The sequence below is a fragment of the Elgaria multicarinata genome, chromosome 9 (genome assembly GCF_023053635.1).
Source record: "Elgaria multicarinata webbii isolate HBS135686 ecotype San Diego chromosome 9, rElgMul1.1.pri, whole genome shotgun sequence".
Classification (NCBI taxonomy): domain Eukaryota; kingdom Metazoa; phylum Chordata; class Lepidosauria; order Squamata; family Anguidae; genus Elgaria; species Elgaria multicarinata.
In genome coordinates this window covers 50,115,672-50,373,513 of record NC_086179.1, presented here as the reverse complement: position 1 = coordinate 50,373,513, position 257,842 = coordinate 50,115,672, and the positions used below count along the sequence as shown (strand labels likewise).

Genomic DNA, 257,842 nt, shown 5'->3' with positions numbered 1-257,842 from the left:
TGCTTCCATGAATACAATCACCCTTCCTCCTTCAGGCAGAATATAATGATGAAACCTATTCATAGCATCCATCAGTTAATTTATCAGTCATGGCATTATGATTATAGAATACAAATGTTCTAACCATGAATATATAATTACAGAAATGGAACTGTGCAGTGGCCATTTAACATGTGTAATACATAATTTATTTAGCACACCATTTGGACTTCATTCTTGGAAATGAAATGAATTCTCTTTTTTTCATTTTAAACAATAACTACTATTAAAAAGTTTAGGGATACTCTACTAGCTATGCTCATTTTACTTCAAAGATCATTTGGTTTATTGTCTCTTCCAAATGAATTTCAACTACCACTAATTTTCGATGAATATAAATGGTAAGTCTTCTTGAAGTCAGGTACTTCAAAAGAGCAGACATCTGTACCCAGCTCTGCCACCCAGTGCAGATCATGTAACCATTGCTTCAATGCAAACACAGCCTTCTTTTTATATGAAGTCACTCCTCTGTATATCTTTATATCTTCAGATATGCCTTCATTGTTTGTTACTGTGAATTTATATTCTGCATTTCCACTATCAAATAAATAAATAAATAACAGGACAAAGATCTCCTTTGCAAATGTCTACATAATGAGAGCAAGTGAGCATATTAGAACTAATAGGCTAGTTGTTTAAACCTAGCAGGCACAACAATAAATCATGTGTTTAAAAAAGAAGACTGAGGTTGTTATTATTATTATTATTATTATTATTATTATTTATTTATTTATTTATTTATTTATTTATTTATTTATATAGCACCATCAATGTACATGGTGCTGTAGAGGTCTACCTGTTTATCTCCAGCAGCATGAGCAAAAATGTGATGGGCCTTTATTTTATCCTCATCATGCAAAATTCAGAAGCTTCTGTGATTTGGCTTTGACATTTCCTGAGACCAGAATCCTGATAGCTGTGGAGGAGGAGAAATTATTGCAATATGTCTTCTAGAAGAGTTTTCTGCTCATCATCCTCATACAGTTATATCTGCTATCAAATTTCATCCACCACATCAGTTATTTTGGGATATCATACCATTGACAGCTATGATGGTTCACAATGGCTGTCTAGTTACCAAAATTCCCTCCTTTATTCATAAATTATAAAAGATAAGTTCATGTAATTTAACCAATTCAGATCAACAATCAGTTCATGAGGATGCTGCTGTAACAATTGACTGCTACAATGAAATAAGTCTCCTCACAGCTGGTTGAAAATAATAGTAGGATGGGAAGTTTCACGGGATTAGTTCTGGAGTAATTGAATTCCTTTCTTTCTCTCTTTTCTTTACCTTGCAAATTCCTAGAATTACAGTAGGTTTATTCACTTTTTTCTTTGGAAAGCTATTGAACTATGAAGATATTCCTGTGATTATGTAGCAAGCTGAGATGGAAATGTTCTAATTAACATATTTTAGTCCATTTTTATTTTTATTTTTAATTCTAATTTCTGCTTTGGAAAAAGCAAAGTGATTTTGGAATGTTATGTTCTAGTAATATAGACAGACGACAGGAGCAAAGCAAGCCAGGTGGACAGAAGCTAAAACACCTCCAGGTCCTCCTTTTCTTTCCATTTTCGTACCTTTTTGTTGGTAGGACAGGCAATAGAGAGGCTTTAGCGTCCTGCGTATGGCTTCTCCTCCTCCCTCCCCACCATCTTTCCTGCTTTTCTCTCTCCCTGACGTCTCCCGAGGGTGATTTTGTGATGTTGGAAGAGCAGACACTGCAGTGCTTTCCACAGAGGCTGTGAAAAGGAGGGGAAACAGATTTCCCTCCTGAGGTTGTAGCAGTGTCTACAGTCTTGGAGAAGTGGAGGGTGGGTGGAATCTGCCATATCCTATGGTCCCTAGGTTACTTTCCCAGGGACCATTGGATTGTTCTGTTAATTGTTAAAGCCTAAAACCAGCAGTAATTCATTCCCTATCCTGCCAAGATCTAGGAAAGATTATCAACATTTACAATATGATATTATCTAAAATATTCATCCTAATATTTCATTGAGCTCTGCCCAAAATTTATTTCACATAAATTATCTAAAATTATGAATTTGCTCTAATGGATAGCACATATTTGTCACAAATTGAGTTATCTAGGAGGATACAGCCATTCCCTTTTGGGGGAAAGCGTTTCTATTTCAAAAGGAAGTTGGAAGTTTGCTTTAGGAGTCTCGATGAATGAGGCCAAGGTCATGGGGCTTATTATCAGTTGTAAAGAGATAGCCATAGGTAAACATAAGATGTCTATGTGTACTCCTAACCATTTAAATCATTACAACAATCAGAGGTTTTTGAACATAAGACAAGATAATTTTTAAGGCAAAATAGCCAGTTATATTGACAATCAAAATTCTATATCATGAAAGTTACAAGACTTAACAAGAATTACACTTTTATTATTGCACTTTACCAACTGGAGCCCTTGGTGCTGTAAAGAGATAGCCAACAGGAATGTTAACTTTGAACCTGGCCTTCCCAATAACGGCAAATAGGGCAGAATGAAATTTAACTGCAGGCTTCCCAGGTTATGTTCTTTGAGATTACCAGTTAACTTGGTATATCCTTCTCAAAGGAGGTCTATTGTGATAGTTCCTGAAGCTCTGGAATTTCCTGGAATAATATTCACCAGCCTGACTTCATGGAAATCGTGAGGCAAGTTTTTAATTTATCTAAATTTATTTATTTATTTATTTATTTATTTATTACATTTCTATACTGCCCAATAGCCAGAGCTCTCTGGGCGGTTCACAAAAATTAAAAACATTCAAAGTATAAAACAACAGTATAAAACCATAATATAAAATACAATATAACAGCTCAACCAGATAAAAACAGCAGCAATGCAAAATTACAAATTTAAAACACCAAGTTAAAATTTATTTATAGACAGTTAAAATACTGGGAGAATAAAAAGGTCTTCACCTGGCGTCTAAAAGCATATAATGTAGGTGCCAAGCGAACCTCCTTAGGGAGCTCATTCCACAGCCGGGGTGCCACAGCAGAGAAGGCCCTCCTCCTGGTAGCCACCTGCCTCACTTCCTTTGGCAGGGGCTCACGGAGAAGGGCCCCTGTAGATGATCTTAAGGTCCGGGCAGGTACATATGGGAGGAGGCGTTACTTCAAATAACCTGGCCCCAAGCCATTTAGGGCTTTAAATATTAATACCAGCACTTTGAATCGGGCCCAGACCTGGACTGGCAGCCAATGAAGCTGGAAAAGGACTGGCGTAATGTGGTTTCGTCGGCCAGTCCCTGTTAGTAACCGTGCTGCCCTGTTTTGTATCAGTTGAAGTTTCCAGACCGTTTTCAAAGGCAGCCCCGTGTATAACACATTGCAGTAATCCAAACGAGAGGTTATCAGAGCATGGATAACTGTAGCTAGGCTATCTCTGTCCAGATAAGGGCGCAGCTGTTATATCAGCCTAAACTGGTAAAAGGTGCTCTTTGCCACTGAGTTCACCTGTGCCTCAAGTGACAGTTCCAAGAGCACCCCCAAACTACGGACCCGATCCTTCAGGGGGAGTGCAACCCCATCCAGGACAGGGCAAACATCACCTCGCCAGACAGATGAACCACCCGCTAACAGTACCGCCGTCTTGTCTGGATTGAGTTTCAGTTTATTAGCCCTCTTTCAGTCCATTACCATGCCCAGGCACTGGTTCAGAACAGCCACTGCCTCACCTGGGTTTGATGAAAAGGAAAGGTAGAGCTGGGTATCATCCGCATATTGATGACACCTCAGTCCACATCTTCGGATAACCTCCCCCAGCAGCTTCATGTATATGTTAAACAGCATAGGGGATAGGATAGAGCCCTGTGGAACCCCATGGCTTAGGAGCCACGGCACAGAGCAATAATCCCCCAGCACCACCTTCTGGAGTCGGCCATCCAAGGAGCGGAACCACTGCAACGCAGTACCTCCAACTCCCAGCTCAGACAACCTATCCAGAAGGATACCATGGTCGATGGTATCGAAAGCCGCTGAGAGGTCCAGGAGAACCAACAGGGTCGCACTCCCCCTGTCTCTCTCCCGACAGAGGTCATCCCACAGGGTGACCAAGGCAGTTTCCGTTCCAAAACCAGGCCTGAAACCCGATTGAAATGGATCTAGATAATCCGTTTCATTCAAGAGTGCCTGGAGTTGTCCTGCAACCACCCGCTCAAGCACCTTGCCCAAGAAGGGGATATTAGCCACTGGCCTGTAGTTGTTAGCATCCTCCGGGTCCAGGTTAGGCTTCTTCAGGAGTGGTCTAATTACCGCTTCTTTTAAAGAGGCCGGCACCACTCCCTCTCTCAAGGAGGCATTTACAACCTCCTGGACCCAGCCAGTGATCCCCTCCTTATTTGATGTAATGAGCCATGAGGGGCAAGGGGCAAGCACACAGGTGGTCAACCGGACTTGGCCAAGCACCTTGTCCACATCCTCAGGCCTCAATAACTGAAATTCATCCAATAAAACTGAACCGGACGGCGCTCGGAACGCCTCTACTAGTGGAGCTGCATTAAGTCCAATTCATGATGAATCTGAGCGACTTTATCTTCAAAGTGCCGTGCAAACTTGTCACAGCATGCTACCGAGGGTTCAACTATCTCATGCCCTGGCCCATAGTGTAACAGGCTGCGAACCACCCAGAAAAGCTCCGCCGGACAGATGCAATGCTGGTGGAAAAGAACTGTCTCTTTGCCACCCTCACCGCCACAGAGTAGGCTCAATAGTGAGCTCTAACCCGTGTTCGATCAGACCCAGCACGAGTTTTCCTCCACCTGCGTTCTAGCCATCTCCCCTCTTGCTTCATTGCCCTCAGCTCAGGTTTATACCAAGGAGCTGACCGGGCTCTGCTCAGAGGGAGAGGACGCTTGGGCACGATCGTGTCAACCACCCGAGTCATCTCTGCATTCCACAGAGCGACCTGGGCTTCGACAGGAGCACCAGCCATACCAGCAGGAAAATCCCCCAGAGCCTTCTGGAATCCATCGGAGTCTGTTAGCCTCCGGGGCAGACCATTTTAATAGGCCCCCCCACCCTTGCAGAGGGGAAAGGCCGCCGAAAGTCTAAACCTCAATAGAAAGTGATCTGACCATGACAAGGGGGTAGATGTTAATTCCCCCACTTTCAGATCACCATCCTCCTGCCCAGTCGAGAAAATCAAGTCAAGTGTGTGTCCCTTTGCATGTGTTGGGCCAATGACATATTGAGACAGCCCCATGGTTGTCATGGCGGCCATGAAGTCCTGAGCCGCCCTGGATACAGGAGCCTCAGCATGGAAGTTGAGATCCCCCAGAACCATCATCCTGGGGGTCCTCAACACCAGATCCGAGACAACCTCCGTCAGCTCAGGCAGGGAGACTGTTGGGCAGCAGAGTGGACGGTACACCAACAGAATTCCTAATCTGTCTCGAGTACCCAACACAAAATACAACCATAAAGAAATTCCTCTATGACATTATTATTAGTATAGATACATACTGAAAGTTTTTCTAAGCCATGTTTGGTTACTGTACTTATGCACTGTACTTTCTCAGCTCTGGTTTTTCAATTTATTTATTTGATATTGCAGACACAGCAGCAGTACATTTTCAGATAGGAAATGTAAGACATAGATTTACATTCTGGAGTTCTTTGACATGTACTAGTTATTCAACCTAATTTTGCAAAATCGTTCTGTCTGCAGGCTTCCCTGGAGACTTTAGTTGCCATCTATCATTTTAGCACCTTGATTGATTACTCACTATTATTTAATTTATCTTCCGATTCTTCCTAGCTTTTTCCTTAGTTAACAAACAAATGCAACACATTGCCACTGTCCCAGGAGTTAGATAATCCTTTTCTGAATGGTTGGTAATATTTTGTCTTAAGTAATAATTTCATATTTGAAGGCTATGGCCCTGATCCAATAATGGATGGTCTGCATACAGAATAAGGTTTCTACACATGATTCACTCTCATCTATTCATGCAAAGGGCTATGGCAGCAGCACAGCACGGCTTGTATCTAACAGAAAGAGTGCTTCCCAATACCAGAAACTGCACACAAGTAACAAAATATAAGGATTTTCCACTTATGACAAATGCTCAAAAAAATTAGAATAAAATCGAAGTGGAAAGATGTTTATCCCTAAGAATATAAGAAGAGTTGTGGTGGATCATAACCAAGAAAGCCTCTTTATTCCAAATCTGATGACTTTTTAATGGGCCCAAGACCTTTCCATTTGTTTGGGCCTTTTAGGTTTTGGGGTGTTTTTTTTATCTGATGCAGTTGTTTGACAACATTTTATTAGTAATTTTACCTATTGCCTATTGTTTATTGATATTTTTATTGAGTTATATTCAGAATTCCATGGACAGAGTTCCACCATGGAATGGGGTTTTGTTGGGTCTTGGCAACCTCTAAAATTCTGCTGTAGAGGATTGGGGTAGCCTGCAGAACAGCCTGGGAAGTGCCCTAGGGATCTGCATTAGTAAGGAGGAATTAGCAAAAATTCTCTCTCCCCCCCATTCCCCACCCCGAGCTCCATTTCTGGAAGTTTTGGAGCCAACCTGTTGTGTTTTAAGCATGATTTTTTAATGTGCTTCTTGGGGAGAGAGGTGTGTGTGTGTGTGTGCGCGTGCATGCATGCATGCATAAGAGAAATAGAAACTTTGAAAATGTATTGAATTTTAAAACCACTCTCAAATATGTCCCTAAGCTCAGACTCTCTACCAGAGGACTGGGGGATGGCCAATAGATCCTTTAAAAAGGATCCAGGAAGTTACAGGCCAGTTAGCTTCACGTGTGTTCTGGGTAACTCAGTTGAAAGCATTATTAAAGACAAAATTAGTAATTCAGAAGGACAAGCCCTGCTGAAAAAGAATCAACACAGGTTCAGCAAAGGTAAGTTCTGTCTCACTAACCTTTTAGAGTTCTTTTAGAGTGTCAGTAAACATGTAGACAGGGGTGATCCTGTGAACATTGTCTACTTGACAATGTCCCTCACCAAAGAAACCTGAGCAAATTTAGCAGTCATGAGATAAGAGGAGAGGTTCTCCTATGAATCAGTAACTGGTTAAAGAATAGAAAGCAGAGAGTAGGAATAAATGGTAAATACTCCCAATGGAGGGAAGTAAATAGTGGGGTCCCATAGGTATGTGCATAGGGACCAATGCTTTTCAATTTGTTGATAAACGATCTGGAATTAAGAGTGAGCAGTGATGTGGCCATATTTGCTGAAGTCACCAAATAATTTAAGGTGGTTAAAACAAAAAAGGACTGTGAGGAGCTCCAAAAGGATCTCTCCAAGTTGGGAGAATAGGCATCCAAATGAGCTGGTGGTGATCGACCAAGAAGGAGATCTTGGGGTTCTGGTGGACAGCTCAGTGAAAATGTCAACCCATTGTGTGGCTGCTGTAAAGAAGGCAAACTCCATCTCAGGCATAATTAGGAAAGGAATTGCAAATAAAGTTTCCAGTATCATAATGCAAATTGTGCAACCACAATTAGATACTGTGTACAATTCTGGTCACTACACCTAAGGATATGTAGAGCTGGAAAAAGTGAAGAAAAGGGCAACTAAAATGATTAAGGGGCTGGAGCATCTCCCCTATATTGGAAGGTTAAAACAGCTTGGAAAAAAGAAGTGTAAGGGGAGACATGATAGAGGTATACAAAATTATGCATGATGTGGAGAATATAGATAGATGTTTTTCTCCTCTCTCATAATACTAGAATGTGGGATCATCCCATGAAGCTGATTCATAAGGAAGTCAGAACAGATAAAAGGATTTACTTCTTCATACAGCACATCATTAAACTATGGAATTTGCTGTCACAAGATGTAGTGATTACCACCGGTTTGGGTGGTTTTAAAAGGGGTGTGTGTTATTTTTGTTGTGTTTGTTGTGTTATTTTTATTTTATATTTTAAATGGCCTAATTAGAGACTGTAGACAAAAATGATAGGTGAATAGCTGTCTATTCCAAATATACTAAATCTCTGCACACAGGCTTACTGCCTCGAATACTGGAGATAGCACACAACCATCAGGGCTAGTAGCCATTGATAGCCTTCGCCACGAGGAATTTCTCCAACCCCCTTTTAAAGCCATCCAAATTGGTGGCCATCACTACAACTTGGGGTAGTGAGTTCCATAATTTAACTATGCGCTGTGTGAAGAAGTACTATCGCTTATTTGTCCTGGATCTCCCACCAATCAGCTTCATCCATTATAGTCACGGATAGTGCGGAAGCAGATATGCTGATGAGGCCGCAGTTTGGCTACTATTGCTAGTTAACCAAAGCTTAATGCTCAACTGAAAGAATAAATAATTTTACCATTTAAACAGGAACGTCTTAGACATATCTTATTATTTATTTATTTATTTATTTATTTATTTATTTATTTATTTATATAGCACCATCAATGTACATGGTGCTGTGCAGAGTAAAACAGTAAATAGCAAGACCCTGCCGCATAGGCTTACATTCTAATAAAATCGTAATAAAACAATAAGGAGGGGAAGAGAATGCACCAAACAGGCACAGGGTAGGGTAAAACTAGCAGTATAAAGTCAGAACAAAATCAAGTTTTAAAAGCTTTAGGAAAAAGAAAAGTTTTTAGCTGAGCTTTAAATGCTGCGATTGAACTTGTAGTTCTCAAATGTTCTGGAAGAGCATTCCAGGCGTAAGGGGCAGCAGAAGAAAATGGACGAAGCCGAGCAAGGGAAGTAGAGGCCCTTGGGCAGGTGAGAAACATGGCATCAGAGGAGTGAAGAGCACAAGCGGGGCAATAGTGTGAGATGAGAGAGGAAAGATAGGAAGGAGCTAGACTCCTCCCAACCCCCAAGAAACAATGGCACCTAGTGGTTCCCATCTGCTACTTGCCCCTTTGTTTGACACAGAAAGCAGCCCAATATTGTTCAACTGCAGTAACCGCACTTTGGGGTCTCTCCCTCCCCCCTTTAATGTTGGAAATCTAATTGCTAGTAGAGAGTTGAACTTTGTCTAAATTATCTGGCTATAGCACACATTACCACAGATCTGTTTGAAGAGTTTCTGTGTGCCGCTGATTAGGCACTCTAATGAGAGTGCCATAAAACCCTGTGTATTGTGTTTCTTTCTTTTCTTCTGGAACATTATGTCTTCAGTTGTCAAACAGCCATTACAAACTAAAGCTTAAATGCTCAGCTGAAAGAAGCAATAGCAAATGACTCATTTTTTTTTAGTATTTGGAAAAGCAAGGAGAGTGCATATCTGAAGACTAAAGCTCTGGCTCTAGAGACTCTCATAGGCAAGATGTCCACTGCTGCATACTGAACAGATGATATTGCTATCAGTTCAGATGATGCTTGGAGGTGGGAGGTAGGAAGGGAAATCTGCTCTGTCTCTTTTATAAGCACACACACACGTACGTACGTTAGACAGCAGTGATATCCTGTTTCACAGTGTCCACATGATTAGGACTACTACCTGATCAAAAAAAATGTTGATTCAATGTTAGTTCAATTGATAATAATTCCCTACTAGTGAATCCAACAAGATTGGAGCTGAAAAGGAGCCACTGGTCAGGTTCAGACATCACTTTAAGCCAGGATGGCTTAATGAACTATGCACAGAATCTTATTTTGAAAATAAGCTACTGTTATCCCCTCCGCACCCACCCCGGCACGATCGGACAAATAAGCTACTGTGCCTAATCTGAGTCATCCTTCTGTTCTGCTGCAGTGCTCCTGCCCAAGCAGTGGCTATGTTTCACCCATTGACAACAGCACAGCAGCTTGTTTTCACACAATATCCCAGTGAGAGAGTAGACGTATGGGGTAAAGTACAGAGGCTTAATTCCAGCATCAACCCGGGAAAGGGTGGTGGCTGTAAAGTGTTAATGGGTTGCAGGATTTGGGACAAAACTTCATATAGGAGGCACCCAATGTACCATCAGAACCCTGTGCAATTGCACACAAAGGAGCAAAAGAACCAGGTGCTCCAAAAAGGAGATGGTGCAAATAGGGACCACCCCCATCAAAAGCAACATAGCGTGAGGATGTCAATACACAGGGACAGAAGGGTGCTTTTATTTCACATGGAGAAAATAAATCACACTTTCCCCACTCTAGGAAAAGATGGGAAAGGATGGGGGAAGAGCCGAGATGATTGCAGGACAGAGACGACGACGTATGAGTGTCACGGGGCAAAATAATAAACATGGCTGGATGACAGTGCAATAAAATGCTGGTGTGATGGAGCTCTAATACTCACATACACACAAAATGCACACCCACACCCACTCCTTTTATATGTTCTATAAATGATATTTCCTCTTTCATTAGGTATTGAGCTCCTTTTGGGGGTTTTACTGTAAATGTTCCATAAGCAAATCGTATATAGACTAAGAATTATAATTTGTGAATTTCTTTGTTTCTTTAGGGCACAATCCTGTGGGTTGTGCCCTGGGTTCTTAAAAGCCCCAAACACAGGGACTTATGATTATCCAATGGAGGATGGCTGGAGCATGCAGGAGACTCTCTCCACTGTACTTCATCCTCCCTGCCTTTTCAACTAGACTGCCAATTTTGGCTGTCTAGCTGGGGGGCTTCAGAACAGGTGGGGGGAGGCCATGTAGCACTGAGCTGTCTAAACCAGCTTCCATGGTCTCCCCATCCCTAGGATTGCCCTCTTTTTTTGCCCTCTTCCTATGGAGAGGAAGCTGCCACGTTTCCCTCCACACTGGGTGTGAGGGGGAGGGAAAGGGGAGCACAGTTTCCTGGCTTCCAGCTTGGAGTGCTGTCTATGAGTTCAGAGGCAGAAGACCTCCAAATCCTTTGTTGTTCTTCCAACCCCCAGGTCTGCTTAGGGCACATAGGTTTGCTCCCTTCGTGATATTGATTTATTATGTGTGTTCTTTATTTTGTTTCTTTATTTAAAAATTAAATAAAAATTAATGGAAAAACACACAGAATAGTGGAGGTGGCTCCTTTAGACTTCTGATTGGTTCTGACTGAAACCTGGAGCAGATTCACTGCCTCACTGACATCTGACCCACCAGCCTCCATGGACACAGAGCCTTCCTGAGGAGATGAGAGTAGGGAGAACTGATGTATGCAGCTGTTGCCTTCCACTCTTCCTCAGCCGCTGCCCTATCTTAGGCTGGCCCATGCCTGCCCCTCCCTTCACCCCACCCCTCAGATGTGCTTTATGTATGTCCAGGTCTCCTATATCAACAAACAAATATCATAATGCAAAAGAAGCAACACTGTCCTGTGGGCAAGTGTGTTTGCTGAAGGCTGTTAAAAATGGTGGGGGACAGAGAATGGAAAGGCTGGAAATAGGAGGTGGGACTCAGGAGACCACTGATTAGTCAAACCTTCCCCGTCCCAATAACCTTGTCTCTTCAAGCCTATGCACACTTCCTATCCATACTTAAATCTTCTTGAAATCCATGGAATTTACTTTTCAGTAAGCATGAAAAGATCCAGTTGCAAATGAATGACAGTGGCTGGTGGGAACAGCGATTGGCTCTGATCTTCTATCCTATCAGCCATTATGGCTCTTCCCTTTAGTCTCGTGTGACAGTTTATGCCCATGTTTTTTTCAAAGCATACATGTATATCAGTTAGGCATGCAGTTGACTGTAAATCTCTTTCTCTCTCTCTACCACCCAATGTTGTGCACTTGTGTTTTGAAACAAAACAAGAGAAGAATAAAACTAAGGGGGATCAGCTGACAGTAGACACTGTGCAGTGCATTTTATACTCTACTAGATGGTTGTATTAATTATATCACCTTGAAAAGTTCAAATGCATTTTAACAGCCTCAGCAGGGTCAACTATTAGCATTTCACAACTACTCCTGTAGAATTAAATAATAATTTGTTTGCCTGAAAAAAATGCCTCTCTAATAGCTAGTTTGAACAAAGGGCTCCATTCTTTCTTCCCTGTCCAATGAGGTGGAGAAGCCCACAAGCAAGGACTATTTCTTTGGGTGTGCAAGCACCCCCCCTCCCCCAACCCCATGCTTTCTCCAGCCAAGCTCTTGATGTGACTCACCTTGTTTGACCATGGGGCCAGACCTGAAAATACTTGTAGGTACATTGATCACCATAACCTTTCAGTAAACCATAAATAACTCCACAGTAGTGCAAGGGTGGGCAGACGGTAGATTGGGGTCCATGGTAAATTTCTGCGTGATTTGCAGTTGATCAACAAGAGTTTCTCATTCCAATAGCAAGTAAAATACTACATTAAAAATCTCTCTGCTGTGACTGGTCTTGTGCTAATTGCTTATCTCTTAGCCTTCATGTTCGTCACCTGTAAAATATGAGTATTAATTGTTTGCTTTTACTACTTCTTTGTGTTGGTGTACTAGCCACTTAAGAGAGTTCTGTGCCAAAATCCCTGATCTATAATAAAGCAGATGTAGGTTTGTATTTGACTATAGAGTTTATGGTAGGTATTTCACTCTCTCCCCACCCACCCCAATTGTGCACTTAACAGACATTGGGGTTCTTTTAAAAAAGAAAAAGAAAAAGTATATTCTACAAACCTGAAGTCTGCCCATCACAGCAATCGCGTATAAATGAAAGATTCATAATCGTTCCCTGTCTAGCAAATCAGTGTGTTGAAATGCGATGACAGTCTTAGTTACAGATTTGCATTAGCTACTTGATGCATCATTCCTGAATATTTCAAATGAGCATGAATATATGGCATACTCGACTCAGTAAGTAGACATAATCAGGAAATGATTTGGCTAAAATGCCACTGCAAGATTCCTGCTGTCCCATCGCATTTCGCCCCTCGGTTTTTAATGTAAGAATAGACATTCGACTGGAAAAAAAGATCTCTGCATATCATTTTCAAGGATAATGAAACATTTGAGTATGTATTAATAATTTTCTTTGAATGCTTTTATGACACAAGCACATCTTGGATAACAGACAGTGCTGAAACAAACAGTACTTTAATTAATAAAATTCACCTAATAAAAAGAATAGTTTCATTCTAATATTTATCCTAAAACCTGTGTATTCAAAGTCTACTTTGCATATGTTTCACATTTGTAAACTAACAAATGGATGTGCTGGATGGATAACTTTGAAAGTGCAGAGCACCTCTAGCGCTTTATCAATAAAGAGTCTTTCTTGGGACTTCTCTTTCACAGACTATTTACTCCACAGCTATCTCACTTTTCCAAAAGAAATTACAGTACTTTGTCAAATGTCTTGAGTGTTCTGAAACAGAAATGCGCCCGAATTCATTTTTTCTTTCCCCCACTTTAGCATTAACATTTCAACATTACCCCTTCCCTGTCACATTGCATTTCACTTATTACTAATTAAACACATCCCATAACAGTTCCTATATTTTGCCTCCTCAGAGCCTTCCTGTAATAGAAAAAATAGTCACCACCTAAAGTGCTAAATGCTTTAATCACACTCCAAAATCTTTAGTCTGAGGTGGACAACCTCACTCTGCCTAATGGTAGGGCTGGCTCTGGTCTTGCAGTTTGCAGATAAAAAAAATGATGGTGTCATGTATGACTGTGTTCCATACCTCAGGCTTGTTATACCTCATGCTGTTGACCCAGGGTCATTAGCCTTTCTGAGGAATCCCTATATATGCAAGAAGGAATTTCAATTTATTTTCTCTGTTGGGTAATTTACAGAGACTTGGTTCTCTCTGGTATAGCTTCATATAGCACAGATGCTTACCAAGGGCCTGTGTGGGAAAAGTCACAAATATGAATAAGCACTTAGCAGGACCTAATTTGAATGTCTGCTACCTTCTCCCACAATCCATTTGAGACTATGTTTAAATGCAGACTCCATGGCTTCAGTTTCAGATAGCTTATTCCCTTTCCACCCCCTTTCCTTTGTTTACCTTTTAGCATGGCTAATGTTGCTTTTTACAGAGATAATCTTTGCATTTGTTGAAAGATTCCTTCCACTAGCTGTCACTGATGGCTTTAAGATGGCTACAGACATGACAGAATGAGCTCAAACATCCTTTCCTGTGCTCTATTGTATGCATTCTTTTATAAAATTGCCCTTACATTAGGTTATTAAAAACCCGCTGTAAGTGAGCTATTGATAATTAACCAACACAAGAGAGGATTTTTGAGATAATGCACTGCAAGGACTGCTAGCCCAGGAACAGACAGAAAGCATAGACAAAGCCTGGAGAAATAGAATTTCTCTTTTAATGCAGATGTCATTAGCAGCAAAAGGCCAAAGAAGTAGGATATGCAGGATACCACCTACCATCAAAAGGACTGTAAAACAGAACATGCTTTGAAGTTTTCCATTAGGCATCAACTGCTATGACTTGTTTTTTCTAGTATAATTGAATCTCTACTCTCCACCGAGGAAGGTGTATGGTGCGTATCTGTGCCATACATGTTAAGGACATGGTGAGCAGACAAAGCACAAGTCCAGAGCTCCATAATTGGAACTTGTTCATCTCTAGAAAGATGCACTGTATGAGTTCAGAGGTTCCCCTGTTGTGTGAATGGAAAGTTCTCCTGTTCGTAGGACAGCAAGAATAAACCCTTGCACATATCAAGTGATGTGTGTTCACCAGAGATGTACATTACAACTATTTTGTTTTTGTTTAAAACAACAACAACATAGTTTTGTACTATAAAGGATCACCCCACCACCACCATCAGTAATGTGCTTATTATAACAAGTCCTTATAATGCCGTTATGACTCTCTTTGTTCCCCCCGCCCCGATCCTCTTTTTATTTTTCTATGCAAGATACTATCTTATCCTCAGATTCTCTCTTCTTTAATAGTAACTATGTAATTTAAAGGCCAAATCAGCTGGGATATTGCATAGCTTTAATTAACTTGCTTTAATTAACAAGTACACTTGTGCTTATCCAAAGCAAAATGATCACTGTAGGGGAGTGGGATGAATGAACATGGATTTCTTTGTTTCCAATATCTTCATTAGCAATGCTGAGAAGAACTGGGGCCTGCTCCAGGTGAACATTTATTGGGGCTGATGCATGTTGGAGTCTACCAACACCTGGTGCACCTCAGGTTCCATGCCCTTGACTTCCGATATGGTGTTGAAGTTGCCTTTGGAAATATTCTTGTGCCCCATCCTCTTATGTCAACAGAAAATGTGCCCCAATGAAAAATGAATTACAAACTTCAGTCCTAAATGTAAGACTGCGCTGTCACAACACCAGTTTACTTGAGACTTGCAGAAAGAACTCTGCATTGTGTAGGCCTGTAGGAATAATGATTACTCTGTTGAAGAAAGAGGCATGTAGAAAGACAACTTTTTACAACTTTTGGGCTAAAGGCTGATTGATTATGATTTAGTAAAGGGATTTTAAAATATCATTATCTTCATCATCTTAGTATTAGAAATACTCAGTGGAAAAGAGGCTACTTGGTAAAATGTAGTCAAGCAAATAACAAATAAATTTGACAAGTATATGCGTATTAACCTGTGGATATAGTTTTATCCATCTTCCGAGAACCAAGAGTTCCCTGATTCTAGGCTTGCGCTTTGTCCCTTGGCAGTTCATGGCCTAGGTATCCTTACAAGGAAATGCATCCTGGCTTCACCACCTTGCACTTTGCTGTGGGACTTCATCAGAACTATAGCCAAGCCAGCAGCATAGAAAAGGAAATATAAGGTGTGGGTGGGTGGGGGGAGATGCAATGCTGGAAAGCAATGCTGTCCAGGATGTCACTGGTAGGGGCTGATAGGAGTTTCCTTCACAAGGAGAGAATGATCAGGTTCATAGTTTGAGGGTACTCTTAGATCCATCTCTGTCGCTGGACACTGAAGTGGCCACAGCGCCTTGGAGTGCCTTTTACCAGCTTCGGCTGGTTCGCCAGCTACGGCCTCTCCTGGGCAGGGATAGCTTGGCCAATGTGGTACAGGCATTGGTAACCTTAAGATTGGATTACTACAATGCGCTCTAAGTGGGGCTGCCCTTAAAGCTGCTCCAGAAGCTGGAGCTAGTGCAGAATGCTGCAGCTCGGCTGTTGTCTGGAGCTGCCCCTTTCAAGCATGTAACTCCTTTGCTGAGGGAACTGCACTGGCTGCCTATTCGCTACTGGGCCAGGTTTAAGGTTCTTGTACTTGTGTACAAAGCCCTAAACAACTTGGGACCAGGATACCTGAGAGAGCGCCTTCTCCCCTATCAATCTGCCTGGTCACTTAGGTCATCTGAGGGCATGCTCCTGGTGGTTCTACATAGACCTACCCTCCGATTGGAGTCCACCAGGAGAAGAGCCTTCAGCGTGGTAGCCCCCCTCCTATGGAATTCCCTGCCTCTGGAGCTCAGGCAGGCACCCACTTTGTATTCCTTTCGGCACCTCCTGAAAGTGTCATTGTTCCAGGAAGCCTTCCCTTGATGACCAGCCACGGCTCACTTTGCCTTATGCTTTAAAAAAAATCTATTTTAATGTGTTCTTATTCTGTTTTTATTTTATTTTATCTTGTACACCGCTTCAAAATTTTGAATGGGGAGCAGTATATACATATTGTAAATAAATAAATATGTAGAGCCTGTGTCAATTACTGTAGCTGCTTCAAGCAGACAGCCATCTTTGTACCCTGGGTCACCATATGGTGCAGCTCTCCCTGGGTGGCTGGGATCCAGTCAACTATGGGGATCAAGTAGTATGCAAAAGTAATTTCAAACAATCTCCACATTTTAATTTATTTTTTAATTATGGTTCCCCTGAATAATTTATCACCAAGGGTAAATTCTCCCAGCATTTACCATTACAAATGGGCTCCCTAGAAACTAGATCTGTCACATTTTCAATGACTTTGTAAAGTAAGCTTTATAATGTAAAATAGCACTTTTTATCCCATCTGAACCATGTCGAGGCAGCCACAGTTCTGCAGTTTGTGAATTAAACATAAAGACTGGATATATAGCAACCTCATAAACAAGATTTGCATAATGAACTTCTTCAGAAACAATGTGCTACTGTGTACATTTGGAAGGCAAATATTTGCATACAGTTTATAGTTCTCTCAGTAGGTGAGGGTTTTACACGTGTGGTAACACAGCTTGCTGGGGCGGGGGGGGGGGAGGGCGGAATATGGTTAAATTCCACATCTATTCTGTCTGAAATATGAAAATGAATGTCCTGGCCCCATAGTACACACTAAACAAAAAATGTGGAGTGAATTCAAATAAGCAGTAGAGTTCATATCAATTAATAGACTATATATCAGTCAGACAATAAGTTTATTGTTAACCAAAAGGTTTGTTACAATAGAAGAAAAATAAAACAGCATGGATAAACTATTAAAACAAAGAGAGAAGTCTAACCCAATTATATGTGTTTATGGTCTATTACATTTCAACAAAGTTTATTCTCAGTTTATGAGCAATTTTTCTATGACCCAAGGGACCAATTTTTCCTAGTTTAACAAACAAACAAAAAAGATACACAGTCTTATAAAAATAATCAGAGCTAGCTCAGTCCACAGTCCGTTGTTTTGCCCTTAGTTTGGTGTAGTTTGGTGTACAAAGAAAAACATAATAGCAAACTATCTTTCTTGGTTGCCACAAATATATAGCCATTGTTCAGCTTGGAATTTCCGGTAACAACACGCAAGATAATCAACAGAAGTTTAATGCAAAAACAAAACAAAGAGCATATTTCCTATCATGAAATTGGAAGGACATAAAAATAGTTTTCGAAAATGGGATTGGCTTTGATAAACTGCAAATAAGATGAGATTATTGAGACTGACTCCAGGGGCCAATCTACACTAGTCTTATAACGTTGCTAGTGTCCCTTTCTAACGTGGTTCTCTGTATCGGTTCTCTGAATCATGGGGCATACTAGCATGACTTTAGCTTAGCTGTAACGTTACTGCAGGGCACATGGTTAAATCCTTTCCGTTGTTCTGGGTTGCTCTGAGCTGCTGAGTTTGCTCCGCCCACTGCCTGCCTCATTCCTAGCCAGCAGTGCAGGGCAATAGTCATAAGCACACACACAAACCTCCTCCCAAAACATCTTAATGCAAGTCCCAGGGAATAGCCTGAATGCATAGGAGCCAGCCACTTTGCTGAAGCTAAGCAGGGTTGGGTCTGGTCAGGGTTGGGATGGGAAACCAAATTAAAAAGTTTTAGCAGCAGCCCTATTTAAGCCCCGCTGGACATGAGTTTTGGACTGGGAGCAAGAGACCCTTGTTAATTTTCCTGCACGGAGCTACAGCAATCCTTTGAGCACTCCCCAGTTTCTTTGCAAAGAGGGGGGAAATGTTAAAAAAAAATCATAAAAAATCAACCGATGACCCAATTTGATTCAAATTTTAAGGCAGGATGCATGGGAGTACTTCACAATAAAAGCAGATTCTAAGGTGGAAAACTTCTGAGTCCTTTGCATGCAATTGTCAGTGATTGCACAGTATAAGGCTGGTGTGATTTATCTGCTGTAGCAGATAAGATAGCAAATGGGGCGAAGGAAGGAGAACAGGAAGTGGGCGGAGCAAACCCAGCAGCTCTGAGAAAGGGAGAGGAGAATTACCGGTAGGATGAAGCACATGAATCTGTAGCCACGCTGGAACTAAGAAATAGAATCGGTAAGTAGAACTCATTTACAACGTTGGAGACCCAGGGTCACATGATGCTGTGCGTCACAGTAACCCATTCAAAACGTTAGAATAACACCAGTGTAGATTCCCACCAGATCTTCCATTATTCTGCAGCATCAGTAGGCTGTAAAAGCCTTCATCAGAAATCAGCAGAACATGGTCCATCATTGATTTCTTGTGCTCAAGACTGTTACTTGTTTCCCTTCAAGTAGCATCTGTTTTGTAGTTGGCAATACCAACGTTCTCAGGGACCTCCTCAAAGGGCAACACCGCATACATTTTTTTAAAATTTAAACACAGATTTTCTTGCACCACCTGTGTTCTTTGTGCTTGAGCTATCATTAGTTAGAAAATATTTCCGGGGGGGGGGGTTGTCATGGAAACTATTGTAGTGAAATACAGCCTTGACAACATACTATAGCATTAATTAGTCGTTAATTAGGAGGAGGAGATTGTTCCTGAGAGAAGTGTTCTTTTGCCAAGTATCAAATTAATTTACGCCTAAAATGACATGAGCAAATCCAAGCATGTGAGGGCTAAATACATCCAAGAAGTACTGGCTTGGATTCTGGCCTGTCAGGTTGGGTTTGAACTATTCCCACAGTACGATGTTGATCAAAGTTCCTCTGGTTTCAAATTATGTCTGTGTGTTCATAGATGCATACACTCCCTCTCCAAGTTGATAGAAGTTCTTCTGTGATCCCAATTTGCTCAGCATAAACAAGCCCATTACTTACCCTCCAACATTTCGCAGATGGGAAAAAAGGACATTTCTGTCATGAGCACGTTGTCTAGTAGCAAAGTGCAGCAACCCAGTGACATGGTCTAGCAGACCACAGTAGAGGCCCGTACAGTCCATATTCAAAAGTATGATAAACAGAAAGCAGGAAATAAAACAGCCTGCATGCAGGTGGCTCCAGAAGACAAATGCAGTGGAGGCTTTGTACCTTACCAAGGATTTGTACCTGGGTCTGCCCAGCAGCTTCTCCCCACCCCACCCCACCCAAGTAGAATTAAAAAGCAGGCGTTACAGAATAATGGCATATCTTTCACCCAGATTTAAATCCCAGAACCTTTCTCTTTAGAAACTACAAACTCAATCACAGCTTTTAAAACTCAGCTAAAAACTTTTCTTTTCCCTATAGCTTTTAAATATTGAGTTTGTTCTGACCCTATACTGTCAGCTTCACCCTACCCGGTGCCTGTTTACACTTCCCTGTGCCTGTTTGCATTCTCTTTCCCTCCTTATTGTTTACTACAACTTTATTAGATTGTAAGCCTATGCAGCAGGGTCTTGCTATTTACTGTGTAATCTGTACAGCACCATGTACATTGATGGTGCTATATAAATAAATAAATAAATAAATAAATAAATAAATAAATAAATTTAATCACTGGCTGTACTTTCTGCCAGTAACTCTTTTAAAAAAGCAAATATTCCCCCTTTCTTTTTATAGGCAAGCTCTCTCTTCCTTTCCCTAGACTGATCTTCTGCCATTACTTACTAGTGCTCAGCCAAATGACTGAGTCCTGGAATATTAGAAAAGGACTTCTGAGCTTTTAGAGCAGGAGTGACAGACCTTCTTGCCCCTAAGGATCACTTCGCAATGGAAGGTGGTGAGGGCTCCATGCAACCTTTATATTGGTTGTCCATGTATAGTATTTTGTATTTTCCTATGGCAGTTTGAAATATCAACCAATACAATTATTATAGATTTTGTGTGGGAGGACCAGGGGAGGGAAGGGGGCAAAGATACCATCACATGCCTGTTCCTGGAGTTGCCTCTTCTATTCTCCCCTCCTATGTGCATAAAAGAGTTGAACATTCCCCGGAGATGGGAAGTTTTTTTGTTTGTTTTTGTTTTTGAGTTCATTATTTTAAAATGCTGTTTTTCAATCTGTTCTGTTCCCTTCTCCCCTGATTCCATCTGTTTCACTTATTATTATTATTTTAAATGTAAGGTTTAATAAAACTGTTTTGCTTTATGAATACTGTGAGCTGCTTTGGGGACTCTGGTCCAAAAGTGGGAAACAAATCAAGTAAAATTAATCTGAACAGGTTATCCAGGTACACCAATAATAATCACATATAGACCATGTTTAGGAGAATATCCAAGGCTTCATCAACTATGATTCATGAAACCATGGATGACAACTATGGCCATGCACAACTCTATCTTCATAAGAACATAAAAGGAGTTCATGTTGGATCAGACCAAGGATCCATCTAGTCCAGCACTGTGTTCACACAGTGGCCAACCAGCTGTCGACAGGAACCTACAAGCAGGACACAAATGCAATAGCACCCTCCCACCCATGTAAGCAACTGGTGTATATAGGCGTGCTGTCTCTGGTACTGGAGGTAGTACGTAGCCATCAGGACTAGTAGCCACATAGCTTTCTCCTCCCGGGCAAGATCTACACTACTGCTTTAAAGCGCTTTATAAGAGTTTTGACAACTGTTGGGGCCCAGGACACATGCCATATATAGCTGTCAAAACTGTTTAAAGCACTTTAAAGCAGTAGTGTAGATCTGGCCCAGGAATTTATCCAACACCCTTTTGAAGCCATCCAAATTGGTGGCCATTACTATATTGCATGGTAAATAATTTAACCATAGTTTAACTATGTGAAGAAGTGCTTCCTTTTACTATTATTATTATTATTATTATTATTATTATTATTATTATTTATATAGCACCATCAATGTACATGGTGCTATACAGAGTAAAACAGTAAATAGCAAGACCCTTCCGCATAGGCTTACATTCTAATATCTGTGCTGAATCTCCCACCAAGCAGCTTCATGTGATAATCCTGGTTTCTAATATTATGAGAGAGGGAGAATAATGTCTCCCTATCCATCCATCCATCCTCATCTCTTGTCATGTGCCAGGTTGGGCATGAACCTCAGTGGTCCTTCTCTAGGAGCACTCACCAAAGGGAGTGAAAAGAGCCTTTTCTGTTGTAGCACCCCAGTTGTGGAATAAGCCTTCCAGAAAGTCTCATTTGGCTCCTACATGGTTCTCCCTTTAGCATAATAAAATAATAATAAAATTTTTATATACAGTGCTTTAAATAAATAAATAAATAAATAAATAAATAGGCATCAGGTGAGGACCTTATTTTCCCAGCATTTTAGTCTTTTAGTTTCTGCAGTTTCAAATCCTTTATTATATTTTAAATCTTTGCATTGTTGCTAGGTTATTTTGGTTTTTATTTAAGTTCTAAACTTTAAACTTTTATATTATATTTTATTATCTTGTATTTTATGGTTTTAATTGTTGTGAACTGCCTAGAGAGTTTGTTAGGTGATATAGAAATGTAATAAATAAATAAAATATAAATAAATAAATTGACATCCTGGCTTACATTATTGCCAGAGTTTCCTGTTACATGTGAACTGGGGAACTCTGGCTTTATGTTGATTAAAAAATGAGGAAAATAAGCCAGGATTAAATCTGCTGGCACTCGATGGGAGGAGAGGAAAAGGCAAGGTGATGGAGAGGTGTGCAGATGTGTCTCTCATCCATATTTTAGGAAGCCTTGGACATAATATAAAAGGAAAGTTAGGAGCCGCCCTATTGCTGCAATAAACCTCCCTATGATGAGTGGGATAAGTGAGAATCCATTGCCGTACCATTCCAGTGCTGTTGCCCTCTGTATTTTTGAAAGATTCTCAAAAGAGAGAATTCCAGTAGGCATAACCATTCTCAGCTAAATTGCACCAGTTGGTACTACTTCTTTTCCATTATTATCAAAGGTATAGGAGACTTATCTTGCTTTTCATCTGGGCACCCTATATTGTAAAGAATAGTGGGCTTTCACCAAGTGCCAGGAATACAGCCTCAAAAATGCAAGAGATACATTTCCAAACTGTCATTTTGTTTCTATGGTGTACTTAATGTTGAGATGAAGCCATCACTTCCCTGAAATGATGTGAGCATTTGACTGTTGCATTCCATTGATTTTGTAATAATCTTAAACATCTGATGCCATTTTGTTAATCAGCAAATAACAGTAATTAATATTAAATTGTCATGAGCAATTTGACAGGAAATAGCTCAGCAGCTTTAATGCAAATAGTTTTTAATTATCAGCTATTAGACCATAGAGGCTAAATACAGTACAGCACAACAGTAAATGCTAAAAAGTTAGCAAGGGTTTGGTGGTTTAGGTTTGAAATATATTCCTTCCCCTAACTCCCAGAAAGTCAAACAGTATGAGATACCAGATCAATAACAGAGTGTTTCAATGGAAGATTTTTCTACAGATGTGTTCCAAAGGTGTCTGCTTACCATTACAGAGGAACATGGTGTTAGGGAGTACTGTGTGGCAGCTTCCAGGTTCAATTAAGATTCTTTTGTTGCAGTTGGTGAGAGAATCAGGAGGAAGAAAACAGGGTGCACCTGGTAATCACATAATACACACATTAGCTAGTTCCCAGTTGATACCACTTGCAGGGCAACTACAGTTAAATCACTTGTTGAAACACAAATGTATTCCTTGTAGGAGCTGGCTGTTCTCAGACATGTTTAAGTGCTTCCTTCCTTCTTTTTCTGGACACAGGAAATGGGCCAGCACTTAAGTGAACTATTTGAGTTCAGTGGAACCCCCAGTGTGGGTGGACTGGGCTAAACTAAAACATTGACACAGAGCATTGGGAAAAAGAAACATTGTGAGGAGCTACTGGTCTGTGATGCATGTATGTGGAATCCATACAGCATGTAGACTGCTATTACACTTGCTTAACATCTATTTTGTGCTGAATGTTTGTCATTTAATGTCACAGCTAGGGCTTTCTCTGGACAGGATAATCATTCCTTCTATTTCCAATATTCATTGTCATTGTTTAGCTAGCTAAAATAGCACCATCCATGCACAGGATGGAAGTATCAGCTGTCTTATGGAAATCCAAAGGTTTGAATAAGAACATTTTAAAAAAAAAAAAGCTTTCTAAAATGGAGGAACTCCAACAACTGCCCAATGAGGACTGAGCATGGTCAGTGGGCATAGAATGTTGACTGACAGTTTGTGTGGGGAATGAGAAAGCCGTGAAGGGGAGGGAATGGAACAGAGCAGTCAGAAACCTGAATAGAAGCATTCAACACTGCAACATTTTGTTGCAGGTCTCACTTGTGGATTATATCCGTGTGCAGCCCAGGAGCGTGGGTTTCCATTTATATGTTCAGTCAAGTATTTTGAAATTTCTAAAGAGCAAGAAAATATCCTCTTTCTGACAAGTGCAATAGGAATCTTATGCACAGTAAATATTGGGACTTTAGTATATCAGTGGAGAACTGTATTCCCCACTGACTCATACTTCTGACAACTTACTTAGACCTGTGTTGTTGCCCCCCTTACTCCCCAGTGGAATTCTACAGATTGGGGTTATGTACAGAAAGGTCACAAAGGAGAGAACTTTCCATTTCTCTGTGTTGTTAAACTTAAAGTAGAAGATCTTGGGACAGGAGGGAAGATCATGTGGTGTGTGATGGCCCAAATAGTTTCACCAAGCAAGTGCTGCTGCTCCTAGCCTCAAGGCTGAAATATTCATAGAGAGCATCTTCTGCATATGAATCAGGTGCTTTACACGCTTTGCTGGAGGATACAGCTTTCAGCTTTAGCAAAGGCCATGTTTTTGACGTCCCATTAATTCTCCTAGAGAATTTCTTGTTTAAAATCTCCTTTCCCAGCCTTCCCCCCGCCCTTTTCTTCCTACCTGCCAGAAAAGGTCATCATCTCCACCACACACGCTCAAATCACAAGAAGAAATTAAACAGGAAGCCCTTTGCCCAACTGCCAAATCATTCAATATTTGCACTCGGTCTGCATTGGCAGTAGTGTGGGGATTGCCCGAATTGCTGATGGAGGAAGAACAGAAAGAACAGAGACAACATCATTGCTTTTGTTTTTGCATCGCAGTTGAATGTCAGGATTGCTGTAGACTTACTATTTGGACTTCAGACATTTTGAGTGCAGGACCTCTCTTGACTGGGTATTTCCCTATTTGGAGATTTGTTTCTTAGGAAGCCATCGCAGTTGAAGCTTTGGAGAGGAAGATGATGACAGTGTAGCTACTTATAAACTATTTGTGTGTTGCTTTGCCTGGAATTTAGACAAGCTGGTCAGTGAAGCAGAAAATGCACAGCCAATGTTGTCAAATATTATTGGTGCAATGTGCTGTTATACGTGGCTGGCTGAGCAGCATCAAATGGCATTTGACATGGTTCTTCTCCCCCAAGGCCATAGCTTGCTGTGTTCAGCAGCCTCTAATTTAAATCGGTCATATAGAGACATAGGAAGCAGCCCTGCTTATAAATCTTCCGTCTGCTTTGCATGAATTTGTAATATTGTCTATCCTCACCACTACTAGTCTCGTTTTCTCCATCATTTTTTTAATCAGGACGCCATCCCCCAAAATAGTATCATGATTCATGCCACGGATCAGGGATTAATACACACAACAGTCATAAAGAAGGTTTCAAAGAAAAGTAGTAAACAGGCAGCAGGGTTGATTTAACAGCTGTTAATGATGGCTAATGGCTTGTTGTTGCTTTCCCTTCTGGTTATTCTCTAGCTTGGTGCTCTTTGGAGTTGTAAATATTTTCTTTTTTATCAACTTCTAACTCTGTTTTTATTAGCAACGCTTAGAAGATAACATGACTAGTCTGTTCCTCTTTGTCTCTCCGGTGTCATTGTAAATAGAAATCAAGTGGATTATGTAATATGATGCAGCCAAATCAGAAGGACACTGAAATAGCACTGATTTTAAGTAAGGCTGTGGTTGGATGTCTTGATAGAAATCAAGTGGTTAGTTAGCATTTGTATACAAGGCCAGCCCATGTTAGGCAGAGCAGCAAACTGTACCTCTCCACCAATGTCAAAGTGCATATAACCCAAGGCAAGCCAAGTTATTTTGGTACCTGAAGCATAAAATCCCACAAGCACCTCTCCCCCACCTTAGCAGTAAAAATACAACAATAGTTACTAACAATTTGATGCCCTTTCATGACACCCAAAATCAGTTGCTTGAGGCAACTGCCTCACTTTGCCTAATAGTAGGGCCGGTCCTCCTTATGTAATGACATTTTATTTCTCAAAGTCTATGCTATATTATATTATATTATATTATATTATATTATATTATATTATATTATATTATATTATATTATATTATATTAAACAGTGCTTTCATTTTATGCTATATCCTTTAAAATCCCAGTGAATACTGCTGCCAGTTAGAAATACTAATGGTTGCTGGGTTTGGAAGTTCTATTCAGACCTTTCTATCACTGTTCGTTTGTGGTCATAGAAATAATAGTGGTGGACTTCCCCTTCCCTGTGATGCCTTATTTTTCTGCACCCTGATTCATTCAAGGCTGAGATTACAGACACTTGCCAATCTATACTCTGGCATTTGTGTTCCATTGATTCACACCTGCAGGAACTGTGCCAGTAATGACTGTGCAACAACTTTGGGGTGAAAATGATATCACTGTTTAGTCTCATGTGGGAAGACTTCCTATAGTGAAGGACAAATGGGAAAAACCTAGATGTTACTTTGCTTTAGGCTTCCCTTTTCAGTGAGTTTTATTCACTGTACTTCCTGCCTGCTGCTAGCTGCAGATATATTTTTAGGCACAGAACCATTTTCTTGTTTGAACAGAAATACAGTTTTCCTTATCATTTTCAGGTTATCCTATTAAAATCCTTAATGTTTAAGGCACAGTACTATTAAAGCTCATGCATTCTGCCTTATCTTGAGAGGGCAAATCAAAGCATTAATTTTGGAATCAGATAATCATAGGTTGTTGTTGTTGTTTTTAAAAATCCACCATCAGTTTGGAATTTTAAAAAATCTAACAGTGAATTATTGTATGGTATGTAGGTGGTAAGAAGAAAATGTTTGGAGAAAATAATTAAAAATATTGAAGAGTTTTCCAGGAACAAAATTAACTCAAGATGTTTTCTTTTTTAAAAAAATAGTCAGACAGCCAAAAATGTTGCTTAAAATCTAAGTTGTACAAAAATAAACTTGGTTTGATTGAAGTCTTTTTCTTTTCTTTTTTGCATCATATATACTAATAGGAAACTCAGTTTTTTCCAGTGTGGATTCTTATGTAGCCGAAACAGAACCATCCACACACAAGGGAGATATTATCAGTCTTGGAAGAAACCCAGTGTTTTCAGAAGTACAAAGAACCAAATGGGAGGTTGGTTTAAAAATAGCCCATTGAGAACTGAACATGCTCAGTGGCCACAGAACACTGGCTGAATGTTGGAGAGGTGCAGAATGGAAAACCAGTGTGTGTGTGGGGGGGGGGGGCATGGCTGGCTGACCAATTGGAATAATTGAACAGGAGCACTCAACACTGCAACATATTGTGACAGATCCCACTTATCTCTAAGAATCAGTTTCTTCCAAGGTCCTCTCTATAAGCATAGGGAAATTATTCTAGTTTTCAATTAAAAGTGTAGGGTAGGTGTGGAGACATGGTTCCACATCCTTCAAGATGATTTTTTCATGCTTCAGACTCACAATCAGTTTCAAAATCTATCTCCATCCCACAGCACATAAACAACATATATTAATGTTTCGCCACAGACTAACTCTTGGTTTGAAATGGCACATTAAAAAAAACTGTGACAAATTTAAAGTCCTAGTCTCTGAGTGTCTAGCAAGATGTAGATTTATGAGTGTCTACCAAGTGTCTACCAAGATTTAGATGTATGACTGCAGTGTTTTTAAAAACTAATAATAAATAACCCATTTTGTTCTGTGAATAATGCCTGGTGCCTTCCCTATAGTCTTTTTTGGCACTTTTTTGTTTTCCCAAGGGCCTTTTGTTTTGTTTTTAGATCTCTACACTTTTTACCCATTGAATTTTATATCTGCTATGCACACCTTATTATGCAATTTTATTTGCAGCTGCCGACATTTCATGTTCTTTTTACTGTTTTTTATTGATTGCTGATTAATTATTGGTGGTGTTTGTTCTTAACATTAAGCCATGCTTACGTTAATCATGATTTGTTGCTTTAGCCATGAGTTGTCTTGCACACAAGTAAAATAACTCATGGCTTGTTTTCCCTGTTTGTTTTTCTCCTGCCCATTTTGCTGGATTTCAGAGCAGTTTCATTTCCAGGCTGCTCTTACTGTGCTCCTCTTTTTCAGGATGGACAGTGACATAAATAAATCAAGAATGAGCCATAGTTCTGAGTTCAAACATCATGACAAACCTTGGTTTAACAAGCCAGATTTCGAAAGCCAACAGCTAACCATGAGTTCTATTTGTGGTTTGTTAACAAACTATGATTTCTTTGCAGGGATTTCAACAAACCACTCCATGGCTTAGTGTTACGTGCAAACTAGGCCATTGTATTTTAATGTTTTACTGTTTTAAATGCCCAGAGAACATTGTTATTGAGCAGCATAACAATAGTGTAAATATTGTGTAAACAGGCAAAACAATGACTAAACAGGCCAACAAAGCAAAATGTCAAACTAGCAAGCTATCCTCCCATGAACAGATGAAACAAAAGAGAATGAAATTTTAAAAAACCATTTCTAGTTTTTTCCCCTTTCCCTTTTATAAATATCAGTGCCCTTTATGACTGAATTTCCATAAACGTTCACCTTTAAAAGAAAAATTGCCTGGGTCCACACCCTAATGAAATGTGCTGCGCATGCCTATGTTCCCAAGAGACATTCCTAGGGCCCCATTTGCAGGAAACACTGAGATTTCATTTCGTGAAAACCACGTGATTGCAACCTACTTTCACCATTACCAGAAAACTAAAGCATGCAGTATCTCTGATCTCTTTGGAAGTTTTGCTCACTGCATCAGTGAAGTGGTCCTGAGCAAGACAGCTACTTGTCTGTGGTCACTGCATTTGTGATCTGTTGATTCACAGAGTTCCTTTTAGAATTAATAAGCATCTTCTGAGACAGATCCAATTTAAGAAGAGCATGACTTTCATGATCCTAAGATTGTTGCCTCACCGCATGTTCTTTCAGAACCTGTGAGTAGCACACTAAATTGGTTGTTTGGGAATTAGCCCACTATATGAGTATTGATTTTTGTCCTTCAAAGCTTTTCCGTAGTTAAGTTATAAATCAGGGAATAATGGCTGGAAGCACAGCCCAGTGCCAATATTCTACATTATGAGCCACAAGTAGATGAGAAGGAACTTTTTGTGCATTCTTGTTTCTTCTTTGAAAATTGACCTCTCAGCACTACTGCTAGGGAAAGGCACATAATAAGAATGGAAGGAAAGGAGTGAGATGAAAATTTGGTGTATTGTGACTTTGCAGAGTCAGAAATTATATATAAACTGACTTTGTTGCCACTGTATTTTGGCTTGCTAGGATCATGCATATAAGCGAATATTGTGGAATGATTGAAACATTCAGATCTTTTCTGGTTCTCTCTGAGGGGCTGTTTACACAAAATACTAACCCACACTCATGGATTGTTTGTGGAGCCATGGGTTAGCGTGTTGTCTGAAAGCAGAACATTTTCCACATGGCGGGTTATCGTGTTGTCTGAATGCAGCCAAGGTGGCTTGTTATACACCTTGAAAAACCCAACAACAAACCATGGGTTCTCAAAGTAGTATGATCAAGAAAAAAAGCCACCCTGCATGTTAACAAGCCATCCTGGCTGTGTTCAGACAACATAATAATCCAAAAAAACAACCCATGGTTCAACAAACAACCCATGGTTCAAAACAATTCACACAACCACTGAGTGTAAGTTAGTGTGTTGTGTGAAAAGCCCCTCTGGGCCAGGAAGTGGAAATAAATCAAGGGTGTAGAAGCTCAGGCCAGGGGCCAAAGCCCAATATGGCTCTCTGGTGTTTCCCAGAAGACCCCACGCATTCCTCTAGCCCTGCTCCTTTCACCCACCCACCAATCATTTGGTGGTCTCCAGGCTTTTGTGCAGTTTTCCACCTTTCTAAAATGTTGAAATACCTCTATTAAACACACACACACTACCAAACATCCCCCTGCCCACCAAAAAAATGATCAAAAGCAAAAAATGTTCCTTTTCTGGTGGTCATTACTTGTATACCTAAAGTATCATTTTTGAGCTTTTCTACATGAGGCTATTAATCTATGGGATCTACTTTCAGTTTTGTTATAGAATTGAGATCTGAACACTACACAAACAGCATTTCCTTACCTGCTTTCCCACTATATAACTTCGGGTAGCACTGTGGTATAGTGAAATAGTGCAAATGCACATGTGAAAAAGTAGTTTCTTTCACTTTCACAATTAAATGCTATAAATCCTGCTTTGAAAAACTCACTGAAAGTACTTGTTAGTCACAGAAGTGAAACCGGAGGTCATGACATCATCTAAAGAACCCGTAAACAACTATGAGTAAGAAATGATGAGCACACGATAAATGCCTCGTATAGAAAAGCCCATTAAAGCAAGATAATGTGCAGTAAACAGATGTATTAATTGGTATCCTTTGTATAGCAATAATTTTTTAAAAAAAATTAGGACTGCTAGGCATGTTTAGATTGGATTCTCTTTTTTAAAAATAATATAGAACCTGCATGTTGAGAATATGCATTAGATATTTAGTGTAGGCAATTCCTTGGTTGTGGTCTTAATGCTGCAATGCAATACACACTTCTCTTGGAATAAATCCAATTGAATTCAATGGGTCTTACTTCTGAGTAGACATGCATAGGATTGCATGTAAGTGGGTTATATTTTTTGCACCTCTGACACATAGCACTATTTTAGGGTCATCCAAATCTGTATTTCTTACTTAGATGTATAGCTGAATGAGTACCAGTTGTGAGTAAAGACACTTGACCTTTCTCTTACACTGTGAAAGATCAATAATATCAGCTGTGGGGACATGACAAGACTAGATTTAAAATTGTTGAGAAATTTAACATAGTTTTCTAGGGAAGCATCTTGCATAATTTTCCACATTAATGTGTTATAAAGCACATTTTATGCTTCTGTGTGCCAGCCAATCATAAATTATACACTTTGTCAGACAGTTATACATGATTATTCTCTTATCAGAAATGTATTTACATAGCCAATCAATCTTTGATGATGGGTTAAGTATGCATTTCACCTAACATGATGGCTGTCCTTAATCACAATAATTCAAAATAATTTGTAGGCCAACTTTATTGAAGCTACCTCAGACTCTCTGTTCTGTCATTCAGGGACACTCCGGCTAGTTTCAGAGAAGTACCAGACTGGCCCAAAGTCCTATGGAATATATTAAACTCATTCATTCTTCAGGCTGTGGATTAATAACATATGAGGAAAAGAAGTGAAAGGCTTTGAAAAAGATGACTAATTTGTTTTTCCACCAATTTTTACTAACATTGAAGGACCAAAGCAAACCCATGCCAACTGTAAATCATTTGAATAGAGACACCAATTCTGGGAAATCTAGAAGACAAGGGAGAAACTATTATTTTAAAACATTGTGTTGAACAGTATTTCAGTAATCCTTCCAAAAGATAAAATATTGTATAAAGTGTTCCACCATAAATCTACAATTTCCCTCCTGGAATTTCCCCCCAAAAAAAATTCCAGAAAAAATATATTATACACCCCCCATTTTTTCAAATGTCTATACATTTGAAGTAAACGCATAAATGTTTGCATCCATAGGCTTACAAAGTAATTTACTTTGTCTACTACAGGGGTGGGCAATTTATGTCCTTAAACATGTTTGGGCCTACAAATCCCATCAGTCCTAGCAAATATAGTCAATGATGAGAGATCAGAGGAGTTCTTGGCCAAAATATCTGGCGGCCGCAAGTTGTCCATCCCGGATCTACTATGTTCAGAATGTATTTGATGAACGAATGCACTTAATTGATTTATCAACACATTACAAAATGTATTCCATTGTGGTCTGTAATGTATTCCATCACATAATAAGAGTCATTGTTGCTAAGTACTATTTTTCTTCTTTTTTGACAGTAGAGCTGGGGATTGTGATGATATAAAACTGAAAGGAAAGGTAGTATCAATAGCTAGGCTCTGATGAAACTTTACTTGAGTAGCTGGGGAAATTTCTCTTCAGTAGAGTTCACACTGGGGATAAAGCAATGATGTGGGAGAATGGGCAGACAACGCAGCTGGGGAGAAGAACAGAACGGATTGTGCTCATTGCTGGTAGATGAAAGCGGTATGTCCCCTTGAGCTTTGGGCAGAGTCTTTGTAATGAGAAACTAGGCTGGATTAAGGAGACTTGAATGTATTCTGTCTGTATAGGAACTAAGGAACCAGTAATATATACACCGAAGATCTTTTTTTCCTACTTGTGTTTTGTGTAATCTGTTCTGTACTCTGCAGTGATCTAACTAAGGACTTCTGTGAACAAAGGCTGAAGAACAGTCACAAGTAATAGAGCCATATTTTGTGATAAATGAAATCTGATTTTGCTTCTTTTGAATATTTCTATTATTTTGTATACATTAATACATGGTACATTATAAGCAGGGAGGGAAGAGTTGAAATAATTAAAGCCTAACTATGTGATAGAATTATAACCTTAGCTACATAGGTCATTCTAGCGTTCTGGGACAGTTGTTGGTGTGCCAGCACCCTGCCAGGGCCTACAGCTGCTCTGGCTCCTGCACTGGCTCCTGTGTTAATTGGCTTGGAGCCACTATATTAACTTCCCACAATGCCCTGGACCAATGCTACATCAGGGGCACCGACTAAGAGTGTTGTTGCAGCCCACCAGTGATCCCTTGGGTCCACTCAAATCTGAAGCCAGTCTTGGCTTTTGGTTCCTGAATGAGGAAGCCTTGCAGAAGTTGACAGACTGTGAGGCAATGAGAGTTCAAGGTGATTTCTGAGAGGAAACAAATGAAACCTACAAATCAAGTGAGAGTTACTCATCCAAGAAGGAAGTTTGAGTAGGGACATGCATCAGCAGTCCAGCTCTGACTCAACTTCATCCATCCCACAACCTGCAGTAGAATCACTACAGCTAGGCAGCAGACTAGCAGTGGAGGCTCATGCAGTTGTTTGCTGGTTCATTACCAGCTTTTGCCACTGAGCACTGCTGCATAGGGGAGCAGGATCTAGCACCCATAATGGAAGGCATCCCAAGATGGCAACAAAAAACGGTGGGGCTCCTAACTCAGTACAATGACGATGTCTAGCTTTTGAATTTATCATGACTATCAGCCCATCTACTGTGCAACAGAGGATTCAGATGAGGATAATGCACAGGCTACTTCCTTGATGGTAGGACAGTCAGTGCCTTAGTCAAGGCCCAATTGGAAGATACATTGTCCTCTGTCTCAGAGGACGAGTCCCTATCAGAACATCCAACTCCACAACCTCACAGAAATGTCAGGCTACAAAATCAGGCAGGGGCTCTTTAACAGTTCAGTCAGCTCCTCCAAGAAGGGTGGAGCGGACCACAGAACAGGTCTTGTCAGCCTACATAAGGCTTCAGTTGGATTTAGCTTGCTGTTGAGATAACACCTTCTTAGTTTCAGCCAGCATGGCCCACTTGGAGCTGCCCAAGGTCCTGTTTTCTTCCTAAATTGATTTGACTACCATCAGATGCTACCGGCTTCCCTTGTAAGTCCCAAGGAATCTCAGACCTCAACCATGTATTTGCATGGTGCTGGACTAAAAGGTCCAATGTTTCTGCTATTGCTCTGTGACACCTCCAGTTAGGGCACTAGATCTTCACACATTCAGCACTAATGCTCAGTGATAGAAGCTTGGAGGCCACTCTCCCAACTGCCATACAAGTAGACTGGAGGCCTGCCCTGCAGCCAGTCAAGAACCCTACAGCAATCACAGTTTTGATAGACTGGGAGCTGCATTGCTTGTCTGCTGTAAATACAGAGAAAAACCTTGTCTGGCCACTATTTTAATGGTCCCTCTATCCTTCACTTTTTATTTTTATTAGTCTTCCTTCAGTGTGTGTGTGTGTGTGTTGGTTTTACTTTGATTTTATGTGCTGTGCTGTTTTACATTTTTTTTCTTTAAGATTGCAGTCCTATGGTCTGCAGAAGATTAAGCTGGGTACTATAGAGAAGAGTGGATCTCACTATCCACCAACTGAGAGGGATTTCCATGGGCAGGCCTACCATCACCAGACTCCTCTATGTTACAAGTGTAGAAACCTCTGCTGCCCTTCCTACTCCACCATCAGTGTTCTGATAATGGTAAAGGCAAATGTAGGTCATGCCAGGGTGGGACTAAGGCTATGGCTAGACCAGGCCTATATCCCGGGATTGTCCTGGGATCATCCCTGTGCATCCAAATGACACACAGGGGATCCCAGGAGCAGGCAGGGACGATCCCTTCATCTGCCTAGGATAATCCTTAGTTCTAGCTAAGGCCTGAGAAGGCTTTGGATCTTCTGGATTAAACATTCTTTGGTTCCCCCCGCATTCCCTTGGAACTGGGAGAAAAGTATGTCAGCTCTGGACCTGCATATTTATGTCTCTTCTCTTTGGAACAAATGGGAGGGAAACTCTGGGGGACAATAGTGGGGAGGGGGAGAAGAAAAAACCGAGTAAATGCATTATCATCTTTCACCTCCATCTCAAGACTGGTGGGATTTTGGATTTGGTGGTTTCCCCCACAATAGATTCTCCCTTTAACATCCCATACGATTGTACTCCCCACAGCAAATATGCATAGGCTTTGAGCCAAATGCTTTTCTTTGTGATGGTGACTGGAAAAGATATCATAAGAACATAAGAAGACATCAGCTGGATCAAACCAAAGGTCCACCTGATCCAGTATCCTGCTTTCCGCAGTGACCAACCAGATGCCTTCAGGAAGCCCACAAGCAGGCTTTGAAGGCAACAGTCCATTCCCATTGTTGCTCCCTAAAAACTGGTTTCCAATGGTAAATTTTGGAATTTGTATAATCTCCATTTGAAGTAGTAGTGGGCCACAAGTGGACACTGGCTTCTGGTGCCCCCCAATCCCCCTGCCCCACCTTGCACTGCTAAAATTTGATGCTAGAGCAAAACAAAAAAAACACCCTCCCTGCCAACTGGCAGCTTACCGCTGAAATTCATTGACAAACTACCTGTTTTTTTGTAATGCCTCTCCCCAACTGCCCAAAGTTGCCCACTCATGATTTAAAGCCATACAAGCAAGTGGCCATTATGACATCCTGGGCTGTGAGTTCTATAAATTCATGATGCACTGTGTGAAGAAGCATTTCATGTTTTAATGATCTAAATCTGATCCAGTGAATTTCATTGGATGATTCCAATATCTAGTATTATAAGAGAGGGAGGGGAAATCTTTCTACCTCATGGTGACTTTATTTTTTCCATCAGGAATGCTTCACAAATCATTCTTACGCTAATCTCTTCCACTCATTTCTATTATTAGGCATTATTTAAATTATTGTGTGGATGTAATGGTCTTCCGTCCCATGCAATAAAAATGTATAAATGTATAAATCTAGTTCAACCATTCCAGTCACTTATGCACTTCGAATAACTACTCTACCCTGTGAAATATTAATTTCTCCCTCTCCTTGTTATTTTTTACTGTTCCTACATAACTCCTGATATAATTTTTGCTAAGGTGCCTTATCTTTGCTCTGCTTTTTTTAAGAATAACAAAATGTACATTTAGACAATATAAGAGGTCTCCAGAGACTCATTTTATGGCATTATTGATTGTATTACAGAAAGGCTTTGTGTTGTCCTTAAGAAATAGATTCACTATGTTTTCTTCCTCCCTTAAAAGAGATGGACTAGACATAAGAGTCTTCTTGTTGATGAGTTTTCCCCAGCTGTTTGAAATGACTGTTAGCACCGGGGATTTTTTGACTTAGTAGGATTAAATTAGATTTGGTAGGACTCACCATTGAACTGCCCTTAGTAGTTGGAGTCAGCTTCTAAGGCAGATGGGAGGAATAGAATTTTCACCAGACTGCAATTTTTCATATTTATTACAGGTGACATATCTAAGCTGGCAGAATGCAGGCATAGGAAGGGTATATAAATTAGACAAATAAAAGGGTTTCTTTAGACTCATTCAAACACATCAGAAGAATCACAGATGGATAGAAAGGAACTAAATGAATAACTTTATCATGTCTTCCAAGATATATTTTAGTGGGGTAAAATATTTCAAGGAAAAGTCGTTTTGGCCTTTTTTAAGGCAATGAATCAAAATACAAGGGTGGCATTTTAAGAAGAGCTTGTAGTAATGTGACCTACTTCAGAATACTATGCACAGATTACCATGTCCTTTCATTTGGGGAAACATTTAAAATTCTGGGTCATTAATAATAATTTCAAGGACAAAGGGTTGTGTAAGAGAATGAATCTCACTGTTCCATGGACTTTATCAAAAGGCCACAGAGTGACTTGAAATATCTATCCTTCGATAAAGAGGTTCAAATATTAGGTCAGAATGAATAGCACTTTACTTGAAACCTGAGTCCCAGTGAACAGTTTCCTACATTTCAACACAGATACCAAAACTGGTGCTATTTTTGGACAGTGTTGATTATAAGAGGAACTCAATGAGAGGCAGATAGCCTATTCTTTGTGAAGGCCCTTGATCCCTCCCAAAATCTGCTCTGCAGACCCTCCATAACAGTGTTAGAAATGGTGTTGGTGTGTGTGTGAACTGGGATTTTGCAAAAGCCATCTTTCGTCCCTTCTGCCAATGGGAGGCTCCGTTAGCAAAAGAGCAACTTGGGATCTAAGCCATAGTCTCCATGTGAGAGTGTCAGCTCATTTATTTATTTATTTATTTATTTATTACATTTATATACCGCCCCACAGCCGAAGCTCTCTGGGCAGTTCACAACAGTTAAAAACAGTAAACATTTTAAAAGTATACAAAATTTAAAACATTTAAAAACAACAGTTCTGGGGTCCATTAAAAACAAACTCGTGTAGGCTCCATGTGATCCAGGTCACAGGAACACTAGCAGTCCCACATATCCCTTTGAGCAATAGGGTGGGGACCACTGAAGGTCTGAACTGTGCCTAAATTTTCTATGCTGAAGATTTATTAGGACAGTGGGGAAATCAGCCAAGCCACTGTTTAGTAATAATCTGGTATTTGTATTGGCTGTAGGTATTAGCCTCAGTTGTATTTATGTTATAAAGTTCCAGTATACTCTAATGCAGCCATCTCCAACCTGGCAGATGTGTTAGACTACAACTTTCATCATGCTTTGCCAGCATGGTCATTGCTGGAGGATTATAGCAGTTGTAGTCCAACACATCTGCAGGGTGCCAGGTTGGGAAAAGCTAGTTTAATGGAAAGCCTCATGTGCAGCTTCTAATGTGCAGGATTCATCATGAAAGGTTTAATTGGTGTGTAAACCTTTTCTTGGCCCAGTTTCTAAGGAGCAATTTCACTCCTTGATTTTCTTCATTTACAGTGGGAAATCTAAAATTCCCATATACAATTGGATGTTATTAAATTATGATAGAGTTATAAGGGTCTTATCTCCCCAAAGGCCTGAAACACAGAAAGGACACCGTATGCTTGTAGAGTGAAAATTCTGGAATAGAAGACAATGAAAAGTCTTACTTCAATGTGCTATATTAGGATTTATTCCTGTAGCATGTTTGCAAGCTAGCTTCCATATTCAAACTGTTCATTTTCAAACTGTTTCTACTTTAAGTCCAGAGCTGGCATACTATGATTTGAAGTTTCCTAGAAATTTGCAGAAAATGTATGTAGCATTCCAAATTTATGTAGATGAAGTATATATATGGAGAGAGTGGTGTTTTATGAAGATCTTATTATGCTGGGTGGAAGCAAATCAATGCAACAGATTTTGCCATTATTGAGTGATGTGTGGAATCAAGTTACATTCCGGTGTGTGAGATACTTCAGCTTTACAAATCTCTCTCAGTCCACATAGCTGTCAGGAAATATTGCTAGACCAGTATGAGCTGTGCAGTCCCCATAAGACAGGCTAGTCATGGAGGTTTCCAGGAGAAAAAAGGTGCTTGCTGTCTGAACATGCCAGAACTGGCCTCTTTCGTACTACAGATCATTCTGGCCATAGCTGATAATTGAAAAGGCTGAGTTATTTGATCTGCGGTAATGAATATCTTGCATTGCTACATGAAAGTAGAATCACTGGTAGTTTATTCTGCAATCCTATCCATACCGACTCAGAAGTAAGTCACACTGAGTTCAATGGGGCTTAGTCCCAGGTAAGTGTGCATAGGATTGCAGCCTTAAGGTCTTTGTGGTAAGATCTGTTCTATGACTACTGCAAAGCAGTGAATAGAGAGAGACCTGTGGATGTGCATAGGTTTCTGTATACTTCACATTGGTTAAAATTAACCTTCAAATGTGGGTTCGCAAATAAATTACCCCATTTGTTTTCTTTTTCTACCCGCAAGAGTTAATTAGTCTCCTTCTTTCTGGATTCTTTGCTTTGTACTCTCTTTCTCAACTTCATATCTCCTAGGTTATTAATTCAGTTTCAAGATTATTTAGAAGTGTACAGGAGTCCTGACACTGCTAGATATTCATCCAACCAACACTCTAATGTCATTCCTCCCCTTTTGGCCAATCCCAAACACGCCTCCGACCCACAAACATCACAAGCCAACAACAAATCCTGGCTTGTTTTCCTGGGTTGTTTAATAAAGTAGAGTTTATTTTAAATTCATTATATTTCACTCTCCCTTTGAAAATAGTCCAGAAACTTTGATTAGTCCAAAACAGGGTGGCTGGGAATGGCTGATGTGATCCTATTATGCCAGTAGCTCTGTATTTGCACTGGCTGCCAGTTTGTTTCCAGACCCAATTCAAAGTACTCATTTTAACTTTTAAAGCTCTAAACAGCTTGGTTGGGGCCAAGTTACCTGATGGAGCAGCTCCTCCCATGTTTACCTACTAAGTTGTTAAGATCATAATCTGAAGCCCTTCTTCTAGCTTCCCCCCACTTGGCCCCTTCAAATGAGGCAAAGGGGACTAGAAGGTAGAAAGCCTATTTATTTATTACATCTCTGGGCAGTTCACAAAAATTAAAACCATGAAAAGCATAAAACAACCAACAATTTAAAAACATGAATACAAAAGACAATATAAAAAGCACAACCAGGATTAAAACCACGCAGCTAAAATTGATATAGGTTAAAATATAGAATTAAAACAGCAAAGTTTAAATTTAAGTTAAATTAAGTGTTAAAATGCTGAGAAAATAAAAAGGTCTTCAGCTGGCGACAAAAGGAGTACACTGTAGGCGCCCAGTGAACCTCTCTGGGGAGCTGATTCCACAGCCGGGGTGCCACAGCAGAGAAAGCCCTCCTCCTAGTAGCCACCTGCCTCACTTCCTTTCCAGTGGTGTCAACCTGTTTGTGGAACACTCTCCGCAGAAAGGCTTGCATGGTGCTACTTTATGGTCTTTCCAACGCCAGGTGAAGGTCTTTTTACTCTCCCAGTCATTTAGTGCTTTCACGATTTTATTCTCCTGCTAGTTTTTGTTTTTATGTGCTGAGATGGTTTTATTCTTTGCTGCTGCTTTTATCGTGGTTTTATTTTGAGCTGGTTTTTTTTTTTATTAAAAAATGTATTTTATGTTTTTAATGTAGTGTACTGCACACTGCTCAGAGAACTTGGGCACGCAGCTGTCTTCCCATGCCTGGTTTCTTCTATCAAGTCCCTTTTGTGATAGTCAGCTTGCTGCAACTGGGCCAAGTATTTTTCCCTTCATAAACAGCTGTCCCCTTTTTTTTGTTCCAGCCTAATCAAGAGCTGGCAAGTGATGCCTTTCCTCTCCTCCTTTGGTTAGTCCTGATGAAAGGATATGGAATTCCTTCTCCTTTGATCCTGGGGGTGTCTGTTGGTAGCTGGATGTCTTATTGTTCCGAACCCTGGCTCCCTTCCCAACAAGGGAGCAGATGCATTTCCTGGTAACTGGTCTGGCATTTTATCCATTGGACACATTCCTTTAAAAAGAATATCAGCAAATGGATATTATTGTCCATGTTACCAACATTATTAGTCTTAGATATTTAGCCAGGGAGCTGTTTGCTATGGCTGATGCACCTGAGTAGTCATAGTGATACCAAGATGGTTTTAAAAATAGATCTAAACACAAAATAAGCATATCAAAGAATGAGCAGTACTTACTGCAGTGGAGCAGGACCCTGACCTGACAGTCTAGCGGCTGAGATGGAAAACTCAACAAGTTACATAATGCATACGACTGACTGCAAGTGTGAGCACCGGAATCTTGGCAAATTTTCTAGAAGTCTTTCATGAGTGACTAACCCGACGGTCAAATTAGATGCATAATTATTCAAAACAAAAGTGCTTGTTTTATATTCCATATCAACCACACAAAGTGAGTTATACTTCTTGTTGTTAGTAAATATGTTTATTTAGAAAAAAGGACTGAGCAAACTGCAGCTCTCGGCTGAACTTCATGCAGGTATGGGAAGCTGAGGGTGAGAGAAGGAGGGCAGGGAAGAGAAAAATGGGGAGTGGGAGCCAGAATGGATAGAGTGATGGGGAAAGCAGGAGAAGCCCTCAGACTTCCTGCATGTTGAGAACTCTAGCAAGGAGGACCAAAAAAGTGAGGACAAAAACTAGAAATGGTTAGTGGTGGAAGGAGATGGGGAAAGGCCTCTGGAAGTCTGATGAGATGTGTTGAACAGGGAGGACAACTGAGAGGGCAAGACAATGGGGTGGCAGACAGAGGGGGGGGTTGTAATTAGCAGAATGAGATTTAAAGAATGGCCCCTGCCACTTTGGGCTCTGACTCCACCCTCAGTCTCCAATGGATTGCCCTGAAGGAATGTGAACTTTGACACCCCCAAAAAGAGGGTTCCCTAATCATAGAAATGTAAAAAGCTGCCTTATACTGAGTCAGAGCGTTGGTTCATCCAGCCCTGTATTGTTGACACTGGCTGGCAGAGGCTCTTCAGGATTTCAAGCAGGTAGAGAGTAGCACTTACTGCTTGCCTTCTCATAACCACAATTTCCAGGGCCAGAGTAAGATGCAGGAGAACAAGAAGATTGCAATGGTGAAGGAGAGGAGCAAATCCAATGGGCCCCTGTTGGTGGTGGGTTCTCAGTAGGTGCCCAATCATGCTGACCCATGACACTAGCCCTGAGGATTGCAGACATAGAGCACAATCCTATGTATGTTTAGACCAAAAAAGTCCTACAACATCCAGCATTCCCCAACCAGCATGGCTGCTTTGGGAATGCCAGGAATTGCAGGACTTTTTTCTGTCTAAATATGCATAGGATTGCATAGGATTTAGCTTAAATAAATCATGTTACTGCTTCATTTCTCAGTTCCCATATAAGTGGGTGCATCCTCTATTGCTGCCAGTTTTTGTTTTTCCCAGAAGGGTTCTTGTGCCTACCCACTCACCTTTTTTTGATGGCTCCCTTAGATTTTTTTAGAAGACTATAGAAGGAGGAATGATTTGACTAAAATTAGAGTGAGTTTGGGAGTGAGTTATGTGGTTTTTATTAAGGGCCCGCCTTATCTTTTCTTCCATAATTTGAACACTGCTTTGAATAGCTGTGTGACAAGCAGAATTTTAAAAGCTGATGCCTTTTCCATCAATTTATTACCATTCTGGGAAAAACTTCACTTGCTGAAAGCCAGATAATTACACAGCTCTTATTAAAGAAATAGAATCCTTGCCAGAATAAAACTGGCAACCATACCTATGCGCCTGCTCATAAATGGAAAACGAATACCTGCAGAAGTCCCTGACTCTGGATATCAGGCAAGACACCAACATTTTTTTTCTTTTTGGTACCTGCTGAGGACATCTTTATTTCAACACACCTTCCCTGATTGACTGACCATAGTTTTACTGCTACTGTTTTATTGCTTTTTAAAATAAGTGTGAGTATTTTGTTTTCATCCTTTGATCTTTTGTTGTTCACTGCTCCAAAATCTGTTTAGATGTGGGTAAAAAGGAAAGGAAGCTCTCATGCAAGCACTTGAGTCATTGCTGACTCCTAGAGGGACGTCTGCTTTCGCTGACGTTTTCTTGGCAGACTTTGTAGTGGGGTGGTTTGCCATTGTCTTCCCCAGTCGCAGTTACCTTTCCCCCAGCTAGCTGAGTATTCATTTTACTGACCTTGGGAGGATGGAAGGCTGAGTCGACCTGAGCCGGCTGCCTGAGAACCAGCTTCCGCTGGGATCGAACTCAGGCCGTGGGGAGAGTTCCAGCTGCAGTAACTGCCGCTTACCACTCTGTGCCACATGAGGAGCGGTATATAAATGTTGTAAATAAATAAATGAAATATGTGTTTGTTGTTTAATTTCAGTACCTTTCAACTTGTGATATCTTTGGCTCTCCCTAGCATTCCTACTTAAGCATTTTGACCTCAAGCATCTCACAAACAAATGGCACAATGCTATAATTTTGAGTGAGCCTCCATTGTGTCCTCCTCCTTTTGCGCCACTTCTAAATTCACAATTGCACAATTCACAAGAATGGTTTCTTTTTCAGTAAACTACAGCAAAATAAAGTAGAACATAATTCTGCCTTTAAAGACATCTCTTTTATTCAAGCTCCTTTCAAGACGTTGTAGAGGACATCAATAACCTGTGCATCTTCTGGTTTTTTTAATGTATTGTATATAAAAAGAAAAAGTTTGATTGCATCTGTATAGCCATGATGATGCTCTACTGCTTTATTTTGGCTTTTAAAAGAAATTAGAAACGGCAAGCCATGATCTTTCTGAGTGTTTCTGTCTTACAGTGATATTTGTTTTTGTTTTTCACATAGTCCTCTGAGTAAAAAAAACAAAAGTGGCCCCAACTGTTTCCTTTATGATGTGTTCCTTTGAATGTGCTATCATTTTGGTAACAGTTTCCTGCCTCACATGTTTTGAGTGAATGGAATATCAGTGTTTACCAGCTCTGTGGAGATGCCATTGGAAACATTAGATGTTCAGAGACCATCTTTTGGCATTTAACTTTAAAGAGTTCACAATATGAGTCTTGAGCAGAGCCCATAAGCAGAGTAATGGGGGGACGGTTGCATATTTCTCACATTGTTATTTCAGTCTGTAAGGTTCGCAGTTTGGCATGTTGATAGAGTTTTGCAACGGTTATCTTTACAACCAGAAAAGCTAGAAATGCCATGGCTTTAGAGCTCACAACCCTTGTTTCAGAAGACAGAACATCAGGAAATGCTGGTATGGCGTAGTGGCTAAGAGACTGAGCTATGAATTAGTAAGTCCCTAGTTCAAATTTCACCTCTTCTGTGAACTCAGGCAAGCCTCAGTCTGCCCATCGGATACTTGCCTCAAGTATCCCATAATGAGGAAATATAGAGTTGTAAATCTAGGTAAGAACAAGAGGCAAAGCCTACAAGTAATCCTTGCTACTTTTGCTTCCTTCCACACTTACCCATCTCTCATGAAGGAAAGCTGTCTACTCGTTTTAGATTGCCTTTTCGTTGGTTTGGCCCATTTGTCAATTTTAGCTGACCAATGGCAGCACAATCCTTTGTATGTTTACATTCAGTGGGGTTTACTTCACAGTAAGTGTGGTTAGAACTGTAACCTAAATACATTTGGGAAATTTACCGCCTTTTCAAAACTTGAGGTCTGATTACAAACATTGCGGAGGCAGAAGGCAAGCTTACAAAGTGGATCTTTTACTTCTCTTCTTCCTCTCTACAGCCCCCTGAACACTCCCCACCTGCACATCTATCCAAAGGGTTTGGGGGAACCTACCAAATATTGTGAGCTGTATCTTACAGGGCTAAAATGAGAAGAAGGAGTTGCCAAAATTTGCAGCCTTGTGCAGGTGGTGCAAGATTCCTCTGCACGCTTTCACGTGTGCTTTTCAAAATTACAAACAATATTAACCAACAAAGCATTCAGTGCCAACAATAAAATAGCAGCAAGCATTAAAATACTTCCAACTACAGGCTGCCATCAATATAAGGTATCCATGTGTTTATAAATAAGCACAGTCTAGCTTTTGTAGCTTCAAAGCTAGGTGAGAACTTGTTTTTATTGCCAATAATGAACTTGAAAACATAGTGGAAAATAAACGTGCTAATGAGAAAATATTCAGGAGAGTCTCCAATAGATTCTTTTCACTCCCTGGATTGAGTAAGGAAGTGCTTCTTAATTACAGGTAATATCACATTAACGTGCCAAGGCAATTAGAAGGTTTGAGCCTATTTTGAACTGAAATGTAGGCCTTCTTATTAGAAACTGAGAGCTCCCACCTGGTGGGCAATCTTAATTATTAAAACTTTTTAAATTTTATATCTGTATTAAAAGGTAGGTGGTGGGGGAGGGATCACCAGAGTTCAGAAGTGAGCGATCTTTTCACCTGACCATAGTTCTGGGCTACACCACTCTATGCAGCACCATTGGCCAATATTCATAGTATGAGAGCATTTACGCCTAAGTGAGTCCTTTTGATGAGTTCTTGTGGTATGCCACTGCCAGATATATCACTTTCCCATCAAAATTAGCATCTGGGGCAATAAGCAAACCTCCCTGCCATGGTAGTTTGTATGTTATAAATATTTGGGGGAACACTCAAACATTTCATCCACACCCCACAGTCTGTAGTGGTTCAGCCCAACAGAGAGATATTCTGTGAATCTACTGAGCATGTGGCTCAGGTATGAGTAAATCTATTTAGAATAGCAATGTCAATCTCACAGGGCCAAACCAGCAGTGATGTTAAATGTATATTTTTTTAATGTGCAAGTTTTTTTTAAAAAAAAATCAAAATGCAAGCAAGGGATCCTGAAGAAAATTGTTTGGCACCAATGGGGGAATTTACTCCCAATGTAAATGCCAGCTTTGGAGGAAGGTTTTCTTCAGGATTGCCATGTGTGCGTGGGCGGGGCGGGGGTAGAGTTAAATTCTCTCTACGTGATCTGATCCTGCTCATGATAAACCACAACTGCCCCTCCCTCTGCCGCCAGTAGATGCTATGCACATTTTAAAAATAATAACCTGCATGTTGTTTTTATATTTTTGTTGGTTTTAAATTTTGTATACTTTTTAATGTTCACTGTTTTAAACTTTTGTAAACTGCCCAGAGAGCTTTGGCTATGGGGCGGTATATAAATTTAATAAATAAGTAAATGTTAAATACAACAATACATTTAAGGCACAATCCTATACATATTTAAACAGAAAAGAACCTACAACTGCCATCGCTGGCTGGGTAATGCTGGGAGATGTAGGACTCTTTTCTGTCTAAACCCATATAGAATTGCATCCTTAACATCATAATTAGTTTTACCCACAGACGTCTCTGATTTGCAAATGTTGAAATGAATGGGACTCCGTTAAATCTGGGCACTCCAGCTGTTTTTTTTATTAAGCACATGGTAAGTCATGCCTGATACTTGTTGCGTTTGCATGCATTCATACAGTTGCACTCAATTACCCATTACAAAAGCACATTATTATCAATCACCAACATTTACAGAAAACTGGATTACCCAGAAATGGCTACTTGCCCCATTAAGGTGATCATAGCTGTTCATGCCTCATTTTTTCATGAACAATTGTGACTGGTTTATTTGATTTTATTTCTTTCAGATTTATATCCTGTACAAGGCTTTAAAGCCTTGTAGTGGTAAAGTGGTTACAACTGATCTGTTTCTAGAAATAAAGCCAAGTATAGGAAATAAACAGAGCGGAAATAAAAATGACACCTAAATTGATGATTTTCTAAAGAGACAGTTGTTAAGAAATGATTATCCAAAACATTTTGGAACTTATTAAAAGTTTTATAGTATATTTATAGAAGATCTAGAGTGTACTGGGAATAACTATGTATTGTTATCTCTATGCTCTGGAATAATGACAGTCATCTATTACTGAATCATGCAAAAATGGAATAAACTATTCTAGAAGTTGTATGTGAACTCTAAAGTGGTTATTTTTAGAGCATCATAGGGGATATAAAGTTTATCAACGCATCAGTCAGGCAGCCAGTATAGTTTAGCAGATTACAGTTTACTGTGTCTTGCCATTAACTGTTTTATTAATGTTTATGGGAGGGGGGTTAATAAATCTTGGACCTATCTTTCCATCTCTGAAAATTGGAACAAGGGCGACATAGTCAGAAAGTTGTTGAGAGACTGAAAGGTAAGACCATTTGAACAAGATGGAAAAGGAAAGACTTGATGCTAGTAGGTATGTGACAAATAATTATGCCTTTGTTATCTGTTAAAAAGATTATTGTTATGTTAGACTGCATCCCCTTGGAGGCCCGATTGGCGCTAACATTGATTGCATTTCAATGCCTAGTAAAGACATGGCTTTTTAACAAAGCCTTTGATGGTTAAACTCACTGGCACATTATTTTAACTGTTTTAACTGCATCTATTGCTTTTAAATTATATATTGTTTTAACTTGGATTATGGTTTAATTTGTTTTTAACTGTGTATATTTATTGTTTTATACTGTATGTTTTTATCTGTACGCCGCCCTGAGATCTTAGTGATACAGGGCGGGATATAAATATTTTAAATAAATAAATAATAAATAAAATATCCACACAGCAGCTTTTCCAACTGACTAAATCCTTAAACATAAAGTGGGGAGAATGAATGTATGTGTTATATTAATTTAAATCCCACCATTCAGATAAACTTCAAAAGCAGCTTACAATACTACATTGGAGTTGCATATTCTAAATGGACAGGTACATAGTTTGCCTCTTCTCCTGGATCCATCTTTATCACTGAAGGCCCAGGCAATCTCAGTACCCATTGCCAACTTTAGTTGGTGCACCAACTACACATGATCCTGGATAGACATATTGTGATCCATGTGCTGGAAACCACATAATTAGTAACCATATAACTGCTCGTGACTGGTAAGCACACAACTAGACTACTGTAAAGTGCTCTGTGTGGAGCTGCCCTTGTGCCTCAATTTGTACAATATAGCAGATAGAATGCTTAATGTAGCACCTAGTTATGCATAAATTATACCTATGTTAAAAGACCTGCACTGGCTGCTTATTACCTGCCGAGCCATGTTCAAGGTTCTATTGTTGATATACCATGCCTTAAATAACTCAGGACTAGAATGCCTAGTTGACTACCTTCCCCTATATACACCTAGTGGAACACTGAGGTTTTCACAGGTCATTTTGCAACCAATAGAATATCACTAGAGCAGATCTACACTTTGTATCAAATCATAACTATCTCATCATGGTAATGCTATATTCCTCTTGCACATTTATACCTCATAGGACACACAATGACATTGTTGCAGTATTTTGGATAATGTGGAATAAAAAGCAAAAAATAATATTATGAAAGCAGGATATGGAATGCGTAGTCCCCCAACAGTTATCAGTCCACTTCAATAATGCTATAAAGTGCAGATCTAGTCATGGCTGTAGCTTTTGTTTTTGCTTACAAAACATATAAGCATGTCCCATTTGAAGCCCCAAACATAAGCATGAGCACACATCCACTGGAAATATTCAGAAATTGTCGAACATGTGGTCACATTTGGCTCATTTCCGATTCCCAGTTCAATTTGCACAAATTTCCTAATTTGTGCAAATTCCCTCAATAGACTGAATCAGCTTTGCTTTAAGTCTATGGAGGAAATTTGCACAAATGTGGGGAGATTTGTGCAAATCTCCTGTTCGATTGCGACTGGATTTGCACATGCTCCCCATTCACGCAGAGTGAGCAGTAGTTACAACGCAAACAGGAATCGGGCATGAGATGAGTTGCAAGACAATGTTCAGAGAATTCTGGCAATCTCAAACATTGCTCACTTGCCCATCCCTAGTTATAGCACATAAAGTGGGGACTTCTTAGTTATGGCACCCACCCTCTGGAACACACTCCCATCCATAGTTTGGCAGAAACTGTGCAAGCTTGCTTATTTATTTATTTATTTATTTATTTATTTATTGCATTTCTATGCCACCCAATACCCGAAGCTCTCTGGGCAGTTCACAAAAATTAAAACCACAAATACAGCATAAACTACAATATAAAATATAATGGCTTAAAACTGCAATAGAAAAGTGCAATCAATGCAAAACCTAGCAGCAGTGCAGAGATTTAAAATGCAATAGCAGATTTAAAACAGCAGAGCTGGAATGCTAAAATGTGCTTGGTGAAATAAAATATTCTTCACCAGGCACCGGAAACACTTCAAAGACCTCTTGAAAACATACTTGTTTATACCGGCTTTTCCATGTCCTGTAATGGACTATGACACTGCTCTGTTTTATTGTTGCCTTTGCTGTAATGCTTGTAATTTATTATTTTTACCATTTTTATATTGTATTATATATGCATTTTACAGATTTTATTATGTTAAGTGCTGCAGAAGTATTATAAATAAATATTAAAGATAGAATAAAAAACATTACAAACTAAAAGCAGCAGCATCCAAAATTAAAACATAGCCCAATAAGAACTTTGCAGTGTAAAACAATGTAAATTAAAAGGTTTAGGAATATACTGGTACTGAAAAGAAATCAACATAAGTGCCAGCAAGGTCCCTGGTGAGAGCTTTCCAGTACTGGAGTGGTTCAATTATTGATTCTGGCTATTTTATCCAAAATGATAGTGCAGTTATTTTTGGACTACAAGCAATCAAAACTGTCCTTCGGTGACTTGCACTACTCTTTATGTAAACACCTTCCGACCATTCAAATAAAAGATTGGACTGCAGGTATTTTGATATTGGAGATATATATATATATATATATATATATATATATATATATATATATAAAACAGTGCCCAGGATATCAAGCAAGGGAGGGAAGAATCATCCAGGCCAGCACACTAGGTGCGTTGGAATCATGTTTAGGCATGTAAAACTACTTTGACACCCCATCCCCTCCCCCCAAGGCACACACACACACACACACACACACACACACACTGTTATGCAGAGGGTTGGAAGACCCTGATGAATGAGGTGAGCTAAAATGGAGGGGGGGTGGAGGATCCCCCAAAATTATTGCTGCTGCTGCTGCTGCTGCTGTTGTTGTTGTTGTTGTTGTTGTTGTTATTATTATTATTATTATTATTATCCCACCTTTTTCCCAGTACTGGGACACAAGGTGGTTTACAGGATTAAAACATGTACAATTAAAACATATAAATATAAATTTACAAAAGTTAAAATAGAATTAAACCTGCAGTAAAATTAAAAACATGTTGTTATTTTTTTAAAAAAAGCAGTAACAGATTAAAAAGGGGGATCCAATACATAACACATGTCCAGAGTAGTTCCAAAAGCCTGCCGAAACAAAACAGTTTTTGCCTGCCTCCAAAAGTATAGCATGGAGGGAGCCAGCCTAGCCTCCCTGGGAAGGGGGTTCCAGAGTCTTGGAGTAGCCACTGAGAAGGCCCTAAATGTAATAATAAATCAGAATAAATAAGGATATCACTTCCATAATTGATTTTAATGGCAATGAAAAGAAACTATATAGACGGGGGAAACCAAATTATACCTACATTTTGATATAGAAATGTTGCAGATCCTTTAAATAATTGTAATACTGAAACATGCATAAAAGATTTGGGACCATCTACATCAGGGATAGGCAAGCTGATGCCCTACAGATATTTTGGACTCCAGTTCCCATAACCCCTAGCCAGTATGCCCAATGGTCAGGAATTATGGGAGTTGAAGTCCAAAACATCTGGATGGCACCAGGCTGCCTACCCATGATCTACATAATTGATACAGTTACAAAAAAGTTTATACCATTGCCACGTTTTTGTGGCAAATTCTGTGGGTGGTTTTTTGTTTTAATTTTTAGTATAATAATGGTGTTTTAATTTTCATATATTTTATACAAAGCACACATACACACATATATAGAACTGTGTAATGAAATAATAACACAAAATGATGGGATAAGCAGTCTCCCACTGACTCAGAATTTCCTCTTAAGGGTACTCGGAGGTGCTGCAGGACTTAGGCCGTTGCTAGACCAGGCATTAGCACGGTGTGAGGCCCGGTTTCCCTCCTGTGCATCCAGATGACACACAGGGGAATCCGGGGTCAGGCCACTCTAAAACCTGCCTTAACCTGGCATAAGCGGATTCGCTTATGGCCTGGTTTTTCCGCAGCCCCGGCCTGAGGCCGGGGCTGCGGAACGTCTAGCAGGGTCCATGGCTTTTTGCGGCTGCTCGCTTACTCGTGAGTAGCCGGGAGAAGCCACAGACTGGGCACAGCGCTCATAGGACGGGGACAGGCCTGGCGGATGGGGGGAGGACAAGCGAGCGGGCAGGGGGGGAATCAGGGGCAGGGGGAGCGAGGGGGGCCTTTTAAAACCTCCTCCATGTTGCTCCAGCGTATATGGCCCCTTTAAAACTCTAAACAAAATGGCCGACGCAACGGGGCTTCTCCTTGCCCCGTCGCGTGTTACGTCTAGAAGATGTCGACAGTGCGCGCTAGCTGTAGTGCACTGTCGCCCCTCCTCCCTGCCGGATTATCTGGCAGGACTAGCAAGGCCCTTAGTCTTGCTTGCAACACCTTGAGATCCAAACTCAGCACATTGCCTTCCATCACAAAGAAGAAACAGCCCTTTCCACTGGAAGAAAGGAACCATGGGAACCTGCCCATACTTGCATGATAAATTAACAGCCAGTGCTGGACTGTCTTCAGTGGAGGAAATCAGTGCAAGATCACTCATAGTGCCCTTCCAAAGAGTTCCAAAGAACCATGGTTGGTTATACTCTGTCAATACTGCTGGTAAAGTGCAAACACAGAGCTAAAAAATTCCATTACTACCACTTACAAAATATCCTCAACATAAACAAACAAGCAAACAAACAAAAAGAGTAAAGGTAATATATCCAATTTGCTCCTAAATATAGTCTTAACCGTGTTGACTAAGTAAGTCCCATTTATTTCAATGAGATTTATTTCCAAGTAAGAGTGCAGCCTAAACAGAAGCATGGTGTGTGTGTGTGTTTTAAATCTCACTCAATATTAAATTCCTCTGGGCAAGGTAGGGGGGGGCATAAAATCGACTTTGATGTAACCAGCCAACAGACACAGGCAATATGACTTTATATTAATGCCACATGCCAAGGAACAAAATGTTTTTTTCCCCATTTGGAATAAGGTGCAGAAATGGAGAAAACGCAATAAATCAAAAGCTCAGAGGCGTTAGTAAAATAGGGGGAAATACTGTGTAATCCTATGAGCATACTGCATAATTATACTGCTACTAATAAATCATTTAACGCATGACAGTGTAAGATTTTAGTCTTCTATCCCTACATTTTTAGACATAAGTTTCATATTAAATGTGTATAGATCTATCAGTTCAACTGTGTGTGGGGGGGGGTTGTACTTTCCTCTTCATCTGTTCATGCCTCTAAAATGTACAGTCTTTTAATGCCTCTCTCTGTGATGCTTATTATCAGCCACAGAACAGTGGAAGGCGTACACTTTGAATAAAGCAACTGAGAAAATAGCTATTTGACATATCAGCATATGCCAGCATTTCTAAGATGGATTCAAGTGACTAATTTGTCTACCAAACTGCGATTACTTCTTTAGCCAATCTGGGCTTCTTTGGTTTGGATTTTGCAGTCACATTGTGGGTGGAATCCAAATGGAACTGGAATTATGAAGTGCTATAGACCTGGAAGGACCATACTCCCAATCCTTAGTCAAGTTTGAGGAAGGAGTTGAAACAGCATTACATAGCTATTGTATTTTTTTTCCCCTAAAGCTTTTAAAACTTGATGTTGTGCAGACTTCTACTGTTACTTTCTACTGTTAGTTTTACCCTACCCTGTGCCTGCTTACCCTACCCTGTACCTGTTTGCATTCTCTTCCCCTCCTTATTGTTTTACTATGATTTTATTAGATTGTAAGCCTATGCGGCAGGGTCTTGCTATTTACTGTTTTACTCTGTACAGCACCATGTACACTGATGGTGCTATATAAATAAATTAATAATAATAATAATAATAATAATAATAATAATAATAATAATAATAATTGGGCACAATCCAGCCAAATTTGCAGTGCACTCATATACATCTCTATTCAGAAGTAAGTCCCAATGAGTTCAATGGGCTTTTCTCTCAGATAAGTGTATATAGGATTGCAATCTTTTCTTTGAAGACTTATAGATTTCAGTGAGATATATGTAAGCACTTGCTTCTTTCTCCCATCAAAATGAATAGGAATTCAAAATGGTCAGATTGTATGTGTTTGGCTTCAAGCCCCAGTCCAATCTAATTAAAGTTAGTTGTAACTATCAGTGCAGTCTTATTGACATCTACTCAGAAATAAATCTATTCTTTTCCAGGTAAGTGTTCATAGGCTTTACTTTTAACTGGACTGGGGATCTCAAATATTCAGAGACAAACTGGCACTGGAACAAATATGAAGCAAATTATAGTGACATAGGACTGTAATTATAGGTAGGGTGTGTCCTACTTTACAGAGGAAAGTCCTCTGTTTGAAGATGTTCTCAATTTGACGAGCTATCCAACTCAAGTGGATAGGAGGAAGTTGATCTGAAGACTGATGGAATGAGTAAGAAGTGTGACTTCAGGGTAAAGAACTATCAGAAGGTAGAGTGAGCCAGGGCCTTGAAGTTATCCATCTAGCAATTCTGACAGGGAGAGCAGGCTGAGCACGCACACAAGTTACTTGTCACAGTCTTTTCCATGATGGTGGGATGTATTGTATTTCTATTTAAATTATATTTCTTATTTCCAAATTCCCATCTATGCATATAAATCAACATGTACACATTTTATGCAAATCAGTGTTCTTTTGGGGTTGCGTGTTTCCTTCTCTTTTTTTACAATATGCAGGCGACACCCTAATTGTAGGCAGATAATCACTAAAAATATTAATGAGGAAAGAAATTAAAATTCAAGAATAAAAACCTTCAGTCTGCATGATCATCCTTACCTGATAGTGGTATGACCATGTCCATGGGTTACTAGGTAGGAAGCTGATTTCATATTGCTCTAGCAAGATGAAACATAAGCAATAAGAATTTCTCCCTGTTGTGACTGAGTTGGCAAAGTCAATCTAAATAAACTTCTCCTCAGATAGATGGCACAGAGGCAGGAACAAATCTTCCCCCGCCCCTCAATTAAAGTGGGAAAAGGGAAAGGAAAAGGAACATTCATGTTACAGGGTATTTATTTTGAGCTATATGTTCCAGTGCTATATCTGAAATACAGACTACTGTAAAGTGCTTGTAGATATAATTATTACAGGCAATTACAGCACAGCCTGAGTGGCAAAAATTAATGCCAACGATTGCCCAAGCAAATAAAACAGCAAGTATCAAGAAGACAAAAAAGTTTCACAATAAATTGTTCATTTAGGTCTACAGTACTGCGTGGGCAAAATTGGACTGCAATCATAGCAATTCTTTAAAAAACGAAAACATTGAGAAGAAAAAGAAAATTGTTGAAAAATGGGATGGAAATTACAGCCTTTGATGTGTTTTTGAAGAACCTTTTATGAGGCATCACCATGAGTGGGTAGCAAATACTTTTCACTTTCCTCTTGAAAGTACGTGTGAGAGTCTGGAAATCACAAGACAGAAATAAATCTTTTAGTGCAGACTTTAGGAGGCTATCTCTATACTGACCTTTACTAGCTTTTAGAAACAGTATATAATTGCCTGCAATGTAAAATGGTTTTGGTTCAGAGGGACATAATCTTTTTCATTGTATCACTGACCTACATGCTAACTGCATTCTATTTCCTTGCTCCAGTGTCGACACCAACTTCCTGTATAGCCTTCTGAATACAACACAACATATGAGTTTTGTCCTATAAGACCCAAAGCTGCTTTGGTCTTACATACCTTATGCTCCATTGAAATAATTGGGATCATTAGCAATATAATACACAGGCAATGGCAAACAAGGATTCAGAGCTTTGCAATTCCCCGTGGTTCATAGTGCCCAAACCAGAGCATTTTCCAGTTCTCTTTCTGTTGCAGGGGTGGGCAGCATGTGGCCCTCACTTGCCCTATAGTGCAGTTGCTGCCACAGTGCCAAAATTCACAGCGGCCAAAATACCACCAGCTGTTTGCCCCCAGATTTTAGCGGCAAACTCCTGTGGGGTGGTCAACAGGCCAAATTTAGCTTGAAATTTTAGATTTCGAGATCAACGCGTTCAGTGGCATGTTTGGTGGTGACACGAAAGTGGTCCTTCTCAGTGGCTGCTTTTGGGGCATGGAATTCCCTGCCAAGGGGAACTAGGTTTTCTCCCTCTCTGTTATCCTGTCATTGGCTAGCAATGACCACTATATTCAAGCAGGCCTTTGGTGTGTAAGTGGATCTGTTGGGATGGAGGCTTTTTTACTTCATTACTGCTGTGTTTTAATGGGGTTTATTGTGTTTAACGTATTTGTTTCATTGTTGTTTTTATCAAGTTTTATTCTTGATTACAAGCCAGCAGGTTTGCCACCAAAATTTAGTGGCAAACTGCCATTTTCTGTCACGAGTTCTGAATTCAGAGGTATAGTGGCAACAGTGGTGTGGCACTGAAAGTGGGGGAGTCAAAAGTGGGCCTTGGAGCCCCTGAAGTTGTCTACCCCTGTTCTATTGAGCAGAATTTGGAGTTAGGGCAATAAGCCTTTTAAAGTGCCTTTTTAAATGTCATTGGTTTGGATACAGACCTGCTGTTCCATGAATGTCATAGTGCTTCAGTTCAAAGATGTGAGTTGCATCTAGCAGAACCTCTCCGCTGGCACACGTGAGACTCCATGCGTGGTAGTGATTTTCATGGATTCCCCCTTCCAGGCCCAGCCTTCCTTCCCATGCTGTTTGGAAGGTCCCAATCAGATAAAATGTTCAAGGGCATAGAGGGCTGCAATGGGAGGGTGAATTCCTCCTTCCATCTCTTCTACCTGCAGGAGCATCCAGTCTGCTCCACACAACTCTGGAGCCAACCCAATGTCCTGAGTCCTGAAATTGGGTAAGCGACCTGTTCTGGATGAGGTGGTGCTCCCTCTGAAGGAGCAGGTGCGTAGCTTGGGAGTACTCCTAGATCCATCCTTGTCACTGGAGGCCCAGGTGGACTCCATGGCACGGAGTGCTTGGGGCCAGCTTCGGCTGATCCACCAGCTATGGCCTTTCCTGGACAGGGACAACCTAGCCACAGTGGTGCATGCACTGGTAACATCCCGTTTAGACTACTGCAATGCACTCTACGTGGGGCTGCCCTTGAAGACGACTCAGAAGTTGCAGCTAATCCAAAATGCAGCAGCTAGACTGCTGGCAGGCACATCCTTCAGAGACCACATAACACTGGTCTTAAAGGAATTGCACTGGCTGCCTATATGCTTCCGGTCAGATTTCAAGGTAATGACGTTTAAAGCCCTAAACAGCTTGGGATCTCGATACTTGAGGGAGCACCTCTCCTTATATATGCTCGCCCGAGACTTGAGATCTGTTGGAGGAGCCCTCCTCCACATCCCATCAACTCAACACATATGCTGTGGTGGAACATGGGAGAGGGCTTTCTATGTTGTGGCACCCTGACTGTGGAATGCCCTCCCCTTGGAGGCCCGACTGGCACCAATGCTGACTCTATTCCGGCACCAAGTAAAAACATGGCTTTTTAATAAAGCCTTTAATGGTTAAATTCACGTGGCTTGCACATTGTTTTAACCGTTTTAATTGTTTTTGCTGCTTTTAAATTATATATTGGTTTTAACTTGATCAATGGTTTAATTTGTTTTTAGCTGTGTATATTTATTGTTTTATATTGTATGATTTTATCTGTTCGCCACCCTGAGATCCTAGTGATATAATGCAGGATACAAATGTTTTAAATAAATAAATAAATAATAAATATCTTTTAAATCTGTTCCATGGCTTACTTCTTTGAGATAAGACCAGTAGAACATCTAAATGAATAACAGGGAGTTCAAGATTGCACAGACAGTCCACATAGGGATGCATTCATGCCATCATCAGCCTAACATACTTCTGGCAACAAATATCCCCCAACCAACCCTAAGTACGTAGCTTGATAATCACCTCTTTGACTGATGACTAGGACCAGATCTACACCAAGCAGGATATAGCACTATGAAAGCAGTATGAAAGCAGTATATAAGAAGTAGGAGCCACACTACTGCTTTATACTGCTTTCATACCACTTTCATAGTGCTATATCCTTCTGGGTGTAGATCTGACCTTGGTTTATTTTGATAAAGTGTACAAAGCAAAAATTATGTGTGGAAAGTCATTTTGTTTCCATAGTCTTTAAAAACAAGAACAGTTACAAACTTTGCTCATCCTCTCATCTCAAATGAAACAGTAATTGCATTAATCTGAACCAGGTAGGGAAAGAAAGAAAAAGTTACTCTGAGTTATATTCTGTAATTACTGTACTCTGTAAAAAAGAAAAACCATGCTCTGCTCTGTATTCACTAAAATTAGATTAAAGTCTGAGGCTATAAAACAATGATGATCATAGGCTTGCTTAATTGGTATTAAAAGTATGCGCAATTCTGTTGTAATAGATTAATGTATAGATGTATTATTCAGTGTTCTTTTATTAGTCTGTAATTAATGCATTCAAAAATGCACAGGGCTAGCTGGGCCATTTTGCAAAGTCTGAATAATTAGATTTCAGGTAATTGTTCAAACTAGTTACTGTACATGAAGAAGATTTGGGGATTGGAAAGAAAGATTCTACATCCTGTTTCCAAGGAGCACAATAGCAGTCAGAGGAGAAGAACAAGCACATTATTTTACATTTCAGTAAACAACAGCTGGAATCTTCTGAGAGTGTTCCTTAAATCAGATTTAGGCTGCCTGAAGCAAAATCTCTGTTTATTTTCTTATTTTATATGACTTGACGGGTTTCTGTTTTTATTAACATTTCCTGTTTGACCTTTTAAATTAGACAACCTTTCACACACAGAAAACGTGAAATGTTCCACAAAAAAGTTACTATATAAAAATTTCACAATCCAGTTATGTAGATCATTGCAACACTGTGCTAAGTAGGGAGGCACATGGAGCTTTTTGATGGGGGGGGGGAGGAAACCCTTTGAAATCTGCCCTACTCATCTCTGTTCACGTGTGGTGCACTGCTCCATCAGCAGCTGCGTTGGCACCATTAACACACACATACACACACACACGGCTTCTTCATGATACTTATATGATTTTAGCTTAATGGAAATCATGCCATTGGTATGATGACTTCAAGAGGCCATGTAGCCAGTGAGACTTTGCTAGTGATTGTGGCACGAAGTCAACTCCAAGTGAAGGCAGGAAGCATTGCTGTATAGATAAACATGGTCACTTTTGTTCACAACCCCTAAAAAGCCACTGAATGGGAACACTTTTCATAATTTGTTGAAACTTTTGCAAAATCCTTATTGCTTATGGAAATGTGGCTTAAACATTATCTCAGTGCTCTTCACTGCAAGGCCTGAGGGCCACAGGTGGGTCCCAGTCACCTCAAGTGCAGCTCCATGGCTCACTTTTATTTGGTGTCACTCTTTTTGCAGTAGCTGTTCACTCTCAACAGGGGTGCTCTCATTTTGCCTTGTTGTTTGCTTTAGCGGTGGACCAGCTGCTGTGGTCTGGACTTCCAGAGGAGGCATCAGGGTTGGGGAGTCAGGAGACCTGCTGCTTGTTAGATGTAAGGTGATGCAGGGGGAGGAAAAAGCAGGAACCAATTTGCTGTGGTTAAGGAGGAGCCAATGAAGCAAAGAATTAAGTGCTTGGCTAGCTGGAGGCGAAGGGGAAATTGAATGTGAAGGGAGTGGCCTCAGCAGTGGTGCCTGGAGCCAAAGAGGCACTTGCTTGAAAAATAGCAAAGATCACTGGTTCAAGTGTTGCTAAGGCTGGAGCCTGTAATTGCTTTTTTGCTTACAGTGTAGTTGGAAAGACATGTATCATTCCCTCTAATACAGTGTATATAATTTCCCCTAATAGGGAATATACGTGGTCGAGAGCCTATCAATTTAGAAGCAAAATGGGATCATTCTAAAATAAGGTAGTTGTTCCTACAAAGTAAGGAGCCTCATGTGGTGCAGAGTGGTAAGTGGCAGTTACTGCAGCCGAAACTCTCCCCATGGCCTGAGTTCGATCCCAGCGGAAGCTGGTTCTCAGGCAGCCGGTTCAGGTCGACTCAGCCTTCCATCCTTCCGAGGTCGGTAAAATGAGTACCCAGCTAACTGGGGGAAAGGTAACTGTGACTGGGGAAGGCAATGGCAAACCACCCCACTACAAAGTCTGCCAAGAAAACGTCAGCGAAAGCAGACGTCCCTCTAGGAGTCAGCAATGACTCAAGTGCTTGCACGAGAAGTTCTTTTCCTTTCCTTCCTACAAAGTAAGGGGACTCACAAGTACACAGAAGTACTGGGAGTTGTAGTCCAAAATATCTGGAGGAAAACAGGTTGGGGCAAAGCTAGCTAACACACTTACAAACATAGGAACGTAAGAAGCCACCTTATACTGAGTCAGACTATTGGTCCATCTACCCCAGTATTATTGACACTGATTGATAGCAGCTCTCCAGGGTTTCAGGCAGGAATTTTTCCAGCCCTGCCTGGAGATGCTGTGCATCTAACCTGGGACCTTCTGTATGCAACAGATATGCTCCGTCATACTGAGCTAGCAGAATGAGTGGATGTATCAAGCATCTGAGAATTGAATGTAAGGATATCCATTGAAAACTGTCTTTTTCTCCTTCCCATCTGCTCAACTTCTCCCCTCCTCCTCTTTCAGTCCCTAGAGTGAAGCCAACTGCTGGGTGTACTGTATTATGTATGTAGACTACATGAAGATGCAGCATATAGTCAACCTTCATGTAGTTTTCAGCCAATTTTTCTTGATCCCTACAATACTCACTACACATTGGGCATGGCTAGATCAGGGGGGTTGAGGGGGATGCTCTCGCAATTTTATGATTGTGAGATCGTCTCCCTCATCTACACGTGGTGTGCGACATCGCGGCTGCCGTTTTGGATTTTTTTAAAAAGGAAAAGGAGCGCACGAGCGCTCGAATGACAGGTAATTTTTTATTTTTTAAAAAAACTTGCCCTCCCCCCACCCTACCCCCAATGGGCATGGAGCTCCTGAGGAGCTCCGTGCCCCATGCCCGGTTCCTAGCGCCTCATGTTTACTCACGAGGAGCTGGGACAAACCAGCAACAGCGGGCCACGTGTTCTGTGGTCTCGAGATCATCCCAAGACTGAGGAAAAATTGGAATTAATCAGTAGGGTGATATCCTGGGCCAAGAGAAGGATCTTCCCTCCCTGCTCCTGGGATGCCCTGTGCATCATGTGGATGCACAGGGATGATCGTGGGGCGATCACTGGGATATCGCCGCATCTAGCCATGCCCATTGTCCAATGTTTGGAACTAGAAGCCGAGAAAACTGTTACTGGATTTGAGTTTGCTTTATGTATATCATATGCTTTAGAATTGCCTTCCCCGACCTGGTACCCTCCAGAAGTGTTAAACTTCAGCTCTGCAAATAGCGATGCTAGCTGGCAGTTATGCCATTCCTAGAGAGGTAATTTTGCCTTCTCTATGAAGGTCTGTTTTTTGCACATCACTTTCTTTTGGTAGCAGTGGAAGCAAAAATGTGATGAAATGTGGAGCAAAAGGAGCAAAGTGCCCAGTAGGATGTATTAGGTTGTGTAACAGATGATGCTTCGGTATAATGCTTTCTTACCTGGCTGGGAGTCGTATCACATACTTCAGTGTATATTTGAAACTCAGTGTAAAATTAGTAGTCAATGTCTGTTTCAGAGTAGAGATGACCACAGGTAAGAATAAATTCACAGTGGGAGTTTGCTTATTATTGTTGGGGTCAGGAATCCCTTTGTCTCTCACTGCTCTGTTGTTGGTAGACTTGAAGCTTAGGCCATGAGAACTAATGGCTTTACTTGAGGGAACCAATTTTGGTTTTTGAATGAAAAGTCTGCTTCAATTTGACATAAAATGAATTCTTGCTTGACCATTCGGAGGACTGCTTTGAAATACATACACTTCTCTTCAAATCACGATGCAGCAGTGCAAAATGAACTGTGGGCTAAAAGCATATTGTAAATTCCCAAGTCCTCACAGGAAAAGCTGAAAGCAAAGTTTTGAATTAAGATTTAAATTATATGGATTTTTTTTTAATATATCGAGCTACTGAACTGTAAAGAAATTTAAATGGTCTTTAACAGGATAGCACGAGGTTTGCCCTATTGCTGCCTTTGCTAGTTCTGTATGCAGAAAGTATTTTACAGCCATGAGGTTATAGTCTTAGAAAAGGCTCTGTCTCTTCTTCCTCCACTCTTCTTCATCTCTTTAAAAAGCAACACCTGCATTTTAAAAAAGAGAGAATTAAATCATTGTTTCAGCATAATCATGGTGCTCATTGGTCCACAAAGTCATACATTACTGCATCCAGCATAAAATGTTAAACCTAAGAGCTATTTTAGAACTATCTTTAAAGACTTTTCCAGTTTCCATTCTAGTTTCACAGGATGGCCATGTGTCCTAATTTACAGAGGACAGCCCTCTGTTTGAAGGGCTCTCAGAGAACAGTCCTTCCTTTGAAGGTATCCTCTCTTCGAATGGTTATTTAGTCCAAGTCCAGTTTAAAGAATTGTAAGGACATAGAACCAGGGCCCTGAAGTTGCCCACCAACTATTAGCACCTGGACAGCAGACTGAGCAGGCAGGGACATAGGCCACCTGGTCACAGTTTTCCCCACAATGGGGAGATGAATTATAGTTCTATTTAAATTACAGTAGTAGTTTCTCAACTTGTGGCTATTTATATAAATTAGCATATGCACATTTTATGTGTCCTTTGTCATCTCTTTTGCTGATGCATAATAGTCACCCTAATTGCTTTCCCTCTTGCAAAGTTTTTCAAAACATCTCTTGGCTGTACTTCTCGGTGCACAATCCTATGCATATTTACTCAGACTTAAGACCTGTTTTATTCAATGTATTTAAAATTGTGACCTCTAGAAAAACTTCCTTATTGTAAGAGCAGTACGACAATGGAACCAGTTACCTAGGGAGGTTGTGGGCTCTCCCACACTAGAGGCATTCAAGATGCAGCTGGACAACCATCTGTCAGGGATGCTTTAAGGTGGAATCCTGTATTGAGCAGGGGCTTGGACTCAATGGCCTTATAGGCTCCTTCCAACTCTACTATTCTATGATTCTATGATTAACACATTCGGTCACAATGTGATAATCAGAAGCCACACATTTGGTCACAATGTGTTAATCAGAGAGTGTTACAGTATAAGCCTGTGTCTAAAAGGAAAAAGGATGATTGAAATAACCGTTTTGCTTTCCTGTTGGAGGTGTATCTCTGCATTACTATTTTTTATCTGGATGTCAGAGGGAGCTGGTATCAGAATCGCTTCATGGATAGCTTTTCCCGTGTGGTGAAGCTATAGGTTGGATCATTTCCCTAAGCAGTAAAGCAAGAGTGCCACAACCCTTTAAGCCTGAGGGCTGGATTTAGTTTCCCAGAAACTCTCAAAAGACATATTCAAGTGGTGGGTGAATCCATAGGCAAAAGGGAACCTATTGGCCAAAATGTCAAAAATGCCAGCATATTTAACTTAAAGCTCTTACTGCCAGTCACTAAGCCTTAGGAGAGGCATTTCAACCTTTTAGAATGGGGGGAAACTCTGAAAGCTGGGAAACCACCCAACACCTGATGGTCAGGGGAAGGGAACGGGGCCAGTGGAATGGGACATGGCCATCTGCAGAATCATGAAGGACTAGGTTGGGACCCCAGAAGGGGCAGATTTTGGCCCACAGGCCTGTAGTTCAACAGCTCTGCAGTAAAGGGCTCCTGGGTATTGGGGAAGTATTTTCTAGAGCTGTGTAAAAGATTTCAATCATTCTATTTTTGGCAATTCATAGAGGGGGGAAACTTGGGTGAAAGAAGCTGGGAGAGGTGAGAATTTTAGGGAATTTTCTCCTTGGAGAGGGGGACCGGATTTTCACAAACCTTTTTAAATGTAGCCAGGTGTTGTGGGGGTGTCTTCTTTCTTTTTATTTATTTTTTAAAACACCCCCTGCATTTTCAGGAGCCCAGGGGTGCTTACCGGATGCTTATCGGAGAGGGAGAGGGGGAGGTCACATGGTCTCACTAAGAACTGCTGGGCTCATCCAAATACTGGAGGAAGGGGTGGAGGTGTGTGTTTGTTTGTTTGTTTTGAAAAACTAAAAAATAGAAAAAAGTACTTTCGGCAATCACTACACTTTAAAAAGGTATGCAGAAACCCTATTCCCCTCCAAGGAAAAATACATCTGAAATACCCCCATCCCTGTGAAAGAGGGAGAAAAAAACAATGCCTCTTTTGCAGAGACAGAGGAAGTCCCCAAATATAGGGGGCAGATTTTGGCTGAGCACTCATATTTTCCCTGTATTTGCAAAGGGGCAGTAAGTGCCCTCCCTGTTGCTGGCAATGTGAAGGAGAGGATCTTTGTGGTTTTAGCTTGGTCTAATGGCTGCCTTCATCCCTTCATCCTATCAATATGGTAGCAATGTAAATCAAAACTTCCTATTACAGTTTCTTTAGAGCAATAGCTTTTTATTCTAGCTATTCGGTAAAATGTGGAAGGGCTTTGAAAGATAGTTCATAAAGGGATATTTCTCACATTTTAACTTACTCTCAGTACTCCTTCAGGAAGTCATTTTCATATAAATGAAATTTGTAAATCGAGATGTCATGAAGCAAACCAGCAATTTCCACAGTGTGTTTCATTATAACAAATGCTCCCAAAGGCCACCAATATGCAGAAAAGCTGGCAGTGGCCCAATCCTCTGCCCCTCAAAATAACTAATAATGGAGCCTGCATTATTTTTAATAAACACTAGGTAGCATTACAGTAATAAGAATCATTATACCTTGCTTCTAATTTTATTTGTTTCCAGTTTTCTCCTTGCTCTTTAGAGTAAAACTCCTGAGCTTTTTCAATAGATTTGCAAATTGACTGGTTTGTCTGGAAGTTTAGAAATGTTTTCTCTAAAATTTCCTTATCCAGAGGAGAAAAGGTGGTGGGGAAGTATAAGGCTGTAATCCAATACTGGCGGGCTATCTATACATGTTAAAAGCCCCGTGGTAGTGCTGCGGTGGTTATATGATACAGCAGCCACTTCAAAGCTACGACGGGGCTTTCCTGCAAAGCTCTGCATTTAAAAAGTTGGCGACTTTCCACCGGAGTGAGGCAAGCATGGCCCTTCCACCATCTTCCTTGCTCTATCGACGAAGGGTTGGCATTCCCAGGTGGAAGGCAACTCCTGATTGGTTGCCAGAAGCCCAGGCAAAGGGTAGTGGGCAGGCCAACAAGCCAAATGGCCTCTGGAAAGCCCATACAGCCTTCTGCGTGGGGATTAGCCACTGCCACGCCACAGCAGCAAAAGGGCACATTTTTTGCAAAAGTGGCAGCAATCTGGTGCCATCAAGGCAGCCCCTGACATACCTAGGACTCAAGTGTTGTGATGAAGAGGGGATTTCACCAAGTGCTGCATGCATACAAATGACACCTGCCGAAATTCCCTTTTCAGTACAATTGCTAAAGATACAAAAGCCCTGTCTTCCTTTTCATATTGTCACCGTAGAAGTGTGCAGAACTGATCTAGCCAGTTAGTGCATTTGTGCAGTTGGACACTACTGTGGATATTCCAATATGTATTCAAGCAAAAAAATACTGTAACTGAAGTCCATCACCCTCATTTATATTTGAAGTGTAAACATGGTGCTTCACTGCAGCTTTGAGTATGAGAGTCTCCATCCCAATAAATTAGAAATCGTGTAATGGTCAACAAAGTACGATCCATAATGAGGACTTCTTTTGTATCTGGTCAAGAGGGCAGGCTGCTGCAGCTTTAACTATTGTGGGACTTTCTTCTACAATCGGAAAATCAATTTGTTGTTCAAAGGGTTGCAGCATTTGGAATTAAAGCCGCAAGGTGTAGGGAAAAGTTCTTCTATTCACTTGATTCTCTTTCTGCAAAGGACCATAGTAACTTGGAGATCTGAACGTTTTAAAATTGCACCTTGATAAGATTTTAACTCCTGTTTTAGCCTTTTACTTGCAATGTCTTATGGTTGTATAAACTACATTTTGTTTAATTGTATTCATATTTTTTAATGTTTTCTGTGCTGATTTTAAGTTGTGAACTTTGGCCAAAATATGTAAGCCTTTTACTGTTTAATGATTCTTGCAATGGTTCTCAGTCCTAAGCAATAAAGTCTAGTAGAGCAATAATAATAATAATAATAATAATAATAATAACAACAACAACAACAACAACAACAACAACAACAACAACAATTTGGATCGAGGCGGGGAAAAACATTAGTACAGGAATCAACACATTTTAAAAATTCTTGATTTTACATTAATCTGTGTAGCCCTGCCGGAAAAGGCTAGTCTTCAAAGCTGCCTTAAAATCACAGAGAGTTAATATTACGAATCTCCTTCGACAGGCTGTTCCATAATCCAGGGGCGACAGAAGAAAAGGTCCTCTGGGAAACTGATCACCCTAGTCTTGGCTGACTGAAGTAAATTCTCCCCAGAGGACCTGAGTGTGTGGGGCAGACTGTATGTTTAACTGTTGTGATGGAATTTCACCAGGTGCTGCATGTATACAAATGACATCTGCTGAAATTCCCTTTTCAACACAACTGTTAAAGATACAGGAGACCTGCCCTCCTTTTCATATGGTCACAGAATAAAAAGTATTTTAATACTCTTTTAAAAGAACCACGGGTGTGGATGGGTGGGTGGAAGGAAATTCCACAAACATGGACTACCAACTTGAAAACATGCATTAATCCTATGGGATGGCAATCTCACCTTCTTCAGAGTTAGAACCTATAGCTGTGCCTCTGAGGAGTTTGTATTAAAGAAAATGCCCCTGCAAATAAATATAAAGATGCATTATTCATAACAAATAAGCATGTTATATTATTTTTATATAGATTGTGATATTCAGGGGCAGGACTCATGGAGCCATGTATAGATTCTGCTAGGAAAAGTATTTTATTGGAAAAATTAGGGGCAAAAGTAAAGTGTGTGTGGTGGTGGCACTTATGCTGATGCTATTGATATAGGGCAAAACTTTCTTTTCTAACTTTCTCATTATTTTGTCACATTTCAATTGTTTTACTTGCTCACATCCAGAAAAAGGAACTGCATTTTCTCAGTTCTTTGTCATCCAAATTAGACCTGATTGAATAGACTGCTAGCATTTCATTGTGTATCTTATATTAATTCTGCAATTTGTCATCTCTTAATGCATGGGTAACAAAAGCTATTAAACTCTGCAACAATTTAACCCATCCATTATTACCTGAATTCTAAGTAGATCTCATTTATCTATTTTAAATAGGTATCCCTTTTTTAAATGGAGAAGCATTTTAGGCTTTATAACTTGCCCCCATCTCAAATGTGGAAAAAGGAATCACAACATACATACACACAAAATGCAAACAAGATTGCTATATTAAGTTGTATCACATTACTCTAAATTTGCCTCTGTCAAAACACAGTCAGCAAATTAGAATGGTAATGAAATCCCGAAGTTGTAAATTGTTTTGTCAAAGCACTGAAAAACTACTTTATTAGAAGACTGCAAATTCACAAGGTCAGGAAAGTTATGTTGTGATTTGGAAAGAGTTAATACATTCCAGCTCAGTTTCTTTTCTTCCTTAAGTGAGGTAATGCTTTTTATATATATAGTTCTTTTAAATAAGCAAGAAAAATATATGGTAGTGGAAGAATATTAACCAGAGATTGAGGTGTTTTTTCCAACAACATAAGCTATTGGAGGTCACATGCCCGTGGGGATTTGGCTGAAACCAGTAGTGGATGGCCCCAGAGCCAAAAGTGAGTGGCGACACCCCCTCGCTCCCTCTCCTTCTCTCTCTCTCTCTCTCTCTCTCTCTCTCTGAGTCCCATTCTCTTTCTTCTTCCCCACCCAATAGTCAGGGAAGGGACAGATTTCTCTTGCAAAGTGTCTGAAGGGATTGTTTACAGAGGGCTTTTAAAATTATGCTGAGGGCAACATGAAATTAGAACATGGACAGGTTGCCTATCCCAATGGAAACCTGTCATTTTATAAGTAGCTCTGCCCTATCCATACATATATTAATGATCCTTTATATGTATCTCAGTAAATAAAGCCAACAATTTTGTAAGGCTGCAGTCCTGTACATTTAGTGTGATTTACTTCTGAGTAGACAGGCACAGGATTGCACTGTACAAATCTTGTAGAAGTTCTTAAGCTCAGAATAATAGAACTTTAAGGGCTGGAAAGTAAAGTTCAAAAAACACAGTTATTGCATATAAAACAGCCGGAATTTATGTAAATTAAACAAATTATGGCTGACATTTATGCAAATAGTGCCTGCAATTTGACCAACTTTAAGCACAAAATACGCAAACTGGCCCATATCAAGTCAGGCCAGCTCACAGAGAATCAAGCTAAAGTCTGGGGAGCCAACCTTCTGAAAGCCTGACGAATTCCATTCCCCCCAGCCCGGATGGATTATTCCAAAATCCTTACTCTCAACCCAACTGCAATGCAGAACTGAAGCACCCCATGAAGCAACGTTTTCTTGCATGTCCCATTTTTAATCAAATCGTGTTCAGCCCTTAGGCCCCAATCCAGTCCTTACCCAGGACTAAGCCCCACTTAACTACTTGGGGCTTACATCGGAGTAGATATGCACTGGATTGTGCCAGTACAGCATTTCAATGTGTAAGAAATGTGTAAACTGTGTTCTAGATGCTGTCAATTAATTGAGGTTTTTAAAAAGTATCTATAGTGTATTATTCCACACAGATCCCAATTGGGAAAGAGCCCTATGGGAAACAGCATTTACCACAATGTCTTATTTCCATTCCATTTATTTATTATGCCCATCAGACCAAAAATAAACCTAACAAGACAGAATAATCTTAAATAAAATGCAAAGTATAATGACATATATATCATCAGCTTAGATATTAGATATATATGTATATAAAATAGCAAATGACCTAAGGTAGTCCCTCCAAAATAATTAATTGCCCCTTGTTTTCATTGCCACTGATTAGAATTTGGCCACAGCTAATGACACTCATGGAATTTTGTCTGTCAGCAAGTATTTCATTTAAATTGAACTGACCTTCATGATAGTGTGGCCAGTGTGGGGCAATCAGTTACTGGTGCACTCTAACATAACAATTACAGAACAAAAGAACATGTTCCATAGATTCCACCTCCTGGTTATCACAGGGACAAACTTACAAGAACAGAGGATCATCACCATATTTTAATGCTCTTACTGCCCATAACAGACTAACTAACCAAAGGTTTCTGGAAAGTGAAGGATTTATGTGTAGACCAAAAGATGGAAACCTGAAACACAGCCCCCAGGTATTGGAAACTTTTCACCTGTTTCTTAATTCAATCAACCAGAAGCCAGCTATGCTGAATAGATGGCTCTTGAATATTATTATTATTATTATTATTATTATTATTATTATTATTATTATTATCAACATCGTCATCATCATTATTATTTATATAGCACCAACAATGTACTTGGTGCTGTACAGTATGTATTAGGATCATTGATTCTCCATATTTGATCTTTAGACAATTATGTTTACAATAAGAAAAAAACTTGGTCAACAAATATCTAAGCCCTGGATAGCAGCAGAAAAAGAATGACTGTACAGTGTCCTGTTTAGATATTCTACACTGAACTCATTCTCTCTTGTATTATTTGCAGCTGAAGGTTATAAGAGCAAGAAACTGTTCCATATACACTGTGCTGAATGCTATTGAAATGTCGAATACAAGTCAATATTTGTTGTTCTAATCTGGACAACAGAAGCCAAAACTGTTGCCAACAGAGCAAAATGTTGCTTCAAGTTTTTTCAGTTTAACCAGGCACTGAAAGCCTAGGAAAGATCACCAGTCTATATTTGTTATTTTTGCTCAACATGAAAGATTGCATCATACCATGGGATGGAACACAGAGTCAGTATGGTGTAGTGTTGGATTATGATCAGGTTAAAATCTCCACTCAGCTGGGAAGTTCAAAGCCAAAACAGAATTACTTTAAATATGTGTCTAGGAGTTCTGTCTTTTTTTTAATTTTTACTCTATAGTAGGCCCAGGGTTCCCAGTCCAGATTTAAAACAAAACAAAAACCTATCACCCATGTTAGGGTAATGATCCAGGTTGGGGCTCTGTACCTATTCTAGAGTTAAAAAGAAGGAAAGATGTAGTTACTACACATATTTAACAAATGTCTGTTTTCACCCTCACTAGGCATGTCTTTGGGACAGTCAATATTGCTCAGCCTAAGTTACATCACAGGGTTGTTGTAAGTGTAAAACGTGAAAAGGGAGAATCATGTACAAGCCCTTAACTTTATGGAGTAAGCATTGGATTTGAAATGTAATAAAATATATAGGACAAATTACTGTAGAAAGTAAGTGAACCACTCACAGCATCTGGGTCTTACCCTAATGCCACATTGAGACCGTTTCTATGTCTAGATAACATTTATGCCATGGCTGAGTTTGGCCATCACTGTAAGATATAGCTTTTCATTGTGGGAATGACACTAGCATCTTTGCAGATTCATGTGCCCCCCTCCTCCACCTCCAATGCAGCTGTGAAGGAAGAGTTCAGAAGCATTCACTTCTGTTTTGATTAATTGCAGCTTATTATCTGAACCCAGCAAACTATAGTTGTGGTTTATTTGAAATATGCTGACTTCTAATGGTAATTTACAAAGCTGGCTTGTTTCCACTAATAGTTAATATTAACCACAGATTAGGGTTTGGACAACATGCTAAACTGCAGTGAATCCAAAACAGAAGCTGCCAGTCTCCTCCTTGTGGCCACTCCAGAGGAGGAGAGGAGAGGAGGGAGTGTGTGAGCTCAGGGTGGTGAAGCTAGTCTCATTTCCATCATGATAAGCCATGGTTTATCATGATGTTTGGATGCAGCCAAAATCTACAAATTTCAGCTGACCAGAAATGGATGGGTGTGTTTAATTGAGGGTTACTGTTTTTCTCCAAATGCATGAATGAACAGGCTTCCATTAATTAAGCCCCTTCAGCAAAATAATGCCACATAGAAGAACAAACAAAAACTGGGTAGCACTCTCTTCAAGCACTGGGGCCAAATACATGATGTTCCTTGCTGGATTGGCATCGTGTGCATGCATTTCCAAATAGTTGACGCTGTTGGTGCTGATCACATTGATCACCTGATTTTATGTGAGAGGACTGATCCCAGCATGCATTCAATGTTCAAGCCAACAGAACTGTCAAAACTGACAGTGCTAACAACCTGCTCAGCACGAGGATCCAGGCATGATGAAGGTATTTGGAGGGAGAAGTTGTGTCATTCATCGTGAGTGATGTCATGGATATGATTGAGTTTTACACACATATGCAGTCGCATTCCACATGGCCATTAGAAGAAAATGGATGTGCTACTCAAATGCTGAGAATGTGATATTCTTGGAAGAGATGCAGTATTTTCACAGCAGAGATCTGGATCTGACACAGGAAAGGAGTAAGAGTTGCATGTTTATTGTGCTCAACAAGGACGTAGAATGGCCGTGCAATTGAATGTTTCACAGCTATTGGTGAACATCTTGTATGAATGCCAGCCTACCACTGAGATACATGTCACAGTGTGTGTACACGTGTGTACCCTGATTCTGCTACATGCTTTTGAGCTCTGGAGAGGATTATCTATGGTGGCATCACAGTGGCAGAGATGAACAATCCATGCCTACTTTAGAAATATTCTTGTTGCCAAATAACGTAATCAGTAAAATGATGCAAAGTAAATATCTCAAAGCCTGCGTTTGAATATTCTAGAATTCTGGAAAGATTCACCCGCTCAGTGAATGGATTACTGTTCATTACATTTGTTTTCCTGTAAAGTCAGTATCAATAATGACATTGTGGCATATGATGCCACCTACTGACTAAAGTAACCAGAATGCCAAGCTGATAGACAGATGTAGGGAGGGGGCCTTTGGAGTAGTCCTGCCAAGAGCAGCTCATTAATTAACTCTTTGAGTTGTAAAGAAATATAAAATGAGTGTGACAAATTGAGCCAGGTGCAGGGGAAGTTATTATTTATTGCTTCTATTTTTAAATTAACAGCTGTGTTTAGTAGAGTGTTCAGCAGCTGAGTGCGTCAGGGACGATACCTTTTATAAAACTACTGTTAGAAGTGCCTTCATGTGACACCATTCCTAATTGCTCTTTTCCAAAGGTAACCAGCATTGTAAGCACTCCTTGACTTTAATAGGATTTATGGCTCTTTAGCATGTGGCACAGGATGACTGCTGGAGCCATCTGGTCAAGTGTCACTAAATATATTCTGTGCTCTTTGGCATGGTGTGTTTGCTTACTCCTGCTCTTTGCTTGTTGCACCCCATAAACTGGACTCTGTAGGACAATAATCTTTCTCAAGTCCCATGCTATGATTATATGGTGCTTCTCATTAAGTCTTTGCACTGTTGTATCTTCACTGCAATTCCAGGCTTCTCCCCGTTACTCCTAGCCATTGTCATATTTCAGCTCCTCCTGTTTTCCTTCTCACTTTTGTCCCCCTTCGTTGTTTCCCTCTCCTAGTCTTGCCTTTCACCATATGCTCCTCTTAAAGTCTGGAACAGGCCACTCATATAGTTACATATATCTGCTTCTCTCGATTCTTTCAACTCTCCTGGAAACACCATAGATTCACCTTTCCTGTGCTTTTTGCTATCTGATATCTCCCATTTAATCATGTACTGGTAAACATCCTTACCTCTCCTTTATCAAGTGCTTCCCTATCACTCTGCCTTTGTCCTGCCCATCTCTGTGTTGACCATCAAGACTAGGTAATTCTTGCATTTGATAAATATACTTGCTTGCTTTTATGAAATCCAGATGTGGTAAACTAGAAATATGACACTTGCTGTCTGACATGAAGATTGCTTTAAATGGAATATAGCCTTATGTATTTGTGACTATTTTAGTAGTTGTTTATGTTGTGATGTAGGTTGTATAGTTTGTATTGTTGTTTTACCTTTCCTTATGTGTTCTGTTTATGTGGAAAATTAATAAAAGTATTAATGTTCAAAAAAAAAAAAAAGAAGAAGACTAGGTAATTGGTTCAACCTCTTCAGACTCCAGATGGAGGTACATGTCCCCCATGCAAGATCTTCGGCCATTTCAAAATTTAAAAAAATCAATGCCAGCCATATGTGCCGGTCACTTCTCCATTCAGTTGACAGTACTCCCTGAGAGATCTAAAACTACCCTGAGGATATGTACTTAGAATTACAGTATCACTATGTTGTACTTACACTCAAGTTAAAAAGTGAAGAGAGAGTAGATGTTTCCATTTTTTCTAGACATGAATGTTAGTGAAGTGCATACTCTGATCTATATTACCATTCATGAGTATGGAACCAAGGGGAAGTAGTTATTCCAGATTTTGTAATAAGATCATGTGTTCATGGCATCAGAGGGTAAACATTTTAGTCAGGGACCTGGTCCCATCTTGATTCTGTAATCACGTATTAAACTGTTGATATTAAATAAGGTAGTTACTCTTACAGGAATGCAGTTGTAATGTGAGCTACTTAAATATGTTAAGGTTGTTTGGTTAAAAGAATCCATTCCCAGAGCAGCAGCTAGATTCATGACCCTCAGGTTTATTCATCTGTGTGACACTGCAGCCTTGCATGTGATCATTTATAAACAATAAGTATTATTGTTTTACTGCCCCCTTTATCTACTCCTACCTGTCCTTCTGATCAATAAACTCTCACCGTAGTTGATGAATGTTGTTTTCCAGAAATTACTGGGCATTGAAAGAATTGATGGCATATGTGGTTTATCTGCCCTGCGATTTTCAGACAAAGTATTCATATTGTGATAAATTCCATTAAGTCTTCAAAGCTCTTTTCGTGCAGTCTGAAACAGTTTATAATTAATATCGTAGAATCATAGAATAGTAGAGTTGGAAGGGGCCCAGAAGGCCATCGAGTCCAACCTCCTCAATGTGGACGGGGAGAAGGATAACGCCCATTGTCCACTTCCCTGCCCCAAACTCCATGTGTTTATAAGCTCTGGTTGTACACTGCCAACATCAGGGATGTTGAATCTCAGGCTTGGGGGCAAACCTGACCCACCTGGGCAACCAGTTCAGCTCTCTAGGGTTCCCCCATTGGCCATGATCCTTTTCTCTTGACTGCTGCTGACCACCTAGAGGTTTCCCAGTTTTTGTGCAGGTTTTCTGCCGTTCTAAAAGGTTGAAATGTCTTTTCTAAGGCTTAGCTACCAACAAGAAGTGCTTTTAAGCATGATTAGAAAAGGAATTGATAATAAAACTACCAATACCATACTGCCTTTATACAAATCTATGGCATAACCACATTTGGAATACAATGTACGGTTCTGGTCACCACACGTAAAGAAGAAGATATTGGCCTGGTTCAGACAACACGCTAAACCATGCTGCTTAACCATAAAATGGTTAAGGGGGTTAAGCAGCATGGTTTAGCATGTTGTCTGAACCAGGCCATTGTGGAGCTGAGAAAAAGTGCAGAAAAGGGCAACTAAAATGATCAAAGAGCTGGAGCAAAGAGCCTATGAGGGAAGATTACAACAGCTGGGATTGTTTAGCTTGGAAAAGAGGATGCTAAGGGGGTGTACAAAATTATAGATGGTATGGAAATGTGGATAGGGAGACATTTTTCTCCCTTTCCCATAATATTAGAGCCTAGGGTCATCCCCATGAAGCTGGCTGGTGGGAGATTCGGGAAAGATAAAAAGAAGTACTTCTTCACCCAGCATATTGTTAAACTATGGAATTTGCTACCACAAGACATAGCAATGGCCACCAATTTGGATGGCTTCAAAAGGTGGTTAGATAAATTCCTAGAGGAGAAAGCTATCAATGGCTACTGATCCCAATGGCTATGTGCCACCTCCGGGATCAGAAGCAATAAGCCTATGTAAACCAGTTGCTGGGGAATGTGGGCAGGAGGGTTCTGTTGCACTTGTGTCCTGCTTGTGGATTCCTGATCAACACCTGGTTGGCTGCTATGTGAACAGAACAGAATGCTGAACTAGATGGACCCTTAGTCTGATCCAGCATGGCTCTTCTTATGTTCTTTAAGCTAAAATATAATAGAATCATAGAATTGGAAGGGGCCATTTAGGCCATGGAGTCGAACCTATTGGTCAATGCAGGAATCCAGTTGAAAGCATCCCTGACAGATGGCTGTCCAGTCACTCCTTGAATACATCCAGTGACGGAGAGCCCACCACCTCTGTAGACAGTTAGTTTCATTGTCTGACAGTTCTGACTATTAGGTGCTTCCTCCATAGTTTAAACAAAATCTGCTTTCCTTTAACTTAAGTCCATTATTTCATGTCCTACAGTCTTAGGTGATAGAGAACAGGTTGTGGCATTTTTCTGTGTGACAACCCTGCTCCAGGTATTGATGTCAGGCTGACTGATCTATAATTCCCCAGATCTTCCTTTGTGACTTTTCTAAAGAGAGGGACAAATTTTGTCCTCCTCCAGTCCTCTGGTACTTCACCTGTTCTCCAGAATTTATCAAGGATAATAGACAGAGGTTCCAAGAGTCCATCTGCTATCTCCTTCAGGATACAATTCACCTGGACCTCATAACGTGAACTCATTTAAGGTGCTTAGATATTCCCTGGCCATCTCTCTGTCAGTATCAAGCTGCACTCCTACCCTTTCAGCCTGTTTGTCACTTATGCCTCATGGGACACAGATCCTCTCTGAGAGAAGACTGAGCTAAAATAGGAGTTGAACAGTTCTGCCTTTTCTTTGTCACCTGTCAGTATTTTACCATCTTCAGTGTGCAGCCAGTCTACCATTAAGTCTCTCCTCCTTTTACTTTTAACATGTCTTAAAAAGCCCTTCTTTAATTATTCTTAGCATTCCTCACCAACTTCTGTTCATTATGAGCTTTAGTCTTCCTGACATTTATTTAGGGTAGTTTTGCTACCATACCCCACCAGCTACTGGAATGTGCTCTCCAAAAGCTTCTCTGAAAATGAATTTGGCCATCGAATGGGAAGATATTCAACAGTCCTGGCCTACATACAACCAATTTGCACTCATAAGCTTTGTACATGCACTCTGCAAAAGGCAGGGTTCTGGATAATGCAGCGAGAGCCTTCATATGTACAACTTGGATACAGGTAGAATCTGTGTGCACAAAGCCAGTGAATGTATGAAGACTTGGTACGGGAACAGCAGGGAAGTTTGCACTCCTTACCCTCCAACCTCACCCCATACAATCACCACCCAAGATATTCATTGTACTGTGTGAAAAGACCTCATCTTATTTTAATCAATTAAAGGTGGTACCGTGCTTGCAAGGGATACCAAGGGTTTGGATGAAAACCTCTTTTTCAGCAACTTTGATTAGTACCATGGAGGTTCAGTGAGTCTAATAATGAATAATTACTTCCTTTCACAGGGAACACAAAACAATGTGTTCAGCTCTTTTTATATAAGTCTACACTTTATATCCTGCCCCACACTGTATAGATGACATTTTGAAACTCTTATGAAGCTTTAATTAATCCACTTTGTTCCAGTGTTGTTTGAAAGCAGATTTAAACTGTTGGGAAAGCAGTATAAGAACATTTAAAAATGACAACCAAAAAAAAAGACTTCTTATAAATTTGCAGAAATTTAAATTTTGGCACACACATGCAATCAAAATATTTAATAATTTCCCTCAGTGCAGAGTATAAGAATTCTTTTACTGGCTAAAGGGTATGGATGTCCACTATGCTTTGAATTCCACCCCCTCTCATTTTAGAAATGAAGCACTAGACAATGACACTGATGTGAGAAAAAAGAGCCAGGCTGATTTGGAATTAGTTTGTGGAAGATCCCTGATAGAGCCAGGGCTTGTGTCACATTTGAGGGAACCCTGGGTGTAATGTGAGTTGGAACAAAAGTGATTTCAAAATGTTTGTATGGGGGGATTAGTTCTGGGTGACACCAGCAGGGAAAGGTTGCTAATAGAAAGGTGACTGCCCTCTTGCACACCCACCCACCCCAATGCCATCCTTGTTGGGCACCCCAGAGAAATGGAGATACTGATGCTGCAACTGCTTTGCTGGATGATTTTCTGCTGAGTACTACCACCCATCCTCATCTGCATGCTGACCCCCCCCCCACTTAAATTTACCAGTAAGCCTATATATTCCAGTTGCTGGAGAACATGGGTGGGAGGGTGCTTTTGCACCTGTGTCCTGGTCATGGATTCCTGGTTGACTGCTGATTGGCCACTTTGTCAACAGAATGCTGGACTAGATGGAACCTTAGTCTTATGTTCTTACCAGGCCATGTGGGATGAATGCCACTATTCAGCCTGGCACTCAGCAGAGAAGCAGAAAACATGGCAGCTGCATCAGCCACCATTACCTTTATTATCCCAAATTAGGCCCCACTGTACACTCCATTGAAGCTCAGGGGCATGAAATCACTGGGCGAAGTCATCCAGAGGTTTGAACTGTGGAGTAATCAATATGCAGATGATACCCAGCTCTGTCTCTGACTTCTATCTGATCCAGGGAGTTGGTGGAGTTGTCTGTCACTTGTGAAGGACTGGATAGGGCAAAAGAAGCTGAAATTTAGTCCTGACTAGAAAGAAGTTCTATTGTTGGGTGGACCATCTGATTGAGGTGTTCAACCTGTCTTGGATAGGTTTGGATCCCCCTTAAAAGATCAAATTACCTGGCACTTCTATTAGATATATAGGTTGCATCACTGATGAAGGGTACTACTGCCAGATTGTTGACTGGCATAAGGCACTTTGAACATACCACATCAATTTTGTTTGAGCTTCATTGGTTTTAGGCGTCTTTGGTTTTAAAATTTTCTTGCATTGCTGATTATCATATTTCTAAGGTTATTTTGTGAGCTACTTTGAGACCACTTGATGGAAAAAGAGGACTTTAGCTACTTAAATAAACAAATTTCATTTTTTAAAAAACCAAAAACTGAATATTCTTTTCCAGCACTGCAGAACATGTTTTACCTGGCCTAACTTGGTATAAGTCAGCTTCCTATGTTTCCAGAGCACAAGAAGAAAAAAACCCTTTGGGGAAAATAGGAAGCTGTCCTGTACAGAGCCAAACTTCCCATAAAATGTTCTACACTGACCGGCAGCAGCTCCCCATGAGTCAGACAGGAGTCACCCCCAGCTCTTCTGGAGATGCCTGGGGTTGTATTTGGGACTGTTGGCAGGCAAAATATGCCCTCTACCACTGAACTACACTTTTCCTCAGTGGGTATCAGGGAGCCAAGGGAAGGTTAGGTGGAGGAAACAGAACTCTGAAGAAAGTGGGAACCAGGAGAAGAGAGGCTGAAGGAAAATGTCGCACCCCCATTCTTCAACTGTCTGAGAAGCTAAGACATTCCAGAATGTTATTTCCAGGCTGGGGAGAGAGGTCATCTCACAGGTTTTAAGATCAAGAGGGATTGTGTGCTGCTGGTGTAAAGGGATGTGGGGAGGCAAGGAGTCCTGGATTTCTTATATTGCCTCTGTTTCCTGGTTAAGATTGACCTAATTCACACAATCACTGAGGGGGAATAAGCCATGATGCCTTATTTCCCTTGCCATGTGTGCCAGTAGTGTGCTTTGGGGGATTTGCATTATTACTCTCACCGCCACAGGTTGCCGTGTTGTGCAAATGTAGCAAGGGTGGCTTGTTGCTATGGTTAACAAGCCACCCAGATCCCATGGAGTGCCTTAGGGTTCTACAGTGGTTTGTTAACCATGACAACAACCAGATTCACATGACACAGCAAGGGCAATTACGCAAATCCTCCTGGCTTGCAACCAGCACGTGTGGCAAGGAAAATAAGCCACTGTGGCTGATTTCTCTCTCTGTCATCATGTGAACAGGCTCAGTATGTCTTCTATTGGCAACCATCATAAAAGAAAAATAAATGGTTGGGCACAGGGTCTATGTGCTCTCATTGGGGATGAGGTGAAGTGTTCTGCAGGTTTTTCCCCCAGACTTCTACTTGTGTCTTACTTCTAAACTCAAGATTTATATGTAGACACCATTTTGGAGTACTTACTGTGATCATAGAGGTGTGAATGAAATGTTAAATGAGGTGTCAAATTAAACTACAGAGCATGTAAAAGTACCAGAAAAATAGGATTTCCCCCCACTTCACCTATAAAAAAAAGCAACACCAAAGATGGCAAAGAAACTTTGAAGCAGTCTATTTAGAACATGAGGGATAAGTAGATCCATGTAGATCCCATGTTCATTATAAATGAGATGTTAATTTCAAACGTTATTAAAACATAAAAATCCAGGATGGTACAGAATAACACAAAGGCTTAATAAAATAAAAATGTCTTACTGAGAAAGTGGAAGTTTGCTAACAAGGGGACCCCACAGATCTCCCAGGGCAGTAAATAAATTTCACAAGCTGGACACTATAATGAAGGAAGCAATTTACCACATTTTCCCCAAGCATACTTCAGATGATGGTGAGTCATGCATAAGGCCCTCTCCTGTTAACTTCAATTGGCGGGCAATGTTGTGTAGGAGGATATGGCCCTATAGGCATCCTAGTCTCAAGCTATTTAGAGCTTTAAAATGGCACACTTTGAATTGCACCTCAAATGAATTGACAGCCAGTTGAATTGAGGAGTCACATACTCTGAAAACTGGCTGCAGTGGAGAATCTTACTGCTGCATTTTGAACCATTTCAAGGTTCTGATTGCTCTTTGGAGGCCAATCCATGTAGAGCACTTTACAGGAATCCAGCCTTGATTTAATTCAGGCATGTCCAACTGAAGCCAAATCCACCATTCCAGAACTGGGTGCAGGTGGTGCACTAGCCTAATTGGGACAAACAAGCTCCTGGCTATAGACAACACGATGGATGAATGATCTATCCATTTCTGGTTCACATGGATTTTGCATGTGTTCGTTCACAAATCCATTCCACTTCCACGTTAATCTATTAGTTTAAAAAAAAAATCACACAAAAATTTGTATATAAATTTTTGAATATATTTTTTCACAAATACAGTTTTATAAATGTATCTGAATATGCACATTTCTAAATGTATTTTATACTAAACTTTGCATTTTAACACACATTTTGATACTTTTTTTTTTAAAGCCAAGAACTGTATCACAAAATTTGGAGAAGTGTGAGATCCAAAGGATAATCACATTCTAATCTACATATTAGTCTGGATGGTGCAATTTAGATCAGAATTTACAAAGATTGAATTCCTCAGGTATCTCTAGCCAGCACCTGGGAATCACTGAGAAAGGCTGGAACCTGGAGAACCCCCAGACCATGAACCAGATTTTTCAAGGGGATTACTATCCTTTACAAAGCCAGGGTGAACAGCTACCATTGGATCAGCAGTCCTACATACTAAGAGCACATCTGGATTAAGTTTCCATTTATTAGTTTACATTTAGTCCTGAGATAACAGGTGAGAATCTTCACAGCCTGTTTATTTATTTATTATCATTCTACAGGATCCTAGGACAGTGTGCACAACATGAAAACCCAGAAGACCATTTTTAACCTATAAAATTACACACTGAAAAGCAAATTAAACAATAGCAACATTTCAACCAGCAAATCAAACAACAATTGATTCAATTTAAAAGTAACTTTTTGAAATAATAAATAAATAATAGATAGCATTTGAAAATAGTCAAATGTTTAAATTCCTGGATGAAAAGGAACATTTTAAGTTGGCAATGAAAGAAAATCAAAGTCAGGATGCCAGCACAGAGAAGGCCCTCTCCTTTGTAGGTATATAAACTATATCATCCACTGGTAATATTTGAAGAAAGGCCTCCTCTGAAGATCTTAGTGCATTGGCATGATAGCATGGGAGGGGGCTAGACTGAGATGGAAAGGATACTGCTGGGTGTCATCTGCATACTGTGACAGGATCTCCAGATCTCCAAATACATGCTATTTACAGTGAACAGGTTAAGAGGGAAGGTGGGAAATAAAGCATGTGAACCCAAGATTCACTCTTGTTTTCACTACACAGAGTTGCAGAGTGGGTGAGGTATATGCTCTTAACAGACCATAGGAACGTTCCTCAAGAAACGTATTTCCCATGGAATGTTTTAAGCCTTTATGTTATCAGCTCTCATTCAGGTACATTTTCATTATATTTACCAGGATGACCTGTAGAGTGAATATAGTTTACATTGATATTCTGGAGGATTTTAAGACTACCTTATTGGGAAGTGGATCCCAATCATCACTGATATTGTACAGGACCTTTCATTCATACTGATGTTATAATTGTTAGAGGTGCTCAGAAAAAAAAGTCTCAAGTTTGCAGGCTTTGATTTTTAACTATTTTACAAAACCACACACACACAAACACACCCTTTTTAGAGACAGACATCTGGCCTTTGTGATATATTTGAATGGATCTGCAATGCCATCCAGTGGCTGGTCTGGTTAGAACTGTCTGTTCTATTTGTCCCCATTTTATTAGTTAGGAATGATAATATAGTGGAATTTCATCTACTTTTGCCTTCACATGCAGCCTTTTTCTTCTGAAAGCAAAGCTTTTTATTTACTGAAGGCACATTGCAGTAATTACTGAGATGATCCCATGGCAGCTATTTTTGCAGCATGTGGAAACCTCTCTAATACCACCCTTGGTTGCATCTAGTGGTGTTTAAACAAATATGATGGAAAATATTCAAAACATAAAAGCAGGGGAATTCTATGGGCTGACTTCAGATGAACTGGCATACTAGCTCTAGCAAAGTGAAAATGTAGTATGAAAGGACACTAGCTAGCTATGAAAGTTGAAAATTATGCAGGTAGCCTTCATTAAAGCAGTTGTAGCATAAATAAAATATGGATAAGAATAGCTTCAACTGCTTCATAGACTATTTTGGGTCTTAAATAACCAATAGAGTGTGCAGTGTGTGAACTAGTTTCAGTCTTGCCAAATGAGGTAATGATTAGAGCTGAATAAAGATGGAGCAAGAGTTGTGAGTCTAAGTAGTTTCTGGGGATTAAAGAGCAAAAAAGACTCTTTTAGACTCTGAACTAGCCTGGATCGAGGAAAGAAAGTCTATGAGGCCTATGTTTGGACATAACATATTTCACAAATGAAAGCAGAGAGATTTACTTTAACAGTCCTATTTTCATACATAGATTTACATCCTGAAACCTCACCACTACACATTGCTAAAGGTTTACTCCATCTACTGTATGCTTTATTCCACTGATAATATCTGACAATATTCTATCATTCTGGCCATTATATAATTTCTCCTCTTTCTTTCCTTTCCTCTTGATTTATGTTCTTTTATTTTCTAATGAGAGTAAATTGCAAACAGGATTGGATCCAGATTTAGCCATATTTCAGATAATCCCACTAAAACCACTAGAATTTAAATTAGTCAACTCTGTCAGATTTCAGTGGCTACTCTAAGCATTACTAAGTCTGGATCCAAACTGTAACTATTATAAACCAATATTGCCTTCTCTTTCATAGGATTTTATTCCTTCTTACTAGACCCTGGCCTCTTTCTCAGTATCTTTACTGAGTATCTTCACTCACTATCATTCTTCTCTCCAATTTCTATGCTTAATAAGATAGATCATTTCAAACAATCAGCAACTTGTTTTCCTATCTTTTTCCACATCTATATTTACCCCATTCACCAGGTTCCTATCTTCCTTCCCAAGTCTCAGGCACCAGACCTTTTTTCCATGTAGTCTTCCAAGTGTAATGTGGAACATGTAGGCAGCAAAAGAAGGCAACCCTAATTCTACATCATACTTATTCACTCCTTTGTCTTAAGGACAAGCAATTAGGACACATCAAATTCTGTGTGCATATATTCACTTCTATTTGTATGAAGAGTAAGGTCGAGCACAAACATATTCCATTTTCATGAGTGTTGAAAAAGCACCTCCTGTTTTGAGCAATTTTAGCCGTTTCTGCAAGCACTTTGATAGTGTTTCATTGCTGATCTTCTTTGTGCATCTTTCAAAGCTAGTATCCTATTTAGAGAATATTGTGGGCAATCCTAGTGCTCACTCCACAGTAGAGAGAAGGCACAGAGAATACAAGATGGCTGAAGAGAAAAGCTACTGCTCCTTTGTTCTGGATGAGCTGAAGTCCATGCCTCTGGATGAGAAGAGACGCGACCACAAAGCCCGATGTCTCTGGTTCTTGGATTGTCTCATAGAAAGTTTGTCTTCACTTCTACTTTTTACTATTGAATTTGTGAGGTGCATGAAGGAGCCTAAAAGCATTCAAAATCCAATGACTGTTTAACTTAATTGCAGACTGCAACCTGATCCATATCACCATAATCTTAGATAGGCTTTATTTCTCACCAGTGGCTGATATTGCAGTTTAATTTCATCCAGGGGAAATGTGCTGAGAACGATAAAAGAAGTGGGAAGCAAAATGTGTTGCAGGTGTTCTGTATTATATAATGAAGCCATTATCCTAATTTTATACAGTCAGCTCACCTGCTTGCCATTGATCATTTAAGGCCATGTTGATGGATCACACATCTTACTATTCAGTTGGTTCTCATATAGTTCATATGAGAATTAAGAAATGAGAAATTAGTTTCTTCTTTGTTTGAAGAATTATGGATTAAGTGATCTTATCTCACAAAAATGTGTAAATAAATACATTTAATTTGCTCCCATGTTTCAATTGTCTTTATCTTTCTGCTGTACCTTTAAGTAGATGTAATTATTTAAATATTTGAAGAATATTAAAAGATGCATTACTGTAGGCATTTAAAAGGGGAAGAAGGCCTGCAGCAATAACTAATGCTGATAAAAAAAAAATGTTTATCCATCCATCTTCCATGTTTCTCATTCCAATATAGTGACTTTCCCATGGTCCAATTACTTATCTTTGCTGTCTGGTTTGTAGTACAAAAACAAACCCACTCAAGCAATAAAAGAAGCCAGGAAGGAGTCCAGGAGGCAAGGCAGCAAATGATTTAAAAGGTAAACACAATGTTCACAAGGAGAAGATAATACAATACTCATCCAAAAGCACAGGGAACAAACTTTTAAGAAAATGATTCTACCATTCCACCTTTGTCACACGTTTCCCCCCAACATCTTCAGATAATGGAAAGCCTGAAAACATTTCCTTGCTTGATTTCCTTCAGATGAGACCAACATGATCTCTTATAATGTTTTGATGATCTTTTTAGAGTGAGGGGGGCATGTTGGGAAGCAATAATGATGAGTGCAAGGCATTCCCATCCCCAGACACAGTCATGCCAGGGCAGGCCACAGGAAATGATTTCTAACACCTTTCAGAAACACAGTAGGATAAGGGGACATCATTGCCCTGCAGGATCCATCACCCCAAAAGTGTTTAGATATATCTGCTCCTCTATGAATACACACCTTTTCCTGTGATCAGAAACCATGCAATGGCAAACTCCCCAATCATGGAGCTGGCCTATGCGCGATCAATTTTATGCACATGGGAACATTGCCGATGGTATCAGAATGTGTGCAGGGCAAGGGATTGTGCCCTTGGTACCTGGTACCATGACATCGTCCTTGCCCTGTGCATGTTCATTGAATGCATGGAGCTCAGCCAGACTTCCCTGAGTTTGTATATAACAGTAATCTGCAATTTAGTCAATACTAAAAGTGGAAGCTTTAATTTGCCTCCTTTTGCTCATGAAAGAAGAGGAGAGGGGGTGCCCTATTCCAGCAGGGATTCCAGTTTCCCAGTAAGACAACAGGTCAGGCAAGAGGGCACAAAGTGAAATGGCAGACTGGTGCAGATCTGGAGTATAGCAGGTTCAGGACCCTGGATAGTACTACAAGTACTAGGCCAGGTATTACTGTCTTGGATTCAGGACCATGGCTAGCAATCCTGCAGCTAATTTAAGACCAGCACATGGAGCAACTGCCAGGGTTCATCTGGCTTTATGAAAGGGCTAGTGCCTTTTTCTGAGGTTCCTGGCTTCTTCTGGATGGGTGGGAGCTGATTGGGAAATGCTCCCCAAGGCCTTCCTGCTCACTGGAGAAGTCCAGAGTTCCATCCTTGGAGTCAGAGAGCAGCAATATTTCCCAGGATTTAGCACATGGGGTGTGAAATCCAATATGAAGGGCCCTATTATGGCGGGGTACTAGGAATTATTATTATTATTATTATTATTATTATTATTATTTACATAGCACCATCAATGTACATGGTGCTGTACAGAGTAAAACAGTACAGAGTACAACAGTAGCTCTGTCTCCCCCTTGGAGCAGCTGCTGCTGGAAAACTCAGCCTACGAGCGGTTTTAGTCGAAAGCCATAACAGGGAACATAGAGTGTACAAACCCAAAGCAAACCATGACTCATTTCTAAACATCTGAACCATGGCTTAGGTAATCATCTGAAGTAGGTAAGATTAGCTGTAAATTCTGGTCAGCAATTTTCCTGATTTACACTCTACCATTTAGATTTTAAGATAAAGCAGTAACAAATAACATGCAAGCAGAGTGAAAAGTACAGATTGAACTTTTAATTTTTTTAAAAAAAAAATATTCCATTTATATCCTTCCTTTCTTCCAAGGAGATTTTAACAAAACACAATGTGACCCAGAGAAGATGCCTGTGTCTTTAATGATGGTGTAGAAGAGGACATTTTTGCAGATGCAGCTTTCCATTCACAGGGCTGCAGCAGTGAGAATAGTTGCATCTGTCAAATTCCCTATTGTATTGTGTTGTATTTTACAGGCGGGGAGCTTTGAGAGATCTGGAGGCCAATTTTACCCTGCAGACTGTACCCACACACATGCAACTATGCCAAAAACAGGGGAAATTAACTAAATGGTGTCTGTAGCTGCTATGGAATGCTGAGTTTAGCTTGGTTGAAAACTAAGCTTGGCCCTTTTGGTGCTCTATAGCAGTTCTGTATGAGATTTTCTTCACAATTTTTTTTTTTAAAAAATGAGGCTGCAACCTCTTCAGGTTTTGTTTCCTAAGAGTCGCCAAATGATTGTTAACTCACGGGATCACTATGTAAGATAAACAAGTAACCAGTCAGGCAATTTCCAAGCATTAATCAGGGGTTTCAAGCCACAAGTGATGTTTAATATGATGGAAGGGAACAGAGGTAACTTTACTGAAACCTAAGATTGCTAGGAAAAGTAAAGTTACATTATGCTCATTTTGCTAAATGTCAGAATACATTTATCAAATGTCACAGGGATGGAGGGAACATGGTCCCCCCCCAAACAAACACACACACACACACACACACACACACACACACCTGCTTTTGGTGGTTGCAGATGTTTGCTTAAGTCAAAATTTCTTGGACAGTCAAAACCTGGGTGATACCAAAGTTGCCATCCCCTGAACATATTTTCTATATAAGTAGAAAGTGTTAGGGAAATATCACTTTCCCACTTCAGAGACTGCCAGCTGCTACTCTATTTTCTCTCTCTCTCTCTCTCTCTCTCTCTCTCTCTCTCTCTCTCTCTGGTATTTTGGCAGTAGATTTCTTTTACAGCTGTGATTATGATTTGCATTTAGAGAGTTTACTAAAAAAAAAGAGAGAGAGAGAGAGAGAGAGAGAGAGATGTTTAACAGTGCTGAGTTATTGTTGCAAAATTTACATGTAAATACATTAAAAGGTGGTAAAAATTCTGCTGTCTTGCAACTGTAAAGTAAATACTGCTTTATATTTTTATTTTTAATTTGGCTTAACAAACAAATAAATGTTATTACATAAGAATTCTGTTCAAAGTGAGTAGTATTAAAACTTCTCTTTTTCTAATACAAACCCCAGGAATGGCTAGGCTCATTCAAAATGCAGCTTTCATCTTGTATGGTTCCCATTTATTTTACTATTCCCAAGGTTACTCTTGTCTCAAAATTCTCAAAAACTAAAAATAATCAACTGAAGATTCATTCTGAAAGGAAAGTGTATTCAAACTAATGCTGAAGCAAATTATTATTATTATTATTATTATTATTATTATTATTATTATTATCCCACCTCTCCTTTTGGATCAAAGTGGGGAACAACATTAATACAACAATACAACATAAATCAAATACATAAAATTAATTTAAAAAGCATTTAAAACCAATAAAATATTTTAAAAAACAAAAAACAATCAAGACATCTTAAAATTCTTGGTTTAAAATTCATCTGGGTAGGCTTACCAGAAGAGGCTAGTCTGTATAGCTGTCTTAAACTCAGAGAATTAAGTGGATGAATCTCCTCTGGCAAGCCATTCCACAGTATGGGGTCGACAGAAGAAAAGGTCCTCTGGGTAATGGTTGTCAGCCTAGTTTTGGCTGACTGAAGTAAATTCTCCCCAGAGGACCTGAGTGTGTGGGGCAGATTGTGATCATGAACAAGAAGAGTCTAAAGTAGAGGACAATCAGCTCAGAGGCATCATGAACACCAGCATTGATAATGGTGGTGATGACGTGGCCAGGGTGCAAACCCCGTTGACCCTACCTTATTTCTTTGGAGTGCCCTGGTTACCAAAGTTTACAGGGGGAAATATGCAGAGAAATGGTATACTATTGGGGGAATTTAAAACTACTCTACAGTCTTTCTTTTGATTGCATGGGTTGCAAGAAAAGCAGAAAGTGGAAATACTGACTGGCCAATTGGAGGGAGTGGCAAAAAGGAAAGTGTTGACTTGGCCACAAAATGAAAGAGATTCTAGAACAAATTTTCAGAAGACTAAGGTACTTATTTGATACCCGCCGTCTGTCTGAATTGAAGCACAACTTCTATTCCTGAGTTCAGGGCCCCACTGAAAGTTTGAGGGGATATTCTCTGGGGCTTCAGGAGGCATTAAGAGAAACTCAGCAGTTGGAAGCAAATGGGCCCAGGACACTGACCAGATGCTCAAGGAGAGATTTGTGGAAGGCATATATCAGTGGTTCTCAAAGGGGGCGGTACAGCCCCCCTGGGGGCGGTGGGATTGCATAGGGGGGCATTAAGAGGCAAAGGGGTGGCAGGGGGCGCTAACAGGCAAAGGGGTGGCAGGGGCGCGCGCGAGGTGTTCTCTCCAGAAGGTACTAAAATAGAGTGACTAGAGACCCACAGGGAAAATCTCGAAATCTGTGTGAGTCTTCTAAACCTCCTCTAAATCTTACCGGGAAATGGACGCGTGCCCCCCACCCCACCCTGGCAGCTCTTCCAGCTCAGAAGCCTCGTTCCTCACTCGAGCTTATTTTCCCCAGGAAGTACGAAGTCTCACACAATTTGAGTCTGAGATAGGCGGGGGGGGGGCTTTCGCGCCAGACCAGCATGTGCCACGTGCATCCCAGAGGAGAAGGCACCTTCAAAGAGGCGGTGGCTGAGACCTCGGCAGAAGAGAAGGAAGTTGCTTCGTAGAGGTGGCGGGGGCAGCAGCAAAGGAGGCTGCTTTGAAGCTGCTGCAGGAGGAGGTTTTCATTGGAAGAGCTTTTAATGTGGGTGATAAGAAATTCATGTGACTTAAATTAGTCAGGATTAACTTAAATCCCAGTCACTTAAATGGGTCTACTCTAAGACTTACATTGGTGTTTACCCTCTGTTCTAATGACAACCAATGAGTGCCGAGGGCACACAACTACAATGAGGTACAATATACTGAGTAATATTAACATAAGGGGCGATAGAAATCTCAATAATTTTTTTTTGTTTTTTTGTTTCTTAATTTGCCATAAAATTCTTTCCACAGAATAACAAAATGTCACAATGCTTTTTAAACTAACAAATTTCTTTCAATAGGCTTTTTAAACATAAATGTTCTTTCAAAAGGCTTTTTTTTTTAACATAAATGTTCTTTCTAGGCTTTTTTAACGTAAAGTTCTACTAAATGTGATATCTAATATCCTGGCTAAATGACTATCAGACTTTGAAAAGATGATATCACTGGATAAAGTTCATCAATTATGTTTAATTGAATAAATAAACTAAAACATGTAATTAGATTTTGAATAAATATTCAATTAATTGTTACTGTTTTGAATTTTATTGTTATTATCTTCCTTAGTGGGTCGTTGAAAACCGCTATTCTCAATAATGATTTTTATAGGGTAGGGTAGGGGGGGCACTGGGCATGAGTTTGTGGAACCAAGGGGGCGGTGACCTGAAAAGGTTTGGGAACCACTGGCATATATGATGATGCTGTGCGTAGGGAATTGCATTTTTTGTTATGGCAAAAAGGGAAAACACCTTTCCTGGATTTCAAAGAGGATGCCATAAGGCTGCTGGGTAACAGCAGTCAAAATGGGGAATCAGTGGAATGGTTCAATTGAGAGAATTATTGCATAAGTATTGTACAGTCAAGGGTAGGTGATGCTAATCCTGTACAAGTGGAAAGACAAATAGAGGCAAATATCTTGAATGAAAAAGGGACTAGAGAGGAATGATGGAGGAAATCAATGAGAGAATTTTGGGAAAAGTACAGAATGAGATATAAAAGTAGATATATAACAAGAGTTCATGAAGCCTGGAGGATGGGGTCAGAGTGGAAGGGATCACTGGTCACAGAATAAATTCACTGAGAATGGCAGGCCTATCTGCAGGAGATGTGGCAATGCAGGGCACATTGCCAGAAAATGTATGGCAGAGAAGGGTGATGTTGGCAAGAGTGTTTCTGAGTTGGAGAAGTCTAAACAATCTCTGCAGCAGCAGTTGGAGGAGATGAAGATTCAGCTGGAAGAGCAGGAGGATGAGATGCAGCCCATAAAAGATGCCAAGATGCACCTTGAAGTAAAACATCAATTTATGAAGGCACAGTTTGAGTGGGAACTACAAGCTTTTGATGGAGAGAATGAAAGAATGAGAAAGCAGCTGATGAGACAGCTGCAAGAGATGGAAGCAGTGCTCCATTGCTGTGGTTGCCAGAAAGAAATTGGAAAGGGAGCTCAAGAATTTGAAGGCCAATATAGGCTCTCCTAACAATAATTGTGATGAAGCCACTCAACAGCTCTGGAAGTTGCAGGCCCAAATGAAAGATTGCATGCAGGAGGTGGGTGATGCAAGTGCCTTCAGAATAGAAATGTTGGCATAGACCAAAGAATTTGGAAGCAGAGATGGTTCAGATGCAAGAGAAACTAGTAGCTGTGGAACATGCCAAGAAGCAGGCTCAGGAAGAGAGGGAAGAATGGCACAGGAGTGGCACAGGAGTACTGGCTTTAGAGGAAAAGCTCTACTTGGAAGCCAGATAGCTCTGCTGGTGGAAGAACTGGAGGAAGAACAGTGAAATATGGAACTGGTGAAGAATTGTCTCAGAGAAGCAATTCTTCAGATTGACCAGATAAACATAGAGCTGAATACAGAGTGTAACAATGCACTGAAGACTGAACATGCTTGCCACCAACTTGAATATCGGTACAAAGAACTTAAGGCCAAAATGCAGGAAATGGAGAGTATTGTGAAGTCTGAAAATGAATCTTCTGGTAGCACTTTGGAGGCAGAGATAGTACAACTGGAAGAACAGCTGGATGTACAGACAAAAGAGTGCCAAAATGCCAGCAAGCATATGTAACATATAGAGAAGGAACTGATGGACATTGTCTTGCAAGTAGAGGATAATAATAGTAATGCTAACAAGGTGATATCAGATGCAAATCCTGTGGGCCAGTGTTTCGGATATCTACGAGGACAGGGGTAGATTTGGCTGATTATGAGTCGGAGGCACTCCATGAAGTCCAACAAAGGTGTTCCCCCCAAGAGGTTGATCCAATAATGTTTCAGGAGTGAGTTTCAGAGTTGATGAAAGTAATGGGATTTCTGGTTTACCATACGGGATACATGAGGACATGTATCATTAGAGGAGGGAGAAGTATGTAATGCTTGTGTCCAAGGCCCTTGAAATGTTGGCTGAATTAAGTGGGAGGGGAAAAGAATAGAGTGAGGGAAGAGCAAAAATGTCTGTTGAAAAGGGTGGTTGATTGGGAGAAGAAGGCGACAGGCTGCAGTTTACTGAAGAGTGCACCAACCGCAAGAGAGACAAGTGAATAGGGATACACCTCTGTTGCTGGTCCAGTAAGCCTGACACTGGCACCTAAAAAAGAACTGTGGGTTGAAGAAAAGAGTTGAATATAGTTGATTCATAGTGATGTTAATTGTTCTGTTCATGTTAGTGTCTCTTAAATCTTCTTAAAGTAAATTCCGTTAAATACATATTTTGTTGGTCTCTGGAGTGATTGTAATCTGCCTCTCTCCTCATCCTGGTTATAGAAACCTCAGACGTTACATTTCCCCCATTTTTTTCTAAATGCTACATTTTCATTAAAATTGGTCCTTATGAACTAACTACTTCACAACCATTCATTCAGGATTTTTATAACTTTCCTAAGCTTTATTAAAGGTCTTGATCTGTCAGGGATGCTTTAGGGTGGATTCCTGCATTGAGCAGGGAGTTGGACTTGATGGCCTTGTAGGCCCCTTCCAACTCTGCTATTCTATGATTCTATGATTTGACAGTAACCAGACATATAAAAATAAATCGATACTTATGCGACATATACAGCAAAGGATTTTATTGATCAAGCTGCCTCATGATTCATAGAATTCTAATAAAATTATTTTGGAACAGCAAGAAATATCAATGGGAGATACTAGAATTCTGCCCATGTTGGTCCTCCCTAGATGGCAATGGACCTTTCTGATACTATGGCATCTAGTCAAATCCTCCAAGTGTGCAATGATTAATGATAGAAATGCAATGCCATGTGTTCCATTTTTGGTAGGAAGGAAGGATACAGATCCAATAAATAAATGATGGTCTTGGTTTTGCCTTCATGCCAACATTTTGGCATGACGTAAATTAACCTGTTTCAATGAATCACCTTTTAATCATCTCCATAAGCTATATGATGAAGAATGGATCTGCAAAGATGCTTTAGTGGCTTTACAACATTGTAAGGCTAAGAAAGCTCCAACTAAGCAAATGTGAGTAGAAGCCCCCTTCAAACCTTACTCCTCCACACATTAAACGCAGGTACTGAGCAGGCAGGGGGCAGGGCTGTTGGGCTCATGCACAGCTAACCCCTCTCCTTAGTTTCAGCCCACATGGGAGCAGACTGAATGCCTGTCTAGGGCTATATTATGAATGTGGATTACTACAATAGCTCAGGTGTTCTGTGCCATCTTTGTAAGGCTGCTAGAGTATGCACTGTTGGGTTATTGCACCAAACTTTCTTCCAATCATGATTTCCTTTTTCTTTAGCTTGCTGCCTATTAACTGTCTTTGGCATATAGTGGTTAGAGGCTTCATAGCAAATCTCAGAGCATTTGTGCGTGCCTCATTAAATGTAGTGACCTCTAACTGAGCTGTGTGTCCACCGAGGATTGTTCCTGGAGATCATAAGACTCTACTTGTTTCGTTATTTTTCCTTTCTTACAAAAAGGGAGAACAAAGTAAGGAAGAAAAAGAGAGATTGGCACTCCCAATACAATTTCCAAATATGATGCCAAAATTGAAAGCAAATAAATTACAACATTTGACTTAATTTTTAATTAACTGAAAGTCATCATTGCAAATTGTGTCTTCCATTACAAGCCAGAATTCTCAACTGCCAGACCTGAAATAATTAAGCAATATATTATAATTAAGAAGTGTAATTTTAATTTAATTATGATATATCATACAACTGTTTCTGATTTAGCTGACATTCATTGAGAAAATGCTATAATATCCAATAACACTTCAATATGCAGCTGACTTTTCATGCTTTGTTTCAGAGTATGTGGCAGTCACCAAAATGCACAGAGATTATGCTTTTCTGTTTGAAAACAGCCTGCGTACAACATGTAAACTGTGCAGCATAAACAATGGTTGATGAAATTGTAACTCCATGCTTGCTTCCATGGGAGTCAATCCCATTGAAATCAGTAGCACTTACTTTCAAATAAGCATGCAGAGGAACAGGTTGTTAGTCTAATTTTTTGGTGATGAATGTAGTAAATGATGCATGAGCCAAAGTTTTTAGAATCAATACTACAGATAACTGTGAAAACCTGTGATAAGAGATTTTGGACTGAGGAACAGAGGGGGCATGACCTGGGATAGAGATGGGGCAGAGGAGGAGGAGGAGGAGGAGGAGATAATAGGACAAGCTGATGGGCCATATCAGGCCCAAAGGGTCAGAGGTTTCCCATGCCTGATTTACAGCCATCTTTTCTCAATGGGGTTCATAGTGATACAGATATAAAGTTGTGCATAGTGCTTTACATTCTTACTGTGCTAGTGCTAGGGTGACATTAGAATTTTGTTTCCATTTGCATTGAATTTGCCTCATTCACACCCCCGAATGCAAACAAGGGTGCATTTTTGAGGGAAAGCATGCATACTCCAAGCCTGTAGTCATGATCGCAAAATACGTATTTGAGAAAAAATGTGCACCGAAATGACAGAGTGAGTTTGCGGTGGAACTCAGACAGCATCAGTGAGCTTGAGCTTCACTCATTTTCCTATCCCTAGCTGGTACATCACTGTCATTATATATGTATATTCTACAGTACTTTCATTGTAGATGGTACTTTACAAGACAGCAAGCTACAAAGTAGCCCTATATCCCTGTACCAACAAGTTAACAAGCTAAGGTTTATCTCAAGTAGGAAGACACTATAGAAGGAGGGGAGTGAGGAATAGCGATAATGTGAACAAGAACTGAGAATGAGGAAATGTGGTTGCATGGACTTAGATTTCAGTATAATTGATTATGAACACCAGAGCTAAGCGAGGACTTCACAGAAAAGAAGGGTTTGGGAGGATTCTTGCTATTCTTGCCATTTTTGTGGCAGAGGGACTGAATATAAAAAGGCAATAAATAAATAAATAAATAAATAAATAAATAAATAAATAAATAAGAGAGTATCTTTCCCTATACCATGGAATGAATCCAGTGCAGAAGTGAGATTTAGGTTGAAATCTGAATGAGTCCCATTAAACTCAGAGGAGCTTTGTTCTGAGTAGACATGCATTGAATTGCACTTAGTCTTCCAAATCCAAAATTAACTATTTCTATTAACTGGTCCATACTCAGTTGTTTGAACCTCATCCATTGTGCTTCAATATCTGGTGCTTTTCCATGTACATTCAGGGCTCTGCTACATGCTCCCTGTTTCTCTGAATTGTTACTTTTCCTTTGGAGCAGAGAATACTGGAGACTTACACTGTTTGTGTTTATTGTGGTTTATTTGCAAATATAGAAGTAGAGCATAAGTGGAAGCAAGCAGCATCTGCACTCCTACTGAACAGAAGTTCTGTTCCCTCACCTTAGAGCTCCAGAGAGGTGCCTATACCCACAAGGCACTTTCAGATTATCTTGCTCTGTATCTTCCTATCTCTGGATATCTATATATATCCAATTTTATATGGACACCATATAAAATTCCACAAATGAGGTAATTGCCCAATAAAAGCCTCATTGGGAAGCACCCTCTGTTCCAAAAACTGTCTATTTAGGTCCTTCATACATATCCTGTCCCCTTAGCTTGGAGTATCATATGTGCCTCCCTCCTCCAAACTATAATAGCTTTCCAGTTCTAAACTACGGTGACCATATGGAAAGGAGGACAGGGCTCCTGAATCTTTAACAGTTGTATTGAAAAGGGAATTTCAGCAGGTATCATTTGTATGCATGCAGCACCTAGTGAAATTCCCTTTTTATCACAACAGTTAAAGCTACAGGAGCCCTGCCTGTGACCAGATACAAAAGTGGGCAGGACTCCTGCAGTTTTAACTGTTTTGATGAAGAGGGAATTTCACCAGGTGCTGGATGCATACAAATAACACCTGCTGAAATTCCCTTTTCAATACAACTGTTAAAGATTCAGGAGCCCTGTCTTCCTTTTCATATGGTCACCCTATCTAAACATTCCAGAGAGATCTATTTATCAAGAAACTATCTCTGAACAACAAGCCTCCTTAAAAAGACATGCACTGGAAATCCTGGACTATCAATAAATCCTCACATTTTTTGTCAAATCCTGGACCATGATCAGGGTTAAGGCAAATCTATATTGATAGTCCCACCTACACTAATCAGACACCAATCTCGCAAGAGGATGATCCACAAAGATACATTATGTGCTGATTCTTCCCCTTGTCTGAATAGGCAGCTGATTTTCAGCTATTCCCGGGCATTTGCAAATATACCAGTGATTTTGCCACAGTTGAGAGGTCTGGGGATGAAAGTGCAGTGCAGTATAACACTGTGCAACCAGTTTGTGGATTAAATTGCTGGAAATAAGTATACACAGTGTGGCAGGTTTTCTTGGATGGCTCTTTTCTACCTACAGTACAAAGAAACCTAACTTGTCTAAAAACAAACATAAGGATTTGATCCAAAAGTCGTGCAAGTAGCAAGCCACTCATGCAAGGACCTTTCCCATTAATTTATGTTCTCCCAGTTCAGCAGCTCTCTAGAGTCTCCAAAAAGCATATTCTGATGGTTAGGGGACCCAAGTGTGAGTCTGTGGTTCATGGATGCAGAGGGAGAGCTGAGTCACCCCAAATTCCACAATGTTCAAGAGGGTCCTCTGACCCTCCAGAGAAGCATTGGGTTGGTGTGGCTGCAGGGCAGATGGAGGAGAAGAAGAAACGGGAAAGAACCTTGTACAAGCAGCCTTCCACTATACAACATTTGGATCCAGTCCATATTGTTGGATCCTTATTTATCCCTAAAAGTGTAATTAAGTTAAAATAAATAGTACATATAGCATAGAGGTATCATATTGTGGCCAAGATACCAAGATACAAATGAAGAGGTCCCTGGTTCAAATCCTGCTTCTACCATGCATTTACTACAGAGGTGGGCAATTGTGGGTAATTTGGGGGCATTTTTCCCCCTAGCCTGCACCTCCTATATAAAGAGAGAGAGAGAGAGAGAGAGAATTAAAATTACTGATTTTACTAGGTAAGCTCTTTAGTCTCCCCATTTACCATATAGAGATAATAAAATTGATGTTTCTTACAGGTATTGTAAGGAAGTTAAAAGATTGTATGTGAAACATTTTAAATACAAGCAATATATATATATGCAATATTTATAAATGCTAAATATTGTTATTGTGTTGCTATTTTTGTGATAAGCAAATGAATGGAAAAAGAAAAGAGTAAAGCTTCCTGGAACCACAGCATGATTTAAGATACCAAAGAACTGGAGGCAAGAAGCTTGAAAAATGAAAGCTTATGCTGTCGCCTCTGGCATTGATCACTAAAACATCCTCACTAGCATTTTCCCCTGTGAACGTATTGTATTGGTTGCTTATTTGCCTTTTTCCACTTCTAGCATTTAAATCTCAAATACATTAGATGTAAACACTGCAAATGTTGAGCCAGTTATCTCAGTTTTTTGAATGACTGATAACACATTTTGAGCAGTAACTGCAGTTGGGGAAAATGAAGAAATTTGATTCAGTTATCCATTTGAATAGCTCCAATGACATCCAAGAGAATTGGATCCAAGCCAGTTAGAAGTGGCAGAATTTGCCTAGAATTGATGATATAAAACAATTAGATGTTTCTTGTACTTCTTGGTTTGTTGAGTCTCATTTTATTCATTTTGAATTTAGTTGTGTGTGTTTTTTAATAATTTCCCAGTGGGAAGCCACAGGCTTAGTTCTTTCTCAGAGAGTGCAAACAATTGCACACTCAGAGCAATAATGAATGATTGTTATCTCTTAAATCCCTTTTCTCTACGGTTTTCTGAAATTAAAAAAAATAGACCAAATATTCAAATCAGTGGTATTTAGGACATAGCATAACATCAGAACAGTCTGTTCAGAAGCAAAGCAAACATTTGAGCCAACCCTTTTTGAATTGTTCACATTGTTCTAATACAATCTCTATAAAAGTGCTTTGCTTTATGCTACAGCATAAAAGCCCATGAAACAACCATTAAGTTAAAAGTATGTTAAATTAAAGAGCGTATTTGTTCAGCACTTTGGGTGTTTTAACTGGATTCAGCTAAATGACCTACAGATGTGGTGGCTTCATCAGTAAGAAAAGTAAATAATTTAACAGGATATTGTCTGAAGTACACTGCAGTAGAGAGAAATTGCTGTCAATAAATGTGGCACAAGAATAAAATGGAACAAATTTTCTGAATAATGTACAGTACTCATTGAACGGGGTGCACTGCTGGTTACAGAGTTAGTCAACGCTTGGAGATATTTTAATTATACTGGTGTAATTACTTCCAAATTGTAGTTACAGTGGAGCTCTGAAACTTTCCAATCCAAGATACATATACAAATAATTATGCAAATGCATTGAAATGTTTGTATATATGGAACTGCTGTCGGTTAGTTTACTTATACTTTCAAAATGAAAGGGCAGAATCCAGAGTTTAAACAACAGATGCCGTGCCATATTGAAGTATCCAACAGAAATAACTGTTCGAGGCGCAGTCATGTTGAAAAGGAGTAGAGACATAAGAAAAAGCATCAGCCATTACCTTCTGGAAAACTCCTTCTCCCTGTAGTCTAATAAATATTGTATGAACCAACATGAAGCAATATGGTAATGATGTGATATTTACCCAGTAAGCAGGTGTGCCAATTGAGGTTACAGCTCTCTAGTTTGTTGTTGAGCTAAGATGCATTTTAACCTTTTGAACATTTTTTCCTCTGTTTTGTTTTCATTCTTAGCTCCCTTGGGACTAAAATGGCAAAAGAAAGTCAACATGAGGCCCTAGCAGCACCACTAGGCACCACTGTTCCACCTGCAATAGCAAATAATGCCACAGAGCCAGCAATTCCTGGAGGAGGGAAGGGAGGGCCAAAGGAAGATGCATTTTCAAAATTAAAGGAGAAATTTATGAATGAACTGAACAAAATTCCACGTAAGTAAAAATTCAATTGGGTAGAAATTTCCAGTAGTTTCCAGGTAATTTAACAACTTCAAGAGATCTGAAAATGTCAGCCAACTATCCTTTAGTAGTCTTGATTGATTGATTGATTTTCTTTACCTCACCTATGTGTTTAGTACCCAGCTGCCACATTATTATTCTAAATGAAATAGAAAGAAAGCTTCTTATGGAACATTATTCATCAGGTTTTATCCTGCAATCAAATCCAGTGACACCAAATCATAAACCCATGGTTAGTTTTAGTAGCTTTAATAGGTTATTGTAGGTTGAATAGGGTGTAGGAATGTATGCTATCAGATGCTGAACAATTGAAGTCCATCCAGTTACAACACTACATAAGAACCACTCCACTGCAGTGGTGTAGTACACGAAGAGCACAGGGGGGCACAGTTTCAGAACATTTCTCAGAGTAGGAACAATAAAGTAATCTGCTGGCACACCAGAGTTACTGAGTTACCCTGCACTGGCAAGGGAATGAGGGAATAACAAGACTCAAAGTTTTATTATTCCTGGTGACAGAATAGCATAAAGTCAGAGAATGAAGAAAATAATCAAGCAGAGTCTGGATACTTGTTTTTGTTTCTTTGGTGGAGTTCCTACTTCATGCTAGCAATTTAAATTGTAACACTTCTTTCCAAAATTATTGTATTTCTAGTTAAAAGCTAAAGGATGCATTTCAGTGACTGAAGGTCTTTTGTTATAGTTCATTGTGATTTATGTAGTTAAAAGTAAGCACTACTGAATTAATGGGGCTTATTCCAAGATGCATAGGATTGCATTCGTGCCCTGTAAACACGAGGTTTTATTAGAGGGGTGTTCTGTTTTTTGCTATTTATTTATTTATTAGCTTGGGATGTCTGTGTTTTATGGTGGAGCTTTTAACCGGAGTTTAGCTGCTTCAAGCATAAATAATAGAAGAGGGGGTGTGGCTATGGAATGTCATTGGGCTCATGGCAATGGTGGCTGTCTCAGTGAACTTCTGCACTTCAAAATGTATTTGTTTATTTAAAATATTTGTTGGCCACCTTTCAGGACAGAAACCCTCCCAAGGCGGCTAACAGCAATAAAATATACTGGTCCCATAATATACTTGCACCAATTTACTGGTCCTGGTTGGGCTAAACCAGCAGCATGTGGACTGTTTGAAAATTTGTATTCAAGGTGTTTAGGAAAAGGCTCCTAAACAAGCAATGGGACAAATTTGGACCAGTGGCAGATTTTATTATATTTTTCATAATGTGTATCACATTGGTATGTACTGAGAACAGTAATGACAGGTTACAAATTTGGAAAAAAAATGGTTTGTTTTTTTTTAAATGGATCTTGGCAATTCAGCAGCTGTGGTTTTTGCAAAATTGATAGCGAACAAGCTTTTGGGCTGTCAATCAAGATTTCTGCTTTCAAAAATATCAGTTAAAATGGCAACATGCCTGTATTTCATTAGCTTTTATTTTCATCAAGGTTCAACTTAGACAATACTCATAAAAAATTACTGATTAATATTAAAGAGGAATTTCTGTGCCTCTCTTAAATGGAATGACATGTTACCTCAGTAAAAACTTTTTACAAATGGGATTTTCAGTTAATGGTAATGCAGAGGTGGGCAGAACTGGCACTTGGAAGAGGGTGCTCCACTCAGCTCAGCTTATTTCCAGTCTCAACTGGCATGTTGATCCCGGGGGTGGGGGGACTGCAGGGCAAAATTGATGGAAAGAATAATTTGATGGGAAGGAGAAAATAATGGGAGGAAGAAGAGTTGTCCTCTGCAAATTTCCCCACACCCACATCACCATTAGTATTATGAGGTAAACATATTTCCCAAAACCTGTGTTTGCCTCATAATGTGTGCAGTGCTCCCCTTTCTTGTGTGACACTTGGGGCTCATCTACACCAAGCAGATATTCCACTATGAAAGTGGTATGAACGTGGTATATAAAAGGCAGGAGCCACACTACTGCTTTATACCGGTACTGAAGGGCACTGACGGCTGTTGGGACCCATGACACATACCATATACTGCTTTCATACCACTTTCATAGTGTTATATCCTGCTTGGTGTAGATGTGTCATGGGCCCTAACAGTTGTCAGTGCATTTCATTATCCCTCTAAAGCAGTAGTGTAGATCCTGCAGTGTACTTCAATATCACTATAAAGCAGTAGTGTGGCTCCTGCCTTTTATATACTGCTTTCATGCCGCTTTCAGAGTGGAATATCCTGCTTGGTGTGGATGAGCCCTTGCTGACTTAATTTTTTTTAAAAGAGAATGTGTGAAGGTGAACTTTTAATAAAAATAAAAATAGAAATATGTAGAATACCCTTCTTCTGTTTTGATTTTTGAACTACAGAGAGCTGTGTGGATTACTTCTTTGGCCGTGTAATGCCAAAAACAACAAACAACAAACAAACGGACCAAATCTCTTCTCTTTATAAAATAAAAGTTGATATACTCAGTGAATTGTAGATAACATATTGGAGAACACAGGATTGACACTAAAGCTGCTTGATGGAAAGGTTGAATAAAATAATTCCTACAACAGCTTTTTATTAAATGTCTAGTGAAAGTGACATGGACCTTCATACCGATAATCTCAGGATAGATAGTTCTTTACAATTGTGTTAAGTCTTAGAGGAATATGTAGCTCACATGGTTGTAGTTTTTAAGGGAAGTCTGTGTTTGGCAATGAATGAGTGCTTGTAATAATAGTGTTAAGCCCCAAAGGGCTCAGTTTAAACAATTCAATATCTACGTCTCTGCTTCATTTGTGGTGACTTTCAGCTGTAATACTTCCATTTGTGCCTTTGAATGAGAAATGTATACATAGGTTATGGAGGCAGCGGCAAAGAGGTCCAACAACAGCACCTAAGACGGTGGCGGATGCACTTGGCTGTCGCAGCACCTTTTCTTATTTTTAAAAGTGTGTCATTGTTGAGGCCACCTGGCAGGTTACATACATGGTTTCAGATGCTAAGTTATTATTTTTTACTTTAAAAATATATTATCCTTTTCTACAATAAATTGATGCTTATTCCCCAATAAATGTGTTTAGCATCAGGATAGCAGAAGCAAACTTCATTTTATTCTATAATTCTATGATATTCCCATAGTCGTGATGGTACGATTATTTTAGTGAGTTTAAATATGAAACTGTACATGTTCAGAGTATTTCTTTTTGTATCGGTTTTGTTTTTGTTTTGTTTTTGTTTTATCTCTAATTTATGGGGAATTTAGAAGCAGTTGTAAAGCATAGAATGGTGGGGGGAACAGTGGAGAAGAGAAACATTCATTCTGTGCTTCACAAAATAATACATATGGCGATCTAGAGCTGTCCCCCCCCTGTAAAATCATTTAGTCCAAGGTCTTTGTAACAATGATAAAGAGTATTAGCATAACAGAAGAATCAGAATTCTTCCTAATGCAAATTCAAGTCATGACCATTTATCTGCCCATAATGGTATTGCTACTTCACCCCTCCCCCAGTTTTATGAGTGGAAAATTTAGGCATTTGTTGCGGACATATGAAATGTTCAGGATGGATTGTCACATTGTTCTTTCTACTGTGAATAAAATGACTGGAGTCATTTTCTTACAGTGACTCATACAATTAAAATGTCGGGATGCTATAAGGCAACTGAAGTGTAACAGTACAGTTTTCTTCTTAGTTATGCAAATTCCTGCACTCTGGTTGTAAGTGTCTGATTAGTGTCTAACTGTAACCATTTAAATCTCTCAACTCTTGATTGGCTACAAAAATCCTTACACAGCACTCCTGGAAGATGGAGAATTGGTAAGCTCTTTAGCAGCAATAAATTGGCTTTCTTGTTTTAATGGGGAATAAATCTATAATTTTTATAAAATCTATAAAGAGAAGATGCTCTGATAACATACAAAGTGATTTTGTGTGTTTGTATTATTGTTTTAGGTCCTTATCCCTGAGCAAATATAGTCATATCAGGAGGACAACCCTTTAGAGAAGAAAAGTATAAGCATAGTTAATAATGAATAAAGGTAAGAGGGAGAAAACAGGTGAAAAAACATAAAGATGTAAAGTTAAGGGGATGCATACATCAAAAGAAGACTTTAACTTTGCTTTAAAATCTATTCCAAATAGTCAGTGTTCCAGACAGATTAAAAATCCACTCATACACAGGGCACTGCTTACCAATCAATTACAAATATATAAGCATTAGCAGTCTGATTTCAGGGGGAAATTCTGTAACAGTAGATTGAAAGTCTTACAATGCTCTTGAGGTGCATATATACTAATTGATTAATTAACGTTTTTCTCTACACTTGGATTACTTCAAGAATCAGAGCCAGGTTGGAGCAAAAAGGAATTTGGATGACCATGGAGAAGAAGGGGAAGAGTTCAACTCCCCAATTCCATATGCCCTTATTGAGGTCTATGCAGTACACTGACAAAAGCCTGCTAAAAACCTGGTCTGATTACACGCTGGGAACTTAATTAACTAGGATAGCCTTCTCCAAACTTGTGCCCTCCAGATGTTTTGGATTCTGACTACCATCAGCCACAGTGAGCATGGAATGCTGGGAATTGTAGTTCAAAAGTTCTGGAAGGCTGGTCTAAGTGAAACCTCCTTAGAAACTGGTGTACAGAACCATCCTCAGTAAGTTAAGAGTTCGTATAATCTGAGCTTGCTCTCTGTAGATCAGAGGTGGGCAGCTTGTGGCCTTCTAGTTGTTGGCTAGGTCTGGTGGAAGTTGTAGACCAAATCATCTAGAGGGCCACAAGTTGCCCACCCCTGATATAGGCACTGTCCAGAGCTGATCGTAGCTATTGTCTCATCACAACTACTTGAAATGAGGCTTCCAACAGTCAACACTAGGAGAGTAAGCAAATAATAATAATAATAATAATAATAATAATAATAATAATAATAATTTGTTACCCGCCTCTCCCTCTGGATTGAGGCAGGGTACAACACTAATAAAAACATCATAAAATACATACAACTAATTCAAACGTTTAAAACCAGTGCGTCATTAAAAAGCAGCACACCATTAAAAAAAGGTGTCTTATGCCTTCAAACGTTACTTAATCAATTGTACAAATTGTACCAACTTGTACAGATGTCATGTAGACTGGATAGGGCATTTATCAATCTATCCATGTATTTATTATTGACATTTATAAACTGTTTTTACAGTTTACACATGATGCACAACATTCAAATACAACTAAAGAGTAAGCCTATATACACCAGTTGCTGGGGGAAATGGGTGGGAGGGTGCTGTTGCACTTGTGCCCTGCTTGTGGGTTCCTAGTTGACAGCTGGTTGGCCACTGTGTGAATAGAGGGCTGGATTAGACGGACCCTTGGTCTGATCCAGCAGGGCTCTTCTTTCTGACATTTGAAAAGCTTATAAACATTTTACCTATTGATAAAAAATGTAAGGGATGGCACTTGATATAATGGCTGTCCTGGAAGAATATTGTATAATGAATGCTATCTTGAAGCTATAGATCCAAACACCATGAAGTCATAGATCTAAACATCACCTGGAGCAAGAATATCTATAAAAAGATGATGAAAAAATAAATTAAGTATTTATTTATTTATTACATTTTTATACCGCCCAGTAGCCGAAGCTCTCTGGGTGGTTCACAAAAATTAAAACCATTATAAAACAACCAACAGGTTAAAAGCACAAATACAAAATACAATATAAAAAGCACAACCAGGATAAAACCACGCAGCAAAATTGCTATAAGATTAAAATACAGAGTTAGAACAGTAAAATTTAAATTTAAGTTAAAACTAAGTGTTAAAATACTGAGAGAATAAAAAGGTCTTCAGTTGGCGACGAAAAGAGTACAGTGTAGGTGCCAGGCGGACCTCTCTGGGGAGCTCATTCCACAACCGGGGTGCCACAGCAGAGAAAGCCCTCCTCCTAGTAGTCACCTGCCTCACTTCCTTTGGCAGGGGCTCACGGAGAATGGCCCCTGTAGATGATCTTAAGGTCCGGGCAGGTACAGAACATTTTGAGTATCATAGTACTGTACATAACATGTTTTCAGTCACTGTTGTCTATTTCTTTTGAAGGATTTTACAGGCAACATGTAGGCAGTAATACCAACCCGGGCTATGAATGCCTACTTTTACTTTGTGACAGGGTTTTAATAAGGGTCTCCTGAGGCCCTCAAGTTCCTCTCTAGCACCTCACTGTGATTATTACTGGAAACTATTAAAGTGACTGTGCTGGTATTTTGCTGCATTATGAATATGTCAAGTTATGCTCGTTTCTATTAAATGGAGTAGAGAATTAAATTTGCAGCTGGGAAACTGTGACAATGTACTTCATTAGTTTATTTTCAAGGCTGGAGTTGGGATTTTGATCTTTAAAATATTAATAGAACCAGGCAGTAAGGCTGTGATCCTGCAAGTACTGGGGTTGCATAAATCACACTGTTATCTACAAATGGCCTGGAGGCATGGAGTCCAAATGTGTGTTTAAAATGTTATTTATATGAATGCATCTCCCACACTAGAGGATTTCAAGAGGCAGCTGGACAACCACCTGTCAGGGATGCTTTAGGGTGGATTCCTGCACTGAGCAGGGGGTTGGACTCAATGGCCTTATAGGCCCCTTCCAACTCTACTATTCTATGATTCTGTGATCTTTGTCTTTTTCCCTTTTTTATGAATTGCATTCAGAGAAAAACATTTTAAAAACATCTTCTCATGTATATAATGCATGATGGAACATTTCATTTTAAGTACTTCCAAAGAAAAAAGTGTACTTGGAATGGTTGTTCTACAGTTATAGTGAGCAATAAATTGAACTTAGGAGTTATTTACAGCCTATTCACTTCCAGTAATAGGCCTGATGCAGAATGTAACAAGCAAATTATTTGTCATACTGTTTGTCTCTGCCTTTTGTTTAGTTTTTTGAAGTACTATATTCTCACGAAAATGATGCAGGAGTATTGGGGTGAATGAACAGTGATTAGCATACTAAGTAAATGCCAAATAGTAGTAGTATGATATTAGCCAGTGGGTGAAATCTAGCAAACTAACATTAGTTATAACTAACCTTCTTCGCGTCTTCAAAAGTATGAGGACAGAGATAAAAGGTGCATGCATTTGGATGTCATGCTAAACCATAGTTTAATATGACCTGAATGTGCAAGCCTCAGACTTGCACATTCTCCCGCTCCCACTTATTCCTCCTTCTTGTTCTTTCTTCCTCCAGTGAAGCTGCAAGGCAGAGTTCAGAAGCTTTTGTTTCCATTTTTGCTTAAATCACAGCTTGTTGGGTCATTCAAATTGGAAAACTATGGTTAATATTAGGTATAGTTTGTTTGAAACAAGCAACTTGTAATATCTAAATGCAGCCATAGATGATGATGATGATGAGTATCCCACTCTTTTTCGAAAAACACCCAGAGCAGTGTATAACATAAGCATAAAACCATATAATATAATTGAAAGAAAGTACAAATGTGACAGTAAATTTCTAAAAGCAAAGAACATAAAACAACTAACATTTTAAGAACAACAACAACAACCAGAAACATAAGAGCGGCAAGTTGCTGCACATTAGAAGTCTATCAAAATATAAGTGTCTTCAGTTTCTGGCAAAATAAACACAAAGAGCCTAAAAGATTTTGAGTGGAAGAACACTTCAAAGTTGTGGCACCACCACAAAAGAGTCTCTCTCCCTTTCTCTCTCTCTCTCTCTCTCTCTCTCTCTCTCTCTCTCTCTCTCTTTCTCTCTCTCTGGCCTTTGCTAGACCTACCTGTAAATACAGGTGGGAGGAGGGGAGAGCCCGCAATACAACTATCACGGGCTGTCACCCCAGTCTATACGTCAGACGCGACGGGCTAAAGGAAAGACCCGTCACATCTGCCATTTTTTTTTTATCTTAAGGGGCTGGCTGCACAGGAGTGCACAAGCAACCCAAGGTAAGTTTTTTTAAAATATATATATAATAATTTCCCCGCTCCCCCCACCCTGCCCCTGATGGGCGCAGCACAGCTTCTACCGGCTACGCATAAGTAACCCCACGTAGCCGGGAAAAGCGGCGGAACAGGCTACACCTTCCACGGTCCCGGGCTCAGCCCATGACCGCAGGAAATACCAGGCCAAAAGTGGTGCCCATTATCCCGGGGCCAGGCAGGGTTGATCCCTGCCTGAGCTCGGGATCCCCTGTGTGTTATCTGGACACACAGGGGCAATCCTGGGTATCTAGCAAAGGCCTCTCTCTCTCTCCCTCTCTCTCTCTTTCTCATGCACACTCACCAAATCTCTTGAGATGGCACTCATGGAGTTAATTCCCATGGAGGCCTCATAGACAGGAAGCTATCACTAAGGAAACATGTTCCTAAGCCATTAAGGGTTTTAAAGGCTAGAAGCAGCACTATGAATTGAGTCCAGGAAATACTTAGGAAGCCAATAAAGCTGACATAAATGCAGTTATATGCTGACCTATGACCACTGACAAAATTCTGGCCACCACATTTTGGATCAATTAAAGTTTCACATTTAGTTCATAGCCCTACATAGAGGTGGAATAGCCTCACACCGCTTCAGACTTGTTGCATACCAAATTTTCATGAAACATATAAAAGAATGGCTTTGATAATTTAGCAGTTCTGGTAATGATGGGAAGTCTTAATGGAAGCTAAGTAATTATTAAGGATCCTAGAGCCACCACAATTTTGGTTGAAGATAGATTTAAATGGAGAAACTTGTTAACAGGACTTCTCCTAACAGTTTCTAATAAAATTCAGAAATTATGCATTCAACTGAAGATTTTTGGTAGCGGTTTTCCAGTGTTGCATACACCCTGTAGGATGAATTCCACATTTGAACTCAGAACTGACAAATCACACATAGGTTGCAGTCCCCTATCAGCCACAGAAATGGTTGTATAGAACTTGCAGGTATGCATAGAACCTGGCTTTGGACTCGATGGAGTGCATTACCAGGGATAAGACTTCTTTGTGTATGTGTGGCAAACAGATCTATCTGGGGCAAACAAGATTGGACTGTGGGAGAATCTCTGGCCTTAGAAACAGAAGGTGAGCACTGGAGTAGAGCAGAGAATTGTGGTAAGAAGAGTCACCAGGAACTATATTAAAAGTCTATCAGCCCCTGTTTTTTTCTCAAATTTGAGACACACCATGAGAGATGCCCAAGCAGAAACAATGAAGACAGTCGTCCCAAATTCCAAAGGGTTTAAAACAAAGGGAACAAAGAGCTTGATGGCTCAGAGGCTGGAAACAAAATAGTTTAAAATAAAGGGAATATATATTGGTTCTGGAAACTGAACAGAAGGCTCAATGAGGTTCTCATTTTTCATCTATCTGGTAATACAGAGTGGTGTAACACAATATACAAAATAAAAGGTGTTATTAAGGATACTCAGGTACTACCTGTGTGGGAGGTGGGGACTCTTCTGGATTGGACCATTTTTCCAACCAGGGCTATTGATTTGCCAATTCAAAGGCACCCTCAGCTGGGTGATGGCATGGCAGTCACATAGACATTTGCATGTTTTTCTCGATTGCAGGGAACAACCTTCTTTAATCAAGGAGGAAACATCTATATTCTATGGCTCCTGTGCCTTTGCAGCAGTTCCAGAACTTCGGCAGCATTCCTGTCAGCTTTCAGGCTATGCCTTCTGGAATGAAATGGATTCTTAAGCCAAGGACCAAGAGGTCAGGGAAATGCCAATTCAATCCATACACCTGTCAGAGAGCCAGCACATCTGCAGCTCCTCTGTAACAACGTGTTAGAAGCTTTGATATCATTGTGACATTTGCAATATATCTAGTTTACCAGTTAGAAACTTCCTCCTTTCCCCCCAATATTTTCTTTGCTCTGTTCAAGCTTTCAACATTCTGTTATTCCAGGCCTCAGTTCAGGAACCTCCTCTTTTTTTCCAATGTGACACTGGTACTGATTGACTTGAAGCATGGGAGGACAGCAAAACATGTGACAGTATGTGGTTTACTATTCATAACTTCTAGTCTGGCATATCCTTTTTAGATTATATGTCTGCAACGGTAATCACTTCACATGAAACCATTCTAGAATGCCAATTTCTAAACTGTCTTGTCTTGTGAAACGTTTGTTGATAGGTTTTAAATCCTAAGATTGGGATTGGTGTCCCAGTTCGCAGGGGGAAAAAATAGGTTTAGAAGAAAGATTAGTAGATGAAAGAAAATGTCTTTTAACTCAAGCATGGCATTTGGAATTACACAAAAAAGGCTTGGGGCGGGGGGGGGGGGGGGGAACAGTCAAAAGTGACTTGACTGATAGCAATTGTGAGCCAGCCATGCGAATATTCAACAGAGATGGTGTGTATGAAACTATTTAGCACCATCACTTTCCAGCATATAAAATGAACTGCATGGAGGAAGAAATAGACAAACTAGGAAAATGAAAAGTCTTTTTTTATTACTAAATTAATAGGCAAATTTGAAGTTGCTGAACCTTATATTACAACAACCTGATGGCAGCAAAGCTTTTTCTCAAATGGCTTCCATGAATTTATCCTTTAAGACGTTCTTCCACATTAAAAAGTTTGTAAGGCTTGGCAATTTATGCAGTGCATTTCATTTATCCTACACATGGTTCACTGTTCAGATAAACATCTACTATGCCTGCAGACCTCCCCCATTTCTGCCATTTGTTGATTTCCCCATTATAGTCAATGAGAAGACGTCTGAAGAAGATCTTGTCTGAAGTGCTCCAAAATGAAGTAGCCCCCTATCCAAATTGCCAAAGTGAGGACTGAAGTTTTTTTTTTTCTCTTTGGAAACACCCATACTGACTCTGGTGCATTGCTTTACAGCTTGGGCCTGCAATCAGTTCCATGAAAGTGTTACAGAACTGGGGGAACGTCAGTGTTTGAAAGTAATGCATCCTGCCATGATTTTTCTTCAGTTCACTATACCACCTTAAAAAAAACCTTAAAAACCATGTATTAATAGTCACACCACCTTTCTGGGCATCATAACCAAAATCCAATTCACCCAGGGTACAAGGATGGCCTAGTGTCAAAAGACATTCAATACTTAAGTTATAATTTGCCCGTTTATTTTGACAGCTCTGTGCCAAGCCTCCCCACCACACACACACACACCTCCTTAATTGTTCTGACCAACATTATTTGGTAAAACTGGTGTGTTGTTGTTGTTTAGTGTATTTATTCCACTCACTGAGCCCTTGAGGTTAATTGTTTATTTATCATATTTTAAATCCATCCAAAAATAAGAGTTCTCTGGGCAGGTTACATAAACCTAAAAAGAATAAAATGCAAACAAAACAGCAACAAACAGTACAGGAAAAACATGTTTTTAAAAAAGAAGTCATAAAATCTGAAGTCTAAAATGCCTGGGAGAAAAGAAAGTTCTTCACCTGTTGCAAAAAAAGATAATGGTGTTGGGTCATTCCATAAACAGGGCATCACAACTGAAAAAGCCCTTTCTCTTGCAGCCATCCACCTCTTCACAAGAAAATCAAGACAAGGCCCACCAGTTCTCCTTTGTTATAGACATTTTCTTTGGAGCTGACAAATTGACTTATCAAATCATGCTTTCATAGCTGCTGGTTGTTTCCTGGTGATTGGACCAGTTCTGTTACTTGACCATCAAGTAGCTTTCCTGCAAATCGACTCACACATGGTGTTCGAGATATTGGTTTTATGCCTCATGCAGAGGCAGTGTTCCATCAGGGGTGGGAGTTAGAGAGCCTCAAACAGCATCACAGGGATATGGGACTGTCACTGTAGAGTCTGTCTCCATCCATGTGTCCTTGACCAAGCACTGTACCATGATACATTTGTCTCTTTCCCCACCCCTCTATCCCAATTCATCATTACGCCATTAAAAGTGCAGTTTGATCTTACGGACAAAACTCTTTTCCCACTTAGTGCAGGCATGTTTCAGATTTTGTGCTCAACTAGCTTTTGTGTTCTTTTCTACAGAGATGAAAAATAAGACATTACTGTGCACAAGTATCTAATGAGGCCCAGGAAGAGTCCAACACAGCCTAAGGGGCAAACAGGCCCTGGGCACAGCCATCAGCAATCTTGAGTATAACTGAGCCAGAAGTCCTCTATAAAACTTTTTGGGGGGGAGGGAGCAGAAATTAAAGAGTAGGTATAGGCAAAATGTGGGAGGGAAACATTGCTTGCAAGGAAGAAAATATAGCTATTTTCTGGGGTAAGGGTTTACTGGGGAAAGTGGTGGCACTGGTTCTTTCTTTCTTTCTTTCTTTCTTTCTTTCTTTCTGTGATGTAGCATTATTCCAGGAGGCTTGTGAATGGGAAAAAATCCCCAGCTTCCAATGCCCTTGGAACAAAACTACATCATGACAGCTGCAGGACCACCAATAGGAGCTCAGTTACTGTTTGTGGAAGCAGCAAAACTGCATTAAAGAAAGGAGGAGGGAGAAAGATTGCCAAATTCTCCTCCACCACATTATGAAATGAATGGGACTTAAATTAGACCGGCATCAGATACAATCCATTTGATACAACCCTCTGAATTGACTGGCAAATGAGGAGACATATTTCATCTCAGCCTTGAGCATTTCAGAACCTCTATTTCATAGTTTTAAAGCTTTTTTAGAAGATCCAGGGACAATAAATTGGGACCCACGTCTTAAATTTTACCATATATTTGCATGGTGGTAGTCACTGCTGCTGTTGCAAGCCAGCGTAGGGCAGACTTAGGAGTGGGTACCACCCACCAGCTGAAATCCATTGCTCTTCCACGTGCCTTCATAGAATTTTCCTCCTAGATCCTTTATCATTTTTGTAGTCCTCCATAGAGTGCTTTCCAACTTGTCAATGTAATTTTGGAATTGCAGCTCCTATAACTAATGAGCTGAGCAATGCTTTAACTTCTGCTAGAAATGATGCACTTGTTGACACAAAACTAAAATAGTATTGACTTTTAAAGCCATATCACATTCTTGGCTCAAGTTAGTTACCCTGTATAACTTCTATCTCTTTTCCCAGAAGAGCTATTGCCTATCATCCACTTGTATTTGGCCATTTGTTTTTGATTTTTGGCTATATTCTTTTTATATTCTTCAAAAACAGCAACACAGTGCACACACACAGCAAATTCAAAACAATTCAGCATCAGCATAGTAATGAAATTGGCATAGCAGCAGAGTGAAATGACAAGGGGAGAAAAGTCCTTGCTGGCTGGGACAGATAGAAGTTTTAATCCAAAATATCTGGAGAGCACCTTGTTGGGGAAAGCTTATTAGTGCAAAACAATGAGGTCTGATTAGCAGCCCATCTTGAAACAGGATATCCAACGTCTTAAGGAGTGGCAGATTTTAGGGTTTTGTACCCAATGGCAGAAAAGCAAGTCAATTTTCTGGTAGCCCTATTTGATCAGCTGATGCAATTTAAAAAATTAAATCAAAATTATTAAATTTCTGATAAAACTAGGCATAAACATAATTACTCTTGGCGCAAGAACCCAAGCCATCAGTTTCTCTGGCAAGCATACTGACATTAACTAAAGAGGCAGCTGCTCTCTCTCTTATGCCCCTAATAGAAACTTTGTTAGAGGTAATCAACAATTCTTTGAAACCTGTAGCATCAGCAGTAATGAGCAATTAATTCTGTATCTCTTCAGAACCCAGTATGCTGGCTACAGGAGAAATAGAGACTGAGCTATAGAAAATGGGGTTTATGAAGCATGAAGAAATAAAAACAAAGAGAACATAACTTTCAGGAGAAAGTGAACAGAAGGGGAAAATAGCAATCAATAAACTCCAAGCCTAGCGAGACTGTCTCAGAAAATAAATGTCCTTCCAGAAACGTAGATAAGTGCTAATTTATTTAAGAAGCAGGCAATTTGCTTCCTACTTTAAACTTGAAGAGGTGTTTTTAAAACTCTCTTAAGGAAACTATTGTAGGAGACAATATCAAGATCCAAGCTGTGCATGTATCGAATGACATTAAAGGTTTACGTCATATTACTCATCTGCTGAGTATTTACGGGAGAATCAAAGGTCTCCTAATCACAGAGTAAGATGCACTGTTATTTTTGTAATTGCATCTGAATGCCACAAATTCATCTTAATTTCACTAAGTTTTAAAATGTTGCAAACAGTGGACTGGTATACACTGTGTGCATAACCATGCATCTTCCCATTAATTTTAGTAAGCAACACAATTTCCAAATAATCTGGGCTACTTAGTACTGAAGCAGGCACCTATTAATAGTACTGAAGCAGGCACCTATTAGCTTACTTCTGAAGATTGCATACACACCATTGTAGGTGCAAAGTAACAGCTTGGGGAAGTTAACTAATGACTGAGGCCTTAACTTGACCTAAGGTTTATCCCGGGATTGTCCCGGGGTCATCCCTGTTCATGTAAATGACACACAGGATATCCCAGGAGCAGGCAGGGCTGATGCCAGGATAAACCTTAGCTCTAGCTAAGGCTTGAGAACTAAAACAGAGGTAGGGCATACAAGCTTAGGCCCAAAAAGGAGGGATGCAGCATCCACAAGTTACAGGAATAGTCAGCTGGGGTAGCCCAAGTCTTTTCCTGGCTGATGCAGAGAGCAAAAGGTGCCGCCGCCTCCCCACACTCACAAAGGTGCATAGTACCAAAGACCAGTCAAGTTATTTTGGCACCTGAGGCAGAGGCCATGGCTAGACCAGGCCTATATCCTGGGATTGTCCTGGGATCATCCCTGTGCATCCAAATGACACACAGGATATCCCAGGAACAGGCAGGGACGACCCCTCTATTTGCCTGGGATAATCCTTAGGTCTAGCTAAGGCCAGAAAATTCTACAAGTGGCCTCTTCCCCTCCCTTGCAGTTAAAATACAACAATTATAAATGAAATCTAATGGTTTGCTGTGCTTTCCTGGCACCAAAAACTATGACACTGCCTCAACCTTCCTAATAGTAGGGCAGCCAGACTGGTGTCAGAGCAACCAGATCTATTCCTGAGCCCTGACAAAGAGAAGTGCAAGTCCGATACCCACTGAAGAAATGTGAAGCTATCTAGTTCTGATGATTCCTGGTCTTAAGGTCATTCTGCAGGGTGTTTGCTGCTATTAATTGTGACCTAGGGGCAATAATACCACATGGCTATTGTTAATGTTATGTTTGGGTATTCTTTTGTTTTATGTGGTCTTTGACTCTTGAAAATTGAAACCTTTGAGTAATATAGTAGTGGAAAATGCAACAATATCCATCTAACAAATTGATAGGAAAAGTATTCAGACATCAGCCTATAAAGTATAATTGTTGCTTTGACTGCTCACCTTCCCAATCCATTATAAAAAATGTCTTTTTTATATAAAAATCATTTTTTTATTTATGCCAGCTTAAACTTGTATTTTGTAAGCTGTAACCCACCTGAGGAATACCTCTGCCCTAGACCCTATCCACAAGGTAGTTTACTATAGTATAGGGTGACCAACTGTCAGGATTTCCCCAGATTTGTCCTGGTTTTTGTTCTTTCCATAGTGTCAGGGGGGATTTTCTATAATTTCCAATAATGTCCTGGAATGACACACCTTCCCCTTTAAGGCTGCCATTAGCATGGCAGGAGTGAATGACATGCTTTCTTGAGGCACATCATTCCCCCACCCCGAGCTCCAATTGAGGTCTTAAAGGGGAAAGTGGGTCATTCGTGGACATTATAGAAAAGGCCCCAATTGGAGTGGATGGTGGTGGTGCAGAATGAAATCCTTTCCCCTCCTCCACTCCAATTGGGTTCCTTAAGGTGGCGAGGGAATAATGTACTTTTTGCAGGACTCAGAAAGCTGCTTCCCCACACACACACTAGGTGTCCTCTTTTTTGGTTTCCCAAATATGGTCACCCTACTATAGTACTGATGTGGTACCAAGAGATAATGGTGGGAAATTTGTTTTCACCAGTGACATTTTTATTTCCCAACTATCATGCATTGTCATTTTATTTTAAAAATGTCTTCATTGAAGTCATAATGAAATTGTTTTTAAAAGTCAGTCTGAAATTACAGGCATCCCGGGGGATGCTCCTTGGGTTTATTTATTACATTTTATCCCACCATTTTTCCACTGTAAGGAACCTAAGGCAGCATACATAATCCTCCTCCTCTCCATTTTATCCTCACAAGAATCCTGTGTGATAGGTTGGGCTGTGACTGGCCCAAAGTCTTCCATGGCTGAGTGTGGCCTAGAACCCAGATCTCCAGACTCCCAGATCAACACTCTAGCCACTACACCATGCTGGCTCTCACCCACCACACTGGTAGAAATCTGTTCATGGGCAGAAGACATTAGGACTGCCAAATGTTGCAATGTGTTAGCATAGTCTTCTGTTGTGTCGCCAACAGAAGACTGTGCTGGTTCTATTTGTGTCATTGCAGTGACACAGATATTGGTACAAACTTTCCTAAGCCTAAAACAACAATGCAGTGCCAGTTCCAGGTTTTTGAGGGCCAATGGACGAGATACTCTCAATGGGCTCCTTCTCTCAGTGAATCATCCTTCACACCACCATTTACAGAGCTCCATGGGCAGTGGTATAGTGAAACCAAGGCTCCCAGGGACACAGCACCAGTACTTCTTTCTTAGCAGGGACACTGGTGACATCTGCCATCTCTCCCCTTCCCTGTTGTAACTGAGCTTAGCTACAATCCTCACAGAGTAACCAGGGGGAATGAATTTTCCCAACAACAATATATTGTTACCTATTGTAATACTTTACAATACCCCACTTTTGAGCAAGGTGCTCGAGAGAGTGGAAGTGTCTCAGCTGCAGGCGCTCGTCGATGAAACTGATTATCTGGATCCATTCCAGTCTGGGTTCAGGACTGGTTCTGGGACGGAATTGGCCTTGGTCACCTTCTTTGGGAGAGGGACAGTGTAATTAGGTGGCACACAACAAGGCACGCATAGGGTGGGAAAAGAAGCCACCCTATGCTTCCCTCCACGATTGTGCAAACCCGGTCATTTACTTTGTCATAGAGGCCATAGGTAGACTAACTAGATTTGTGCTCAGTCCAATTTGTGAGTGAAAACGGGTTAGGGCAACTAGAATTATTAGTAGGATTTTCAAGCCCCAAAGGAACTTTATTTTGTGAATAGCTTGAAATGTTAATTAATGTTTAAATCCTTTGATCTCATTAAATTTAGTTTAAAAGGTTTGAAAACACCTTTCTTAATCTAAAGTTCTTTGAGTCATATATAAACAATGCATTTTTGCTTAGTGTTGATTACAAGTTAATTAGTTCAAGACTTTTAGTAATTAATTTAACTCTATTACATTTAGAAAAGCACTCAGATATTGCCATATCTATAGCATTTTCACTGTATTCAGTATTTAAGGGCTGAAGGATGCGTGGAGTTGTAGGACATACTTCTGTCTAAACATGCATAGAATTGCACCCTAAGTGGAGATTTGAAATTGTGTTTCTTTGCACATGGACCAAAAATCTAGCCATTTTGTTATTGTTCTATTTGTTACTTGTCTGTCTTATAGGAATCTATCATAACTATCTTTAGATCACGAGTATTTCAAAGGTTCTAGTGTAATGCTACATATAGTTGCCCCTAATCCGTTTGGTATGGATGCATTTTGAATGTATAGGCAGCTTTTCCACTCAAAGGCACCTAAAACAGCTTATAGCAATATAGATTGCAACTAGATGTTTCAACTTTAAATGGAGTTGATAGTTCTGCCTGGGTGTTCGTTTGAAGTGAATGAGAAAGTTAATTCATGCAGATGCACTTCTTTGTGGACAAATTTCTCCGGATCTGGTCATGTGTGTTGTGTTTGACTGTTTGATAACATAGCTTCCATATCCTTGCAGCTTCATATCCCATGAAGCGGACCCAGAGATGTACTTCAGCAATTCTCTTTCTTTCTCTCTCCTAGGCAGGATTTACACTACTGCTTTAAAATGGTTTATAACAGTAGTGACAACTGTTGGGGGCCAGGACACACTCCCTATACAGTTTTCAAACTGTTTTCAAAGTGTCATACCCTGCTTGGTGTAGATCTCGCATAGTCCAGCTTGCTTTACTGGGTTACTGTGAGGATAAATTAATTGCACAATACATTGAAAAACACTATAAAATCAACAGTGGTAGACACAACAGGCATCTTATATGTTAAAAAAGTTTCTAAAATGTAGCATTTCTATTAAATTTTAAGGTAATCCATACTGTGATTATAGAAGCACAAGCTTTACCTGCACAGCTATCAATATCTTTTTTTCCCTTAAAAAAATGACCAATAATTAGCACATCTAACAACCTAATGAAATATAACCATGCATATTTGGGAGATCACTGAAAAGGAAGAAGCCTTGCATGCGAAGATGAATTCTTCACAGCTCTATTTTTCAAATGTACCATCAACTACTTTCTGATCTTTCTTTGCTCATAGCAAGATCTAGGATTGCTTTGTAGCTGTGAGGAAAAATAAAGCCTTTGCAGAAAAAGCAATGTGATAATCTGACAAGTCTCAAGTGTATGGTATCTAGCATACTCCATATTCTGTTCTCTTTTTTTAAAGAAATGAAGTGGTTGTCCATAACTCATCTTGTCATATAATACTTAAATCTTGTGGACTTTGAGGCATCTTTGTTTCACTGTTATTTATTTTATATTCCAGCTTTCCCAGGCCCAAGTTAGTATACAAATATAATAATTAAAGTTGTAATCCTATGCATGTTTAGACAGAATGGGCCTGTTCAGACAACACACTATGTCATGGTTAGGCTGCTAACCCTTTTTAAACAAATTGTTAGTGAGCACGTTTAAACCATGGTTCTGTAGCCACCCTGGTTAGGAATGGTTCACATGACACACTAAGCCATAATGGGTAGTTAAAAATGCTTAACCACCATGGCTTAATGTTTTGTCTGAATGGGATCAAAAAGTCCTACAACTCCCTGCATGCTGGGAGTTGTAGGACTTTTAAATATGCATAGGATTGCACCCTAAAATAATTAAAACATAACAATCCTGTCCATAAAGAAGTAAGCAATTGCATTTCAGAGTGAAAGAGGATGGCATTGGGTTTTTTGTATTTTACACTTTGCTACAGACAGGTATACCCTCGTGTGCCAGTGCAATTTCTGGTTAAGGTATTCCCCTGAATGAAGTTATTTACACAGAGCAGCTAATACTTAGATTTCACCAATTGGAAATGGATGCTGCAGAAGGTGAACACAGGTATGTGAGATGGTTAGGTTTTGTTCTTATGCCAGAACATCCCTGAATCTCGAACAATGACTAATAAGTATGGTCAATAAATGATTTCCTCTCCTAACAGATTCTGCCACCACGGAATTGTGCTCTGGATGTTGCACAGGGTTTGAAGATTGGTGATGGGCTTGCGGCTTGGCATTGATTCGTTGGCAGAATCAAATAGTGTGGGAAGCATAGCATGCTTTGGGAACAGAGGTTAGACAGGTTCTTCTTGTAGTGCAGGTTCAAGGAAAGAACTATGAAAATGAACAATTCAGTGAGCATTTTGTGATGAAGATGGAGAGAAGCTTTCTCAGTCTGCCCCCTTTTTAAGGTTGCGAAGCTAGTTGGGACAGAGACAAGATCTCAGTTTGGGGTTTGCCTGACTCACCCATGCAAAGCTGCAAGGCCCAGAGGGTGGTGGCACAGATGGATCCTCCTCAGCAATTAGTGTGAGGGCCACAATGGGTCCTGGGTAGGTCTTAGTCAAGCCATTGCCCCTGAGCCAGGGGAGCACCCTCAGAAAAGAGTGAGGTAGAAGGAAGAATGTTCCTCTATCACACTCTGGTCGGGCACCCACATTGGAGGTTTCGTATGGGTATGGCTAGGATTAGTATGGCTCTTTTCTACAAGACTGCTCAATATTTTATGGACTGTCTAGAGGCATGTCTACACCACAAGGGTGTAGGGGGGATCGTGGACTTACCGGCTTCCACAATCCTGCCTGAGTGTCTAGACAGCCACGTGATGTCCCAGAAGGATGTTGCAGCCACTATTTAAAAAAAAGTCAATGAGAGGAGCACACTCCCGCTCCAGTACAAAAGGTAACAGAAAAGAAAAAAAAACTCTGACCCCACTCCCCGCCCCCAATGGATATGGAATGCTGCTGTGCAGCTCCATGCCCATTTCAAGTGCCCTGCTACTCATGGGGAGGACAGGACAACCCGGGAGCAGCAGCCACATTGCCATGCTCCCCAGAATGGTCCTGGAACCGCAGAAAAGTTGGGTTTTCCACTGTTCCTGATATTCCAGGGTAAGTCCTTTCTCGTCCCGGGTTGCCCACGGGATCCCCTGTGCATCACATGGATGCACAGTAATGATCCAAGGACTACTCCGGGGTTATAGTCATGGTATAGACATGCCCTAGGAAAGTCTCTTGTTTTGGGACAAAAGGGGATGTGAGGTGCTCTTCCCTTTTCATTTTAATATAATTATGCCAGTGAAAGGCAAGTCAGCAGCAGAGCCAATCTGGTCTGCCTGTGTGGCAGAAAATCCCACGAGCATTTCTCCCTTCTTCTGCTTGCTGATCAAAGATAAGAGTCTTTCCCTGCAAGGGAGAGAGAGTGAGGCATGTGGAGGAAACTTCGGCATGATTCAGTCCTACTTACTTCTGAGGACTGCCTGCTTAATTGTGAGTAGATATTCTGCTCATGCTTACTTCGGAGGCTTGGTCTTTGGGATGTTATTTGAATGTGTTGTGGAGCGATTCAATCCTGCTTATAAGTATACATATAGAGCAGACATGCAGAGGCTTATTCTGCTTATGTCTGAGTAGAAATAGAGGGGCTTGGTATTTGGGATACTATTTAAACATGTTGCTAAGAGATTCAGTTTTGCTTACTTCTGAGCAGACATGCATAAGCTTGTCCTGCTTACTTTGGTCATGAATTTGATTTGATTTAGGGAGGATAATGATGTGAATGATTGGATTGAATGGAGGTAATTTATTGAAGGGAAATTGATTTTGGAGGAGGATCTGGATCATTGTGGGGCAAATTCATTGAATAACTCTTATTCAATAAGAGAACTGATCAGGATGACCTGGGGTGGGCTGCAAATTAATTTAAGAATGGGGGCAGGGCTTGGTTTGGATGGGGAAATGATTTGTCTATGAAGTTCAGATTTAGTACTTATCTTCAAATGTGCATGTAAACATTCATATATGCACATTTTATGTAAATGGACGTTCTCTTTTGTCCTCTTCTTCAGTACTGCGTGCCCTTTTTTGGGCAAAACGTAACTGGCCACTGTAATGGATGGATTTCTTATACTTAAAGGAAGTTATTGTTTATTTAAAACCCTAAAATGATGTATCTTGTTTCTTTATTCCAGGGGTACAAGTACAATAAATGAGTTCCTATTATACACAAAATCTAAAAAATTCAGCTGTCAGTAATGTGGATACCAGCCTTTGAATGAAAGTAACAAAACAAACTTGCTGAACTACAAAATAGGGAACAGTGTATGTAAAATTATATGTAGATGTGATGGTGAATATGAAATTACGCAAAGGCAGAGACAGCATAGCATAAGGGCAGAAGCTAAATGGTATGGCCTTTAAGAGCTATTTGAAATGGATTGTGGTTTAGCACTGACTGATAAATGGCCCAATATCTTTGTGATTTACTGGGTAGGCAGAACCTTTTTTTTTTAATCCTTCTTTTTTTGAAAAGTCAATACATTCAGGAAAGTCTTGCAATTTCTGTCACCGCACTGGTAAGCTTCAGAGAGGAAGAGACCAACATAACCAAAAAATGTGAATGATCTTGAGCTGTGATGTTGATGCTCACAAATCTGAACATCACTTTCCTGTGGCCTTGTTTCTTCTTTCAAACAAGACCCCATTACAGCGGACAGTATTGAAGGGTGCACTGTGCCCCAGCTGATTCCATTGCACCCCATTAGTTCCATTCTGTAAGCAGTGCCCACCACTTGCACAATGGAGATTTAGTGCGCCAGGAGCAACCAGAGCTCTGCTTACCTGGAATTGGGCAAGTAAGCAGAGTTCATATAAGGGAGCTCCACCAACTTGTTCTGATTCAGAAACAAGCATTTCTGATCCTTTTAGAACTTCCTCTAGGAAGTGTTACATCTCCATTCTGCAAGTGGTGTACAATGGAATTGGCAGGAGGGGCCACTTGCAGAACCAAATTGGTGAGGTCATAATAGAATCAGTGGGGGCAAAGCGCCCTGATGGATACTGCCCAGTGTGCTGCTTTCTTGTGTTAGGCACATGTGCTAATAGATAAGTGCATGGCTGGCTCTGCATTGCCACCCATATATTAACACATATCTAACCAAAGGGGAAACATGTGAAATCTTCCTCCTTTAGCAGGTGAAATAAAAACAGATATCAATGATGTTGTACAGTGCAATCCTATACCTGTCTACTCAGAAGTAAGCTCTGATGCTTTCAATGGGACTTACCCACAGGTAGGTATGTGAAAGACTGCAGCCTAATTTTACTTAGCTAGGGTGACCATATTTGGGAAACCAAAAAAGAGGACACCTAATGTGTGTGTGGGGAAGCAGCTTTCTGAGTCCTGCAGAAAGTACGTTATTCCCCCTCCACCTTAAAGAACCCGATTGGAGTGGAGGAGGGGAAAGGATTTCATTCTGCACCACCACCATCCACTCCAATTGGGGCCTTTTCTATAATGTCCACGAATGGCCCATTTTCCCCTTTAAGACCTCAATTGGAGTTCGGGGTGGGGGAATGATGTGCCTCAAGAAAGCATGTCATTCCCTCCTGCCATGCTAATGGCAGCCTTAAAGGGGAAGGTGTGTCATTCCAGGACATTATTGAAAATTACAGAAAATCCCCCCTGACACCATGGAAAGAACAAAAACCAGGACAAATGCGGGGAAATCCTGACAGTTGGTCACCCTAACTTAGCACACTACATATATTCAATTTCTTCTGTTAAATATTATTTTCATCACCGTACTACAATGCTTTTGTAATAAATTGCAATAAAAATAATAATTACTAACTGACTATGTTGATTTTCCTCTTGCTTGGGATAAGACAAACAGAACTTCATGAATTAGGTGATATGAAAATAAAAGAAAATCAGTTTTAGCTAAAAAAAACAGAGAAGCACAGGAAAGAAGGGGTAAACAGTTTAGCATCCCAACTTATTGATATTTATTACTTTATATTATTTTCTTGTATTTTGCATTTTGTAAAAGAAAATAATGTATTTTCTAAAAGGAAAAACAAACAAACAAGCAGTTGTTAGTCTATGAAAATTGTTGTCGAGCTCGAAGGGTGATGTAACTTTGCATTTGATTAGATTCCATTAATGAGATCAAATGATGCCTTTGGTCTCCAGAAGCTAATGCAAACCAAATCTATTTATCACCTTGGCAGTGGTTCCTGCAACGAAGTTAATGACCATTACTGTGCTACTACCAAGCCAATCCGAAATCATGCTTTTTGTGCAGAAAAGCTGAAGCCAGCAATCAATCATCCTCATCCTCATCATAATAATGCTGTTAAATGGGCCTCTAGAAAGGGAAGGAAAGCAACTTGGCTATTAACTTCAAATGCATCTTGGAAATGGGTTTCTTTGTGTGCAGAGCACCCCTGGTATCATGGTTACAGCCTAGGAGGAGAGAGTTCTATGCAGCATGAAATAGCTGAAAACACTAGGCAAGGGAGAAATTCACACTTATGTGCTTCATTGTGAGTGTAGGACAGGGATAGATGGATGGGGAGAGAGATTAGATGGTAACAGATATATAATTTATTTCCCCAAAGAATAATAGCGCAAATTTTGTACATCAGACATCTGATTTTTGGGCAGACCAGGACTCATATAATAGAATTTCTCCCTTGTCTCAGCTGTGTAAGTATTTCACAGCTACCATTTTCGATCCAGAGATATACTCAAATCAGAGCCTCAGTTATAACTCACCCTTTGCTATAAAGCTTACAAAGGCACTCAACAATAGCAAGGCAATTGGGGAAGTAGCATTGTTCAATGCCCGACATCTGAGTCTTTTGTCATTCTTCTGCTTTGCCAACCTGGTGACTTTCATCCTTCATAGTGACCTGGTTTGCAAGATGTGTACAACCCTCCTGTACCTTTGGCTTTTTTGTTACAGTCATATACAGGAGTACAATATCTCACTGATTCCAAATAAGGACATCTTGGTGATATTATATATATAGTATGAATAATGTTGCCACAAAATGATTATGCCTAATTAAATCTGTATAGTTGGCATTTAGTAAATAAATACTTGCTAGCGGCTTCACTGGTGTGACTTTGAGAATGCCAGGAAAAAATCAGGTGACACTGCACTTGCTATCTATTCTTACTGATACTATTCTCAGAACAGTGTGTTAAAAAGTGTTAGACTAACTTAAGTCCCGTTCTTTTCTAAGCAGGACTAACATTGACACAACCCAGTGGTAAACTTCTCATGGGAATAATGAGGCCATGCAAATGGTTAAGCAGCTGGCTTCAATAGCTTCTGGCTATAGAAATTTCCAACTCTCCATGTTTAGGAGAAAGGCAGACTGAACAATGAAATCCCATGCATGTCTACTCAGAAGTATGACTGCAGCCTAAATATCTCAACATTTTACAGAGTGGGTTTTACATCCAGCTGTGTATTTTATGTCATTATAATATTGTTCCTGCCACTGAATTCTTCTCCTCATTGAACTAATTCCCCACATGCTGGATATTTATTCACTGTAACATAAGATCCTAGGGGTTGGATCCAAAGGTTCCCTTCCTCTTCTCATTTCAGAGGAAACTTTCCATTTATGGAAACTCCTTCCATCAGAGGAACGCAACCTTTTGCTTTGTTAAAATTCTTGCTGCCATTGCCCTTGCCTTTTTCTCTTAAGACAGTCACTTGAGGCAGTTGACCTAATTAGTTAAATAATTTGTGCACAATTCCATACAATAGAACAAACAAAGGTTACAAACCTATGCATGTTTAGATGGAAAAAAGCCCTACAACTCCCAGCATGCCCTGGGCCTGACAAATTAGTCTAAAAACCAAGAGGGAGGGAAAGTGATGAACTTCCTGGGGGACATGATTCTACAAAACCTGGGGTCTGTCTAAATGCTCCAAAAGCCCCAAGGTGGGTGTGCGGTTTCGATTATGTATTTATTTATTTATTGCACATGTATACTGCCCAGCAGCCTAGGCTCTCTGGGCAGTTTACAACCATAAAATCCAATATAAAACCATGGTGCCAGCGTGGTGCTGTGAAGACACACCCCCAGGGCAGCCACTATAAAATCCCTGATTCTTCCTGTTGACAGTTTTATCTGCTTAGAAGAAGGTCCTTGGAATAAGGTTTCCAATTATCTTAAAGCAGCCTGGAATCTCACTGGCATCTAGTGCCATTGACATAGACATTGTTGGATACAGTATATTCCTGTTGGAAGCATCCACCCATGGATAGTGATGTTGCAGTAGTCCATAGTAGAACCTGTGGCCCTCCAGATGTTGATGAACTACTACTCTAATCATTCCTCACCATTGGCCAGGCTGACTAGGGCTGACGGAATAGGAATCTGACAACTTCTGGATTCTCCATCCCTACAATAGTCAGTCCTTGAGATTATAAAGGCATGGGAAATTGTTATGAGACCTTGGTTCTCAGTAAAAGGAAACAGCTGGCATATCAGATGTAACTGAGAAACGGCACTCCTGGCTATTGCATCCATCTACTTATTAAACAGCAGCCACATTCAGGAGAATGCACAAGGCTTGTACTTGCTTTGATGGAACAGTGCATACATTTATTGATAGCCGGTAGAACTTAGACCCACAGAGCCTCCAGGCTGCCTTCCAGCCAGTATCACTTCTATGTTGTCCAAATTCAACTTCAGCTTGTAAACCATCATCCAGCCATGTTCTTTCAGCGGCACTATTTGGTCAAACATACATATGATAAGAATATGAAACACACCACATGGAGGTACATATGAAGGTGGGCCCATGCATGTCAGGCTTTAAGGACTGAGGTGCAAGACTAACAACTCCTTTCTCACATGACACACACAAAATGGTAGGTTTTCAACAATTGGACTCGTCAGATATGATTACTGGGATCCAATTAAGGCAAACATGACTTTTGGCTTTTAAGAAAGAAGTCAGCAAGTATTTATTTATTTTTAGTCCTCTAATCTATTCTATGCTGCTCTGCATTTGAACTAAAGTTAGTTCATGTGCTGGAATTTGGTATGAGATTAATTCAAGCTTAGCTGATATTGCTGTGTAACATGGAGCAAATCATGCAGGCAGTAGCAATTGCAGCTACCTAAGCCCACACAATTTGTATAATTTTATCTCAGACTGCTTTATGTATAAGAAAGTTGTGCTGCCATGAAATCAATCTCTTACCCCAAAAACTCGTATTTTCTGTGACACATTCACATGGAGTTGTTCATGCAGTTCTCAAACATCAGGCAGGATATCTCAAATGCCCCAAACATCTACATGTTTCTGTGGAAGTAACTCTACTGAACTTAGCTGGAATTGCTTCCAAAGAAGCACACTTGGAATTTCTTATTTATGGTCCAGTGTACAATGCAAACCTCTCCACCAACATGATGCAACAACTTAGGGCACTTTCAAAAGGTTGTGCAAGAAAACCATTGGGACAGGGCAAAGGTGTTTAGTTCTGGGTATCACAGTTCAAGAAGTATGTGAACAAGTTGGATATAATTCAGGACAGAATTATAAAGATGATAAAAGGTCTACAAGACAATCTTACAAGATGAAAAAGGATAACGAAATTAAGTATGATTAGCCTATATATTAAACATTTTGTGTTGGACCTATAACAACTTAGTTGCACTTCAATGTGAATTGATTTCAATGTGACCTAAGTGTGACTAAACTTGTTCTGAATTCATCCCTTTGTACTTCAGAGCCAGTAGTACTATGGAGCTTGGTGAAATGTTGCACATGTGTGTATGGATATGTGATGATGATGATATGTTCCTTGAATATGTTAATGTGCCTAGTATTCTAAGGACTGTACTTGCTTTGATAGAACAGTACATACATTTATTGATAGCCGGTAGAACTTGGGCCCACAGAGCCTCCAGGCTACCACCCAGCCAGTATCACTTCTATGTTGTCTGAATTCAACTTCAGTTTGTAAACCATCATCCTGCCGTGTTCTTTCAGTGATCAAATAAGTGAGTCCTTGCCTGCTAGCTCACAATTTAATAGGGCCAATACAAGAGGAAAAGAGGCATTAATATCCCATTCTTCCTCCAAGGAATTCAAGGAGGTGTATATTATTCTCCCCAATTTTATTTTCAGAACAACCCTGTAAGGTAGATTATGTTAGAGCTGGCAACTGACCCAAGGCCATCCAGTGAACTTCCTAGCTGACTGCAAATCTGAACCCAGGTCTGCCTAGTCCTTGTGAAACATTCTAACTATGATGCCACACAGACTTTTCCTTGCACCGATGGGGTCCGTCAAATGAGTTTTCTCTTTGATTGGCAGTGATCTCCTTGACAGAGACATGTACACAATTTTTTTAAAAAACAACAACACCTGTCTGCATTGTTGTTGTTGTTATCAGGAAACAAGAACATTGCTTTTTTTTTTTTTTTTTTTTTTTTTGTAGTTTAGTAATACAGGAAAGTTGGGAAACATTTCTGCTTAGGTAAGCCTGCCCCCATCTAAAGAACAAACTGAGACATCTGAGAGCAACCGACAGGTCAGCACACCTTGACACCCTCAGTCAACACTTTCCCCACTACCTACTTCCTGTTTAGTGTTACTGATACACCAAGAAAAGTAATATTTGGGAAGCCCCCAAATATAAGAACATATTTCTAAAATGTCTCAGCCGCAGACAATTATCAGTCCACAAACTCTGAGTTGCAACCAGTGGTGTCCTTCAGCTAGCACCAAGCTTCTTTTGTGAAATCATTTCACAAGATGTTGCACAAAGCATTGTACGGGGTGTTCTGCAAATCAAGATGTCCCACAAGCAGTATCACAAGGTATTGCACAACTCATTACAACTTCGTTAAGCAAGTTGTCATTTGTATGCATGTCGCACCTGGTGAAATTCCCTCTTCATCACAGCAGTTAAAGCTGCAGGAGCTATACTAGAGTGGCCAGATTTAAAAGAGGGCAGGGCACCTGCAGCTTTAACTGTTGTGATGAAGAGGAAATTTCACCAGGTTCCCCATATATACAAATGACACCTTTTGAAATTCCCTTTTCAATATAAGTGTTAAAGATACAGGAGCCCTGTCCTTTTCATAGGGTCACCCTAATGTTGTGTTACTTCAGGAGTGAGTAAAGTGCACCCCCACCGGGCCACTTTCATGGCCCCCTGTTCCCCCCCCCCAAAGTGTGGCTGGGGAACACTGGGAGTTGTAAGGCTTCTTTTCTGTCTAAACATGCATAGGATAGTACCCTTAAGCTAAAATATGCTGGTATTTTCGGCCTTGGCCCTTTTGTTTTCTGCCCTATCCCCTTTTGCCTTCAGCCCCACCCACCACTGGGATGTATCCCATGAGAGCTTCTCTGAAATGGAATTCAGCCTTTGGGCTGAAAGAGGTTGTACACCCCTGAATTAGATAATTCAGCAACTGGGTTCAGACAACGCAATAACCAATGGTGGTTTAAATAGTCAACAGTTGGTTATTTAACCTACCGTGGGTTATCATGTTGTGTGGACGGAGTTTTTTAACCCATGGTTGGTTATTTGGCCAAAATAACCGACGCAAATAACCAAAGCTGTGCCAAATTGGCTATCTGAACCACCATTGGTTATCATGTTGTGTGGAGGGCACTGTCGGTTATTTCGTCAGTCACAGAGTTGCAAGGAAGAGTGGTCAAAGCGGTGGCTGACACTATAGTCCAGATGGCAGGAAAGATTTTCAGCAGCAATGGCTGATGAGATATTAGTGAAAGGACTGAGGGGGAGAAAGGGCGGGGGATGTGTGAGTCAACTCAGTGTGGACTAATAGTCAACTAGACACTGATCCTAATCCACACCACAGTTGATTATTATCATGTTGTGTGGGGAGTACCCCCTAGATCAGCGGTTCTCAACCTGTGGGTCGGGACCCCTTTGGGGGGTCGAATGACCCTTTCACAGGGGTCGCCTAAGACCATCGGAAAACACATATTTCCGATGGTCTTAGGAAACCGTATTGACTGAACTATGTCATGTATCATCTTTTGTATTATTAAAGCTATTGTTATGTATTATTTTCATTAGCAAACCATCCCATGACAATGGATCGTGTAGAGAAGAACGAAAATAATTTTATGGTTGGGGGTCACCACAACATGAGGAACTGTATTAAAGGGTCGCGGCATTAGGAAGGTTGAGAACCACTGCCCTAGATCAACAACTGTCGAGTTGATTATTACCCCAACATTGACTATCATGTTGTCCAAATGCAGCCAGCCCTGGGTCACGTAAAGCAAAGAAGGGAGAGTTTTCCCGCATGACAGAGTAACTTCAACTAGTGTCTATAGATTAAGGGGAAGTGCTTCTCTAGCTGTAGGGATGATGTCCAGGCTGGGCTGACTCTAACACACATATGTTAGAAATTAGTGAATGTAAGCAAATATCTTCCCCAAGAATGTCCTTTTAATACAGCATCCTGCCATCATGTACTCAGTTCATCTTCATTACTTTAAGCAGCTAATTTTCCTGCATTTTCACTGTCTATTTTCCTTTCATAATTCACTGGCGCCATCTGTCAAATTCCATTCACTCTTCCATTTTGTGAAGCATAATTGTAAAGACTTCTGTGCAAGTTGCTCGGCAGAATATTTTGTGGATTTGAGAGGCTGGGTACATATCCAGAAGCAAACATGATTGTTTCTTTAAATCCAGTTTTACAAGATTTTAATGAAATTTTAATCTTCATATTAGAGTAATCACACCAAACTTTAGTTATATAATTGATTTTTTTCATTGCTAGATCTTCATTGGCTTTAAATTCCAATCCTCACTGAAATCAAACAATCTTTGCATAATTGTTGCTGTCAATATTGCTTTGTACTGTAGCAGTGCCTGCCTAGATATCCAGATAGAATGCATAAACAGAATGCTTATGATTTTGAAGTACACACACACACATACATACATTTATTTATTTACTACTAAAACGTGGACAGTCTTGGGAATTTATGAATAATGAGAACACGGATATATTTGATCTAGGCAATCATTGCCCTTGGCAAGTGTTCAGCAATGACCTTGACCTGCGTCTGAGTCACTGTCAAGAAAAGGCAGCCGCAAGTGGAGAAATGCTGCTCATTATATCTGACTACTTTGAATCACAAGCACTTGTTTTCCTAAGCTCTGGATGAGACACATCCCCAGCCAGCTCCTGCTGACTTGAAGCTAGCTTTGTTTTCCAGGTCATAATGCAAGGTGGGTTAAGAGGGTAGTTATAAAGCTAGAAATTAATACTTCCCTCAATACAAGAAGCACGTTTAAGAAGCCATGAAACTAAGCAAACTATTCTTTCTCTAGAAATGCAATTGTTTATGCACTGCAGCCTCCTACTGGTTTACGTAGCTAGTTCATATTTGCAGTGCCTATGTTTTCATTTGCATGAAGGGAAAGATAAAACAAAATTGTGTGCCATTTGGAGTTCTTTTGCTTAGGAGATGTGGATGATTTTTAGACATATTGCTCAAAACGTAGGTTCTGTCTTTGCTTGTTTGTTTGTTTTTATAAATATTCTGACTAACAATATGCAACTTTGTTTTGTGCCTGTCGTGTGTATGTGTGTGTTTTTCTCTTCACAGTGCCACCTTGGGCCTTAATAGCCATAGCCATAGTTGCAATCCTATTAGTCCTTACCTGCTGTTTCTGTCTGTGTAAGAAATGCTTGTTCAAAAAGAAAAACAAGAAGAAGGGAAAGGAAAAGGGAGGAAAGAATGCGATTAACATGAAAGACGTAAAAGATTTAGGCAAGAACTTGAAAGATCAGGTAAAGTATATATCTTGTTCTTGGGTGATATTTCATTTAAAACCTTAAATCTGCTGAAAGAGAGAAAGAGAGACAGAGACAGAGACAGAGAGAGAAAGAGATTCGTTAGCACTATTCTCAAATCACATACCATAATCCTATTCATGTTTATTCTGAAGGAAATTCCATTGATTTCAATGGGCCTTACTCCCTAGTAAGTTTGTCTATGACTGCATCCTTACTTTGAGTTTGGACTCTCCAGGATGCATCGCCAGCATGTTTTCAATGCCATCCAGCTCAGCTCCAGAACATCTGGAGTAAGATATGAATGAATGTGCATTCCCAATCCTAACTCAAAAAATATTGTTCTTTTACTGTCCAATGCAGTGCATGTTTACTCAGGAGTAAGAGCCACTGTGTTAAGTGGGGCTTATTGGTCAAATGTGACCAATAAGCCCCACTTAACTGACCCCCATTTGGCACTCTATTGACTTTTCAGGTCTGTTTACAGTAAAGAGGTACCCAGTTCTAACTTCCTTTTAATGGACATGACTATACCAACCAAAGAACTTTGGGAATTGTGATGCACTGAATGGGCTAGTAACTTTGACGAAAATAATAATCTCAAACATTCTTCACAAAATCGCAATTCCTATGATACTTTGGAGAAAGCTATTACAAGATGATAAAGAGGGGAAAGTGTGTATCCTCCAAAAGTTATGGTTTTACCAGATACATATTATGGGTCTCTACATGTATCTGTAAAAATGCAAACATGTGAAGCAACCCTCAAATCACTGGATCTGTTGCAGGGGCAATGTTTAGTCCCTCCCACCATGTATTTAATAGGAGTAACATTTTTCTCCCCACTAACTAACTCCAGCGTATCTCATACAAATGGAATTACAGAGTGGAGCTTCGTGATCAGACAACTTGGTTTCTTCTCTTCTCTTTGATGCTCTGATCACTCTGTATGGGAATCCAAATGGTAAAAACTACCCTTCTTGTGTCAGATTATATTATATACAGTAGCTGATGCGAGAGGAAGATACTTTGGGCATTAGCTCTTCTCTGACATTGCTGTCTACATTGAAATGATAACATTTTCAGATGGGTAAAGCAGCTGCCCATAAGTAAGCCTGAGCAGGTCACTGATATATTCTACTGATGTTAATTTCTGAAGTAGCAGTACTAAAAATTTCCTTATTAGAGAGGAAACATTATTCATTGAGGAGAAGGTTTACTGAGTCTGTGTGGAGGGGGAGGGGTGAATGGTAGCATCTCTCTACAAAAGTTCTGCGGGCTTTCCTTCCCTTTATATTTAGGCCAGGAATGGGGACCCTGAAGTAATGCAAACTCTGATTTTGAATGGTCAAGCAGGAGTGATCTTCTAAATCATACTCTACCAAATGGAAATGCTCCTATAAAATATTCTGAGGAAGAGTTATAGTGGTGGGAAAGCAAAAAATAGGGAAATAGAAATGAAAGAAAAGAGAGTTGACCAGCATGATGAATTGGGAACAGTATGTGTGGGAGAAGAAGCAAGATTAAAGGTGACAACACAGTTTTACCTAAGAGCTGACTTTGAACAGTTACAGCTTGTTGGGGTGCTGAGTACCACCTATTCCAGTAGGGCTGAAATTCCTTGATTCAGACAATACCTGTAGGAAAAGTGATCTGTTTGGCCAATAAATGAGGATTACAGCTTCCTTTTTCTATTCCAATGTGGCCATAAGTCACCGACCAAATTTCTGGCAATTTGCAAGTTCCTTTGGTTCTGATTCCTGTACAGTTATTGTTCATTGATAGCAAGTTGAAGTGTTTAGTATTGTACCCCTCAAGCCTATGGTTAGGCATTCCCTAAGCCTAACAGTTGGGGAATGAAACTGCCTAGGCAGTCTGAGAATAAACCTGGGGAAGGAAATTATTTACCTCAAGACCAGCCTAAGACATTTTGCTTCCTGAGGCAGAACATCAAATGGCACCCTCCTCCCAGTACCTTGATGTTGCCCCAAGCAAAGGTATTAGTTGACTTATTTTGCCTCTGAAGGCAGGAAAATACCACAAGTATGTCTTCCTGGTAGTAAAAATACAATAATATTAAATAAAATAACTTACTGCCCTTTCATGACACTCAAAATCATCTGCCTGAGGCAGCTGCCTCACTCTGCCTAATAGTAAGGCCAGCCCTGATTTTCAGAAGATAGAGATAATTTAGTTGTACAACACACTTTGCATGCAAAAGATCCTAGTTTTAATCTCCAGCAATTCCAGATAGGACTAGGGAAAAATCTTATCTAAACCTCTGGAGAGCCTCTGCCAGTCAGTATAGACAATACAGAGCTACATGGACCAATGGCCTGACTCAATATAAGGCAGTGTCTTGTGTACCTAAGTTTTTTAAATCTTCTGCAAAAGTACACGTTTGAGTAAAGCTAAGATATATGTTTCACCTGCACATGTACAAATAGCCCTGTCACACTATTTTTATTTTAGCCTGAACTGATATCTGCCTGTGTCAGAACACAATGCTTTTGATCAATCTTCTTGTTGATATTCCACCTTCTAATCTTTTATGTATAGGTTTAGCATTTTTTTGGACTCGGCCCTAAGACTGTTACAAGCTATATAGAGCCATCACCAGTCCATATCTCAGTCTCCCCTGCTCTAATATTGTATAACACCATGGTGCAGTTCACATGTCACAACAACCTAGGATTTTTTAAAAAACTGGACTGTTGTGAACAAGCAAGCACACTGATGCATGCTGCTTGATACCTCCCACTGCAAGCAGGAGTGGCAAAACAATCCAAGATAACTCAATTCCTGGGTAGTTGTCACAATGTGTGAATCAGGAACTCTGGCTTGTCTCTCCCCCAACAAACCAGAGGAATAACCCATGGTTTGTTGTAGGGCTATTTCTTTGGCTTATCAAGGTGGAAACAAGCCAGAGTTCATGGTTCTTAATTTAGCTACTCCTGTTCACAGCAGGAGTGATTGGGTAGCATGCACTAGCGTGCTTGCTCGTACACAGCAACCCAGGGGTTTGTTTGCTTTTAAAAAACAACAACCTTGGATTGTTGTTCCATGTGAATGGAGTCAATTATATCATTGCATAGTATGTTTTCCTGGCCCCAATGATAATAGCAGAGCACAGCAGAGTTTGGCCAAGACTCAGATGTTGTATTATACTAGATCTTACTAGACACATCGAATGGTGGCACTGCCATGTTTCTTGCAACATCTCATTCCTCTCTAAACCAGACTGTTTCCACCATATTTACATCTCAAAGGATAACTGCAAAACTTCCTGGGTGTGTCACTGAATGAGTTAAAATTCCAAACTAACTTTTAGTGAGTTATAATCCCAAAACATGATTTAGCAGGTATCGTAAGGTTTTCCACTTAATCAAAGGATTTTGCTTTTCATTTACATGCTCATTGCGATTGACTATGGCAATTGTCATTAAGGTTTTCCACTTGAAGATAGAGGGGGGAAATGAAACTGTTCTTCTATGACACTGTAGAAGAATCACACTGTACAGTGATAATGATAGTAATGATCTTCCATTTCTTTGTAGGACAAATTGTGTGTATTTTGTTGATGCTTTTTTTGGTGAAGTTTGTTCTGTATTATTATGTAACATTTTTCTTGTAATTCTATTATATATTATTAAATGTTCTTCATTATATTTGTTCTGACCTGGATAAATGACCAAAACACAATAATAGCATTGTAAACATTTTCAGATATAGCAGAATATTTTAGTATTCATACAAGTTTCAGTAGATGCCTCTTTTCCAGTGAATCCAGAAATCTGAGATCTGTTGCTACTTCCTTGTTATTTGCAAGAGATATGCAAATCTTAGAGGATGTAGGAAAATGCTTTCAATTATTTCACACAATGGAAACCATCAGTAATTCGAAGGAACCTTTTAAAAATATATTCACGTAAATACACTACCCTGTTGAGACTACATATAAGTATAGAATGTGTAAAGGCATTGTTGTGTTCAGAATTATCTGTCATGTCCACATATATACACAGAATTATGCTTTCTAAAAAATTGCTGATTTTTTCATGTATAGATAGGGCACAATCAATTCTTTCATAGAACTTTTGTGAATTGCAATGAGAAATGCTGAGATCCTACACATGCCTTACTTAAATAACAGCAATTGTTCAAAATCCACTCATTGGCCTGGCTCAGACAATCATCTAAACCATAGTTATATGACTGGAAACAATCAACAGTGAGCTTCTGGCTCATACATCCTTTTATTCACATGTGAGAGGAGGTAAGACATCGGTTTTTCACTTTAGAACAAACCTTAGTTCAGTATTACATATGAACTTGGGGTAAAGTTAGGTAACCAGGATTTAAAACCATGTTTGATTTTGATTTGTTTGGGTTACACCTTTGATTACAAAAACAAAAAAGAAAGAACAGTTCCCCATGTTCCTAATACTAATATCCTTATTATTGTGCTTACAGACACATGCATTAGTGGCCCCATTATTTAGAAGTCTCCCAAGATCATTACTTTCAATAAATAGATGACCTATATGGATGTTTTTGGGGAAAGCTAACAGTTTGACTTTTAATAAATACCAGAAACTTTAACAGTTCAAGCTGAGGGGTAGTGAATCCTAAATGTAAGATATTTCAAATAGCAGATGCATTGGTTTCAGTTTTAGCACCATTTAGTTAAAAATAGGACATAACTCCTGATATACACATTTTAAAGAGCAAACACGTGTTTACATGAAAAGTGGGGGGAACAGATCTCTTTTATGCACTATGATGGATCTATTAAATTTGCAATATACATTAATATTGTCGGAGAATGCCCAACAGTTATTTAATCCTGCTGAAGTTAGTTCTGAATCTGTCTGAAATCAGCTGAGTAAGTCATTCAATTCGCTTGAATTTCAAGGACAACACCTCTGGACAAGAGAGAGCTTGGCCCATAAACAAAATTTCAGACAACACTAATTGCTCCTGTGAAATAATTGTAATTTTCCATTGAATAATACACATAAGCTTATCATGAAACCCTATATCCATATTAGATCAAAAGTAAGTCTCCATTGAATTCAATATAATTCAGTATCCCAGGCTAGTGGATATTGAGCTGCATCCCCATTCTGTTTCTGTGATGTAACAGCTTTGCCCTATGCATACAAGTTTATTTATTTGTTCATTTACTTATTAACCTGGTTCACACATAACACTAAACCATAGTTAACCAGGGTTTGTTGTCCTACCCAAGGTTTGTCTGGCTGATGATCAAACAAACTGATTTGTTTTCCTCAATCCCTGGGTTGTTTGTTGCCCCCCTTCCTTTGCTACCTCCCTCCCTGTATCCCAAATGCCTTTCTAGCACTGTGTCATAGTTCGGGGCGTGGGAAGGAGGCCTCAGTGCAGGAACACCAGGGCCAGGATGGATGGCAGTGGAACTGACAACAGAGTCCAGGCAGGGCTGGAGGCAAAGGCAAGGTCCAGAAGCAGGCAGGATTCAGAGTCCAAAGCAAAACAGAGTCCAAACAGGGCCAGAGGCAAAAGGCATGGTCAGGTGAAGCCAAAGGTAAGATCTGGAATCACAGGAACAGACTACAGCAGGCACAGGAGACCATGTTGCTGTGGCAAAGGCTGAGGTGGAAATGCCGTTCTTATATAGCCCTTTCCTGGCTGCTCCCAGCTGGTCTGCATCAGCCCATCTGAGAGTGCTGCTGATATGGGCCTGGATCCTGCAACTACTCTGCAGCCGGCAAGGTGCACTGCAGCCACTAGGTGGTGCAGCAGGACAGATCCTGACACACTGTATGTAGATCAGTGGATTATTATTATTATTTTTATCACTCTTGCCTATCGGCTCTGTAACCTGACAATACAATCCACAAATAACCTACAGTTCTAGGTTCACATGTAATGACAACTCATAGTTTAAACAATCAAGAGTTCACAACCCATCAACAAACCATGGCTTCTCTTTCTGGTTTGTTCTTGGTTAACAAACTATGGTTGGGTAGCGCAACTGGCTTCACACTTCACAATAACCCAGGACTCCACAACCCATAGGTTAAATAAACCATGGGTTGGCATTATGTGCAAATTACACATAACCAATTACACAAGTTCTCCGGGTAGCTCACAAAATATTACAAAATACAATATAGAACAATTAAATCTATTAAAAATGAAAAATAATTAAAACGTGGATTGTTTTGCTTAATTCAATAGTATGAATATGTTATTATCAAAAATAATTGCATGTTCTTCATTTTATGTATATATTTAGACACTCAGCTTTCATTATCCAAAGCTTCAGTTCACAGCAAGAAAATTGCAAAAATTGGAAAAAGATAGTTTTCCATCCTGAAAGTTCATCATCAAAATAAGCTAGAGGGTCTGCAAAACCTAAGAGCAGAATGCTATTAGCTAGATTCAGTTGGATTGTTGATGTATCTCAGTCCTTTTTTCACAATCCTCTCTTGAAGAGCAGCTACCATTACATACCAACATCCCTGGCTGCCGCACACTAAGGTGCTGATGTGGGACCTAACAGGCATCCAACAGAGAAGAGTTCAGATCAGCTTGTTGCACCAAGCAGTAGCAGTGCAATCCTATCTGTATCTACAGAAGTAAATACCACTGTCTTCAATGGTGCTTACTTCCAGGAAAGTGCTATAGGATTGCAGCCTAAGACAGTAGCAGTCGCAATCCAGCATATCTGGAGGGCACCAGGGTGGGGAAGGCTGAGTTATGTTAATAGCTTTATTCAAGAGGACATGTATCAAAATCCCCCTCACTTTCAACATTGGCCACAAGCTCCTAGCCCTCATGTTCGCAGCCATCCATCATTCTGAATCTGAGTATTTTCTTCCCTTATTTCCCTGTATTGTTCACTAATCCATGCCAGCTGACTGGTCTTAACGTCTTTGCTTTTTCTTCCTACTCCTTTTCTTGCCACTTCCTACACAGTCTAGCTTCAGCCCTTCCCACTTTAACCATGAATCAAGTTCTTTTCCACCTCATCTCTTCTTCCAGAAAACCATTGCTATTCCTACAGATTCACATGGAGGCAGTTAACCGTGCCCTAATCCACACACTCCTCTTGGCTGTTACATTACCAACCACGTTCTCTCAGCTCACCATTTGTCCTGACTGTATTACCCCTCTAGTGATAAATACAGGTAATGGAGTAGCCTTTTAAAAATGTGGTGAACACACAAGCAAGAAGCCCTCTTCCCCTGCTGCAATTCAGTTCCCTGGCAGTTGTAGCCTCGGATCGTGAGGTTTCCAGATCAATACCATGGGTCCTTGACAATTGTCATAATTAAAATCACTGTGAGGCCAAAATATATGTATTTAAGATCAAGATGCAAGACATTGTTCTTGAATGCAAGAACAATGGTTTAAGTGGTTTGCAAACCTAGTTTCTAAAAGAACAATCCTATATTTGTTCATTCAGAAGTAAGTCCCATAGTGTTTAATGCTCCTAGATATGATGGCAAAATGTAAAAGAGAGCAGGGATCCTGCAGGATAGGCGTGCAGGACAGGGATCTCAACAGGAGAGCAGATCTCAACAAGCTATACCTTCTGTATCCCGTCTTCTACACAGCTGTTAAAGGTGTCCTCTTTTGCATTTGGCCACCCTCCTCCTATGCAAGTGTGCATAGGATTGCAACATAACAGTGTGATTCTGTAAATTAGGGTAACCATATGAAAAGGGGGACAGGGCTCCTGTATCTTTAACAGTTGTATTGAAAAGGGAATTTCAGCAGGTGTCATTTGTATATATGGAGAACCTGGTGAAATTCCCTCTTCTTCACACCAGTTAAAGCTGCAGGAGCTTTACTACAGTGACCAGATTTAAAAGAGGGCAGGGCACCTGCAGCTTTAACTGTGGTGATGAAGAGGAAATTTCACCAGGTCCCCCAAATATACAATGACACCTGCTGAAATTTCCTTTTCAATACAACTGTTAAAGATACAGGAGCCTCCTTTTCATATGGTCACCCTATGTAAATGCTTACTTGGAAGTATGTTCTACTATATTCAGTAGAGTTTACAGCCAATGTCTTTATGCATGAAGAGAAGGCTATCAGTTGCTAGGAGAATGCCTGCTTGAATAAAGGTTAGTGTTTTAGTTTTACAATCTTATACATATCTACTCAGAAGTAAGTGCTATAGAGTTCAATGGAACTTACTGCCAAGTAAGAGTGTACAGGATTGCAGCCTTAACTGGGTAAAGGGGTTCAGCAAAAAATGTTCAAGATGTGTAAATGGTCATTTATCCATGGTTTTACTAACGTTTGTGTGTGGATGTTTTAATTTTTATTTCTTCCTTCTATGTCCTCCTTATCTATGTTGTGTCTCATGACTGTTCTGGATTGTCACTTGCGGTAGGTTTATTTTGCTCTTTGGACACACCTAAGCTCTGATGTATTTAGTCTCCTGACAGCTGTGGTGCCTCAGCTGAGATTTATACATAGCTTTGACACACATCAAGAGGCTGAACTAAATTGATTTCTTTCTTTTGCAGGATTAAAGGGTGTCGTCCCCCCAAATTTTCTCCATAACAAACATATATTAAGCCTGAAGGTATTAGAAAGCTCCAAGTTTTGATAAGGCACAGGAAATTATGTACTGGGTTTTGTTTCCTTTTTACATACATATCAAAGTTACCAAAGCAGTTAAAAAGAAGAAGTAGAAGTTTTTCCCTATTGGCCCTAAAAAGATCAGAATCTCGTTCAATTACTGTGTGCTCTGTATCTCATGCTGTTTATGTGGCCTTTACACGTTTAGCTGTCTCTGCAACCCTGGGCTGCACTAAACTGACTTCAGGAAATACCTTGGTGTAACTTGGAAAATATTTGAACCATTATGTTTTCTATCACAACTTCCACTGCTGCAGTTTATCAGTCTGCAGCAATCCTCCTATGTCTCCTATAATTTTCTGCTGCCTTTTTTTCCTTGGCAGAGGGGGGGGGGACATTCAGCTCTAGAGACACTCTAATAGGTTCTGATTTAATGACTCTGAATTTAATGTATTGGTACAGCAAATTCCTCGCTTAAGCTCGGCCTTTGGGAAAGGAGTTGACTTAATCATATCAGTGATGAACAGTGGCACTGAGAAATTATCAAAAATTTAGCCCCATTTCTTGAAGAATAATTGCAGCAATGGTCGCTCTCTGTTATTAGGTCACAATTTGTTAGAGGAGAGGGAGATGTAATATCTCAGCCATTTAAATTACATCAGGCTGAAATGTTCTCACTTTGATTTTACAGAAAACGCACCTCTTGATTAGATCAGGACTTTGGGACTTGGCACCATTTATGCCACTCAGATTGCAATCCTATACACACTTACCTGGGAGGAGGTCCCATTGAATTTACTGCCAAGTAAGGGACTTACTTCCAAGCAGACATGCATAGGATTGCACTGTAAATGTGATAATTTGTCACTGAGCCTCATTTTGCTGCCTTTTACCCGCCAGAGGAGAAAATAATTTCCCACTGCATAGCAATTTCCAAGTATATGGTTCCAAATCTGTAAGCATGCAATAGTATAAACATCTGTGATGTTAGTAGAGTGGCAGTACAAGGTTGTGTTTTCTAGCATGATGCTGCCAAAGCAATTGCCCTCTGCTTGTGTTTGGGCTGTAAGATTACTGTCAGTGTATAATAGCGTGCTTAGATTTAAGGCATTTTGCAGGTTCAGTTTCGCTTCCTCTGGCATGGGCCTAGATCCAATGTACCATTAGAAGAAGATATTGCTGCACTAGTAGAACTGCGCTGCCTTTTCCCATTGCGCAAGCGGTTGCACAAGCACTAGTGGACCACTTTGTAAACTTAAGTCCTACAAGCAGTTGTACAACCAGTTGCGCAAACGGAACTTTTGCTGGATTCTCCCCTTGCACATAGTTAAGAACCTGATCTCTGCAAACACAGCACAATTTGCACTAGCAGAACAACACTATTGAATATACCCATAGTTCCCTCTATGCAGTGAGGTCTTAGCATTTTTTGCTGATTTTTAGTGGCATAATATTAGATATATCCTGTTGTTAAGGTGTAATCCAGCAAAAGGAAAGGAAACCCCAATAGATACGTGAGGAAAAGCCAAAGGCAAGGGGTGGAAATGGAGATATATTACAAGTTATTTATTGGTAAGTTGCCAACGCATTTCAGACAAAGTCCTTCTTCAATGACCTTCTCTGCTCTAGAGAAAATTACAATCGTTGTTGCCTTGAAGAAGGACTTTGTCCGAAACGCGTCGGCAACTTACCAATAAGTAACTTGTAATATCTCACCATTTCCACCCCTTGCCTTTGGCTTTTCCTCACGTTAAGGTGTAATCCAACAGGACTGACACCATCCAGACAGAAGGCGCCATTAATTATTCAGTCGGATGAACACCTTGACTGGATATACTGTACAGCAGTTGACTTAAGTGAGACCAGCTTGGTTTAAATTCAAGTACCTTGTTTAAACTGGGTTAGTGGATGATCATTTTGTTTCTTAAGATGCTCTTTTAAATGGCTGTATTGTGGGAAACAAAAACAAAACACTCAAAAATATATTTGGATGTGGGAATTTACAAGAAACATGTTGTTGTTTAAAAAGATGACGCTAATTTCTTTTTAACAACTGCTAGTGATGGAATGTGTGAGAAACATAACGATAAATCCAGGATGTTGACAATGGAATGAAATCACTTTTATTCTTAGGCTACAGCTAGACCTAAGGTTTATCCTGGGATCATCCAGGGTTCACCCCTGCCTGAGCACTGGATCCCCTGTGTGTCACCTAGATGAACAGGTTTGACCCCTGGACGATCCAGGGATAAACCTTAGGTCTAGCTATGGCCTTAGTCACATCTATGTGAGTTATTTATTGCAAACTTTCAGGGATGAAAGGGAAGGGGAAATTCCAAATGCACAGAACTATAGAAGATTCATAAGAAGAGCCCTGTTGGATGAGACCAAAGGGTAGTCTAGCCCTCCATGCAGTTTCTCACCAAGCAGATGCCTCTGGGAAGCTCACAAGTAGGACATATGGCAACAGCCCTCTCACACTGCTGTTACCCCTCAGCAACTTGTAATTCAATGGCACACTGCTTGAGAACATGAAATCCAAGATGCGTTTTTGTTTTTTGTTTTTACTGTGCAAATTCCTTGCCTTGTTCACATAATTTTAGGGAGGAGGGTGGGACATCCAGATGATGTCATCTTCCATTTGTAGCCCATGTTTCCCCCCTATTTTTTCCAACTTTTTAACTTTATAATGTATATCTCCATTAACCAAACTGTTATCAGTGCCAACTGGCATATATGTGTTTTCGAATTGCAGTACAGGTAAATGGCTGTTGGTGATTCTTTATCCCCATGCATAGCAAGTTATTTTCACATTGGTAAAGGAAACAACTGGATTTAATATGATTATGCAGTTGATCAAGCAATTCATACCCCCAAAACCCCACTAGTACCATATGTAAATACCTGAAATAATGCTCCATGCATTTGATGAAATGTACTACAGTCCATGAAAACTCATTCCAGAATAAATTTGTTAGCCTTTAAAGTGCCACAAGACCCTTTGTTGTTTATTCCAACTAATATTAGCTATTATTTCATCTCCTTGAAACCAATGGAAGAAGTTAACAATGGCTAACAAGTCCCATTGCTTCGGTCAAAAATAGTATTACAACACAATTATGTGTGTGTGTACTCAGGTGTAAGTCCCATTGAGTCCAATGAACCCATATCTGGGGCTTAGTTCCATTGAGCTCAGTGGGAATTACTTCTGAGTGACATGCATAGAGTTGTTCTGCTGATGTTTAACATCTGAACTCACATATGGTATAAACTTGGGCTTTCTAATACTGTGCAAATGTAGGCTTTCAGGAGATTGTTTTCTCTTATAAAATCTGTGTGGGTAATGGCTACCTGTGTCATTTCAAAATGACTGCTGCTTTATCTAACAGTCAGATTTGCAAGCGTTAGTTGAACATAATTGTGCTAAATTGTGCTTTTAATCAGTTTGGTTCAGCCTGGCTTTAAACTGAGAGCAATCGAAAAGAAAAAGAGAATGGAAAGAGAATGGACTTCTTTTTTGTGAACGTGTATTTGCTAATGGCGTAGCGATACCTTTGCTTCCATGTTCATCATAAATGAAAATAAAACATTAAAAATGTTTGGCATCTCATTTTATGAAGAAGTCTCGTAGACAAACACACACACACAAACTTAAAATAGCAGTAATCCTGCAGAAACACTAGTGTAAATAATTCACAGCATGCACAACTGTTTTAAATTGAATGACTGTGGGACCTTGCCTATTTAATAGCATGTTTTATCCACACTTGTCTTCAGACAAGGCAATTAGATTCAATCAGATTTTAACAAATAAAAATCACTTTGACATTTTCTTTGTGTTTCAGGCTTTGAAACAATTGTTGCTTGCAATACGCCCAAGAGGCGCTTTCCCCTTCTTTCATTGCTTCTTTGCTGCTTGCTGATTATGATATTTCTCTTGTGCAACCAGAGTACTCTAAATATATATGTCAACAACATATATGATTTTGTGCCATCATGCTTGCTTTTTATGGCTTCACGATAGGGTTGAGCACGTGTGCCTGCTTTTCAGGGCTTTGCTTGGAAGGTAGTCATATTCATGACTGTTGTTTTTGCTCCTGTGTTTTGCAGGCACTTAAGGATGATGATGATGCTGAAACTGGTTTGACTGACGGAGAAGATAAAGAAGAAACCAAAGAAGATGAAAAATTAGGAAAAATCCAGTATTCTTTGGATTATGACTTTCAGAATAATCAGGTTTGAAACGTGTGTGATCTGAGAGAGTTGTATGAATGAAAAAGAAAAGGCTGAAGTGCTCAATTCCTACTTTGCCTCGGTCTTCTCCCAAAAGTGGGTCTATGACCCCCCTGGGAAAAGTGAAGCAGAAGTTGAGGGGGCAGGATTGCAGTTTGAGATTGATAAACAAATGGTCAAAGAACACCTAATTTCCTTGAATGAGTTCAAATCTCCAGGGCCCGATGAACTGCATCCTAGAGTAATGAAGGAGCTAGCAGAAGAACTCTCAGAACCTTTGTCTATTATCTTTGCAAAATCATGGAAGACGGGTGAGGTGCCGGATGACTGGAGGAGGGCTAACGTTGTCCCTATCTTCAAAAAGGGCAAAAAGGAGGAACCTGGGAACTACAGACCAGTCAGTCTGACATCCATCCCTGGGAAAATTCTGGAGCAGATTATAAAGAAGTCAATCTGTAAACACCTTGAAATCAATGCAGTGATTACTAGAAGCCAACATGGATTTGTCAGGAACAAATCCTGTCAGACTAATTTGATCTCATTTTTTGATAGGATAACCTCCCTTGTGGACTGTGGGAATGCTGTGGACGTCATATATCTTGACTTCAGCAAAGCTTTTGACAAAGTACCACATGACATTCTGATTAACAAACTAGCTAAAAGTGGGTTAGATGGAACAACTATTAGGTGGATTCACAGTTGGCTGCAGAATCGGACTCAAAGAGTACTTATCAATGGAACCTTCTCAAACTGGGGAGAGGCAACGAGTGGGGTGCCGCAGGGTTCAGTCCTGGGCCCAGTGCTCTTCAACATTTTTATTAATGATTTGGACGAGGAGGTGCAGGGAACGCTGATCAAATTTGCAGATGACACAAAATTGGGTGGGATAGCTAATACCCTGGAAGACAGAAACAAACTTCAAAGTGATCTTGATAGGCTGGAGTGCTGGGCTGAAAACAACAGAATGAAATTTAATAGGGATAAATGCCAAGTTCTACATTTAGGGAATAGAAACCAAATGCACAGTTACAAGATCGGGGACACTTGGCTCAGCAATACTACAAACGAGAAAGATCTTGGAATTGTTGTAGATCACAAGCTGAATATGAGCCAACAGTGCGATATGGCTGCAAGAAAGGCCAATGCTATTTTGGGCTGCATTAATAGAAGTATAGCTTCCAAATCACGTGAGGTACTGGTTCCTCTCTATTCGGCCCTGGTTAGGCCTCATCTAGAGTATTGCGTCCAGTTCTGGGCTCCACAATTCAAGAAGGACGCAGACAAGCTGGAGTGTGTTCAGAAGAGGGCAACCAGGATGATCAGAGGTCTAGAAACAAAGCCCTATGAAGAGAGACTGAAAGAACTGGGCATGTTTAGCTTGGAGAAGAGAAGATTGAGGGGAGACATGATAGCACTCTTCAAATACTTAAAAGGTTGTCACACAGAGGAGGGCCAGGATCTCTTCTCGATCCTCCCAGAGTGCAGGACACGGAATAACGGGCTCAAGTTAAAGGAAGCCAGATTCCGGCTGGACATCAGGAAAAACTTCCTGACTGTTAGAGCAGTGCGACAATGGAATCAGCTACCTAGGGAGGTTGTGGGCTCTCCCACACTAGAGGCATTCAAGAGGCAGCTGGACAACCATCTGTCAGGGATGCTTTAGGGTGGATTCCTGCATTGAGCAGGGGGTTGGACTCGATTGCCTTGTAGGCCCCTTCCAACTCTGCTATTCTATGATTCTATGATTCTATGAAAAGCTAGAGAGAGAGAGCATACACTTCTGAAACCATTGAAATGAGTGATTAGGGCTAATTAAAAACTTCATCTCACCATTATTTCGGGTTTTAGGAGGGCAGTCCTATGGTTCTTTGGTGGATATCTAAGGGACCATAGGATATGGTAGATTTTTCACCACCACTACCACTCCAAAACCATAGAGGTACAACCTGATGGGGGAAGTCCCCTCTTCCAAGGCAGGTGTTACAACATTGGAAGATGATGGGGAGGAGAGGTCATGGATCCACCAGATCCAAACACAGGAGAGCAGAGGCCACAGATCCACCAGATTCACAGACCTCTCAGCTCCCATCCCTGCTCTTGGCTGCTCAGGGGCCCATGTATTGTAAAATGCAGGTAGGTATGATGGAGAGGTGAAAATAGTTTCCATTTCTCCTCCTGCCCTGCTGGCAAGAGCCTGGCAGGACAGTGGATACTCAGAGGCCTCCAGTCTCAGAGGTTTCCATCTAGTGGGAAGCAATTCAGTAAGATTGCAGCCTAATTGATATTGTGGAAATGTTGCAGACAGTTCATTTACATAGGCATACAAAAGTCTGAAATTGGCATTGTTCAAAATTGCATATTGTCACCAAAGGAAAGTATGCTGGAAACAGTTCTAATTGCAAGGGGGAGATATACAGGGGATCTTTAAACTCCAATTATTTTTACAATTGTTCATGATTGCCTTATGATGGTTTGTAATGTGCATTGAAAAACTATTCCTCTGTGATGCTGAATAAATAGAAATGGCCATTTGCCAAGTGGAAACTTAATGTAAAGCCAAGCGTGATTTCTGACTGAGCCTGTAACACTAGGAGAGGTTACCAATCAGCTCTTGCACTAGCTTAAGAACTCCCTGAGAGGTGCTGCCCACATACCAAGAAGTATCCTTAAGCTTTCTGCTCCAACAGTAAGTTTGTGCTCCATTTTCTAAAATCTTTTCAGTTAACTCCCACCTTCTATTCTACTTTCAAAGAAGGCACAGAAAAATTCACAGGCCTAAAGATAAAGAAGCTCCCCCCCCCTCAGTTCCCAAAGCAAACATATGGGAAAGTATTTTAGTTTTTTAGTGGGCCACTCTACATCAGTAGGATCTCTTGAAATCGGTGGGAAACTTTTAAATCTTCAAAGAGCAGAGAATAATCTGAAGGGGTGGGAGAAAGAAAAGCTGTAAATCTTTTGTGAGAAATAGATTTGACCTTCCTCAGATGAACAAAAATGGTCAAGCATTTTATTAAAAGGGATGTCATGCTGGCTTTGCAAACTATTTTTAATGCTTATCTTCGCTATTAAATATTAATAGTGTTCCATGTTTAATTAAGGTACTAACTAGCATTTATTTTAAATTCATATTTTCTTGTTCAGATATTATGACCTGATTCGCATGATCACCATGGGTTAAACAAGACATAATTTAGAATCATAAATTATAGAATAGTAGAGTTGGAAGGGGTCTATAAGGCCATCGAGTCCAACCCCCTGCTCAGTGCAGGAATCCACATTAAAGTATCCTTGACAGATGGCTGTCCAGCTACCTCTAGTGCAGGAGAGCCCATGACCTCCATAGGTAATTGGTTCCATTGTCGTACTGCTCTTACAGTCAGGAAGTTTTTTCTGATGTCTAGCAAGAATCTTGCTTCCTGTAACTTGAGCCCATTATTCCATGTCCTGAACTCTGGGAGGATCAAGAAAAGGTCCTGACTTTCCTCTGTGTGACAACCTTTCAAGTAGTTGAAGAGTGCTGTCATGTTTCCCCTCAGTCTTCTCTTCTCAAGGCTAAACATGCCCAGTTCATAGGGCTTTGTTTTGAGACCCCTGATCATCCTTGTTGCTTTTCTCTGAACCCCCTCCAGTTTGTCTGTGTCCTTCTTGAGGTGTGGTACCCAGAACTGGATGCAATACTCAAGATGAGGCCTAACCAGTGTCGAATAGAGGGGAACCAGTACCTCGTGTGATTTGGAAGCTATACTTCTATTAATGCAGCCCAAAATAGAATTTGCTTTCTTTCTTTTTTTGCAGCCACATCACACTGTTGGCTCATATTCAGCTTCTGATCTACAATAATTCCAAGATCCTTCTCGCTTGAGCCAAGTATGCCCCATCTTGTAACTGTGCATTTGGTTTCTTTTTCCTAGATGTAGGACTTGGCATTTATCCCTATTAAATTTCATACTGTTGTTTTCAGCCCAGCACTTCAGCCTATCAAGATCCCTTTGAAGTTTGTTTTTCTCTTCCAGGATATTAGCTATTCCAACCAATTTTGTGTCATCCGTAAATTTGATAAGCGTTCCCTGCACCTCCTCATCCAAATCATTAATAAAAATGTTGAAGAGCACTGGGCCCAGGACTGAGCCCTGCAGCACCCCACTCATTACCTCCCCCCAGTTTGAGAAGGTACCATTGATAAGCACTCTTTGAGTCCAATTCTGTAGCCAACTGTGAATCCACCTAATAGTTGTTCATCTAGCCCACTTTTAGCGAATTTGCTAATCAGAATGTCATGGAGTACTTTGTCAAAAGCGTTGGTGAAATCAAGATATATTATGTCCACATCATTGTCACAGTGCACCAGGGAGGTTACTTGATTAAAATAAGATCAGATTAGTCTGGCAGGATTTGAATTTGACAAATCCATGCTGGCTTCTAGTAATCACTACATCATTTTCAAGGTGTTTACAGACTGACCAAAATTTCCTAGGGATTGATGTCAGACTAACTGGCCTGTAGTTCCCAGGTTCTTCCTTTTTACCCTTTTTGAAGATAGGGACAATATTAGGACAATATTAGTCATCCTCCAGTTGTCCGGCACCTCACCCGTCTTCCATGATTTTGCAAAGATAATAGACAGTGGTTCTAAGAGTTCTTCTGCCAGCTCCTTTATTACTCTAGAATGCAGTTCATCGGGCCCTAGAGATTTGAACTTGTTTGTTTATCCTTGACCATTTGTTTATCAATCTCAAGCTGCAATCCTGCTCCTTCAGCTTGTACTTCACTTTTTCCAGGGTGGGGGGAGGTCATAGACCCACTTTTGGGATAAGACTGAGCCAAAGTAGGAATTGAGCACCAGCCTTTTCTTTGTCATTTGTTATCAATTTGCCATCCTCATTGAGTAGTTGAACCACCATTTCTTTCCTCTGTCTTTTACTATGCACATACCTGAAGAAAGCTTTTTGTTGCTTTTAGCATCCCTCACTAGCCTCAGCTTATTCTCAGCTTTAGCCTTCTTGATGCCATTCTGGCACTTCTGTGCTACCTGTCTATACTCTCCTTTTGTAACCTGGCCTTCCTTCCACTTCCTATATGTGTCCCTTTTTGTTTTCAGGTCATCTCTAAGCTCTTTTGGGAGCTACATTGGTTTCTTCTGTCGTTTTCTACCTTTTTTCCTTCTTTAAGCCACCGCATGTGCCAGGGAGCATTAGCCTAATCACCTGCCCAGGCTCTGCTTATGGGTTATTTGATGGTTGTTTTGTGCTCCAAAAAGCCATGCAACCTGGGTTTGGATATCACAACAAACTGCCTGATTGGGTGGTTAGGGAAATGGCTTCCAAGCATCCACTGCGACTTAAAACAAGTCATGGTGGCTTGATTACCTGGAGTGATCATAAGAACGGCCTCTGTGTTTTTTCCATGCTGAGTTTTTAGAACTTCCTTAGAATGGAGTTGTGAAAAAGGAAGTACACCTATAGCCATCAATAACCAAGAATCCCAATTACTACGCTGTATTATAGAATTGGAAATTGGATCAAGATGACCAAAACAGTCTCCTAGAGCACAGTGACCCCATGATATTGAAAGGGAATTGATTTTTTTAGAGAGAATTGAAGTACATTTCCATTCTCTTAGCTAAAAGTCACAGGTGGATAAATGAATCCTGTGGCACCTCGGTGGGTGTCAACTCCAGCACAAACCCTCCTGGTGCCTGTATACTCCAGCACATGTTTTCTACAGCTCCCTCAACCCCTCTGCCCATTATTTCTAGAGAGATTAGGCCACCTCTCCAGTTACAGTAGACAGTACTGAGCAAAATGGACTAAGGCACCTTTATATGACATTGGTTAAGGATTGAGCCAGTACTTTGAAAAAGCCAAACCATGTTTTGAGACCACAGCTTGCAGGCCATGTGAATTCATTGGCTGCACAGATATGTTAGGGGGAAACAGTAATAATTAATTTGCTTCTGTTTTTTTTTAAGTGGGATGAATCAATTTTACTTATGCTACTCTTTTAAAAAATATATACATTCCCTTGATTGTTGGTACGTACTCTGTTTTTATGATTTTTATGGTATTATATTTTCTGTATTGGTTTTTAAATGTTCGATGTTTTTAATCTTTGTAAACCACCCAGAGGGCTTCGGCTATGGGGCGGTATATAAATGTAATAATAATAATAATAATGAATTACTCCCTTTAAAAACAATGAAAAGGAATCTGTTAAGAAGCTATTTGATGGTGACATCATTAAAAATATTAAAATCCATATATAGCTGTAATCAGCAGCACTTTGATTATTCTTGTCTGCTTAAAAACAGCTTCTTGAAATTTGTGTCTGCAAATTGGACAGAGGTGGTTTGGGGGGGGGGGGGGGTTAGAGCCATGCATCATTTTTCAATTCTTTCATTTCTCTGACATGTCAAAGTGTTTTATAAGTAGAACTGCAAGTGTGTGTGTGTGTGTGTTTGTATGCAACTATATTTCTGTGCCTATAGAGATGTCAGAAAACTCTCCTAAATGCCTGTTTAAAATTCTGCTCTGCTGATTCCTTCCCTCTGTCTCTCCCTCCTCTTTCAGCTTTTGGTAGGGATTATTCAGGCTGCTGAGCTGCCTGCTTTAGATATGGGTGGTACATCTGATCCCTATGTGAAAGTTTTCCTGCTTCCTGATAAGAAGAAGAAATATGAAACAAAAGTTCACAGGAAGACTCTTAACCCTGTCTTCAATGAGCAATTTACATTCAAGGTATTCTTCTGATAATTGTTTGACACTGGGCTTTGTTTGCTATATACACTAAAGGTTAATCTCATGGTCAGTCACAGAATTGCATATGTCCTAGTTAATTGGTGACCTGCAGCATAGTGGGTTTTTCATTTGGAGACATTTCAGAGATTGCCCTATAATGAAAAATGTAGTTAAGGACGAAGGATTATTACCAGTAGAATAATTCAATTGTAGCCACAGAGCTCTGCTGTTTTTCATCTTTTATGAATCTGGCCTTGAATCTGGTTGGAAGCCCTTGTATGAAATAGCACAATACGACTATTAGGATTTCATTCTAGATTGTAAGCCATTTGAGCAGGACATTGTTTTATTGTTGTAACAACAACAACAACAACAACAACAAAATGTAAAGCTACCTTTGCTAAGGGTTGGCACAAGCTTTTCAAAAACTCCTTCTGTCGCCTGTTTTAGATCTATCTTGAAAGGGTCTGAGTTCTGTTATGGACTTTCAGGCCTCAGCTAGACCTACGGGTCTAGCGCGACGGAGGGGTGAGGCTCTCGTGATATTTTTATCGTGAGATCTCCCCCTCTGTTTACGCGCGGCGAGCGACAGCCTCAGAGGGAGAGGACGTCGCGCCCGCCATTTTTTGTTGTTATTAAAGGAGAAGAGCGCATGAATGGTTGTGTGCAAAAGGTTAGTTTTTTAAAACTTTAAATTAATTTCCCCGCTCCCCCCACCCCATCCCCAATGGGCACGCAAGGAACCGGGACAAACGTTTCATGGTCTCAGGATCATCCCAAGACTGTGGAAAAAGCGAGCTCAAAGGGGAGGGCAAGATCCCAGGGCAAGGGAGGGATCATCCCTCCCTGCTCCTGGGATCCCCTGTGCATCACGGGATCACCCCAGGATTTTGCCCTGTCTAGCTATGGCCTTATATACAAACAAAATGAATATCTGCTTATTAGAGGTGTTATTATTCACCCCCAAGGATCTCAATCAAAATTTAGTATGCCACTTACTTTCTTTTTCCTCCAGTATAAATTAATGCACAATTAAGGAACAGAAAGCAATATTGAATAATAATGCTTTCATATATTCACAGCACTTCACATGCACTTTTTAGTAGTAATACTTACAACAGCCTTGTATGGCATTGTCAGTTTTATTACATCCCATTTTGCAGATGGGATAGCTGAGCCTGGAAGAGACTACGGGCATGTCTACGCCAGCCATTTATCCCTGGATCAGCTCAGGAAAATCCCTGTGCATGCATATGACACACAGGGGGTCCCAGGGGCAACCAGGGATGGGCTTTCCCCGGGATAACCAAGACCTCAGTTATCCTGATTTTTCCCATGGTCCCTGGAAGATCCTGAGCTCCATGGGGGTATGGGCACCTGTCCCAGCTTCTTCCCACTCTTCACAAGTAAATATGGCTTTCAAAATGTTCAGAGCTGTTGGGGGGGGGTCCGTGCCCTTCAAGGGTGGGGGCAACAATTTCACCATCCCTGGGATGCTGGGGGGGTGTGGAGTTTGGTGGGGGGTTACTTGCGTTTTTGCCAGATTGGGGCCGCACAACCAGCTCCACTTCTCTTCTAAAAAAAAATGGCACCCGCGATGTCCCTCTTCCCTTTCAGGATGTTACAGGGGTGTTTAGAAGAAGCTAGGAGGGGGGATCACAGAAGCAGGTAAGTCCACGATCCTCCCCCTTTCCTCCCACTACACCCGTAGGTGTAGAAGAGTGCTTTGATTTAAAATTGAAAAAAATTGGAATTTAAAAGAACCTGGAATGCATCCTATTTCTTTGTGGGTAAGGCAAGGGAAGAATTTCCATGCTTCTTTCCCCCCACCCCCACCCCGTATCCTTCCACCAACATTCCTGAAGTAACTCTTGAATGGGTACGAGGAGAGGAAATCAAGACATGTATTAGGGTGCTCTGCTGTTTCAAAATTTAAGAAATGCAGTTAATGTCTCCCAAACACAGAGCCCAATTTCCAGCAATATAACAACAGTACAGCTGAACATATTCTGAAGGGTTTTTGTCTGAAATGTTCACTGCGCTTCAATCGCTACAGGCCTTTCCCCCTGTATGCTTAGTCTTATAATGACAGCTTCGGTTTGAAAGCAGGGACAATAAGAGATTCAGGCTATGTAATCATTCAACAAAAAAGATATCCCTATAGGCCCCCACCACTACTGCAGACATAAGCTGTTTTCTCTTGAAGATGTTCATAAAAATAATCTTTCATTTTTCACAGAGGGAGGAGTAGGAGGAAGAGCTCTGGACTGAGTTTTCCCTTTACTTAAAATGAAGCAGAACAATAAATGTTAAGCATCAGGTGTGCTGTGCAAGAAAGAAAAGACACAACTAGCTTCTCCAATGCCTAAGATTGATAGATATGCGGAATAATAAATCAAGTCACTGGCTCATTGCCACATTATGACCAAGGTCCACCAAGTAATGCTGCGTTTAACCATAATCCCATTGAAATGAATAGAGACTGCGCAGATATGGACCTTGATGGATTATATCATTGTGTGTCTGTGCACACAGATATGGAAACCCCAGTGAACAACAGGGAAACCCTTTCTTTTCTGGAAAGCCAGGGAATGTACAATACACATAGACCATGCCTATTTATGCTAAGCAACCTCTGTGATTATTAGCAATCTGTAGTATTTTGGATCATGCCCACACATCTTTAATATCCATATTATCCAGAAGAATCCATTAATATTTGTCACTTAACACGTCATAGCAAATGAGTTCAGGGGAGGCACACCATGAAATGTACCCTGTACTCATCTTCTGGCAAACAATTAGGAGAATTTTCACTGTGTTCATAATGGAGGTGCACATTCAATGTCAAACCACTTTAGTATTTATTAATTGTGACTCTAGCAATCATGTGGTCTATTCTTTTGAGCAGTTTGACACAAATAAGAATTCATTTTGCTCATTTCTCCTTAAAAGATTTTTTTAAAGGTCTATGAGTTATCAGCTTCTCACAAGATTGAATTGCTTTTAATTAGCACATTTGTGATCATACATATTAAAAGGTGAAATATTAAAAAGAAAATTTACCCCTGGGCTTATATCTTGACTGGGATGCCATGAGAATGTGATTTTTTTTTCCTGAACCATTTGCATCTGAAAGTAAAGTGCAATTCGGAATAAAGTGTCCACCTGGGAGACAACCTTCAAATAGTTCTGCGATGCCACAGGAGGCTGAAGAGTTTTAGTGATTTCCGAGCTGCTGTCATAGGTCATCAAAGGGAAAACTCATCCACAAGACATCTGTGCCTATGTTAATTATATGTTTTGTATCAAACTCACATATGGACTTTATAAGCATCCAGCTGAGTCACTCAATACAAGAGCAGATGATGCTTCCATAAAGACACTACCACAGAGTTTATGCTTATCATGATAAACTTGTAGGCCAATCCATTGACCCTAGTGTTGCCAACCTCCCTGAAACCTGCTTTAGCCTGACTATTGTGAACAAGTGCACTGATTAACAAGCAGCAATAAAAGTAAAGTGATTTCTATTATCAGATCTCTGAAGTTAGCACCATAAATACACAGGGACGTATTAGATAATACAAACCTGTCAACAGAGATACTGTCTTACTATTAATATTTTTTTCAGATATTAAAAATAATAATATTCTCCATACTTATCAGTGAAATGAGAAACCATTTCTCTATGCCCTTACAGTCATGAATAGCAGATAGCTAAAAACAGGGATCATGGCATAACTGAGAGCCAGTGAGGCGTAGTGGTTACAATGTCAGACTGGGGCCTCATCTACACCAAGCAGGATATTTCACTATGAAAATGGTATATAAGAGGTAGGAACCACACCAGGCAGGATATAGCAGTATGAAAGTGGTATATGGTATATTTCAATGGGCCCAAACAGTAGTCAGTGCACTTCAGTACTGCTATAAAGCAGTTGTGTGGCTCCTGCCTTTCATATACCTCTATAGCAGTTTCATAGCACAATATCCTGCTTGGTGTAGATGAGGCCTAAGACTCAAGAGATCTGAGTTCTAGTCCTCACTTGGCTATGAAGCTCACTGGGTAGCTTTGAGCTAGTCATTGATTCTCAGCCTATCCTCACAAAATTGTTGTGAGTATAAAATGGAAAGGATGAGGACTGTATAAGCCACCTTGGGTTCCTTGCAAGAGGGGGGAAAAGCTGGAGTTAAATATAATAATAAAATAACAAAAATAACGGAAAAAGCATTCTGCTACTGGAATTCTATAATATCAGTAAATATGCGTTTTAAGGTGCAGTCCTTTTTTCCTATTAACCTTAATGGACATATGATCAGGACTTTTAATCTAAAGATTTCTTCATTCCTTTTAAGTAACAAACTTTTTGAGAAGAAAGCCAATGCAACACATATTCCAGCAGCTCTTTTGAAAAGAAATGAAAGCTAAGGGCAGAATCCAATGGGATGCTTACAGCCCCAGTGATTCTCTTGTTGACTGCAGATTCTTTTGCCCAAGCAGTGAGTCCTACTAATTCCACTCTGCAAGCAGGGCCCACCACCTGCACAACCGAGATTTAGCACTTCTCAGAGGAAGCCCTGAAATGAGCAGAAACACTTGGTTCTCAGTTGGGACAGGTTAGAGGAGCTTTGCCAACCTGCCCCATTCCAGAAACTGCATTTTCACTTGTTTCCTGTTGCAGATGGGAATTGGCAGGGCATAAGAGAAGTGGTGAAGTCATAAGCATCCCCTTGGACTCTGCTCCAAATGTTTGCAAAGAACCAGAGAAAGGCAGATTGAACTGTTCATATTTTGTGAGGAATAATAGAAAATTTATTAAAAGTGGTCATGACTCCAACCCGAGTCCAAACCATTTTGTGAAAGTTTTTTTGCAGCCAACTACAGAAGTGATGCATCAACTGCATTACTTCCCCCGAATATTATAAATATGACTGATGACTACCTACCTAACCCGAAGCATCTGTGCTTAACACATCAAAACAGCTGGAAAATTAGCCAGAAATTAGCCAGAACCTGGCCTTCTGCTGCCAAAATTTATAGCAATATATCATGCCTCAGCATCCATGCGGTAAAAAGTAGAATTCTGAAGAAAACATTAACAGAATAAAGCCACTTTTAGGCTGCTGTATTAAACAACACAATATTTTACCCATTTCAATGGGACAAGCCCCATTGAACTCCACAGGACTTACTACTGAGTAGACATGCAAAAGATTGTGCTATAGGAAAACTATCTAGACTCTAATTATTCTGTGTCAGAGACAGAAAGCTAGTTCTATATTTTTCCATCAGTCTGTAGGCTACTTTTTTTTCTTCTTTTTTGGGGAAAGTGACAGGAGGATTTATTGAGAGAAACATACTGCACTATTGAAAGTCATGTATCTGTGGGGCAAATAATTGGTCTTTAGTTTCATGCTGGAGTCTAACTTTAAGTACACAGGGCAAAAGCTATGGAGTGATGAGCAAGCTACCACATTGTTCTATAGAATGCTACATTCTGGTCTTACAAAGCAGTGTGCATATATTTTTTGGCTTCAATTTTAGCTGGAATAACATCTGATAAAGCAATGAAATGGATTTGCATTGCAGGGAAACCACATTTGCTGTGAAAGCTACATAACTAGACCTCTCTCTATCTCCTCTCTTTATGTAGGTGCCGTATTCTGAACTGGGAGGAAAAACCTTAGTGATGGCGGTATATGACTTTGATCGCTTCTCCAAACACGATATAATTGGGGAATACAAGGTGGCCATGAACACTGTGGATTTTGGTCATGTGACTGAGGAGTGGCGGGATTTGCAAAGTGCTGAAAAAGAAGAGGTAGGGAAAGTATATCTATTGGCGCCATTTATTCAGCATTACGGGCTGGTTCAAAAATATGTCGTGTCTCATGTTAACCTCAGGGAATAAACTATCTCATTTTCAGAATATTCTGCTGGAAGCAGGGTGGTTGTTTTTAAGTGGCTAGATTTGTTAGGTCTCCTGGTTTTATTTATTTTCTCTCCAAATAAGACTTACCCCTTCATTGCATTAAAATTGCACTATGCAGTGACAAAATAATCGAGAAAGGCTAGCATGTGTCAGGTTTGTGTGGGTATGCATTTTGGTTGGTTGTTTTTTGCAGCTTTCCCCTCCAAGGAATCATCATCATCATCAACGACAACAACAACAACAACAAAGCTGAAACAATATTGCTACGTTTGTGCAACCCACTCCCAAGTGGTGAGAAGTTTCAGGAGTGTTTCCCCTGGGTTCAGGAGCCTTTAATGGATTTTACTGGAGATTTATATGCAGGCTGAGCATAAGACAGGAGTCTACAGCATTAGCACTCCATGTTCCCATCAGATTTCCAAGGGAATCCATAGTGTCATAGGATTTCCTGCAGAAACAAAGAGCTCTTTGCCTCTTTTTAGTCTCAGATGCAGCACAGACTGTCCAAACTACAGAATTAGCTTGTTTCTGTTGTTCTGACTGATGTCTGAATTAGCAGATTCCTTAAGGAGGGGGGAGAGAAACAGTCTATCTATGGCCATCTCTAAGGACACCCACCACTCAGCTAATCTCCACAGCAATACGGAATCTACAAAGCTAAGCTTGCCCAACTAGTTTAACCCATTCTTGTGTCTCTTTTCACACACACAGATTCAAAAAGGTGTCCTTGAAAGGTCATTTAGACCAATCCCCCTTACAACAATATTCCCTACTTCTATTCTTTTCCACCGCATTGTTGTTTATGTACACTGGTTGTAACTAATGGGATATGTGGTCCAAAATCATCTGGAGATCATCAGGTGGGGATCTGAAACTTAGAGACAGTGGCTATCCTAGTGTCACACAGAGTCAAGATATAAATGGAGGACTTCTTAACATTGCTCAGTCTCTGGCTACTACACTACAATAGTAGCTCAGAATGCTGATGCCACAATATATTTGTTTTTTTTATAAAGTGCCATGTTCATTTGATGTGATAAGGCACAGGACTCTTTGTTCTTTTTTTTTGCTCCTAGTCATCTACTTTGGTATATCTGCCTTCCATACTAATGAAAACCTGTGCATTAAACTTTAAGTCACATACACTGTAGATTTATGAGTCATAGCTTCATTCCAGCAATAATAAGAAAAAGGGAGGTTTTCCCCTACAAATAATAATAAGCCTGTCATGGGTTTAGTGTAGATGTATAGCTTAACTGCCTCGATTGTGTTTGGAAATGTTCCTTGCATCAGAAAATGATGTGTCTGTTGGATTACTGTATTTGCGCAATACATGTATTGCCATGATAAATGAAGTCAGTCTTCAAGTTATTTATTTATTTAGCATCTTTCTGTTTATTTTCCAGTCAGAAGCCAGTAAACGTGGGAAATTGCCATTGTTTAGATTGACTAGAAAGTTAGACGAGGTTTATTTTTTCTTTATTGTTTTCTTGAAACTGCACAATCTTAGAATGGTTTAACCTTTTTTTACTTCTTACAGGAAACTTTCTTTAGAAATAACAGAAGCATGATGGTTTTGGCTTGGGGTTTCCATTTGTAAATTTGAAAAGATGCAGCAGTTGATTCAGTGTTGTGGTTTTGCAAACCTTACCTTATGCATTCTGTGATGATCTTTATGCTGCATATAAAACTTGCAAAGAAGGACCCAAAATTTGGAAGGACCCAAAATTTGATGATGGAAGTTCACCAGTAACCCACTTTTGAGTGCTTTCTATCAGGCTTAAGCAGAACCACACCAGACTGCTTATGGACATTTTTTAATTCATTGATTAAAATTTGTTATGGCTATTAGACCATTTTTAAAGGTTGGATTTTACTTATGAGCTGCCAGTTGACCCTCCCATAGGTAACAGCAAAGTACACTCTGGACAAAGTAGTCTGTCTCACCACTTAAGCCAGAAGTTGGTCATCTCTGACCCAGGCTATGCTGAGAGAAGAGCCACTAACTATCTGCCTTGGTCCTTTCTATTGCTTCTCTTCTCCCACCCCACCCCACCCCCATACCCCACCCCCGCATGCCATTGTGAAAGTGGAGGCTGGTGGCTCTGATATCAGTGAGGCTGTGAATGCACTCTGTATTTCAGTCAAAACTCTAAGAAACTATCCAAGGTGCTAGACCCATTTTGGAGATAGGGTTCAGCACCTTGGATATCTCCTTTAGAGTTCTGACTGAAACCCAGAGCAGATTCACAGCCCTACTGGCATGCACCAGATCCTCTTATTCAAGGAATTCCCCTTTCTTGTCTGCCATTGTCCCAGCTTAATGCTTGCTTGGAATCCTGCAAGCATTCTGCCTGAACAGGCTGTGCCATTAAGAAAGAAACATGACATTCATATATTCACTGTTTGGCTTGTTCCATAATCTTTCTATTTATCCACTTTTTTGCTTCAGACATATGGTTGAAATTGGCAAGTTTGAATCAGTTATCTGAGCTATCTCAGTTATGAAACAAATCCTTTTTCCTGCTATAGCTGGATTAGGCTCAGGATTAGGCTAAACTAAGGGGTAGTCTAAATGCAAGTCAGTAAACAGGCAATGGTCAAAAGCACAGTTTTACCAGGCAAGGGGGAGAGTTCTAAGAGAGATAAGCAGCCAAGGTCCAAACACAGATAAGCAATGAGATACAACACAGAGTTCAAGTAGCAGTGGCAAGCAGGAGCCCAAGGTTGGTAGCACCATCACAACACACAGTCAGAGGTACAAGGCACTGGTAGAAGACATTATTTCCAGCAATGGCTAGACAAATATTGAGCTTCCTGAGCCCCACCCAAGACTCAGCTGCAGTTCATTATGGACCTTGTTCCCGAGGAGTCCCTATTTCTATTCGACCACTCCTTCTCAAAGGAACCCTACTGGCTCTGCCTGTTGAGGCAACAATGCTCTTGAGGGCTAAGTGTCACCCAGCCTCTGCCTCAGAGGCAGAACTCCCCTCCTCCTGTGGGGATGGAACCATGGTCATCTCACCTGAGGGCCCAGGTTTCCCCAGGTATCCTTGGTGTTGGCTGTCTCTGGGAGGTCTGGGAGGCCCTCTTCCAGCCAGGGCATAACATCCTTGTACCAAGCCCAAGTCTTCTTAATTATTATTATTATTATTATTATTATTATTATTATTTATTTATTTATTTATATAGCACCATCAATGTACATGGTGCTGTACAGAGTAAAACAGTAAATAGTAAGACCCTGCCGCATAGGCTTACAATCTAATAAAATCATAATAAAACAATAAGGAGGGGAAGAGAATGCCAACAGGTACAGGGTAGGGTAAGCAGGCACAGGGTAGGGAAAAACTAACAGTAGAAAGTAACAGTAGAAGTCTGCACAACATCAAGTTTTAAAAGCTTTAGGAAAAAGAAAAGTTTTTAGTTGAGCTTTAAAAGCTGCGGTTGAACTTGTAGTTCTCAAATGTTCTGGAAGAGCGTTCCAGGCGTAAGGGGCAGCAGACGAAAATGGACGAAGCCGAGCAAGGGAAGTAGAGGCCCTTGGGCAGGCGAGAAACATGGCATCAGAGGAGCGAAGAGCACCAAAGGAACCAAGGGAGCATCAGTTAGGCTGAGTGAGAGTGGCCAGTGTAAGGCAGCACTGCAAAATGTCTGCAGAGTGCTGATTATGTGCTGCAGGCACTTCTTTCTTAGGGCACACTGCAGGCATGAATCAATCTGTCAGGGGTTAACATATGTGGCAACTGTGGTTAATACCTGTAGAATCCTACCTTAGAGTAGGCTATTGTAATACAGCCTTCCCCAACCTGGTCTCCCCAGACGTGTTGAACTACAACTTTTAGCTGGGTATTATGGGTCCAACACATCAGGACTCACATTTAGGGAGCACCAGGTTGGGGAAGGCTGTTATATTTATTTTTACCATTGTCATTCAATTTCATAGAAAAGAAATTGCCTTCAAAAGAAATTCAAAGGAGAAGAAATCTTGAGAAATTTCCATGGGTTTGTTTCAGGGTTCTTGTGTCTGCCTTACTTATGAGGTGGCTGAGGAGTGTGCGGCAGTGTCCTGCCTTTCATTTTACAATCATCTCTCTGTCAGCTCATAACCACCTTGGCTGCCTGCATTTCCTGCCCAGGAGTTAATTTCTCCTATAGCGCCTTTTCATTTCAGAAGGCTGAAGAGCAATGGGGAGATATGTAATAGACAGGAAAAACACACACTGTACCCTAAGCCACCTCATAGTGATAAGGTAAAGTCACAAACACCACCAAAAGAAATTTAAAATAAATTATAAAATGCCCTGAGAATGAGGCAGAAAAATGGAAGCTTCTTCTATGGAGAAAGAAACTTTCAGGTTATTGGAAGTCAGATTTTGGCACAGCACTAGCACCACCTTCTCCGTGGAACTAGGTGCATCACTGCCCCCCTCACACCCACTACCGGGCTTTCAGGGAAGGAGTGGCATTATCAGCATCTAATTAGAGATAAGATATATCCACAATCACCCCTTGGAAATTAAACTTTTGGAAGACCATGGGAAATGTGCTGAACCCTGAAGAATGACAACTAGAGTTGGGCCAAAGACTTTTTTCAAGAAAAGTTCTGAGATTATTATTATTTTTCCTACTTGCCCCACCCCCAAAAAAATAAAAGGCCACTTTGCAGAATTTTCTCCAAATTTTCTTCACCATTATTTTTGTGGTGGCTACATTGCCTCCCATCCACCTTCTATAATGCCGTGGAATGATACTAGGTATGGAGTGTTGTGGAGGATGCAAAATGGACACTAGGCTGTCAACACAGTGGATGCTGTTGCCATTTGCAATGTCAGTGCGAAAAGCAACAACGACAAAAAACCTCGGGGGGGGGGAGGGGTTACAGCCCTTGCCCACAGTGAACCCTGCCTGCCTGAAATTGCTGGAGAATTTTTCCTTCCCCTGGAGAAATTTGGTGAAATTGGCCCCCAAATTTCTCTACCCACAAATAGGATGGAGAATTTCAAGAGGCCCTTGGTGCACAGCTGTAGTTGTAATGGATGTCCCCTGAAGAGCCTATGGTTAGGATCCCCAACTTCTTTGAACCCATGGGCAGATTTGCGAATTTGAGAAATTGTTGTGGGCACCACCACAAAATGGCTCCTATATGGTGGATGTGACTAGTTTATAATGACTGCCATGGAGGCCTAGCTAATCAAAAGTGAGCTAAAGAGGTGTGGGGTGGGAAATAGTGAGTGAGAGGGTGGGTGGAAGGAGGAGATAGCAAGACAAAGGGGTAGAGAAAGAGCTGAAGAAGGGGGGTGGAAATAGTGAGGCTAGAAAGGAATAGAAAGAACATTTTCTAAGGTTGTTATTACTATTTTAAATGGAAGGGGGCAGAGAGTGGCGAGCTTTGTGGGAGTTTGAGGACACCACAATGGAAATCCCTGATCTATGACTTATGTCACCTATATTTAAGAGTTCTACTGTGATTATTCAGTTCTGTGATAAATTGCCTTTGGTTCATGACTTACGCAGGTAGGCAACAAGCCAGGCTTGTTATGTTTACAGAATAAAATGTCACAGAGCTACCAAATAAAACAGCAAAACCTCAAGCAGAAATTGCTGAGGCCAGATGTGCATCGATGGGCACGTGTTTGTCTTGTTAGCGTTCATCAGCACGATACCATAACCTGGCCCACTAATTACAGCAAAAGCATAATTAAAATCGACTTAAAACCCTAAGCAACTGGATCCTATCCAAAATTGTACAAGAAATGCAATTATGTTCAATTACTGCTAAGACATTTCATAACAGACTTCACTTTTTTTAAAAAAAATAATAATAATGGCAGAATGTTACATTTGTCACAGAAAGGCAAATGTACGGACAGACTGTTCAGTTATAATATAATACACATTGTTATGAAGAATGTTCAATTTTTTTTTCAGGTGTATGAGGAATTATATAAAAACTGGAAATTAATGATTTGAAATGAATAGTTGATATAGTTCAGTTGTGACCCAGAGGGAAGAAGCATTTCATCCTCCCTTAATGACAGTCATCAGGGCTATTTGATTAATCACCTAAACTGACCTTAGTCCACCTCCTCTCTCAATCGTACTCACTGATCTTTACAGGGGATCCAATTGTACATAACACGTACTTTTATGAGCAATGCAACGTCAGTAGAGAAAAAGCGACTGATTAGCTGTTGCCCTCTTTGTCACTAACTAAACTTCAGTCTGTTTCACGGCCCTCTTCCTAAAAGGGTCAGGAATAAGATCAAAGGATGGGATATTTAATGAGGCATGAGAGGCTTCCTTCTCTATCTCATGATGACACAAGCGTGTGTTTTTTTAAAATAGCTTCATAGTTTTTTTCATTTCCCTATGGAAAGGATGATTAATAACTTAATGTTGGTAAAACACGTTAAAGGTCAGAAGTGCTGTGTAAGTATTTATTATGCTCTGTGAAAGTTTTAAGGAAATGTTCTAGTCTGCAGAATGACTGCTGGAGATTGAACAGGTCACTGCACATGAGTTGCAAGCCATGACTCCGTTTTACCTCATGCCATTTAGCCTTGTTAATGGTATACATAATTTCAGATTGTGTCACATAGCTCTTGAGGAGTCAGGCATCACCAGGCGAAGAATTGGTGGAAATGGAGCAGGAGAAAGGCAAAGAGTTGCCTGGTGGGCAGCAGTTTAAACACTGGGTTGAAAACGTGGACCCCATCTTGATGGGAAGGAACGCAAGTGCGAACTTTCCCCACAGCGCTGAGGGGGAAAGGAACAAGGCAGCCAGGAGGATGAGGATTCTGGGCACCCGAACCACCTCTCCTCCCTCTGACCTCTCTGCCCGTTCCTTCCCCCTTTTTTATTTTTATTATCTGTATCTGCGCAGGGGGGAGGAACAGGCCCCGTTCCTCTCCTCCCCCTTTTTAAAATTATTTTCCACAGGGCTCTCCTGAGCTCCGCCCCTTCGCTGTCCAGCCCATGGCAACCAATCAGGGGGCGCCATAGGCTGTGACATGCCTCTGCTGTCAAAAAAAGTTGGGGTAAGTTTCTGGGATTTGCCCCCAGATGGCTTCGCAATGGCGGCTGCATCATGTAGTTATCATGCCACTACTGCAAAGCCACCCCAGGGCAAACCCTTTGTGTAGACATGCCCCTGAATGAGGGAGCTATGGGAAAGGGAACAAGAAAAACAAATCTTAAACTTTCCCCTCACCACCCATTTTTCCCATTCTCCCTTTCAAGGGAGGGGCTAAAGAAAAAGAAAGAAAAGGGTCTCCATTGGAGTCAATGGGGACTTAAAAAAACAGCTGGTGAGGTGGGATGGGTTTTTTTGGGGGGGGGGAACTTGTGTGAGGAACAGACATTTTGATCTCCCCTATCAGACTGCCAGAGTCCCAATCCAAAATGGGATCATGTGTGCTTACACCAGTGTAAAGAAACGGCTAAGTTAGGCATGATTACCAGAACGTTTAGTTTGGCCCTCAGTTACTGAAAGTAAGAAGAACTGTTCTGTACAGCACCATGTACATTGATGGTGCTATATAAATAATAATAATAATAATAATAATAATAATAATAATAATAATAATAATAATAATAATAATAATGGTGACCTCGCTTCAAAGGGGAAAGTAGGGAGAAAGCCCCACACTGCTTTGGGGAAAAGGCCCACATTGACTGCAAATTAGCAGCTGCGTCATATAACTGATGCAGCATGGATTCATAGCCACTGTGGGCCTTTGAAGACAAATAGACAGCCCCATGTAAATGCCTTATGTTGCCTTGAGTACCTTTTGGGTACAGAAGACATCTGAGAAATTCAGTTGTAAACACATGTACTAGGAAGAAAGCCCCATTGAACAAAGTGGAGCTTACTTCTGAGCAGCTTGCATAAGACTGCACCATTAATAAATTAATAGTCACCTGTTAGTGCCTGTGACACTGATAGTCACACGCAAAACATTCCATGTCCAGCAGTTGCATTTTGTGATCATCTTAAAAAATGTCCCTTCTAGGTTACAACCTCAGTTTCTGCATGCATTTCCTCTACATTAAAGCACTGCTGGGGTGCTAATCTAATCCAGAGCTGTTTTAAAACAAAAGTTTGCAAAGCAGCATATCGCAGACTACGGTATATCCCCCTCTTTCTCCTAAAATAATCTCTTTGCTGTCGGTGTGTTCTACTGCTGTTTCAAGAAACCAGCACTAGAATGCTGATCCAGCCCTATTTATCAGCTCTGTAGGAAGATTAATAGATATCCCTCATCCATTACATGGAGAGATGGTATCACAGTATTGTTGCGGTACAGTGCATTGGGATCAAATTCCCTGGTGGGAGACTGAAACATTTCTTGTTGTAGAACTGCATGAAGTTTCTTTCATTTGTCTATAGAGGTACTCTAAACTAAGGCTGGGCATGTTGTGGCTGGGCGTGCAGAACAGCCCTTTGAAGTTATTGCCCTGTTGCCAGTATCTTGGTACAGGAACCAGCAGTCCAACGGGCATGTCATAGTGAGAAGTGGGAACTGCAACAAAATGTGGCAGTGTGGAGTGCTGCTGTTCAGGAAAAAAGCCAGCCATGCCATCTTCCTGGATACTCTATTCTATTCACCTGCCCCATCCTGAGTTTGATGGTATTTCCCCCCAACAAACCTCTTGAGCTGTTTTGGGGTTCCTCTCCTTAGGTTTTTCTATAACAGTTTTTGTGGTATTTCTGCAAACTTTGGGGTTCCAAAACCTGCTAATACCCCTCTCTTGTGTGTGGTGCCATTTTGTCTATCCAAAGCTGAGTTTGTGATTAGTACATAGGATTGTTTTTCAGTAGGAAATTGTAACAGTAAAAACAGTCCATTACAAATAACTCTGAAAGGTATTGCTCTACATTTTTATGATGATCGTGATGATTGCACCTAAGATTGGTAGGTGCTATACAAAAATTGAAAATAACATGGGTTCTCTATCTATTGTGGAAATTTAATATGCAACCTGAATAATCCAGCAAGAAGTTTATTTCACTGCGGTTTGTGCAAGAGAATTTCCCTTTGGATTATGACGAAAAGCAATAAAAATATGAATATCTGAAAAGGTTAAATACAAAGAGTTGGGAGGAGCAGTCTGAGAAAGCGAAAGCTTAGTAATTTTCTTCACATTCCTCCTGCCAATTTTTAAATGCCAATTTAGACCATGTCAGGGATTACCATAGTAACCATTTAGCCTCTTTTCAGATCTTGTTGTATTTTCACTTTAGTTTAACTACTTGCTAAACTGACATTTAAAGCACTTTGTACTGTAGCTATGATAGACAGAATGTATTTATTAAAAAGAAATAAATGTCTTGCACAAAGCACAATAACGAAAAGAGCAGTAATTGGATTCTCATTGTAAATTGCTGTAATTGTCTTAGACAGGCTGTATAGTATAAGGAAATACTTGATGTTGAACATTCAACAGTGGTTTTATTGAGAATGCATGTTCCAGAATGAAAGACAAGACTTCACTCATGATTTATCCAGCAAGGTTATTGTAGTAACAAATGAAACTGCATTTTATTTCATAAGAATGGCTTTTCCAGATCAAACCAAAGTATATTTAGTCCAGTGTTCTGTTTCCATTGGTGGACAGCCAGATGCCTTTGGAACCTCATAAGCAGAATATGAAGGAGATGGATACCCTTATACTTTGGTCTGTGGTATCATATTCAGAGGTATGCTGCCTCTTCCCATGAAGCTTTTTTTATATCTGTCTTGGCTAATAGCCTTTGTTAGATGTATCCTCTATGAATTTGTCCAACCTTAAAAATATATATATCTAGCAGCCATTGTCACATCTTCAGGAAGTGAGCTGTCAATCAGTTTCATTTCAATGACATCAAGTTCTAATATTATGAGAGAGTGAGAAAATAAATAAATCACCATATCAACTTTTTCCATATGTTAAGGATTTTAAATGTCTTCCAAATCCTAAACCCTGGCATTAAGCATAGGACCAAAACAGACATTACTTTAAATCTGAATCTAGCACCTAGATCTTCTTATTTTCATTTTTACTTTAGAGTAGGTGCAGGTGGACTGATCAAGATTTGACTGTAGCATGGAAGGTATAGGGGCTTTTAAGAACTGGATTGGTCCCCTGCCTCTACTCTAGAATAAAAAGCAGGTGTAGGGAGAGAGAGACACAGCTGCTAGAAACAGATTTAAAGTAATGTTGTATGAAAGATCGTATGATTCCTTACAAGCCTGCCCGTGTTTTAAGATCTTCAGGGGAAGCCCATCTCTCAGTCCCACCAACATCACAGGTACGCCTGGTGGGAACACGGAAGGGGGCTGTTCCAGAACTCTCTTCCCAGGGAAACTAAACTGGCTCCCTCCCTGATGTGCTTTAGGAGGCAGGCAAAGACTTTCCTGTTCCAGCAGAATGGTGAATGAACTGGACCTTTGGTGAATGAACTGGACCTGTGTCAAGGACTTTTTAAAATTGTCATTTTAAATATTTAAATGTTTTAATATTGGAATATGTATAATATGCTTTTAACTTTTGTATATCTCTATTTATAGGTTTTTAATGTATATGCTTTAAATTTTGTGATGCCGCCTTGAGGCCCAGCATTGGGCAAAAGGCAGAATAATAATAATAATAATAATAATAATAATAATAATAATAATAATAATAATCTGTTTTGGTCCTCAAAGCCACTCTGGGAGTCTTTTGCGCTAAAGGGCAGGTTATAAGTGCTGTAAATAAATACAATTATTAATAGTTGCAATAGTGTGAGGGCTTATACAAAAAAATTGGGAATGGTGGGCTTTTGGGATTTCAGCAAAGAGCGAGGAGGCGCTATGTTCTGGCAGGCAGTTCCAGGTATAAGGGGTATAGAGGGAGAAAAGGCTAAAGGTGATGGGTCTGAAGGAGTGAAGGTCACAGGTAGAGCAGAGTGATACGGTGAAGAAAACTGGGAAAGGAAAGGAGCAGAAATGAAGCCAGTATAAGGATTTAATGAGGAGCATCCTATGTTCTGAATAGTGAGGGAGCTTGATAATTTAGATGGTAGAGTTCTGGATCAAGGTGAATGGGCAGGTGTGACACAATGGAAGTCCAGAGAGGAGAAATTTGCAATAGTTGGAGATGACCAGTGAACCTGAATTAGAGTTTGCACGAAGAGAATGGAAAGGAAGTGCCCTATTTTTTAAAATGTTCTAAAGGAAGAATCAGCATGGCAACTATAGGATGAATATGGAAGATATAGGAAGAGATGTGAGTCAAAGACATAGGTCGTTGCTAGAAGAGGGTTTAGCCCGGGTTGACACCCAGGCTCACCCCTGTGCATGCAGATGACACACGGGATCCCGGGGTCAGCCCGGGCTAAACCCTCATTTGACCAGGGATAACAAGACCCACTTGTGGCCTGGTTTTTCTGCAGCCCCGGGCTGAGCCTGGGGCTGCAGAAGGTCTAGCTGGTTCTGTGGCTTTTCCCGGCTACGTGGCTTACTCGCGAGTAGCTGGGAAAAGCTGAGCACTGTACCCATCGGGCCGGGGGGGAATCGCAGGGGGAGAGATGGGGGCCAGGGAGGGAAGAGCGGACCCAACAGGAGAGGGCGGACATGGCGAGTGGGGGGCAGATGGCGAGTGAGCAGGGGCAGGAATGGCGAGTGAGCGGAGGGTGGACGGGCAAGTGGGGGTGGACATTGCATGGGCGAGCGAGCGGAGGCAGACATGGCAAGCGGGGGCGGATGGGCGAGTGGGCAGGGGGGCATCAGACATTGTGGGGGGGAAATTGGGGGCAGAGGGAGCAGGGAACCCTTTATTTTTTTAAAAAAAAGACTTACCTTTTTGTTGGTGCGCTCCTGCGCACATGGCCCTTTAAGGTTAAAAAAAATGGCCTACACGACAGGGCTTTCCCTTACCCCGTCTCATGTTACGTCTAGCTAGGGGCGACGGCCTGCGCTAGCTGCAGCGCAGCCTCGCCCCTACTCCCAACCGGATTATCAGGTAGGTCTAGCAAGACCCATAGTCAAGGCTTCATGCCTGATCAATAGAATGGCTGGTGTCTTTGTCAATGGACTTGGAGGGGCTGGAAGTCTTGAACATACTGAGTTTGGGAAGGTGTTGAAATATCCCAATAGAATCGACAGATAGGCACCTCAATTGGAGGGGAAATGTTCTGTTATTCATTGAGGCAGAGGTAGTACTGATAAGCAAGGAACAGCATACAGAGAGAGAAAGTAGCAGAGGACTAAGAATCTGTCCCTAAAGGATCCCATCAGAAAACAAGAAAGCAGAGGAAGAGCTTCCCCCTATAGAAATGTTGATTGAGCAATTAGGCAGGTAGAAAGACTATCAGCTATGGATGTTGGAGAATTTTGTTCGGTCTGCATTTTTAGTTGAACCAACCAAATTAGTAGTTATGAACAAATTCATGGATCAGAACACAGTTATCTTTCAGATTATGCTCTTGTGATATATTTCTCATCTCAAAAATGCCTTCAAAATGTGTGTTTTAGGGGGAAATACATTTTTAAAATGCATATTTTAGGAGGAAATGCATACATAAATGTGTATTTCAGGAGAAATATAATTTCTCTTGTGGGTTTGTTTTTTAAAAAAAATCATAGAAAACAGGATGGGACACATGATTGAACACATGCAAAACTGAAATGGACTGGAAGTTGTCTGAGTCATCCACCTCTAGTATCAGACGAGGTCTGTCACAGGCAAGCAGGGGAGGGTTATCAACTATATCAAAGACAACAGAGAGGTCAAGGAGTACAAAGACAATGCAGAGATCTTTGGGTTTAGCAGTGAGGGTAATGTCAGTGATTTTGGTGGTGGCCGATTCAGTCGAATTCAGATTGTAGGAGATCAAGAAAAGCATGCAAGAGAGTGAAGTCAACAGGATTGTGGATTTTGGTGGTAAATCCCAGAAGAGAAATCACACAGTAATTAGAGAGGCAGGATAGGTCAAGTGAGAAAGGGGAAAATGGTGGTGTGTTTTGCATTGCAGCAGAGAAAGTGCCAGAGGAAAGGTTGATTACAGAGAGAAGGGATCACAGCAGAGGGATGTGGCAACCAGGAATTCGGAGGATATAGGATCAAGTGGGCATTCAGTGGTCAAAGGTGGATAGCAAAGTAGCCACTTAATCAGGTGAGATAGGAAGGGAAGGAGGAAAAGGTTGAGGATGGTATGGAAGGAGGGAGAAGTGGAAGAGGATAGAAAGAGTGGTGGAGAGGATTAGAGAGAGAAAAATGAAAAAATGATTACATTGAGTGAAATGTCATTTTAGTGTATGTTGGCAATGACGGCCATAATCAAAACATAGAATAAATTATCTGGAAGGGAAATGCTGTCCATTTGTGCAGAAATTAAAAGAAGGGGGCACTACCACCAGGCACTTCTGCTTTTCCAAGCAATTGGGAGTAGCCTTTTCATGGCTCCTTTTCTTTCTCACAAGAAAATACTAGAGACTTTTACATTTCTGTAATACTCTTTTTACAAATATATAAGTTGAACATGGTGGACCAGGCAAGCCCACAGACCGTGATAGCCTTCGAAGCAGCATTGTCCTCCCAAAACAATGGCAACGCATACTCGAAGCTGCCCCAAAGTTCCTTTTTGCCAACCATCTTCATGTTCCTTCAGGCACCACCCAAATATAGCTTGTAAACATTAAGCTATATAAGCATTACACCATGCAAAAGTCTCTCCTTTTATTTTCCCATTATAATATATAGGCCCATTGAACCCCTTGAAGAAGATGTAGACTTTCCCCAGTTTTTACATATTCATTTCTTGCTCTATTCTCATCCCAACTACCCCAGCATAGTCAATTGTCATATAACATGTGCTACCCCCCACCATGTCACATGTATTTGCTGGTGTTGAATTAAATATGCCAGTTATTATTATTATTATTTATTTATATAGCACCATCAATGTACAGTTATAGGAAAGAAACAGAAGGGGCATAAATAAAACGGAGGGAGGAACTAAGAAGGAGAGAAAAGGAGAGAGACAGACAAAGCTTAAAAGGTTGGGTATCTTAATCACTTTTAAAGTCAGGGACATTTGGCACAAACATTCTTCAAGCTGCAGTCCTGTGTGCAATTACCTGGGAGTAACTTCCATTGAACATAAGGGGGCTGCTATGAAATGCTTTTCTTTTGACTGAGGGATTAAAAGGAGTTGTTTAGTGTGTTGGAGCTGGGACCCTATTCCTGCCTTGGACTCAGTTTTTTGGGCCAGTTACTTATCCTTCACAGTGCCGCCAATGGTGCCCATGGCAGTTTCTGAAATTGCCAAATATGCCCCCAGGCAAAAAAGGTTGCCTACCCCTGTTACATAGCTTCAACAACAACATCATGTAGATGCAACTTTTTTTACCTTTGTTACTAATGAGATATTAAACTCTCTATGTTCTGTGAACCTCCATAAGATGGCTTCACAAACCCCTGTGCAACAGTTATAAAATCTCTGCAGAAGGATGGACTAGGCTTCGATATTGCTACTCAAACCAAATAATACATTCATACTAACATTTTTATTCTCAGTTGCAAATCAGTACCCAACAAAAGAAGAAAATTAATAGAATGTAAAAGTTGGATAACAAGTATCTAGAAATGTTGCTGAGGGAGACTTGGAATTTAATACATGATTTCTGTCATCCTGGAAGAAAGTAATCTGGCTGTCAGAACTAAGCCATTCTCTGAACATCAAACTAGTACACTGATGCCTGTTCCTTTTGTGTAGCACTGAAATCACTGACCACCCACTCCTTTGGGGGAAATAAGATTTTACTGAAGTTTGAATCTGTCTTCTTCCTTTTCTCTTTGTGAATTTCTAGTATCATTCAGCATCCATGACATGATTAGCAATAGTTTATCTGAACTCTGTAGTCTACAATCCCATTTATATGGCCAAATACTTCTAATGGCAATAAGGAAATAGATTTTCTTCATTTTCTCCCTTAGTGATGTGCAAATCAGCAAAACTTGAGTTCTTTGAAGTTCTCCAGATTCCATCTCAAAGTTCGTTCTGAGTCGAGTCTGTATCAGATTGTTTTGTTTTGTTTTCACATCAAAATTTGTGCATATTTTTGTATGTATTTTTTAAAATGTAAGCATCAGTTGTGCACAACTTTGAAATGTGCAAAATGATCAGTGGGGTGGATCAAATCACTTATGTCTGGTTGAGGGCTGCTGGGAGTTATAGCCTAACACATCTGGAGGGCCCCAAGTTCGAGAAGCTGGCATAGAGTAAGTAGATAGGAAGATGTTTTTCTCCCTCTCTCAAACCACTGGAACCAGGATCATCCATGAAGCTGATTGATGGGAGATTCAGGGCAAATAAATGGAATTACTTCTTCAAATAGTACATTGTTAAACTATGGAATTTGCTACCAAAAGATGTAGTGATGGCCATTTACTTGTCTGGCCTTAAAAAGAGGATTAGACAAATTTATGGAGGATATGGCTAGTAGTGATGGTGGCTATATATTTCCTCCAGTATCAAAGACATTGTGCCTCTCAATACCAGCTGCTGGGGAACAAGTTGGAGGGTGCTGTTGTGTCCATGTCTTACTTGTTTCCCCATTGGCAACTGGTTGGCCTCTATGGGAACAGAATGCTGGACTAGATTCTGCGTTGTTCATGCAATGCACACAGTAGTTCAGACAGCAACAGCCATCTCAGTCCACTCTCCTTTCTGTGGCCTATTGAGAATGTGTTGATAACTGGAACAAAGCACCTTCACTACTGCATAAAGAGCGAGAGGAGTTTATTGTTTTGTGCTTCCTTCCCCTGAGTTTTGTGAAGTTCATGGCAGTCTTTACAGATTCAGTTTCCTTTACAGAAGAATGCACAAGAGGCAGAAGACCTTTTCAAACATTGTTTCAAAAAGCGCATCAAAAGATTTCCCTTTTGATGTGACACCTGTGCTGGCCCTTTGTAGTATCAGTCCCATATTATGGATGGAGGAGGGGGTAACTTTGCTTCAGAGGAATAGTGATAGCCTTGCTGTGCATGATAAGATAACTCATGCTCTCTGATTCCTCTTCCCACACTCATACACCTCTCGAGAAGATGTCCGGTGGAGAGGAAGAGTGCACAACTTTCTAAGAGCTTTTTTTTAAAAAATAGAGACTTATGAAATGTAGATAAAATTGCATGACTGCTGCAAAAGGAGGAGTAATTGTTTACCTGTGTGTCTGTGTATGTGTAGATTTAAGTGGCACTGTGGAATGGTAAATTTTGTTTCTCATTGCCAAAGCAGACTTTAAATCCATATCTAGCAGTGATCCCCTTTTCATTTTTACTCTAGAGTAGGCACATGGGACCAGGTCCAGATCAGGACCCTAGTGAGGGGGCTATGGTAACTTTTAAGATCTGAATTGCCCCTCCCTGCACCTACTCTAGAATAAAAATGTGGGGGGGTGTAGCTGCTAGACAGAGACTCAAAGTAATGTCTGGTTTGGCACTCAGTGCTAGGTTATTCTAGTGATATATAATAAATCTATTCCTATCTGTGATACTTCCATATCCTAATCACCTATAACATTAGACTTCCCCAACATGTTGCCCTCCAGTTAATTTGGGCTTCAAATCCCATCAGCCAATGGTAAGAAATCCTGGGAATTATCATCCAAAACATCTGGAAGGCACCAGATTAGGGAAGGCTCTTCCGCATAGCACTCTATGACCCTGTTCAGATGACACACTAAGCTATGGTGGTTAAGCATTTCGAGCTAAACATTATGGCTTTGCATGTTGTGTGAACCATGACTTAGCGTGTCGTGTGAACCATTCCTAAACATACATAACCATGGTTAAATGCTTTCACTAACTATTTGCTGCAAAAGGATTAGTGGCCAAACATGGCTTAGTGTGTTGTCTCAACAGGCCCTATGGCAACTATCTCCTGGTTGGGTGAGGAAAGGTCTCACCCAACCAGGACACAGTGAGCAAATAACATGCTGTGTGCCAGGGAAATTTGTTTTCCCTTTATTTCTCACAACAAGCCTGAAGAAAAATTAAAAGATTACATATACAGTTGCTCAATTATTACTTGAGAAAAATAGTGGCTAGAAAGGCCCTTGTGTTATCTGTGTACATATACATGTGTGTGTAGTGCTTTTGTTGATGAGCAAAATGTGGACTTCACAGGATTCCTATATGCTGCTGGTAGAACTTAGAGACCTGTATAGCTTGTCCTAGCTTGCAGCTTTATAGTTAATTAAGAAGGCCTCTCAACAGAGGCCCGCAATTTACAGCCTAACCTAGGAGCTGTTCTGGTCAGCCGATTATATCACCCTACTTGAGTAGAGATCGGTTTCATTTCCCATGGGAAGCAAGCTTCTGAGAAGAGAGTGTGTTTCTGTGTGCCATCCTGTCAGCTCCTGAGCTGGAAGGAGACATCTATAAAAACAAGTCTACTGGCTTTGCTCTTCACTCCAAAGGGGAATATGCATTCTGCCAGCTTGGAGAACTTTTGTGGCTCTAGAATGGCTTCTCGTCTATCTTGGGAGGCCAGACAGACATTCAACTGTGCCAGTTGCATTGGCAGATGAGAGGTGAAAGCTTTCTTGGCATATTTATTCTGCATCTGTTTTTTATCAATAAATTGTCATCATTTCCCCCATGGCTTTGTTTCATCTTGGTAATCAAAAGAATCTACTTTGACTGGATTCTAATAGAATGAGGACCCCCAGATCACTACAGCATGCTTATTTAATAAGTCTTGTTGACATCTGCCTCCAATCAAGGTCCATTTATGGCTTCTCCAGATTGTCATACCTAAGAGATCTATCCTGTACCAGACTTGCCTAGCTTTTGATATAAGCTTTTTGAATACTCATGCCTATAAATCCAAAGGACCATTTTCCCTCCCAAAAACCTACTAACCCAATTATTTCTATAAAAGATATTTATTTGTCTGATTTTCCTGTTTACAGAATTATACTTTTTTAAATTAAATATAAATTAAGTAGGCATCAAACCTCTTGAGTTATAGGGACAAGAAGATAAGAGGCATATTCCCGCACCTCACCACTGCCATTGTTTTTGGTTATAATGAGCATGAATGTATATCAACATTTTATGAGGGTAGAGAAAGTTTCAGGATGGCTGCTTGAGAAGTGGAAGAGTTCATCACTTTAAAATTAAAGTTCAGGTTCGGGTCAGAGGTCAATCCAATTTGGGCCTTATTTGAAGCTGTGAGAGAAGCCTTATTAGATTATCACATCTCTTTGAAATGGAAACTAAATTTGAGAAATTCTTTAATCCTGATAGACGATTGAGAAAGCTTATTAGCATTTGTGAATAATTGCATTACTGCTATCCAGTTTAACTTTTCCTGTTACCACATATTTCCTCTTACCACATGGTTTAATTTGTTTTTAACTGTGTATATTTATTGTTTTATACTGTATGTTTTTATCTGTACACCGCCCCAAGATCTTAGTGATATAGGGCAGGATAGAAATTTTAAATGAATGAATGAATAAATAAATAAATAAATAAATAAATATTGCCTTATTTTCTCCACCAGTTCTCTTGTTATTCAAGAGTGTAATTTGTGATATAAGACCCAAAATAGGTAATGCATTACCTTTGGAAAGGCATGTAGCTATTATTGTTAAGAAAGTGAGTTTTCAGGGTTCATCATTGTTCTTCCCCTCTCTTACCAATAGACGTTGGCTCAATAAAAGGTACATTCTTTACCTAATCAAGCACACAGTGCTTCTTCACTGTACTATGGCCGAGTGGCCCCTGGACACGAGCTCCTCCCATTTCCAACAATGTAAATGAAAGACCTACACACACACACAGTGGCCTTGTTTGGACATAACACTAAACTGGTTATGGTTTAGTGACATGACTAAATCTCCATCTCATCAGCTCCCCCTCTCTTCCTTCAGCATGGCTGGAAGAAGGTGATCGTAATCTTTCACTTAATGTAGCATGTAGCTTTTCCTTTACTTTCGGATTGGGACCACCAAACAACGGTGTGGCAAGAATTAAAGCTGACCCTCGCCCCACCAAGGAGTGGGATTTCAGGAAGTAAATAGAAGAAAAGATTTAATCTTCCCATCTTAGTGTATGGATCCCAATCCAAATTGGAGCTTTGCATGTTAACACTGTTATAAAGAAAATGCTAGCCTTAGCTACACAGTTTGATTCTAACTGAACTTTAGTGCTGTGTCTGAACCCAGACAAACTATGGTTAGTCTAAACTATGGTTTAGGAAAACAAACCAATTTCAAACTTGTTATGAGGTCAGCTTGTTTGCCTAAATTGTTATTAAGGTTAATCATAGTTTAAAGTTTGGTCATAATGCTAATCTAATCAGAAAAGAAGGAGTAGGGAGTGTACGAGTTTAAGGCCATAGTTTAGTGTTACGGCCCAAGCAGGCCAGTGTCATTTCGTATGCATGAACCAAAAAGGAACCCCTAATGGATGCACAAATGTGTAGCATCCTACATCTGTCTTCAACAGTAATGCATTATGTCAGAATGACTAATTCCAGCATTACTGAAATCTATCCATTTACTCTGGTTTTGCAGATCTTGTGTGTGTGTATATGTGTACACACGCACATACACACTGCTTTTGGCAGGATGTAGTTGCTACATCACTTTGTATTCTGGGCTGGGTCCAAGGACAAGACTGAGACAGATCGACAGTCAGATCCAGCCAGATCTATGTTGGGTTTTGATAGCAGTTTCCCTTGTTTTCTTACAGAGAATTTTATTAATTAAATAGTTCCTGGTTAATCACATAAATGTCTTAGATTGTTCTTCTCACAGTGCAATAGGCCAGCTCAAATCCTATATACAGTCATGGAGCTGTGTAATGGAACCTAGGTACGGGCTTCAGAATAAGGGGCCCACGGCTTACTTTCCTCTGCATTATATAGATTAGTAGAAAAGAGTTGTTCAAACTGATTCAGCTATAAAAGATTTATTACCTTGCTTCTGTGATTTTAGCCTCTGCATTGTCAGATCTGCTGTGTAGTTTCTAATCTGAAGTTACAATCGCTTTTAGATTCCAAGACAATCTCTTGATAATGTGAAATGGTTTAACTAAACTTTAAATGCATACATAGCTCTACTCCAAGAGGGTTTTTAAAGATCAGGCAAGGGCAACCTATTACTGCTTGCCTTGCCCTGGTACAATAGGACAAAGATTATCTTCAGTCTTGCTACAATAGCCATATAATTGTACCATAATTATGGGAAGGCTTTGGTGTTTGACTTTTTATAATGGCTGGTAATCCGAAAAGAACATCCTGTGAATGTATTACATTTCCTTTCAGTGTTGCACTTAAAACTGTTCTCACAGAGAGGAGACTTGCAACATGTTATCATTAATAAGTTTTCCATGCTGTCAGAAGTAATAATATTAATGTGCCATTCTGAGTTAAATTAATTTTGTTTTGCGCAGTGGCTTCCATAAATGTGAGTGACATTTAGAAATGTGATCAGGCAGGAACCAAGGAGAAGCCAAGTAACAGAATGCAATGAGATGCAATCATTAAAGCATGACTAGCCACTGGTTATAAGAATATGTGTATTTGGGGGAGGAGGAAGAGGAAGAAACCATTCTACCATGCTTTTTGTGAATTAGTGCAATTGACTATTTATTCTTTCTTCTTCTTTTTTAAGAAATTAGATTCTCCTTTTGCTTGGTTTGGGAGCTAAAGTTCTTTAGCTCCTAATTCAAGCAAAAGGAAATCTAATTTCTAAATCATGGCCAGTTTGGAAATGAAAATGTACGTTTGTGTTAAGCTTTCATTTCAAGTACCTTTAGCCAGAGATTCTCCGAGAGGCAGTTGATTGTAATCACTTTGAAACTGATGACCGTGAAGTGGCATTTTCAACCCATAATGATGGTATTTATCCCCCTCCCCTTCCCCCCATTAATCGTGTTTTGTTTTGTCTTGTCTTTGATAGAAGCACTTTCTAGAAATGGTTAAAAATAATAATGAATACTAGAAGGAGAAAGCTGGTAGAGGATGACTCACAGGAGAGTGATATGGTCAGTGTGATGAATCTGCTCCCTGTAGGAGGCTAATCGGCACAATTCATGTGAATACAGACTGCTCCAGCAACAAATGCCCCAGCTGCCTTGACCCTTACTGGCTATGGTATCAGCAGCTTTACAAACCCAATAATACTTTAGTAACGTTGATACCAATGTGGTTAGATTGGAACAAATAGCCATTTTATCATGGAAAGGAATAACAATTTTCTTGAGGAAAAAAACAGGAGCGGATCTACACAGATATATGGAACATTTTTTGAGTCATTTTTTGAGTCATTAAACATATTATTTTATTACAATTTTATACGTCCCCGGGCACATGTATTTATTAATACGTTTCTTACTGTTGTGTTGTGCTTAGATATCCGCTGATCTGGGCCACACAAGTCCCCGTCTGCTTATTGTTCCTCCCACTTCCTCTTTTCTTCCATTGTCCCTCCCCCCCCCCCGAGAAATGGTGAAGGGTGGTGGTGGAAAGATTTCCCCTCTTTCCACACCTGGGAGCTTTTCCTAAGCAGGAGCCATGGAGGGAGGGAGGGAGGGAGGGAAGAAGCCTCCAGGCAGGGGGAGGGGATTTACTTTACTCAAAAGTAAATCCCATTGATTTCAACTGTTAACATGACCTGCTGCCCCTTGGACTGTGCTTGGAGGGGAGAGAATTTCTGAGCCCTTTTCCTAAGCACAGACCAAGGGGCAGCATATCATGTTAGCAGTTGAAATCAACGGGATTTACTTTTGAGTAAAGTAAATCCACTAACCCAGCCTGGAGTTTCCCTCCCTGCTTGCTTGCATCTTCAAGTTCATGAACTACAGGTATGCTGGTTCCCTTATTCAAAAGTAAATCCCATCAATTTCAACTGCTAACATCACATGCTGGTTTACCTTTGAGGGAAGCCCATTGAACAGAGACAGTCTTACTTCTGAGTAAACACATATAGAACAATGCCCATACATGGAAGGGGGAGGGAGGTTGTGGCTGCAAAGAGGAACACAAGGCAAGACTGAAAAAACGGCTGCAATTTTGGGCGCGGAAAGAAAAGGAACACGCCCCTAGGAAGCTGATTGGCTTTAAAAAAGAAATAGAAAAAGAAAGAATGCTTAGGAATGATACAATTGGGCACATAACAGATCATACTACGACTTATAAGAATAACATCACAAAATAATACGACAGGAAGGGTAAGCAATAAAACGATAAAAGCCAAGCGTCATGTGGCGGAATAAGACAGAAAACACCATTAAAAACGTTTATAAGTGTTTTATTCGCTTATGTGTAGATCTGCTCCAGGTAATGATCCCCCCCTGCCAGCTCCAGGTTTGGGGAGGTGGGGGATCCTTGGAAAATATTCCCTCCACAAGTCCCCTTCTACTTCTGTCCCCAGTTGCCCTCTCCCTCTGGACCCAATCAGTACATCCAGAGGGAGTGTGCAAGGCAAGAGAAGGAAGCTACTCTATTTCCTCACCCTTGTCAGGCCTTGCATGCTCAGAGAGGGCAAGTGAACAGGCGGTGACAGGAGAGAGGAGCACACGGCCCAAAGGCTCCAGGGATTGATAACGGGCTCTCTACAAGGTTGTGACTCTCTACTGATACTCAGGACATGTCTAAATGGGGCGATATCCCAGGGATCATCCCGGCATCGTCCCTGTGAGTCCACATGATGCACAGGGGGTCCCAGGAGCAGGGAGGGTTGATCCCTCTCTTTCCCTGGGATATGACCCTACACTTTAATCCCAGATGATCCCGAGACCACGGGAGGTGTGGGCCGACACCCCAGTTTGTCCCAGCTACTTGTGAGTGGGAGAGGGTGTTTTTTAAAAGAAAAAAACCTTATCTTTTGCGTTCGAGCGCTCCTGCACCCTTTTTTGATAGAAACAAAACAAAATGGCAGGCACAACATCCTCTTCCTCCCGAGATCATCACTGTGACACAGGGCGATGATCCCAGAAGTCAGTAAGTCTGGGATTGCCCCTCTCCAGCCCTCTATACCCATAGGTGTAGACATGCCCTCAGTGATACAGGTCCTGTGATCCATTGACCACATTCCTTTAAGTATTCAGTAAGGTAGCACATGAATAAGTGGTCACTGGATTACATGAGATGATGATGATGATGATGATGATGATGATGATGATGATTTTAAAATCCATTTCTACTATATATACATGATTCACCTATAGGTGAAATATACTAATAGTCATGTTAATCATGAATTAGCTTCCAAAGTAGTTTAGTGGTCTATATATTAGGAACATAATTAGACTTCCTGGCATCAGCAGGAGTCAAAATTAAATCTATTGTCCATATTAAAATTATACTCATATGTTAGATTTCAGAAGTAATTGATTTGTTTGTCTTCCTTCCCTGAGCCTTACTATATTTGTAACTGTAGCCATTTAAATAATTTCCCATCTACACATTTCCCAATCTTCTGTGGATGGTGCTTTTAAACCTATTTTTGTTACTGCATTTAAATTAGAAACCATCTCCATACCTATTTCCCTGATAGATTTTTCCAGAAACCCAACAAATGTCACTAATGGGATCCATAGGGAATGGGTATCCTAAAATTCTTTCAATTATCTTAGTTAGTTGTTTCTAGAATTTAGAACTGATCTCACCAGCAGTGTTGGGCTGCCCACGTTTCCCATAATTATACACGTTTTTTAAAAAATCTCACTGAAGCCAGATTTCATTTGCACAATCATTTGTAATTACTTCCTTTCAAATGTGTTGAAATAGAACATTTAGGTCCATTTTTAAAGTTGTAGACTCTTGTTTTATGCTTCTTTATAAGTATTCAACACAATTTGACTTCATAATGCTGTCTTTTTCATGTTAAATGTATTGTCATTTAGTAACAGCTGAATTTTATGCTTGTTAGACGAGAGATACTCTAATATAGACTCTAAAATTTCCTTTACAACATTTTCATACAAGTTAATAGTATCAAACTATTAGATAATGAGTGAGGTCCTACTCGATCTGCTTGTTTTACAACAGGAAATATAGTTTACATTCTTTATTCATTATAGTTTTGGAACATTTACTTATCATTTGGGAAAATATGACTCTCCTCTACTCAAAACAGAAGCATAGCTTCTTTGTAGTAGTAGTAGTAGTAGTAGTAGTAGTAGTAGTAGTATAGCATAACATCCTTTTGCTTCATTTTATAAAAGCATGTAGAATAACTGTAGGATAAATGCATGTGTACATTCCATAGAGATAGTTGCATACTGAATGAGACTAATCTTTTTCATTGGGTTTACTTTCTCAGTATGTTTTATTAAGAGGAATATGAACAGGAAGTGGGGGGATCTCCCCTCTTCCCCCCCCCCCATTAAGCCATTTAGTCCATTCTGCTAACAGGACAGTTTGTGGCTCAGTGGGACTTTAATGGTTTTCCATTGTAAAGACAAACTGTTTATTAAAGCCTTGAACTCATTTCTTTTCTGTTCAATGGCAGCATCTTTATGTTTAAGGAAGTTATCAAGCTGCTTAAGCAGAAGGAGCCTTCTGATTGGCAACTGAATATTTGAAGGGAAGATGTAACCTTGATGAACCTCACAGTCAGATAGTTCTGACATTAGCTGAAAGTTTCCATCCAGTTGATCAGAGCAATTGGCTAAAATAAATTATTTATACATAAAGCTGAAAATGAATCCTAATGATGATAAGGCACCTCTGTGAGATAATCACCTCTGCAGAGACACCTCTTAACCCAGTAGGGATTTGCAATTATCTTACAAAACTATGCCTCCAGCAATGACTTTTCATTGTCATATATTGGCTGCCAAATATTTAAAAGGTTTAGGGGGGAAAATTCTGTATGGCAAATCCTAGGACTCAAATTGCAAGGTATAATTTATCCCAAGGGAATTACTTTGAAATTCTGGATATGTCTATGGAACACGTTTCTACTAGTCAGACAGATAGATGGATGGAATGTAGAGCATTGTGTGGTCTTTGCCTTTGAGGAAGAAGACTTTTATTTGCAGAGGTGACCCACAGATAGCTTACTGGCAGTGTGAACTTGAAACTGCCTTGAATGCAGCTGATAAAATAGAGTAGAACAGCCTGAAATATGCTCTAAATACTAGGGTGACCTTATGAAAAGGAGGACAAGGCTCCTGTATCCTTAACAGTTGAATAGAAAAGGGAATTTTAGTAGGTGTCATTTGTATGCATGCCACACCTGGTGAAATTCCCTCTTCATGACAACAGTTAAAGTTGCAGGACCCCTACACTCTTTTGTATCAGGTCACTCTAAGATAGCTCCTGCAGCTTTAACTACTGTGATGAAGAGGGAATTTCACCAGGTTCTCTATATATTCCCTTTTCTATTCAACTATTAAAGATACAGGAGCCCTGTCCTCCTTTCCATATGGTCACCCTATAAATACTAGGCTGGGATTGTTCCCAAAAGGACAGTTTTCAAGATGGTAAAATGGTTGTCCAGCTGATGGTGGATATTTGAACACCCATCTCTACATTCTTTGGCTTTGTTACAGTTACAGAAGGCAGGGAAAGCTAACATGGGAGAGGGAAACTGCTCCTGGTGGACTAAAGAATCTACATTGTAATTTTGACTATGCCAAATAGTTGCCAATTTCAGATTTCGGCTCAAAGCTGTGCTTTCAGGAAATCCAAATCCAGCCCCCGCCCCCCCAAAAAAACCTTTACTACTGAAAATGTTCATATTTGTCCATACCTTGCCACTGTTCCCCTGATTTTCTGCTTCAGCACATTATTCTCTTGGTTAGAGCTTCTTTCTCATTAATAGAGTGAACACAGCTAATCAGGGATTTACTTTCTTAATAAAAGAAAGTAAATAAAAGAAAAACAGTGATTACCCAAATCTGATCCGACAAGAGAGATGTGACGTCATTGCAGTTTACTGTAAGGAAGGAAAGGGTTCATCCAAACAACTCATTGCATGTGTGAAAATAGTGTTGCTTATCTACAGACTGTGCACACCCAGAAGCCTGCAATCAATTCCAAACTTAATATTGAATTCATAAAACACCAGTGCAGTCTCACTACAAAGGTGAGCTTTACGAACGGGTGAAGTGTGACCAGCGAGCCGACTATTTACGAAATTCAGCAGCAACCCTAGTCATGACTAACAGGGCCCATTGATTTTAGTGGCACCTAAATTCAATTTAGTCTGACTCTAACCCATTTAACTTAAATGTCATGGACCTGGAAGCATATTTGGTGATGCTATCAGAGTCTACACCACAAGGGTGTAGGGGGAGGATCACGGACTTACCAGCTTCCACAATCCTCCCTGGGTGTCTTGACGGACGCATGACATCCCGGAAGGATGTCACAGCCACCATTTTTTAAAAAAAGAAACAACAAGAGGAGTGCACTAACACTCCACCGGAAAAGGTAAGGGGGAAAATAAAACAGACCCCACTCCCCACCCCTGATGGGCACGGACTGCCGCTGTGCAGCTCCATGCCCATTTCAAGTGCCCCACTACTCACAGGGTGGATAGGATGACCCGGGAGCAGCAGCAGCCACATGACTGTGCTTTGCAACATGGTCCAGAAACACAGAAAAGTTGAGTTTTCCAAGGTTCCTGATATCCTGGGGTAAGTTTTTGCTCGTCCCAGTTTGCCCACGGGATCCCCTGTGTGTCATGTGGGACAATCTAAGGACTACTCTAGGATATAGGCATAGTTTACACATGCCTAGAGAGGCTAGCGCCGCCTTACTAACTATATTATGAGTGATGTTAAAAAAATCTGTAGTTCATTCAGATGTTCTGAATATTGCATCTAGTAACTCAGTTAATCCCAGGAGAGTATACCTCCTGTGGTAAGATGAAGCTTTCATTGGAATTTACTTGAACCATTGTTAATGCTAACTAACCAGGGTTAGGTAATAACCAGGATTTTGAAACCTGCTTCAAACCTGGCCAGTTTTATTAGCTGTGATTAAAGTCAGTGTCAATGTAAGATTTAGCTATAACTTAGACCAGCAGGGAATATTACACAGGAGAGGGGACTCGCTGGGGGGGGGGCTGTACATGATTCAGTGGCTGCTTGCCATTATGTTTACAAAGATGCTAACTATCCTTAATCTTTGATAGTCTTCCTAGCTGTCTTCAAAGTTTATTAACATACTGTATTCCCCAAAGTAATTGGAGAATTAAACTGGATACCATAACTAGATACCATAAGAAGAGCTGCCTGTCAAAAAATGACCAGGGAGGCCTGAAATACCCAATTAGAGTGTTTAGTATAACCTGATTCTGCAGTTTTTGAAAGCAATATCATTATTTCCCAAGAGGTAGCATTGTGTATGGATCTAAGAAGACAGCTGGCCTAATATCCCTAATGATCATTATTGAGCAGCATGAGATCTTCTACTTACATCCTTCTTCTTGTATCTTCAAACTTGAATATATTTATCTTTGCATTTAATACAAAGCTTCTGTAATTTCTGGCTGCACTTCAACCTTTGTGTGCTAAAAGCCTGTAGTAGTGCAGCACAATTTGTTGTAGCTATAGGGATATCTCTGATATATTGTTGGGCTCTGAACAAAACTAAGCACTAGCAGCCATTAATGACATCTGGTAGATACCATTCTGTCTATTTAGAAATCGCTTGTTTTGGCTTCCACAGATATAGGGGAAACAAAATCCATCTTAAAGCCCGTCTGTTTATTACAAATCATGACAAGAATGAGCATGGTTCACTGTTTTTCTGACAACAAAACAAATGATGTGCTGATTATTCTCACAATTAATCCAATATTCGTGATTAAAGGGTTGCTAATCATTTTCAGCGGCAAACTGTGAACTAACTACTAACACATTTGGGGATGCAGAAAAATACCAATTTGAAATGAGCAGTGCATCTGCTGCCATTTTGACAGATAGTTGCCATATTTTTCTGCAAGAAAATGTCATGGAATTAGTATGCTTAACATGTTTGAAACTCTGAAGGAGCTTAACTGATTGAAATTATTGAGAGATGGAAGAAGTAAAACTGGTTAGGAAGGTCAAGCTATAATGCATGATAGTTAATTTTTGGGGGTCCATTTTTCTGTATTATGTTAAATGAAAACCTGTTCACGGTCCAAACAAATTACCCATGCTTATGTCCCGTTGAATTAATGGCATCCAGTTTACGTTTAAACACTTTAATCCCTTAGATTAATAGGATGGAAACATAGTGTCAAGTGAGTCAAAATATAACCTTGAAATGCTGGATGGTCATATTTTGGCACAGAACTTGATTTCCAGGGCCATTTAACATATTGGATTTTGTTGAGGCCATATCTCCGTAAGCATGCAGACACTGAGCTGGGAAGCATATTATACCAATTTCAGTTCCATGATTCCCAGAAGTATTCTAAAAACGTGATTATTATTTTTGTATGCTGCATACTATGCTTTCACATTTCTTCAGATCCAGTGCAGAAAATCCTGAAAAAATTAATGTGGCCCTGCACTATTTTATTAGCAAATAAAATCTCAAAGGTACTGATAAACCGCCCAGAGATCTTCGGCTATGGGGCGGTATATAAATGTAATAAATAAATAATGCCAAGAACAGGGTTTTAGTATTGTCATTCCCTCATACCAAACAATTACAACAACAAAAATCCAGTGTTGGGATTCATGTACTTTGGGATTTCTTTTCACCCCTTAGTTGAATAACTTGGGTGTCATTTCTCTGGCTATTAAATTATTTTGCAAGAAGTATTTGAAATAAATCATTAAAATCTATAGTGTCAAGCAATGTGCTTGTACATGTTTTAGAAATATAGGTAGTTAAGTAACAGCTCCCTTTGCTTCTTGTTGCAGCAAGAGAAGCTAGGTGACATCTGCTTTTCTCTCCGCTACGTGCCTACTGCTGGCAAGCTGACTGTTGTCATCCTAGAAGCAAAGAATCTGAAGAAGATGGACGTGGGAGGCTTATCAGGTAAGTTGATGGCAGTAAACATATAGAAGCGACTCTGCTAGCCTGGCTTTTCAATAACAGATTCTCACCATTCAAGAATGTTGCTCATACACAGGAATTCAATTTGCATTGAAGGCCAAAGTAAATGCTCCGCTCGTTTTCTTGACTCTTGTGTAAGCACATCGAGCCCTGATTTGGATTGGGACCATGGTGTTCCAAGAAGAGAGATCAACCTTCCCCGGTAACGCTGCAGGATTTGTGCTTAATGTAGAGAAGCCCAGAGAGGCAGAAGGATTGAAGCAGGGAAGAAAGAGAAAAGAAGAGTCAGAGAGAGAGACAGACAGACAGACAGACATAGGGGTTCATGTGCATACGCAAAGACAGATAAAGGATTGCGTTCCCACCTTTTTTTATATATTGGTACTCCATCCCACTGCATCAGCTAATTTGTGGTGATGCCTAGGGCACTTTTTCAAAATGCCAAATGTGCCCATTGGCCTAAAAATATTAGAGACGTCTGCCCTTGATTGTATGTAAACATGATTTATTACAAATAATGTGAATAAATTATATGATATAGAGAGCCATTGCTGAGATAACCCCAGATCTACAAAATGGGAGAAAAGTACAGTTATCACTTCTATTGAACTGCTTTATTTTTGCTGAAAGAGTACAGAAGATAAGGTTTTTCCAATCAAAAGCTGAATTTCTGATATTCCAAAATAAACACTGAGGATAAATTTTCCTAGATGTTTCAGCTACTGTGTACTTATAGGATAGCTGAGATTACCTTCTCACATGCAAATACAGGAGGCTTGATTCAGTTAGAATGAATAAGGAAAGGGGCAATGAGCATAGCTCCTGGATAGGGGTTGTGAGATGTATACACTGAATCTGCACCAGGATCACACAAGATTCCTAAATGATCTCTTTGAATTTCAGTGATATGACCATTGGGGATGTGGAATCACTTCTGCTTCTGGTAGCTGGGTATCTTGTTAACATTTCAAAAAGAATGCATTTGAAAAAACTACCTGCCCTGAGAAGAATGTAAATCGTGCCTCTTCATTTGTTGGACTTAGGATAATGTTTCCTCCTGTACATCTAGGACAAACTTCCTCAACTTGGATCCCCTCCAGACATGGGACTGCAACTCCTATTATTACTGACCACTGGTCATACTGGCTGGGGCTGATGGGAATTGCAGTCCCAAACATCTGGGGGGACCTGGGCTAAAGAAGTCTCATCTAGGAGTATGGATTCCCTTAAATGGATTCATGAGAGCAGGTGTATCAGGTATATCGTTTTCCTCCCGGCCCTTTCTTTTCAAGATGGTCCCCAGGAATAAGTCATCACACTATACCTTATTCTCCCTATTGACCTGCATTTAGGTATACTTTTTATATTCAGTACTAGTGGGAAACTGTTTGAAAAGTGTGCATTGATAGAGCATTTTGGATATGATGCTAGCAGAATATTTGGGGGTGTGACAGTGAATTCTTTAAGTGTTTTTGTTTTTTCCATCCATCTTCCCTTCTGTCATTTTACTGGCTCTGATGACCCTGACATATGCAATAGCTATGTAGATATGGGGTTAAATCTGACATTACTTATGACTAACTTAAACCCATTGATTGCCATTGAGCTATGTGATTACTAATGTTGCAAAGGCTTTTAATGAAGTCCTGATAGCTTGACAAGGAGAGGGGTTTTCTGATCCCTATATTTATTTATTTATTTATTTATTTATTACATTTCTATACCGCCCAATAGCCGGAGCTCTCTGGGCGGTTCACAAAATCCCTACTTGCTTGCTGCGGTGTTTCAGATTCTCTCTTTAATAAGAATCGTAGCTCAATGTGATAGAACATAAGCTTTGCATGCAGAAAGTCTCAGGTCCAGTTCCTGGCATCTCCAGGTAGGACTAGGAAAGACACCTGCCTAAAACTCTGGGGAGTTGCTGCCTGTTAATGTAGACAATACTAGGCTCGATGGACCAATAGTCTGACTCCTGTGTTCTGGCATAAGAGTGGAGCTTTCTGCTTCCACTTTCTCTCTGGGATTATAATCACTGCCATTACATGGGCAGCCACAGGCAGCCACATGGTTTGAATTGTATACTTAGGCCATTGCTAGACGAGGGTTTAGCCCGGGCTGAAACCCGGGCTCACCCCTGTGCGTGCAGATGACGCACAGGGGATCCCAGGGTCAGGCCGGGCTAAACCCTCCCTTGACCCGGGATAACCAGATCCACTTTTGGCCCGGTTTTTCTGCAACCCCGGGCTGAGCTCGGGGCTGCGGAAAGTCTAGCAGGTTCCGCAGCTTTTCCCGGCTACACGGCTTACTCACGAGTAGCCAGGAGAAGCCGTGCACTGGGCACAGCGCTCCTATGGAGCGCTCTGCCCATCGGGCCGGGGGAGGGGGAATCGCGGGGGGGAGAGATGGGGGCCAGGGGGGCGAGCGGACAGGTGAGCAAGCGGGCAAGCGGGGGGCGAGTGGACGGGCGAGCGAGTGGGTGAGTGGGGAGCAGACTGGCAAGCGGGGGGCATCAAATATTGGGGGGAAATCGGGGGCAGGGGGAGCGGGGAACCCTTTCTTTTTTTTAAAAAAAAGTCTTACCTTCTCGTTGGTGTGCTCCTGCGCACATGGCCCCTTTAAGATAAAAAAAAATGGCTGATGTGACGGGGCTTTCCCTTACCCCGTCGTGTGTTACGTCTAGCTAGGAGCGATGGCCCACGCTAGCTGCAGCGCGGCCTCGCGCCTACTCCCCAACAGATTACCTGGTAGGTCTAGCAAGGCCCTTACTCTCTCTGCAAGCTCCACTCACTTCAATGAAACTTTGCCCTCTAATGGCAGAATTATAGCAGAGCACCAACTTTACAAAAGGCCAATTTTGTGCATTTTTAAAAAAGCTGACTTATCTCTAAAGTATCTTATTTTAAAGTGGGATAAGAGGGAAACATGGGAGATGTCCTAAAGGTTGGCAATGTCATCTAAAAGACCTGGAAACCTCCATGAGTGGCCAATTGTAAGCATGCAAGAAATGACTCATGTAGAAATGCTATAAGGGCACTGTGTGCAGGAGAAGAGGAAAAAGGAGGTATTTTCATGCTTCTAATGTGACATCTGAAGTAGGAACTTGCACATCTCCCTTGCATCTTGAGCAAACATACATAATTGTGTGGTAAATGGGTGAGTCTGGATATTACACCACAACTTCATATCTTCTTACTCACCCAGTAGTAAAGTCATCCATACCCTCAGTGGCAAAGCTATCTCTTTTGCCCCAAAGAGCCTTCTGTGTAAGTAAACACAAACCAACTGCAAGCTCTGAAATATTCATGCATATTACAGATTCAGTAAGAATGGCAGGTTTTATCAGCCACTAGTTTTTCTTCCACAGCTATATATTTTTAATTTCCCCTAGAAACCAAAATTGCCTTTTTGTTTTTGCAACAGAAAAACGTGTACATCACAGTGGAAATGGGGGATTCGGTGTGAACTTAAACTGGATATTACCCACACAATTGGCAACATTTGCTGTCACCAGAGAAGTGTCTGTAATACATGCAAGAGAAAGAGAGCGAGAGAGAGAATGTGGATGTAAAAACAAGCTGCTCTTTTTCAATAGTTGCAAAAGGGGGGGAACAGCAGGAAAGTGTGAAAGGGTTATGAAAGTTTAGTTGGAAACACAGCGTGGCATTATATATGCTGTCTTATCAGAGGAACTTATTATCCACAATGTGCCTGAAGATATGAACAGCACTTCCCTATATCCACCCACCTCATCAAACAGACATTTTGGCCTTCTGTTTTCCAGTATTGCGTGCACAGCAGGTGCGCATAAAAAAAAAACCTAGGCATTTTGGCTATAGAAAGCCTTCATGTTTGTGATGTGTTATTCACCATTGGAGCTGTATCTACTAAATGTTAAGCAGAACAGCATCTAAAACGCATCATGAAATGAAGATGGTTGTTGTGGTTGGTGTGACTTGAGCACATGCTGTACTTATTGTCATGTTTTCATTCCACAGATTACGATAATATAACATGCATTTGGACCAACTGATGGTGTTAATCAGTTGGATTTATTTATTACATTTTTTAAAATATTTATTACATTTTAGAGCTGAAGCTCTCTGGGCAGTTCACAAAAATTTGTAGCCTGCATTTCCTTAGATTGCTTATAACACCAAAAAAAGAGCAATTAAACCAGTACATTTAAAATATTGAAAACTGGCAATAAACAACATTGAAAAAATACTGATAACTGATAAAATAAAATTTAAAAAATAAAAAGATATCAAAAAGATGTATCTATTGGTGAGATAACAATCTTAAAATAACACGTTTTGCATATATAATTTTGAACATGACTTGTTCTCTTTTCAAAACCAACATTTATGTTGGGTTTGTTTGACACACTGGCTGTGTTCACATGTAATGCTAAGTCACTAAGTCATAGATTATGCAAACAGTTCATTATGCCCATTCTGTAGGATTCTCAGAGTGGGGTGTTTGGATGGATCAACCCATTGTAGGTTATATTCCACTAATGTAAATGATGTTGCTTGCATTAGTGGAAACCAAGTTCTAAACTATGTACAAGAATAGAATCCAACTAAAGTTTTACTTATTTAATTGATTTAAATAACGTATTTAAAAGTGGTTCCATTTGTACAACTGTTTGCACAACCATGTGCAAATCTTTGGTTTACAAAGTGATCTGCTAGTGCTTGCATGGGAAAAAGCAGTGACCTCCACAAGCACAGCAAATTCTTCAACTAATTGTATTTAGGCAATTGGACTACAACTCCCGATGGCAGAGGATGATGGGAGTTGGAGTCAACACATCTGGAGGGTATCAAGTTCAGGAAGGCTGAGCTAGATGCACCAACAGTTCAACTTAATATCAGGAAGCCAATACATTCTTACATGTACGCAGAGACACAAAAGTTTTATTGATCATTTTCACAAGTTCGTGACATTAAAAAGCTTTGATTCTCTTGTGTGCTGTTTGTGCTATATGTGAATATTGTTAGTGTGAGATAAACTGCAGGAGAGAAATTGCATATACATTCTAGACAGAGTAGATTTTACATGTAAGTGAAAAATCTCTTTCAGCATAATTAGGTTAATTATGGTAGAAATGATTCGCGTCATACTGCAGAGTCAGGAGAGTGAGGGGGGTTCCTAGAACTGCATTGCCAGTGGGCTCATTACATGATGGGTATTTTATTCTCAAAAAAAGAAAAAGAAAAAAGAGACCTCTACTCACAAGTATTCTTGTATGTAATATGCAGGCACAGCATAAAGTTTCAAAGGAGTTTGTTCAATCCATTTTGTGTTCTTTTACACAGGCAGGAGTGAGGGCGTAAGCCACGTACTTCCAGCAATAGATGAAGGCAGAGAGAAATAAGGCAGGAAAGAGGAAACCTTAGAGATCCTAAGGCTAGCTATGCCTCCAAATTCCCATACATTCACTAGCCAACTGCAACACTGCAGCTCCTGTAAATTGCAGATGAAGTTGCAAAAAATCCTAGCAGGACTAGTCTTACAGTCCAAAATTCATCCTGAGGAATCACCAGATGTTTTCCACATCTGGATGACATGGTAACCCGTGTTTAATCAAAAGAGGAAGCAAAACTTCTCCTCCTAATCACATGACGAGGCAGGGGATGTGCAAGCCTGAAGGTTGCTGCAGCTTATTCCTGCTCATTCACATCATATTAAATATGATATGCAAACACAGCCATTATGGGCTACCTTCTAAATAGCTGACTAAACACAAACTGTAATAATTTCATATTGCATGGCACTTACATTGTGTGTGAAATGTTTCCCAGTCTTTCCCTTCCGTTGACAACAGACCAGTCATTAGATTCATTAGACTCTTTGCAATTGGTCCAGATTGACCAATTTTAGCAGTAGACTTTCACATCTTACATTTATCAGGTGGAAGCCCAAATAAATTTGTCTTGAAAGATAAAACTGATCAACCCCGGGCATGAAAACAGTTATTTTCTTTTGGTGGTGAAATTACCTCTATAAGAAAAAGTGTTCCTTTGGAAACAAATATTTTAAATTATTACCTGTTTAATCTTTAATTAATGGAAGCATCTGGTCCCTGTAAGTTAATGTAATCCAACAGTTCAATGTGTATTATGTCTGATGTGAAAGATTAAGTGATTTACTGCAGCAGGCACATACAAGATAAAGGGTAGCAACCTGCAAATGTTTATTCATATTAAGATTTCAGAGGGTCTGGCCATGCCTCGTATTATTTCATGAAATGCAATGCCAGCCAGTTGCCATAGGGTTTCAAAGCATGCCCTCTGGGAAACAAGCATCAGTTCTGCCTCTGTGCCATAGGAAGGAACTACCATGACTTCAGCCCAGCCAGAAGCTGCATTGAGGAAATTGGGAATTGCATCTGGTGACCTATTAGACTCCAGTGATCTCCACCGTTCCAGTGATCTTCCACCTCCAAATGACAAATTCATCTGGAGGTGCTCCATTACAGTGCTTAGGGTGTCCCTGTGCCCTACTTTACAAAGGAAACTCCTTTGTTTGAAGGTGGTCACTTCCAATACTAATTATAGCAAACCTATAAGCAGGGGGGGAAATGCGATTAGTTTTTGCACCCCCTTTTTATCTGTGTAACCCTGTGCACAGTAGGCCTCTGGTAGAATGCCAACCGCTCAACTCTTTCTGCCCCGATTAGCCATTGTTGCATTATGAGGAGAGATTCAAAGGAGAAGGGCAAGAGAGAGAAGGAAGCAGAGGGTTTTAAAGGTGGGATCTGAAGAAGAAACTAAAGAGTCACAGACACAAGAGAGAGGTCCTGGGGAGGCTGAGGGGTGAAAAAAACAAGAGAGCAGCAGAGTTCTGCCTTTCAGCCAATATCCACCAGCAACATCACCCCCCTCCACCAATGCCAGTAACTGAAGCCTAGCCCAGCGACCACAAATCCTGGACTGTACCACTGGAGAAATAACCTACATTTGTGAACTGTACAAGCATCGGGCTCCCTTCCTTCCATTTTATTTTCTTGTTTTAGAGACTTGCTTTAAATCATTATTTTATTTGAATGTTTGTTTTGCTTCCTAGTTCTTGTTTTATAAGTTGCTTCCTTGTTTCCCCATCTCCACCCTTTTCAGGGAACAGGGGTCCTGGTGGGCTGAAGGCACTATACACTAGTTTGGGATCAGCATTTTATTCCCTTGCCCATCCCAAAGTTGCTGGAAGGAAAAGTGGGGTTACAAATAAGGCTATGCAGATCAGATGATACTGCATTTGAAATTTCTAACTGCAATTAGAAATCTATTTTAAACATACTATTCACAGGCAAAAAAAGTGGGGGAGGAGGAGGAGGAGGAGGAGGAGGAGGAAGTGTTTAGAAACAGAATTTTTAAAGAGATGGTGGATGCTCATGAATTATGCAGAAAGTCCTTCTATTATAATAACTTGATTAAAACACAGAAAAACTAAAAAGGCAGCCATCATGAATTTAATATAACAGAAGTATATTACAAGTGGCCTGACCTTGCCAACAACCTTCTGAAAGAAAATCCTAATAAACATTGTGAGCAAAGCTCAAGTTTTATTAAATAAGTATATGAATTATAAGCAAACAGCACTATATGTATATTCAACTGCACTAATTTCAAATGCTGAAGATGAAACACCAGTAATTCTACAAACATTTCGTAGTCTACTCTGAAGCAAGCCTCACTGAGTTCAGACATGTATAGGATTGTAGTGTTAGTCAACAAGTCTACAATCAGATGTATTAAGAGTAGCCCCATAGATAAACAATATTCATATGTCAATGATAGACCTGTACATTGCCCAAATATTTATGGAATTTCCCCAACAATTAAATATAGAGAATCATCTATACTGTAAGCATGAGAATGAAGCCCAATGACAAAGTATCAAGGTAAAAAGAAGTTAAGCACACACATGAACTAGTGCGAAGGCTGTGGATATCACGCATTGTTTATTTAACCTGGAGATAATACTGGAGTGGAGTCAGTGGTTGTGATGCATGTTGGCTTCAATAACATGGGGCAGTATAGTCATGAGGTCCTGGAGGCTAAATTTAGTTTGCTAGGTAAGAGGTTGAAAGCCAGAACTTCCAAGATTAGCTTTCTCCAAGATGACAGAGCCAGCTAAACAGACACAGCTGAGGAGTCTCAATGAATGGATGAGGTAATGTCCTACGGAAAAAGGATTTAGATTTGTCCAACGCTGAGGAATGTTTTGGAACATGTTTGGCCTGTATAAAAGGGGCAGGTCCACTTGTGCCAGAGTGGAACCAAACTGCTACTGCTTGACATCAAAAAGATGGCAGAGTAGCTTTTAAACTGAACTCTGGGACAAGCTGACTGGAGCTGGGAAGCGTTTGGTTCAGGATGAATCATCCCTAGGGATGAGAGTGATATGCCACAAACATACAATAAATAAGATAGCCAAAGAAGCTGAGGGGCCATAGAAGGAAATATACATACCAGAGACATTTGAAGAGGAAAACCATGTATAGCTATTTCTGTGATAATGCTAAAAGCTTCCAAGTCAAAATAGGAGAGTTGGAGGGCTTGGTTTTCAATACCCAGTAACTACCATCTCTGTAAGCATCCGGGTCTAAAGCAAAGCGGCTATATCAGTGCCCTTATTTTGAGCTTCTGTGTGCCATAAAGTATGACTAGTGATTATGCTATCATGAATATCTACCCAATACACTGATCCATTTTTCACAGAGGTTAAAGTTTAGGTCTAGCCTCATTATACTCAACTATTTCCATCCTCTCCTCTTTTTTTTTCCTAATAGGTGAACCCATTTCATAAGACTTCTCACCTAATTCATGTGGTTCCAAATATTGATAGGCCAACCATTCCTTATTGGACAATAATGTTCTGGTATTCACTCTCACCACTTACAGAACAGTTTTTATTCTCTACCTCAGCAATAGTCTAAATTTATTTCCTCCTAACAAACTGCAAATGGGGCATCTTCTACAGAATGCTCCATCTGAAGGTTTACCAAGTTCAAAAGACATGCTTTCCTCCAAAGGACTCCTACCTATTAGTTCGTCTTGTAGAATATCTAATCTTGAGATGGTGAAAATGAAAATGTCAGCCCTTTGTGCAACTGCTATGAAAAGAAATATATTCTATGTTGTGGATCATTGGGAAAGGAATCGAAAATAAAGCTGCTAATTCCATATTGCCATTATACAAATCTATGGTGCGACCATACTTGGAAAACTGTGTGCAGAAGGTCACCATACCTCCGAAAGGGTATTGTAGAGCAGGAAAAGGTGCAGAAAAGGGTAACCAAAATGATCGAGGGACTGGAGCAAGTCCACTGTGGGGAAAGGTAGTAATGTCTGGGCCTCTAATGTATAGGTGAGTAGAGGTAAATAAAAATATGCACAAAATGAAAAAAAAAGTGGAAAGGAAGATGCTTTTTCTCTCTCTCTCTCTCATAACTTGAGGCCATAGATTGAAGCTGAATGGTGGGAGATTCAGGACGGATAAAAGAAAGTACTTATATGGTCCTCCTCCTCTCCATTTCATCATCACAACAACCCTGTGAGGTAGGATAGGCCAACAGTCTATGACTTCCCCAAAGTTCCCAAGTCCCAGTCCATTGCTCTGGTCACTACATCACACTGGCTTGTGATATATTGCTGCAGAACAAAAGGTATATTGACTGCATGGTCAAAGGGTTTTTGGATTGTCCCCTCAGGTTTTATCAAGGCTCTATTTAATTGCAAATCACTGTTGTTATGGCAGACAAAATGGGAAAGCCGATTTAAAATCTATAGTTTAGAGTCTTGCATCCTGAAGATTTAAATTGCCTTGATTTAAATCAATCCATCTGCTTTGAGCCAAATATCATGCCCTGTGCTTCGGGGCAGAGAATTAAACTGTCAGCCCTGCAATTGCAGCTGTGGCTGTAATTTTGAGATCATAATGGTACACTGAAGTATCTCTCAGCCTTGGTTCCTGATATCTGTAAAATGCAAATAATAATTAGCTATCTTACAAGAACACGGGTTAAGATAAGGATGCTAGAACTTTTCGCATCAGATTCTAAATAATAATAAATTGCCATCATGATAGCAGCCATGAAACAAATTCATAAAATACTGCAGGCTCCCAATTACAGCAGCCAGTGTTTGCTACACTTGGGGCAATCTGTCAGAGCAGCACGTAGGCTCATCAGCAGGTTTAATTTATTTTTAATAATGCAGAAAGCTGCTGCACTTGAGATACTGACTGAAAAAAAATGTGTTTATTTCTTGTTTTGGAAACAAGAGTTGGGTGGAGGGAGATAGCACATGAAAACTTAAATACTTAGAAGCACCACCAAAGGACTGGAACAGCTGCTTTGAAAGTAAAGGTATTGTGGCAGAAACTAGGTCAAAAGAGAGAGACTTTCAAGGTGTTTGTGGTTGGTTTTTTTACAGCAGTGCAAGTATTTTATAAAAATATTCACACCTGAAGCTCTGTGGCAAGCTGCATTACCTTTTTAAAGAAAAGTAAAGGACATATTACTAACTCCTGTGCTCTGATGAATGGGTATTCCACACATTTTTCTTTTTCTTGCACAGGGTTTTTCTAGCACAGGGTTGGTGCTAGGGAAAGTGGGATACATCTGGAGGCAGCACTGGCACTCATCCATTTTTCTCCCACATCATGGATGAGGGAGAAAAATGCTGACTCCCAGTTAGTGTGTGGTGCCTCCAGCCCCCAAACAAACAAGAGACAGCTGTACCAGTTGTTCCCAATGCGTTTTGACATGCATCCTTATCAAGGGAAAAACTCTTAAAGGGTTTTCAGGAGGATTCCCTCTCCCTTTCTTCATCCATTCTTATTTTTGGATAAAGACAGGAGATAGAATTCTCCTGAAAAGCCTTTAAGAATTCCCCCCTGGATCAGCCTTCCTCAACCTGGGGCGCTCCAGATATGTTGGACTGCATCTCCCAGAATGCCCCAGCCAGCAGAGCTGGCTGGGGCATTCTGGGAGTTGTAGTCCAACACATCTGGAGCGCCCCAGGTTGAGGAAGGCTGCCCTGGATAAAGATTCATGTCAAAATGCATTGGGAACAACCAGTACAGCTGTCTCTCATTTGTTTTTGGTCCCCAGCTTTACAGCTGTTTTTCTTATCTAGGGTGACCAACTGTCAGGATTTCCCCGGATTTGTCTTGGTTTTTGTTCTTTCCATGGTGTCAGGGGGGATTTTCTATAATTTTCCATAATGTCCTGGAATGACACACCTTCCTCTTTAAGGCTGCCATTAGCATGGCAGGAGTGAATGACATGCTTTCTTGAGGCACATCATTCCCCCACCCCGAGCTCCAATTGAGGTCTTAAAGGGGAAAGTGGGTCATTCGTGGACATTATAGAAAAGGCCCCAATTGGAGTGGATGGTGGTGGTGCAGAATGAAATCCTTTCTCCTCCTCCACTCCAATCGGGTTTTTTAAGGTGGCGGGGGAATAACGTACTTTCTGCAGGACTCAGAAAGCTGCTTCCCCACACCCACACTAGGTGTCCTCTTTTTTGGTTCCCCAAATATGGTCACCCTATCTTATCCCTGTTGCTCTTGCTGCCTCTAGCCCACCAGGACCTCTGAAAGGAAGTGAGGGGAAACTAGCAAGCAGCATATAAAACAAACACAAAATAGGATTTATTTAAAAGGTAAGGGGGAAAGGGGGAGGAAGCAAAAGAAATATCCTAATGAGTGAACAGTTTAAAGTAAGTCTCTAAACAATAAAATGGTGATATGCTCCATAAAGGTAGGTTATTTCTTAAAAACATATCTGTAGTTGTGTAGTGAAGAACTGACTATAGTTTTTTCTCAAAATCTCTCTCTGCTTTTATACTGTCCCCACAGAATCTCCCTACAGTGGCTCATCAGGGTCAAAAAGGGTGAGATGCTGACATTCCATCAGAAGCTGTACTTATGCTCCATTCTATTACCCCTCCTATTGTGTGAATATGAGCTTATCAGCTCTCTAAAATAAAATGGGGTGAAAAATCACACTTTAAAAAAAACACCCTACAAATACTTTACTTCTGGGGCACATCACATACAACACCTTTCCCCTTACCTAAGATGGCAAGCTGTTTTCCAAAAGAAACAATACAAATGGAAAATGTTGCTACAAGGTAAACCCTGTGTAAATGTATGGGGGAGGGGGCAGAAACCTATAAATCAGTTATTTCTTACCTCAAAATCGACAATGACCATCCTCACACCACCCTTTTCTTAGTATAAGCCATAGAACCCATTCCCATCTCTGGTTATAATGGCAGAATGTGATTCGGCCAACTCACCCTTCATAGGGCCACCATTAGCTCTATAATTATCTTAGTTTAAAAAGCTTATTCCCAAGGGAACCTCAGCTGGCTCTTTATGTGAATTAATATTCTCTAGCTTTTCTTCAATAAATTTAGAATTTTTAAATTCTCTAAGACTTAGTAATGGGTCTTCCTAGTCAATACTTTCCATTGTATGGCTGGGCTGCTCACAATCATGATTCAATCCAATTTAATTCTGTTTGTATATTGCAGCACATCATACTTTGCACTGGCTGCCAAGCTTCCCTTCTCTCCTCTCTCACTCCAACCAGGCTCTGTTGTATTCCAAAGCGAATTTGTGCAAGTGCAAAAGGAGCAGATATCTGTGAATGCTCTTTTATTTTCCTCCACTCCAACCATAATCTCCAGCATTCCAGGCAGGTTGCTGGGTTTGCTTGCCAGGATGCCATGTATGGGCATACCCAGCTTCCTGCCCAATAACACAGAGACAAAGGATTCAGCAGGGGAAATAAGCCTGAAGGAGAATGCCCCCAATCAATCAGAGAATCAATTTCTTTGGGGAAGTTTTCTGTGCATGTGCAGAAGGTGGAAATGGCTAGCAGGCTATTATATTGTTCTTCTCCTTCCTCCTGAAGAGCAGAGCAAAATTGATTTTGCAGCAACAGAACCAATGGAGAGTGCTATACCCTCCCTTTATTTCTATACAATTGGTTGCAGACGCAAAGAGTATGTGTGAATTAATATTTAGTGTATGTGAATTGTGAGTGTGGGGAGAGAGAGAGAAAGAGGCCTGGAAAGGGAGGATCTTATGATATTCTGCTCACGAGATCCTCCCGCCTCCTGCATGGCATCCCAGGAGGAAGGAGGGATGTCACGCCCGCCATTATTATTTTTTTAATGGAGATGAATGCACGAGAGCTCCAACTAAAAGTTTTTTTTAAAAAAAACGCTCACGCTCCCCCGCCCTTCCCCATGGGCATAGAGTGCCTGAAGAGCTCCATGTTCCGTGCCCATTTCCCATTTACTCGTGAGGAGGTGGGATGAAGCCGGGATGGGCACCCACACACGTCCTGCAGTCTCGGGATGATCCCGAAACCACAAGAAGAATTGGGGTTTCCCCCCTTACCCCTGGGAGTCCCTGTGTGTCACTTGGCTGTGATCAGCCCAAATTTTCAGGCTTGTGTAGAAACAGCCAGAGAAAGAGAGAAGAGGGAAGGAGGGGCAGTTTATTGAATTCAGACTAGACTAGAGGAAGGTAGATTTCTGAAAATTTGGAGCCAATTTTTGGATTATTTTAATCTCAGTATAAGACTCCTTTTGCGATTTTGTTTTGTTTTGCAGCAATAAGCTACTGTTGTCTGAAAACCTGGTAGGATCAAAGGAAGGCTCTTTCATCTCTGTGATGGCCTTTGTCTGCAATAAGTTTCTGGTAATGTTGGTTTTCCTGGCAGGGGGCAGAGGCTGTGCCTGTCCCACTCAAATCCTGCATTAGCTCCACGCAGGCTGTACCTTTATGACCAGGCTATCATTTATCAAGAATTATCCCGGCACTTAATAAAAACAAGCAAACCATAATTGTCTGTTTTGTAAGGTAAACATTTATTTTCCCCAGTCAGTGCTGAATGCAGAGGAAGAGCCTCATTTGATACATTGCCTTTCTAATAATTTTGTCTTTTGTGGAGAGATAAGTATTTCTCCTATTTGTGTTTATTATGATGTCTTTCTTCTGTGGTATGATGAATATGCTATTCAAGGTTCTCTGCAGGAATTGCTTTCATTCTGCTAAGCGGTCTTTTGATTTACAAAGAGCTACATCTCCTATGCTCCTCAAATCAAAATATTTATGGGGAAAGCATTCTGTGATATACTGGTACATGTAATATGATTTGCTAAACCCATTTTAGGAGATTACATAACTCATATTAGGCAAAGCCCCAAGTTAAGCATGGTCCGTTCAGAGTTTGCCAGTGTGCATAGCAGCAGCAGCAACCTGGCTCCTTTATTTAACTTATAAAATTGAATACTTCTACCTGACCCAGTTAGATGATTCAAATTAAATAATTCTAGACTCTTGCTTGCATTCAGTACCAATATCAAAATTGACCTTGAATCTTCTGATTTGATATGCTTGCTTGTTTTTTCAGTAACCTTAACAAAACCAAAGAATGAGTATCACTGATAACCTGGTTTTCTCAAAAGTTCAAGCAGGAAAACTGTCCTGGTTCTTGTTTTCAATTCATTGTTAAAGCCTCTTATGGCGCAATCCTATGCATATTTAGACAGAAAAGAAGTCCAACAACTTCTCCCTCCCTAAGCCTTAATGTGAAGGTCTACATTTCAGCTGCATTTCTCTCATCATCACTGTTGGGAGAGGGTGATGATGATAAAACAGGACATATTTATTACATTTTTATACTGCCCATCAGCTGAAGCTCTTTGGGTAACGCTGGACTCTTGGTTGCATTGAGTGCCAACTAGAGATGTAAAATTTCTGGAAATTTTGAAGCCATGGGGTGTGGGGGGAGTTGTTTGTTTGTTTGTTTTTATGGAAAAATTGGAATTTTTTTTTTTAAAAAATGCAATATTAACACTTTTTACAGATTGAAAGTCACTTTGTTACTTTAGGAACATAAAATGTAATTATGTACAAGTTGGTTTGGCATTAAAAATTATCATATTTGATATATTAAAGTACAGTGTATTCAAGCAATCATTACAAATTGAATTTACTTTTTAAAAAATTTACCTTTTTTTGTAACAAAAGGAGCTACAGGCTCCTGAACTGTAAGGAACACCTAAACTGGAAGGAACCTCTTTGGTTTTGCCAGTTTACGAGGAGCAAGCAATTTTTTTAAAAAAAAAAAAAACACCAGAAGAAACCATCAACATTAGTAACGAAGAAAATTGTTTGTCTCTGCTAGTCATCCACAGTGTCAAGCAGACATAAAGCACCCATTCCCATAAAAAGAACTGAAAAAAGGGGGGACCAAGATTCAATGAATATGGATGAAATTTAATCAGACTCATTTTCTGAGCTATCACTATCAGTTTCAGTCTCTGCTTCAATGGCAATGCCCCCTAGAGGCAGAAATGCATCTTGTTCTTGCATTTGAGAGTTGTAGTCTCAGTTTGCAATCTAGGACTTGCTTGTCCTCAGTGCACAGAAATTGTAATAATCTGATACTGCACGTAGTTTTTAGAAATTGTTTGGAAAAGTAAATATATGAGCACCTTATCTTAAACATTTTATTCATCATGCTAAAATAATACATTTCATAATCCATTTTTCTTCATTTTTTTCAATTTGGGGGGAACAAAAAAGGCTTTGGGGGAAAACGGGGGAAATGGGGGCTTTCAGGGGGGGTCTGGTTTTTTCCTTGGCCTTCACATCTCTAGTGCCAATATCACACATTTTCATTGTGGGCCTCCCTTAGCCTATAAAGCAGTGCTTAGCACCTCTCATGTGCAGCACTGAGAAACAATAGATTCAGAGATTTAAACCCATGTCTCCCAAGCCCAATACTTTTTCTACTATGCTATACTGGTGTGTTTTTTCCCATTTATAGTTCAGAGGGTGGTTTCCATCCCCACAGCTCCCATATGTGTCAAGTATTTTTGTTACAGCAAATCTCACATATAATTTATAATGAGTTGCCTGACTCCACAGCAGCCAGATACAAAATCCTGTAAGAGACCTGAGGTTTAAAAACACCTGGGCTTACTGTCAAACCTCTCCATGGAATGTGCTTGATTAAGCAGAAGCATAAAGATTCGCTTACACAGAGCCAAACCAACCACACACAGGCTTACACACGCACACACTTTGCTTGTTTACATTCTGCTTGCTGTTTCCTCTTCTTGTTTACAGTTCTATCACACTGAATGCTGATAAGAGATGGGAAGGAAGCCAGTTATCATTCCAAATGCTGCCACCTATCCTATCCTAATACGCACACACAGCCTTAGCTTTTAGAAAAAGCCAGGCATTCTCTGAGGTAAATTTAAATCTCTTTTGGCATCTGTCCAGCCCTGCATAATATCAGGCAGGGGACATCCTGTCTGAGAGAACAGATTGTTAGTTCAATTATACTTCTGAAATTGAGTTAAATTTCCATGAAATCTGCTTCTAAATGTGAAAAGCCCAAGGGAATTGTTTTTCCTCCCTAAATTGCAGCAATCAGGCATTCCAAATAGGATGGTGGCACACACCATGTAAGTGTGTGCATCATATGCTTGTTGAAGCCATTTATTTCCAATAGTACTGTGTAACAAGGCAAAGGTGAGCCCATCTAGCTAAGGGGAAAATGTATCTACTGCTGCCATCTAAAGGCAATACATACCTTTCCCACATATCACCACTAAAACAAGAGAGACTTTAGCATCAGTCTAGTCCAGCCTTCCCCAACTTGATGCTTTTTAGCTGGACTACAATTCCCTTCCCGTGTAGCTTATGGGAGTTGTAGTCCAACACATCTGAAGGCACCAGGTTGGGGAAGTCTTCTCCAAGTTGTAAGAAATTTCAGGGAACAGTGCTTATCCAAGTCTGGTCACTGAAGGCTTATAGCAGTTTGGTTTATTTACAAATATATATTGTTAGCTACATGTCTAGCAGTGCCCAAGCATTACCAATCCCTGAGTGACTAAAAGCTCATCATTCCAATCAATCTCTAGATGTTCCAGTTTTGTGGGAGCAGAAGCATTAGGGGTGTTCACACATTACATTCAACATATGCACAGTCTGTGTTCATATGTACACATATTATTGATCTGTACACACATGTAATGTTCAACCAGTGTACCATCTATGCAAACTGTACACAGATTGCTGATGTGAACACTCATACAGTTATTCACTTGTAATGGAGTGTACATGTATTTTTTTGAGTTCTGGGTAAACAGTTTACTTTTGTAAAAATTAAAGCAATTGCTCATAAAAGTGCATTCATTGGAGTTTGCATAGAATTCTGCTCTGTGCAAAAGTTACAAGTTTTACATAAACTAAAATAGATATAAGTAGCCCAGTTGTGTCTCATTTTATTTAATTGACCCACCAAAACTACTATAGCTTTAATAGAATAAAAAGAGGGAAGGGAGGAAGAAGTCAGATAACTATATCATTTAATGTAAGTAAAGTGTCTAAACTAACACACACACACACCCAAGAAGGGATATTGTTCAATAAATCAATTATCTGACACTAGGGAGTACTTAGGTTCTTTCTCACCAGCCCTGTCTGCTGTACACAGTCCTAGTTTGGGATGCAGCTACAGGCCTTAGCCTGTCAGACTCTGGCCTCAGAGCTGTTGTTGGGTGAATGTTGGGTATGTAACTGCAGTACTCTCCTTCACTATCTTCTCTGGCTGGTGGTTTCTATTCACTCACTCACTTACTCCCCCTGAGGTCTCCCCAGTTCCTTTTCTCTCTCAAATTGTCCTCTCTCCCTCAGAACTGCATCACACACACACAAACTCCACAGAATCTACTATGGCAGCTCATCATGGACAAAAATGGTTGCACTCTGGGCATCCTGCAGAGGGCTACACTTTACATGGTTACATAAAGTGAACATCCATCCATCACACAAACACATGTGTTCATTCAAACCAGATACATTTGTATCCTGGGTTAAATAGTATTCTAGTACCTAGGTACAAATCAGGCATGAATACAGATAGAATAGAACGAATGTGTGAGCAGAGGAAACACTCCAACCCCATCCCTGTCTATTATCATCTTTCTCGCCCTCAGCTCTTGAAGAGTGACTGTCTAAAGAGGAAAGCCTCCTGTATCTCTGGAGACTCTCCACATGAGTCAGAACTTTATTTTTCCAGCATTCTAATTTGTGGGGGGAGCCTCCATGGACACAGGAGACTGTCCTTTTCAGCCTGTTACTCACTACAAGTAGAGGGTGGTGGATGTGATGAAGGAGAGGGGTGGAGCTTGCACACTCCCCCTCATTGCATGTGTGACCTATTCAGTTCCAGAAACCCAAATAAGCCTAGATTCTCACTATCATATGAACAAGTGTACATAAGTGTGAATACATGTTCAGTGTAACATGTGAACACCCCTGATGTCATATCTTATAAAAGAAATCATGTATTAAAAGATATGAAAAAGTTACCACTTCACAAGTTTAACTAATGTAATGGCTATTGAATATTCACAAATTGCCATTGACCTTCACAAGTTCAATAACTGATAGAATTACTATTTTTCAAATTGAACTCTTTCCCAACCTTGTGCCCATACATATCTTCTTACCCACATTTTTTCACTTATGTCACTTGTGGCTGAAACAACAACCATCTCATGTATCACTACTGGCTTTGTTTGGATACATACTACTAGACCCAGTGCCCTCCAGATGTTTTGGGCTACTAGCCCCAGCCAGTATGGCCAAAGGTCATGGGGTGATGGGTGTTGTAGTCCAAAATATTTGGAGAGAACCAGGTTGGGGAAGGTGGAGCTAAGCAGTCTGTTTAAGTAATGGAAGACCAGGTACACCTCCATTTTTGTGAGAGAGAGACAGAAGAATGGTCCAGATGATCGGTCATGTGCATGGAATGCATGCTAACCATATACCATGCTATATTAGATGCATGGGGAGAGGTAAGTGTCTGAACTGAGCCACTGTCCATGTTTCATGTTTCCAAACACATATTTTCATTCATGAGCAAAATGTACAAAATGAGCAAGTTGAATAGTGCATATAACATATACCTATTGTGTACATAAAATGAACAGAGTGGAAATTGTCTATCAATCTATACTAAAGGGAAGAAAGATGATGGGGTCACATTCAAGAAAGAACACTTCACTGGAAGAAAGCCTAGCCTATAGTGAATCACCACAATAAAAGCTAAATTTTATTGTAAAGCAACTGGGAGCAATGGTGTACATGTTTTCAGCAGGCCTTAAGATGCATTTTATTTGACCTTGATTATCAAGTGATAACTGCATTGTCAGGAATCACATGAGTTTTTTCATTGCATCTTTGGTTAGTATTAGAGAAAAATGTGACCAGTTTGTTAATAAATTAAGTGTTTATTTAGTGTTGCAATACATTTTGCATAGCATTGTTTTATGCACAGAGAAAAGGTTCTGTTTAAAGAGTATTTTTGTTTGTCTGATGACAGGTTTTAGTTTGTATTAAATTATATATAAGTCAAAAGTATATTTTTTTTGCTCTTGAAGATAAGAAACAAAGAACGTTCTATTAATCTAAAAGGCAAAAAAAAAATAAGAGACATGAGAGAAGCACAATTTGTAATTAGCCTTTCTAATACAATGTCAAAGTCTAACATTCTATTAAATAACTTAAGACTTAGCCATTACAATATGGGGCTTCCAATTAAAGACTGCAGTACAATTCTGATCAAACCCATATATATCAGACAGCATTGTTAAATACCATGCAACTCCCAGCAGTTGTTTTAAACTATTTCAACAGTGCCCCCATTTATCAGATGTCCCTAAAATTTATAGAGATGTCATAAAATATCTACATTCAACTTTCACCCACAGAGGACACAGTGGGAGGTGAAACTCTATACAGGGACTATTATCGGCTTGCTGGAGATCCAGACAAGTTCAATAATAATTAGATGTAGCCCTGAAACTGCTCTTGGTTATACAAGGGCAATAGGACCAATTCTACTCCACAGTATGAGAAAGACTATTGAATGTTACTTACATCTGAGTCCATTACAAACATGGGGTACATAAGAATTGGGAACAGCATATAGTGTTACATCATTGAGAATATTTTTTTAAGAACTGTGTTTTTAGTTTTTCTGCTTCAGGGCATAAAAGCTCTTTTATAGTATTGCATTCTGTGGTACATTTTGTGCCTCTCCCTAAATATGCATTATATGTCCCTTCCCTGAAGCATTTGTCAAAGCCAAAGGTCACTGCTAGCAGCAGAATAGTACTCATAAATGGACTATATGAAAATATCTTCTGTGTTCAGTCTAGTAATAGTCTTACACATTGATTTTCAATTGTACAAACTCGGGAGTAAGGCCACTGAAGCAAAAGGGAATAGTCTAGATACTTACCTAGCATCTAATGGAATGTAGATTATATGGGAGGTGTTCAAAATCATCTAAATAAACCATTCTTAAAGGTTTAAGAATGGTGTATTTAGATGATTTTGAACACCTCCCATATAATCTACATTCCATTAGATGCTAGGTAAGTACCAAGAAAGCTAAGCCTGAACCTCAGTCCCATCTCAGACATTATAAATGGCAAAGTAAATCCACAAATCAAGCTGGTAGAAGACAGACTTTAGCTGAATGAACTGAGGAAAAATGTCTTCTCATTGAGAAGTATGCCTGTATTTTTACCTCTGTAGCTGAAACTATTTGTGAAACTATTTCAGGATGCCATTGAATCAGATAATTCTTATCATATAGTCTTGGTGATAAGAGGTTTGTTCAGCACAAAATTCTGGTCTCATTCAACGTAGGCTCATTGTAATGCAAGAAACATCTGTGTGTCTCACTCATCTAGGCATTGTGTGGCAGAAAGTTATGAAGGATTTGAATAAGGAATTCTGATAGAGTGATGTCTGCCCCAGATGAGACCTGAGATGATTGCTTGTTCCTGTAGAGTAACTGAAAACAGCTCATCATAGGGGCATTCATGGAGATAATGCATACACCTTTTAGAAAGATTTAATACCCTTGGTTGAAATATGTAGGCTGTAGCTCAGGGGTTAGGAAGGATGGTTAAGCTTAAAATCACTTGGAAGCTTCTGAATTTTTAAGTTGCCATGGCAAAGGATTCTCAGACAATGAGAAGCTCTTGCATTAATATCTTCTTAAGCCTTGTAATAGAATTGTCTCACCAAAGAGTGGTTTCTTCTTTGCTTCTGGTGACATACACACCCATATAAACTAATTATAGAGTGTTATAATGATTTCGGAGCTTCTTCTCCAAGGGCTTTGTAATCGGTGTAGAGATTGGTTCTCTGATGCTGCTTTTCTTCATAATAGGGCTTGTGTATTATTCAATGTTTTCGTCAATCAGTTATCAAGACTTGCACCAGAGAATACAAAAAAAATGCAGCTTTGTGGAAAGCACAGTGAAATTTTAACTGCAAACGTCCGTTAATCTAGATATGTTGCTGAAAGGGAATAAGCTTTAAAATATTTTCTGAAGGCATTTTTTCCTTACTTTTTATTCTTCACCTTCCTTCTTGGAGTCGCATTACTTCGCTCAGTATATTCATATGTATTATTTGTTTCAATATGGATTCAATAAAGTGATATTACTAGGGTGACCATATTTGGGAAACCAAAAAAGAGGACACCTAGTGTGTGTGGGGGGAAGCAGCTTTCTGAGTCCTGCAGAAAGTATGTTATTCCCCCGCCACCTTAACGAACCCGATTGGAGTGGAGGAGGGGAAAGGATTTCATTCTGCACCACCACCATCCACTCCAATTGGGGCCTTTTCTATAATGTCCACGAATGACCCACTTTCCCCTTTAAGACCTCAATTGGAGCTCAGGTTGGGGGAATGATGTGCCTCAAGAAAGCATGTCATTCCCTCCTGCCATGCTAATGGCAGCCTTAAAGGGGAAGGTGTGTCATTCCAGGACATTATTGAAAATTATAGAAAATCCCCCCTGACACCATGGAAAGAACAAAAACCAGGACAAATCCGGGGAAATCCTGACAGTTGGTCATATAGGAAAGTAATATAGGAAAGTAATATACTTTCCTATACTTTCATATAGGAAAGTAATAACATATAGGAAAGTAATATCAACATGATGCCGACTTTGAATTTTGGATAATGTACACAAGATGTTTTGAACACTTAGGAGTATCACTGTATACATTCTTGTTGTGGTGGTTTCCCAAGAGAAGACGCTGGGAATGGGAAATGTCGATACACTCTGCAATGCCTACCAATTTAACTGGAGCTGAAGTAAAAATGCACAGCCTCATTAAATTGGAGGCAGAGAAAGTTGGTCACAAAATAGGCTGTTGTTTCTGAGTATTGAGACTCCTTCCACATGGGTGTGTATGGAAATTAATTTTCTGCTTCTCTAAGAAGCATGAATACAGTGTTGCATCACCAGAGAGAGGGAATGGTGTTGTGCGGAATACACACAAGACAACAACACAGCACAGTCTTATTTGACAAGACTAGCTTTCTGTAGCCACTACAGTAATATTGGGCATCAGTGGATCATTTAACTATGGGCTTTAGTGTTAATTGTAGAGTTTAGTGTAACTGAGCCTTGCTGTTTGTATTGGAGTTCAGGCGACTTTCCCATTCAGCCCTAATAGAGGTTGCATCTCACCAGATAATGGGGGCTGACAGCACATTCCAGGCAATAGTGTTAATTTAATGGTGTGCCTTAAACTATGTGTGAAGCGCTATGGCAATGTCCAAATAAGTTTAAAAATAAGTAGATTAATCAAATCAATCTCCAGCCATATTCTTTCAAAGTTGTCTGTGGCCTTTCAACTGCTTAATTCTTATTAAAGTTAATGGCTAGTCTATAGGAAAAAAGAATAAACACTATTCAGCTATAAAAACAACAACAACCAGGGCCCACATCTTCCAAGCCCTTCGCTAGGGCATGTACTATTCGTTTTAGTGTATTTTTTTTAAATGGATGTTGTTGTTTTTATACTGTTGTTCTCATGTTTTTGATAGTTTTAAATTTTGTATAATTTTTTAATGTTTACTGTTTTTAACTTTTATAAACTGCCCAGCTATGGGGCAGTATATAAATATAATAAATAAATAAATAAAAATTCAGGGATTTAAAACAATATGATCAACATCTACTGTGAATTGCAACTTTAATGGGTTCTATAGACACATAGGCAACTTTATTGGAAGATGGAAAAAATGATGCCCAAAACTCTTTGGCATATATGTTACTGAAAACATTCAGTGCAGAAAGCCAGAGGGGAAAAATATCCTCTAAGGACGACAAAGAAATAGCAGATTCTTCTTCCTTGCCGGAATCATTAAAAAGTTTTCTTTCTAAAGCGATGAAGAATTCAGAGGATAGAATTAATCAAAGCACTGAAAATAGAAATATAATAAATGGCAAGAAAATGGGAAGAAACTGATAAAAATGTGAAGCTTACTGCAAATCTAGAGATAAACAATTGGACACCATGTTAAATGATATAGTTACTGAAATCACTACTTTTTGTCTTAACTCTTTTTTACGACGACAATACTATAATATATTAGTTAAAGAAGAAGGAAAAAGCAAGAACAAAATATATAAACAAAAATGGTGTGTTCATAGAGAAAAACCATATGGTTTCAAAAATTCACAAAGACGGGAGCTTTTTTAATGCAATTTCTGGAACTCTGCCCCCACTAGCTTGCTGTGTTGAATAGTAAAGGAAGTTCAGTTGAATATGAGTAGGACTCTCTGTAAAATCACATGCAAGTGAATACAAGTAGAACTCTCCCGCAGACCTTGCTGCTCAACACAGCAGACCAGGGATATGAGGTGGCAGGGAGCAAAGCACAAGGGGATGCTAAGGACATGGCCATCGTGCACAGCCCAATCCCTGTCTTGTTTAAGGCGTTTCACATTCTGAAAAATGCGCAAAGGGCTAAAACTGGAGACAATGACAAAGGCTCTGCCCACCAACATCCCCATATGTATTGTCCACTCACTCCCACCTCGGCAGTACATGTGATATCTGCTTTGCTGCTTAAGTATATGTTCTGTGGATTTGGGGTATCTATTTATTTTATTTATTTATTTATTTATTACATTTCTATACCGCCCAATAGCCGGAGCTCTCTGGGCGGTTCACAAAAATTAAAACCATTCAAAGTATAAAACAACAGTATAAAACCATAATATAAAATACAATATAAAAGCTCAACCAGATAAAAACAGCAGCAATGCAAAATTACAAATTTAAAACACCAGGTTAAAATGTATTTATAGATTGCTAAAATGTTTGGAGAATAAAAAGGTCTTCACCTGGCGTCTAAAAGCATATAATGTAGGTGCCAAGCGAATGCTTTTTTTAAGCGTATCTAGCTTAAAAAAAGATAACAGTCATAATAGGTAGTGCATATTAAAAGGAAAAAAACATGTTGTGTCATTGTCTACAGTATATCATTATTTTGATATTTGAAAAAAGGTGGTATTTGACTTTTAGATAGCTACAGTTTTATATACCTCCTTTGTTGCTTCATCTATGGCCTCCAAATTAGTATTTGACTGACATCTTCTTTACTGAGTTGATAAAAAAAACTCCTTTAGCATATGTAATAAAACAATGATTTGAGAGAAAATGAATTTCAGGATGTTCTGAATGTATCAAAATGCTAGGAGTAGCATTAGATTGGAGAAAGGTCTGTCAAATTGCTAAGTAATTTGGGAGCCCATAACCTTGTGGCCCACATTTGCAATATGTCTTTCTAAAAGATATACTTAAGATCAGTAAGAAGCAAAAGCATTTTGTGGGTGTGGGGGAGGGGAGGCTGGCACAGAAAATGTATCATACACTAAAAATCAGAATAGATTGTTATATTGATTCTTTATCACTGTTAAAGCTGTCAAAAAAAAATTCAGTGCAAATTCATTTTCTGAAAAGTGTGTAAAAAAAAGTATATGCCTGAACAAATAAAAATAAATCCAATTTCTATTTTTTACAAATATTCTGCATAATCTAATGATTAGTAATTTAAATAATAGAGAGGGCTGCAGTGAACACAAAAAATTGCAAGTGATACACAATTACTGTGTTAGACTTTTGCAAGGCTTCCATTTGATGAGACTCTGGAAAATAAAGTCTTAGGAGATTATCATAAAATGTGATATTTAACACTGCTATGGCAGAGATGTTATGCCAGCATTGTTGACAGATGCATCAGTATAGACATTTTGACTCAGAGTGTACCATGACTAAGAAACTTCACTTTAGCAAGGTGATGACTAATAGAAACATAGTAGAAGTCTAAAATGCTTAACTGTCTTGGGCAAAGAAAACAGGCAATTCCAATTTACTGTTTGTAAGACTAAAAAAGATCTTCAATTGGCAGTCAGCAAGTTTAACGGCAAGTCCTTTGCCTCTCACTGTAAGATTAACTACTGTGTGAAGTTATAAAAGCTGTAATGGAAATGGGCTTAGAAATATGTAGACAAGATAATGGATAATGTACTCATCAATAGTGCCTTAGCCAACCCGTTCATGAATTGCATTCTCAAGGTGTCCTTAACCGCTTACTGTAAGATGGTTAGGAATTATTCACACATAGTGTGGTCTCAGTTCTCAGAGACATGCAGCTGAATGGGTAAAGTGCCTCATGATATGAAGGCTCCATAGTTCTTGACTTGTGATGCCTGCTTTGCACATTCATCGAATGTGGTTATTGATAGGATAGAGCAATTGCTCTGGGCATGGACAAATATAAAGCAAGTGGACAGACATGAGAGGAAATAGGTAGGGAATGGGAATTGCACTGAGTGAGAAGTCTCACCTCCAGATCTGTAGATATGCTTGGCTAATCCAGGTTCTGACGTTCTGAATGCCCGAATCACATCTAATATGGATTATTGTAGCTACACTGGCTTCTGATCCATTTCTGGGCCAGGTTGATAGTGCTGGTCATTACTTTTAAAATCCTGCATGGCTTACCTGAATACATAAAGGACTGCCTACTCCCACATGACCCTGTACCTCCCCTTAGGTCAGGGTGGGCAACATGTGGTCCATGAGCCATGTGCACCTCCAACCTGTTGTTCCCCTGCAGTCCCCCACTGCTGCACCACAAAGGAAAAAACACCACCACCACCCAAAATGCTGGTAGTTTTTGAGCTAATTCTATCATTTCTACTCCCTGTGTGGCAGTTTGCTGTGAAAATGTGGAGGCAAAGTGCCATTATTTCGTGTGTGTTTTACTGCTCCTTAGCCACCAAATTTCAGCAATGTAGCAGCAGCAGCAGCAGGAAGAGGAGAAGTGAAGGCAGCAGGTTTGGGAGGAAGTGATCCTCAGGGCCCCCAAAATTGCCATCCCTGTCTTACATATTAGGAGAGGCCTTTCTCCTCATCTTGCCACCATCAGAGGCTCTGTCCATTGTCATATGGGAGAGGACGTTCTCTGTGGTATCACCCAGGTTGTGGAACACATGCCCCGGGGAGATCTCAGCCTGCAGTGATTAGATGCCATCTGAAAATCTTATCATTTCAACAGGCTGATCGCTTGGTTGGTGCCCAGTTTCCAATATTATCAGGATTATGAGCAAACTTGCATTGTAAACCATAATTTTCACCATTTGTCTACAGGCTAGACTTGTTTGCTATAATGTTGCCAACTTTTGGAAATGGTTAGCATTCTTTGTTCAGTATAAGCAACTCTGTGAGGTCAGCAGCGTGGATGATGGATTCTGTTCAAGTTCGACAATGTACAAAGTGCAACCTATACTCCATTGTCCCGACATATGCCACTTTGACTTTCAACATAATATTTTACTTGTGCTTTCTTCACCATTGTAAAAAGATTCTGGATGGATACTGCTCAGGTTTCAATATGCTATATTTGAAAATTGAATTTACATGTGATATAATTTGGTGTTTAAATATCAAAAGCAGGAAGTGTAGTAGCATAACTTATTGGGAGAATTCTATTGATAGGAACAAAATATATTATCCCTGCAAATGATCACTCACACATATTTCCAAAAAAGATGATAAACCAGATGATGAACAATTTAGACTTGACTTGTGTTTGATAGAACACAGAGGTAAAAAATAAAGAGAGGGGCAAACCATGATTTTTCAACATTGCAAAATATATTATTATTATTATTATTATTATTATTATTATTATTATTAGCATATTAGCACAAATATATATCAGAAATATTATCAAGAGTTTCTTTTCCTTTTTGTAGGTACAGGTAAGATTGCCAAAAAGAACAGATATTTTTCTGTAAAAACTAGTGAGTCCTTACCTTAGTTGATCCTCCAAAAGTCACATAAACAGCATGAATTGCACATGGTTATATCAGTAAGGAGAGTGGGAATGGGAAATAAATTACATTTTCTGTTCAAGCTGCTTTTCTTGTTGAAGCAAAAGAGATTCAAAAACATCTGGGAGCACAAAATACGTATCTCCCATGCAAGATGACAAGCTTGAACCCAAAATGATTGTTTCCTATTCAAAATGGTAATTCAGTGAGGTGTCAAGAATTATCTTAAGTTCCTCTTGCCAAAAATAAAAACAAAAGAAGAAAAACAAATTGAGGATCTTTTGCTTTGGCTAACCTTTTCAAGTGATTGTAAGTCTTGACTTCCTTTTAGTAGAAAATGGGACAGAAACACAGTCCACAGCAACTGATGATTTTTAGGTTTTTGCAAATATTACCTCTACTTGAGATGGGTGGATTATTCCCACACCATCTGACTAGAGTGTTTCCTTTACCTGAACAGGTGTGCCTGCTGTATGGATAGACCCCATTCAGCAACAGATTTATAAATCCTAGCTAAATTAATTTATGTGGTTTGTGGTCTGTGAAACACCATTCAAGTCAGATACCACAAACTAGTACAACAAAATATGTATTTATTACTAAAACAGTATTAGAGGAGAACAAAACTTTGCAATGATGAAACAAGCAAGACACATCACTATATGCAATTTGGATCATTAAAACATAATAGAAATAGTGTTATTACTAACACCAACCAACGAAATAATCATTATTGAGATTTTATATTTACCCATCTGCAAACATGATTGGCAAAGTTTAGATAATCTTGTTATTAGGCTTCCCATTTCCCCAGGATCTCTCTGCTCAACCATGTCAATATCTTAGTATTTATAGCATAATATCTAAAATTAGCTTAGGCCCTTTTTCTGAAACAAACACCTATGCAGTTTGACTTATACAAGAGCTTCAGACCCAGTTATAGCTCCTACCCATAATCTCAGGAGGACCTCTCCCTAAAGCTGTTTCCTGACTTGGAGCTGAGCAGAAGCAGGGAAGAGCAGCTGGCCCAGTTCAAGTAGAAGCTATAAAAGTAAGCCAGTTCCCAGAGAGCGAGCGAACAGGAAGAGCAAACAGGAGTTTTACAGGGGGAGTTCGGCAGGGGAGGCCTCTAAGAAAAAGGAAAAAGGGGGGGGACAAAGTAAAACATAAAGAGAGAGAAAAACCCCCACAAAACCACAAAAAAAAAACCAACCAAAAAATCTTATTTTCCCTTAAGACATACTCATATAATTGTGTACCTTCAGAGAGGACAGGACAAAGCAAAGCCAATTCCACTATAATCAGAAAGGAAAAAACAAAGCAGGAATAGACAGTATGGATGGAAAGGAGCCCCTAGAGGTGGTGACCTGCAAAGGGTGTGCAATGTTCGTGTTTCTGCCTGAGCTCAACATGGCGTATACCTGCTACAAGTGCAAGCTGGTGGCACTTTTGGAAGAAAAAGTGAGAGGACTTGAGCGGCGAGTGTCCACCCTCCAAAGAATAAGAGAAGACGACGAGTTCTTAGACCGAACGGTGGAACTGCAACAGCAACAAGAAGCACACGAGATTGAAGAGCAACAGCCAGCTGAAGCAGAAGTGGAGTATGCTGAGGGGAGGAAAGCCAATGAAGAGGAAACTCTCTGGAAAAGAGTGACAGTTAGGAGCAGAAGAACTAGAAGGCATTCTGCACCGGTGGAACCATTAGAGTTAAGCAACCGCTTTCAGCTTCTGGAGGATGAGCATGAAGAACTTGATCAGGAGGGCTTTAAACTGAATCTTACGGGGGCGGGAGACGTAAACCTCGAGGCAACAAGGGATGAAGGCCAAGGTACCACAGTACAGAGAACAGCTCCAATAGTGCCCAAAAATAGTGTCCGCAACAATGTAGGAACAAAGCCAGACTATAAAACACATGGTTTTCGATGTCTATATACTAATACCCAGAGCATGGGAAACAAACAGAACGAACTTGAACTCTTATTATATGAAGGCAAATACGACTTGATAGGTATAACTGAAACTTGGTGGGATGACTCCCATGACTGGAATATAGCAATTGATGGATATAACTTGTTCAAAAAGAACAGAAGAAATAGAAAGGGAGGTGGAGTTGCACTATATGTTAAAAATACCTATCCCTGCACAGAAATACAGGCGGATCAGACTGGGAGCCCCATCGAGAGCATCTGGACTAAAATAAATGGGGCAAGGAATAAAAAGAACATGATAATTGGAGTCTACTACCGACCACCCAATCAAGGAGAAGACGAGGATGAAACTTTTGAGAAACAAATTGCCAGTGTTTCAAGGAAGTGTGATGTAGTAGTGATGGGGGACTTCAATTACCCTGATATCTGTTGGGAGACCAATACTGCCAAAAGCGGCCCTTCCAAGAAATTCCTGACGTGTGGGTGATAACTTTCTCCTACAGAAAGTGGAGGAAGGAACTAGAGGATTGGCAATCCTTGACTTGATATTGACTAATTGGGATGACTTAGTGGATAAAGTGGCAGTTACGGGAACTCTGGGGGAAAGTGACCATGTCATACTTGAATTCTTGATTATGAAAGATACAAAAGTTGAGTGTAGGCATACACGTACTCTGGATTTTAGGAAAGCTGATTTTAATAAACTCAGAACTATGATAAGTAAGGTCCCATGGCAAATGAGCCTAATGAGAAAAGGAGTGCAGGATGGGTGGGAGTATTTAAAAAAGGAAATTTTAAAGGCACAGTTACAAACAATTCCAACAAGGAGAAAAGATAGAAGACAACAGAGGAAACCAATGTGGCTCCACAAAAAGCTTAGAGATGACCTGAAAACAAAAAGGGATACATATAGGAAGTGGAAGGAAGGCCAGGCTACAAAAGAAGAGTACAGACAAGTGGCGCAGAAGTGCCGAAATGGCGTCAGGAATGCTAAAGCTGTGAATGAGCTGAGATTAGCGAGGGATGCTAAAAGCAATAAAAAGGCTTTCTTCAGATATGTGAGTAGTAAAAGACAGAGGAAAGAAATGGTGGTTCAACTACTTAATGAGGATGGCAAATTGATAACAGATGACAAAGAAAAGGCTGAAGTGCTCAATTCCTACTTTGCCTCAGTCTTCTCCCAAAAGCGGGTCTATGGCCCCCCTGGAAAAAGTGAAGCAGAAGTTGAGGGGGCAGGATTGCAGTTTGAGATTGATAAACAAATGGTCAAAGAACACCTAATTTCCTTGAATGAGTTCAAATCTCCAGGGCCCGATGAACTGCATCCTAGAGTAATGAAGGAGCTAGCGGAAGAACTCTCAGAACCTTTGTCTATTATCTTTGCAAAATCATGGAAGACGGGTGAGGTGCCGGACGACTGGAGGAGGGCTAACGTTGTCCCTATCTTCAAAAAGGGCAAAAAGGAGGAACCTGGGAACTACAGACCAGTCAGTCTGATATCCATCCCTGGGAAACTTCTGGAGCAGATTATAAAGAAGTCAATCTGTAAACACCTTGAAATCAATGCGGTGATCACTAGAAGCCAACACGGATTTGTCAAGAACAAGTCCTGTCAGACAAATTTGATCTCATTTTTTGATAAGGTAACCTCTCTTGTGGACTGTGGAATGCTGTGGACGTCATATATATTGACTTCAGCAAAGCTTTTGACAAAGTGCCCCATGATATTCTGATTAACAAACTAGCTAAAAGTGGGCTAGATGGAACAACTGTTAGGTGGATTCACAGTTGGCTACAGAATCGGACTCAAAGAGTACTTATCAATGGTACCTTCTCAAACTGGGGAGAGGCAATGAGTGGGGTACCGCAGGGCTCAGTCCTAGGCCCAGTGCTCTTCAACATTTTTATTAATGATTTGGACGAGGAGGTGCAGGGAATGCTGATCAAATGTGCAGATGACACCAAATTGGGTGGGATAGCTAATACCCTGGAAGACAGAAACACACTTCAAAGTGATCTTGATAGGCTGGAGTGCTGGGCTGAAAACAACAGGATGAAATTTAATGGGGATAAATGCCAAGTTCTACATTTAGGAAATAGAAACCAAATGCACAGTTACAAGATGGGGGATACTTGGCTCAGCAATACTACAAACGAGAAGGATTTTGGAATTGTTGTAGACAGCAAGCTGAATATGAGCCAACAGTGCGATATGGCTGCAAGAAAGGCAAATGCTATTTTGGGCTGCATTAATAGAAGTATAGCTTCCAAATCACGTGAGGTACTGGTTCCTCTCTATTCGGCCCTGGTTAGGCCTCATCTAGAGTATTGCATCCAGTTCTGGGCTCCACAATTCAAGAAGGACGCAGACAAGCTAGAGCGTGTTCAGAGGAGGGCAACCAGGATGATCAGGGGTCTGGAAACAAAGCCCTATGAAGAGAGACTGAAACAACTGGGCATGTTGAGGGGAGACATGATAGCACTCTTCAAATACTTAAAAGATTGTCACACAGAGGAGGGCCACAGGATCTCTTCTCGATCCTCCCAGAGTGCAGGACACGGAATAACGGGCTCAAGTTAAAGGAAGCCAGATTCCAGCTGGACATCAGGAAAAACTTCCTGACTGTTACAGCAGTACGACAATGGAATCAGTTACCTAGGGAGGTTGTGGGCTCTCCCACGCTAGAGGCATTCAAGAGGCAGCTGGACAACCATCTGTCGGGGATGCTTTAGGGTGGATTCCTGCATTAAGCAGGAGGTTGGACTCGATGGCCTTGTAGGTCCCTTCCAACTCTGCTATTCTATGATTCTATGATTCTAAAGCAGCCATGCTTACAGCTAAATTCGGAAGCACTCTCACAAAAGTCCATCCCAAAAGTCCATTATCATTCCAAGAAGTAACCAACCCACCTGCAGCAAGCTTCCTCACTCCAGTTTCAAGGACACATTATTGCACTTAAAGTTCTTGCACTTAAAAGTTAGCTCATAGCATATATAGAACTAATCACTCAGCACTTACAATTAGCACACAGAGATTATAATGAATAACATTCCTATGAAATAGAATGAATTGTTACCAGTCATACAAGTTACCATCATATTTTGTGAAATGAGGTTAGGATGTTTTCAACCCTATGAGTTAATTAAAATGAAAATAAGAATGATTGTATCATGTCAATCTCTTGACTGAACAGTAATTCTGTACTATCTATCTATATATACATATGTAATTGCAAACCAAAAACTCTGAAATCAGAAGCCATTTTTTTCCCAAGGGTACAAGGCTTATTCTATTTCTTTGTATTTACCATTTGTACAGATCATGGCAACAGTTTCATTAATCTAAAAAATGATAATGTTTCCAGCTCTCATGACTAAGCAGGAAGAAGCTTCAAATCATGGTTTAAAAAACACACAAATGAGAAGAAATTGTTTTTAAAAATCAACAGGAAAATCCAGCAAAAGGGGGGAGACTTTTTGTGATTAAGACTAAAATCCTATACAGACATACCTGGGAATAAGTCCTTTTGAATTTAATAGGACTTACTCCTGTGTAGATATGTATAGGATGATACTGCAACTCCCCTTCTATGGCTTTCCGTTAGATTTACTCACAGGTTTTCCTGGACATTGTCCTTTAAAAATGTTACAAGTTCTAAATCAAAATGTCCATCTCACAAGTATTGGCTCTTTATATTTACCTCTAGATCTAACAGTTGCAATGTATTTCAATACCTCTTATGAGTTGGTAACCAGTTAAAAAACTGGAAGCAAAGAATGACCTGGTTTACATGCTGCCATGGTGGCTTGCTTAAACACCGCCTGGCCGCAACTTATCATGCCATCCAAACTCAGACAACATGACTTCAGATGGGTTGTTTAACCATCCAACAAGTTAGGCTATCTGAGTTCAGACAACACAATAAATTGTGGCCAGACGTTGATTATGCAATTGCACTTGGCATTTGCATGTTGGAGGAGGAAGCAGAAATAAAACACAGACATGTTGTATGGGTTCAACTTGGGCCTCTTTATTTATAACCTGGCAGTATCATCCCTCCCTGATCTCCATGTGCCTGTGCGGGAATTCAATCCTAACTGAGGCCCCTTGGCCTCCAAAGGGCAAGCCACACTCCAAGGCAGAAGGCGGTTGTCCACCTCCTGCCTTGTCCGTCACTTTCAAAGTGTGGGGAGCGCTCCCAGCTTCATTGCACCATAACGGCAGCAAGTAGGTGAAGCCTGAGGGACTCCAAAGGCATACCGTATCCTGACACGTGGACCACGCAGCCCCGTGGAGCAGGTCATCAGGTTATGCCAGTCACCCCAAATGGGTGCCAGTGTGCTTGCCGTCCCTATTCAATCTATCCAATTCCCGCACAACCCTGCCACAAAAGCGGGCCAAGCCTCGGCTTAGGCCCACTTACCCCAACCAGGGAGGCATTCCCGCAAACCCACATGGAGATCATGTAGGAAGATATCATTTCCTACATTGGATAGATGTACTCCATCGGCCCGATAAAGTTCTTGCCTGGCAACGCAAATATTGGGGTGTGGGATGCACCACCCCAACTTCCCCTGCAAAAATATCCGCAGCTCCCTATTGACCTTCTTTACGGCCCTATTTAATCCCCATGGATTATGCCCCTCGTGCCACTGGCGCCTAGGTAGCATGTTGGACCATACGATCCTTGTATCTGGCCAACATTTCCAAATATATACCAAGTCCATTTGGGCCTGTATTATGAGGGCTTTCCCTTTCAGCAAACCAAGGTCGTTGCCCCCCAGGTGTATCACCAACACCTGCAGCGGGTCAACCACGACACCAGAATGAAACAGCAGATGCAGGAGACCTCCCCATCTTAAGCCACGACGCCCCACCCATTGTATGGTGGCGTCAGGGTGCAGTCCCAACTGTGCGCCACCAGCAGCTCCAGATGCCCGGTTGCATGCCCAGAACACCATACTGTGGCCGCATATGACGATCTTTGTGGGCTCTGGTCTCCTCCACATATCTGCCAAAGAAACATCAACTATTAACTGAACTAAGCGGTTACTAACTATTTAACATAGGTCCTGAAGGCCCCTGAGCGCCATCTGCCAATTGACCGGATCTTATTGTCATCCAACCCGGATCGCACGGCCGTTGATGCTGCGCCGATCCTGAAGGAATACGTTCCGAATTGCACCTTGCTCAAACCAATCGCTGACAATGCCTTTTTGGCCACCGCCCAGAATTGGTACTTGGTCAATGGTTTGCAGTCCATGTGCTGGAATAAGGGTACCGCCTCTAAGTGCGATGAAGGCCGTCATAGCGGCTACAGGGCATAGCTCCTCCCTAGCTGCTGAGCCTAGAGTGACCCAAACCCCGTGTCCCCTCTGGTCCGTTTTAGAGTGACGCAGATGCAGGAATATCTTGTCCCACTCCAGCCGTAGGTCAGTAAACCAGAACGCCCTTCCCGAGACATCCACCTTGGAGCCAGCGAGGAGCTCACTGATCCTGAAGGCCCCAAAGAACGCCGTCAGGGCCACCGCATGGAAAAGGCACTGCTCGTAATTAGATAAGCATAACTTAGGCCATTGTGCACAGAGTCCCATGAGAATGTCGGGAGTGATTGGCCTATGCCTAACAGGGGCTGGGGGGCTGGATCGAGCCCAGCCCTCCAGCATCTTACGTACTCTAAAGTCTGCCGTGGTGTCGGGCATACCCATAACCTTTGCTTCAAATGCCAAACCTGCCAGCTTGCCCCTCAATGTTCTGGTAGCGAGCCCACTGCGGTGCAGCTCCACACAGAATTGTAAAACGTGGTCGATCGGGATCGGCCAGGTCTCTGGCAGGCCATACCTAACCCTGAAGGTGCTGAACTCCCTACCTGACCGCTCGTATAAAGCCCGAGTTCTGGGAGCAATGGACATCTTCATGGCCTCTGTGGCTTCGGATCTCCAAGATGCCAAAGCTCCTTGGGCATGCTGTCCGGTTTTCGTCTGGCTGTGGGTGCTAACTCCCGGAATCTGGACATCTGGTTGCGCGACAAAGTGTCAGCAACTCCGTTATCCAGACCCGGGATGTGACGGGCATAAAAAACTACATTATGCTGTAGACAGCGGGCAGTCATTGCCCGCACCAGTCTCATTACTCTACGATTCCTGGAGGAAAGCGAGTTCATCACCTGCACTGTGGCCATATTGTCGCACCAGAAATGCACGGTTGCTGATGCGAGAATCCTGGCCCAGAGCCACACCGCCACTACAATGGGGAACAGCTCCAGGAAAGTCAAATCCCGGCAAATGCCTGTTGTTCTCCATCGACATGGCCACTGTTGTGCACACCAACGGTCCCTAAATATGACGCCAAAACCAAATGCCCCCGAGGCATCTGACCTGACTTGCAGTTGCGCTTCAAGTTTGATTTCTTGCCTCCAGAAGGATACACCATTGTACTCCTGAAGGAAAGTCAACCAAACCAACAGGTCCTCCTTCAACTCAGCGGAAACCCTGATCCTATGGTGGGGCCGCGTAACCCCAATTGTGGCTTCGCACAGACGCCTGAGGAAGGCACGCCCAGGGGCCACTACTCTGCATGCAAAATTAAGGTGCCCGATGAGCTGCTGCAACTGCAACAGCGTCACCTTCTTGGACGTGACTGCCTCCTGTATTAATGTGTGTAAGGTATTCAACTTATCCAGTGGTAAGCTGCAAGATTTACTGACAGAATTGATGTGTATTCCTAAAAAGGATAATGCCGTGGTCGGGCCCTCCGTCTTTTCCTGAGCTAGTGGCACACCCAGTTCGTCCGCCATTGTCTTGAATTCACTCATGAATTCCTGGCACTGGAGTGAGCCTGGGATACCAGCAAACAAAAAATCATCTAGGTAATGGATGCTGTTGTCCGAATTTGTTCTTTGCCTCCACTGCCACTCCAAAAATGTACTGAAACACTCAAAAGTGGCACAGGACACCGCGCATCCGAAAGGAAGCGCCCTGTCCACATAAAAGTTGCCCTGAAATTGAAACCCCAGGAGCTCGAAATCCGCTGGATGAATTGGCAGAAGGCGAAAGGCGGATTTGGCATCGCACTTTCCCATCAATGCCCCCCTTCCACAACGCCGTACCATTTGAATGGCGCTGTCGAAGGAGGCATAGCGCACCGTGCACAATTCATCCGGGATGGCATCGTTCACTGATTCTCCAATTGGATGGGACAGGTTGTGAATCAAGCGGAACTCCCCGGGTGCCTTCTTGGGCACGATTCCCAACGGGGAAATCCGTAGTGAAGGCAAAGGTGGATTAGGGAAGGGACCAAGAACACGGCCAGCCCTAACTTCCTTATTGATCTTTTCCAGAACCACCTCCTCCATTCCGTGGACGGACGATTGGTTCCTGGAAAAGAAAGGAGCACATGCTCCTTGATAAGGAATTCTAAAACCCAACATGAAACCTTCTAACAAAAACTGTGCCTTAGCCCACTGTGGGTAAGACGACAACCACTCAGCCAGTACCTCCACTCGCACCGGGCTGGGGCCCTTTAACTTGAGGTCCGCAGATGTTGCCTCTCTTGCCCGTGAACAAGTCTTTGCCTCCCTTGCCTGCTCTGAGGCGGGGGCAGGCCGAGCAAGGATGAGCTGCCCCGCACAGGGAACACTCATGCCTGAACTTACACTGTGCCCTTGTGCATGCCCCTCTTGAGCTATACTCCCAACAGAAAAGTCGGGGTTGAACCGACTGCCCGGCGGAGCCCCTGTTGAAGGTGGCTCCAGCCGGGCGTGACAGGATGTGTCCACTATCAGCTCGATCACCTGTTATTGGCCTAGATGGCGTCATAAATTGCAGCCACAACTCCGGTTCTTTCACATCCCACTTAATCTCGGGTGTGTAAACTGCTTTTAGCCTGAAGGCTTCATCATAAGCCAACCAAGCGGGACCTAAATATTCCGTATAGCAACGAAATATAATGTCCAGGTATTTAACTAGAACTGTAGCTTTATCGGGGTGTTTCTGAAGTGCCACCCCCATAAAGATGATGTACCCGGCCAACTAATTGGCCCAAGTCCTTTCTACTTTCTTCTTTTTATTCGCTTCATTGTCCCTCTCCTTCTCCTTCTCCTTGTCAGGCTTCTCCTCTTCCCTAAAAAGCAGGGAAAATATATTCACGTATTCCCCCCTCCAGATCTTCTCTCTGGTGGCTGGGAGTAAGTGATATCCCACTGGAGTGGAAAGAGCTCCATAGGGAACAGGCAAGCCCTTTGCGGAGGCATACGGGTCCGCTGGAGCACCAATGGCCTCAATTGATTCAGTTTGGGTAGCTTGGACTGTATTGGTTGCTGAGGTAAGGGACTTAGTAAATGAGGAGTGCTCCACCTGTGTGCCCTGACTGGTCGATGACGCCTTGGATGTGTCGACCTTACCTGAGTCACTCCACACCTGTGTGGATGCGTTGGACACAGATCTGTGTGATGTACTAGCCTCCCCTGGGTCTTCGTGTTCTATGGGTGATGAGTATGGCCACATTTGTCCAAGGGCCCACGGGGGGACACCCCAAGGTCCAAATGCTGGCCAATGTTCAGTACCGGGTGTGTTGTGCGGTGGACACTCACTGTGGACTGAATCACTGGCTGGAGGAACAGGTGTTGGCACGGGCGAAGGGCCACGCGTGGCTGGAATCTGGTGTGGTTCGCTGCCATGCGTCTGTTGTTCGCTGCCATCCGCCGTCATGCTAGGAGTAGACACCGCCTGCTTGGGTGAAGAAGTTAAAGGTCTGAATAGGGGGTTAGGGTAACTAGATTTCCTGATGACTTTAGCTTTGCGTGACTGGAGCTGTGCTCTCAAACTGGCATTATCCTGCTCCAAGGCCACGATGCGCCTTAGCACCTGTGCCATGTCAGATTCTTCCTCCTCTGAGGATGACAAAGGTTGAGGCGGGGACCGCTTAGCCGGGGTGCAAGCCGCCTTACCCTTCCCTTTCTTGCCCCCAATTCCCTTTTTGGGAGGCATAGTGAAGCTTGAGGGAAACTGCCCCAATCCCTAGAACGGCTACCAAAAACGGATATATTAATAATATATATATATATATATATATATATATATATATATATATTTTAAAATACAACTATATTTGTCAAAAACTTTTAAATTTGGTCGCCCTCCCCAACTCTAACCAGAGCCACCCTGCTTAGCTTCAACAAAATGGCTGGCTCAACAGGAAAGGAACTATAAGCAGTCGAAATGCGAAACAAATTAAACTGGGAGACCCCAACAACTGGACTCCGCAGCTAGCGCTGATCAGGGGCAGAACACCTAATCCAACAGGCAGGTGAAAATGAGGGTAGCTGGGTTAAAGCCTCCCGTCCAAACACACACACACACCCGTATGCTGTCCAGACCGAGGTATGAGTAATGAGGCCAGGGGAAGCGTGAATGATGTTCCCAGATGGGGCCCGCCGAGGCCCTGGCAATGAAGAGAACTGGGAGTCCCCCTCCGCCCCCGCTAGCAAGGGGAATAAGCGAGGCTGAGCCGCGCGAAGGCCCAAGCCTCGAGACCCGGCGAGCACAAAAACCGCCCTCCCCGACGCGCCGGGACCCCGAATCAAACCCCGCCCGAGAGGGCTGGCCGGAGAAGAGCCGCCGCCACACCGAATCCCCACCGAAAATCCCGCGCTCGTCGTAGCCGCAGGCTCCCGCTCCCAAACTGTGCAGACACACTGCACCCGGGCACAGCCGCCGCTGCAAATGCCGCCGCCGCCGCCAGAGACGTCCCCCACCCTGACTGCTCGCTCTGCAGTCAGCACGCTGAAAGAAGCCTGAGGCACGAGTCCGGCCGCTTATATAGCGGCCCGGGCTCCGTGCCCCACGTGACCAGCCCTAATGCGTTGGGGAGCGTTTTATTGCTCCTCCCCAAATGCAACTGCCGGCCTTCCCGCCCAAATTTGGGCTGGGCGTTGGCCGGTCATGCCAGCATGTGCCACAGCTCACAACAAGCTTGTTTTGAGTTTTTTGAATCAGGCACCCCAGCCCATTAAGTGGTTCTCACAATGAAAGGATGTAAGCAGTGGGATCCCCCAAGGATCCGTACTTGGTCCAGTGCTTCTTAACCTGTACATTAATGGTCTGTAGTTGGGGATGCAGGATGGTGCTCTTGTCCTACTCCCATAGGCTTCCTGTAGGCATCTGGTTGGCCACTGTAGGAACAGAATGCTGGACTGACTACTTATGACTTTGGTATAATCTAGTGGAATTCTTGTTATGTTCATATGTACACACAACACATCTACTACGATGATCAGGGAGGAATTTATTAATAATTTAATAATTTAAAAATTCTGTTCTGACTCTTATTCTAGTGTTTAGTGTACGGAGAGCAATTAACAATGTTATTTTTTCATAATGTGACTGCCTCTTTTAATGCTCAAGTCCCATAGGATTCTGTTTTGTATGGGTTTATACACAATCTTTGCTATAATGTTTGCAATGGGCACATTTGATTGAAAGTAAGCACAAACCATCAGTATTAGAGTCTAAGAGATTCCACTGCACTATATAAAAGGTGAAACTATCTGGCTCCAAGTGAATTTATCTCCCTTTCAGAGAAATATTGAACTATTAATTGTACATGATGATGAAATAAAGCCAACACAACAGGGGGAAAGGTGGGGGGAACCACAAATGGGAACAACTGATATGTATTGGAATAACCCCAAAGGCCCAAGGCATTTCACATGTTGAAGCTATTTCTCAGAAAAGTAACTTTTGACAATAATGCTCTGTTAGAGTCTTTGTGAGAGGCTCTCTTCTAGATTTGTGAAATGTTACTCCCCTGAGATAGTGTCATGAGCTTGTTGGGGATGTTAGGGTTTTCCAATAAATAGTGCCATTTGAACCTTCTCCTCACCCCTGATGCTGTCTAGGAGGGAGAGGGTTGCTCGCTTAAAGAATTTAAGGAAACCTTTTTTTTTCTTCCTTGAAAATGCTCATTTATTTATTTATTTATTTATTACATTTATATCCCACTTTTTTCCCTTCTTCTCCTCTCCATGTTTGTGAACCGCCCAGAGAGCTTTGTGAACCACCCAGAGAGCTTCGGCTATTGGGCGGTATAAAAATGTAGTAAATAAATAAATAAATTATCCTCACAATAACAACCCTCAGCCTCTCGGTTGGGCTGAGAATATGCGACTGGCCCAAAGTCACCCAGTGGGTTTCCATGGCCGAGTGGGGACTAGAACCCGGATCTCCTGACTCCCAGTCCAACACCTTAGCCACTACACCACACTGGCTCTTAATACCCACTTCCAACTTCTTTTTTACTAGTTCTTTCATTTTAGAGAAATTTGAAGTCAAATGTGTCTATGTTGGACTTCCTTGGCAATTTTCCATTTAAATATATATATTTAATCTGATAGCACTGTGGTCATTGTTTCCATTTGGTTAGACAACACTCACATTTTGTATTAGGTCCTTTGCAGCACCATTTAGAATTAAATCCCAACTGCAAGCCTATAGATTTCACTGGTCTCCACTGAATCTGGATCCAACCAATTAAGAAATGCATTAACTGAATCTATATTTATTGTTCTACAGTTTGCCCAAGATAATTTTTCTGTGCTTTCCCCCCAAGATAGTAGTGGAACCCTAGCAAGTGAACATAGGTGCAAAATGCTTTCAGACAAACAAACAAAAACCCTTTTGGTTTGGTTTTACATTTGTTCTTTCATTAAGATGAATATACAAATGAATAGTTCAAATATACCTGCATTACCATTCATTTTACTATTCCTATTTCATCTGCCATTACACTATGGAAGAAGTCATTGTTGCAGGGAAAATACGTGGAAAATAACATGAAAGGAGCACTAATATTCAGGTCACTGATAGTTTAGCTATTAAGATACATGTATTCAGAGCAGCCTCTTAACAGTTCCCAATTTTACTGAAATCTATGCACAAATAATACAGGCTACATTACACCCAGCTTCTCACTGTCAGTCTTGTTAATAGGAAGAACATGCATTGTTATTTTCAGTGAAGAATGATGCCAGAAAAACTGACAAGAATTTCTTGATGGAATCTGATAAATGCTGAAGATGTGTCAAGGGCACCTTTTTGTTAGATGATAAGAAAAATTACTTCTACCATGGAATTATGTTGAAAAGAATACCTTGAGAACTCCTGCTGTTCTTACAAGACATATTTGAAGTTAATCAACTGTTTTTTATTGACATTAAGATCTCCATTGGAATAGGTTGCTGCACCCTGCCAATTACATTGAGAAACTCTTCTGGAACTTCAAATCTTGTTTTGATCTATTTCATAAAATCACCTATGGCAGACTGTAAAGTGGTGTAGAATTTTAACACATACACACCAAAAAAACTTCTCTCCTCTTGAAGTTTTTTTTAAAATAAATTTTAATTGAAAAAAAATGTAGCCAGCTAGGTTGTATTGGTTTAGACAGAGCTGAACAAATTCTGAGATCCCATACAGTGGCCTTCCATGTTTTGGACTTCAGATACCATCAACCCTAGCTAACATGGCCAATAGTCAGGAATGCTAGGAGTTATAGGACAGCATGTTGAGGAATGTTGCAATAGATGAATGAAAAGCCTGCTTTAATCATACCAGAATAGAAAACATGTGGCATCTTTCAGAATTCAAGCAGGAGCACAGAGAGCCTTCAAACAAATGTGGCATTTCAATGGCAATTTATGTCACTCAAGTAAATTTTGCAATAATTCCTGTAGGGGTAAAACCCGTTGATCAGTATCAAGCTGTGGCAAGTTTAAATATTGATGTTCTACAGTCATTTCCCATCTTGTGAGTATTGTGATGTTGTAAGACAATGAAAAGGCCACCAGCTAGAACAAGAGAATCCACTATCATTTTGCTAGAGGTACTTAACATTATAAGGTAACTGCAAGTCATTCTAATGGCTATTAGGATTCATTCTTAAGCTCAGCTCATACATAATGGGAAACAATGGGTAGGTTGTATCCAATGGCCAAAGACTCATTGATCCAGAAGAGATTTCCATGAATGGAAATGGGAAGAGGTGTTTTGTTTCGTTTTACTGATTCCCTTTTCTTTCTGCAACCTCTACAACTCTGCCCCACCAGATCTGCTCCAGAGGGTTGAGGAACTCTTTGGAACATTGTGGGAGAAGATACACAAGAGTGCAGGAGAAAGGAGGAATTTGCAGAAATCACTTCCCCTCTTTCTGCTCATGGAAGTGTCTGCTGTATTAATAAGCCTTCTGTCAGTGGAGGGACACCATTGGATATAATTCCATGGTTCCCACTATGATAATGACCTACAGTGACCTCAGGCTCATGTAGTCTTTCCTCTCCTCTTTTGAACATGTGAGGAGACATTCAGGTTGTTTTTTAACTTAACCATGGTCCCCTGTGATAATTAAATCCATGGAACTGTGGTTTGTTTAAACTATAGTTTGAGAATAAGCCAGGATCACAATCCCCAGACTTCAGCTACCATGGGGAAATGTGGTTAGTTTAATATTGAAATTGAAAGCTTTTCATCTTCTTCTTTAGAGACGAAAGTGAAGGGAGAGTGCATGAACCTGAGGCTCACCATGGCTCATTCTCATAGCAGATGACACACAGGGGATCCCGGGCTCACGCAGGGATCAACCCTCCCTTGCCCCAGGATAATGGGCACCACTTTTGGCCCGATTTTTCCCGCGGTCTTGGGCTGAGCCCAAGACTGCGAGCATGTAGCCCATTCTGCCCAAGCTGCGCCCATTGGGGGCAGGGTGGGGGGAGCAGGGAGAACGATTTTTTTTAAAAAAAATGACTTACCTGAGCACACAAGTGTTCCTGCGCATCTGGCCCCTTTAATTTTTAAAAAAAGTGGCGGACGTGACAGGTCCTTCCTTTAGCCCGTCGCACCTTGCATATAGACGAGGGCAAGATCCCGTGATACTTGCATTGCGGGCTCTCCCCTCATCAGGCACGGATTTTAAGGAAAGTCTAGCTAAGGCCTTACTATTCCAGTAGTATTAAGATATTTTTTTCCTAGAAGTTATTCTGGTTGGTTTTTATAACAATTCCATGCTGAATATTGGAAGCTTTGGTACAAAATGTGCCTGCTTAGTATTTTATTGAAGTAATTGTTGTTTTTAATGCCCCCCCTAATATATCAGAGTGCTAAGCAGAAGTAATAAACACTCTGAGGTTTAAGTTCTTCCTGCCCTCCACCTATCAATCACTAAATAAGTGGTTAAACATTTCTTATATACCTAAGGTGCTATAATGGTTGGCAGCAGAACAAGATGTGGCAAAGAAACATTCCCATATTTTCCCTTTAACATTAATGTTGCACAGTGGCAGATCTTGAAAACCAGAATTGAATCCAGCTCTGAGAAAAATAGGCTTGCAGAGAAGTGGCAGGCACAGAAACGGTTATCGCACCATCTTATAAATGTCTATTCAGAAATAAGCTCCATTGAGTGTCCAGTAGGTTGTAAAGGATTGCAGTTATATAAGTGCAACCTATAAGTGTTTCCCATGCCCCACATACCTCTTACCTGATGAAATTTCTCACCTGATGAAACAATAGCTCAGACTTCCCCAACCTGATGTCCTCCAGATGTTTGGACCTCAACTCCCAGCACCCCCAACCAGCTTGGCCAATGGTCAGGCATGCTGTAGTCCAAAACATCTGGAGGGTTGAGGGAGAGTGTAATGGCTAGTTCTGCCTGGAAAATTGTAAAACCTTTTGAGCTTTATAGTTGCATTTGCAATGACTGTAACTATAGAACTAGAGAGGGAGTGGACCTTTCTTTCCTTACACTATGACTTCCAAAGTGAACACTGAAAGCCTCTTGTAATCATGAAATGTTTCACTATACTGAATGAAAAATGTCCAAACTCAAACACCATTCTGTGGGGGAGAATGAAAGCATAGGCACACGCTGTCTTTAGGTCAGTTCCAGGGCCAACAATCCTAAAGCTGAAAGGAGCAGGAAAGGATACTTCTGTCTGAAGGTTTTATCATGAGACCCAACAGGCAAATGTTCAGTAATTGGTTCCTCCAAAGTCTTCCTATGTACTTTTCCACCAAGTCACCTGTTCCCTATCCGTCTCTGCATTTGGACATCTGATGGTTTGTTCAGCTCTTATGAAGAGTATCCATTCTGACAGCAGTGTAGGTATGCTTGAAGGCTTTGCAGTATCAAACTAACCCAACCCATGAAAAGCTGGGTCTGGTTGCTAGTGATAAATAAATGCCAATTGTTTATGTACCAAGGCCATGGAGAGGGCTATTTCTTGGGAAGATGCTAAAGAATTACCAGGGGAGGGGGAAATCAAACAGCTGAATTAATTAAATTTGATTTATATGCCATGATCCATCATTTGGCTTAGATCTTAGCTAACAAGTGGAAGAAAGCTCACACAAAGGGGTTTTACCATCCCCTCAAAACTTCTCTTCCCCCAGAAAGTCCCTCTGGAGGGCCCGTGCCCCTCCTGAACAATACAGAATGGAATGTGGGGGTGGTCAGAAGGACAATTGCTCCAAATCAGTTCGAGACACCTTCCATGAGCCAAGCTGAGGTCACGAAAGGTACCTCCATTAGGAAATTCCCTTTGCGTGAGCCTCTTTCTGCTTGCATGGAAGTCCCTTTCTGCATCCAAACCATTGGTTTTCGTGTCCAGAGCTCCCACCTGCAGAGACAATTCAGCAGTTATCATATTCTCTGCACCTTTGTACCAATCAGAAAGTTGGTTCAATTAGTGCTGATAGCAGCGGTCCATTGTGGGGAAGAAGTGACTGAATTTAGTAACGCTGAACATGAGTAACTTATAAACTGGGACTGTTTGGGCAGAGGGATGGTTGGGTAGGTGTATGCAAAATTCACATAGGCCTCAGTTTAAGTAGTGGCTTGTATGCTGTGGGTCATGTGTGCACCCTTATGCACACATGACCAAGGAAGGGCCAGCCCAAAAGGCAAAGGAAGGAAAATGGGTTCCACGGAGTGTTTCCTCCTGGTGTAACCTGTGCACCATGTTTGTAGCAAATCCAAAGCCATTTTATTAGAATAATACCATCTCACCAAATTCCTTTTTTTACATGTCTGGAGAGTGCTCTGGACAGGGCTTTAACATTTGGAAGGCATATCTAATGTTGTCTAGGATGCCATCCTAGGATGCTTCTGGGATACTTCTGCCAGTCTTACAGTGAAGAAAGCATAAAGTATCAGCTCGTTATGCTATCTATGTAGGGAAAAGATGCACAACAGAATTGTGCACAAAATCAAATACCTGTTTGGCAGACAAACAGTTGGTCAGGGAGTTGCATAGCAATATCTTTATCTTTACACCTCCAACTCTCAGACTAGTCTGCTCACTGCAGACACCACTCCTCTTTAGAAGGCAGAGGTATTTTCTGTTGCTTAGCAATATATCACTCCAGTTCTTTTTCTTCTTCTTCTGAATTATCCAGCGTCGTGGTTTTCTGACTATGGAAAATTACAGCTGCCTGAACTTGTATTCACATGGATTTTGTAGTGCATGATATAACAATATTATGGTGATCTTGATGTAAGAAAGAAATATGCTGATGACAATAGTTGTATTCTCTGTTTGAGGTACAACAGTGAGTATTAAACAAAGAAACATTTATTAAATGCTGCTATTCTGGAATCGTCTAGCTCCATTCCTCAAGGCAAAGAATCTCACTTTCTTCAAATTACAGATTCCCTTATTGATGTTACATTAGTGGCTTGGGAGGTGCCTCGATGCAGCTCCTTTGTGCACTTCCATTATAATAAGAGATGCTCTGGACCACATCCTTATCTTACACTGTGTCTCACCCTCCCAACAGCCTTGTACTTCTGACCAAAGAGGGAAACCATATTGTGGGTTCCTCCCACATAGCACACGGCTTCTCACATTTTAATGGCTTGTAATTTTATTTTATAATTGTTTCAACAATTAGTTTGCCAGCCACCCTGGTAGGGTGAATGACCTAAAAGGCAGGATTGAAATCTATTAAATAAACCAATATAGTGCCTGGCCACTCAGCAGCTGCACATTCAAAGTAAACAACCCAAACTCAGAAGACCATTTAAGGACCATCCTCTTGGTCACCAATGAGTTCTGCTAACACAATCCCCCTGTAAAGAGAACAGAAGCCCTGTGTCATGGGATTGGAAGCATGATATCTACAATTCAAACACACACAAAATCTATACATTTTAATCATCTTCTCCTTGTGTTTCCTTCCTTCCTTCCAGCAATGACACAATGAGATAAATAGCTAGCAGCATTTCATTTATCAGAGATGTTGCAAAATGCATTCACATTTATGTGCTGATGTTCAATATTATCTAGTACAGCTCGTATCCAAGGGCAAGGATCATTTCAAAATATGTATCTCAAATGATATTCTTATGAAGTATAAGGCTACCTATCTATGAAAAAAAAACAAGGGAGTTTACCAGTTCAGAAAATATATATTGATGCTAAGACAACAACAGCATTGTTTGGTGTGGGTGCATACATCAGTGTATTTGATGAACAGTGCAATCCTATGCATGTTTAATCAGATGTAAGTCACACTACATTCAATTACGCTTACTCACAGGCAAGGGTGTATAGAATTGCAGCCTGTCTGAAATCATATGTATACCTAGTTTGGATGTGGTGCATTATCACACAGGGGAAAATCACTATTACTTACCATTGCTTCTTTGCCAGTGCATTTGTCCCTCATTAATTCCTCTTTTGAAAGAGGAGGTAAACAACGTGCAAGTGGCCCATTTTGATCATGCTGCTTCTCATACACACATCAGGGGATAGCAGCGACTTCCATCTTTAAAAATAAGTTGGACTTACTGGGGTGTTTTTTTGTCATGCAAAGAAGGCTAGAAGGGGCGGGAGGCAGACAGCGTCATGAGAGAGACCCACAAAAATCCATGAGTGCCTAGTAATGAGCGTGCAATAAATTTATTTATTTATTACATTTTTATACCGCCCAATAGCCAAAGCTCTCTGGGCGGTTCACAAAAATTAAAACCATAATAAAACAACCAACAGGTTAAAAACACAAATGCAAAATACAGTATAAAAAGCACAATCAGGATAAAACCACGCAGCAAAATTGATATAAGATTAAAATACAGAGTTAGAACAGTAAAATTTAAATGTAAGTTAAAATTAAGTGTTAAAATACTGAGAGAATAAAAAAGTCTTCAGCTGGTGATGAAAAGAGTACAGTGTAGGCGCCAGGCAGACCTCTCTGGGGAGCTCATTCCACAGCCGGGATGCCACAGCAGAGAAGGCCCTCCTAGTAGCCATCTGCCTCACTTCCTTTGGCAGGGGCTCACGGAGAAGGGCCCCTGTAGATGATCTTAAGGTCTGGGCAGGTACATATGGGAGGAGGCGTTCCTTCAAATAATCTGGCCCCAAACCGTTTAGGGCTTTAAATGTCAATACCAGCACTTTGAAACGGGCCCGGACCTGGACTGGCAGCCAATGAAGCTGGAAAAGGACTTACATAATGTGGTCTCATTGGCCAGTCCCTGTTAGTAACCGTGCTGCCCTGTTTTGTACCAGTTGAAGTTTCCGGACCGTTTTCAAAGGCAGCCCCACATATAACGCATTGCAGTAATCCAAACGAGAGGTTATCAGAGCATGGATAACTGTAGCTAGGCTATCTCTGTCCTGATGCTCATCTGATGGCACTCTAAGTCACATGAAATTCAGTGGGGTTTACTCCTACATAGACATACATAGGTTTGTGCTATAGGTGTTGAAAATAATAATGCACTTCATAATATTAAATGCAAGATAAAGGATTCTCTTGAGTGACTACAAAATCCATACCTTTCTAAATGTGGATTGCACAAATGCTCTTTTCTTCATTTGCAAGGGTTTTTCATTATTGTTTATATATTGCAACTGAGATCTCTGTTGGGTTGAAGTTATAAGCTGGGGTGGGGCAACATTTTTTGCCCCAAAAGGTCACATGTAGCAGTGGCAGGTGGGCCAGGGGCTACATGCTGGTGGCCGTGGCCAGAGCAGGTAGTAGGCAGAGCTTGGCCTTGCTTTGCACATGGCCAGGTCCAGAGTCTCCCCCCACTCTCACATACATACATACATACATACACATATATACACACACACACACACACACACACACACACACACACACAGTCATGGGGAAGACTGGCACATGGAAAGGGGAGGTTTAATCCTCCCTGTGTCCCATCCCCATCACAATTGTGCTTCCCAAAGATCACCCCAAAGCTGTGTGGTGTACAGGTAGGAGTGCAGTTTTCTTGGGCAAAGAGGTCAGCACATAGGGATACTGTCCCATCCCCCATCACAATTACACTCTCCCCAGCCCACAAAAAACCCAAGAGATGTGCATGTGGGGCTACAATTTGTGGCAGAAAGTGGGGGTAAAATTCAGCAGGGTCATGAACACTTACATGGGCCACACTGAAGACCCCCAAGGACTGCATGTGGCCCACCTGTGTCACAGGCCAACGTAAGCTGAGCACACTTTGCTATTAATCACAAGGCATGCTCAAAGATGCTTTTCATTTAAAGTATGTCCATGTGAATGCACCCTTAAATATCTGGGCCACAATCCATCACAGATTTAGGAATGATAAATCCATGGGTTGTTCTGTTAACTCTTTTTCTGAATTGCAGCTCTAGTAAAGTGATTAAACAGAATTTGAAAGTCTTGTGCGCGCGCGTGTGTGTGTGTGTGTGTGTGTGTGTGTGTGTGTGTGCGTGTGTGTGTGTGTCTCAGTAACTGAATTATTCATTTGACTGGAAGGCAAACACATTCCGTCTTTATTATATCTGCTCAGCTATGGGATACTCATGCAGTTTCATTCCTATTATGGTAGCAAGAGACGATTTTGTCTCAGTTCCAGAGCACTTGTGGAATGCCATGAAAAGAAATGAGGAGTGTGGAAGCAGTCCAGCAGTGTCAAAAGATCTGTACTTTTACACTAATAAAGAACTGGGAAAGGATACCATAAAACTCAAATTTTTAACCTTTATTTTTATTTTAACTGCTTCATCCTTAAATTCCTCTATCAAGGCATGAAATGTTTTCGCTTATTCTGTTACTGTGTTAAACAGACATACTGGCATATGTAAAAAACTAGTTGCCTAGAAATGTTGATTTCTTTCTTTTTCCTTTTCCCTTGCTGCACACTTGCAGTTCCTTACCACACAAAGAAAGAAATAGAAAGTTAGAAATATGAAGTGTATATATAATTGTTTTATAAAATTTTACGATATTTCTTCCTGCTTAACAGGGGAAGATGAAACAATTTATCTGTTATCCACTTCCTGTGCATCATTGTCACTTCTGAAGTTTTGTCTCAACAAAAGCAAGAAATGCAGATGAGATTAAAAGGAAACCTCCCAGAGAGCTTTGGCTATGGGGCAGTATAGAAATATAATAAATAAATAAACATGTAGTCACAGAAACTGAGATTTAAGCAAGGTGAAAAGTGTTATTAAAGCAAGGTAGTTAGCTTTTCCTCAGAGAAGTTTTAGAATGGCATGGTCCCCAACCCACTCTAATGACTGACCCAGAGCAGGAACCCATTATTCCTTTCACTTTGTTGGCTTCACAGTTCCAGTCAGAGAGTGCCTGGTAAGCCCTCTGTGATCCTAGGCCTTCTGCCTACTTCCTTTAGTTAAGAGTTGAGATCTCATTGAATAAATATCGATTCAAGCCCGCCGTGTAACCTGCATGGACATGATGAGTTGGATCCAGGATCTGCTTTCTGTCGATGGAAGAGCTCTGCTCCGGGAAGGTGCCTCTGCCTGATTTTCATGGATTATCCCCCCCCCTTTCCACTGCTCACCCCACTCAGCAGGGTTTCCTGACCTTCTGTCAGCATTTTTAGGGGTCCAGAGGAGATGTCCCGGGGAGGAGAGGGTGTGGAGATCCGCTTTGGTCAACCGAATTGCACATGCCTAAATCTGGATCCAAGCCAAAAGACCTTTTAGCCCTGTGTCGGATATGATGAAAATGAAACTTCTCCTTTGAGCTTGGAACTGCTATGGTTATCTAATGATAAGTAGGCTCCTTCTGAGACCAGCACCAGCAAATTAGCCATAGACTATTCCTGGGAAGTCCCCAACAAAGTTTGCCAGTAGTCACTGCCATTCCAACACTATCCATTGTGCTGCTTCCCACTACATTACTGATGGGAGATGTGATACTGATTTGACCTAAGGCTGGGATTGCCAATGTGGTAGTTATGGGAATCAAGGTACGTGAGGACACCTCTCTTGGCACCCGCAAGGCTCCCTGGCTCTCCTGATTTTTATTTTATTTTTAAAGTTTTTTTTTTAAGTGCTTTTTTGCTGGGAGACTGGTTTGCTGAAAGTGAAGGGCTGACCTCCAGCGCCATCTTTATTTGGGTTCAAAAGAACAGTTTTGCATTTTGCAGCTCAGCCCCCACCTCTGCTTGTACTTAATTTCTTTTCTTTTAGTTACTTACGTTTTAGTATCACCAGTTTGCCTTCTGGGAAATGAGTGTTTTGTGACCAACCATGCCAACCATGGCAAATATTTTATGAATGGGCAACTGCCTCCAATAGCAGCCATTTTGTGAGAGCACACATGACACTCTCAAATTTCCAAATCTTCCCACTGACCAAAAAAAGGTTGAGGACCCCTGATTTAAGGACTCCAGCCACTTCTAAGCACTATTAGTTATCCTCTTTTGGTTTTGCTGTAGAATGGTAGAAGACGATTCTACAACCAAATCAAATATAGGGCAGATTTCTTAGAAGAATAATTATTCTTTTCCCATATTAACCATATTCAACGTTCTTCCTTTTGGCCAATGATAAGATTCTCTGTTTTTGCTTCTTCTTCTTTTGCCTTTTAGTTTCCTGTCAGTCTGGCATTTTGATTTTCTGATTAGTATCTAGAAGCTGAAACTTTACTTTGCAATTGTTCTATCAGTTACAAAGAAAGGAAATCTACTACTGTTTATGGTTGCATGACTCTGCTATACAACTTATGTGACATTATACATAATTGCCCTCCAGTACATTGAGTGAGTTGGCTACAAGTCCCCCTATCAGCTTACTTATAAAGTGAGGGTTTTTTTAATCTTTTAAATTTGCCCAACTTTTCTCAGCCTCACCACTTTCACAACTATGACATACAAAGGATGTTTCAATCCATACAATGGATATTGGAATCTGTTTGCTTTTTATTTATTTTATTTCCCATAGCAGATGGCTCCTAGACTAGACTATGACAAGATCTTGTCTCAACTGAGTAGCAAACAGAAATATGCTGAACTCTTCAAATTTAATCAAGGCAGTCAGTGAACCACACGATCTCCCTGCTCACCCACTCTTGCACTGAATTGGATATCTGCTGTTCAAATTGTAGCAAGTACCTGAGCTGAAAACTATCATGTACCCTCATGTTTCTGATGCCTTGGTGTCACGTTTCAACGCCTCCTCAGTGAAAGTGATGTACAGCAAGTGGCAAAATTGTTATGTGCCAATCCCATATCCATTTGTATCACTGTATGCCTGGAAGAGTTTGAGACATCCTAAAATTCATAATGGCATAAGCTGCTGTGCATATTATCGCACACCTTTTCTGTCTTTTGGGGCATTTTTTTTCTCTTGCCACATGAGGAATATTGCTCACAGTGCAATCCTATGCATTATTATTATTTATTTATTTATTTATATAGCGCCATCAATGTCCATGGTGCTGTACAGAGTAAAACAATAAAATAGCAAGACCCTGCCGCATAGGCTTACATTCTAATAAAATCATAATAAAACAATAAGGAGGGGAAAGTCCCATTGAGTTCAGTAGAGCTTACTTCCAGGTAAGTGGGTATAAGATTGTAGCCTAAACCACTGCAGTACTTGACCAAGTCTTTTTGTTGAGCCTGTGTTCTTTCTTTCCACCCAGCCCTGAATACTAGCTTATAGTTACACACTTGGCAACTATAGGCTAGTATTCAGACTGTGTATGCGGCATGGAGTTTGTCTTGCTCATGTCTGTGCCTTACTAAGAAAACCAGATGCTGTGGCATAATGGATTCGTAGGTGTCCCACTTCCTAGCAAATGTCAAGAGCTGTTTGATTCTTTTTGAGGTCATCAGCAAATGCTGTCCTGTTCAAAGAATTGTATAGCTTTTTACAGGCTCTTGCTTTTCAAACAGAAAAAGGAGTTGCTTCTTTTAAAAAAAACATGCTGTTAGGAAGCTGTAAATGCATTAGCAGTCTGTGAGAGCAACTGAAGTTAGTTGTATTGCACACAGGGTTTCAGTCCCTGTCATGCTGCCTCTTGGCTTAGTTGTCCTAAACTCAATTAATTTGCATTGGAAGAAAAAAAAAAGATGGATACATATTCTGAGTAAAAAGCTCTAAAGAGAATTTAGATATTCTGAGATTGCACTCTTCTTGATTGCAGCAGATGTTAATTTTTGCATAGGCAAAAGGGTCTCACTTAAATGTTTTGTTCAGGGCATGCCAGGTTTCCTTAGCAGCTTGAACTTGTGGGAAGGTAGTCCCCAGATATCTTAATGTATGTCAGGGCCAACATTTTTCAGCAGATCAATGGGGATAAAAATTAAGATTCTAAGTAAGCCCATGATGCAGCAATAGCTGTATTCTGCCAGAACTGAATATGTGGCAATAAATATGCCTTATGTTGACAGGTCTGGAAAATTGAATATACCCTCTTTTATAGGCAGTTGTACACTGTATCTTTAAAAGCGTGGAGGTGCAGTAGCCACAGAAATATCATCAACAACTTATCTAGATAACATTTGTTTGAACAAAAGTTCATCTTAAGTTTCAGTTCATCTGCCTCGAAAAGAACCATCTTGTTAATTAATATATTTCTTCTGATTATTCAGCAGATGACAACATTTATCTTTGTTAGGTCCTTAACAGTGCAATCCTATGGAGTGTGGAGCAAGGCAGGACTTCTGTGGCAAAGCCACTTGCCATGCCCTGCAAGCATCAGGGCCAGATTTTCACTAAGCAGGATATGACACTTTCAAAACCTTTTGAAAACTGTATAAGGAGTGTGTCCTGGACCCCAACAGTTGTCACTACTGTTATAAAGAGTTTTAAAGCAGTAGTGTACATCCTGTCTAGGAAGTGGAGATGGCTCTTTCATTTTCTGTTCTCCTCACAAATGGTTGTTTGTTTAAATTTTCCTTCCAGAAGTAGGGAGATTAACTGTGTGAGGTGGAATATCTGAAAAGGACTATTGTCTAAATCCAAAGAGGAGAAACAGCCCTACAACAAGGGTGGGAAGCTTGTGCCCCTCCAGTGTTGTTGAACTGTAACTCCCATCATCCCTCACCATTGGCTATACTGACAAGGGCTGGCAGGAGTTGTAGGCCAAATCCACTGGAGAGTCAAAGGTTGCTCAACTCTGCCTTACTCAAAAGAGAAAAACTTAAGACATGGAGATAATTTTCTTACTCATGAAACCAGGGTAACAGAAAAAAATACCAAGGGCAGTATCCAACTGTGCTATTCTGCTAGCGTAAATAATTTTACACAAGTGGAAGTTAGGCTCTGAACTATGCACAACAGAAGAATCCAAATGAAGTTATGGTTGCACATGCACGGTTGCATCTTATACTTTACATAATTGGTTGTGCTGTTGGTTCGGAATTATGCTTGTGCAACTGCTGACACAAGCATAATATGTTAGCATGTGTGCAATGGAAAGATTGGAAGGAGCTTCGCTAGGGCTATTTGAGCTTGTGGAATGACACTATTGGATATTACCCTATATTTCGGATTTGTGCTGTATCTTGGTATATACTATATTATCTGAGTGCATTTCTAACCAAGAAGTTGGCACAATCTAAATCCATTTTCTTCAGCAATTATGGCAGCAAACCATGCTGCCTTATAATACCACTACACCTCTTCAACCCGTTACTATTCTCTTTGACCTCCAGTTTAAATAAAATTTCAGGAATCCAAAATGTTCCATTTAGAGAGCTTCAACAAATCAGATGCAATATAATCATCCAGACCAACATGCTGGATAGGTGATTACAGTATGGAGATAATAAAGTTTTACTGAATGAGCAATTATCTTCTTCAAGCTCTTACTCTCATCAGAAAATGCAAATATCAAGGGAACAAAACAGCCCTGACCTCAATGAAAATAGTGTGCACTTTGAAGATGGGAAAGGAATCAAAAATCTGTTTAAGGTGAGGAGATACATGTCAATCTATGAGCTTCTTTCTACATGAATTGAACAAATGAAACAATGTAGTCCGTGGCATGCTCTTAACATGAAATATGACTTTTGCTTGCTTAAAAATACACAAGAAAAATTGGTCTGTCTCTGAGCTGGGTGCAACTCTGAACAGATCTCTTTGATGATTTTGTAGCCAGGGAAGGTTCGGGAAGAAATGCAGTGATGGTATTTTATATTCTTTCTGTGGAAGTTGTCTTTGATTTGATGCTTTTGGCTTTCTGTGTTATTGATTTGATGCTTTTGGCTTAATCAATTGAATCGTAAAACATGCCTCTTCCACATTGTCAGACATCAAAGAGGAGCATGTTTACCAAAGCTTAAAAACCTTGTCAATAAAACAATAACCTTGTCAATACAAGGATCCCTATGAACATTTAAACAATACTGCAGATGGTTTATCCTTTGTAATTGGGATCTGTGTCATTTTGAAATGGCATGCATAGAATATTTAATACCCCACTTGAATGTTGAAGATTTATATTGTTTGTAACTACATAATTCTCAAAACCTGTGTGCCCCTAACTCAACAGAACATGATCCAATAAATATCAACTTTACTTTCTACCTCTTACTGTATGGAACAATTTCCAGAGGAGTAGCCATGTCAGTCTGAGACTTGAGACACCTTAAAGACTAACAAATGTATTGTGGCACAAGCTTTTGTGGACCAGAATCTCCCTTATTAGGTTTATGAAGTGTTATCCTCTGCTGGCAGTGTACAGGGGTGGGGTGGGGGAGCAGTGGAGGCTGGTGGCTCCAATGTCATTGGGGCAGTGAATCTGCTCTGGGTTTCACTCAGAACTCTAAGGGAGCAATCAAAGGTACTTTGCTCCTTGTATATTCATGGCCATATGTTCATTTCACAAATGAAGTAATACACATGGCTATCTAATGTGACTTCTCTCATCTGGGTGAGACGGGTGTGGTGCCAGACGACTGGAGGAGGGCTAATGTTGTCCCTATCTTCAAAAAGGGCAAAAAAGAGGAACCTGGCAACTACAGACCAGCCAGTCTGACATCCATCCCTGGGGAAATTTTGGAGCAGATTATACAGAAGTCAATCTATAAGGACCTTGAAAACAATGCAGTGATTACTAGAAGCCAACATGGATTTGTAAGGAAATAATTTGTAATTTGATCTCATTTTTGATCAGGTAACCTCCCTTGTGGACTGTGGGAATGCTGTGAATGTCATATATCTTGACTTCAGCAAAGCTTTTGACAAAGTGCCCCATGACATTCTGATTAACAAACTAGGTAAAAGTGGGCTAGATGGAACAACTATTAGGTGGATTCACAGTTGGCTACAGAATCTGACTCAAAGAGTGCTCATCAACGGAACCTTCTCAAACTGGGGGGAGGTAACGTGTGGGGTACCGCAGGACTCAGTGCTCTTCAACATTATTATTAATGATTTGGATGAGGAGGTACAAGGAACGCTTATCAAATTTGCAGGTGACACAAAATTGGGTGAGATAGCTAACACCCGGGAAGACAGAAACAAACTTCAAAGTGATCTTGATAAGCTGGAGTGCTGGGCTGAAAACAACAGAATGATAAATGCCAAGTTCTACATCTAGGAAATAGAAACCAAATGCACAGTTACAAAATGGGGGATACTTGGCTCAGCAATACTACAAACGAGAAGGATCTTGGAATTGTTGTAGATCACAAGCTGAATATGAGCCAACAGTATGATATGGCTGAAAAAAGGGAAATGCTATTTTGGGCTGCATTACCGTATTTCTTCGATTGTAAGATGCCATTGATTGTAAGACGCACACTAATTTCAGTACCACCAACAGAAAAAAAAACCTATCAACGATTCTAAGATGCACCCCATTTTTAGAGATGTTTATATGGGGGAAAAAGTGTGTCTTAGAATCAAAGAAATAGGGTAATAGGAGTATAGCTTCCAAATCGTGTGAGGTACTGGTTCCTCTCTATTCGGCCCTGGTTAGGCCTCATCTAGAGTACAGCGTCCAGTTCTGGGCACCACAATTCAAGAAGGATGCAGACAAGCTGGAGCATGTTCAGAGGAGGGAAACCAGGATGATCAGGGGTCTGGAAACAAATCCCTATGAAGAGAGACTGAAAGAACTGGGCATGTTTAGCCTGGAAAAGAGAAGATTGAGGGGAGACATGATAGCACTCTTCAAATACTTAAAAGGTTGTCACACAGAGGAGGGCCAGGATCTCTTCTCGATCCTCCCAGAGTGCAGGACGCAGAATAACGGGCTCAAGTTAAAGGAAGCCAGATTCTGGCTGGACATCAGGAAAAACTTTCTGACTGTTAGATCAGTACGACAATGGAACCAATTACCCAGCGAGGTTGTGGGCTCTCCCACACTAGAGGCATTCAAGAGGCAGCTGGACAACCATCTGTCATGTACGCTTTAGGGTAGATTCCTGCACTGAGCTTGATATTGGACTTGATGGCCTTGTAGGTCCCTTCAAACTCTACTATTCTATGATTCTATGATCCCTTCACATGCTAGGCACACGACTGCCATTTGCATAATTCCCTGTGCTGCAGCATGGGTTGGCATGCCATTAAACCCGGCATGCGGCATGGCGTGAGTAGCTTTGTATCCACCCAACAACCTCTCCTGCAAATCATGGGTATTCTTCAGTTGACAGTGCAATGAGTGGTAACTTGTAGATTGTACCAAAGCATTTATTAATATACTGATGCTCATTTTATATTCAAGTTTCATTACTGGCTGAACTCTAATTTGAATTTGAAGTGTTCAAGAAAGAGTTAATTCAAGTCTACCTATATTTACAAGGGTTCCTCAGCCCCCAGAACTATGGAGAGTGGTAGGAGGTATAATAGCCAATAAACATGGACTGTGTACTATTTTCATAAGGAAAGTTAGGGTCCAAGCCATTGCCTTTACCTTCATGTAAGACATATTTATTTTTGTATAGCTGAAACATATGAACACGCTTTCCCATCATTAATTGCCTACAATTAAAATGGCATGGTAGTGATGTGGAAATCCACACTTTAGCTTCACGTACATGGTAGAGATTGGGAAGTAAAATAATTCTCGCCCACTCCTAACTTTTCTCCCTGTCTATCTACTTCCAAGGCATATTTGACAAGCAACCATGTCAATTTTGCACAAAGGAAGCCAGACTCTGGTTGATGAGTGGAGACAGGTTTATTGCCTTAACAGTTTAGAATTTTATTATAACCACATTTTCATAGCAATTGGACTGCTTTCCTTTTTCACTAGGAGGGCTTTGAAGCGTTGGCTCTGGATTAAAGCATGAAGGTTTCAATTGCTTCTGGGTTTATCACAAACTGACTATTTTATAAATTTATTTTGCTAAGCATGGATAGTTTGCAGTGGGTGGCAGGGTTCACATGAGTCCAACAACTGTCCATACATTTATTTTGTTATATGTTTGATGAGAGGAGAGAGATAAAACTGGGGTTTCTACTGTTTTCCTTTCAACCTCCCCCCCCCCACACACACACACCTTTTCGCTTTATAATTCTGCTTGTGTTCTAGTATATTATAAGTGCTGAACCTCTGAAGATGTAACCATTAGAATAAGCCATAGGCCATTATGAACCATTCTGTTTCGGCTCTGTGCGGTTAACAATCCCAGACTGAAATTTTCCATCCAGTAGTTGATAGGCTTTTTATCAGTTTTATAGCACTCATTGCCTTCCCTGCCAGTTTTTCACAGTCCAGGTGTGTTTGTTCTTCTGGGTGCAGAAGGATGTTGGTCGGAGGGGAAAACACAACCAGCTCTCAGGTTCATTAAGTCAGGCAGCCAGATTTTTCTCAGGTACAAAGTATGGAATTTTAAAATGGGTAGGAATCTAAAGCAGGTGTTGGGTGTAATGCCATTGCATTGAAGGAGCTGGGGAAGAGGAAGCACCAATGTCTTTACTTGTGCTTCCAGTGTAACAGATGCATTGCCCTCACTGAGATATGTACAAACCTCATATATGTGTGCAGGGAGGGGAGCTTGTGCATCTCACCCAAGAAGAGAATTGCTTTTCATCCACCTTAGATATTACACAGGAAGCATGAGTGGGGATAATTGCACTTCCTCTCTTCCAGTGCCTAACGCAATATCTAAACCACTTTCTCTCCCCTCACATCACAAAATTTCTGAAGCTGCTCAAAGAAAAGGAAAAGAGTCAGGGATAAGAGCTTTGCAGGTGAGATCCAAATTAGAAGTGGACTGTCTTAGTGGACCGGATGCCCCCTAAGTTCCCCTTTTGTCTTGCTTTCTGTCCCAACAGTGGTGCCATCAGGGCAGGACTTTAGGGCAAAGCCCAAGGCCCCACCCAGCAGAATGAACAGGAGGGCTCACAATAGCAGCAGAACTGACTCAAGTGAAGCAAGGGAACTAATATACATTGCCATCTAAAGAAGGGAACCCACCAAAAGCCCATGTCAAAAATTACTTAGCTGGCTACCAAAATGCAGAAAAATACTTTATGCCAAGGAACGTACTTCTCGCCAGCGTTTATCCCTGAGACATCATCAGCTTTGACACGTGTAATGCTCTGCCTTCAGCCTGCTCATTTTGTCACAGGAGGCAAAAGGGACAACACTGTGATTTAATGAGAATGAACCATAACATTTATGTAAACTAGAAGGCACCCCAGTTCCTGCACGGTGTCTCAGAAATTGTGCCTTCTGTTACTGCTTCCCCAGAGAGTCCAGTCCCTCTCCACCCGCTGGCTTTCCTTCCCATACCAAGGCTTTCCTTTGGCATAACGAATATTGATTTAGACAACCCATGCATGTGATCACTCTAAACACATTAGAGGTTATTTCTGAGGCCTTAATTATCCCTTCCCACACACAAACACACAGGAGGAGAAATGTTTAGGCAAATTATCCCTGGATTGAAAGCCACAAGCAGCATTCTGAGTCATCCTCTCACAAGGGAGAGGTTTACTGGCCTTGAAATAAGTCTGTCTTGATATCTGTGGGGGGAGAAAAAGCTCTGACAGATCTGAAGGCAGTAAATATGACGGGCCTATCTCCACTTGACTGCCCTGTGGGGATCCATGATGCCAGCAATTCTGCAACCACATCACTTGTCCAATGCCTGGTAGCTTGCATTAAAAGAATAGTATGACAGAGAACGTGCTGCTAAAACCGTCCATATCAAACTGTGACTGGAAATGGCCTAACAGAACACATGATGGCTTTGCCATTTGGTAGACATGATCATTTGTTGGCTGCCCATTCTCCATACAGCCCTGGCTGCAGTCAGGTGGCGGGGGATTGTAGACATTCTCCTCAGTGCCGGCTCCAGGTTTCTGAGGGACCTTGGGCAAGACACTCTCCATCGGCCCCCTCCCTCAGTGAGTCTACCTCCTCATCCCCATTGTCACCTGCTGCTCTTGCTCTTGAAAAAGAGGCACTGAAGACAAAGGACACAAAGTCTTGTTCAAGTGTACCACTTGCTGGCTTGATAGGCAAAGAGCCAGTGGCATCTACTGCTGCACACCTTTTCACCATCATCATTGTCGGAACCAGAGACAAAGGCAGGTGAACAAGCAGGTTGCAATGGTGAAGAGAAGGAGCAGGTCCAGGGGACTTTTGTCAGTGGGCCCCTGCTGCAATGTGGGCCCCCGGCAGGTGCCAACTATGCCTACCGTTAACACCAGCCCTGACTCTTATACCACCTTAATAAACTGTATACATGTTCCTCTATTGGTGCAGTTAAGAAGTGATCTGATACCTGTCGTCCCCTCCCCCACACACACAAGAAATATGTCCTGATTCAGTGACCCCTTTGTTGTCACACTGGCTGGGCCCGAACGATTTGTGGTGGTGGAAGAAGCCATCCTAGCTTCTTCCCCCGCCTGCATGCAGGCTGTGTGAGTGACTGTGATCTGCATCATTACCTGTGATACAGCACAGGCTGAAGTTTCCTCCAAACCCAGCAGGAGTGGCTTCTTACCCACACCACAACCCATGGCTTGTAGTAGGGTTGTGATATTAGTATGAAGCCACCCCTGCTGCTCACTGTGCCGGGTTCAGACAAGATGACATGGCAACCCATGCGGGTAATTATGCAAATTGTGACCATGCGCACAGCATGCATGGGGGCAGGGGAAGATGCTACAATGGCTCCTTTGGCCCCCGCAAGCATCCAAACCCAGCCACTGTCAGCATGTCAAGTCCTCAGAATAGGGATGTGTCCTTTTCCCCATTATGTTTCTCTATAATCTGACTGAGAGTCAACTGGGGAAGAGGGGATGATGCCCAATACAGAATATCAGCAGAATTATAGGCATGTCAAATTTGTACTGTGAACTGGATAATTAAGACATTTGTGTCATCACAAATAACATACGTATATGTACGATTAGGCTGTAAGGGCCAAACTACACATGAACTTAACTGTGTAATTCTTCCCTTGAGTGAAGGGTTGTGTTTTTCTTTTTTGCAAATTGTCTCAACAAGGAATGGGATTTATCTGGATCAGGACCCTAGCAGGGGTATAAGAAGGATTTAACCCTTTGTCTTCCAGCATGGTTCTGATCTAGTTTGGGCTCCTCATGCCTGCAATTTGCATGGCAAAAAAATCCATTGAACAAACGGGACTTTTTATTTGCAATGCAAATTTCAGACAGGGGCGGGGGGGACTGATCTGGATTGTGACCATAGTGGGGTGCAAATTGTTAAAGCCTTCCTATCACCATCTCCGCACTAGGGTCCCAACCTGGATCAGGGAACCTACTGTGGCAACTGGGGGAGAGGACTGCACTGAACTAAGTTATGGATAAGTGTTCAGACCTTTTTACCAATCGGGCAGTGGAGTGAGAGAATGGTAATAGGCACTGAGGTGCCTTGCCCAATATTAATTTACTAGGAGCTGGATCCAGAGTTAGGTGCATGCAGCTAGGTTAGTTGAAGTGGGGTTCCCCATCACCTCATCCCACAGCAAGCCTTCTAGCCTATACAGAAGGTTGGGGACCCTGCTGAATGAGGTGAGATGTGGTGCACGAGGATCCCTGAAAACTGGGCAGAGGAAATTTCCATCAATGGAAGGATCCTCCACTATATTGCACTGAACACCAAGCAATTCTTTTCACAATGATGTGGAAGACCCACTAATAACTGAAGATACACTCTCTGCCTTCCCACAGAAATCAAAACTGGAGCTGGACGGGACGGGACTTTCTGCTTAGGTGTCATACTTTTCCTAAATACCTCCAGGGACATTTGCAGACATTTATTAAAGACTGGTAGCTTTGTTTCAGCATATATTCAGCTTGCAATTCTGTTTCAGCCTAGCCATCCTTTATCACTGAGTTTCTGCAGGCATTCTGTCCATGTGAATATTCATGAGTTCTAAATTTTGCTCTTTCTGAAAAGGAGGTGGGAAAGCATTAAGTACCTAGAACTTAATTTTCACCTTAAAACTAACTGATTGGAGCTCTGTTGCTCCAGGTTTTGTTTGAAGGGAAATTATATACTCATTTAGTTGCATTCCACAGAATCCACCTTTTACACTTGATGCCGCTGCTACCTGTGATTAATTTAACTGTGCTGTTGTCTATAAGACACCTGGTTTTTCTCTTGTCATATATACGTTTTTTAAACCTACTAGATTAAACATTCCTTTTCCACAAGCCTCTTGCTGTGGGTATTAGAGCTTTCTTTGAAGATGAGCAACACTCTCTCCAAGATCAAGATCACTGTATTTATTGCCAGTTTGACATTACCTCAACTTTCATTTCAAATAAGATACGAGTCTTTTGTTTGTCTCTAAAGAATGAGCTGACATCTTTGCTTCTAAACGTCAGTAAGACAAAGCATGTCACTTGAGTAACCTGCTGCTTTTAAAAGCTTCTTTATTAGACCCCCTTTAGATGTTCTTGTAAAATCACTACTGCACAATATAAATTGTTGTGAATTCTTCAGCTTTGGAGCTTCCATGCATGGAATATTAATCAGAGTAACTAAAGAAGCAACAGCTTCCTCTTAGCCCTCTCTATCGAAGGACAGTGCTAGGATGCACAACCAGTTTCCTTGTCCAAATACACTGAAAAGTGTCCTCTTAGGGGCATCAAAGTAGCCAGAGTTTGGGAAAACTGGCTTTTTTGAAAAAGGTTTCCTTGGAAAATTACAGAGAGAGTTTCTCTTTGTTTCCTTTTTTAAAAGCTGCACATTACCTCCAGTATAAGGGATGGTAAGCCTCTGGGCTTCTCTAAACGAGTAATTTATTTCACATTCACGATTGGCCACTCACTGAAGTTTGCAGGTCCATTACATGGCGTTGTCAATGTTCAAAACATCTCCCATTCTATCCCCTGAAAATCTTACTTTAAAAAACAAAACAAAAAATAGAGATACTGTAGTGTTCTCTGGGAAATCGCGGGAGCTCCCAGTATGTAAACGCAGCTTTGTGCTATAATACTGCCACTAGATGGTGCTGTTTTGTTAAATTCAATGGAATCTTTCTGAGACCCGAAGTTTTCAATTCAACATCATGTATTTTATTTATTTATTTATTTATTAAAACATTTGTACCCTGCTCTATATCACAAGGATCTCAGGGCAGTGTACAAATAAAATCATACCAACAATATAAAACAATAAATATACACAGCTAAAAACAAATTAAACCATTAATGAGCTAAAACCAGTATAGAATTTAAAAATAGTAAAAACCAATTAAAATAATTAAACCTATGTACAGGCTTGGTGAATTTAGCCATTAAAGGCTTTATTAAAAAGCCATGTCTTAAGTTGGCACTGAAATGAAGCCAGTGCCAGTCGGGCCTCCAAGGGGGGGGGAGGGCATGCCACAACAGAGAAAGCCCCCTCCCACATCCCACCATTGTGTATGTCTTTCATTGGTGGGATGCAGAGAAGGGCTCCTCTAACAGATCTCAAGTCTCAGGCAAGCAAATATAGGGAATGGTGCTCCCTCAAGTATCAAGTTAATCCTTTACATGTAGTCGCACGTAAAGGATCACATCATCATGGTGGAAAGACTGGAGAGGCTAAGGCTGTGGGATTTTTCCTGTGTGCAGAGAAGTTCACTGTATCCCAATTGCTGAGGAACATGAGCAGGGGAGGCACTGTTGTGCTCACGTCCTGCTTGTGGGCTTCCCATGGGCATCTAGTTGGTCTCTATGTGAAGAGCGGCCAACTAGATGCCCATAGGAAGCCCACAAGAAGACAGGATTATAGCCTGTCTAACTTGGCTCTTCTTATGTTCTTAACCCTTAAAAGATGCCCATGCAATTACCCAGACACAATTACTGGAAGAAAAGCAACTGAAATCCTGTTCTCATTCATACATAGTCAAGGGTCATGAGCCACCCAAACTCACCAGTCAATGGACCCATAACTCACATCTATGTATTACAACATAAGGTTCCATGTTGATGTATAAGAACATACGGTTTCATGCTTGTAGACTTTGCTTTGCTGAAAGACCAGAATGTTACACAAATAATTGGGTGAGTCATAAATACTCCTGGAAGTTGAGTGAATGAGAGAATCAAGGAATCTACTTCTCTCAGTCACTCACTAAAGGCATTCAGGGATGCGAGGAGCCATTGGGGCTCACTGTCCAATCCCCCAGTTATTCCTTGTTGCCTAGCAACATTAGCCAGCCACAGTTAGGTCTGGTTAAACAGAAGGAAAGGGAATCAGGGCAGGGGTTCTTTAAATGGATTCTAGGACTCTGAGAGAGGAGGAGAAGAAGGTGGGGCAAAAGCATAGGATAAAAGCCTGAATCTCAGGGGGTGAAGAAAGACAGAGCTAGAGTAGAGAGGTTCAGGAAGAGTGGCTGGAAAGAGCATGGGAAGGAACAAAGAATGGAAGGTAATGAAGGGGGTAGGAGGCCATGGAGTAGCATAGCTGGCTTCTTAGCAGGTTAATAAACTGAAGCAGTGGAATGACTACTAGGAAATACAGGAGAGACCTACCAGTGCAGTCAGAGACCCACAGGAACAACAATGGAAGAGAAAAGACATGCTTAATTTCACAGTAAACTACTTACCTGCACTGTAGAACTTCAGCCTGATCCTGCAGATACTTACCTGTGATGCCCAGAGAGCATCCATCCTGGTCCTTCAGCTACTTACCTCACTCTGGGCCTTTTCAGGCAACACACTAAGCCATGGTTAGGTTGCTAACCCTTTTGCAGCAAATGGTTAGTGAGCATGTTTAAACTGTGTTATGTAGCCACACCATCGTTAGGAATGGTTCACATAACACATTAAGTCATGATTCACATGACATCTTAAACCATAATGTTTAGCTCAAAATGTTTAACAACTGTGGCTTAGCATGTCATGACTATTTATTCAGGTCCCTGCAGCCATTTACTGTTATTGCTCCAGAGTCTTTGGGCCTTATCCTGAGACTAATTACTACATTTGCTGAGAAGGGATCCTGATTCTGCAGCTACTGATTGGAATGATCCCCATATCCAGCAACTAGCTGCCCAAGATGGTGATGTGTACCCCTTTCTATGAAAGAACATATAGCCAGCCTTTTCAGTGCAATATGGATGAACTTTATGAGACATTATTTGCAACTGCATGGGCTGCTAAAGCATAAATTAATAGCCACATGTACAACTCCCTTTCTGGATTCAGTTAATTTATTTCAAGTCAGGTGCCCCAATTCAGCAAAGAAGAGCTGCATGTGTGAATGGATGCTATGGGAATAAATAAAAACAAAAACAAAGGAAAAGAAGTTAGATTAACGGTGATCCTTGTTGGATTCTCTTTGTATATTTATCCTCTAACTAACAAATAGTTGGTACCATTAGCTTTGATAGTGCTGATCTATTGTTGGGGGTGAGGGGGAAGGACTGAATCCAGGCTAACATCACAGATCACCTGCATGGCAGGCACAGACTACGTTTCTCTAAAACAGATCTGACAGATTTGGGGTGGTCTGAAAGCTCATGTACTTTCAGACCACCCCAGCCTTCATATCTATCTTTCCCAGTTAGTTGCATGTGAAGCTTTCAATTCAAGCAGTCATGTGTCCTATTTTACAGGAGACAGCCCTCAGTTTGAAGGGCTGTCAGAGTACAGTGTCCTCTGTTTGAAGGGCTGCCCAATCCAAGTCCAGTTTAAGGAAAAGACCCAAAACATGGAAGATCTGGTCCTTCAACTTGCCCATCAACAGTGATCACCTGGGCAGCAGACTGAGCAAGGCACACAGGTCACCTGACCACAGTCTTCCCCTCTATGGCGAGATGCATTGTATTTCTGTTTAAATTATAGTAATTACATCTAAACATGTATTAACATAATCAAATGTTATGCAAACCTGAGGCCTGTTTTGCACTCTTTTTCAGTGATGCATACTTGAAGATCTGTTTTCTGAAACTGGGCCTTCTGTGCTTCCTGTTTCTACATTATCAGCAGAACTGATAAAGTAGACTACCATTTACAAACTTTGCTTAAACTGAAATAATTAGAATGCTAGGCTCTTAACAAAAATAGCAACATTTGACTCCTGGGTGGCTGGGAACAAAAGGGCAGGGACTAGTATTCTGTGATGAAAACAGCAGCTTATATACTAGAAAGTATTTTTATTTTAACACATTAGCCGTTAACAGAGAACAACTGTTTCATATGGTTTGGTTTGCTTTTTGCATAATTGGACAAGGCGCAACTGCAGATAAGCAGGCATAAAAAGAAACATCACAGTAGCTTGTAATGTCAGTGTTGCATAAGTGAACTGAATGGGTGATAAAACTGAAATATCCAAGGCCTGCCCTTAGTGGAACCGTTCTTAATCTCAGACCAAGGATCACATCAGCCTAAATAAGAACTGGAAGTGGATCACACACACACACACACACACACACATTATTTGCACAGCACAGATTGCTAATACAGAAACAGTGCAACAAATATAATCCATGTGTGTCAATTCTTTTGGGATATTTCTCCTGGCACCTTTATCTCACTGATTAATTCAGTCACCCTGGTGAGGTCCACATTGAACTTCAAGTTCAGTCAGGTTCTCTGCCCAAGCCCCATTGAAAATAAACGAAAGCTCTAGCCCAGTCTTCAAGCCTTTCTTTGGGGCTTGTGCAGGAAAACATGATGGTAGATTGTTACTTCGGTCTTATATAAGTCTAACATAAGAACATAAGAAGTGCCCAGATGCTGGATCAGACCAAGGGTCCATCTAGTCCAGCATTCTGTTCACACAGTGGCCAACCAGCCATCGGCCAGGGATGCGCTGTGTGAAGAAGTACTTCCTTTTATTTGTCCTGGATCTCCCACCAATCAGCTTCATGGGATGACCCCGGGTTCTAGTATTTTGAGAGAGGGAGAAAAATGTCTCCCTATCCACATTCTCCATATCATGCATAATTTTGTACACCTCTATCACGTCTACCCTTAGCCTCCTTTTTTTCCAAGCTAAACAATTCCAGTTGATGTAACCTTCCCTCGTAGGGGAGATGTTCAGCCCCTTAATCATTTTAGTTGCCCTTTTCTGTACTTTTTCCAGCTCTATAATATCCTTTTTAAGGTGTGGTGACCAGAACTGTAACATATGACCATGTGGGCTGTATGCCAGAGGGAAACCATGGAGGATCTTTGCTGGGTGACTGAGGAGCTAATAGGGTGGTCACTTATGAATTGCCCCCCCAAAAAGAAATGCAATACCAAAAAAGAGGACAAAAGCAGACAGTGATTTGCATAAAATGTGCATATGCAGATTTATATCTATAGATAAAAATATAAGCATAATTATAATTTAAACAGAAACACAGTACATCCTGCCATAGGGTAGAAGACTATGGTGGCCTATTTAGTCAGTTGTCTAGGTGCTAATTGTTGATGGACAACAGTTCTTATGGTTCTTGACCTTAAAACTGGGCAACCCTTCAAATAGAGGACATCTTCAAAGAGACTGTCCTCTGTATAAGAGGACACATGACCACCCGAAGTTAAACACCTTTCATATTCCACCTTTCCTCCAGGGAACTGAGGGAGGGTATAGAATAATAGAATAGTAGAGTTAGAAGGGGCCTATAAGGCCATCGAGTCCAATCCCCTGCTCAATGCAGGAATCCACATCAAAGCATAGCTAACATAATGCTGTCCAGCTGCATCTAAAGCCTCTAGGGTGGGAGAGCCCACTGCCACCCTAAGTAATTGGTTCCATTGGCGTACTGTTCTAACAATCAGAAAGTTTTTCCTGATGTCCAGCCAGAATCTGGCTTCCTGTAACTTGTGCCTGTTATTCCGTGTCTTGCACTCTGGGATGATTGAGTAGAGATCCTGGCCCTCCTCTGTGTGACAACCTTTCAAGTACTTGAAGAATGCTATCATGTCTCCCCTCCTACATGGAGGTTACCCCATTTTGTTCCTACAACAGTCCTGTGAGGTGAGTTAGGTCCAAGGGCTCCCAGTGAGCTTCACGGTGAATTGAATCCAAGTCTCCCTTGGGCCAACATTCTAGTCCATCACTCTAACCACTATTCCCCCATGATTCCAAAACATATTGGAGCTGAATTCCCCAACTGATCATATGTGCTCTGAAGAAGAAGAAAAATAAAAACAAGATAGTGAGGAAAACCATTGCATGAATTAATCTTGAAAAGAAATTGATTAAACAATCATAGACTAATAATCTTTGAGTCATCACCTTTTTTTCCTTTTCTTTTTTTTACCGGCTTGTTTTCTTCTTGGCTGTTGGGAGCTCTTTTTAGTACATTTAAAATAGCCATAATACACTCATATTGGAGATTCAGAGAAGGGAAGAGTATAATCCCTAGCTTCTCTGGTTTGAGCTGAACACATTTAAATGCATTACACCTTCAGCCTTTCTAAATCAGTGATCCAAAGCAATGGTGCTCAATTAAAGGGGGGGGGGAGATAACTCCTCCACTGAGAAAAGGCTCGATGAGTTTTTACATCTTCACACTCTACACTCTCTACCTCCTAATTATAACCTGATGAATTTATTCTCTGGCATATTGGATGCTCATAGGAAAGAAAAGGAACTGAGAGTAGAAGGCATTCAGATGCTTTCTCTTCCCCCTATAGTGTCGCTTCCCCTGTCAAAATTGTGCTGTGTTTTATATCTGTATTTGTTTGTTTTTAAGGCGATACATTTAAGCCAAGGATGCTGGACAGCAATCAGGTAGTTAGAGCAGAGCCTACTAATTCATAAGACATATAGTGTAATATTAAGGGTACATCTGGGCAGGAACTCTCACTATATTTTCCAGTCCAGAGAAAAACTGCATATTGAAGAAGAGTCCACTGAAAATGATGGAATATAGAAAGCTGCCTTATCCTGAATCAGACCATTAGTCCATCTACCCCAGTGTTGTTGACATTGACTGGTAGTGGTTCTCCAGAGTTTCAGGCAGGAATTTTTCCAGCCCTACCTGGAGATGCCAGGGATTCAACCTGGGACTTTCTGCATGCAAAGCAGGTGCTCTGCCATTGATCCAGGGCCCCTTTCCCCATGTGATGTGACATGAGATAATTCCATGCTGTCCTAGAATGCTGGATTGTACCAGCACTCCACACTTGTAGGAGGAACTGTGCATGGAAGACCCAGAGGCTTATAAGCCACATTGCTCAGCTACTGAATGAGTATGATCTTCAGAAAAAGAGCAGATCCATCCTCTCCTAGCTGTTTAAAGCCAAGGAAGTCTCTTGGCTGCAATATAAGGCATAATAATCATAAAGAAATCATAAAGAAATTGTATATCTGGACAATAGGAAAGTATTGCTAGTCCAGTGATCTTGTCTCCTAACACCTGTAGGAATTTTCATAGCAGGACATGATGACCATCTCTATTGCTCCTTGCCTCCGGTAATTAGAATACCCCACCGCCAAATGGAAGTTCCATTTGTAACCATTTTAGCTGTCTTGATTAATGGCTATCCTCCATGAATCTGCCTAATCATTTAAGCTATTCACCATCTCCACCTCTTATGTTAAGCAGGGCAACTGTCTTGCTACTCTGTTTTCCTGTAGTACAGCTGAAAGACAGAGGAGACATGTTCATTTGTAGCAGCTGTGTGTTCTTGCGTAAACATGATTGCCTTTATGTTCATCTCTAATAGGAACAGCAGAGATTAAAAGTGTATGGTGAACATCTCTGCTTCTGAGCTGACTCTTTCCTGGCACCTTGCAAGGAAAGAAGAACCATCAAGAAGGCAGTTTTTGCCCCAGTAGGATCATTTGTAGATGGGAAGGCAGTCTTTGCCCCAGTAGTATTGCTATCAAGCAGTGACAGTTCAAGTAATCTGTGTACCAGCAAACATTTGAGGGCAGAGGCAAATTGACCATAAGGCCTCCTCTGGCAGTTTCCATAATAGTGAATTTACTGTGTGTCATCATTTGGCAAAGTTGCATTCTCTGAACAGGTACTGCACAACTTTATCTGATCTTTATCCGGTGTAAATATGGATTTTGCTTAACGATGCATCATGTTCAGCTTGTCTGAGAAAGATCTCATGTGTCTCTTGGCTCTTTTGTCTCAAAGATTATCCTCATTAGAGGAAACACTGCATTAGCCAATGCACCACCTCCTAACAACCTTGTTTTTCTGATCATTGCTCAGATCCCTATGTGAAAATTCATCTGATGCAGAATGGGAAACGGCTGAAGAAGAAGAAGACGACAATTAAGAAGAACACTCTGAATCCCTACTACAACGAGTCTTTCAGCTTTGAAGTACCATTTGAGCAAATCCAGGTAATATCAAACATTAGTTTCCTGCCTGGCCTTGGAATTCTGTTTCTTAGCCCTCATGCATATTTAAGAGGAACCTTGCTAATTATCTAGTGTGCCTGCCTTCATTAGCACCTACGCACCAATCCTGCATAGCATGAACTGAGTGTGACTGCTTCAAAAGGGGAAGCATAAAATATACGGTATTTTAGGAAGTGTCGACTCATCCACAAAAAACAGATAATGGACTATTTATCATATACAACAGCAGTGGATTCAGAACAGAAAAAGCAGTGATACGCAGACAGATTTATTGACCATAGTTATGCAGTCAATAGCACGTTTTACCCTTTTTCATATTAAACATTTGTTTTTTCACATCACATAAAATTAACTAAAGACAGAGTAATAGTAATAATATGCAAACGTCCCCTGTCAAATTGTACAGCTAGATCCATTGTGGGGCGGACGCAAGAAATAAGAGACGACACCACAGCTTGGATTTAAACTGGGCCACTTTTATTTAAGATCTGCAAAGGGTTCCTGTCGGGCATCCAGTCAAGCCTGCAAGCAGACCTTCTATGCGGAGGGGCGAGCTTTCTTGGCCCAATGGGTGGCGCTCTATTTCTCACCGCCCTGCTGTCCATCCCCTGATGGGGTAGGGAGACCTTCCCTTGTCACCCCCAACCCATGCCCCCAAGGCTCAAGGTGGGTGAGAGAGGTCGGCCTCATAGATGGTCCTTATCCCCCAGCCCGGCCTCAAGGCTCAACACTGGGAGCCCTCGGGAATCACCTATCACTGTAACAGTGCCTATGAGCCTGGCACGGCAGAATGGGCATTCTTATAAGTTTTATAAATATAGGAAAAGATAGAAGTTTAGTGTGGAATGACCATAGCCTAAAATTTCAGTATAAGCACAGAAATGCAAGGATCAGGTATATCACTTCGCAAAACGCTATCTCTAAAGGAATGTCACAGTAGCACTGTAGGCAGATTCTCCAGCTCATATTTAGTATATCTGTTCATATAAACATGAATTATGGATTAAAAGATATGTGCCTAAGAGACCAACCCTAAGGTCTGTGGCACCAGTACATAAACATTTAAGCACTGTGACGTGACATTACCATGACATTATTGCAAGACTGATACCATACAAACTACACACACACAACCCCCAAAAAACAGCCAGTACTCAGTTTACTGAGAAGTTTGAACATAAGAGGAGATTCAATTGTGTAAGTTCAAGAACTGCCAGCGATAAGATTCCTGCTGAGAAGTTGGAATTCTGCTTTATGGGGAAGAACAGAAAGATATCACTATATGGCATTCTGCAACCTGAATGTGGTGTGACTTTAGAATAGATGAGACATTTTAAGAATTAAAAAGCAGTCTCTTTAATTGGATTTGAGTTGGGGGGGTTTAAAACACACACACACACACACACACACACCACACAACTTGTTTTTAATATAAATATCCTCAACTTCCATCATTAGACACCCATATTTGCCACTGACCTTAATCATTCTAATGACCCTGGTAACAGTTTTAGGCCCAGATTTAGGCTGGTAAAAGTGAAATTCCTCTTCCCCTCCTCCCCATGGTAGCCCCTCCAGACCCCTGAAAATGCAACACAGAGGGGTGAAGGACCCTTCTGGGGTGAAGAGAGGATCACCAAAAATCAGGCAGAGGCATTTTCTGTACGTGGAGCAGAGCCCTCTGTATAGCATTGTGTGGGGTGGGGGCAGTGGGCTCGTTGGAAAGGGATGTCTTTGAGGTGAGGGAGCAGGGAAGTCTGTTTTAACCAGCCCAGCTGCACACCCTTAAATACGGATCTTGCCTTATGTTTTGTTGTGAAGTTTGGCTTTTTTACTTCTCACTCTGCTTTCTCCCCCTGTTTCAGAAAGTGCAAGTTGTTGTAACTGTTTTGGACTATGACAAGATTGGCAAGAACGATGCCATTGGCAAAGTGTTTGTGGGCTACAACAGCACCGGTGCGGAGCTGCGGCACTGGTCAGACATGTTGGCCAACCCAAGGCGACCCATTGCACAGTGGCACACCTTACAGCCAGAGGAAGAGGTAGACGCCATGCTTGCAGTCAAGAAGTAAAAAATGGAAATGAGAAAAGAAGCCTTTCTGCATTTGCCCATATAGTGCTCTTTAGCCAGTATCTGTAAATACCTCAGTAATATGGGTCCTTTTATTTCCAGCCATGCATCCCTAACACAGATCAGTGGTACTTCAAATCTTGTTTTAATTTGCACAAGTTAAAATGTAGAAAGCCCTATAAGGCCCTCCATCTCGCCACTGCCCTCAGATCTACTCTTCTTTTAAGCAATATGTGTAGATAGAGCATGACAGAAATTATTTATTGTATCACACAGTTGTACATACCAGTATGCTGAAAAATTATTTCTAGTCCGTTTATTTGTATGTTGTAAGCGTTTCCTAATCTGTGTATATCTAGATGTTTTTAATAAGATGTTATATTTTAAATTATGTAAATTGACTGAGATATAGGAGAGCTGATAATATATTATAGGGTAACTAACTATCGTATCGTCTGCATTCCAGCAAAAATTCCAACTTGTAAGGCACTAGTAGTGTTACACTGACATCTTAAAGGACAACTTAAATCTGAGCTTTCAACTGAACCATTAAAATACCAAGATCTGCTCACACGGCGCACCTTGACGGGGCGAATCCCATTGGTAGTCTTTTCTTGTGGGCAACTTAGCATGATCTGAGCAGCTCCATAGCTGACCTCAAGGAAGCGTAGCCAGAAGCCGGTATATCACTTTCTTTTCCTGTGTATGTATATATATATAAAAACAAACTGAAATCATGGCTTTACATTTAGAAATTGAAAGTACAATTCCTTGCGGTGGGAGGGAGCATGAATTATACACATAGCAAACGTATAAAATGGCGGGGGGTGGGAGGTAACCATAGGGGCGCAGTTGCAAAAGCAACAAAGCCCTGCAACTAACCATGGCAAACACATACCTGAAACCCAGTAGCTCTCCGTTATCACCTTTATACAAAATTTGCATACTGTGAATCCCATTTGTGATCTCACATTCTCTAATTCTAATGAGTTTGCACATTAGACTTTGTAACAAAATATTTTATTATACTAAGCCAGATGAGAAGGAATGCAGAATATTTTTTAAAACAAACAAAACAAAAAAATCACCGCCGTGTGTGTTTATTATACAAAAGTAGTTTCATGGTGACGAGACAGTATTGTAAAATCCCATCAAAAGAGGACAAAAAAAAATTAGCCATATTTCTGAATGCACTTCAAAGCAAGCCAAAAGATAACAGCTAGTGACCTTTTATATACTATTTATACTTAATAAGTTTTAATTTGTCCTTTAAAAAAAGTGAAACAAAACAAAGAACAAGTTCTAGCAAACTGAAGCAACCTCTTATGTACACTAGATGCTCGTTTCAGGAGGAGTTTTTAAATGTTTTCAATGTTACTATGTAGTAAATGGCACTATTATGAAGCTATTAGTCATTCCATAAGCGTCTTCAAAGACTGCTCTGTGTATCACTGTGACTGCCGTGTGTGCTTAGAAACTGTAGTTTTCTCAGTGGATAGCAATCAATTTATTCTGTAGTGATATTGTAAAAATACTGCCATTCCCTTCTACTGCACTGCCGAAGGAGTGCATAGCACAAACAGTTCTCATTCCTATGGACCAATTCAGAACTGAAGAGCTATGCATAAGACAAGGGCATCATATAGAACGGATTGACCACACAGCATTTTGTCGACACTGTGCAATATTTCACATCGCCCCCGTTTGGAGGATGGAGGGTTGTCCTACAGATCAGGCAGCCTGTCATTTCAGTTTATTATCATTTTATCGTGTCATGTGTGGGCATTACTATTTCAGCTCAGGTCTCTTCCTTGGAGACAGCTTTCCTTTATTTACTTATTTACTTATTTATTTATTTATTCGCTTACTTACTTATTTCAGAGACTGTGAATATATTATAATGTGTTGAAATACTGGTTCTGGTTTTAGTATCACCCAGCACCAAAAAATACAGGGAGGTTACCCCACCCCACTCAAAAGAGTGGATTTCCCTAGAAATAACTTGATGATGCAGGGTTTTGTTGTCTGTTATTTTTTTAATCCCTAAAGGCATCACCACCAACTTTTGAAAGGTGAATTCCCCTTTCTCAGAGCTGTGAGTCCGCACCTCATGCCTAAGAAGCAGAGAATTTAACTCGCAAGCCGCAAATGGAATTAGTGGCAACATAATCCGCTTTCTACATAGCTTCCCAAAAGACAAGAACAGCAACATCTATCACTCTAGAGGTCTTTCTATTTTCTATACAAAACAGAAAAGACATAGTTGAGTCAGATAAGCTGAGATGTATATAGGGGAAAAATCCAACAGGAATACTTTTATAATGTTACGTTTTTAAAAGGACCAAATCCCACCAAAGAGAAGAGCGAAATACAGGCTTGCAGCCTACAAGGAGAGAGTTACAGCTCCACTGTAACTCCTTTCAGTTGATCATTGTAGCAGGGACAAAAAAAAAGCATCTTGAAATTTACAGGCTCAAGCTGCCAGAACTGATTCATTGTGTTAAGGTATTCTTAATGCATTCTCTTCCTACACTGCCAGACGGAATGTCACCACAGAATTGGTTGGTAATGTACTATGGTTCTCAGCAGAGCGTAGACCTGCTATTTGACCAAGATGACATTTTCATCCTCTAAGAAGCCACATGTACCTTTCTGACAAAGCTGTGTAAAGTATTAGAATCTGATGCTGTAGAAAGATCCTAGTTGCCTTTGTGTATATTTACTGCCTGCTTGAGTGTTTCTATGTGTGGGTTTTTTCTCTGTAACTCGTAGAAACGTTTGGGGTGTTCTATCCTGCCATATTGCTCGTGGCCCGCGAGCTGACAAGTTTAGCTGTATTTTACATTCAGTTTTGATGAGGTGGTTTATATTTTGTTTCACTTTTGTGTAGTGGATCCCACGGTAGAGTTTTCCAGGTGTCGTTAAAATAAAATCATACATACTACACAGATATTCAATAAAAATATTTTATTTCCTGTTGATGCCTCGAGTGTGTTCAGTTTTCTTTCTCAATTTAGCAACTAATCAGGCACAGGAATCTGCCATCTGTAATTCAACTTTCAACAATCTGTCAGTGGAAGTAAAAGTTATATGCCGTTCCAGTTGCCATCACCCCAGCTCAGCAGCTCCAGGACATACTCATGGCCGGTACACAGGCACAGCTCCAAAAGGCGGCCGCATTGTTGGGAATGTGCCATGTGTCCAGTGGGGATGCCCATTCTTATGCTGCTCCAAGAAAGGGCATGAGCGCATGGAAGCAGGTTTTGGCATAGGTGTATTCCTAGCTATTGTTTGCATGTGCAAATAGGTACATTACTCAGTCCTCCACCACTCTGCATGCGTGCATAACTCCAGGCAGACACTTGATGATGGGGTTGATCTGCTGTTTCTAAAGAAGAAGACAGATTATATTTAATCTCTCTCTTTTCTCTCTTGGCCACCAAACAGGTGATTAATGCTTTTGCCAAGTATCTAACTAGGACTAAACACATGTAGCCCTGGCTGTTGATCCTCACGTAGTTGGACATGGACAACAGCGTGTTCCTGACATTCAGCAGCCCATCTGTTTACTTAGGTTGTTGTTTTTAACGCTATCATCCCTTCCAGTTTACAATTCCTCCACTCCATTCTTTTTCAGGAAAGCAGATATTGTAGATTCTAATACTGTCACCCAGAACACATGCAATAGTGTGTGTATGCGATTATCAGTGCAGCATGTTGGGTGACAAAAATGGGACAGGTCCTACAATGCTGTGTGTAAGCATTAATCCCTTCCATACGGTTAACTAGTGCCTATGGCATATGTTCACCTATATTACTCTACATTTTCTAAAATACCCTTATAATTGTTGGCCCTGGTATGGAATGGCAGCTAGTCCTATCACCACTACAGATCAGTCTACACAATCCACATTACAACATGATTTAAGCATATCATTATTATTACATTATATGTAATCTAGCAATTACATTGACATGAGAGTCACCTTGGAGGTCTCAGTCTTTAGTAGCACATACAACCGAAGGCTTTACTTTAACTCAGCGACAAAAAAAGGACTGGTGGGTGTCTCACTATGAGAATTAGTGGTAACAAAAGAAACTTTTTTTAAAAAAATACTGTTGGCATATACCTACATCCTGAATATCACAGACATCTTCCTATTTTCGGAACTAAATGAATTGGTATATTAGATGGCAGTATTGAGTAATTCACGCAACCATATACCGAAGCGTAGGCTTACAGATACTGCAGTCTGTTTGTTTTAACAGTAGGCTCTATTCCTTGTCTCCCTGAACCCTAAAAACCTGAAATAATGGTCAGGCACATGATGGAATTCCTGGGCTTCAAAATTTCAAGTCAGAATAATAATTCCAATGGAGTGGTTTATTTTTGACACACGAGTCAAGGGGGAAGAGTTTAAAGAACCCTCAAAGTACTTTAAAAGAAGAACTAAAGGTTTATACTACTTTACCAATACCCTTGAAAATCTACATGGGTCCCTAACTTATGGACCCTTACATATATAATGTACAGTGTTTCTTTCCAAGTAAAATGTCTGACAATTCAAAAGGAGAAAGCTGCCATTTTTTCCATTTAGTGAAGGTGGGGAAAGGAGAAGCTGAAGGATCCCTGGATGCCTGCTACAAAGGCATGCACCCCTGCCCATACATG

At 40.6% G+C, this 257,842-nt stretch overlaps 1 protein-coding gene and 1 pseudogene across 2 annotated transcripts; both read left to right on the top strand.

Moving 5' to 3' along the window:
• Positions 1-87,104: 87,104 nt before the first annotated feature.
• Positions 87,105-88,278, top strand: LOC134404271 (myosin-9-like; annotated as a pseudogene).
• Positions 88,279-95,274: 6,996 nt separating this feature from the next.
• SYT1 (synaptotagmin 1) lies at positions 95,275-255,023 on the top strand. Of its 2 annotated transcripts, none has more exons than XM_063133839.1 (8): positions 95,275-95,461; positions 126,254-126,438; positions 139,144-139,260; positions 145,824-145,991; positions 151,649-151,816; positions 180,779-180,896; positions 250,948-251,081; positions 252,965-255,023. In XM_063133839.1, the coding sequence occupies exons 1-8, from the start codon at positions 95,284-95,286 to the stop codon at positions 253,169-253,171; spliced, it is 1,275 nt and encodes a 424-aa protein (XP_062989909.1). In that variant the 5' UTR covers positions 95,275-95,283; the 3' UTR covers positions 253,172-255,023. The 2 variants fall into 2 exon arrangements, with proteins under 2 accessions (XP_062989909.1, XP_062989908.1); XM_063133838.1 differs by having other exon boundaries at positions 139,135-139,260.
• The last annotated feature ends 2,819 nt before the right edge of the window (positions 255,024-257,842 follow it).

Bases quoted from the DNA above. Each gene is read 5' to 3' on its own strand.
- SYT1 (XM_063133838.1), top strand. From the start codon at position 95,284: ATGGCAAAAGAAAGTCAACATGAGGCCCTAGCAGCACCACTAGGCACC. The intron at 145,992-151,648 runs GTATTCTTCTGA...CTCTTTATGTAG, and splicing joins ATGAGCAATTTACATTCAAG to GTGCCGTATTCTGAACTGGG. The intron at 251,082-252,964 runs GTAATATCAAAC...CCCCTGTTTCAG, and splicing joins TACCATTTGAGCAAATCCAG to AAAGTGCAAGTTGTTGTAAC.